This window comes from Cuculus canorus, chromosome 4, assembly GCF_017976375.1.
Source record: "Cuculus canorus isolate bCucCan1 chromosome 4, bCucCan1.pri, whole genome shotgun sequence".
Classification (NCBI taxonomy): domain Eukaryota; kingdom Metazoa; phylum Chordata; class Aves; order Cuculiformes; family Cuculidae; genus Cuculus; species Cuculus canorus.
Window position 1 is genome coordinate 26,049,911 of NC_071404.1, and position 212,590 is coordinate 26,262,500.

The window sequence follows — 212,590 nt, forward strand, 5'->3', positions numbered from 1 at the left end:
TGAGTGGTAGCAGGGGGAAAGTGACTGTGATAGAAGACAGCATGGCAGGGATAAACAAACAGGTGCTGTCAGCCAAATGCTGAAAACTGCAAATGCAGCACAGCAGATGCCCTGATTAAATAAAATGTGAAGTCACAACATTTGTTCAAGTGATTGAAAAAAACCAACATGCTCTTATGATCTCTGACTGATTTTCAGGAGAATTAAAAATAACTAAAGCTCTGGTGTTATTTTTCTTTTAGATTGCAAGGTGTTTTTTTAAGAAAAGAATTAAAAAACTGTTGAATGGGAACAACCATTTTTCAAAATTAGGTTTTTTTCTATGTCTTGTTTCTGAGTGGATATTTTTACCAGCCTGCTCTCAAAGACAGACTGTATATAACAGCAACTTGACCTGTCTTTGAATCTAGTTATATCAAAGAAGAAAACACTAAACTTCTGATAAAGATCTTTTCTACCATCCTCCTCTGTCTTGATAGATGCTGCTGTAAGGGCTCTTCTCATTTGCTCACTCAGCTCACCTCTCAGATCACCCTTTCAGGCATGACAAGCTGTGAAAGTGCACAACCTGCTTTCAGTTGTCAGTAAAAAATCTCCAAACACTCTTCAGCTGCATTAGTATCTGTTGAGAGGTATGAATATGCTTTATGCCATATGCATCATGCCAGGGCTCTCCAATTCCTGCACCATCACCAGGCACCTACATTGCTTTTGCAATGGTGTAAGTCCCGTGATGGATCACAGGCTTCATCTCTGAGCAGCTCTGAAATAATCTGGAGGTTATGCATAGCTGGATGTGCCTACCCATGTTTTACACTCTAGAGAAGGAAGGAATTCCAAGCAGAATTCTCACAATAAATACCATACGGCCTCAAGTCCTCCGTGTAACATTCACTGGTTTGTTAAATGGAGAAAAAGGACAAGCAAACCAAGCAAACCAATGAAATGAATGAAAGCCCTTGAGCAAACAACTAAGAAGATATTTATCCAGAGCAGTCTACTTATGGCTCAGCTCAGATTTGTCTGAAATCTGACCCAGGATTGTGCAACATCCCCAACTATTACCATTATGGTCTGGGGGGAAAAGAAGCTCTGCTCAGAAAATATCCACCAGGACTGACAGATTGCAGAGGAGATGAGGAGGCAGAAAAGCCCTGATGCCAGCAGGATAACTTCACTTCTTAACCAGCCCAGAGGCCTTGCTGATTTAAGGCAAATTTATGAATGCTCACATAGAGAAGATTGACAAAGCAGGTGAAATAGAGTAGAAATAGACGATCTTTTGTTGTTCCACCCATTTGCCCCATGTACAATGTTTTTTTGGTGTTTATTTTTTTTGCTCAGAAATACAGACGTGTTCTGCCCCGTTACACCTTGATGGCATTAGGGTACATTGTGCACCAGTGTCCACTCCAGCCTTATACTCTGTGGGTCTGATGTGCCAGGCCATCAAATCCACGCAGTCCACTCAACCTAACTGTCCCTTTCTTCCACCTAGCTCGAGCCAGGGCCCCTCTAATTCTCCTGGTCATAGTATCCATTACTCAATTCTGGTAAAAAATGAATCAGAAGTCCCTTCAAGTGGACTTCTCTTCTTCTGTATAGGGGCAACTGATACTCACTGGCCAGGGCTCAGCATAAAGGACTGAGTTGTAGCTCTTTGGAAGAGCCACAGCATTTTCCTTTCAAATAGCCTATCACTCCATCAGGGTCCCGTAGCTGTTTGCGAGTGAAGTTCAAAACCACTGGAGGTGAGAAGTTCACTAGATGCCTGCCCATGTTCTCCTACACGCCATGCCACCCACAACTATCCAGCTTTGGGGTAGATCTCTGGGTGGCATTCTTACAATCATTTTTTTTTTTTTTGTAACCCTAAACAAGACCAGAGACACATTCAAGAGACATAGCAATAAGAGCATGCTGGCTTGAACATCCCAAAGATATTCAAAATTCTCAAGAGCTGTTGTAACAAGCCTTAAGGAGAAAGGGAGGGTGAAAGAGTGAGAGAAAGTATGCCCCTCTTTGTTCCCCATAGATTAGGTGAGATTCTTAATAAACTCTGAGAGGTGGCACCTAAGGTATAGACATGACAGCAATACTGCATACAAATAACGGTTTAACCTTATGACCAGTGATGTTATCATATCATATCATATGTCAATATTACACAGTACAGCAAAATTATAATCCTGATCCCTCTCTCTTAGGTGATAAGCAGCACTGCAGGGAATATATAGTGCATATAAGGATTTACATAACACAACCATGTGAACAGAAAAACCAACGTGGTGACCAGCAATTATTTAACTTAAAGAGTCAATGACACATTTGCCTCAACATGCTGTGGTCAGAGCCGTCGTTATCTCAGCCCTTTGATCCTCACGTTGGATGTCAAAAAGGACTGCTGTGGTTTAGTCCAAGCAACCACTCAGCCACTCATTCACGCCTTCTGCCGAGGCAGGATGGGGAGAAGAAAAAGGTTAAACTCATGGGTTGGGATAAAGACAGTTGACTAGAACAGCAAAAGATGAGAAAAATATTAACAGTAATGCTAGTAAAATAAAAGAACGTACAAAGTGAGTAGTGCACAATGCAGTTGATACCCAACTCATTGCCGAGAAGCTATGCCCCCACCTCCTGGCAACTCCCCCAGTTTATATACTGAGCATGACATCACACGGTATTGAATAGCTCCTTGGCCAGATGGGGTTAGGTGTCCTGGCTGTGCTCCCTCCTAGCATCTTGAGCACTTCCTGCCTTCTCTATGTCAGGCTTGTATGAGAACCTAAAGAAAATTAACTCCATCCCAGCCAGACTCAGAACAGCTTGGTCTTGAACACAAGACTTTCAGGGAGACACACTACAGTGGCAGAAGCTGTGCAGGACCCAGCTTCCTTCATGCAAGCTGTTCCATGCTGCTGTGGGATAAGATCAGGCCTTCCATGACACCAGTTAGGCCTTATTAACTCCCTGCTTATGCTGTTCAAGAAGCTTAAAGATTTTAGCTGTTATGTTGAAGACAAAAAGGAACAGGAGAATTCCTCTTCCCAGTAGAGAATACTAAACTGAGTTGAAGACCAAACTGGTTAATACAAGTTGAACTCTCAACTTCACCTGAAACTATCTTCTTAAAAGCCTCTATTTGTCCCGTTTTGCACAGCAGCAGAGAAATCTCTGATAACCAGAGAATACCCTTTCCCTCTGCTTATAGCTTCTCCTATAACCACCATTATATACATTTTTCCACAATTACTTTACTTGCGCAGTCTCCTTTTGAGAAGGGTAAAGATAAGCAGCTCAACACTGATGTGTGCTCCACCACAGATTTTCCGCTGCCTAATAAGCACAGATGAAAGTTTGTTACAGGTGATAAGGGCTACTGAAATGCTAGCTTGAATTTCGCTGGAAAGAAAAACAGAGACATTAAACTGAAGCTTTTGTCTTAAAAGCAGAGTTTTGGAAACAGCTACAAGAACAATTCTCCTATTTTGTTAACGTTACAAATTCCATTGCTCTGTTTCTGGTAATGTTTCCGGTCCGGAGCAGCAGAGTGACCCCAGGAAAAACCTTAACTGGAGTTTCTAAGGTGCTTGTATTTCGTATTTTGCCTCCCACACCAGTTGCCAGGGCAGCCGTTATAGGGAAAGGAAAACCGTTGAAAAATCTATGACGAGTGTTCAAGGGGCTTAGAGCAAGCCCTGCAACTCTCCAGACAGATGGTGGTTTTAAAAAAAAAAAAAAAAAGCAAGCTGGGCTGATGCTAGAAGTGTGTTTCCATGGGAACAGGGAGGTAGAGATGCTGCCTTGTACTTGACCAAATGGGAAGCAGGTTCAGGATTAGGATTGAGAAAGAAGTGGTCAGATTCCTGCTGTCATTCAGGATGTCTTTTACCCTCCTATGCTGCACTAGCTCTATATTCACATGTCTTTGTGTAGATTTAATTAATTTTAAAAGATGTGTATGCTTGAATGTAAGTGTGTGTATAAAAGTGTGTGTAAGAACACATGAGAATCAAGTGTATAAATCAGAAGTGAATATCCATCTCTGAGTTTAAGACAAGGTATGTGGTGATGGCCTCTGAATCAAATGGTTGCTCTGTGTGCTATAATGCTTACCCCAGCCCATTCCAGATCTTCTAGTTCTCTGAGAGGTGATGCTGAGATCACCAGACAGTAAAATCATACATTTGATACCACACAGTAATAAAAAAAAGAAATAGGATAATTATTTTAAATTGTTAGTCGTCCACTGCCCTGGGAGAATAACTTAATTTATGTCTGATACACATCAGTGTTATTTAAATATTACAAGAATCAGAAAATAGTTTGTGTAAGCACAAGTATTTCAAAACACACTTGTTATTTCTCTTTAGATGTTTGAGATTAGATTGCCATTCATTTAGTTTTCATCTAGTTGCAGTTCTCAGAAAAATCTCTGTAAGCTCATCTCCTGTTTTTAGGCCCTTCATTATTCTAGCAAATTTCAAACAATAAACAAAGACCAAAACAAAAGGTAGAGAACAATAAAGACAAAATCCCAGCATGGAAATAAAGTTAAATATACACATTTATGTGATATATTTATATTTGAAGAGTTAGTGTTTTTTCCCCTTTGACTAAGTTATAACAATAAACAAGATTCAAAATCCAAAGTTTTGAAACGAAGTTTTTTCATACCTAAAATAAGGGCATGTTGAAAACTAGATCCTACACTTTGCTTCTTGTCAAAATTTGTTGAAAACTAATTACAAGCTGAAAGTGTGACCTGTTGTGACCCCTCTCAAAAAAAAAAACCAAACCCATCAGTAGTAGGGGTTAATGTTTGCATACCTCCGTTTCCAGCACACAGATATCTGTGCTTGAATAAATCTCAACAAGCCCAAGTAGCTTGTGCTCATCATTCAAAAGCTTAAGAACGGAGATTTTTAGGACTCAGCTTTAAAAAGGCCTTGTGAAAAAAAACTTCTTCCCTGTTTCTAGAAAATTCTATGCTTCATCTTAGGCTGAAGTGCATCTGTTTGAGCTAGGACCACTCACAGGACATCATTTAGGAATGCAAGTCTCTCTGGGACAGAGTTCGTCCTCTTTCCCTGCATGAAGAGAGAAAAACAAATGAGTATTCGAGTGCAGTGTTTTTTAAATACACCTCGATGCCTGCTTTGTTTTTGAAAGAAGAAAAACGTTGTGAAGTGCTGCGCTGACCCTCGCACAGTTTTGGAAGGCCACTCTCACCCCTTAGCAAGACGAGGAGATACCTGCAGAGTGTCAGAGGCAGCAGCCCCGCGGCCCCAGGCAGCGGGTGAGGGTCGGGGCAGGGGCTTCTCGGCTGCTTCGTGCCATAACATTAATTAATCAGGTGTTTAATGCAACAGCCGCAACCAACAACTCCCCGCGATGCCCGGGTGGCTCGGAGCCCTCCACGGGCTGCGGGGTGGGAGGGATCGCTTGCTCCCCGAAGCGGGGTGCGCTGCCACCCCCCCCCCCCCCCAACTCTGGGGTGCCCTGCCACCACTGCCCCCTACCCTCCATCCTGAGGGTGCCCTGCCACCACTGCCACCTCCTCCCCCCAACTCTGGGGTGCCCTGCCACCACTGCCACTTCCCCCCCCCAACTCTGGGGTGCCCTGCCACCACTGCCACCCCCACCCCCCCAACCCGGGGATGCCCTGCCACCATTGTCCCCTACCCTCCACCCTGAGGGTGCCCTACCACCACTGCTTCTCTCCCCCCAACCAGGGGTGTCCTGCCACCACTGCCCCCTACCCTCCACCCTGAGGGTGCCCTGCCACCACTGTCACCTCCCCGCCAACACAGGGGTGGCCTGCCACCACTGTCCCCAAACTCGGGGGTGCCATGCCACCATCGCCCCCTACCCTCCACCCTGAGGGTGCCCTACCACCACTGCCACTCCCCCTCCCCCCTCCCCCCCCCCAACTCGGGGTGCCCTGCCACTGCTGCCCCACCACGCCGGGGGTTTTCTGCCACCACTGACCCCAAGCTGGGGATGCCCTGCCACCACTCCCCCCAACCCGGGGGTTTCCTGCCACCACTCCCCACCCCCCCCAGCAGTGCCCTGCCACCGTTCCCCCCTAACCCGGGGTGCCCTGCCACCGCCCCCCACCCGGAGTGCCCGGCGCCACCGCCACCGCCCCACCCCCGGCCGCAGCGCCGCCTGTGATGCGATGCTCGCGGCAGGGAGGCGGCGGCGCGGGCATTTGCATGGGCTGAAGGCAAAGCAGCTTCGCCCGTCTGTTTTATTTTTAGCTGGCAGCCGAGGGTAGCGCAGCTCCGCTCCGCCGGCGGGGCGGGCCGGGCGAGGGAGGACTGAGCCGGCGGGGCGGGCGCACGGGGCACCGGCCGAGAGAGGTGACGGCGGGGCTGCGGAGCGGCTGCTGCCGGGGCCCTGCAGATGGCCAGCGCCGGGCTGGAGCTGGGAGAGGTGCAGCCTCCCCCGGAGCCCCCCCAGCCCGAGCTGGCCTTCACCGAGGCTCAGAAGTGGATCGAGGTAAGACCGCGGGCTGGGCTGCGGGCGCCCGACCCCTATCGAGGACCCGGCGTCCTTCCCCTGTCTCGCCGCGGGGACGTTTTATTCCACGCTGAGCTCCGTCCCGGCTCCCCCACCCCGGCTCTTTCCTCGCCTCAGGGAACGCGGCATCCCCGGCGAGGACCACGGCGCCTTCGGATGGGCTTTTATCCTCGCCCCCCCCCCCCCCCGCCCCACGCATCTCTTCCAAACTTAATCTCTTAATCGCATTTCTCCTCCCCGCCCCCGGGGCCGGGATGAGCCGGGCGGCTGTAAACAGGAGCCGCGCAGGTGCGCGGAGCGGGGCTCGCAGCCGCGGTGTGGCGGGACCCCTGCCCGCACAGCGGGGAGGCGGTGGGTCGCCGGAGGGGTCCTGGGGGGTGGCGACTCGGCAGCCCCTTCTTCCATCGCTCAGCCGAGCCGGGGAGAGACGATCCGTCTCGCTCTGCAGGCAGGGCAGAAAAAAATAGGTCTGCCTGCTCGTGTCATAAAATGCAAAGACGTGTGAAACTTAATAGTTAAATATTTTGACGTTTAACAATAGGGACGCTTTAAATAGCTCTTTGTCTGATTGCCGGTACAGAACGCGTGAAGGTGATATAAACCCAGATACCAGGGTAACAGCTCCCTTCAGCTGCGGGCTTTGGATTTAATCTCCAGCTTTTAGTAAGCCTCAGTGGATTCTGTTTTCCGACAGTGGTTAGGCAAATTGTTGTTAAAATCGTCGTGACCTGAAGATTCCCTGAATCCCTGAGAATTTCTGACTGTAATGGTTCACTCCGGTATCAGCCGGAAAGGTAATGCTGTGTCAGACTTCAGGGAATTGGCACTGACACAGTAAGCTAGCTGGTGGAGGACCAGAGGCAGAAGGACATTGAGGAACATGAGAAGAAGGGCTTTTGCAGCAGGGAAGGGTGAGTGTGTAGTCTGGAAGAGGAAAAGTGAAGTGTGTGTAAACATCTTTTCTCCTGGGAGGGTGAAAATGGTGGTTTCTATAGAGCCTTCTGTAGAATAGAGGACCAAGAGAGAGGCACATGACTCTGTTGTACATATGGTACATGAAATACCTTGTGACCGTGAGTTCTGCTGACTGCTAATGAAGGCAAGAACTCAACGGCAAAGCAGTTCTCTGTAGGTAACGGAGCTGTCTGCAGCCACTCTAGGCATGATAACAATTAAGGGAATATAAGCCTTCCCATGTAAGAGCAGAAACTTGTGGGTTGGGTGGAAACTTCTCTTTTGGGCAGTTTATTCTGCAGTTCAGTGTGACAGGTCTCACACCTGTGCTTGTGTGACCCAGGGCCTAGTGTGCAGAGCAGAAGGGCTTCTAACTCCTCGTGCCCGCCATTCAGGCCCAAGAGGTAAGAAGGAAGCTGTCTGTAACTTCTTGTGCTTCCTCCTTCACATTTAAAATCTCCTTGATGCACAGGACCTGGGGCATTCCCATAGCTGTGGTGCGAGAGGAAAGCATCTGCCTTTCCAGCAATACCCAGAGTGGATACTCTACTAACAGAAAGGAGAAACTGCCAGTGAAGCAAATGTGACTTAGTTTGCCTAACACATACTTCCTTTTAGTCGTGTTTTGGCTTAAGCTCTGGAGTATCAGGGTTATCTCTTCAAAAATCTTCTCAGCATTTACCATTCTAAGTCTAGGTGATTTAGACTGCATGAATTACGTGGAACTTGACGTGTTAGTGCAAAGTTATTGAAAAGCAGTGTCAGTCGAGTAAAGAAATAAAATAAAAAATTGAGGAATGTTATAGGTGTCAACATTTAGTGTGCCAGGCCCTACTGATATGGGTGAAAGCCAGAAACGGGAGTCATGCTATGTCTGGCTAGTAGGTCCATCTACTTCAGCTGGCTCTATAGTTGTCTCCCATCAATTTATTCTTTGGCCTAAAGACCTTAGCAGATGCCCAGTACATTGTCATCCAGCTCGCTTTTGACCATTTCAAATGACATTTCCCTCAAATGAAAAATGAAAGAAATTGTTATGGTTATGAGCAGGACTGGTGGACCTCCTGGCATGGAGAAGACAGGCTAGTGAGGATTTTAGTGGTGTAAGACAACTTGTCTTAGGATGTAAAATAGTGCCACACAAAGAAATTAAAGCAGAAATGGACAGATTGAAAACTCTCAAGCTTGCTGTGTCTTTTATATTTCTAATGATTAAGTTGTGTGACTCGCTAGTTGGATTCTCATCTGGTTTAAATCCTCATGTGAGTGCTGTCACCATTGTGTAGCGCTGACGGGAATCCATCCTGTGGTCTGCAATGCATTTCTCCTCTGGTGGGGCTGGGAAGGGAGGCTGTTTTCTTTTTACAGATGGAGAGCCAAGGCATGAAGTGGTGAATTTCTAGATCTGCAAGGACTGAGGTACTTTAATTTCTCTAGTCCAGAGGTCTTAAGGGGTCTCATTTTTACTCCTTGGGTCTGTGACCTTTCACCAGAGCAGGTCTTTTGGGTGCCAGAAGTCTTCTTTTTCCTCTGTTAGTGTTACTGTAATCTGGACAGTGCAGCATAGGGGAGTCTAAGTTAAAATGTGGTTTGGGTGGATTCTCATAATCCTCTTGTTGCACCCTGGGGCTCTGAACAAGTAGCTCTAAGATGTTCCCCTGAGTGGGGAGAAGGGTCAGAGCTCTGTCTCTTACTGCAAAGGCTGTTTATATATTTGTGTTTTGTAAAGAGAGTATTTCAAGAGGTGATAGGTTTGTTGTCGTCTGTATGTTGAAGAAGGTGGGATTTTGGAGTTCTGTGGATTTCTAATTTGATTGTGAGTTACTTTGAGTAGGAAACCAGAGTGCAGCCTTGCTTAATTTTGCATAAATATCAGCTCTGTGTAACAGTAAACGAGTCCTATTATTTTAGTTTAGCCTGGCATGTGCCACTTAAGTGAAGAAGGCCCTCTTAATGATAAAATGAACCATATTAGTAGCACTCGGAGGAATTAAAATAAAGGCACTGAATAAAAAAACCCCAAAACTGTGAAAGGGCTACGTCAATCTGCATTATTAAAGGTGTGGTATCTCATTTCAATTAATACATTCTTTCAGTGAAACTGAGATGCATCAGCATTGTAGAGCCTGGTAGGTTACTGCAGCAAAATAACACAGCTAATGTAATCTAATGACCTGTAATTTTAAAATGTCAGGGTTCCCTGTATGTGTGTTTGAACTAAAATAACTGATGGTTGAAGGAACATCTGTATAAACAGTTATCCTTGCTGTAAAGATTCAGAAGAATAATGCAGTAATAAAGTGTGTTTAATACCAGTGTAACTCCTAAGGGTATTGTTATCTCCTCATCGCACCTCCTGGCCTTGCCTCATTAATATGCTCCCTCATCATTGTTGAGGCTTGGTTCAATTAGCGATGGCTTTTCCGTACACTTATATTCCTTAGAAACTTTACCAGTTGATTAGAGTGCTTCCTTTATAGTCGTATGCTAATAATAAGCAAGTTGTATTTTTCTGTCCCCTATGGTCAGCACTTGACATTGCCATTCCCTCTATTTGTGTATAGGCTAAACTCCATCCATTTCCAGTGTCTGCTACTTTTCTCCTATGTATATTCCCCTTGAGAATTCTTGTGTTAAGGAGAAGCTTGCCAGCCAGAGGGGTTTGTTTAGGGTGTGGGGGTTATTTTCTTTTTCTGCTTCTAGCACACCACTTACCAGTGTTCCATTTGTGTATTGAAGGGGGCAGTTTTAAGTTGGCATCAGTGGGATGTTTCTAGGAGAAGTGATGGGGCCAAGTGCATTCCTTAGTGCTTGTGGACATGTCTCATCGTACAGCAGAATTGCCACGGCGCTTCTGCCCTGCTATCTCTGTCGAAGAATATCAGGGGCATAAAAACAGGGAAGTGACTCAGGAAAATAAACTGTGTGACTGTATTGTGCCAGGAGTTTGGAAACAAGGTTTCTTTAGGGTATATCTTTCTGTGGATGAAATGAGAGAGAGATGAAGCTTGTGGCTCCCATGGCAAAAAAACCCATAACTTCAAAGCAAATGATGATATTTCATTGACATAATCTTTTCTAATTGGTGAAGACTTGATTGGCATATCTACTGCAGGGGCTTGAACTTGAGGAATACACAAGTTTATTTATATGACCTTCAAAATGTATGACATTTGAGGAACTGCAGAGATAAAGCTCTTCTGATGATAAGTATTGGGTAAGCTGACTGATTCACTGAGTATACAAGGAACCTGTATCCTGCTGGAGTGTTTCTGTTTCAAAATATGTGTTGACATCTACTCTTCCTTTGCTGCGAAGCTGATTTTAAGATCCTTGAATAGGGACTCTGATTCCTTTGAACACTGATACAGTTCCTAGAATGATGGTGCTCTTAGCCAAACTGGGACCTTCTGGTGCCGCTGCAGTCTTGCCATTATTTGGGTAGGAATGGACCAAATCCAACAAATATTTTCTCCACCCAGCAGTTCCAGAGGAGTTAGTCTGACTGCCTGCGAGAGTCCATGCAGAATGATGCACTAAGCTTTAAGACTGTGTGGTTCTAGTAATCAAATATCATAGGAAAGTTGTTGAGTTAGGCTCCTAGCAGTGCCTGCAGTTCAAATTCCTCAATGTTTAGCCTTACTTCCTGTTTTTCTCTTCTGCTAGAGGAGTGTCCTCCGTATATACTTTACATAATGCACTGGGAATTAATTTATTACAGTAAGCAAGCGTATTCTCAGCTTAGAAGGAAACCTATGCAAATGGTATGGACAAGTTGTCTGACTTGAGGACAGCGGAAGTTAGGCCAGATGACTCCTTCCCACACTATTAGGCAACCATGAACAGTCAAAAGGTATGTGGCTGGCTGCTGCTCCTAGATGAATGCGAATGCAGAATAAGTTTGCTGTGGTTATAGTGTCTGGACTTGGAAAGGAATTCTTCACTGCTATCTTTACATCTCCTTCTTTAGGGGCTGCAGTCAGGGCAGATGGGATGCTCTTCGTTCTGGCTGCGTTAGTCATTCAGTGGAATGGAAAATAAATTGATCTAAACCAGGTAGAAGAGGACAGTCAAACTTTCTAACCTTATCAGACTACCACCTTCTAGAAATTTTTTCCTCTCCCAGTTGCCTGGCAGCTGACCTCCTGTCCTGTATACATGAACCCAATTCCCTTGTCATGAGATCCCTTTAAGCCATGTTACAAGTAGTGCTTGGCACAGCAGTGGAAATAATCAGAACAACAATACTATTGATAAAGGGATAATGTCAGGAAATGCAGGACTGAGCTGTTAATTGTCTTAAAACTGAATTAATTTCTCTTTTCAGTACTAAAATTTTAAAATAGGTAAGAGATCTGCCCTTAGCACTAGAGTCTGGAATGCCATTGTGCAATTGATGGTGAAGATCAGTTAAAGCAGCTATGTAACCTCATTGCACTTGTTCTGCTAATTTTAACTAGGTTTTAAAATATTGTTTTAAAGGAAAATATTAGTCCTCTGGAAAGGAAGATGGAATGTTTTGCGCGTATAGAGAGTAAATAGCAGATTGATGCAGCAGAGTTGTTTTCTACCTTCTAAAATGTGTTGGCTGATCTGGGAAGTGGTATTTTACTACAGGTTATCAAACGAAAAAGTTTTTCGTCTAGAAACTTTTCATCCATGACTGAATATTTTTGTGTGTTGGTTTTTTTCAAACATCCCAGCAAGCACAGTTTTGGAACAATGTTAAAGAAAAAGCAAGATTTTAAGGGGTGGAAGTGTCATGTAAAAGGGCAGCTGCGTAGAGGGAAGGTTTGAACGTTTTTGCATGCAGGCCCTGAAGATGTAAGCTTTCCTTCCTTCCTTCCTTCCTTCCTTCCTTCTCTTTCCAATATATTATTTAAAGAGGAAAGTACTGTCTTTCCTAGCTCCACTCAGTCCGTTGGATCACAATGACTACAACAGTTACTATGGCACCAATAACATAACATCAAAATTGATAGCTGAAACTTCTCTGAGCTATGTTAATCGCTTTCTCAGGTGAAAGGGCTGAAGTGTGTGTCCTCCAGACAGCCTTCTAGGAATGCAAAGAACTATAGCATGTGCCAGCTTCAAATGAAAACACCCTGCATTTTACTGCCTTTTATTTTATAAACAGAATAAATGTGTACCCTGCTGTGCCTGGGACAGGGTGGGAAATGACTGCTAGAGCAGCAGCTCTGCTGGAAAGGCCTTGGAGGGACCTGCAGGACAACAGGCTCACTATGAGTCTGCAGTGTCCTGGCGGGAGGAGGGGTTGGCACTTTGTGGTTATTCTGAAACCAGTAGATTGTTGGAAGTGTTTGTTTGCTTCTGCTTGCTATGCCACACCTGAAATACTGCATCCAGTTTTGGGGCTCAGAGTATGGAAGGGACATTAAGCTGGAGGGAGCTGAGCAGAGAGCTTCCAGGCTGGTTGGGCTGGAGGACTTGCCCTGAGAAGAGAGGGTGATGGAGCTGGGCTTTTTTAGCCTGATGGAGAAGCAGCTTTGGGGAACATAGGAGTAGTCCCCAGTACCTATGGGATATTTTTCTGAGAAGACAGAGCCAGGTGCTTCACAGAGCTATGTGGCAGGAAGGTGAGATGCTTGTCATAAACTAAAACAGGAGAGGTTGTGACTTGGCATAAGGACAAATTTCATCACCACAAGGTCAGCTGAACACTGATGTAGGTTGCCTGGAAAGGCTGGGAGATCACCATCCCTGAAAGGCTTCATGTGTAAGTGGATAGAGTTTGAAAGAGCCTGGTTGGACTTGAGAGCTGCCCTTGCGCAGAACAGGAGGTTGGACTATAGGTACCCCTGAGGTCCCTACCTGCCTGAATTATTCTCTGCAGCTGTGACTTCTTGACAGGGGTGAGTGAGTATCCCTTAATTTTATATTTATTGCTACTTTACTGTTTGTTTATATGATTGTAGTGCTTACTTAAGAGCCTGTTAACATGAACAAGATTCTTCTCTATACAAAACCAAAACTCCAATGGCTTACATCAGACATTTTCAGGATATGCTACTGAATTTCCTTTGTAGAAACTCCTCAAGGCAGTGTAAAATAAGTTCCAATCTAGTTTTGCTAAAACTGTTTTATTTTAGAAAACTGTAAATACATCTGATTTTCTTGACTTGATGAGATTTTTGTTGTTGTTTAATTCATTGTGCACTGCTATAATTGACCAATAAGGAATTGAAATTATTTCCCTTGCTTTTCAGATCTTGAAGATGATGTGCAGGCTTAATAATTGACAATTTAGGTCATAAATCCTTAATTGTTTTTTGTTTGTGGTATTAGTTGGTTATAAGAATCTTCTACCTTGATAGTCACTCCTCTCAGTTCTATTAGAACTTGACTACTGTTAGCTATGTTTTATGGTTTGTTTATATATATAATGGTTATTGCTAGTAATCCTTACCTGGGCAGAACGTCTAGCCTAACAGTAGAGCGAAATCTAGAATTTGCATATGATGTTAAAATTGACTGAAAATAATCTAGTGATTTCTTGCTTGACGAGGAGAGGAGAAAATTTACTTCATTTGCCCATTTGAGGAAAAACTCTATTTTGCTGGTTTCTGCTCTTTTGAGGTCTCATGCCTAGTATTAAAGACAGCCTGATTTTGAAATCAACTTTGACAAGCTAGGGTTTTGAAAAATAATGTTACCGTGGCTTGTTGGCTCTGGCATCATTGTCAGTGATTCACAGAGCACTTCACAGCCTACGGAGCAGAGCGGTGAAGGCAGGGGAAGCAATTATTTAATTCTGCTTTGTACGGATGAATGTAAGGTAAGAGGGAAATGCTCTCCATTAATCTCTCCTTCACAGACTTTCTCCCATGATCATGGTTAGCACTGGAAAAAAGACAGGGATTTTTGCACTATGTGATCACACAGCAAATTTTAGGAACAGCATAAAAGAAAGGAAAAAAATTCTGTGATGTCTTTTCACTATCCTATTCCAACCTCCAAAATCTCACTACCTCCATCTGACTTTTCCAGTGGCATCAGGAGAATCCCAGCACTCTGGTTATCTACAAACTATAAGGAAAGTGTGCATACTCAGCACAGTGCAAAACATGAATCTTCCTGCTGAGACTGTAAATGCCTCCCTGAGACTGAAAATGCCTCCCCTGTTGTCTCCTTTCCTGTAGATGTTGGTAGATCTCAATAAAGTATTGCAATCACGAGCAATAAAGTATCATTGAAAAGATAAATTAGACTGTTGCCTGCCTTCTGTTCCTCATGTCAAACCTAGCGCAGATTTGGGTTTTTCTTACCAACAGTGAGGAGATGAAATCTGTAAAAAGGTAAGTACATGAGTTCCCAAAATTTGTTTTAGATCTGATAGACCTAGCAAAAGTGTAGGTGAAGGACTATACATAAAGTATTGATAATGCTTGATAGCACTGCATTGTGTGAAATCCCTTACACAGGATGGAACTCCTGGAAAAAGCTGTGGACCAAAGATGAAGAAAAGCAAGATGAGGAGAAGGCTGAGGTACTCAACAACTTTTTTGCCTCAGTCTTCACTGACAGCTCTCCTCACCCCTCCTGGGTCAATGGGCAACAAGATGGTGACCAGGGGATAGAAAGCCTCTCCCACTGTAGGATCAGAGGAGGATCAGGCTCATGACCACCTGAGGAACCTAAACATATATAAGTCTATGGGACCTGATGAGATGCATCCCAGAGTCCAGAGGGAATTGGGTGATGTAGTTGCCAAGCCACTCTCCATAATACTTGAAAAGTCATGACAACCAGGAAATGAATGGAAGAAGACTGGTGACTGGAAGAAGGGTAACATTGTGCCCATTTTTAAAAAGGGTAGACAAGGTGACCCTGGGAGCTACCGACCTGTCAGCCTCATCTCTGTGCCTGTGAAGATGATGGAACAGATCCTCCTAGAAGCTGTGCTAGAGAACATGGAGGACAGGGAGGTAATTAGTGGCAGCCACCATGGCTTCATGAAGGGCAAGTCCTGCCTGATCAACCTAGTGGCTTTCTATGATGGGGTAACCACAGCAGTGGACACAGGAAAACCAATGGATGTGATCTGTCTGGACACAGGAAAACCAGTGGATGTGATCTGTCTGGACTTCCGTAAAGCCTTTGACACGATCCCCACAACATCCTTCTCTCTAAATTGGCAAGATGTGGATTTGATAGGTGGACTGTTTGGTGGATAAGAAACTGGTTGGATGGTCGTATTCAGAGAGTAGTGGTCAAGGGCTGGATGTCCAGACTGAGATCCGTGACAAGTGGTGTCCCTCAGGGGTCCACAGTGGGAGCAGTGCTGTTTGATAGCTTTATCAGTGATATCAACACCAAGATTGAGTGCACCTTCAGCAAGTTTGCAGATGACACCAAGACGAGTGGTGTAGTTGTGACACCGCAAGGACGGAATGTCGTCCAGAACGACCTGGACAAGCTGGAGAAGTGGGCCTGTGTGAACCTCATGAGGTTCAAGAAGGCCAACTGCAAGGTCCTGCACCTGGGTCGGAGCAATCCATGGTTTCAGTACCAGGATGGGGGATGATGTGATTGGGAGCAGCCCTGCAGAGAAGGACTTGGGGGTGCAGATTGATGAGAATCTCAACACTAGCTGGCAGTGTGTGCTCGCAGCCCAGAAGGTCAACCATATCCTGGGCTGCATCAAAAGAAGCACGGCCAGCAGGTCAAGGGAAGTGATTCTGCCCCTCTATTCCTCTCTTGTGAGACGTCACCTGGAGTATTGTGTCCAGTTCTGGAATCCTCAACGTAAAGAAGGAGATGGACCTATTGAAATGGTCCAGAGGAGGGCTACAAGGATGATCAGAGGGCTGGAGCACCTCCCATATGAGGACAGGCTGAGACAGTTTGAGTTGTTCAGCCTGGAGAAGAGAAGGCTCAGAGGAGACATTATAGTGACCTTCCAGTACCTGAAGGGGCTACAAGAAAGCTGGGGAGGGACTTTTTAGATAAACTTGTAGTGATAGGACTGGAGTAATGTGTATAAACTGGAGAGGGGCGGATTTAGACTAGACATAAGGAGAGGTTTCTTCCCTATGAGAGTGGTGAGACGCTGGCACAGGTTGCCCAGGGGAGTTGTGGATGCCCTATCCCTGAAGTGTTCAAGGCCAGGTTGGATGGGGCCTTGGGCAGTGTGATCTAGTGGGACGTTTCCCTGCCCATGGCAGGGGCTTTGGAATTTGATGATCTTTGAGGTTCCTTGCAATCCAAACTATTCTATGAAAAGTGTATCTTCCAGTATTGGAACTTGCCATTTGCAGAGCAGCATAAAAAAACTCCACATGACCTTTCCACTAAAACCAGAAGGCAAAGAAACTCAGATCAATTTGTACTTCAGCAGCAGGCCACAGACTGGCACAAATCTTTGTAACCTTTACTCTGACTTGAGAAGCCCAGTCTTGCTTTTTGCGTAAGTGGAGGCTGATGCCCATAAATAACCGATTTCAATTGGAAGCAGAGTGGTTGTATGGCTACAGAGGACGGTAGGCTGAGGTTAAAATCTCTTTGTGGTGCTTTGTTCTGCAAGATTTGTTTTCCGTGAAATGAGCAGGGCTGTGTTATGCTGTTCTGTCACTGTAGAAGGTTGTGTCTCTGGTGGAATTTAAAGGTTTTCCTACAACGCCTTCAAACAAATGTAACCCCCAAATCCAAACCTACTGGAAGGCTGCTATAGGTCTGTCCAGAGCCTTCTCTTCTTTGAACAACCCAATTCCCTCATCTTGTCCTCATATGGGAGGTGCTTCAGTGCTCTGATCATCTTTGTGGCCCTCCTCTGGATTTGCTGTAACAACTCCATGGCCTTCCTGTGCTGAGGTCTCCAGAACTGAACCCAGGACTCCAGGTGAGGTCTTCCAAGGAGCATAGAGGGGCAGAATCACCTCCTTTGACCTGCTGGCCACACTTCTTTTGATGCAGCCCAGGATATGGTTGGCTCTCTGGGCTGCAAGCACACGTTGCTGGCTCATGTTGAGCTTCTCATCCACCAGCAACCCGAAGTCCTTCTGTTCAAGGCTGTTCTTAAATTGTGGAAGTCATAATGATTTAATTTGTTGAGTATCAGTGATGCATGTTTTATATCTGATGTGGATGTATTGGGTACTCCCCTCCATTTCCCCGCAGGCAAATTCTGAAAACCCTTTGTCCAAATGCCTGCTTTACTACTCTAGAATTCTTAAATGAGAGATTTTTCTTCAGTCTTATGTCAGAGAAAGGAAGTCACAGGAAAAACTTCAGTCTTATGTCAGAGAAAGGAAGTCTGAGGAAAAACACTGAAGTCCCTCCCCCCGCATTTTTTTTTTGCATAATTCTTTGTTTTAAATATTGTTAACTGTTTTCTTTTGTCACCATTTTTCTTGCATTTTCTTTTTTTTTTTCCAATTTAAAAAGGACTCATGGTGTGTTAGCTGAAGTCTGCTATTTGGCAGTGGGCATTTTTGGACTGGATTTGGGGAAAGGGAGGAAGGAATGAGGAATGAGGAATGAGGAGAGGCAGAAATGACAGTCTCATCTCTGTCAGACTGATGTGGGCAGGGGTGCCCAATGTGCCAGGGCGTTAAGCATTGAATCCCTTGGCCCTGTGTCTGTGCAATTGTTGTGACTCACTTTAGTGGGCTGACTTGCATGGATTGTTGCAACAAAAAAATCTGGAAATTTTTTTTCATTCCAGAAGCATAACTGTAAATATGTAATGCAAACAGAAAAAAAAAAAAGCCTAAAACTACATAAGTGCTTTTTCTATCTATCATTTTCGTGGTTCTGATGAACTTTTTTGAAGTTGTGGTTTGGAAAAAGGGAAGCCCTGATTTGGGAGCACGTATGTGAGGTATCTGTCTTGTGCCAGTGTTTGGATCAATTAAAGATAGCCAAGAAAATAAACTGTTTTCCTTAAAAAAATATATTGGCAAGAAAAAGGAGCTGTCAGAGTCGATGAGTCATAAAGGTGACTCTCTTCTGATTTGAAAGAAATTATATAAAAGCTTAGCCTAACATTCTACCCCTCGCAAAACCAATTTTTATTTCAATGAGGGGGCCTTCAGTTTTGGAACAACATGAAAAAACTCATAAATCATCAAAGTTCAAGCAACTCAAATGATCATTTATTAGAAACAGCTTGCCTCCTCTAAAGAAAAGCAAAAAAACCCTCAAAATATTTTAATTATGAACATGCAGATCTTCAATCTTGCTAGGGTCTTATTTTCTCTTTCCCTCAGATCAGTGCCATTCTACCCATGTCACTCCTTTGCTGGGGGTGCTGGGCTTGTGGGTGCTTTCTCTCAAGGAGGGTACTTCTGCCTCCTGGAGGTATCGCTGTAGGCAGTACAGCTGTTCTCTTGGGGTGGCTCAGGCACATGGCCACTTTCTGAAGCAGAGATGATGGCTGTTCCGTGATGGTTCCAGCATAGTCGGCTGTTGTGTTGCAGTTCCTGGCATCCGGAGCCTCTTACATTGGCACAGCACAGCTGAGGGTCAAGATACTCCCTGTGAGGAGATGAGTGTAAAGGGAGCAGGATGTTAAAAATAAAGCTGGTGAGGCTGCAAAGTAACTTCACCCCCCTTACTTATCTTTCAATGATTATTTTCTCCCCGGAAGCAGTCCTCAGTTAAATTTGTAGAGGTTCACTTGATACAAAGGCAAACATCAAAATGGCTTTATGCCTGCATCATGTACGAAGGATGCACTGAAGTCAGTGCTAGAGCCTTCTCAGAGTATCCTAAACAAAAGATCCATATTTCCATTTAAAAATGTATCTTGGTAATAAATGCTTTGCTGCTTCATTCCTTTCCATCATTTTGCTTCTTGTGAGTAGCTTCAGGGGAGAAAATGAGCAAAGCTGTTGTAGATAGCTGTGGGATGACTTAATGAAAATTCACAGGGGTAGCTCTGAGGTGACATTCCCATAACATTTAATAGAAAACTTATCTACCAGAGCTTGTGAGATTTTTTTCCTGTTAATTTCTATTCATTGTAGTTTGCTAGTGTCTCTGATGTAGCACTGCTGAATAATAGTTTTAATTCTTTACTTTTTATTTTTGGATTTCAACCAAGACTCTTGAGTGCGTATTCTGGTTGTAGGCAGATCTGGTATTTGTGGTTTTTCCACCGCCCTCAATTTTTGTTAGTTTTTCAGTGTGGCATTTAATTTTCTAGTGCCATACTGAGTTTTCTTTTTCAGTTCAGAATTGTGTAGAGAAAACTAGCATTTCAGCTTCCCACATTAAGGACCTTGAAATCAATAGATCAAAGCTAGAGCAGCCTTCTTGGAAGTGTTGCAGTCTCAAACTGTGTTGAAAGTTTTTGTTTTCTGCCTTTTTCCTGTCTCTTGGTATCTCCCAAGAGAAGGAAGAGCATAAGGGGGATCCCTGTGTAGGGAGAGGGGAGTATCCTGTCGCTGTATGCTTGGGGTACAGGATGGTGTGACTAGGAGGAGCTGACTTCCAGAAGTAGCAGTGGTGACAGGTTCTGTACAGGATGGGGAGCTCCAATTTAAAGCATCAAAATGAGTTTCCTGTGGCTTCAACTGGGCTCCAGTGCACCCAGGAAATAGGTGCTATTGGAAAATCTAAAATTTTTGTACTTTGAGGTGAGGGAGAGTGCTTTTGACTTAGAACTGTGAGAGCATGCAAAGTCTTAAGTGGCTGGTGAAGCAGATGTGGTACAAAAAAGTTGAGATGCCTACACATGTCAAACTCTTGCTGGTACATTGTGTTGAGGAAAAGCTTTCATTTCTTCAACAAAAAGCAAGTTAGAAAAATGGCTCTTCTACAATGTAGGAAGCTTCTGGCAAGGGGAGGTCACTCCAACTGTGTACACACGTCTGGAGGTGTATCATAGCAGATTTCCTTTGGACAATCGCATGAGATGAAAGGAGGTGCTGTCTACAGCTCCTCCACAAGCAGTGTTTAATGGATTGCCATGAAAGTGTCTTGTAAATGACTGACGTCAAAGCCATGTGTATTAGCCCATGTACTTGTCCTGCTCCTCATAGCTGTGATTTCTTCCTGCGGAAGTCTAATGAGGCTGTTGCAGGGGAAGAGCACATTTGGGAGTTTCTAGAGGGTCATAACTATAGCTCTTTCACTCCCAGTGCAGTGACAGATTGTTTGGACTAATATAAGTAGGAGAATCACAGCTTTGTTCTTGTTAATAAAGCAGGATGCCTTTTGCTCAGCAACAGCACATCTGGTTTCAAATCTGACTTTTGACTAGAGGGCTCTGGACCATTTTAATGCTATGGGCAGGGCTGGGTGACTTTGTTGTCTGTAAATGACTGCCCAGTAACCCATCTGTTAATGCAGAGCAGCATAGGTGGCAAAAGGCACTCACTTGATGCCTCTGCCACATGGCTGCTGCCAGCTGTCTGTATTGTATGTGCCCTAAGTACTATAAATATCTTTATGTAGGAGAATGGTTATCACAAGCTCACATAAATAAATTTTGTGCAGTTGTCATCCATCCTCCCTGTATCTGTGTATCCTGGTGCATATAGCTTCAAGGTTTTTCTTCTAAACTTGAAGAGAAAATAAAGTAACGTAGTTGAGAGAAGGGAAGACGTGAGGAGGAGCGGAGTCTGAGCAATGTGCTTCAAGAGATTGCACCCTGTAACAGGCACATCACAGAATATAAGCTAGATCAGGCATTTCTAATCCACTACAAAATATTTTTTTCCTCTGGGAAGTTGTGGTTAGAGTGAGGACTTGAGGCCTGATCCCATTGCAGGGAAGATGCAGCTCATTTTACTGGAGATATTTGATAGCAGTACTGGCTAGACTAAGCTGCTTGGCAGAGCTTAATAGAGCTTCTCTGGTATGTTGTTTCTGTGCAGTTGTTTCTTCAACAGTTCTTCTGTGCTAGATTCTAGTATTCCTTTCTACCTCAGTGGAAAATGAGAAGCAGCAAGTACAGACAGGTACTGATTTGCTGGATCTTCTATTTGGAAGAGAAATCTCTTAAATTCATTCCAGTGTTACTTGAGTGTTTCTGTAGAGAACACTTGCTTCTTTCTTCCTTCTTAACACCCCCCATTTTTAAGGTCAGAAGTGGTGGTGGCTGTGACATCAGCTCCTACTCTGTGCTTTGAGGCTGGGCTGTATGTATTGCTTTCCCACTCTAGGCAGTTGTTCCTCTAGTCGACTTGAACAGCACTTCATCCTGACAGATGTTTTGCTGACATAATTCTCAGTTAGTTATTCATTGGGACTAAGGGCTTTCTGGAGCCAGAACTCTTTGCTGGGAGTGTGCTGTCATTTGGCAGACCCATTAAACTACTAATTCTCTACAGTGATTAAAATTTTTAATTTGCCCTGTATCCTTCATTTTTGGAGTTCCAGCTTAATTGCCTGTAGGCAAAGAGTAAAGACTTATCATAAATACTCTTCTTTTGCTGCCTTTTACCTTCCCCCACAATATTTTCAAGCCCAAACCTTAAGAAACAGGCTTTGTTCAGCGTTGCTTGTTCTTGAGGCATCACAGGTACCATGTCTTGCTTTGGGCTCTGCATACAACCATTCTGTGAACACATAAAGAAGTTCATAAGCAACAAGAAGCTGACTCTCATCATATGCTTGTATTGTTCAGTCCCAGAAGATGATTATTGTAGTTTCCAGATTTGGTCACGTGGGTAGCATGGTCCTGGGAAGAGAGTTCTTGTAATGATGGTGATGATGGTACTAGTGCTAATGCCGTCTGCCAGTGTTGATGGTACAGGTGGTGTCCCTCCAACCTGATGTCCTCCTCTTGTGGAGATGGCAACAGTGGTTCTAGCCAGCACAGTTGGGGTGGATGTAATTAGAGGAGAGTACTTAATGTTTTGGGGACACTTAGTGCTTGCATGGCCATTCTCTCCTCTCTGCTGCTTGGCAGTCATCTGCAAGTACCTTGTGTCTTATGGTTTGAGAGCTCCGGCTTTAAGCTAATGTAAGAGTTCTCCTCTTCTGATTAAAAATAAAGAATCAGTTCTTTTTTGGATCTTTTGGACAAACTAGTGTAGTTTGTCCTGGCACTAGTCCAGGCTGGATGGAGAAGCTTTGCTTCCTTATGCAGGTTGTTTTGCTGATGATGAGCAGGCAAAAGGAAGGACTGTGATTGGGATGCGTGTTCTCATAACACTTGTTTCTTTTCCAAGATGTTTCTCACTGACCTTGCATCTCTTGCATGATGAACAGAATGTTAAGCATATGTATTGGACTCTAATGCTCTGCATCTGACTTGAGCTCTAGTGACACCTATTCACACGTTGTGTCTATAATGTTTAGTGCAATTCTAGAAAGAATTGTGATAACCCCTTAATTTTTATCATACCAATGTTCTTCCCTTAGGCTCATTAATTTGTTCTGATTTATCCTGCTGCCACAGTGCACTGAACGAATTTGATATGCTACTGGTGAGCATATTCTCTCCTGGGCTAACTATGGGCATGAAAGGAGAAAAACAAATGTGGTTTTCATTATTGGAAAGAACAAAGCCGTGAATAAAAGGGCAAAAAGAACTGATGTCCCTTTCAACAGGAAATAAATTTCCAATACTCTGTTAAACCAATGTGTGTTATATTTTTAGACTTAACTGACTTTGCTTTAAGACACTACTAACTTCAAATACCACCCCATTTTAGATTTGGAAGATATTTGGAAAAGCAGGTGTGTGTTCATGCAAAAGAATTCTGTCTCTTGAAGAACAGAATAATGTTAAATTCTATTAAAAAAACCTAATGTCTGCTACAGTCTCTGTAATCAAAAGGTTCATCTTGAATCTGAAGACTATAGAACTGACTAGGTTTTACTAGGTAATTACTGAGAAATAGATTTATTTTTTTTTCTTAAATGGGAAACTCAATTTATATGTCCAGCTTTCTCTCAAAGATCAAAGAATTTAAGTTCCATGCCTTATGTTGGATGCAGAAGGAACAACAGTGACAAGGGATGAAGACAAGGCTGAGGTACTTAATGCCTTCTTTGCCTCAGTCTTTAATAGTAAAGGAAATTGTTCCCCCTGTGTACAAACCCAGGAGTTAGAGGAGCAGAGTGAGGCTCCCATGATCCAAGAGGAGGTGGTTAGAGACTTCCTTGCCCAGCTAGACACCCATAAGTCTATGGGGCTGGATGGGATCCACCCAAAAGTATTGAAGGAGCTGGTGGATGTCCTTTCCATACTCCTTTCCGTCATCTTCCAGTGGTCCTGGCTGACTGGGAAGTTCCACTGGACTGGAGGCTGGCTGATGTTGTGCCCATCTACAAGAAGGGTTGCAGGGAGGATCCGGGGAACTACAGGCCTGTCAGTCTGACCTCAGTGCTGGGGAAAGTCATGGAAGAGGTGATCTTGAGTGCTACCATGAAGCACATGCAAGAGAACCGGATGATCAGGCCCAGTCAACACGGGTTCACGAAAGGCAGGTCTTGCCAAACGAACCTGATTGCCTTCTATGACAAAGTGACTTGACTACTGGATGACGGAAAGGCTGTGGATGTAGTCTTCTTGGAATTCAGTAAAGCCTTTGACACAGTTTCTCACGGCATTCTGGTTCAGAAACTGCCAGCCTCTGGCCTGGACAGGCGCACACTCTCCCGAGTTGAAAACTGGTTGGATGGCCGGGCCCAGAGAGTGGTGTAAAATGGAGTTAACTCCAGCTGGAGGCCAGTTACAAGTGGAATTCCTCAGGGCTCAGTACTGGGTCCAGCTCTGTTCAGTGTCTTTATCAATGGCCTGGATGAAGGCATTGAGTGCACCCTTAGGGAGTTTGCAGATGACACTAAGCTAGGTGGAAGTGTGGATCTGCTGGAGGGTAGGGAGGCTCTACAAAGGGATCTGAACAGGCTGGACCACTGGGCTGAGACCAATGGCATGAGGTTTAACAAGGCCAAATGCCGGGTCCTGCACTTGGGGCACAACAACCCTATGCAGTGCTACGGGACTAGGGGAAGAGTGGCTGGAGAGCTGCACAGAGAAGAAGGACCTTGGGGTGTTGGTTGACAGCCGACTGAACATGAGCCAGCAGTGGGCCCAGGTGGCCAAGAAGGCCAATGGCATCTTGGCTTGTATCAGAAACGGTGTGACCAGCAGGTCCAGGGAGGTTATTCTCCCTCTGTAATCAGCACTGGTGAGACCGCACCTTGAGTACTGTGTTCAGTTCTGGGCCCCTCACTGCAAGAAGGATATTGAGGCTCTGGAGTGTGTCCAGAGAAGAGCAATGAAGCTGGTGGGGGGGCTGGAGAACAAGTCTTATGAGGAGCGGCTGAGACAGCTGGGGTTGTTTAGCCTGGAGAAGAGGAGGCTGAGGGGAGACCTTATTGCTCTCTACAACTACCTGAAAGGAGGTTGTGGAGAGGAGGGAGCTGGTCTCTTCTCCCAAGTGACAGGTGACAGGACAAGAGGGAATGGCCTCAAGTTCCGCCAGGAGAGGTTCAGGCTGGACATCAGGAAAAAATTTTTCACAGAAAGGGTCACTGGGCACTGGAACAGGCTGCCCAGGGAGGTGGTTGGGTCACCTTCCCTGGAGGTGTTTAAAGGACGGGTGGACGAGGTGCTGAGGGGTATGGTTTTAGGGAGTATTAGGAATGGTTGGACTCCATGGCCCAGTGGGTCCCTTCCAACCTCGTGATTCTACGATTCTGTGTTTGTGCTTTCCTGTATTTGGCTATCCCAAGGGTTGGTTTAGGCCCACATAGCAGCCCAAGCAGGTGATCCAGCTAACTTCAGTGGAAGAAGGAGTGGAACATGGCTTTTTGGGCCTTTACAGGCAATTTTTAGTTTAGTTGCAAAAAACATTGCCCTACAAATGCCAAGCCCATCAGTGCGTCAAAGCCCATCATTTTGCTTCCATTTTCATTTTTATAAACTAGCCTATAGAGATCCGTATGTAATACTTCTATTGCCAGTATTGCTTGGAGTTTGACAGACTTTGAAAGCAATCCAGGCTGTACTCAGATATTGCTGAATAAGTCCTCTTTATTTAGTCCCTGATGGGGAGATTTCATAAGTGTGTGTCTTGGAAGACCATATTTTGTGTATTTCCACCATTGGTGGCATCTCATGTCCTTATTGAGTCCAGATGTTTATTAGTTTTGTTCTGTAGCACTCTGATTTTAGGGTAAGTTTTGTAACTTTAGGTAGAGTGACTCCTTATAGTTTCTTGGTGGTTGTTGTTGTTACTATGAGATTATATGCTGACATTTTTACAGAAGACTTATAATTTTGCCTTAGAAATTTAGCATGCCAAGAGCGACTTGGCCTTAGTCAGTTTGTTTTCTTTTGTTGTGGCTTTAAATTAAGGTAGCAAAAGTAAATTCTGTAACCCAAATGAGAAAATAAGTTATTTGCATTTTTAAGTACATTTTTAAAAATCTGCTATGATGGCTTCTAATGCCATAGAGATCAGTTCTTCCGCTGGACTTCTTTTTTTTTTTTTTTTTTTTTTTCCTGTTTTTCATTTGAGCATATAGTTTGTCTGACCATTCATTCTTTTGGCACTTCATTGCTTTGCTTGTGCTTGCAGCATGTGTTAGACTGAACTGCATGTACAAATTTGAAAATGTTAAGTTACCAAGAAGTGTGCTTTATTCTTCCTGGGGAAATCATGTTTACTTAACTTGTACAGTACCCAGCATCTTAGAACCTGATCTTGCTGAAGACTGCTAAGTAAAAGTGAAATAAGAATTATCTGAATAACTGCAAGTGTTTCTGTCTTCAGTCTTGGAGAACGTGATGAAATTTGCAAGGTCAGGCCTGCTAAAAAAGTACAATAGTGTTGTCTCTGCAAGCTCAATTCTCCTTCATGGGCATGCATATTAAATACGTGGTCTCTGCTGTGCTTCTTCTGAGTATCTTTTTAGTGCACAGAATGAATAGTGCAGCTCTTAATGAACAGCTATTCAGTGTTTCACTTTCTCTCTACTGTTCAACATGCAGTCCTATGCTATGTTTATTATGTGCTATTCAAACCAAATCCCAAGAATTCCTTTCTCAGACATTTGTGGCGCTCATCACTAAAGTATCTTTGCAAAAAAGTTCTTTGCAAACACAAGTCTTACTTCATGCCTTCACTATAAGTACCAAGACTGTGGTATGGAGAAAATAGATTAAAGACTGTACATGAATTTGGGAATCTTAAGACCTTGTATTCTTTGCAGTGTACTTAGCATTCTGTAGCATTATAGGGGCACAGCTATGGCTCTTTTCCATGCACTGGGATGCCAGGCACTCATAGCAAATGAGCAACGTGTGACTAGCCGTCAGCTATCAAAAGCTTGATATAAATGACTTGACTGGTAACACAACTGTGTGCAGTGGCACAAGCCAGGAGAGTTTTCAAATCTTAGAGCAAGCCAATGTACCTGGCTGAAATATAAGATCATCTTTTCGGCTTCTTGCAAGTCTTTCCTACTTTTGCTGCCTACATACAAATTATACAGGCTAGGAAATATCATTGTCCTGCCTAAGCTGTTTCTCCCTAAGGCTTTCAATCTCAGTTTACTGTGGTATGAGTGATCTAATGCATTTTTTTGTGTTTTGGTACCAGTTCTTTGTTCATTCTCAAGCAGTTTGCCTTTCTCCTGTCTTCTCACTTCTATCACACTCATACCTTATTTCTCTTGCTGATAGATAATGAACTGCTGTAATTATTAGCACTTTTCTGACTAGCATCGTAGACCTTCTGTCTTCACCTCCCTGGAAAAGGCAATTGAAGACCTTTTCCAGCACAGATTTTCTGGCTTACATTTCAACTGAAATATAACATTTTTTCATGCTTATGATCACTTTTTGGAAATAAAAAGTCATGATGAATCTAAAGTCCATACGTTAGGAGTTTTTAAATGACCTGTGGAAAGAGGGCTGGGCAGACTAGTCGGTAGCATCTGTCCTGTTGTGTGGAGTTGTCTGTTCCTTGGTATTCAGGTTGTCTGAATTCTTTGGCTGAAATTTAGTATGTAAAGGTTAATAGATCAAAATTTTTTCATAATTTTTCTTCATAAAAGCTGTGGAAACTTACTCTTAGTTTGTCTTGGTAGTGGATCTGCTTGCTATCACTATGCTGTTCTAAATCTCCATTAGCTCAATTACATCTTCACTAACTTCCATAATTAGAATAAAAAGTCAAACTGAAACGATTCATTTAATATCCACAATGCTTATTAATGGGTTTTGGTATACTCTACAGTAATATTGATTTGGAACTCTCTGAAATATAAAATGTCTTGTGGCAGATTTGAAGTAGGTATCTTTTCATTTTCCTGTTTGGCCCAAACTACAGGGTCTAAAAACATTTACATTTACAAGAATAGATGCCTCTCATTTTTTTTTTTTTTTGTAAGGGTGGAAGAAGAAATCAGAGAATTTCTCTGTAATAAAGGAACCATAATAAATCGGACTAGGAACCATAATAAACTTGACTTCATCTTGGTAACCAGTTCAGTGCTATGGAAGTAGGATGACTTAAGAGTTCAAATGGTACCTCTGGTGTGACTCACAACGCAACAGTGTTTTGAACTTAGTGTGCTACATCTGCACAGGTAGTGGGCATTTCACAAAATGAAGGATTAGTAAGGGTACATTATGTGTGACCTGCGATCAACCTAAACTAGTATAGTTGGCTTTTGCACTTTTTGCTCCTATAGTCCTCTTTTGGGTATGTACAAGTCAGTACAAGTCTGTACAGTACAAGTCTCTCAACATACAACCCTTCAGTTGTAAAATATACCAAGTATTTTTGAGGCAAACTGTTGATAAGCTCAGGTCCTACTAGTTGGTAATTCTTCATGGAAGGTGTCACATGTGCACACAGGCATACCAACAATGCGTTTAAAGTGATGCCACATTTCCCTTCAGCTAATTCTTGGAAGGCACCGGGGACAGCAAAGTTATGTTATCACATTCAGGCAAGAGGTAAATTTCTAACTCACCTTAAAGAATCACTCTTGACATAGAGATCCTGCTGGTTTAAAAAAATATAGGCTATTTCCAAAGTACATGGTGACCCTTTAAATGTTATGATAGAAGCTTGGGGTTTGTATCTGCTTTTGTGCTGTGACTGTAATGTGAGCTAGCTTATCTCAAAAGCTTCAGGGAATTGGAAAACTATATGTTTAAGTTGAGTTAAGTTTTAGGATGTCATTGTAAGACTTCTGTCACCATTTTCGTTAGATAAGTGTTGATGAGACAAGAAACCGTATCTGTCTGGCTTTGAAGCACAAGGTCTATATCATATGAGTCTCCTTTGGTGTGTTGGCATGAGATCATCTCTCAGAACAATAGTTGCACTATGACAGTGAGCAGAAGCAGAGGATAGGCTCCCAAATGGGGACACAGGTAGGCAGAATGAAAGTTTTGGCTGGAACCCTGGGAAAATGTTTGCAGCTAGTGTCTGTTGTGGAAATGAGGAGAAACTTGAGATTCTAGCACAAGGTAGCTTTGTGCAAGTTTCTGTTGATGGCAAAGAGAACGTGGAAAGTTGCATTGCAGACACTTGATAACCAGACACCAAGAAAAATACCTTTTGATGTTAAATGCTGTAGGTCCAGATGGTTTCTGAAGAAGCTGAGAATACACTCTTTTTCCCAAAGTAGCTGACCTTGAAGTAAGGGGAGGAGCTGGCAAAATTAAGCTAATTGAAAGAGGATTAAGGAAGGATTTTTGAAGCTGAAGTGTGCCTGTTGCACTAAATTGATCAAGACTTTATCTGGTGTGGGCTTTACAAAAAGCCCCAAATACCGTAAAGAAGATAGTTATATTCTGCTGGCAAGAATATAGTCATCATAACTGGGGCTTGTTTATTTTTCCCATTTCTTCATATATGTGAGCACCATCAGCTTACCATCTCCAAAAAATCAGAGTTTCTGCCCTCTGCAGTGTGAAAGAAGGCAGCTAGCTAACTCCTCTGTACTTGCTGTTGCAGACAGCCTTATGGAAGACAGGCATGATTTATCAGTCTCTATCTAGTTGTCTTCAACCCTTAAATTTTAAGGTATGGACAGTAGGATTTTTTTTTTCCAGGCTCACAAGTAGACTTTTTCCTGTGATCTCTCTGACCAGGGTCTCATAGCAGTTACCTGAAAGCATTAAGACTCTTTTAAGTCCTGTTGTGGTTTTGTTTAGTGTTGTATTAGAACAACGTCAAGCATTTGGAATAAAAGACGCAGTGCTATGTGGATATCTTCTATTGTATGACCATTCAGTCCACTCATGAGACATTACTGAGGACCCAATTTCTAAATAAAAATATGAATTGGGGATGAAATAAGCAAGCAGACATATATACATAATGAAGAGATTTGCAAAATAACTCTTAGTCACAAATTTGAATAAATGAAGTCGATTCAAGACTTAGTCACATCTTATCATCTCTTAAAGATCTTAGTGGTTTTTCTTCCAGTACTTAAATGTAGTGAATAAGAATTTTAGTGGCAGATAGGAATGGTTGGACTCGATGATCCAAGAGGTCTTTTAGACCTGGTGATTCTATGATTCTATGAATACTAAAGCTAGATTTTTTCTTAATTGATTTTGTCAAATGTAGATAACTGGCTTATGCAAACTAAATGTTGGAGCTTTATGTAAAGTGTTTGCTTGGCATATTTATTTTTGACTGGGGAAAGATGGTGTTGAAGCTTAAATTTATTCTATGAATTCAATTACTGTGGAGATTTTTGTGACTGCCAGCATGAAGAGCATCACCATCTTTATTTCAGGGGAGAATGAGTTTCAGTGTAACAATGTTATGACATATGCAGTTGAAGTTCCTTTTATTAATGCTCACATGCATTTATGAGTCAAAACAAGATCACACACAGAGACAGAAGTAGGATTTTGATTGTCAGTCTCCAACTGGCTTTTATTGCATCTGTCATGTAAACAATGTTGAGATTTGGTAAGGAATACAGTTTAGAGGAATGAAGACGGTGACTGGCTTCATGCAGCTGGAGGCAGCTCGTGTCACCCATTGGCTCTTAGCTCTAGCCGAAAGACCACCTGTCTCTGCCAGCTGACCTTGGAGACTGACTTTGCTATGAGGTGAGGCTATCTGAGCACAGCATCCTTTTCCATCATACGTGGGTGGCATGCTGGGAGAGCTTGTATGTAGGTTCAGTTGTGAGATCTCTACAACACAGATCTTGTAAGTGCTGAACTGGTGAACATGCTCAGCTTTTAATGTGGACATCTGCCAGGCTTCTGGCCTAACTTTGGGCTTTTAAAAGATTCTTGGCTGCTGTTATTGCACAGCGCTTCTAAGAGCTTTGACGCCTCAGTAAGGTCGAGGGCCTGCTGTTCGCAGCTCTTCCACCCAAGCCATTGAGCCCCTGTGACAGTGCTTCCCCCCGTATTTTATTCCTTTTGTTGTTTTCATGCTGTTGGTGTCTTGGCCTTGCAGCTGTGACCCCATCAGTGTTAATGGGCAGATTGCCTTGGAAGGTAATTCTGTCTGGCTTGAGAATCGTCCCTCCTTTGCTTCTTTTCCTTAGCTCTTGATTTGTAGATTTTAGCTTATACTACAGAAAAACAAGATGTAGTGTACAGCTAAGTAGACGAGTCATTTGACTTTAGAGCTATTATCCAGTGGTATGTATATATACATGCAGAATCTTAACAGGTAATCAGTACAAAACACTTGTACCTAATTGATATTCTGCAGTCAGCCCTAATAGCATCATATATGGAAACAACTGGACTCCTCCAACATTCAGGTGCAAAATTTGCCTCCAGCTGTGCAGCTGTATGGGTATTGTCTCCAGCTGGACCTAGGAAGGAGCTTTTTGAATGTGGAGGCCAAAAATGACAGAGTAGCATTAGCCAGAAAATGTTCTGTAGTGAATGGTGGCATGAGTGCCTTCACTGAAACACGTTGCCTGTCAGTTTGGTATATGGTAGCTCATTCCTCATGTAATACAGTGTGACAGTCTATTGGCAGACTCATCCAACTGTATCACTTGATGCCACATCATGGGGAATACTCCAGAAGGGGAAGGCTGTATCAGGACCACAGCTTGACTATTGCCTGTGGCCATCTTTACACATGGCATTCCTCTTCTAAAATGTACATTGAAACTGAATATCCCTGATGTTGCCAGCTGCTCCTGGAATTGCCTCCTTCTGTTTCCCTGGGATCCTGATTCCCTCCTCCTCTTATGTCTCACCCAAAACATTTGCTGGCCTCAAAAAAAGACTACTCCTAACCTAGTGTCAGCCATTTTCCCTGGCCATGGGTGTTTCCTCTTTGTTTTAAAGTGCTGCACAGTTCCCACTCTGCCAGCAGACAGGATGCCGTGGAGATGGCTTGCTATCTTGGGTTCCGATTTAGCCCAGTCAAAACCTGTTCTAGTGATATGCTGACCCACTCAAATGCCGAGCAGACTGTGCAACAGCCTCTAGGCAGGGCTTTATCAGGAGAAAAAGTGTCAACTGGAAACCTCATAGATCAAAATATGACAGAATGTGGATTTAATGTTTGATTTCGTAGCAACTGATGTATGGGTTGATTGTTACCACTGTCATAACTCAATCCAACAAGAAAGGACTATGATGGACTCAATTATTGACCAAGTCTCTAGCTTTCTCAGAGGCAATGGGCTTGAAGAAAAGGTATCTCCCAAGTGCCATTGTGATGAGCCATAAAAATGACATGGCCTTGTTGCTCTCTGAGCTAGAGGAACATGGCTGTGGCAGCTGTCTGGTTAAAAGCGAGGTGGCTGCTCTTAAATGCTCCATCAGGCAGTGCTTTGTCCCAGTGTTTCAGCACCTGAGGATAACTCCTCAAACCATGACTGTGGTGCTTGGCTTGGCTGCAGGACTTTCCGACAGCTCCTGGGGCGAGAAGTGGGCTCTCATAGCTTTTCTTTTTAGTTCAAAGATGTGAAAAAATTATCTGGCTAGGGAAAAAAGCAAACCCTAACCCAGAATTAAAAGGACTGCAGGATGATGATTGATATACACAGATTTTGAGGAGAATGTAGTTTGTAAAACACAACTTTGACTTAACAAATATATTCTTTCAGAGGAGCTAAAGACAGCTCTGTCCTTTTCTTCTGTACTTCAGTCATTTAGAGGCAATGTGTGTTCAGGGACACAAATTTTGCAATGGAATAAGCTCCTGTAATGGGCTCAGCAGATGCCAGGCAGATGCTGTGCTGGGTCAGGGTATTTTGCAATTCTTGGGTTTGCAGGGTTTTTTCCTGTTTTCTTCCACTTCCTAGAAGCTGTGTTTGTGTGTGGCTTTTTCAAGTTCTGTTTGCGTGTGGTTGGTTCTCTTTCTTTCTTTCTTTCTTTCTTTCTTTCTTTCTTTCTTTCTTTCTTTCTTTCTTTCTTTCTTTCTTTCTTTCTTTCTTTCTTTCTTTCTTTCTTTCTTTCTTTCTTTCTTTCTTTCCTTCTTTCTTTCTTTCTTTCTTTCTTTCTTTCTTTCTCTCTTTCTTTTTCTTTCTTTCTTTCTTTCTTTCTTTCTTTCTTTCTTTCTTTCTTTCTTTCTTTCTCTCTTTCTCTTTCTCTCTTTCTCTCTTTCTTTCTCTCTCTTTCTTTCTTTCTTTCTCTCTTTCTCTCTTTCTTTCTTTTTCTTTCTTTCTTTCTTTCTTTCTTTCTTTCTTTCTTTCTTTCTTTCTCTCTCTCTTTCTCTCTTTCTTTCTTTCTTTCTTTCTTTCTTTCTTTCTTTCTTTCTTTCTTTCTTTCTCTCTTTCTCTCTTTCTCTCTTTCTTTCTTTCTTTCTTTCTTTCTTTCTTTCTTTCTTTCTTTCTTTCTTTCTTTCTTTCTTTCTTTCTTTCTTTCTTTCTTTCTTTCTTTTCTCCTCCCCCCCCACCCCTTTCCTTTTAAGGGGCACTTGTGAAACTCTTAGGGTTTCTGGGTGTTCTACTTGCAGTTGATGTGTGTGATTCATTTTCATCACTGAGTGGGAAAGAAGAGAAATAACTTAGATGTCCTCTCTGCCTAAGCCTACTGCAGCAAACCCAGTTTTCTTTGTCTTTAAATTTATATCGGTAAAATAAAAGTCAGATTTCATTTCATCGCTTGTTACTTGCTGGCATGTATATCGTATATTCATTAAACTTCCTGGCAGTCCTGGGGAGGGCAGCTGAGGTAGTTGTGCCTGGTGCCAAGTCCAGTGGCATGCTCTTGTGACATTGCTTACAGCTTCTGGACTGAACTGTCTCAATTAGTTGTGAGATTAATCTAGTAGCAAAGGGCATCTTTTGCCAGGGAAATCTTCAATATAGTTCATATTTGGAGCTTCTGACTTTTTTTTTTTTTTTTTCCCCCTCTGTGCTCTATCCCTAAGCTTTTCTACAAGTCCAAATGACTTCTTCCTTTTAGACAAATTTAGGAACTGCTATCATGTTGCTTGTAGCTTGTGGCATGCCTAGAACCAGGAACAAATGTCTGTGCTGTGATACATGTGATATCATTTGGTCTATGGAATGCCACACTCCACACCCATCCCCTAATTTTTTTCTTCATTTCTCAACCCCTTTAATCCTATGGATCTGGCCTACTGGTTTAAAATTCTGCCAGCTCTTAAGAACAACAATAGCATCCACATGTAGCTTTGAAAGATCTGAAAGACTGAGACAACAAAAAAATTCTGTTTGCAGAACATGACACTAAAGCCTTTAATACAAAAAAAAAGTCGTTGAAAAATTAAAAAATCTGGTTATAAATCAGGCTTTCAGAGCAAAGTGGCATTCTTAGCGGGCATATGTGATGAGTCTGTGATGTGAAAAACCACCACGAAACTCCAGTTACTTAAACCTTCCTGCACTATGCTGGCTTGCTTTCCTGTGGGATGTTGAAAGCTTTTATTGCTGTGCAGTTTCTCCCTCTGTGGTGGCTGATGCTGTGATCATTCTGCTTTCTAGCTTTTGTTATTAAAGCAAGGGGGAAATGAAAGCTCTTGTTCACATATTTACTATCCCAAAGAATTAATTTTTAGCAAAGGGTCTCTTATTTTTTCCTCCCCTCCATCTGTTCAGTATCAGCAATGTGTTGGAAGTGTTTCTAAGTTATGGCCATGGGAAATAGAGGTGTCAGCTGTCTTACACAAGAGTTGTCATAGATTAATTTAGAAATTAGTAGCCGTCTGGTTTCAAAAGTGCTGTTTTACCACTGAGCTTATCAATAAAGGGGTATTCCTAGTAACCAAATTATGCTGTATGTTTTCAAACCATAATGTTAATGAATCTGCGTTATTAACGAAGGTTGGATGGACTTTGGGACAGGCACTTTGCTGCTGAATTTTCTGCTTTTTTTTTTAAGCTGGATTTAGTCAACTGATGCTACCTGGCAACCTTGCTGTTGTCATTGACTCCCGCTGTACAGGTCAGCGTCGCAGCATTCACAGCAGTGAGGAGGTGACTGAGCTAGTGCATGATATGCATAGGCAGTGCTGAGTCCCTGGCACTGCCAATTGCCTTATGCCAATCACAGTGACTTCTATTCTGTATTATGGTGACCAAAGACATAGAGTAAACCAGCAGGAGGTAGGTGGTGGTTGAAAAGCAAGTGTGGTAACAACTCCAAGGAAGATTTGACTCGGACAAAAGACTGCGTGCTAGTTCTCAGGGCGGGGAGATCCTGGGAACTCAATGGAAAGTAGCCATTCTTCTTTGGAGACACTTGCTCTGTAAAGTGTGGAGAGAGGACATGGTTTTAGAACGGGCATTCTGCTGCTCTTCATTTTTCAGTCTAGGCCTACTGGGAGTGGTCACTGTTCAATCTCATACTGGGGGAAAGGCAGCCAAACAATAAACAGTAGATTTATGTTTGGTTTGTGACTATAAGTTTAAGCAATTCTTTTAAGTTGGAGTAGTGCTGAGGTCTGACTTTCCAGAAGTCGTATCTCATCAGTATTTTGCCAGCATTTCTGGCCAGATATAAAACAACGGTTTAAATCCTCTGGAACAATTTGGAGGCCTTATGTACTTGGACACTTTACTTATTAGTGGCTGCTATGAAATCTCATCATCAAATTTATGCTGGTGAATTAGTTTTACTCAGCCCTATAGGTCAGAGCACACATTGGCAGGAAGGGTCCCAGGTTTAGGGGGGAGGAAATTACACCAGACAGGAAAAATGGCATTGCTGATAAAGGTGTGATTTCAGTGTAGGTCTTGGTTGTTAAGCATCTGGATTGGAAGGGTAGCTTTTGAGTTGTATTTAATTATGTTACGATAAAGGACCTAGACAATAATATGCCATTTAGATTGGTCAAGCATAATGGCTTCTGTGGAGAGTTGATTTGCTTATTTTGTATGAGAGCTTTTCAAGTGGTAGGCTAAAATTGCCTACTTCTTTCTCCTTACTATGTAATCACCCTTACTTACACACTTCTAAAATATTTGTAGTACAGTATGTAAATACAAATGTAGATTCTTCGCTCCTGTTCCCTGTCTGCAATATCAATTAGCATCTTCCAACAATAAACGGAAACAAAGGCCAAAGAAATTATTTTTATTGTGCTAAAGAAAACACTGTTACATGGAAAAATGTAACAGATGCTTATCAGCAAGATAACATTTCTGTCTTAGATGATGTTTTCATCTCTGAAGGTAAATTACTGACTGTGTAAAGAGCTCTGTAATATGAAATATTCCATTTTCAGCAGTATTACGATAGATCTCCTATAGTGTTTTAAGTGCTCTGGAATTATATCTGTGCATGATATTGCTAAATGTTTGTGAAAATATGAAAAAAAACGCGTAGGCAAATAACTAAAATAATCACTTGACTCTCCGAATTTCATGTACACTGATTTGTGGTTACTGAAGTTATTGTCCTAGAAGACTTACATGAAGCACAAGAAGATCTTGAGGAGCAGTGTTGTTCTGCCACAAAAAAACTAATAATTAAAACTATTTCACAAGAGCAAATGACAGAGGAAATATTTGTATGAAAATCATTTTGTGCCTGTAGAATTCAAATAGCTTTGAAAATTTCTACTGTTCCTTACTTGGCTCGATTTACAAATTCCCTCAGAAGTAGTTTATGGTGTTCATTAAAATTAATATAGGGTTTGACCTGGCATAGAAGCCTTCCATGAAGAACTGCCAATGTGGAAAGATTTCGCTCTGCTAAATACATAGTTAATATGAGTAACAACTAACTAAGATACGCATGTATATCTATAGATATGGGGTACTGGTTTTGCGGAATCTCATTATTTGTTCTTTAAAACTTTTTTCAACAAAATTATTTAGAATATTACTTTTATACATTGTTTGAACCCTTCTTCAGGTTGAGGGTGCCGCTTCAGAACCAGAACTGTGGCAGAAATGCAAAAGTCTGTTAAGCTAGGGTAGCTCTGTGACTCTCTACTTACTAAAAAACTTCGTTGTATAGAGACTGATAGTTAAGGAGGAGTCCTCCCTTTTGTATGAGTTATGAGGAAATTAAACTGTCTGTTTCAGTTAATCTACCCAAATGCTTTTGTAAGGATTTTACTTGGGATGCTCTCACTACCAAGATTCTTGTGGGACTGATGTTAAAGACAGTATCCAATCTGCAGGTTGCTTGTGATCAAAATAGTTTTCTTTTGCAGGCTAGTGTTAAAGGCAATATTTATAGGCACTGTTTTAGCCTTGTTTGATTTAATAGTTCCTTTAATCAGCATGACTTAGTGCCTCTGGTAGAGCTTTATGTGGAGCTCAGAGCCCTGCCAGGTGGATTGCAGCTGGGAACTACTCTCTTCATTATGTCTTTGGGATACTTACAGCTTGAACTTGATTTGGCACATTGACACAGGATTTGGTGAATGGAGAACGCAGAGAGTACTTTAACATTTTAAGTTATATATTTGGCCTCACTCACTCCGTGCACCTTCTGTTTGCTTCTTATAGATACAGTTATATATGGAAAACCAGATCTTGCTTGTTGCAGCTCTACATCTAGTTAAATTAAATTGCACGTGGTGTCACACTTGTCTTCACTGGAGACTTATATGGTAGACCTGAGCTTCCTTTGAGTTGTTTCTCAAGAAGCTGCTATGATAACAGTCTGTAATTCCTACTAAAACCACTTGTTTCTTGTATACTTCATACCGACTTACTGGTTTTAGTCCCTAAACCACACTTTTACCGGTGCTTTAGTTGGAAGCGTGAAACAATCTTGGTATGTAATGACTCATTTTTGCTGCTTGGTCCTCCTTTTGGGAGGAAAAAAATTCTCCCTCTCAATTTTTTTTTTTTCTCACACTTTGGTACAGGTTGTAGATAAGACATTTCATGTGTCTACTGTGTGCAGGATTTCCTCAGTGTAATGATTGAAAGCAGATGTGTGAATATGCACATGCACTGTCTCCCATACTTGCATACGGAGCTAATGAATTTTGACTGAGCCACAGATGATACAATATATTTATATGGCAGTTTTGGGAGTGTTGCCTCTTATAGATATATGCATGTGATATGTCCACTTTCCTTTCTTCTTTCTCCTTCTCCTATACTACTTATATCTAAGGAAAAGGCATAGCAGAGTGACTCTTGGGAATGCTAGTATGAACATACTGTTTTAGTTTTGTGACTTTTAAAATTTAGAGCAATTCTAGATGGATTTTTTTTTTCTTCAAAATGATGAAAGATGCTGGCTGATTTTTCTTTCCATTAACAATGCCTCTCCATAGCATTTTATTATGGTGCAGAATGAGACCAATGTATAAGTTTTGGCAGGTGGCATTGTTTTGTTGGACATCTTTTAAATTAGTTAGTCATACCATGTAGGGTTCTCTCTTTGACTCCCACCCACAAGCTGGCAGGAGAAACCCACTGCAGTTATGTATGACAAATCCAGCAATATTCATCACAAAGCTGCTGTCCATTGCCAGTCAGCTCTGATGGGGATATCAAGAGACAGATGTGTCGGTAAATGCATTTACTGTTACTCCTGCTGTAGCAATCTGTGAACCCCGAGCTTTTGTTTTAACCCATTAGCTCTAGAGAGTTCAGGACTTGTTTTCTCTTGACTTTTAATAATTTCGAGTACAGTTTGGTTAGGCAGTTCAGCTTGCACCTTAAGGGAGACAAAGTGCAGTTAAGAGCATGCAAAGCTGTCACAAGTTTTTATCGTTTCTGTTGTTCCTTACCAAAATTGTCTCCTTAGAGGTTATTGAAGTCCTGAAACAGGCAAAGAACAGCTGAGGAATTTAAAGTGGGTGTTTGAGCATCAAAAACCAGTAAGTTTGGCACTTGCATCTTATAAGCTGTAAAACTCTAGAAATTTCTTCTCTCTGCTGGAGAAAATAGAAGACAGGTATGCTGGAAAGTGGTGTGGGAATTGCTATGAATGTAGGTGAGAACATATTTTTCCTTCTTTTAAATCAGATGTTTTAACTGATAAAAGTGAGTAGGTCATTAATTTTCTTAATGTTTGTCAGTGCAGTCTGCTTCACATCTAGTGCTAACTGGTAAAGCTTACAAAAAAAATCTTCAGTAGGAATTACTGTCGGGGCTGTTACAGCCAGTGTTCACTTATGACAGCATGGGGAATACTGTAATCATGATTTGAACAAATGCCTTTTCTAGTGATATAGCAAGGTAGCTCTCTGGCCCTGGAAAACCCTGCCCACGCACTGAGTGGTCTAGTTTTTCTGGTTTCCTTATTGACCTGCAGTGCAAAAACAGAGACACCCTAAGCTTAATAAAAGAGGGCTAGTCAGTAGTGGGAGCAGTGCAAAAAGTCCTTCTAAACTGTCTCACTTAAATCTCACTTAAATCTCATTAACAGTGTTGGCTGCAGTGTGAGCAGCAAATACATGCCCATTCCTGAAGCTTCATTATTGATAACTGTGCCTTCTGAGGTGGTTTTCTAGTTAGAGAAAGAAGAAAACCTGAATCCCATTGAATTTCAGGAAGAATTACATATGCATCCCTGGCTTGGAGCCTGCACCTGTGGTTTTGGAGCCTGTCTGGACACTCAGATATGGCCAAGTTTTCTCCAGGACAGCTGTTCTTATAAGATTTACAACAAGAAGAGGAAATCTCCCAAGAACTGCTGATTGTTGTGAAACTCCTTGCCATTTTGGCAGAAAACTTGCTTTAAAAATTGAGGACAGATCCTGAAGTACTTAAGCACCTGAGTAACTTTACACATCTGAGTAGTGTAAACTCACACTCAAAGGACTTCCATCTCCATGCAGAAAACTGTTGCTGCACTTGAGTGCCTGCAGATTCAGGTTCGAGTAGAATTTTCTTGATGAGCCTCATGTTCCTGAAACTTGAATCCACATATGGAAGACGTGTAGACAGATGACTTGAAGTCATGGGAATGGTAAAACTTGTGAGAGTACTTATGCTTATAGAAATGTGGACATCAGTAGTGTTCAGGTCTTAAAACTGAGGAGGGAAGAATAAAACTAAATAATGTTACATACCTTAATTTATATGGGGCATTAAGACAGGGAAGGAATTAGTTTTCTTAGTTGCTTATAAGTAAATGGAGTTGCCCCTTAAGTTGAGCTCCTGGTAGGAGAAAGCTTTAAAGTTAGATGACAATGTTGATTGGTAGGAATCACCTTCCTCGTCAACTGTCAAAACTCAGACAGTGTAGTCAACACTAAGAGGATGCAACTCCCACGGATGGCAAAACCCACGTTCAGTCATTATTTTAAATGGTCATACTAAAAAGTAATCAATAATTGTCCGTGAAAATGAGCAAAAGTGGGGAAGTGACTTCTTATGCCAGGTAATTGTACTCAAATAAGTGTAAAAAGTAAAAGGTTTTGATGGGACCTGAAATGCAATTGGAAAGGCAGAATGAACTATCCATGGTGGTGCTGGAGCTTTTTTCCATTTCTTTTGAAATTAGAAAAACTAGCTTTCTTTGTTTATGTATGCATAACTGGATGCAGGGAGAGCTGTTAATACTTGTATCAGGCTAAATACAGATACCGAAGAAAAGCAAACTGAGTCCACAATATGTTGAAGGCAAACTCTTTGTTCAGGATATGATCAAGTTATAATCATGCTACTAGTTACTCTCATGCTTGATCATCTGTTTTGTGTAAAAGCGCATAAGGGGAAGTCCTGTGATAATTTTTAGTGGTGATGAGCTGCTGGGATAGACCAACTTGGGACAATTTTTCATGCTTTTTTTTTTTTTTTAATGATAGATCCTACCTCCTTTCCTCACAGTATATAGGCACATTTCCAAAACATTATACTAATGAATGCACTAATTTAACAGCATGAAGTCTGTAGTGCCAGATTTGGGAACTTTCTATGCACAGATGGAGTTTCCCCCCCACCTCGCTACAATGAACAGATGAAGTGAGAGACAAGACAGTCTTCTTGGATTTCCCAAGGGTTTTTATTGGTAAGATGTGAAGCTCCTCTTTTGTAAGGGTCGACTGTGCTTTCCTGTCAAACTTCCATGTTTCAGTTCAGAGTAGTCTGTAGTCAAGTCTGTGACTTGCTTTCTGAGTTCACTTTCTCTGTATGTGTTGCTTCCTATTGCAGACTTGCATTAAAAAAAAAACCCAACACTTCTTAAAATGTGAAATGTTTGCAGCTAAAGCCAGCTTTGAATTGCTTTGAAATGAGACAGCTTAACTGCTCGGGGCTGGGAGATGGAGTCAGTACTTTCATGCAACTCCTTGAAGTCATTGCAGGGCCACTTCAGTCCAAGATATTTAACTTTCCAAGGCAGTGAAATTTACTACAAGAGTTACAGGTTATTGCTTTGTTTGACTGCCCCAGTCACATCTGAATTACTAAATTTTGTAGATGTGTCAGCAGAGAATCTCATGTGATGAGAACAATAGATTTATGGATGGAGTGGGAATGCTTAGCCATTTTTAATAGGGAGGAAGCTACCCTAATTAGATGGTAGCCAAGACAGGAAGAGCTTTTTGCAGAGGCAGTGCTGTGCTAAAACAAAGGGATGAACTTCTACATTAGTACACAGGAACTAGTGGGAAAAACTTTATATCATTGTTGCAGTTACTCTGCAGATGTGGTTCACTGGGATTTTGCAAACTTCTTTCCAAAATGAATTTGGCTGCTTTGGCTTCTAAAGAATTTTTTCTGTTGTCTGTGAAAACATGTGGTATCGACTCAAAAAAACGAAAACCCAGCAAAAAACCCTTTTACTGCATATTGCCTTTAGCAGTAAATGGTTACCAACTGTATAAACAATGAAAAGCTTTATAAAAGTCTCTATTTGTGTATGTCTTGATGTGTAGCGTGTCTTCAAGTCTCTGAGCTTTTGAGTTACCCATCTAACAGTCTCAGTTCATGCTATCAGGAAGTCTTGGTCAAGTTGAAACCTTTTCATTTTGTCACTCAGATTAATTTTGTAAAGGTTACAACATAACTAATGGAAACCTCTTTTCTCTGAAACTTGTTCAGTGCTTTTGCATTGTGATAGGGGCAAAACTTGTCCACTCTTGAATGCTGTTTTGCTCTCAGATGTTTTTGAAAGGCATGGTTTGTTATTCCTCAGTCTCAAGGTTGAACTGGCAGATGTGCTGTGTGCTGATCTTGAATTCAGTAGGACATCCCATTTTCAGGGCACTGGGGATCTTGGAAGTTTGTTAGAAATCTTCTCTTGATTTTTTTAACCTGGGATGCACACTTGCTGATTCTTCAGTAAACTTTACATGCAATGGAAGTGAAAGAAAAGCAGGGACCAGCCATCTTCTCATCTGGGTGCAGCTTGGGCTGCTGAGCCAGTGAGACTGATTATAGTGTTGGATCTGCTGGATGAAGCAAATAAAGCAGGTGTTTTCTCGAGTAATGGGATAAATGAGTTTTTGTTGGGTAGGGAGAGCTCATAAAGAAAAGTTAAGTATCATTAGTGTGCCAAAACTCCTTTCTGGCAAAACTTTCTAAGACGTTAGTCTTTTCAGATCCATCAGGTTGCACCCATGTTGGAAAACATCTGTGCCTTAGCCACAGCAGAAGCACAAAGGATATAGGAGCAAAGACCTCATGGACAGCACTGTAGGTATAGTAGTTTTCTTAAGTGACCTTACATTTTCACAGAGGCCAAAAATAAGGAACTATGTTTACTGTAAAGTGGATATTTTCGTCTCATCCTATTAAATCTAAATGAATACATTGTATTTTGACTTTATGTTGATTTGAGCTTAGACTGTATGAAGTTGGGTGGATAATGGTGTAGCTTGTTTCTGCCACTTTGCAGAAGCCGTTGTGGCTATGAGACAGGTATGTTCTTTGTACTGCTTGCTGGCCATCAAAATAGTTTTAACAACATTTTCTCTAAATTACTTAAGGAGTAGAGTTCAGATAGTTCTAAACACTGTATTCAGTGACACTGTATTTGAGCTTTGCTGGTTTATTTTTGTCCCTTAAACTGATGGCTTAGTGACTAGGAAATCATTAAACTTGTTTTCTTCTGAGACTAATTTAGATTTGCCATTTCTGAATGGTATTATATGAATTTCTCAGCTATTATTTTCATTTGCTTGCAGCCTTAATGCATACACATGAAGCTTTCTCTTGTGCCATGTGTGCATTTTGGTAATGTAACAAACTCAAGACTTTCTTTTTGGTTGATTTTAACTAAATGAAAATAAACAGGCAGCTGGCTATGTAATGACATCAGAAAGCCTGCATAAGCCAGGAAAATCTTAGTTGTAGCTAAATTGAAAGGATGCTCTCAAAAAAATCTGTTCTGATGGAAGAAGCAATCCTTCCACCTTCGAAAGGAAACTGCAACATATCTGTTCCTTTTTTTTTTTTTAATCTCAAATACTAGTAGGCTTAAACAATAGCGGAAAGAGTTTGCAACATCATGTGGCATAAATATAAATGGGTCTCTTTCTCTGGGTTGTGAATGCTTACTTTCGTCCAGAGATACAGCTGGCTTAGTGCTTCAGAGTGAATATTACAGATAAAGTTGAGTAGATAAAACATAATTTGTAAGATGAAATATCATTAAATGTTAGTTATCTATCAGTAAATAGTGATAACAGCTGATAACTGTCTGGTGCAAAAATCATCCCTGTGTTTGCACAAAGGGAAATTTTGTTCTTGAGTTCCTTTCTTTTTGGTAGCTTTTCTTGTCTTTTTGATACCTTCACATCAATCCCTTCACACCCTGTTCTGTGGGAGTTTTATGACCACACATTTATGACTATTTATTATGACTGTTTGTGCTTGTGTATAGATCTGGAAATTTTCACAGACTGCTTGCTAAGACTGCATGCTGGAGGTGGTTGTAGGACATAAGGGATGAAGAACCATCACTAGGGAAAAGTAAGCCCAACTTATGATACAGCTCTTCCAACGCTGCAGTGTGGATTGTGGGCATAGAAAACAGGGACAATCATGTTATTCCAGCAGCAATTTTGCAAATGCACATCAGATGACTAAAGTTCCTTATTTATTTATTTTTAAGCCTCTTTGGCAAGGATTTATAGGTCTTAGCACGAATAACTATTTTGCCAGATATCAGTAAAGATTATACATTCTTGAAATTCTCACTATTTTTCACTGCTGTCTTTGCAGTCTGCTTTGAACTTCCAGTTGGCCCTTAAGCATTGAGTGACCTTCAATAGCAGGAAGGTAGCTTGAGAAATAGTGAAACATTGCTTACTAATAAAGACTAGTCCTGTGGGAGCTGCTCCAGAAGCCATCTTGGAGGGGTCCATGTGTGTGTTGGGTCTACTTCTTCAAGCTGGAGGATTCAGTGTTTTCATACTGTGTTTCATACTGAGAATGGTATGAAGTTTAATTTCTCATCTTGACTCTCATGTGGCTCTCTTGCTTGGAGATTAAGTCCTAAGTATGGCTAGGGTTGCCAGCATGTAGTTATTGATTGAAGAATAATATTGGCAAATGTCTCTTTGGCTGAATGGTCTGAACTGTAGACTAGAAGAAGACCAGACATGAAGCCACTTTGGAAAAGGATATATCATGCATGTCTTCTAACAATCTGTTTCTAGCTAAGAATAAGATGGCTTTGCAGAGAGCAGAAGCCTAAAAACCTGGAAAGTGTTGTCCACAAAGGCCAAATCCAAAGCAAATCTACAGCTAACTAAAGTGCTGCAGCCTTCTGTAGGCTCTTTGAACCATGACCATGTGACCAGTGTTGGTATAAGTGTCCAAGCAGAGGAGATTGCTTACTAGGCGATTTCAAAACTGCCACTTGAAAAGCCTGAGGAAAGGATTAAAGATAAAAATCTTCTCATGGAATATGACCTCCATATTTTACCCTTCCTTGATCCATGTTTGACCTTAAGAAGGGGAAAAAAAAAAAAGAAAAGCTTGAACGTTAGTCTAGACCTATTGCAGTTTATTAGTGGTCTTCAGTTTTTCAGAGACCTACCGTCTGTTGTGAAATCCAAACATTTGTTCAGCTTTCTCATCAGACAATCATATCTTAATACTCAGAATGTAAATATAGCAGACTTCTTTCACTGTAGCTCCTCAACAACTGTATGCAGGCTGTGTTATTTGAGTATTGGACATCTGGACTCTGTTTCCCTTCATGACAGTCAAATCCTTCTGAAAATTCCATGTATGCCAGAGATGGAGATCCTCAAAATGGTAAACAAAGACTATGTTGTCAAATTCCATGACTGCCTCTTTCCTTTCTTCCTTTCCTATCTCTCTTAAAAATACTGACAAGCAAGACTGACTTTAGTGCTTATTCTTGATGCACTTAAATTAAGCTTTTCTGCCTGCTAAGAATTCAGATGGTCACCAAAGTTATGTTGGACCTCTCTGGAAGTCACACCTGAAGTGTGCCTGGGAAATGCCTTGTGTTGGATCCTGTGTTCCAAACAACTGGTTTGTCTGTGCATCATGAGAGAAGAGCAGAGCCAGACCACTTTTTTTTTTGCTGTGCTTTTTGATTATTAGTTCACCAAATCTTATGTAAGACAAATATAATCATATGGTTTCCTGTATGATGAAAATGTGTGCTATCTGGAAACTGCAGCCTATACCTCTAGTAGTTGTTTCTGAATCTTTTGACACGGGTGCTGGACAAGTTGACTAGCAGAGCAGTTAGGTCTACTACTTCTGAATAAGAAAGAATGAATTTGGGGTTGATGACAGCTTTGGTAGCAGCAACGGTGAAATGATGACATTTAAAATTGTCAGGGAAGTGAAAGCTGATAATAGAACCACCACCTTGGACTTCAGGAGAGCAGACTTCAGCTTGCTCAGGAAACTCGTAGGAGGGATCCTGTATGAGGCAGACCTGAAGAAGAGAGGAGCCCAGGGGAGTCTGGCTGGTCTTCAGTGACAATCTCCTCAACATCACTCCTCAGTCTCTTCCACTCTGATATGCAGGAAGCAGGGAATGCAGACAGATTGTATGGAAGGTGAAAACAAGAATGAGCATACTGTATGGGAAGAAGGTTACCTGAGTATGTAGGGAATTTTGAAGGCCCAAATTCAGTTGAAATTGAGATGTTTGGGGGTTTTGGGGATGTAAATAGCCACTAAAATGACTTCCGCAATCTGGTGGCAGTGGAAGAAAGACTAAAGAAAATGTGGACCACCTGCTGAATGGAGCACAGGATGTAGTGATCAAGGATACGGAAAACACTGAGGTGTTTATTGCCTACTTTGCTTCAGATAAGGTGTTTTCTCAGGCCTGGACTCACAGTTCTCTGTGCCTAGTGGCAGAAAGTGGAGTGAAATACTACACATGATGGGAGAAGATCAGTTAAGGGATCTGTTAAATAAAACTGTACTTGCACAAGTCCAGGGAATGTGATAGAGTGCATCTGAGATCCTGAGAGACACGGCTAATGGTGCCATGCTGCTGTCTGTCACTTGAAAGGTTATGGTGACTGGGAGAGTTCCACCATGGCTGGATTGGGCGAGCATCAGGCTTATATTCACAAAGGGTCAATAGGACCCCTGGGGGATTATGGCAGAATTAGCTTATTCTGGAAGCCGTTTGTAGGTGTATGAAGAACAAGGAAGTGATTTGGACTAGTCACCTTGAATTTTCTAAGGGCAAATTAATGCTGACCAACTTGATTGCCTTCTCTGGTGAGATAACTGGCTCACTGGCTGAGAAGAGTGCAGTAGGTGTCCTTTGCCTTTATTTTTGACATTGTCTCTCATCGTGTTCTTCAAGACAAATAGGTAAGCAATTGACTGAGATCTGCCAGATAGGTGTAAAAGAGGTTGGGCACAAGGACCAGTGATTAGTAGTTGTTAAGTCCAGCTGGTGGCCATTTAATGCTAGTGTTCCTCTGGAGATCCACACTATGAGAAAGTCCAGTTCTTCCATCCTTTGTATCTTTCTGTAGGCATCGCCATAAGAATATTGTGGCTATGTAGCTGTCAGGAAGCTTGTGGACTTTCAGGCTGACACATCATTATCCACCTAGCCATATAGAAGTACACTAATGCTGTTTTTGAGATCCCACGCTTGTTGCTCTTTTGTTACTGTTGGCAGTCATCTGGCTTCCTCTGCATGAGCTGTGCTGGGGCTTTGGATTTTGCGTTCTGCTCCACTGTACATTATGCAAGTGTCTGCAGTCCTTTGTTTAGCAGTGTCCTTACATTGCGTGTTAGTTTTTACACACAGTGAGAGAACCTAGCATGTTTTGCTGAGCTCAGTTTGGTTGTGTGGTGCAATTTTTTGAGTTTAAGGTTGGTTGTTTATTCTTTATATATTTTTAAATGCAGGGGTAGATGTGCATAATGCATCTAACAGATTGTGCCATGGAAAGCCAAAGGGAATTGCATCCTGACTCGCTAAGGTCATTTGCTTTATGCTCTGAGTATTGTTATAATTAGATGGGCTTGTATAGCTTCACAGCTACATGGCTCATCTTGGTTCTGTTAGGGAGGCAGAAGGGCGAGAGAAGAAAGACCATAAAGACCAGAACATGGTTTCTCTGGCTTCTGTCCACAAGCAGCCTTTAGGAGGAATTGAAACTGAACTGGTTGAAGATATCAAGCACCCATAATTGTCAGTTAAGTTTGTAGTAGAAGCCAGAAAAAAATAAATAGGAAGAGAACACTTTCCTTTCCAGGAGGGTTGTTCCTTCCTCGTTGGGGAAAAAACCCTCTCCATTTAGGGTTAATATTATTTTTGGATCATGTTTTAGTCAGGTCTGGTATAAGGTATAAGAAGTCTTACATGTGGAAAAGTGGGAAGTATTTCTGTGTTCAATGTGTCTTAAAATGCATAAATGCCAGAGCTCAGGCTGGACTCTATGCTTAGACTCCTTTGATGCCTGACATTTAAAACTGTTACTGGTTCCATGACAGGTGAGCTGTGATGGCCAGTGATTGTTTGCGTTAGAAATCAAAAGAAATCTTTGTTTGGTGCAAACCTTTGTTTATCCAGCTGCTGCATGTGCTGGATTATGACTAGTGCAGGAGTGTGAACTAGTGAGAGATGCAAGATATTCTTAGCAGTCTTCAAACACCAGAGCAAGGCATTCGGTCTGTCAGCTCCAGCGTCTAAGAGATGAGGCCAAGAGTGCCTGTGTGAGCTAGACTGTGGAGCTTTGCAACAGAGACTTTGGATCATCCAGCTACATTGGCCTTCTTGGTCAGGAGCTTTTGGCCTATCTAATCATCTTCATCTAAAAATTTTCTGGAGGCTATGATAATCTCTTCATCTCTTTCCTGTGAAAAAGAGCCAATGCATTTAAAAGCAGAGGGACTGCGGTGCCTACTGTAATCTGATTCTATAAAGCATAAAAGCGATTTAATATGTTAAGTGATCCACATATTGGTTTATTTGTTACAAAATGGGACATAAAATGCATTGACGGTATGTACTTGCTCAGCTGTTCTTTCTATTGCTGCGAGCCCAAAGCACAGTTCTATTTATTCTGACTTGTAAAGCTGTATCTGGAGGTTCATTCTTCATGCATGCAATTTCTGGTCCTTTTACATAAAGCCTAATATCAAATCTTTAGAGTTGCCTGAAGCAGGATTTTTTGAACAACCTATTCTATAAAACATAGATATCTAAGATCTGGCAGTCTTGACTGTGTTTTCACATCCCCTTCCAAATAACACTTTTGTACTTTATGAAGCAAAACAAATGTAGGATTGATCCCATCCTGGAAACATTCAAGGTCAGGTTGGATGGGGCTCTGAGAAACCCGATCTACTTGAATATGTCCCTGCTCACTCCAGGGGGGATGAACAAGATGACCTCCAGCGTCTCTTCCAATCCAGACCATTCTATAATTCTGTGATGACTTCTCTGGTACCTCATATATACTTGTCTAAATATCTAAGGTGTCTGTTGTCAGCAAGGACTATCAGAGTCCCTTAGAAATGCGTGCTTATCACTCAAGATTTTTCTTAGAATGAGGAGCAGTTCAGATCATGGAACAGATCCTCCTAAAAGCTATGCTAAAGCACATGGAGGACAGGGAGGGGATTAATAGCAGTCAGCATGGCTTCACCAGGGGCAAATCCTGTCTGACCAACTTAGTGGCTTTCTAGGATGGGGGAACTGCAGCAGTGGACATGGGTAAACTGGCAGATGCGATCTATCTAGGCTTCTGTAAAGCCTTTGACACAGTCCCCCACAACATCCTTCTCTCTAAATTGGAGAGGTATGGATTTGATAGGTGGACAGTAAGGTGGATAAGAAACTAGTCGGATGGTTGTATTCAAAGAGTAGTGGTCAATGGCTCAAAGTCCAGATGGAGATCTGTGACGAGTGGTGTCCCTCAGGGTCCGTACTGAGACCGGTGCTGTTTAATATCTTTATCAATGATATTGACAGCAAGATCGAGTGCACCCTCAGCAAGTTTGCGGATGACACCAAGCTGAGTCGTGTAGTTGCCACACTGGAAGGATGGGATGTCACCCAGAGGGACCTGGACAGACTGGAGAAGTGGGCCTCTGAGAACCTCATGAGGTTCAACAAGGCCAAGTGTAAGGTCCTGCACCTGGGTCGGAGCAATCCTCGTTTTCAGTACACGATGGGGGATGATGTGCTTGAGAGCAGCCCTGCGGAGAAGGACTTGGGAGTGCTGGTCGATGAGAAGCTCGACATGAGCCGGCAGTGTACACTTGCAGCCCAGAAGGCCAACCGTATCCTGGGCTACATCAAAAAAGCATGGCCAGCAGGTCGAGGAAAGTGATTCTGTTCCTCTATTCCTCTCTTGTGAGACCTCATCTGGAATACTGTGTCCAGTGCTGGAATCCTCAGTGTAAGAAGGATATGGAGCTGTTGGAATGGGTCCAGAGGAGGGCCACAAAGATGATTGGAGGGCTGGAGGACCTTCCGTATGAGGACAGGCTGAGAGAGTTGGACTTGCTCGGCCTGGAGAAGAGAAGGCTCAGAGGAGATCGTATAGCAACCTTCCAGTACCTGAAAGGGGCCTACAGGAAAGCTGGAGAGGGGCTATTCCTAAAGGGTTGTAGGGACAGGACCAGGGGGAAGGGTTATAAACTGGAGAGGGCCAGATTTGGACTGGACATTAGGAAGAATTTCTTCACAATGAGAGTGGTGAGGCACTGGCATAGGTTGCCTAGGGAAGGTGTGGATGTCCCATCCCTGGAGGTGCTTAAAGCCAAGTTGGATGGGGCCTTGTGCAGCCTCATCTAGTGGGATGTCCCTGCCCATGGACAGTTCCATGGTTGGAACTAGATGATCTTTAAGGTCCCTTCCAACCCAAACTATAATATGGTACTATGATACTGAAGGAATTTGAGTGGCTGTGTGTTTAGGACCTGCTCTCAAAGGCAGTTCAAAGAATTAATGATTTTTCTAATTTAGCTTGTAGTTTGTAGGGCTTATTGAATGCTTTAGATTTCTGTGTGCAAATTCTGCTATGGTTCAAGCAAGATCTAGCAGTGTTTACTTGTGGACATTCTAATAAGTTGCCATAGCTGTAACATTCCTCAGAAGGTTTTAAATTTATATTCAATATTTGTACATTAATTGCTTTATGGGAGTAAAAAAAAGTAGAGTGAATTTGAAGGTAAGCACTCAAAAGTTGATATTAGTGTTTAGTTTGTCTCTGGTCTTGCTGCTCAGGTACAGCATAGGTTGTCATCTTTACTAATCACAGGCTCTCGTTGTCCAGCAGTCTTTGTTTCTTTCAGATGCACAGAACTAGTGCTGCTGTTCAGTATAGATCTTTTTTATTTGGTGTGTAGCATTACTCCAGGCTTATTGCCCAATATCTAAACACAGTACTGAAAACAGCTTTGTTAATTCATTTTTTTGAGTTTTCATCCTTGTCTTTTTAATTATATTTCAGTGCTCCTGGGTAGTTATGTGACATCACAGGTAGAAAAATAGCTACTTGCCCATCCTACTGGTCTTATTCTTAGCTTATCTAACCTAATAGGCCTTCCTCTGCTGTGGGGTTGACTGCTTCACAACCTAATCTTAGCACAAGTGTATTTCAAACACGTAATACCACAACCAAAAATCATCATATTGCATCAGAGATTGCACAGTGTTTAGATAGAAAGAAAATATTTAAAAACCTGAATTCAGCTGAAGGAGGTGGATAGATGAGCGCTAGGTGAAGTTACCGGTATACAGTAATTGAGAAGAAACTTGGTATATATGAACGTGGTCAAAATCTTGGCAGCTGTCAACAGTTTGGGAAAGAGAACCCAAGATGCAGGACTGGAGGATGGCATTGAGTGGAAATCCTCACTGCTGCAGGCAACTGGGGCATATAATTCAATAAAGCTATAAGATGGTTCACTTCATCTTAAAAGTAGTAAGAAACAGCAAAGCAATGCACCTATGTAATTCTGGCTGCATAGCCCTTGAGTCTTTCCATGGGTACAAACACTCCATTTTTTTCACTTAGATGCAGTTGTGACTGATGTATACCTGTGCCAGTGTTGTCCTTTGGCTTGAATTAACTCTCCTGGTTCCAAATGCACCTCATTCTTTCATATAGCTCAGCTGTCTCAACAACAGGAAGCTGAATGAGTGAAGAGGGAAAATAATTTCTCTTGGTGAGGTGGTAGTTTGAAAGCTAGCACTGCCTTGGGAATCTTCTGATAAGGAATTGAAAAAAAAACTTAAATGCAAAACATAACTCATGAGTATATATATGTAGGTTATTACTATGCAATGTATTCCACATAGAAGAGGTGAAGTCTGAGCCCCGGGCTCATTCAAGCATTATTAACACAAGTTGTAATGGGAAACCAGAAATAGGCCATCTCTGAGATGTAATTGAAAATAGACTTCTCTTAAAGATTGTGTGTGCGTGTAAAAAATTTGATTACATACCATTCCAATTTGGAATATAATTTTCTTTGCATGTGGAACTAGATTTCAAGGAGGGATGCTTTTCAGTTTATTTTGCTTGTGGGTAACAGCGTTATGACCCCTTAATTTCCTGACTCTTCGTACAACAAGACTTCAACAGCTGGTGAACTGGCTTTTGAGAGGTGAAGTTATCTTTGCCTTCATGTTTACTTGTAACCAACTGAAATGGTAAAAAATAAAATTTAAAAAAAAAAAACCACCAACCCCAAGCAAACAAAGAACACCCCCCCAACCCACCCACCAAACCAAAACACTACCATTCTGCCAACAACAACAACAAAAAAGTATTTATTGGCTTTATTTATTACCAACTGTGCTTTTGTCTCTTGAAAGCGTGATGCTCACGTGTGTGGTAGGCAACAGAGAACATTCTTCTATTGTTTCTCCAGTAGGCAGGTTGCTTTCCTAAATGCTGAGCCAATTTGCTCCTAGCGTAGGTCAGAAAGACCTGTCTGAATCCATGGCTGGGGGAGCTGTGTGGAAGACTTGCTTCTTAAGGGGTTAATGATCTGGAATTTCACACATAATGCAAAATGATTATGCTGGAGGCATTCTCTGCGCATTTTCTCACTGATCACAAAAGACTTTTGTTTGGTGTGCTAGAATGGTCCACAGACGAAACATACCCTGTTCTTTTAATTGGATGGAAAATAACTCCGCTAATTGGAGAAAACTGAATAAAGCGGTTGGTGCTACATGCCAAATGATAAATCTTTTACAAGAAATACACCTTGTCCTTTATGTGCATCAACAGAATTCTAGTATAAATGTGCAATACAAAATGAAGCTGACTTACTCAGAATCAATCCTATCATTTTAGAGACTTAAACATTTTAGATGGCATCCTTACCTGAGGTATGTTAGTGTTTGTTTTGCAAGCTTGCCGGTGTAGAAATTGACTTTGCCCGAGAGGATGTGACTTAGTGCTTGGTGAGAAGGATGCTGTTTCTTTAGCATTCCTCCAGCAGAACAGCCTCTACTGCAGAAGAAAAGAGCAACACATTCCCCTCCGCCCCCAGCCTGTGTGCAAAGGGAAGAGTTGGATGACCTTTTGATAATGACCGAGTACTTGGTGTGGAGGATCGCAGATTTTTCAGATCATGACCCTAGCCTGTCCCATGTTGACAAGAGTGGCTTGCATTCATTAATTACTTACTAATAGGAATTTCATTAATTAAAGAGGCTCAGAAGGGTAAAAATGCCCTTTTCTACTTCTGGTGAGGAAATAAATATCACTAGTGATGGTTCTAAAGTAAACACCTCAGCATCCTGGTGAAAATCCCGTAATTCGTTTAGCATTTTAGTGTGAAAAGCAGGTTGATAGTGATGGTACAATGCTGCAATGCTGCCTTCTAACGAAAACATTGTGGAGAACACGGGACATGCATAGCCAGGCTGAGACCTTACAGGAAATTTGAAGTTCCAGTATATTTTATACTGTGTCCATCAATAAACAGGAGAAAGGGATGCTGTTGATGTACAAATGGTGTGAATTTGCACATTTTGCAGACTAACTATTATTATAACACGATAATTTGAGAAGAAGTTTCAAAGATATTTTTTTTTTTTTGATTGGCATTGTAAATTATCCTATGTCCTCTGCGTTCTGCAGCTGAATGCTTGATGTATCTCTGTTAAAGAATGCTGTCTGTTAGGCAGCCACCTTCAGGAATTTTGGAAAAGGTGTCAAGGGAGTAAATGCTGTTTTGTGTTCCAGCAATATTTATGGTATCATAAATAACTGAAATTGTATTGGTGAGAAAAACTAAAATAAAAATTAAAAACACGTTTTAAGATAGGGAGGAGAGGACTGAAAGAACTTGAATGCATGTAAACTACTCCCTGTTAAAGTGGTGGGATTAGTTCTTTTTTCAGGAAGAACAAAGTGAGATTTCATTAATATAGCCAATAAAATTGTAGATCATAGAATCATAGAATAGTTTGGGTTGGAAGGGACCTTAAAGATCATCTAGTTCCAACTGCCCTGCCATGGGCAGGGACATCCCACTAAATCAGGCTCCCAAGGCCCCATCCAACCTGGCCTTGAACACCTCCAAGGATGGGGCATCCACACCTTCCTTGGGCAACCTGTGCCAGTGCCTCACCACTCTCATTGTGAAGAAATTCTTCCTAATGTCCAGTCCAAATCTGGCCCTCTCCAGTTTGTACCCATTCCCCTGGTTCTATCCCTACAAGCCTTTAAGAATAGCCCCTCTCTAGCTTTCCTGTAGGCCCCTTTCAGGTACTGGAAGGTTGCTATACGATCTCCTCTGAGCCTTCTCTTCTCCAGGCCGAGCAAGTCCAACTCTCTCAGCCTGTCCTCATACGGAAGGTCCTCCAGCCCTCCAATCATCTTTGTGGCCCTCCTCTGGACCCATTCCAACAGCTCCATATCCTTCTTACACTGAGGATTCCAGCACTGGACACAGTATTCCAGATGAGGTCTCACAAGAGAGGAATAGAGGAACAGAATCACTTTCCTCGACCTGCTGGCCACGCTTTTTTTGATGTAGCCCAGGATACGATTGGCCTTCTGGGCTGCAAGTGTACATTGCCAGCTCATGTCGAGCTTCTCATCGACCAGCACTCCCAAGTCCTTCTCCGCAGGGCTGCTCTCAAGCACATCATCCCCCATCGTGTACTGAAAACGAGGATTGCTCCGACCCAGGTGCAGGACCTTACACTTGGCCTTGTTGAACCTCATGAGGTTCTCAGAGGCCCACTTCTCCAGTCTGTCCAGGTCCCTCTGGGTGACATCCCATCCTTCCAGTGTGGCAACTATACGACTCAGCTTGGTGTCATCCGCAAACTTGCTGAGGGTGCACTTGATCTCGCTGTCAATATAATTGATAAAGATATTAAACAGCACCGGTCCCAGTACGGACCCCTGAGGGACACCACTCGTCATAGATCTCCATCTGGACTTTGAGCCATTGACCACTACTCATTGACCTCAGTTTTTAAAAACTACTTTCAGAAAGACCTTTTTAGAGACTAGTTTTGAACAAGTAAATCTCAAAGTTAAAAGACTCCAGTCCAGAAGTTCTGGAGAAAACACCTGTGCACATTTCTTTGCCACGGTCCTGGATGGTTGGTAAACCAGTCATAGGTCCTTGGGCATGCAAGGCTGGTGGAGGAGAAGGGGCAACTGAGCTTCTCTGAGAACGCAGGTGGAGAGGTACGTCCTTGGAGCCTGTGCAGAGAGCAGGAACTAGTGTACAGCTCCAGTAGTTGCATGGTGACTCCTTTGTGGCAGTTCACAGCTTGTGCTGAAGATCCTGTTCTTTAATAAGATGTGGCAACCTGTAGATGGTTTCATCCTTTGGCCTGCACTCTCAGGGGCTGTGTACAGCACAATGTAGGCAATGTTTCTTTCACAGGCTGTTTTCCTTTCTCTGTGAAGCTTAAAGCAGTTTTTTCCTGGCTATCAAGGTTGCTTTTCTCTATTGATCAAGAATTGACCATCAGCAAGTTGCATACAGTCCTGGGATCTCTGTGGTCAGCCTGTAGCTACATTTCAGGGCCTTCGCTGTTATTCTATGGATATATTTCGTGCTGTAATGAGTGGTACCACAAGAACCAAGCACCAGCTTATGCAGCAGGTTCCCCTGATGTGTTGGTAACAAGCCCAGCCGGACAGGAGTGCCGTGCTGCAAAGTTAGCAGGAGACACAGCATAAGGCATGTGGCCTCTTACTGGCCGTGGTCGTATTGATTTTATGGGGTCAGTGGACAGTTCAAGGGTGTGCTAATCTTCTGAGCATTTAAAATGTTTTTTTTGTGTGTGTGTGGTTTTGTTTTCCTGCTAAGTTTTTATCACATAGTGTATTTTTTTCTTTTGAAACCTGTGTAGTCTTGTAAGAGGACAGCCAAGGGTAATGGATTCTGTTAAGTGATCTATTAATTTCTGGACTTAGAAAGCTCAAAGAATTTTTCTTTTCTTAATGCTGTAGTTGAAATGCATGGGGTTTAAAACTATGGCTTAGTGGCCTTAGTGTTTTGCTGATAACTGTCTTTGCACATATAACATTGTTTTATAAAGGTTTTGATGTGGATTGCAGAACGCAGGCTTGCTACTAGCTTTTCATTCACACGCGTAGCAGATGAAATTCTTCGTTGTATAACAGCGTATTCTTATAAAAGAAATTCGTTAGTTCAGTTTGAGATTTTTAAAAGGAATAGAAGCCAGCTCTTAACAGTCAATAACAATCCCATATCTAATGTTGTTTCATACAGAGGCTGTTTATTGATTTCCATGTCATTGAACATGCAGGAATCGTGGTCTTCAGCACTCTGCGTTTACTATGTGGCCTCCCTGTAATCTCCTCCAGAGACAGTGTAAAAAGCAATTTCAGGCTATTCTGCATCATTATGATAGTTTATGTGGGTTTTTTAGGTTTGTAAAACAATATATCAGTGTTTGTCAGAGCTAGTTCCACCAAAGTACTGGAGCTTAAAGCAGAATTACAGAAAAATTTGTATAAGTAATACTAATAATTAAAAAAATGAAGAAATAAAAGCACTTTCCTTTGTATTTATTAAGCAAGGAATAGCTGCTACTCTAGAGGGATTTTCTTTGATATGGTAGTGTCAAAATATTTGTTCTTTATTGAGTTTCATTTAAACTAAACTTCAAATATTTTGAGTTTGAAATATTTGATTCAAATTTGAGACAGAGGTTATTTGGCTTCTAAGGGCCTTTCTGAACATCAGGATTTTTTCTAGGAAAGCCTCTAAATGGAGCAAGTGGCCACTTAGGAATAATGCAAGATAGGGCAATATTGCTATCATGGTGGAGAAGGAAATGCTTACACTTATGTTCTTACTCCTTGGGAAGGCATTTACTTCAGAAGGTAATGTGCTGAGTGCCTTTAAATTTCTTGGCTCCAGTTTACTGCATTTTGAATGACAGGTTAACCAAAATATTCTCTGTATTCAGACACACTAGAAGTAAGATGCTGCAATCAACTCAGACTTAGCCTAAGTATCTGCTGAATTGAATTCTGTGTAGCTTTGTGAGGGACTGAAAAGTGCTATTCCAGAAGGTGAGAATTGATCTAGGAAGGAAGAAGAAGAAAAATGTGAGAATACAAAGTTGGTCTGTGTTGTCTCTTTGATTTGAGAAGTGGAGAAAAGCTCATCTCCAGAGAGAATAACTGAGATAGCAAATGCAGATTGGTACATGAAATATATTTCATGCTGTTTACATGGTCTTTTTCTTAGCTGCATGACTAGTGGGAGCCTCAAGAACTGCAACTAGTCTGTTTTGAATATCAGATGATTTCTTACAACAAAATGATCATTGTATTCTATACAGGAAAAGAAGTTTTAGCACTTAACTGTGGAGAAAGCGTTCCACTTCTTTGTATATTTGTAGGGATCTTACTGATACTCAATTCTCAGAAGTTACTTATTATTAATGAAGCACATTTGAGGAGGTTTTGCATCTGTTTTTACAGAACTATTAGTCAGATTCTTGCATTCCTTTCTCTGTGTCCTACTTAATCTGATGGTTGTGAGCAGTTTTGTTTTCTAGAGATTTCTAATATAAAAGTGTTTATATCTGCAAATTGGGTGGCCTGATTTCTGCAAAGTAACTGTATTATCTGAGAGACTGGTCCAGGAAAATTTGGATTTTAAAAGCCGGTGAGAGGTGCGCTGTTTTGTAAAGCAAGATAATGAATAGGTAGCTAAACTCAAAGACAACAGTTAAGAAAAAGCCCCCACACAAAGAGATTTAAAAACCTTGGCTGTGGCTGGGTTTGTATAATGCAATCGATATGCTGAGGTTTTCTGTCAAAGTCAAGCAGCTTGTGGCTGGGCTGCAAAAAACACTCTTAACCCAGATACCTGTGCCTTAAGTGTCATAACTACAGGAGAACTTGTTTTGGCTGTAGCTGTCCTCCTCCCACTGAATGCCAGATTGCTCTGGGATTCATTGATGACCCTCACAGTCAGCCTGGGAGTGGCTGCAAAGTATTTTCAGCATCTGGTGGTGGTGGTGGGAAGGGGAGTACCAGCAGGAGCTGATGGGGGGAGGTGGTGTGACAGAGGTCTCGGGAGGGCTCCTCAAGGGGTCAGGGCGGTGCTGGGTAGGTCCTGTGGTGACCAAGGGAGCTGATGGGATGCAGGTGCAGGCATCTGGTTTGCGCTTAGAGTGTTACAGGGAATTCCCTGTTTCCTGACTTTTGGATCAGATATCTTCTCTTATCTCATGTCTTGGCTATATGAGTAATTTCGGTATGTGAAGGGGGAATAACCTCTTGAAAGCACGCATATATTTGGTGTGGCTCCATGTAGCTCAGAAGTTGCGCAGCTGAGTGTTTCTAAACTTTTAGTTTTAGAAGACAGTTCATTTTCTCCCTCTTTCCTGATAGCAAAAAGACTGAATTTGAGCCCAGTGGGAAATGTAAAAAATGTTTTAATTGCAGGAAGCATTGTTTTAATCTAAATTTCACCGATATGTGTTTTGCAAGCCTGACCTTTGTCTGGGTTTTGTTTCTGGGCTTTTTTTCTGAAGAACAGTTAGATATTTAAAACCTATTAGCACTCTTTCAAAAATAAATTAAACTCTTAAACAGAATTTGGAGATGAAGCTTTGGCATCTGCTCATTGAATCAAATGAATATTAAAAAATTCCTAGCTAAACCACAGAGTTACATGAAAAATACTATAAAGAAAAGGAGCTGAAATGTTTCCAAACACATTTTTAAAATTTAAATTTGTTTTTGTTTTGTTCTTTCAGAAGTTGTCAGTACAGGTTATGTTCAGTGTTCAAAACCAGTGAAGGTCTTCAGATTGTTTTTTTATTTACTACTTGATTTTTAAAGATTTAATTACTGTGAAAGCAGAGTTGAATGCTTGTGAAACAATTACTTAACACAGCTCAGATGTGGCAATTATTGATACTGATGAGACTGAAGTTTCTGATTTGAGTCAGCTGCCTGCCCCTGTGCATCAGGACCTGGTTGGTCACACACACATCGCAGACACGGACACAAGCTGCAAGCGGTTTGTAGGTGGTGTAACCTCATGGTTTCACTAATGCACATAGATACTTTGCAGATGATAGTCTTGGAAGGGGCTAGGGAACCATCGCCCTTTCACTCTATTTCCTTTACTCTCTCACACCCTCAGCCTTTACACTGGGAAGTTCTGCCAATATTTTTGAGCTCCCTCCTACTCTCTGGGGTTGCAGTCAGCCTAAGAGCTGGCAGGTTTATTGCTGGCGGGTTTTTTTTCCAAGCTAATTACAAACAGCCTTATTAGTATCTTGTTCTGCGACTGTATCACCTTGTTGTTTTTTTCATTTGGAAAGGTAATTTTTCGGAGTCCTTTTTCAGGTGCTGATCTCCCAGCATGAAGGTGACTTTGAGCAGAGATTCAGGTTGTGCTTTATTCCTGAGAATTTGGAAAGAGTCCTGACATCTGAAGGATGGGGGGAAAGATATTTTAGTGGTATTTATTTATGCTAATTCTGCAGTCAGCACACACCTTGTTTTGTTTACTAAATATCTTCTGAAGACTGCATATTTTGTTTGTTATGATTGTAAGACATCTAAGTGTTGGTCCCTGGGAGGTTGCTCTGTGAATTTGCAAACTGATAAAACCTGTGAAATGTGTAGGCTGGAGAGATCAGCTTGTCTGTTAGATTTTCGGTCATATTTTGCTGTAGAGTGAATGCAAATCAACAGTATGAAGATGTAAAGCCTTTTATGTAGACAGATATAAAAATGATAGATTGTACATAGATTAAAAAATTGTATTTGCTTAAGGCCATCAAGAAGTTGTGTAAGATCTAGGAATGACTTGGAGAAAGCAGTCTGTTTATAATAAAATGAATATAATCAGGAAAACCTTTGTTTGATTTTTCCCATCTGGTCACTCCTGTTAGTACAAGGGAAAAGAACAAAGGGGTTTGTTTATTTTAGGGCACTTGAAAGAAGCAACAAATCTCAACCTTCTTGCCCTGCATGGGAATTATTAGCTGTAGACAGTAGCACCTTCTTTAATTTTCATACAGAAATGGTCTGCAAATAGCTGAACTGTTAAAGACACAGTTAGTTCCCTGTTGAGAACTGAATGACTTAGTTTTCACTGATCTTAATAGAAGTTGGGATGGTTGTTATTACCTTGGGATCAGATACCACATGCCTAACTGAAAATGAGAAACCATACCGGAAGGTCAAAAGGTATTTAACTAGATATTGGTTTCCTCTCCTGAGTGGAAATAGTTATTTTCTAGTCTAAATGTAAAAAACTGGATCAAATAGAGAAAATGTGCTACTGTGACTGTAACAGCAAGATGTTGAAAAATGAGAAGATAGATGGTACATGGATGGCAGCAGCGAACCAAAAAGGTTTGAAGAGGGTCACAGCAATGTCAGTGAGGATAAAAAGATCATGAGCTAGCATTATGAATAGACTGAAATAAACTTTGCATTTTCACTTTGTCTCATCTACGCGTTACTGTGACAGTTCATCTAAATGCATGAGCTTGGACTTGTGTTGTTTCTATTTGTTGGGGGTTTCCTCATTATCCATATGTGGTTTATTTGATAAGAATAAATCACAGGAGTTATGAATGCAGTGTGATCATGTGGGTCACTGACTTTTCCTGCGCAAGGCTTTAAAAAGACCTTGCCTTCCATTTTAGTGAGCACCTCTGCTCAGCTTTGCAACGGTTATCTTGCAAATTGTTATAGAAGAAACAAATGTCAGGTTTAAGCATCTCGATGTAGTGGCCTGCTTCTACTTACAAGGCCTGCAGAAGACATCACTGTGTGATGTGTCAAGGGACAGTATATTTGTTATTTACTTTGCCTGTTCGATACCACTTTTTAGTTTTGGCTTTAGACAGGGCTATTCCATCTTCCTTTGCCATCCAAAACCAAAAAGAATGCAACTAAATGGTGAAACCAAGAGTTCACTTAGTATGAAGTTTTGTCTCTACAAAATCCTTCTTCAGTTCCTCTATCAAGTGGCTGAAATTGGTCCTATTGCATGGAGTTAAACAGGAGAGAAGGGGGAGAAAATGGCATGACTGAATCATGGAGAGGTTGTGGTTTTGTGGAGCAGCTCAAGAGGCAGTTCAGACCTCAGTGGAGAGGTGCTAAACAGTACTCAGGACCTGGCTTCAGTTGTCTAAATGTTCATTTACACTTGCTGTCTGGTTTAAATTGTAAACCCTGCGACATAAAAATAGAATTTTAAAGCAATGTATCTGGTTTTAACCCAGTAACCAAAGACCACAAAGTAACAGCTCAGAGAAAATTCTAGTGTTTGCTGGCTTGTGGTTTGGATGTGAAACATATAAAAATAGTAGTATTTTTCTGATGTTGACTGTTTTTTTCATATTAATAGACATCCAGTTTTGTTCCATTATGTAATGATTCCTCAGACAGGCAGTAAGAAGGCACAATTACCTCTCGAGACATAGTTCATTTAACTAGATAATTCTGTACTAATGCAAATGCCTTTGCATTACATGGTGTCAGTTCATTTAGATTAAATAAGTGGAATGAGCATTGTGAGGCCCCTTCTTGTGTTCCTACAGTTTGGACGAACCTGAGTACTGTAATTTTTTGAGACATCAGCTGTGCTTTTCTCCAAGAGTTAATCTGCATCAAAAGGACTTAAATGTACCTCCTTCATTTTTTTTCACTCAAGTCAGACTTCAAGAAAGCAGAGAAAACTCATGCACAAGCTTTGTCTGAAAGTGATATGCACAAAATTTATGGGATGCAGTGCTATGTAATCAAGGGATCTAGCGCTGCTTGCCCTTCTTCTGCCCCCTTGCCTCCACTATCCACCATGCGTTGAGGCAGCAGGAAGATTAACTTTCACTGCTTTAATGTCCCTTTATTAAATGTACTTTTTTCCCATATAAATGTTTGCCCTCTGAAACATTTGTACCTGCTGGTACTGTGTGATTGAGGAAAAAATATCTTTTTAATTGCTGGGGGGTAAAAATCACTCATATTTTGAAAGATAGAGAGCAATGAGTATAAACAAGTACCACTTCAAGCTAATTGGGAGAAAATTTCTCCCATTTTTTTTAAATGTGGAGTCAGAGTTAAGTATGGAAAACCTACAAAAGCATTGAACTTAAAATTATTTGGCCAACTTTTGCAGTGTATGGTAAAACCAGATGTTTGGAGAGTGTGCTGGTATTTCTATTTTGGCTGAAACGAACCAGCTTTTAAGTCAGATACCTGGTGCCTCTCGTCATGTACAAAACCAGCAATGGTAGGATTTATAGCAAAAGAAAAATTAGCTTCAAGACAGATCAGGTGGCATAGCTAAATCAGGTGGTGGTTGCAAATGTATCAGCAAATCAGTCTTGGCAAAACAACGTTGGTTTACCAACTCTATATAAACCTTTTCGTATTCTGCTGAGCACTCTGCCCCTAGTCATGGAGAGAAGAATTAGGAAGCATATGCAGAAACTGAATTGACTTTTAAAATGAAACTGCCCAAATTTCAGTGAGGTGTCAACTGACGTTTTTGCAGCAGAAAAACTTGTGTCTTTTTTGTGTTTTTCTTTTTGTCCTCTCATGGGAAGTCTTAAACACTTGCCCTTAATTCCAGATGACAGATTGTTATCAGACAGCTGTTCCTGGTAGCTTGCTGTAGGTGACTGCTTCTTCCAGCCTAAGCTGGGCAATATTTAGCACAAGAGGTTTAAAATTTGTACCTATTAGAGTCAGCTGATTGCAAGAGACACTTTTAATTTTAGCCAGGGAGAAAGAGGCTTTGGGTCCTTATTGAGCTTTCCCTTTTAAAACGCCACAGGGGTTATCATCTTAGGTTTTCATCTGGCTTTGATGCATCTGCAAGCAGCCAGAATTTAAAAACTATATAAGCAGGTGAACTCTGCAACAAGCTTCTGCTGTTGTGCAGATACCTATTCACGTTAAAAAACAAGGAGAGTGAAACACCGATTCCTATAAGTAAATGCCTTCTCAACAAATTGTTGTGCGGTGTTGTAAAAGAAATGTTGGCTGTTACATGGAGTATCTGTATTATTTAAATGGATTGCAGTGTTTTTTTCTGGGGGGTGGGTGGAGTATGTGTTGTGGGTTTTGTTTGTTTGTTGGTTGGTGTTTCCCCTCTGTATTGTCTATAATTTTGCTTGTAGAGCAGGCAGGTATTCCTGTTCTGACAGTTCTGGTTCATTTTCCTGTTTGTAAGACAATGATGCTTTTCCACAGTTGCAAGTACAATATTACTGATGACTGCAACATAATATTGTCAGTACTGCATGCTTTTTCATAGCAAAGGAGAAAGCTGTTGATATTTATTTCCCTTTAGCTTCATCTACTATTTGAATATGTGAAATTTGAAACCAGCTTATTTAGGAAACAACTTAAAGAAACTTTATTTTCCTTTTTACGTAGTTGTGTGATTAATTAATGACTAGTTTCAAGATATCTGGATTTTTTTAATTAATTTCAGATTTGAAGGAGGTTGCTCAGTTACCTGAGTGTCAGAAGGTACATGGAAAACCAATGAGCTGATAAAGAACTTCATCAATCATGCTTTTCCCCCTCATTTTGACAGCTGACTAGTGTGAATTAATCAACTTATTTTGAAAAGTGCCTTGTAGGCCAACACTGGTAATAATTAAATACACTCTTCAATGTTGAGTCCCACCAGTGTGTCTTGTTTAAGGTACTGTTTGAGTTGCCCTGTTGGCATGAATGAGGTACGCGGGATTGGAGCATGAGGGAAGCATGAAAATGTTCATGGGACGGTTTTGGCTAGTTCCCCAGCAGAATCAACTCAAAAGATTTCTTGGAGTTGTAGAAATGTAGCAAATGTTTTGAAACTTGCAGTTCTTACTGTTTAGATTGGAAATGTTAAGTGTGTTTTTAATAGGCTCCTTTTCCCCTATTAAAGCATTATGGTGAAATAATTACATTCCTTTCAGTCCATTTTAGACCTTACATGGTTTCCACTAACAGCAAAAATAAAAGTTAACAGCAATTAAATTAGTTGTCGTTTTTTCCTTTCGTCAGGAATTTATTTACAATAAGGCTAAATTGAAAAATTTTGTTGAAGGCAAGTTTCTTTTATTCCTCTGTCAATATTTGAACAAGATGCTTAATCTAATTGTTCTAGTATTTGTTTCACCCAGCAATAAACAGGGAAGAGAATGAGTCCTAGTGCAGCTGATTGATTTGATAACGAGAGGTTGCTTGTTCTGTGCCTTGCTCCTTGGTCAGGTCTGTGTTGGCTTCAGAGCTGCTGCTTCTGGAGCCGTCACTGCTGGTGTGCTGCATAATAGATGAGCCTGAACTGATGCAGGCAGCAGGTGCTCTAGCAATAGAAAAGACCAGTGTTTGTTATTGTTGTAAGCATCATCAATCCTCCTCCCTTTCTCCCTCTGTTCTTGGTGTCCTCTAAACAAAGGCTCCCTGTATCTACATCAGTGGGGGAGAAAATAGCAACAGCTTACCCTGTGTTAACATTGCTGTTTTCTGTCTCGGGGGCAACCTTGTAAATAGGTCTTGATTTTGATGCTTTGGATCTGTAAGTGGTGTGTTTATCATTACAGGGGACAACAATACTGATATATTAATTCCATTTAGCAGAAGACTCTTTCAGTACCTGTGTGTAACTGCCCTATTCCAGCTAAATTAGATGAATGAAAAATAGCTTTCAATTCTAGTACTCATTATGCACTGCAAGATCACTAGCTCCTATGGGAACAATCTGCTGGAATATAGGTATAAACATTCTTTAGTCAGGGAAAAATGTGATTTTGGGGAGGAGGAGGGGAGAAAAGTAAATAGTGCAGAAGGTAGAAAAAACAATAGGAGGTTCTTTTTCTTAGTTTTTAACTAAGATTTAATGTTTTTTTTAAACATGAACCAGTTTAAGCTGGTTCATGTTCTTGGTAGGGCCTTTCCAAGAGTAGGCTTACAAAATTACTTTCTTTTCTATTTAAAGGCAGTCAAGTCTATCACCGTACTATGTCCGCTTGGTCTAAAACAACAAGCAGTTGATTCTAGGTATTCTTAAGTGTTTCTTTTGTCTGGAGCATTAATGGCAGCCACTGTTTCCTTCTGCAGTGCAGTTGCCTTTCTGTCAGGGTGTGGGACACAGGAGGCTTGGAGCGGATTAGGCGAGAGAAGAAAACCCAGTTCACTCCACTAATGCCTTTCTATCTGCTTGCAATGTCGTCATGGTTTGGAGAGAAATAGTTCTTCTAGTTTGCTCTATCTTCCTATCTCTTTTCTGTTTTCCTTCCTACCCTTATGGCAGCGTTCTCTTTGGGGGTGTGTTATCCTCTTCAGTTCTCACACAAGATGTGAGGGGAGAATAAAGTGTGTTTTCTATTGCCATAAGATGGGTAAAGTGAGTGTCATTGAGCACCAGTAATTGTCATGGATTGTAAGGGTATTACCGTTTTTATTGATGTTTGGAGTATCTGCCAGCAGAGACAGTATTTGCACAGCAAACCTTCTGGTTGCTCATTCTTTTTTATGTTCCTTAGTCTTGTAGCTCTGGAGTGGGTGCTTCTGGAGGCATTGCTGTTGGTATGTACCATAATGCTATAAGTACCCTGTCTCCTGGGTGGACCTCTTCACGCAGTCTACAACGTGCATACTGTTCCTTGTGTTTGGTCCTGGCTCCTGGATGAACTTTGGACCCATGTTGTAGCCATGTCCTGTCTCTGGCCTCTTCTCTTTTTGTTCCTGACTTTTTTTCCTGGACAGACCCCAGACCCCAGTGTCTGTATGGAGTGACGTATTTCCCATAGACAGATTCCTGCTTTGCTTGCTCTGGGCTTCCAGGCTGTTATCCGGAGAACCAGATTTTAAAATGCCTTGCTGAGCTATACTTTTATATACATATATTTAAATTGTACAGCCTGTAAATGGGACACTTTACATATGGACTTGTTTTGATATGACTCCATGACATTAGATTTAAAAGTTTCAAGGTAGACTGGTGCCTAGTGATGCTCATCATTGGCATTTCAGAGTCTCTACTGAGATCTAAAGCCATTAAGTGTCACCTTTAAATGAGTGGTTAAATCCAGTAATGGTTTGCTCAAGTGAACACCTCATTGCTTCAAAAAGGGAAGCTAGTGTCTCCTAGCAGACATTTTTCATTGAAAAGCTTGTAATTACTGAGCTTTGGGAGTCTGTCACTTGACAGGGGTTAATGACAACCTGAAGTGCTTCTAGTGTTGTGCCTCTAACTTGCAGCTTCTTGTATATTTATATTTCTGTCCCAGTCTAGCTTTAAATGTGTTCAGTTTTAACGTTGTCTGCAAGGATGCACATTCCTGGCAAAAAGTGATGGACTGGTGTCAAAAATTTGCACATCCAAGAAGTAGTAGTGCATTGGTCTTGTAAAATACAAATGCAGTGATAATGTACAATAGGTTAGAGCAGTATGAAGTGGAGATGAAAAGCTAGATACCACAGTGATCCCATCATCTCCTACAGAGCTGTTGATCTCTTCATTGCATTGAGAGTGAGACAAGATGTTGGGCTCAATGAGGGGTCTGCTGCCTGTGTTTTGTGCTGCCTCTGCGGATGTAATTAATTGACAGAACTTTAAACACTTCTGATCCAAGACTGTCTAAATTTTCTAAAGCTGGAGGAGAGAAAACAGGGTTTTATTAGCTGGTGCTTCGGTTTCAACTTGTAGATGATGCAATGTAGCATATATTTTGGAGGAGCAGTTTTTCAAGACTGTGGGATACTGCAACTAGAAAAATTATTTTAAAAAATAATTTAAAAATTATTTTTAAAATTATTTAATTATTTAAAGGATAAACCAATGTCTATTCTAATTCTTTGTTCTTTTAGAGGTGGCCAGAAACCCAGTTTCCTGTTCTACTGGATAGATGCTAGTGTAATCAACCTGAGGCAAAGGAAAAAATTTCCCCTGGTCTTTGCTAGAAAATCTTTAGCTTGGTAATAAAATGTGGGGCTGATATGTGTTGGTCTGAGAGCTACTCTGAGTTCAGAAGTCAGAGCTTGAGTTCTCTCTCTCCTTGAAGCTGGAATCAGTGTTGATGAAGCATCATTTTAGGGCATTTAATAAGGGCTGTAGAAATAGTTACTGCTTTTGAAAGTAGTTCCTTGAATACACTTTTTTCTGCATGCAGCTGAAGAGGGACAATAGAAGGCAGTGCAGGTGCTTGTCTGCGCATGGGAAGCCCCAGGGGATCACACTAAAGAGGCTGGAAAATTCATAATAACTTTCATTTTCCAATGAGAGAACTGCTTATTTAGCCTGGTTGAGTTAGAAAACAAGACCATGGGAAAAGCTGTTCATGATAGTAATTGCTAGTCATCTGCTCCTCTTCCCTTCAAAGGTGCAGGAACTACCAGTAAGTACTGGTTCATTGGTGGGATAGGTTGTGCAGTAGTAAAAAATGTAGCTGAACTGTAGCTTTTTCCAGATGGTGTAAAGGAGCGAAACCTGGCTCTCCATACAGCCAGGACTAGATTAAATGAGGGCCTTGAACTGAGGAAGGTTCATCCTGTGTTCTTGCCTCCCTATTTGTTATACTTACTGACTCTATATTGTACGTACTAATCTTGATCTCAGTTCGTCTGACCAACTGCACAGGTTCTTGTTTATACACAGTAGAGTATAGAACTAAAGAACATATCATTATGGTAAGATGTAACTTCCATCAAATACGAGTTATTTTCCTGAAATAATGCTTCATTCCTCCTTCTTCCCAGTCAAGGAGCACGAAAGCTTGACTGATGAATCTTCAGACAGGAGCCTGAAACCCCTCCTTTAATTCACATTAAAACTAAAAAAGATGATGGATCCCACGGTACAGGACATAAGTGTTTCTCATGAAGACCTTTTTTTTGTGTGTGTGGTTGCGGTTTTTTTTGTTGTTTTAGCAATAAAAAGAATCGTAAATTGAATAGCTGATTAAAACCAGATATCTTTGGATGTTCTGTTATGTCTCATTTGGCATCTAATTTTGATAATGTACCTTAAGGTACAGATAAGAAGCTGGTTGCCTATAAAACAATGATGCAATACCAATTTAATCAATGTCAAATACAAATTTGGTAGAATAGATGACCTGCTGCTAGGTAAAGCTTTCAGGACTTGTGCTGCAGCCAGGAGAAGTCTGTCAGAAGTCACATTTACATTCTCTCTTGCTGCTCTTTGTTCTTTCTCCACAAAATGCTCAATCTTGAATGAAACATTTTTCTGCCCCACCCCACCCCAAAGGGAAGGCTGCAGTATTTGGCAGTGCACCTGGGAATATATACAAACAACATTAGGGAAGGGAGATAAAAAAAAAAAAAGGAAGCTGATTTTACTCTATGGTGAAATTTTAACACTTCTTAGCAGTTTGCCAGCCAAGCAGGATTGTACTACCAGATGTCCTGGCAAAAGTGTGTGCGACTCTGCAAGATCACAAATCCAAACAACGTATGGCAAACCTGAGTGTATAATACTACTGTTAGCAATAAAAAAGTTCAGTGTGGAAGGCTGCGGTGGTGGTCACAGTTAGTAAGGACAAAATCTTCCCACATTTAGCGTTTAAAGCCTTAGGTAGGTAATAGCTGCTGCTGGTGGTGGTATGTGAATGGGGGAGGGAGGAATATAGCAATGCCTATGCTTTATCAGCAGCCACAAGCGTTGCTTGTTTGCAGTTATCGTGTCATCAAGTCTTTGCTTTTCAGCAGGCAGGTTGATCTCTTCTCTCTGCTGGTATACAAAAGCGTTGAGGCGGTGTTGTCAAATACCTGCCAAACTCAAGGCCTGAGTCTACAGAGTGGTGCTGCTCTATAGCAGTTCAGAGTTGGCTTGTGGTTCACCTTGAGTGTCAATGGATATCTAGGTAAATTCTTGCTTAATAGGAAGAATAGAAATCTTGGATTCCTGGGATGGAAGTCTGTATCTGGTTTGTGTCTTTCTGTGTTTCTTTTGTATTCTTTCCTAAATGGAGTTCTGACTGAAACTGCTCTTTTAGTCTACATGTTAAATATAAATCCACATGTCCATTCATAGGATCACTTCCTCACTAAACTACACAAAAAATTAGAAAAAAATCAGCTGTTGTGTCTCTCCCTTCGTGGAAAAGAAAAGGCACCTTTATTGACATGCTGTAGTGAAGAAATAATCTGTTTGGTGAGGCCTTAAAATTGGGTCCACTGAAGACACTGAGAGTATGTTTGTATCAGTGGGTTATGGTGCTCCCATGCTCTATGTTGACACCAGATTGTCAGCTAACCCAGCTGACATTGTGGCAGATGGAGATTTAAAGCAAATAGAGGAGAATATGCTATTTTCTGTTTGTTCTCCTGTTGCTAGAAAAAACATTGAGTTCCTGTAAAGTATGAGAAAGAGCGAGTCAACTCCCTGGCTCTTTAGAGTATGGGGGTGAATGGGCAGAGGAAAGGAACAATGGGGACTTCAGCATAGCTATGTTAACTTTGCAAATTGCAGTTAGACTTAAGTGACCAGAAAGTGTAAGATCAAAAAATAAATAATTTTAAGTGCTTTTTTTGCAGATTAATCTTGCTACCCAAGTGTGAAATCTCCCCCCTTCCTCCCATGCATTCTTGAAATTTTCAAGTTCAACAGAATTTCAGGTGGTTCATTGCTGGCTACATTAGTTATTCTGAGCTCATGCTGGCTTTGTCCTTGGAAGTAGAAATATACTCTGAAGATATTTAAGTTGTTCACACAGTTATTGATTTTTAATCAACACTGTAATGCATTGGAAAACATTGTGCAGATTGCTTGTCATCGTTCAGCTTTTCTTGAAGATAGATATGACCAGTGTTGTTTGCTCTCAGGAAGCTCTATTCATGCAGTCTTCAGGTTTGTCTGTACCAAATCAACTAGCTTCCTAATATTTATAAAAAAATCAGTTTAGGAGTAGCTTATACTGATATATATATTAGCAATTTAAATCCCTCTGCTGTGGAGTATGAGAGAAGGAGATCGTGCCCAGAAGATATGATGTCCACATGTGCAGACAGAGCATGTGCAGAACATGGCAGAACCAGGAGCCAGGGAAGGCTCTCCAAGTCCCATTGTGCTCTTGCAGCAATGTAGTATGATTCTGGTCTGCAAACGTAAAGCTGGCTTTAAGTTTGTCACTTTGTTTACTTCAGAAATCTTTTGTCTCTGCTATGTGAGAACGGAATTTAACTTGCATATTTATGTTATTAGCTCAAATGATATGTTGGAAATGGGGAAGTAAGAATTCATTACTCTAGAGACGCCAAATCACTATGCCCTAAAACCTGTCATACTTCTTTTGGTGGCTTGTGTTACCTGCTGCTTGTATGATCCAATGCTTTCTGTTTACATACTTGTGATCATTACAGTTTAAGCCTTGCTGCTTTTACTTCAGGGATATGTGAAAGATATGTTTTCTAGTTAAGTAGCAGGGTCAGCTTTCTTAAGTAAAAAGTTATATTGGTTGGACAAAATGGAAATGCAGTGTATGCATGTACAAAGAGATGAACAGTGTACCAAATTTCTTGAAAATCTTTCTTTCCTTGCTGCCACGCTCCACAAGCTCTCTAAAATGCATGAGTAACAAAGAGCTCTTCTTGCTGCGTCTGTATTTTCTTTGATGCTTTACATGCTCTTTTCATATGTGCACATTGAAAATTGTTAGCTTAATTTTCTAAGTGTTGTCCCTGATGACCTAGTGTTTATTCAACTACTTATATCTTGTTGGTTGAGATAAATTTCACCTGAGGTCAGCACCTGCTGTAATTTGTCACCTTTTCTTTTTCATGCCCTTAAGCTGGTTTGACACCAGAGGCTTTGCAAACTCCATCTCAGGAAGCACCAGCAGCAATACAAAATTGAAGAAAAACAGTGTGAAGTGAAGCTTAGTGAAAAGAGAGTTGTGTAATATGGCACTACTTAGTAGCTGGATGACAGCCATCCTTGATGACATAAATTTAGTGGCAGGAGTAACTGCAAAGAACAAAGGGATTAATCAGCAACAATGCTTTGCATAAGAAGTGTTACTGTGTAAATACATATAAAAGTTGTTGCTATAAGCGTATGATAGAGAGTCAGTGTGCTGTGGTTTAGTCTCCTAATATTCCTTTTGGAAAAACTTTTATTATTAATTTTAGGTTCATTTTCTGGATTTTTAAGTGGCAGTGAAACTGAGAAACGCATCCAGCAGTCAAATAATTGCCCTGATTGGTGATGCTTGCAGCTTTTTACAGAGAAGAAAATATTATCCAGATGATGAATAAAATCAACTCCTCCTCATAAATGAAACACAAGAATAAATTCTGTTGTGTTTTGCTTCTGCTCTCTATTTTTTTTAAGTTATAGCATGCCATGGAAAGGCAGCTATTTTCTTCTCAGCTTTATACAATTTATTAAAGTGACAGGCTTTATTTAGTAATCATTAGCAGGATACAGCTTGTATTTTGCCTTACGGTGCTTAACTCTAACTTTGGTACCTTTGCACTGCAGAGAATAACAATGTAGTGGCATTGTAGAAGTGAATAGAGACCTTTTCCATGTAACCTTCCTTCCACTTGTCTTGCCCAAGTGTGCTGGTCTGTGCCTTTGACTTGGGGGTTTCATCCAGCAGTCAAACTGGAAGCTTTGCTACAAAGATAGGAAAAGATAAGGTGGTAGGAATGGACCAGCACTTACATTACCAATGTGAACACAGTCCTGCAGCACGTGAAATGATTTTGCCATGCTGTAGCTAATGCATGTGCTTTCCTTTCTGCACCAGTACAGGTGGACTTCAGTATGTGCACTTGGCTCTGTGGGGCTCTGCAAATATGAGAGCGCCAATCCTTTTGCTCAAAGTCACCTTTAAATCCTCGTTCCTCCCACTGTCAGTGTGTTGAACAGAGGCTACCTCAGAGGTGTGTAGGAGGGTGACCTCTGGGCTTGCTGTGGTTGTTCTTAAGGATATAGCCTAAAGTGGCCTTTGTGGGGGAGGAGTGGTAGGGGTGGAGGGGGCATGATGCATGTGCGCTTGCATGTGTACATGCATGCATATGCCAAGAAACTGACATCTAATTTCCTCTGGAAAAGGTGGACCCAGATTTTTGCTCCTCTTAGTCCCCTTTTGGGTTCCTGTTGTCATTTATGTCATTTTCACGCTTATTTTTAGTTTCCAGCCTTTCTCTGTTGAACTGTTCTTACATTTTAATTGGCTACATCAGGAGACTTGTAGCTGATTAATGTTTCCCCTCTGCAGCTGTATTATCTATAGTAGGCAGAAACCTTTCTATGCCTCGTTCACTTTCAGTTCTTTTTCAAACAGGCATGCGCTATTCCTGGACCTTCCTGTCTTTCCTCACCTGCTGTCAATTTTTGCTCTGCCTCTTGCTGGATGAATTGTTGTTCCAGCTGTGCATTTGCATTTCATAATTTTATTCGTGTGGCCAGAAATTATGTATGAAACCTTCCTACATCAGCAGTAATGACAGCAATACTCAAATGACAGCTTTTGACAGGTAAATTCTTACTCGGATTGTGTTGACAGTTTCAGTACTGCTCCCTGCTGAATGAGGGTGTTCAACAAACACATGAAAAAATTGACGTCCATAGCTGGGTGTTTGATGTTGAAGATTGAAATAAGACGACAATCTTTTTTAATTTTTTTGTTCTGCATAAATGAAAAAAACACTACCGGTCAAGCTGTTATGAAATAGCTCTTCTACTCCTTTCTGTACTGTACTTTATAGCTGAAATAGAAATCAGTTTTGATGTTCTTTGTCCATCATTCATCCCAAATGCTGATGGTTTTATTGTAATGATTTCGCTCTGCCCTAGCAGATCAAGAGTAGAGATGATTTACACTGATTAGAGGTAGTTTCAGTGACTAGAGGTGATTTACTACTGGTAAATTGCATCTGGTTTCTTCTGAAGTATGAGAGCAACTCAGTACCTTGTTCTCCTTTATGCATTTGTATAAAATATGATGGTTGACTGATGTCTTTATTACACACATTTGCACACTGTCATACCAATTTTCTGTGAGAAGTTTCTTCACATTGGGAAAAAACCCAATATGTTTAGAATTAAGTGGGGGATTAAGTTTTAGGCTTTGCATTTGCACTTCAGTTCAAAACAAGTGTTGTTCTTTGTCCAAGACTATAGCTATAACCAGCATTTGTGAAGCTGGTGCATTCACTACTCCCATGGGAAAGTGCCAAACTTGTCAGTTTTTATAAATTGCTGTCTTTATGACAGGAAATTGGGAGGGGAAGGTTCTTGTATCTGAATGGAATAACAAGGAGAAAACGGGGACGTAAGGACAGATGTATCCCCGAGTCACTATTCTCTATGGTGGAAGCAACACCCAGAGCAAGGGTCTTTCTGAAAAATTGGACACAAGCCATGAGAACTCTGTAAGCATCCGGTAAATGTTTTGGCTGGGTGAGGAGAAGACCTTATGGAGGACAATTAAACGAGGCAGGGTTTTTTTTTGCTTTGTTTTCTTTCTGTTCGGTGCTCTCTAAACATAGCAACTATATTAATGTATTTGTTGGTGGTAATATAAAGTAGTCTTTACTTTTAATTGAACATATCATCTATTGAGAATGATTTGAGGATGAATGGCAAGCCATTGTCAACATGGTGGTGAGTCATAACGGGTTCAGTCATGCTTCCAGCATCCAGCACCCTCAGGTGGGATTTGGATTCCTAGACCATCCACCCCTATGCAGCACAGACTGAATTAAGAGCTTGTAGTGCAGAATATAGCTCCTGGTCCAAGCATCCCTGACAGGCTGTGGACTCTTAGTAGTGCCTAAACCTTAGCTTCCACTGAGTTTGTATTCACACTCACAGTTGACATCATGATATGAAATATCATTTAATGTGATCAGGAGTAATTGCAGCATGTATCTGAACAGCTATAACTCATGGAAGTGTTTCCAGTTGCCTTTGCTTATTCTCTAAAGATGATAGGTTAAAGACCAAAACTTCAAGTCTGGTGTAAGATTTTTACCATGGTAAAGAGAAAAAAAAAAAAGCTGTAAAAATATGTAGTTTTTCTAAATACAGTAGTTTTAAAATACAAAATTCTATAGAATAATTTTTTTAAATATTCTGAAGATTACATCATAGGTTTTGGTTTGTTGTTTTTGGTTTTTACTTCTAGAAAACAGCTCTGTTATAATCTGTAATCGCACTGGCCAGAACAAATACTCTATTTTATGTGTGAAATAGCTTGATGAAGTGGGAAGGAGGATACTGGTTGATGGACACATCTTAATTCTTTGGCAAGGCCTACAAAGCTCAGATGTTTCTATGCAGCAGATACTTTAACTTAATGTTATGAAATGCTATTATAAAACACACCTTCTAATAGATGTCACTCTTTCTTGTTTCCCCCACTCTTTTGCAGCAAGTAACAGGCAGAAGTTTTGGTGAGAAAGATTTTCGTTCTGGATTAGAAAATGGCATTCTTCTGTGTGAGTAAGTAACATAGTTTTTAGCCCTTAATATAATCTTGACTAAAGCTGAAATGAACTTTAGTTAGTACGTCCAATTATTTGTTTCCTTTTGCTATTTTTGAGATTGTGCACACTAGTATTTCACGGCAGCATCATTTCAGTTCCAAAGCTATTGTTATGGTGAGGATTGAAATGTGGCTTAAAGAAAACAGGTTTTGCAAAGTGCTTCCCTCACTCCACCCCAGCTTTAGTTGAGTTATGTAAAGTAAAAATCATGTTTGCTTTTTGGTTTCCTTTTATTTAAAGATGTTAACCACAGATTGGCAAATGGTGTTCCACAGCTGCATGCAGACATCCCTGCTACAGGGGAGGTGTTTTGGACCAACTCCAGCTCCACTGTCAAGAGTTAGCCATCTGAATGCCATCAATACCCAGCTGTTATAGTTTCTGGAAAGGTTAAGCATCCTCTAAATTTTACCTAAAGATATATTTGAATGCTGTCATTTGTGATTTTTGGACAAGAGATGTAAGTTAGCTTTTGCACATTCCTCTCTGTGGTTTTAATAGCTAGTTTTTAGGCAGAGTCTTCCAAAACCGTGTTCTGGGCTTAGATGCCAAAGCTGGTGACTTTTAAGAGGAATTTGGAAGTGTGCCCTGATTCCTGCAGTTCTTTGAAAATCCCATGCAGGTTGTCAGGAGTTTGGGAGAATCCACCAATCTGAGTCACCTGTACAGACCGATTTGTTTCCCTGGGTGTGCAGTGTTTTCACCAAAGTTGGTAAAAGCTGTCTTCACTCACCAGAAGGGCAAAGCTTCTGCAGAACTGAACACATACTGAAATTTACAAATGAGATCTCTTGAGATACTTAGCTGGGACTGTTGCAACAATTGGTTAAGTTTTATGCTATGAAATGTAATGGAACTTGGAAACTGTTTTCAGCAGTGGAATTGAGCTAATACCCTGTAACTCAACTCTAGGTAGCTTACCATAGTTTTGAAAGCTACTTGCTTAAATACCATTGTATATCTCATTGGTGTTGTTAATCAGACAGCTTGAACTTTAGCTGTTAAAGGGAAAAAAATATAAAGGAAATGATGTGATCTAGTTTGATTGTAGTTGTATGTCTTTGCTTGGGAGTGGCTCTGGAAGGAGGGAAGTAGTTATTGTTGATCAGTAGTTGAGTAACTCAGGAGCATGTAGTTTACCTCTTTGTATTTAAGGCTTGCCTCTTGCACAGGATCTCTCCTCTGCATGTTAAAGGGAAGTGCTGTGTTTTGAATCATTTCTCAGTGATCCTTAAACGTTAAGGTTGAATTGTGTTGCATGAAAAATACGAGATGTGTGTTTTGAGGTTAGATTGTAATCTTATCTGCGAGTAAGCAGAGGTAGTCTGATTTAAATGCTGTAAGTATTTAATATGTACAGCTTAGCTAACTAATCTTTTCATAATGAAATGCATAATTATGTATTTCTTAAGAGCCTGTGAGCTTCAGTAATAATCAAGCCAAGGGACACTGCTTGGTTATACTATTAAATTGCTCTGGGATGTTGAGCAAATTGCTTGGATTTATTTACCACCTGTGGATCACTGTAAACCAATCTGAAGTGATCTGTCATCTCAACCTCAAATTTGAGAGTCTGTGATGTTTGTATTGTGTTCCACTTCTGACAGCTGTGGCTAGTGGATAAATCAATAGGATACAGAGCATTAACCAGAAAGTTACCAATTTGGCCGTCAAATTTGGCTTTCTGATAATGAAAAAACTTATGAGGCCAACAATAGAATTGTGCTCCTCACTAGTTCAAAGTATACTGCCAAAGAACTTAAATCTGGAATGTAACACTGAGAGCTTATAATATATCTTCAAGAAGTACAGGTTTCGGCTGGCAAAACACTTCCAGTTTAATTTTTACCTCTTGTTCAGTGAAGAAGTGCTGCCATAGGCAATATTGTCTTTGTAGACAGGAGTTTTCTGGTTTACCAGAGACCTACCTGGGTACCTCATGAACAAAATCTAGTGATATTTAAGCATTCTCTCTACCTTTTCCCATTCTGTTGTGCTTTCATCACAGCTGACCTCAACAGGTAGGTGACAATCTGATCTCGAAGTCTGTGATAAGCTACTGAAGGCAAGAAAGAAGTTATAGCTGTTTTAGGTTTCTGAAAATGGAAGAATTACATTGCCTTTGGTTTCATTTATCTGATTTGTTGAGCTTTTTGGGGAGAAGCTAAACTCGCTGCAGTTTATATCCACAGGACAGTATTCACTGCCAGCGTCATTAACTGGCAAGCCACTTGTGTGGGTGACGTTCATGTGAGTGTGGAGTTGTGCTTACTTCCGCATGGCTGTTTCAGTGTTTTCGTTGCCTGTTGTATTTTGCAATGAGGATTGAACTCATACTCGGGTCCTGAGGGATTTCAGCAGCTAGAGGACTGGAAACTTGTCAGGAATGGGAACACAGCCAGTGTGACCTGAGTCTATCAAAGATGTCTCAAGCTACACTCTGACTCTGCAGGTATTTTGGAGAAGGGAGGGGATGTAGAGTAGCCACTGTGCCAGAGTCCATTCCCAAACAGTCAGACAAGCATGTGCAAAAAGGCACAAGGTAAATCTTTGTCTATGTCTAGAGCAGAATTGTTGGAGCTTTAGACACAGTAATTTCAGGCCAAATTCCACTTGATCCCACTGTCTATGGCCTACACACCCTGCAAACTCAGGCACATATCACTACACATGTTACGAATGATTCATTTGCATCTAGCAACCATATGTTTTAATAAATGAAAACTATTACAACTGTGTGATGCCAAAAGCTTCGAGTCTTGGGAGGGCCATGGTATGGACTGCCAGCCTGAGTAGCAGAGCAGCCCTGCATTTATGTGCTAGCCACAGGCATCCACAGTCCTTGTGCCTGCCTCTCTGGTAGTGTTTGTGGTGTGGCTGGCATCTAGATCTGGCCTCATTATGACACTTCTATAATTTGTCGCACTCAGCTCAGGAGCTGAGGAGCATATTTGAACAGTGCAGGATGCCATAAAGCAGCAAGCTGATGGATGAGAGTAACACAAGCCCTTCCTTCTTTCTGGATATTTGAAAGCCCACTTGTGCAGTTGCCCTAACAGTGTTCACACAGCTTCTAATTGTTCACCCAGCTGTGCTCAGAAGCCAGTGACTGTGACTTTTGTTTGTCTAAAATGAGTTCATGCCTTTTTAGCATAGATGTCTGACATCAGTGCATATGGTGATTTCAGCAAGGGACATCATAGCTAGGCGGAGGCAATTCTTGCTCTATTGCTGCTTTGTGTATTAAATTACCGTATGCAAAGACTGAGTCGTTTCCTGGCTCCACTCCTGCATGGGTGGGCAAATGTGCCCTCCCGGGGATGTGGTGAAAAGCTATATGAGACAGGAACACTAGTAGCAGGATATATCACTAGAAATCCCCAGTTTGCACTCCAGTACCTGTTTGAGTTTGTTTTTTTTTTAATTTTTTCCTCATTACATGCATAGTTTTAACAGTTAGGTTTGACCCAGATACTATAAGAAACTAGAGGATTAATCAGGAATAAATTGCATCTGGTTGTTGCAATACTTAGGCATTCCTATTGTACAGATTCAGACATTTGAATGAAGGTTGATTGCAAAAGAAAAAGCATGTTATCTCCATCTGCCCACCCCACTGATTTGGGTAGTTCAGTTGCTTTTCTGAAACAGCAGATAAGGAAGTTAAAGTCGCTTTTATTTCTGAGCATGCAACAATTGCTGCTAAGAAGTTTAGTAATTACCGCATAAAGACAAAAAGGCATATGTCTTCTACAACCTTGCCCCAGCTGTTACTGCTCTAATATTCTTGCAAGAGAAAAGGCAAGCAGTTCCTTTCCATCCTTCTTGGGGTTCACCTCCCCTTGCCAGTCTCTGCTCCTGCAGGATTCCTTCTTTCACACTGGACATTCAGCAGTTAGAGGTGTCTCTGTGGGCATGTGAGGCTTGGAAGTTCAAAGTTAATTACGTGCTTTGGTATGACTATCCGAGGGTGATAAATATCCAATATATCTTCAAGCATTTCCGATATGCAATTGGGATAGTATTTTGTCACAAGTTTTCTCTGGAATCAACCGGTAACAGAAGTCCAGCCACCCGGAAAGTTTGTATTAGCGGTAATGAGAGCCTAGTGTTAGAGATAGGACCAAACCATAAAGAAGAGTAACAACAACCGCTGGGGCTTGAATCGTGGGTAAAGGACCTTAAATGACAAACTCAAATCAAATTCAGATTTAGATATCAGAAACTGTTTGGCTTTGCAGTGGAGTCTGACAGCGTCATAACTGTGCGATACCTTGGGTTCTGCAAGTAGAAGAGTTTAGCTGCATTTCTGTTTCATTTATTCATGTAAATCAATTTGTGGCAGTAAATGGAGGCATAATAAATCTTTGATTTTTCTCAAGCATGAAACTTCTAATGAATATTTTAACTGCATACCTTGAGAAGCCATGGCATAAACATGTAAATGTGAAAGAGGAATAACTGTATTTAAAGATGGATGTCACCTGCATATACAATTCTAGATAACAACTTATGAGCATTTTCCCAAACTTTTCTTTGTTTCTTATAGATGCTTATTTTTGTATATTAGCACACAGTATGTAGTAAGATGTGCAGAAACTATTCTTATTGTTTGAAACCAGTATTCTTTGACTCTGTAACTTTTTCTTTATTTTTTGAAAGAGCAAACACAAAGGTATTTTATTGTTTAAGTAATCTTGGTAAAACTGGGTATGTACAATGAACTAGGAAAAAGTTTTTACACTTTCTCAGGTAGGACAATACTAAGGAAAGGCAGTTCCCTTAAGACTTTAATGCTAGGCATATTTACTCTCAAAAAAATACAAGAAAGTTTTTTTAGGTTTTACTAAAAAAAATGGTGAGAAGTAAGTCACGCACATAGAATAGTTTAATATTTAAAGAAAAATTGAAGTGTGGCTATAAAGCTGAGTGAACTGAAAGTGATTGTGGTCAAGAATTACTTAATGGAATTTATCATTTACTCTTGTCATGAGTATAATTTTCATCTGTAAGTAAGAGAACTCCTTGGCTTGTGTTCTTCATGTCACTAGTGATGAATGAGCTGCTTTTTCTCAGCAAGCAGTTTCTTTGGGCTTGTGTCATGGTTATAGTGCATCTCACCAAACTCTGGGCTGACATGAATTCTGTTTTACTCAAGGGCTTGATGTGTGCCAGACCAGTGCAAGTATAATGCTATGGAATAGTAAAATAGCCTTCTGAGTTGGTAGTACCATTTAGTGTGGAGGCGGCTTCTTGCAAGTTAATGTCACTTGTGTAAAATTGCCATGCCTCTTGCAGAGACCTAGTAGGGGGAAATACCGAGTTGGTTTTGTAGGTTGTAGGATTTTGTAGATATGTTATTTTACATATCTGTCAGTGGTGTAGGCCTAGCATCAGTTCAACACTTGACTCTGTAGTGTACAATGCAGAGACTCCTGTCTTGCCAGATACCTCACTGGAGAAGTTAGTAGATGCTAGCCCCTTATGCTTAATTAGGCTTCTGCTTGAATTTCCTGTTCCTGGAAAATGAGAATTTGAATTTGAATTTCATAGGCATACTTGAAGTTTTGAATGTGGCCCGTGCCTTGAGGTGAGGAGAGATTGATGTTCCTCTGCAGTTTTCAGGCTCTACATTGTAGAGCCAAAACATTATCAGCATTGTAGATTTGTCATGTCTCTAGTTTAGAGGAACGGGGCCCAGGGCTCATTAAGTGTTAAGATTTGGGTTCATGTAAGGACATTTCAAACAGTTTTATATGAATGCAGTGTTTTAATCTTTAATTTTATTGCCATGCTATAATGAAGAGCTGTTTATTAGTCCAGTTTAGGTGAGGGATCAAAGGCAGCGTAAAGAGTAATGCTCAACTGTGTGCATGAGAAGACGAGAATAGCTACTAAGGTGCATGCTTGAGTACACACAGAATGGCCTGACTTTGTATTTATATTAAAAAAAAAAATCCGTCTCTGCAAACTAAATAGTAGAGGTTTTTCAGTGGAGCTTGGTGATAGACAGGGCAAGAGACTGCGGAACACTGACCCATTCAAACAGAGCGTTGCTGAAATGTAAAGCAAGGTAATCCTGTGAGAGGTTTCACCTTTCCAAGAGTGTATGTTTAAGAAACTATATTGATATGTACTTTGGGCAATTATCCATGGCCATTGCTACTCAGTGTAAAACTATGTGTGAATTATAAATCTATAGGTTCATGATACAGTCTTCATGTCATTCTCTGAGGTGGTAGGTTCCATGTAAATGGCTCGTGAAGGTATTTACACAGTGTTCTCTGTTGTCTTTATTGAGCGGTTTTGCAAGGCCTCCATCTTGTTCAGATTTTTAGTCTTTGGCAGAGCAAGACCCATGTTATCCTGAGTTTGGCATACTAGTTTTCTCAATCCTATGCATTTGCATAGTTCTTTATTCACCTTTCACTTATCAGACCGGACTGTGAGCCCTTTATCCTATAAAATCAGTTCTGTCTTACTTGTTAAAAAAGCACCTTGTTAATCTGATCCTAAATAAATAATGTCAGGGGCATCATTAGCAATCACTCAAGAATGTTTTCCCAAAAATATTTATCTGACCTCAAGAACATCTCTATACTTTGAAACTTCTTTGCCATTTCCTTTGAAACAAAATATTTTGACTTTTCATTGTCTGCTGCTGTTTCGATGTGATTTGTTCATCTTTAATAGTGGATTTTTGTCTCCTTTTCAACTGTTTGAAGGCGTTTTGAAGCTGCCACTAGAGCATGAGTTTAAAATACATGGATACTGAGGGTATCTGGGCTAATAATTATCAAGTGCTGAAAGTCTGCTTGTTAGAATGTAAATCTGTAAAACTTATTTTAAAAAGAGAAATGTCTCTATGAAGGTTTACAGTGGGTAGAATTTCCTGAACTCTCAAATATGAAATGCCCTTATACTTTAAGATCAGGCCATTAGTCAGCTTTTCTTTTTAGCAATGTGATCTGTTATTTGAGCAAAGAACTCTGTTGGATAACTACCCCTCCAGCCTTGATTGATTTGTGAACACAGATCACTTCAACCTTTCTTTTTTTTTCCTTTTCTGAAGCTTATTCCCTGAAAGTGCTTCTTTTCCATGTTCTCTTTAAAACAAGGTTTTCTTGGAGGCTGGATTTTGGCAGCCATCCTCTGAATATTTTCTTAACTGACGCTTTCTTGCAAGAATTTCATGGGCAGTTGTCTCAGTGCTTTTCATTAGATCTTTTATCAGCCGTTGCCTGAAACGCCTTCTCTTCCTGGCAAAGTTTTTTCAAATTCTTAACTGGTGATAAACAACCCCAGGAAGGTCTCATAGGTTAGTCACACAGTGGCTAGTACTGATTTCAGCTTGTCTGTCCTGCTGTGGAGATACCTTATCTCCTGGAATGCCAAGCCTTGGGGACAGCACCGAACAAAGCAATTGATCCTTCCCATACCTATCAGAGTTGTTTTTTATTGGATGAAGGAAATGACCTAGATTCTTCCTATAAGAATGGGAATGAAACAGCTTTCCACTTCCATTGTGCACTGTTTCCACAAGGTAAGGCAGCTCTAAGGTTTTAGCTTCTATGCAGTGTCTTACTGTGCTTCATCTAACAGCTAACTACACAAGAATCCAAGCCAGCACCTGGCACAGGGGAAAGGGAGGATGAGTGTGTGAATGTTGGACTGAAAGTGGCAGGAGGAGTGTAGAACAGAGGATTGTCCTGACTCAGGACAGGTGCATAAATGTCAAGGGTGGTGGGCAGAAATCGCAGCTGAGAGCCTGAAGGGTCTGTAGAATAGCTCAGGTGTGTGTTTAGAGACTCGGGCTTTGTGGACAGATCCTGAAGAGGCTTGGTTTTATCCTGTCTTTGGTTATTATCTTTTTGGGTGTTTGGTGGGATTGTTGGGGGTTTTGCCTGTATCATATTTTGTTTGATTTCTTCTAAAAACTGTTTTATCTGTATTTCTTTTTGTTATGTCTTTGCTCCTTTTACTGTTAAAAATTTCCTTGAGGTTTCATTATCACATCATCCTTCGGCTTATGTCAGAGGAATATTGGTCATATCAGCTACCAGAAAGCTTTAATAAGAGAAGTATTAGTCTTTATATTTCTGTTCTTTCTTTCCTCCCTGTGTCATTTAACTTCTTGCATAAGTAGCTGTTAGTACTTCAGCATGATTTCTGTGAGAAACAAGTTGGCTGAAAGCAAAAGTTTTAAAGTCCTCTCTAAATTTGTTTTGCCAGTCATCTCCAAAATGTCGTCTTATCACCAAACCCCAGCTACCAAAAACGTCAAGCTTGGAGTATTTACATACATTCACATCCTTTTGAAAACAGCACTAAAAGGCAAAGTTTTATGATTTGTTTCAATGATTACTCCCTCATTCTGTGTTTTCAGACCTTAAATTATCTGTATCTTACTGGAGGGGAAGGAAAACGGAGAAAATAAAGGAAGGTTTACAATCACTCCATTTTATTGTCTCTCCAGACTGCTTAGTTGGGCTTGTCCCACTGATATCTGTGTTCCTAGATGCAGGAGTATGACAAATAGTACCAATACCTTAAAAACAAAACAAAACAAAAAAACCACAAAAATTCCAAACAAACAAAACACCCCTAACAAAAGCACTTCTATTCTAATTTTGACACTTCCACTCTTTGACCATTCACACAGTAGATCACCAATCCTGCCATAGCAGAATGGGTTACACATCGATATAAATGTTTTGCTTTATTCTTTTGAAGATGCATATTCACTTGAGGTTTTTCTACATTTGAAGAACACAGCTGTACAAAAACCTGAACCAAATCTGTGCTCGGGTAAACCTGGTCTTGCAGTTGGTGGTAGATTGGGGCAGGGCTGGGATCTAACATTTACATGGGGACCAAGCAGTGTGTCTGTCCTCAAAGTCCTCCCAAGAGTGTATACCTGAGCCCTGATGATTTTTCTGCATAAAATAAAAAGGACTTCTTTTTGGAGGAGTTAGTATCAGACAGAGTCAGTAGGAACTGGGAGGTACTTGGAGAAATGAGTGATCATTCAAAGTCTCAGTACAACTCGGGACCTGGTAGACTTCAGCCCTTTGACTGAACCTGCCAGTAGGGACCTTAGTGCTGATCATTTAGTGCTGTTCCTTAGACTGATCAATATGGCTAAACTGGCCAGACAGATCTGATGTCTGAGGCAAAGGATCTTAATGTGCCATCAACCAAGTGTGTTTTTTGAGCAAGTGCCTTCAAGTGTCTTCCTGCTGCAAGAACAGGTAATGGAGGAAACTTGTCTAACATGATCCTAAATGTATGTCGTAGCGAGACTCCTGTTGATTGCCTGCCATCTGTGACTTGGCACAGAGGTGATAGGGTTAGCTTTTGTAATGGAAGTAAGTGTTATGAAAATAAAGCACTGAACATGGTGTGTGCGTTTTAGCTGATGTAGAAGCTGATGGGTTCCACATTGCTACTGTAACACTTGTCCTGCCACTGTGTTTTCCATAACTTTCTCGGATAGTGCTGCAATATGAATATGTTTTTAAAGATTTAATGTAATGTCCTAGAACAATTCATTCAGTAGGATTTCTGATGCTTTTCTAAGCTATCAAATCTTTGATTCCAGAAGAATGTGGAGTTTTGTGGGTTTTGAGGTGGGGTGGGGTGAAGTAGTGTGGTGCCATATACAATTTTCAGAGATAACTGTGAGGTTGGACAAGAGACGCTGTAGTTGTTGCCCTGTCCATAGATGCCTATAGTGCTGGTATCTAGACTTGCTGTACAGCTAAGTGCAGGAAAAAAACTTGCTTCTGGTTATGGTCACATTGCTGACTGCCTGATATCTGACTTTTCTGCTGTCTGCAGTTCAATAGGCAGGGCAGCACTCTGCCGCATGCTGCTTGCCAAGGTTTCGGAATGGTAACCAGTAGGGTGTTTTTACAAAATCTGTTTTTTGTACGATACAGAAAAATAGCAAAAAATGTTTATTAACAGCTCAATACAGACTATTGTGATTAGATTTAGAGCTGAGAGAGTGGCAAAGCCCAGAGTTGTAACTGTAGTGGGACTGGAAATGGGGCCGGTGTAGTGGGGCTAAAGGAAAGTTTAGGCTGCAGATATTTTCTCCTCTCTGAATTTGGTCACCGAGGTCATGTCTGAGTGTCTTCACCTCAGAATGAGCTAAGGGCTAAGGTTAAGGTTAGGATTGGAAGAAGGACAGATGCAGATGCAGTGGGGTTGCCAGAGTAGGGTGTGCACACGTCCTTGCAGACTCTTTAATCTGAGACATGGCTGGAGACGGGGGGCCCAGAGCAGCCATGTCCTTCGGTTAGTCTTGGCAGGGCAAGAAAGCACAGGACTGCTGTTGTAGGGGGCTGCCAGGGGAAGGCATGGGTTAGGAAGTGTTTTCCCCCCTGCAGATGTTTTTCCTGGGCCATGGCCAAGAGCCTTTCACCATATCTTTGGTGCAAAATGGTTAGGGGTTTTGTTTGCCCCATATTTCAAAGAAATCTGCTGGAGTGGATAATAGTTTACCTATCAAGACAGATGCTCTCTGAGTCTAACTGTGTGTGTGGACGTATGCAGGGAGACGAGTTCAGTGGCTTTTCAAGAAGCAAGAACATGTAGTAACTGTGTGACTGAAGGCAGCCATTGAGACACTCTACTACTAAACAGCGTGGCTTTTCAGCCAGACTGGTGGCCAAACAAGCTTCCGCCAGTCGATATTTTGGCATCTGAACTGTTGTTCTAGATGAGGCAATAACTTAGAAGCAGCCAGTCTGCTCTGGAAGAAATCTCCCTTTGGCACATTCTGCAGTGAGCAAGTCCTGAGGGGTTTGGTGCCAGACTGTTTAGAGATGTTTCCTACAGGAGGTAAACATTTTAATAATAGAGACCTTTCTTCCTCAGACTTTTCCATCTTGCTCCATCCTGTTTCCTCCCTCTTCAGACTCAATGATCTGAAATGTTGTTTATTCCCTGGCCTTTCTTTCCTCTCATTTTATCCTTCACCCATATTTCACAGGGAAGCCTGTACAAGCCATTTTTAACATTTATTTAGAATGGGCTTTGGCATTTGAAGTTTTCATTAAGACTTATTTATTTTACTTTCTGTTACTGTCTATGGCTTTTGATGTGCACCTGCGGTATTGGTTATGGTGCCTGAAGTATTCGTGTTTGAGTAATAAAGATGAAATGCTTTAGCTAATATATCCTTTTTTTTCTGAGACAGGGTAGGCAGACTGAAGATGGAAATCACAACAGAGCTAGAGTATTTGGAAAGAAGTGCTCTGATGAGGGAACGGGATCTTAAGTTGCCTGTTGCAGCAGCTAAATGGAAAATAATAATTTATAGGGTTGCTGCTGTGCAGGTCTGAAACACTTGTGCCTTTTTTTGAAAAAAGAAGTAATGCTTTTTTGTCATCTGTGAAATAAAGTGATTATTGCAAGTGAGATGTGGCTCTCTTGCCATTCTGTGCATCTGGGTGGGAGAAAGTGAATTGTTTGTCTATGAAAGTATCTTCTTTCATCATTTGTTTTTACGACGTAATAGTGATAGATTCTACCGTAAGCAGAAGGCGGGAATAGCAATCTGTATGAACTTGGATTACAGAGATTTTTAACTGCAAGGAGATCAAGAAGAAAGCCCCAGCTACCAAAATGTCATTCACATTGGGTTTGTTTCCTCTTCTGGTTATGATGGTGTTGGAAATGTGGGGATTTCAAGTGTGTAATAACATAACAATTCAGGACAGGTCGAACAGAAGCTTTAACTATGATGATATAGAACTCTTAGAATAGCCTTTCCTATGCTCCCTTTTTCTCTCCAACTGATTGCAGATACCCAACCTATATGCTGTTTCAGGGTAAAAATTAAAAAAAGTGAGGAAGAACTATAATTTCAACGTTAACAAAGCAGGTATCCACTCCTGGGAGGGATGGACTCTGTAACGAGCTTACTGACTGCCACAGTCCAAAGGAGGAATCGGGCATTAAATAATGTGGCAATATGGAGAGATGGCCCTTGGAGGAGCCTGTAAGCGAGGCACACCCTGTGTTATCTTAACTCAGAAGTGGGAGGTTGGAAACGATCACAGACACTTAGTTTTTAGTTGAAAGGCATGTTCTTTTAGTTGGGATAAACTTATTAGCCAGACCTCTCAAATCTTTAATATTAATATTTTTACCACTACAGTAGGCTGCTAGAAGCATTAGTTTTTGAATGGAGACATTGTCAGCACAAAGTGAGATTCTTCCATAGTGGGTATTTTAATTTCTAGAGGGTTTTCCATTATCATAGATACCTTTGTTTCTCTTCGAAGATCTTGAATTCAAAGTGAATGTCTCAACATGATCATTTTGTTCCCAGTGGATGGGACTAGTTGACTTTTATTCCTTTGGACAAAAGGGTTTTCCCTTGGGGAAGGATGGGAAAAAAAATAGCGTTTGTTGCAACAGGATTTTATAATTAAAATTCCTCATTTCTAGAGTCTGGATTGTTTTTTGAAATACTCTAACAATGAGCCATGGCAGCACTTCTCATAGCTAATGGGTGGTGGGGAACTCTGGGCAGACTGCTAATCTTCAGACACTGAACAGTGTTCAACTGTGGTATCATTGGCCTAATGATGTTTTCTAGATAAGGTGGAAGGGTTTTTTACTCCCTTTTAATTTGTTTTCTCATATTTACATTTTATGGGGACTTTCATTCCCCACAATATATGCAAAGGTGGCATTTAATTTCAAGTATAGATGCAGAAGAAGACAAGCTACCCATAAAGTGTGTCCTTTCTTGCTTTTCTGCAGTGCAGAAACTGCTGGATTATTCTTCCGAAGCTAGGGCAATACCCAGATGCCTTCTAGGTTTCTGTTGTCAGGTCCTTCTAGATATGATCTCTCTCTGACAATGGGGACAGACTGATGTGACAAAATTCACCCACGGCCTGTGAAGACGTGTACAGTATAAAAGAAATACTGTTGTGGTACTGTGCTGCGGATATTTTTCCTCCTGTTTTTTCTTCATTTCAATGATGGATATATACAAAAGGGGATCATCTTCCTTTCTGAGCATACTTAAATGCTTATGTGCTGGGATGATAATTTGGATTTTGTGATTTGCCACTCATAAATACTGCTTTCTCGTAACAGGTTGCTGAATGCAATAAAGCCAGGATTGGTAAAAAAGATCAACAGACTACCGACCCCCATTGCAGGTTTGGTGAGTATGTCAAATGGAGGAAAAAAATCTTTCAGTGCTGCTTTTTGCACCTTGATTTTATGACTCTGTGATTTAAACCACAATTATTTTTTGTAGTTTGGACTCTTCTAACCTAATAAACTTAGTGTCTCTGAAATCTTAACTCTTGGTGTAGTAACCTTCCAGTCTTTTTTTCAGAATTGAGCAGCATTCAAGAGGCAGAGTATATTTTTAAAGTAAGACTGTCTTCTTGGTTATATATCAGTTTCCAGCTGTGGTACTAGCTTTAGAAAGACTGGAACATATGTGTTAGAAGCTGTCACCACAAAAAGATAGCTTATTGGAAAGAAAAATGTACTTGTATATTTTGTCTCATTTTCTCCTTTCCCAAAATACCACAGTCTGTAGATAACATTCATTGCAGGACCATCTAGGGAACTGTTTCATATTGGCTTTGAAGGCAGAGTAAAAGTTGGCCATAATTTGTTATAAGCAAGGAAGAAAGACCACAGAGGGCAGGCTAACAGCCCATGGGATCTCAGGAGTACTGGCTGTTCAGGAGGTCACCTTAAGGGGTGGCACAGTCCTGTGCCTGTGCCCGCTGTGGGAGAAAAAGGTGGAGTATGAACAGATGTTGAGTCTAGCAGGATTAGTCGCATAGAAATGTGGTTGTATTGATTTTACCTTGAGATTTGTCTGGGAATAAAAGGGCCCCTGAGCTTGTGGAAGGTGGCCATCCTCAGTTTAGGCTAATGATATACATGCATAAGTGATTCCTTTCTGTTCTGGCACTACTCACATTTTAGTTTAGTTGTGCAAGATTCAGAACATAGTACTTGTTGATAGCTGAGGTTAATGTTCCTTTATATAAACTGCATTAAAAAGCTTCAATGTATTAGAAGCCATATTACATTCATTTTTAAATTGTTTCTATAGTGTAATTATGTAGCCTTAAAGCCTGGGTCCTTCAGCCTGTAGATTGACAGGAATATTTGTGCATGTATAGTGCCTAGTTTTAGGATTTATTTAGTGATCCCCACTACCCGCTCTCTACAGTTTCTTTGTATGCCTTTCTTTTGCCTCTAAAACCCATGTAGTCTTATTCCTACACAGTCCTATTTGAAATGAATATTTGATATAAACAGCTGGAAAATATACCAGTAGTGCATTTTTCCTTTCTTTGGCTCCCTTTCAGGAAAGATTTAATCTGTTATGACTGTTTTAAGAGGATGATATTAAATTTCATTGGATTTTCTTATTCATATGTAGAATCCAAAGGTAAAGTGGTTGTACTAGGAGGGATGTAGAACAAGTCATCATGTGTGTATTTTTCTTATTCCTTGAGATAAATATCTCTTGCAAGATGTTTATCTTCAAAGCATTACCAAAAGCAGTTTTCAGCCTGCTAATGATACAGCAGATATTTTTGCGGTGGGAAAGTGACTTTTCAACCTCTACACCTGTGTCCTCTACTTACCTTTAGTAATCAATTTTCTAAATATTTTTTCCTTATAAAGAATTAGGCTATTACAATTCACTGGTGCTTCTGGCTTCTTGAACACTACCAATGGGTGTTTTTATCTACCGTTCTGTCAATAAATTGCTCCAAGCAAAGAAAGACATCCTGATGCCGCCTTGTTTTTGAAGGTGTCTATTACCAGACCTGCTGATTTTTGTTTCCCCTTCTATCTACAGTAGTAAGTAGATATTTTAAGGACTGCATGTGAATTTAAATGATCAAGTGTTCTAGTCTATTAAGTATGGTTTTGGTGTATTATTTTAAAGCACAGGCATCAGGAGCATATTTGAGAGCAGGGTGTATTTTTTTCTTTTCTCTTACCTGTACCATATCCCTGTGTCTGGAAAAAAAATATTGATACTATAGTCCAGACACCTCCTTGTTACTAGGTATACCTCCTACTTAGTTGACCACATATGAGGGACATACCTTTATTTATTGCAATTTTTCTTTATTATCTTAACTTTGGTTGGCTTGACATGGTATATAGTGACTCCTTTCCAGTTATTTCACCCCAGTGAGTGCAATTGCCTCCATGTAGAAATACCTTGAAAGCTTCAGTACCTCTTCTGTCTCATGTGAGATACATGCTTTTTGAACTCCTAGATACTGCTTCTGCCTAAAATGTGCAACTTTGTCGTTCTAATGGAGTTAATTAATTGCTTCCCAAAAGCTGGTAAAATAAATAAGTAGTTCACTAGTAGAGGCAATAGGTAGATTTTCTTTTTTAGAGTTGGAGATAAAACTTAGGAGTAATTGTGAAATACTCAAAGTGACTTTGTTTCATCTTTAACCTCCAGAGGCCCAAATAGTCATGTATTATGTAGCTCTACAAAATGTCTGTTAGAGTCTAATTCTCCAGATGATATTCTGTTTTTCTCCTTTGTTATTGTAAGGAAAAATGAAGAGCTATAGTTTATTGCAGGAAAGTAACAGTGAACTTGAAGCCTGCATTGGAGACCTGCTGAGATACTCACCTGGGAGTATTATCAGGTGTAAAAATTGTCCGTATATTTCATGTTTGAGTGATTTCTCATAATGCTGCTGTGAAGTATTATCTATAACTGGTTTAGTGTTGACAGATTGAATGCTTCCAACTTTTCCTGGTATTTAAAGCCAGATGAATCAGAAATTACTCTGAAATTCTTAGCAGTGACTTCCTCATGATGTTTAAGAGGGAATGCCTTATTCACAGACATTTTGTATACCAGAACACCAATCATGTAAGCACAATTTATTGGTAATAGTGTTGTAGTGTTAAAGTAAGGACTTGAGGATCTGCACACCACTGTGCTAACCACTGGCCATATAAATACACAAAGGTCATCTTTGTTTTGTTGCAAGTCTTGAGTCAGGATGTGGACTGTATGCAGCATTACACATAGAATTACATATGTTCAGCTTGGCAGGCTTGTTTGTAATTTGCTTTGATCTCCAGAAGTGTTGACTGCCTCTGTTATCACAGCAGAAATGATACATTGTTAGATGAAATAAAATGTAGGACCAATGGTTTGATGTTCAGGCTTACATTTGATGCAATGCTTTCTCATTTCTATTCTGTATTCATTAACCCAAAAAAGATAATGTTGCCACCAAAAAGCAAATTCACAAAATGTCCAAAGAACATATTTAACCTAGGTAGGAATAACAGGCTTTGCTGGAAGAACTGTGTTGCCAGAAGAAATTTTCTCATGTGAGAAATTCATATGAACATCTTTGTTTTAAGACTGTCAGCTTTCCAGAAGCATCATTTCTTGTATTTAATTGTGAAAGGATAGAAAAGTATTTTGACTGAGTTATTAATTAAAAGACCATCTGAAGCTGCAGAAGTCTTGCTATGAAGGATGATTAAAGTACAATTAATATAATTAATACATAAGTGATTTATAGAAAACCAGCATTTTTTTAGTGAGTTGCTGTTGTTTGCTTTTATTTTGTATGATGTTCGTAGTAGACATAACTGATTTTTAAGGTTTCTACTACTTGTGATTTTGTACAACTATGCCTTACTGTATATTTAATTCTGTAGAAATAAAAAAATTCCATCATCATTGTAGATAAGCTTTGCTCTGTAATGCTAACCACTGTATGTTAACTATCTTTTTCCCCTCAAAAAAATTTCTAGTTTTTGCTTCCTGTCCCTGAATAATGTCACTCTGTGAGAAAAGGTTTCTGCCTTATCTTTTGTTTGACATGGTTTTAGGAGAGTTTATAGCATTACTTCAGTTCCTTGAACAATCCCCACAGGAGCTCAGACACTTACTTCAGAGGCTGTGTGAAAGAGTCTCACATATAATAGCAGGAAGTAGTCACAACAGAGTTGGAGGGCTGAACTTTAGCTTGTATCTTGGCTCACATTACAGCACTACTGAATAAAAATCTGTTTACTGTGGCATCCAGTTTTCAGCTTGTGTAAGCCCTCAACTTTGTGACATATGTAAGATTTAGCAATGGCAAAAATAGCTCTGTAGAAGTCACCTGGTTGCATGGTTATTGCTCTGAGACGAACAGAACTGTAACGTGCCATTTGAAAAAAGCTTGCTCCTTTGAAAACAAGATTGTTTTTTTCTGTGATTATTTTCCTAGGAAGTTTCTTTTGGCAAGGTACCCTCTGGAAACTTGCTATGAACCTTATTAAGAATAGCTGCCTGTCTCATGATGTTTTGTTGCATAAATTCCAGTATTTTTTTGATGTTATTTGATGTGCCAAAGAAATTTCAGCATTGTATTAGCTTTCAGGAGTTTGTGCTTCTAATTAAGATCAGCAAATGAGATCTTTTTTCTTCATGCAGTTGTGAACCTGAAAATAGAATTACAAGATCCAATATAGTGCAGTATGTTTTACAGAATTAATCAGAGAAGATGATAGAGAAATGCATGAAACTTTAGCTGATGTGCATTATTTTTATCACTCTTTCCACTCATACTTCAGCGTTACTGTATTTTTTCCTCAAAAAATTATCTTCTTGTTCTTTTTAATTCTCACTTTCCCTTTAGCTCGTTGTTGTTATTTCAGAAAGAGCCTGCACCTATTGTGATATCTAAATTCATAATATATGATAATTTCTTTTTCCTTATGTTGTACTTCTTGCTGCTGGACAAATTAATTTGCCAGCACAATTGTATCCATAAAAAAAGTCTTGCTGTGTAAGTTTACATGTGAACTAAACAGAAGCAAAATTTCTTAACTGTCAAAAAACAATAAGCTCTTGGCACTTGCATCCCAAAAGGATTTTTGTGAATGTTGATGGAAAGCAAAGGGTCAGCGTCATAGCAAAATGCTGTGCAATCCGTCCTGCCTTGGTTTCTGTAGGTCTTGCTTGCTAAATGGTAACTGGCTTCTCTACACTTGCTGTGTCTGCCTTCAATTGTGACATCTGAATATTTGACTAAAACAATACTTAGTCTGGGCAGTGGTTCAGAGCAGCACCATGTGCTTTTCTCGTCACATACTATCATATATATTGAATCCCTTCACTAAAACAGTATTATCCTTAACTTAATTAATGTTTGTATTGTGTCCTCCTGTGCTTGTGTGTTTTGATCCCCCTGCCTCAAACTTTCTAGACTCTGCCTTCAAATTCATTTTTCATTTAGATTTCCCTGCCTGTTTGCTTTGGTGTCACCTAAGCCAGACAGAGCTACCTTAAAGTTCCTGTGGAGTAAATTTAGCTTATGCTGTACTCACAAACATTTCTAAGTTTCATGAAGAATACAAAAGTAAACTAACAGGTGTTTCTTAACCAGACTGTAAACAGAGTCTGTGGGGAACAATCTGCAGTGATGCTATAGTAAATTCATTGCAGAAGAGGAAAACAGCTATCAGTTCAAGTTTGGCAGGAAGCATAGAGGAAGCAGCATTAAGGAGGAAAAAATGAGATGCAAAACAATGAAAACTAAAACTTTACATGAAATTCAGCTGTTGGGGTTTTTTTTCAGACTAGATTGAAGTGTTTCATCACTTTCAATTAACCATACAGATGCTGCCCAGAAAGTTTTGCTTTCCTCCCATTTAGAGAAAAAAAACAGTGAGTCAAATGCATAACAGAATGCTGGCATCTCATTTAGTGTTTTATTGGTTGGAATGGATGTGCTTGTTCTGGTGTTGGGTTTGGCTCCAAAACTCTCATACTTTTGATGCTGGAAACTCATCATTGATTTACCAGTAGCATATGTGCTGGAGATGTATTCCGCTCCTGCACTTGGTTCAGTCCATGTTGCCCAGGCTTCCAAGTCTGAACTTTAACCTGATGGATGGATGGATGTAAGAGAGGCTGAAATAATAGGAAAGTAATAAGACCTGAACTAACAAAAAAAAAACCCCAATGCAAACAAAACAAAAAAAGCAACAAAGAGAGGTAAATGACCCCACCTTATTTATTTGCTTTTGGTGGTCTGAGCTGCATTTAGCTGTAAAGTGCACCCTCAGTAAAGTGAGTTCTGCCAGCTCCTAGTAGTCTTCATCATCCCACTGTGGCTCATGAGCTGTCCTTAACATCCATGCCCTTTACATCCTTCTGTCCTTGGCTACCAGCTGGATGTTGTGTTTATAATGGCTGGAGGTGAAACTTCAGTGACCTGGATGAAGGCATTGAGTGCACCCTTAGCAATTTTGCGGATGACACTAAGCTGGGTAGGAGTGTGGATCTGATGGAGAGTAGGGACGCTCTGCAAAGGCATCTTAACAGGCTGGACCTCTGGGCTGAGACCAATGGCATGAGGTTTAACAAGGCCAAATGCCAGGTCCTGCACTTGAGTGCTACAGACTAGGAGAAGTCTGGCTAGAAAGCTGCCTAGAGGAGAAGAACCTTGGGGTGTTGGTTGACAGCCGAGTGAACATGAGCCAGCAGTGTGCCCAGGGGGCCAAGAAGGCCAATGGCATCTTAGCTTATATCTGAAACAGTGTGACCAGCAGGTCCAGGGAGGTTATTCTCCCTCTGTACTCGGCACTGGTGAGACCGTACCTTGAGTACTGTGTTCAGTTCTGGGCCCCTCACCACAAGAAGGATGTTGAGGCTCTGGAGTGTGTCCAGAGAAAAGCAATGAAGCTGGTGAGGGGGCTGGAGAACAAGTCTTATGAGGAGTGACTGAGAGAGCTGGGGTTGTTTAGCCTGGAGAAGAGGGGGCTGAGGGGAGACCTTATTGCTCTCTACAACTACCTGAAAGGAGGTTGTGGAGAGGAGGGAGCTGGCCGCTTCTCCCAAGTGACAGGGGACAGGACGAGGGGGAATGGCCTCAAGCTCCACCAGGGGAGGTTCAGGCTGGACATCAGGAAAAAAATTTTCACAGAAAGGGTCATTGGGCACTGGAATAGGCTGCCCAGGGAGGTGGTGGAGTCACTTTCCCTGGAGGTGCTTAAGGGACGGGTGGATGAGGTGCTGAGGGGCATGGTTTAGGGAGTGTTAGGAATAGTTGAACTCGATGATCCAGTAGGTTCGTTCCAACCTAGTGATTCTATGATTCAAGTTGCAGACAGACACCTTATTTGATTCTGCTTTAGCCGTTATTGATCCCTCCCAAGTTTCTCTGTGTTTCCTGCATGGTTGGCCCCAGCCAGCACTCAGCCAGGAGTTCTGTAGACCTGCCTCACTGCTGGCCTTTAAGTCCCTTCAGAATGCTTCTTTGCCTACAGTGCATTCAATAAGCTAAGCTGTGTGTTGGCTGGGACTACTACTATTCATGTCAAGGATACTGTCCCTTTCTGTCCGTGCCTAGGAATTTGTCCCTTGTTCTAAGCTGAAGCCTCTCATTTATCACCTGAGCCCCTGGAACAGTTTCCTTGCTAGGTCAGGATGGCACCAGCTAAGATGGGCAGAGGTTTGTAGGACATATGTGAAGGACAGCTGTGAACCATAGCTGCTGTGGATGGGTGCAAACTGTCATGTTGTTGAGGCCCATTCCCAAACTAGACTGGTTAAGATTCAAAGGTGCAGCAGTTTTGCAGTTAGCTGAAGCCATGCCCTGAGCCCTGCTGCTGAGAATGTCATGACTTGATTTTGCCAAATGCTAATAATATGCGTAAGCTCTTTGTGGCAAGGGTCATCTGCTAGTCTGTTTTTGTCTAACACCTCTACCCCATAGGTCCTGCTCTGTGGCCAGGACTCCTAGACAGTATGTTAATACAAATAATAAATAACACTTACAAAAATATCACAGGCATTCCTATGTAATTCACAGCCTGTTTTTAGACCGATTTCCCAACTGGAGTCAACTGGAGCCAACTATGGCTTTAATGAATAGGTTTATAATTATCTTCATTCACATTGAATAATTTAAAATGTTAATATGCAAATTCAGAGGTAAGGAGAATATTTTCTGTGTTGAAGAGAGGATGGTCGATGCTGAGGATCTCCTTTTCAGGATTTTTTTTTTGTCTTTTACGCAGAGACAATTTTATAGCCCAGCCTTGAGAAGGGAAAGCCAACTACCATGCTTTAGAAAAAAGTGCTTGATTGGAAGCAAAGAGTCTGCCTGTTTGGGGGCTGTCAAGCAACTTCACAGTTATTTTTAAAAGTAACTAAATAAAGGCTTAGTGTAATGATTAGGTTTGGGGGGGGGTTCTTTTGGACGTAGGAGGTTTGATAAAGTGAGGGATTCCAGGGATAGCATTTTCAAATGGCAAAAAGAAAACGTTGCTGCTGATGAAGCCCTAATGTTAGGCAGCTGAAATGTGAACTTGCCCTTATCATGGCATTAACCTTTACTGTAAATGACAGAGTCTCCTCCAGTTGGGGAGGGCAGCTGGCTTTCGGGAGAAGTTCATTTTGTACCCATAGAAAATGCAGGTTTCTTTCAGATCCTAAAGTGTCCTTCAGCAAGTTCTGCCATGGCTTGCCTTATGTTATTTACTGATTCTGGTCAAGTATTTTGGAAATGGCAAGCTTTTGAAGAACAATTTCTAAATATCTGCAAGTATCAGAAAAAAAATAATAGCTCAGCAAACAAAATGCAGCTTACGGCTGCAGTAAATGAAGACTCCAGAGCCTTCCTTGAGCTTTTGCCTTAGAAACTAAAGGTTTCCTGAGCATGACTTAAACACTTCAGGACAAATCCCAGTGTTAAAGCTTAGGACTTCTCTTAACAGTTGGGCAAATACCACATGCTCTGGGGGTATGTATCATTTTCAGGAGTTTTCAGTGGAGGAGTTGGATGCCCTGAGTATGTGAATGTGTTGCCTGTGCCCTATGATGAATGCAGCACTGTTGGAGTTCTATCCAGACACTTGCAATCTTTAGATGGCTTCTGTTGCAGAACTGATTAGTTTGTCAAGGAGGTTATAAAAAGAAGCATTGAGTTGGTGTACTGTATGTAAGCATGCGTGGTGAGCTGTCCCTGTCTTCAGGCTGAAAGAAGTGTCAGCTGTATTTTCTGCTTTTGTCCTTAACAAGAAAATCTAAACTTGAGGCTATGGTTGCTTTCAGCTCTTCTAAATTTGACTTTCCTACACCTTCTACCATGCCAGAAACGGCCCACCAGATGGAGTGGGCAACTGATCCAGATGAAAAATATTTTTCTCCTTCATCTTATAACACGTAACTCCATGGACCAGGAGGGAAGGAAGAGGCTCACTATACTGGGGAAGGAGGTGTCATTCAGTCAGTTTAAAGTAGCTGTGAAGCTGCACCTAGTGGGCTTTAACTTAGATGTAATTCTTAAGTTATTGGCCAAAATCAAAGGACACGGAGACCTGGGAAAGTCTTATCCTGAAGTCCCCAGTTTAAAGGTTGTCTGTGTTTAAAACTATACTTAGTAGTACTCTCACTCCCTAATTCTGGAAAGCCACTCATAGGCTGGAGACTGTAGGTCTGTGTTATAAATACCATCTCTGATCCTCAACTGTCTCTTTCAGTGACATGTAGCTACTGCTGCAGGGAACAGTAAGATTGCCAGTATTTGACAGTGAAAGCTAATGTTGAGTGTAAATAGGGTTGACTGGAGGAAGAATATTTGCTGCATTTGCTGCTACCCTGCATTCTCACAGCATCCAAGAGGTGGGTATTGTTTCACATAAAATCTAAGTGATACGTTTTGGAGAATATTGATAACCAGATAACAGTAGCACTGGAGATGTGAAAGGGAAGGTTTTCTTCCAAAGAGCTTTAAACCTGACTAGTTCCCAGGAGGCATGCTGGAACAAAAGTTTCCATAGTGTAGTCAGACTGACAGATCTGCCACCTCAGAATGGGCCAAGAGGCTCAAGTTCCTATTATCTTCTCCTCTTGTGAAAAGGATGCAAGCATGAGTTAGCAACATTCTGTTGCAAGCCTGGCCCTTAAGCTGAAGATGGTGGCAGAAGAATGCTGTCTCTAATCCCCTTCCTGGCTGCAAATCAACTTGCTGAAGTCTGTTGCAGTTTATGTCTGCTAGCAACTGTTCATACTGTTTCTATGCTGGAAACCTTTCTGGGCACTGTAAATGGATTTCTGTCAGATGATGTGCATGTCCCTCACAGGAGTGTACGTGCTGAATGCAGATGATGGAACATGTCTTTACTCCAAAGATCACATTGCACTTGTTTCCCTGGCTTAATGCAAGCAAGCAAAAAGGCAAACTAGTAGAAAACTAACACTTTAAAGAATCTGGTGCACTGATTTCTTTGGTTTCAGAGCCGACTAAAATTTTGCTGTCCAGTGCTGTGATCAAGAGTTCACAGAGGCTGAAATATCTGACACTGTAGTTCCTTGCCTTCTGCATTCCTCAGTGCTCCTGGATTAAAGCCACTCGCTTCCTGCTTGGTACTTTCCAATTGTAATGCACTTCCTCTTGAACGTCCAGAGGTCTAATGATACTATTGTAAACCTGTTAAAATTAATGCTGCAGAGGAAGCAGCTTAGTTAATTGCTTGTGCAAAAATGTGATGGTAGGCTGAACGATCTGACTGAAAGACATCAAAGCCATTAACCATTAACCTTTTGAAAGCTGAATAGCCTTGTGATACTGTGTGGAAAAATCTGTCTCACAACTTAGTAGGAGAATTACACATTCATTTTAGGACAAGCAATATAACTAATGGTCTAGAAAATTAATATTGCAGTACAGAGGCAATCTCAGCTATTTGAAGTGGTGTCCCGTTAACGTCCTTGCTATTGCCATGTCTTTGTTTGCTTTTGCCTTATCATCATGCGCAAAGCACTGTTACTTAAATGGTGATGTCTGCTTCTGTTCGGGGCAATAGTGTGCACTGATTTATTGCTGTGCAATGTGTGAAAGGGAGTTCTCTTTTCAGACTTTCCAATAAAGGGAGAGTATTGAACTTGCTAAATGTGTGCATGCATCTAATTGCATAGTGAGTTCAACTCAGCTTTTTTCAGTCCATTCTGTATGCTTCTTCATCATGTTGGCTTTTCTCTTTGATTTGTAATAGTTCTCATGCACAATTTAGAATCCAGCTTGTGTTTCCCCATAAGGCTGATGGTAAACATTATGCCTTTCCCCTTCCTCTTTATTCTCCTTATTAGTGGCAAGGTAGGTACTACTTGCCCTCCTTTTACTGCAACAGCCAGAGAGATGTTACTCGACTTGGTGTGTTGCAAAGTCATACTCTTGTGTTGGGAGGCACTGAGTACCAGATGTGGATCTCACCCTTGCACCTGTTGTGGGGCAACAAGCTTCAGGCCTTAAACTGATAGCCTGGGCTGCCAGTACTCATGCTTCTTGCCTTTTATAACTGTTTGATTGGTGGGGTGCTGTAAAGCCAACAAATCCCATGGGTGTTTCCAAGCATTCCTGGATGTTTCTAATACCTTCTCTTAACAAAAGCTGCCTTGTCACTGTTGTCCTTTGAATACTGTTTCTAGTTTGGTTGGAAGAAGGCTCGATGTTTTTTCCAAAACCAGTCCTCACTTCACCGCTCCTGCCTAGCAACAGCATTAGAGATCTTAGAGCTAATGCCTGGTGTTGGCTGAATGCATGAGTTGCTGGTGGGTCTTTGCATTGTCATCTTCACATTCAAGCTCATGTCATGCAGTTATAGAGCTTCCTGTGAAGCTGCTTGGTGAGCACCTTCAGCGAGAAGGAAGGAAATGGAGCCCAGTAGCCACAACTTTAAAAGCTGAAGTGTCAGAGGAATGTATACTTAGCCATGCAGGCAGCAGTGAGTCTTTTGCTGACTATGATGGGATCCAGGGTCAACTAGGAATGGCTGAACTGTGAAGCAGCTCTGTTTCCTTGGCCAGCAGTGCATGGATCAGGAGTGCTGGTCAGTGTTTTTTTTGTTTTAACCTTCCTGTCCTTCCTACCTCCTATCTCCTCCTGCCCCATAGCCCACAGCAGTGAGTAGGACCATGCTATATAAACACTCTCTCCCTCTTCAGCCTGGTTTTCAGTCCAAATCTGACAAGCCTACTAGATAACAAGTGTGACGTTTATATATTAATTTCTGGTGTTACAAGGATCAGCCACAAAGTATTAGCACCACTATACAGTATGTCCTCTGTTATTTAAAAGGCAGGATGGTGAATAGGTTCAGTTATTTGAGGTTTCAGGTAATCCAGGGCAATTTTCAGTGTAATTAATACATGTCAGGAATTTGACCTTTGTTGGGATAACAAGGAGTTCTGGATAACTGAGGTGATACTGTAAACAAGTCATGAAAATTGTGCCAGAAAACTGTCTGTACAGGTCAGTAACAGAGGCTAATAAAATGCCTCAACTTCTAAGCTAGAAAAAGTAACTTATAGGCTTTTACTATTACTCTCTACAACTACCTGAAAGGAGGTTGTGGAGAGGAGGGAGCTGGCCTCTTCTCCCAAGTGACAGAGGACAGGACAAGGGGGAATGGCCTGAAGCTCCGACAGGGGAGGTTCAGGCTGGATATCAGAAAAAAATTCTTCACGGAAAGAGTCATCGGGCACTGGCAGAGGCTGCCCAGGGAGGTGTCACCTTCCCTGGGGGTGTTTAAGGAACGGGTGGATGAAGTACTTAGGGACATGGTTTAAGGGAGTGTTAGGAATGGTTGGACTCGATGATCCAGTGGGTCCTTTCCAACCTGGTGATTCTATGATTCTATACTTGACATATGCAGAAGTAGGAAAAAAACCCATTTCTTTTCATACGATTCTCAGATGTTTTCTTTCATTAAGTTTCTCCCATTACCCCTAAAGAGGTCAGACAGTAGTTGCTTCCTAAATCATGACAATTGCTTGAAAAGCATAACTTGAAATGTCCTCAGAGCGCCTCACGCATCAGACAAATGCGGTATTTTGCTGTGCTGTTAATTTTCGAAGAATATACAAGCAAATTTAAAAAAAAAAACAACAACTACTATGGGCTTTATGCTACCTGTTGGACGTAATCATAGAATCATAAAGGTTGGAAAAGATCTCTTAAGATCATCAAGTCCAACCATCAGCCCAGTGCCATCATGCCTACTAAATCATGTCCCAAAAGTGCCATGTCTACATGTTTTTTTGAACACCTCCAGGGATGGTGACTCCACCACTTCCCTGGGCAACCTGTCCCAATGCTTCACTGCTCTTTCAGCTAGGAATTTTTTACTAAAATCCAGTCCAGACCTCCCCTGATGCAACTTTCAGGCCACTTCCTCTCATCCTATTGCTAGTTACTTGAGAGAAGACACCAACACCTGCCTCACTACAGAGGTTGTAGAGAGTGATAAGGTCTCCCCTCAGCCTCTTTCTCAGCTCCAGTTCCCACAGCTGCTCCTTATAAAACTTGCGCTCCAAACCCTTCACCAGCTTTGTTGCCCTTCTATGGATACTCAATGCTCCAGCACCTCAGTGCCCCTCCTGTACTGAGGGGCCCAGAACTGAACACAGTATTCAGGGTGCAGCCTCACCAGTGCCGAGTACAGGGGAACAATCACTCTCCTACTCCTGCTGGCCACACCATTTCTGGTACAAGCCAGGATGCTGTTGGCCTTCTTGGCCAACTGGGCACACTGCTGACTCATGTTCAGCTAGATGTAGATGAACAGTCCCAGCTCCTTTTCTGCCAGGCAGCTTTCCAGCCACTCTTCCCCAAGCCTGTAGCATTGCATTGTGTGGTTGTTTTGGCCCGAGTGCAGCACCTGTCACTTGGCCTTGTTAAACCCCATACAACTGACCTTGGTCCATCGATCCAGCCCATCCAGGTCTCTCTGTAGTGCATTCCTACCCTCAATCATATCAACATCAGATCATTGATAAAGATATTAAACAAGACTGTCCCCAATACCAAGCCCTGGGGAACACAACTTGTGACTGGCCACCAATGTGGTTTAGCTCTGTTCACCACAACTCTCTGGGCTCGGCCACTTTTTTACCCAGTGAACATCTGTCTAAGCTATGACCCACTAGCTTCTCTGGGAGCATGCTGTGGGAAGCAGTGTCAAAGGCTTTACTAAAGTCTGGGTAAATAACATCCACAGACTTACCCTCATCCACTAGGTGGGTCACCTGGTCATAGTAGGAGATGAGGTTGGTTAAGCAGGACCTACCTTTCATGAACCCATGCTTTCTGGGCCTAACCCCCTGGTTGTCCTTCACATGCCTAGTCAGTGTACTTAAGGTGAACCACTCCATAATATTTCCCATTACCGAGATTAGGCTGACAGGCTGTAGTTCCCTGGATCTTCTTTCCAGCCCTTCTTTGTAGATATGTGTCACATTGGCAAGCCTCCAGTCATCTGGGACCTCCCCTGTTAACTAGAACTGCTGGTAAATAATGGATAGTGGTTTGGCAAGCTCCTCTGCCAGCTTCCTCGGTACTTTCAGGTGGATCCCATCTGGCCCCATAGACTTGTGAGTGTCCAGGTTGTGTAGCAGGTTGTTAACTGCTTCTTGCTGGATTATGGGGAGGTTATTCTGCTCTCTGTCCCCATCTTCCAGTTTAGGGAGCTGTATACTCTAGGGATAACTTTTATTAAAGTTATGAGGTAAAGAAGGTATTAAGTACCTCAGCCCTTTCCTCGTCCTTGGTGGCAATGTTTCCTTCCACATCCACTAAAGCATGGAGACTCTTGGCTCTCTTTTTGTTGTTAATGTATTTGTAAAAATGTTTTTTTTATTATGTCTTACAACAATGGCCACGTTGAGTTCTAGCTGGGCTTTTGCCTTTCTGATTTTCTTTCTGCATGACCTAACAAGATTCCTGTACTCTTCTCGAGTTCTTCTTCCAAAAATGGTAAAAGCTCATTTTTTTCTTCAGTCCCAGCAAAAGCTCCCTATTCAGCCAGGCCAATCACCTTCCCCACCAGTTCATCTTATGGTGCATTGGGACAGCCTGCTTTGGTGCCTTTAAGACTTCCTTCTTGTAGAATGTCCAGGCTTCCTGGACCTTTTTGCTGTTGGACAGTCTCCCAAGAGACTCTCTCAACTAGTGTTCTGAACAGGCCAAAGTCTGCCCTCTGAAAGTTCATGGCAGTAGTTTTGTTGACCTCCCTTCCCTTACTTCACCAAGAATCGAGAACCCTATCATTTCATGGTCACTAAGCCCAAGATGGCCTCTGACCCCCATATCTCCCACAGGTCCTTCTCTGTTTATAAACAGCAGGTCAAGCAAGGCACCTCCCCTGTTTGGCTCGCTTTACTGGCTGTGTCAGGAAGTCGTCTTTCACACACTCCAGAAGCCTCCTAGACTGTTTCCTCTCTGCTGTGTTGTGTTTCCAGCAGACATCCGGTAAGTTGAAGTTCCCTGGGTCTAGCAATTGTGAGACTTCTGCTAGCCACTTGTAGAATGCTTCATCTACCTCTTCATCCTGGTTGGGTGGTCTATAACAAACTCTCAGCAGGATATCTGCCTTGTTGGCCTTCTCCCTCATCCTTACCCATAAGCACTCAACGTTATTGTCACAACTGTTGAGCTCTATACAATCAAAACCCTCTCCAATGTACAGAGCCACCTCATCAGAATGTATATTCATAATATATTCAGTCAGAATGTATATTTTGATATTTCAAAAAATTAATTGGGAAAAAATGCAGGAATTATGTCAATCATTGGTAAAACTAGTTGCAAACTGGTAAACCAAATGAGTGGTCCCCAGAGAGCACTGTCAGAATCTTTATAAAAGCCTATAAAGACCCAAAGAGAGGTAAGTAAATAAATAAATAAATAAATAACTGTTGTGTACCAGAAGAACATATAAAATTCGTTACTAAAGTCAGTGTTTAGAAACAGTCATGTGAAAAAGAAACATTGACATAAAGTTTGTCATAGGAGGCAGGGTTTGGTTTTGTTCTGGGCTTTTTTGAGAAACAGAGGCAGGCTAGCTTGATGTTCCTTCTTAGTGTGCACACTTGCATTTATTTTTACAGTGCTGAACATGTCTGGGTGGAATCTCATATGTCAATAGACCAGAATTTTAGATAAGGAAGAAGCAAGATAATGACATCCTGTTGGAGAAGTGTTGCAGTCAAACGAAAATTTGAGTAAGCAAAGTATTAGCAGAGTTGTATTAGAATGGGCAGTACTTCATCTTCAGCAATATCTTACCAGTTGTTACTGGCTTTTTCATTCTGTCTTAAACAACCAAAAGAGCAAAAGTCAATCCAATATTATGATTAGTCTGACAGGAGTTTAGGAGCTGTTTCTTCAGATATGCCTGGCCTGTTTCTGAGCATCTCAGATCCTTGAATGAGGCAGTCACCAATAATCAAAATCTGTTTTCCTGTAAAGTAAGTAGCAAGCTTACTGCTATGAGTCTCTGCCTTTAGAATTTTGTAATTAAGAAGCAACACATAGATGCAGTTAGAAAGGAAATGGTGAAACAAGTTATTTGTCAGCACAGTGTTATCAGCAAACCTGGGATCTAACTGCTGTTGGCTCTATGTAGGCATAGCTATAATTTAGAATTTTGGGGAGGGTAATGGAGTCGTTCTAGTGAAATTTAGAGGAGGCTACTCATAAGCTTGAGGACTGTGCGTGAGAAAATGCAAAATCCAAAATCTGCTTAGACTCAGCACCCACAGCATTAGACTAAGTTGGCTAGTTCCCAGGGGTGTTTGAGGCCTTAAATGCTCTTTAGTCCTTACCCTCTAGTTGATCAGAGATTAATCACTTGCTTTTTTAAATACTATTACTCAATCTCTTGAGCCACCCAATCCTGATTAAAATTTACTTTATAAAATATGATCTTAGAGGACTGAAACTCCTTGGATTCCAGTCTTTACATTTTTTTTTTTAGGAAATGTGAGTTTTTGATGTTCTTGTAGTACTTGCATCAAAAATCCCTGCAGATAGTTTATCTTCCCAAGAGAAATTCACCTTGCTGATTCTATTTTTATTGGCTGATTTTTATAAGCGATATTAGAAATCCAGCACTTAAAACCTGCATACAAACTATTATGGAAGCAAATGGCAGACCAAGAACTGAAAAGATTGTGGTCAGTATTCTCCATCACAGATTCCAGTATGATTTATTCTCTTTGTATAATAGTATGCAAATATTCTTGTCCCTTATAACTTTACCTGTTGGAGGAATAAAAGTGCCAGACTGAGGTGAGGAAGCAGATGGAAGTAAATAAGAGGAAAACCAGTCAACTGTAGGATAATGGAAGGTGGAGTCTGGGGTATGCCAGTGAATGGAAAACCTTGGATAACTCCTGTGTTGTGGATTTTGGCAACTCAAGTGAACAGCTCGCTTGGGTTTGGCAGCAGCATCTATCACCATGGCTTGGCACAGCCATGGGACAGTGTTCGCAAGACAGCTGCTTGACTCCAGCACCTTTCCATATCACACTTCTTCTTGTTTAGGGGCGAGTGGTGCAAAGGCATAAGATCAGCTTAGCAGTGCAGCAGAGCACACTTTGGGATTTCCAGATAGCCAAAAAGCCCCAGAAACCGGGTGCTGATCGTGTGCTGGCTGACTGTCCACGCTCTCTGCAGTCTGTCACAGGGCCTAGGGCACACTGAAGCCCTGTGCAGCTACAAGCTGGCTTACACAAGTACACACACAAGTACAGAGAGCACATGTGTGTGGTGTCTGGTACCTCCCGGGTGGCTGTGCTCCCTGTGCTGCAGTTGGGCACTGTTACCGCATCACATAAGGTGGCTGCATAGCTCCGTAGCCCCTGTATCTGACCATGTAAACCCCTGGTGGCTCTGTAGTAGGGTCCCAGATTTAAGGGTTGATTAGTTTCAGCACAGTGCTGAGCCTCAGCTGGGTCCATGCATTTGGATAAGGCAGTACTGTGTTTGATGAATATTCCTTAGTTGCTTGGAAGGGCAGTATAGAGATGCTTGCCAAAGCCAGTAAGTCCTGCTGGCCTTGAGCTGATTTTGGCTAGCCATGTGTAATGTTGGCGTTCTCCAGAAATCTGCATCTGCAGGAGTTGTTTGGAGACACGAGCTGGCTGGGAGCTGGGGCTCTGCAGTGCTTTAAATCAGCTAGATTGCTGGCGGCTTCTTGTTGGCTGTAGAGCTAGTACAGCTGCTTTCATGGCCTGTGAAGCCTGGCCTAATAATGTTACTGGACCCCACTGGTTCTGCTGTCTAGATACACCCCTCTATATCAACCAGCTGAACTCTGAGTCCCTCTGAGGAAAGGAAAAATAAATCACATTTGCTTCAAATTTACCCTTTTCCTTTGTACAATCTATCATCTAAGTTTTACTTCGATCTGTATAATGTGGCTTTAAATTGCGAAGGTTTTCGGAAGTCGCCAGCGAGGAGTTGGAAGCTTGTTGTGTGAGGGTGCATGAACGTGTCTGCTAGCCTTATTTGTGACTGTTCTGAGCCACTGGTTATACCCAGTCAAGCTGAATTATAAGCATGGTTTTGCTGTTTTCTTCTACAAACAAAAAGTGATCTCAAGTCTGATTAAGAAAGAAGGTAGGGTATAAACTGAAATTTTAGGGATAAATTATCAGTGAAAGCTGATTTGTTTACCTTTCTTTTCTATCCACCAACAAATATGACAAGCTGTTTCTGTCATCTCCACCTCTTAGTTCTAGTTCCTGACTTGCTGTGATGCATGGGTTCATCTTCCTAGCCTTGTTACTCTGTGCGTTCCTAGGGGGAAAGAGGATATAGCAGAAGTATGCCTCAAGTACACCTCTAGTGTGTTCTCACTAAACAGAGAACAGGAATATCTGTCCTGTAGGACAGATCCTTTTCTGTCTTATACTTTGCTGGCCAGAGGAACCAGAACCAAGACATTGTAAAAAAAGCTGGGAGAAAGCCTTGCAATGGGAATACCTTGTATTAAAGAAGAGTTCCTTTCTTTTCTTGTTTTAATTATTTATTTTATGCACATAAACATGAGGAAATTCTGCTTCTTAAATACATAATATTATTGTACTACTTTTTATTCCTTCCAGAAGCTTAGGCTTCACGACTGAAAACAATTACAGCATCCAGACATAATCCATGAATCGTACTTTCCAAACAGTCTTTCACAGGCATATTTGAATGACCTCTGACGACTTAATCAAGAGTGATAATTTAAGGTGGCTATTCTGTACTGTCCATCCAAGTTTGCAGCTACCACAGCTTCATGAGTAGTTGTACCAGTTCTTGAATTATATCTGGGGCATGCTTTCTTGATGGTTGAAAAGGGACTGAAAAGAAATTGCTGCCAAACTATTGGGTACCTAGTCTTGCCTTGAATATTTACTATGAAGAAACATCCCAAACTGGAGACATTCAAGATGACTGACAGTTATGGCCATGCTACCTAGACACCAAATGTATGTTTTCAAATCTGAGAAAGAAACAACCGATACATGGGTTATGTGTTGTGGTATTTAATAACTTTAGGCAGTTATACTATATAAGCTCAAAGTTAAGAATGGGCATCTTTTTGCACAGATATTTTGGTTGTCTGTAAAATGCACTTGGAGTAAATTGGAAGTCATTTATTTTCTTCCCCTTCCTTTCTTCTCTGAAATAATTCTAGACATCTAAATGTGAAAGCTGTCTATTTATTTTCTTATTGGAAGTAAAAACAATAATGTAGGTTTTCCAACTGGAATGTGCTGGAACTTCACTCAGTACAAAAAGCCAATTTAAAAAAACAGTGGTTTTTTGGACTTGAACAGCTTATTTTAGACGTGTGCTCAAGGAAACCCCAACCTGTACATTAAAGTCCAGTACATTTTATGTAATGTTGGCACGAAAATGTGAAGCTATGAGTGGGGGAAAAATGTATGCAAGGTATCATGTAACAGCAGCAAAGGCATTGCTGATGTTTATCAGACCTTGAACACCACAGATTATTAAAACATATTCCTTGGCAATAAAGAGTAGATGTTTAATTTGAAAGGAGAAATGGAATTTGTTGCTTTTTTTGCAGAGGTTGTGAACTGAGCAGGAATGAGTCGTCCTTGGTGGTTTCACTATTTTGCTGTTTACCTTGGAGAGCAGAGGTTTGGTTTGATTTTAACAGCTACTGCCAGGCCCCTGCTCCCCACAGACAGCTTTCTTGCATCTTTTGAGGCCCACCTACAGCAGCTGTACTTGGACATTAGGACGCAGAGGCCCTCCAACAGCTCCGACTGCGTAGTATCCTGATCTCTGTGTAGCAGATTGCCATCTTTGCTGAGAGAAGTCTGAGTATTGGCCAACTGTTACTCTTTGTTGGCTTTAAATGGAAGATAGATACTAGGCAAAAGTGAACATGCCATGTATGAGCAAGAGGCAAGAAAGTAAAGTCATGTTATAATAGCAGCTGTTGCAATTCAAAGAAGTGTAATGAGTCTGCCAGGCAGTGCTCATACATTCATTTTCAGAGGTATGATGTCAAATTTGTTTTAATTTTTCTATGTTAGCAGTTTGAAACCCTAAAAATACATTATACAAAATTTTAGCTGTTTTCTGGCCTTGGATGTTTAACTTCTGTGCTTGGCTGGGTCAATACAGCTGGTGCAGCAAAACTTTTCAAATAAGATTCATTGTGCACATATTTTCATAAAAAACCTTTATTTTCTGGGATTATTTACCTTGACTGAAATCAAGTGTCTCTTTAGGAAGGCAACTGGTAAATGGTCTGGGGAAAATAAGAACTGAGGCTATAACTCCAATACAGCTTTTTGTCTATGACTAATTAGGTTCTCGAATATCAAAAAAGCATCGGATGTAAATCTCACTATTGCTCATTTTTAATTACTTTTTTTTGTTCTTGCCATCCGCTTTTGAAGTAGTGAGAGAGAAAAACTAGAAACAGTCTGTAGTGATCACTGTAGTAGTTTTTCAGATATTAATTTCCAAATGTTTACGAAGGTGCATTGATTATGCTTTAAGTTACCTATATTGGTTCATAACAGATTATGCTGGCCAGGTAATTAATGACCTCAGACCACCTTTTCAGGTGGTCAGGCTCATAATACACAGGATTTTCCTAATTTTCTTTCTCTACTAGCCCCACTCCATCCCAAAGGTCCTGCGGCAAGTTGCATCTGATGGTTCCCTGCAGCTGGTTCCCTGGAATAGTCAACACTGCTCTTCCTGGAAAAGCAGGTTATTTTCACAACAGTCAAGTCAAAATATAGAAAGCAGGCATTGGATAACAGCGTCCTAAGGTATCAGATATGATCAAAGTGATCCTGTGAAGCTTGGAATCTGTAGGCAGAGAAAGGAACGTAGAGGTGTGTGGGAAAAAAAAAAAAAAAGTGGTATCTTGTATTGGCCTTGGTAATATAATTAAGGGAAATACGGGAAAAAATTAGCGCATAGATTTATGTTGCATAGGTAATCTTCACTATCACCGTAGTACAATGTATTAGCAGGAACACATGTATAAATAGCTTTTGAGAAGCATCTGTTGTGCCACGGCTTAGCACACAATTGCCTCTGCAGCAGTGGGGAAAGGCAAAGGTTTGTTCAGCAGTATTTGGTTGTAGTTGATAGCGGTACCTAACTTGTAAAAGACTTGTTTGTGTTGGAGCTTAAGCTACTTACAGTGTTCCCTTGTATCACCTCAGGGCTGTACTTTTTGTGTATATCAATCAGGAGGTAATTGAACTTCATTCATTTATGAATTCCTTTTTTTCCTTTGTTTGGTTTTTTTTTTGAGGGGGGGGGTGATAAACTTGAACAGTGTGTCTAATGAAAACTGGAAAACTGTACTTTCCCAGATATAATGTTCAGGTTAGTTTCTTTGGTGGTGCTATTGCTTGGATCCTGTAATTTATAGACTTGTTTTGTTTTCACAATATCTGGTGTCATATTTCTTAACTTACAACTCTAGATTTAAAGTTTATGTAATTTTTTTCTTTTTACTTGAAGCAATTTGTTTGAAATGGCTGGTTTTGAGGTCTCCTAAATTGGTAGTCATATTGTGTACTTTCCTTGAGGCTTTATCATGTCCTGATAATTACAAACAAATAAACCAAACTTAGAAAACAGCCATTGTTCTCCTTAGTTGTGTATTTCTTGCCCATTTTTATGTTTTGCTGTAGAGTTCAGTTGTGAGGGCAGCAGCCGCGGGCATGTGCTGAGAAACAGGGAGTGTCCTGTTTCCCCAAGAGGGATGTCCTGAGGAAAGCATTGTGGCACCAGCCGTGGTTGCAGGGTTAGTTGATTATGCTTTTAGCTCAGTTATACTCCCAGCATGAGTTATACTCCTCATAATGTGAGTGTGAATAGAAGTCCATTTTGTCTTTGTGGCCTTTTTTTTGCCTCCTTCAGACTGACAGCACGAGTATTGCCAGGAGGATGCGTAAGAAGGGGTAGATGCCACAGATGCTGAGCTCTGTTTGAATCATAGAATCACTAGGTTGGAAGGGACCCACTGGGCCATCGAGTTCAACCATTCCTAACACTCCCTAAACCATGTCCCTCAGCACCTTGTCCACCCGTCCCTTAAACACCTTCAGGGAAGGTGACTCGACCACCTCCCTGGGCAGCCTATTCCAGTGCCCAATGACCCTTGCCATGAAAAATTTTTTCCGATGTCAAGCCTGAACCTCCCCTGGTGGAGCTTGAGGCCATTCCCCCTCGTCCTGTCCCCTGTCACTTGGGAGAAGAGGCCAGCTCCCCCCTCTCCACAACCTCCTTTCAGGTAGTTGTAGAGAGCAATAAGGTCTCCCCTCAGCCTTCTCTTCTCCAGGCTAAACAACCCCAGCTCTCTCAGCTGCTCCTCATAAGACTTGTTCTCCAACCTCCCCACCAGCTTCGTTGCTCTTCTCTGGACACACTCCAGAGCCTCAACATCCTTTTTGTGGTGAGGAGCCCAGAACTGAACACAGTACTCAAGGTGCAGTCTCACCAGTGACAAGTACAGAGGGAGAATAACCTCCCTGGACCTGCTGGTCACACTGTTTCTGATACAAGGCAAGATGCCATTGGCCTTCTTGGCCACCTGGGCACACTGCTGGCTATTCAGCAATATGTTTGCACTGAGAACATTGCTGTTGTGATGTTTCTTTCCCTCAGGGGTTCTTACTGGGATCACTGCTGTTTAATATTTTCATTGATGATACAGACAGTGAGATCAAGTTCACCTTCAGCAAGTTTGCAGATGACACCAAACTGAGTGATGCAGTTGTCACACCAGAAGGACTGGATGTCATCCAGAGGGACATGGACAAGCTGGATAAGTGGGTCTGTGTGAACCTCATGGTGTTCAAGAAGGCCAAGAGCAAGGTCCTACACCAGGGTCAAGGCAATCCATGGTTTCAGTGCAGGATGGGGGATAACATGATTGAGAGCAGCCCTGCGGAGAAGGACTTGAGGGTGCTGACTGATGAGAAGCTCAACATGAGCTGGCAGTGTGCGCTCACAGCCCAGAAGGCAAACTGTATCCTGGGCTGCACCAAAAGAAGTGTGGCCAGCAGGTTGTGGAGGTGATTCTACCCCAGTACTCTGCATTTGTGAGACCTCACCTGGAGTACCATGTTCCAGTTCTGTAGTCCCCAACATAAGAAAAATATTGTTCCAACATTTCCAAAAATGGAACTCTTGGAGCAGGTCCAGAAGAGGGTCACGAGGATGGTCAGAGTGCTGGAGCACCTCCCATATGAGGACAGGCTGAGAGAGTTGGGATTGTTCTGCCTTGAGAAGAGAAGGCTCCAGGGAGACCTTATAGCAACCTTCCAGTACTTGAAGGGGGCCCACAAGAAAGCCGGAGAGGGACTTTTTACAAGGGTATATAGTGATAGGACGAGGGGGAATTTCTTTAAATTGGAAAGGGGAAGATTTAGATTAGACATTAGGAAGAAATTCTTCACAATGAGGGTGGTGAGACACTGGACCAGGTTGCCCAGGGAAGTTGTGGATGCCCCATCCCTGGAGTAGTTCAAGGCCAGGCTGGATGGGGCCTTGAGCAGCCTCATCTAGCGGGAGGTGTCCTTTCTCCTGTCAGGGGGGTTGGAACTAGATGGTCTTTACGGTCCCTTCCAACCCAAACTATTCTATGATTCTTGTCTGTGTTTTTGTAGCTCGTTCCCCACCTGCTCTGCAGTAAGTTCTGTACTGACCCACTTCATAGTCCAACCAACAAGGCAGAGCAAGGTGAATAATAGTCCTTCCCATCACAGCAGAAGGAACCATGCTTTGCTTTTTTGGTGGTGTCTCTGTTGTTCTTGTGTTTATACCCATCTGACTCCAGATTTGCAAGGTGAATCCCTAGTAGCTTCTTGGAGTGCTGGGTGCACTTCACTTTGTGTGTTTTAACCTTGCTCTTGGTGAACTTTATTAATAAAAAATGTGAAAAGCGGATAACGGAAGAAGTCATGAAACTGAAGCCCAAGCCTCACAGGCCAAGTGCTATCATCTGGCACAAAAAAAGCTACAGAGAGGGGATGGAAAGGAAATGTCCTCTTCCCTTGCCATAGGATTTCTGTTACCATAGAATATGGCATCAAGTAGGTACCCTGTTTCCAAGATTGGGTGAAATCTGACATCTGGCCAACATCTGATTTCATCAGCATGGGAGACAGTGAATAGCCTGGAAATGCTTTGGGCTTTTTTCCCTGTCTGCCTGTGTTCTTTCTTCATTGCTGTAAACAAAGCCATCTTACTGGGGTTGTATCTTGGGTTTGGCAAAGCAAGGGAGTGTGCATCATCTGATTGTCCTCTCCTCCAAAGACAAGGATGTTGACTGAGCCCCTGTTTGTTTCAATGTTTTATTTGTGCCTTCAGGGATAATGACCTGATGCAGCAAGTAGAAATATCAGGACCTACTTAATTAGTGAAGTCATAGTGTCAGCCTTGTGCTCATGCTGCGTGCACCCCTCCCACCCCTCGGTGGTTTGCTTTTCCCTGTTTGAGTTGAAGGCTGCTCTCACTCATGTTCTTTTGTATGGTCCCCTCCCATTGTTTTCTTCACTCTTTCCCTGTTATCCTTCTCCTTTCTGTTCCCAGTGTCTATTCCCTCCTTCCTCATCATACCGTGCTGATGGGATTTTAAGCTGATTTTTAAAATTTGCAGAAATATCATCCATTCTGTACACAGCATAAAATTTTCACTACCTGCCCAGTACCCGCAGTGCCATTTTATATTCTGAGCTCCTCACGTTTGCCTTTCATTACACACAATATGGCCATCCCTGTTTGGGGGTTTTAGTTACAACCATCATACAAATGTTAGTAATACACTGCATCATGTAAGGAGCTTATATATGTGGTTGAAATTTGTTACAGGGCAAAGACCTTAAAAAGCAACTAATCTGATGGTGAAGAATAGATGTAGGAAAATGTCAAAGAATTTCTTGTGTAGTGCTGCTGTACTTCTGATTTTCTCTAAGAATTGCAAGCTTTTAATTTTAAACGTTGTGCTTTTTGGTATCTGGAAGGAAAGGGTACTCACAATTTTATTTTCTTAACACATTTCATTTATTTATGGCTTAGATTTTAGAGCCTCCGCCATGAACTCTCATGGTGTGATTTTGAGAATATTTTTGTTGTGGCTTATTTTCAGTTTATTAATGTAGATTAAATGTGCTTGTGTTTTATATGAGACTAATGATTGGATCTATTAGAAGGTTTTGCTGGATGCCAAAAATGCTAAGAGCAGCTCTGTGGAGAGAGAAGAGGAGCGTGTCTGCTCCTTTGCCCAGCTAGAGGATAGCAGCAGAGGAGGATAACTATTATCTGGGCACGTGCAGTTTTCTGACTTAGTAATAAGCCTGGTTGTGAGTAGCAAGAATTTAAGAACCTTGGTAGGAATTTGGCAATTCCAGTTAGATCTTTGGGGTCTGGTACTGAACATCTTCTGGCTTTCTGGGATATTATCTGAAGACTGCCGAGAGCCCTCTTTGGGGTTTCTGGCATGTTTTGTGTCATTGCAATATGCTCCCAACAGACACATTTTCTTCACGGTGTTTTTAAGGTCTTTTTTTGTTAAGGGGTTGTTGTTTGAGGAGAGACATCTTTTTCAGAGAAAGCAGAAAAAGGCTTGGCTTCCTTTGCAAAGGCAGTCTTGGCCATCTTCTGACCCCTGAAAGGTGCTGCTTGCCAGGATTTCTGGGCTGCTAGTGCTCCCGGGAAGCCGGGCTGCAGCCCTGCCGTGAGAGCGGGACCCTTTCATCGCCCGCCAGCCTGCATTTCTCCTGCCGTTCGAACCCAGTCGCCTCCGTCTGCGTTCCCTGCACTGCCTCTCGTCCCCAGCGCCCGCTCGGCTGCTCGCACGGGGGGGACCGCACGGGGGGACCGCGCTCGCCCTTCGCCTCCGGGGGCGGAGTTGGGGCTCGCGGCTCCTGCGCAGCGCGCTCTGAACGGCGAGGCTCGGGTCGCGCTGACGGGCTGGTGAGTGCTGTTCTCCTTCCCTTGTCCTCTTTCTTCTGTTTTCCCCCACGTTTGACTGGGCGACGGCGAGTCAGAATCCTTTTGGGGGGCAGGCATCTCGTGCCGCCTTATTGCCCCGGTGGAGCTTGCCTTCAGTTGTGTCGCTCTTCTGGAGACCAAGCATCCTCAATTTCTAAGTGAATGTGTCCTGACTACGATCGAGTTCTTCCGAATCTATTGATTTGAAATTACTGATTCCTAATCTATTGATTTGGAAATTATTCATTACAAATCCATTGATTCAGAATCTGTCACAGAAAACAGGTGTAGTGTAGTTTTACTAAACTACAACTGCACAGTAGGTGAAGGTGTAGTTTTACTGTATATACACTAAAGCATAGTTGTATAATAGTAAAAAACATACAGCAAAGCATATTGGATAAATGGTAAAACATGGTGTGGGGTGTGTATATATATATATGAAAATAAGAAAAGCTCCCAGCCTCTCTCATAAAAGTTCTGTCTTAGTAGACTTGAACTGAATATTTAAGTGTTTCCTTTCCGTCTGCTTGTGAATCAGTCCAGATCCATTGCTTTTATATAAATAAATTATCACCACTAATTATTCATATAAAATGGAAAAATTAGGGAGTTGGGAAGAAGTGTTGGAAGTAAACAAAAGGCTCTTAAGAGGCTATATTGGAATTGCTCAGAAAAATGGTTTGGAAATATATAAATGTATTTTTAGAAATTTTCCAATTAATTATAGAACAGGGAAAATTTCAGCATTCCAGAAATGAAAAAGGCCACCTGTTTGTCTGCAGCTGTCCTGCAAAACAGCGCAGTGCTACTGGTAACTAATAATATCTCCAACTTACAGAAGTGGCATGCACTTGGCATTTTATTCAGGGTTCTGCGCAGGCCTGCTTTTGTTTTCCCTGAGTTTGTCTGTAGATCTCATCCAGGCTGTGCAGTAGCACATCTGATAAATGATGGTTCCACAGTGATAAGCTGCTTGTCTGATTTGCAGCATGGATACAGTGGGAATATTTTGTATACTATTGTGGCAGATGAAAGGAATGGAAGTGGGCCAAATTCAAGCTGTTTGCCATTGCATCTGATCAGCAGATCCTATGGAGGGAATTTGCCTGCTATGAATATTTGGTTTTCGCTAGCTTGAACTATCTTGTGTGCTGGCACTTCTACTGTGTGAATTTGCAGTGGCTTTCCAGGATGTCTGTCCTGCACAACTGCCAGGTTCTGTGGGGTTTTTCTTCAAGGTTCAGGATTTTGTGCTCGACTTCATGCGTGAGGAAAATGACCTAATGCTATACAGTGAACATTTTTTTCGTGTTTATAACACACAGATTATCAGTCTTTTAAAAACAGTAAATAGTTATTGCAAAGGAGCAGTATATTATTTCTTTTTCCTTCCCTCAACCTTTATGGAGATATAACCTCTGTGTCCTCCCATCTCTCTGCATTGCCTGCAGGTGGTTGACCTGGGAAAGTGATTTTGTAGAGGGGACTTGTGAAAAGGTGATGGTGTTGAAATGCAGTTGTGAGAGCAGGAGCAACTGTACAATCCTTTCTTTCCCATACATCCTTCTGACTCAGGGAGTTGGTGCCTCATGCTTCTGTTCATCCTTCCCCGCTCCTCCTTGGCCCTTCTTGCTCATTCATGGCTGACTTTGTGTGACAGTTTGTAATGTTTTTTATGTTGGTTATTTTCCTGTTCTATAATTCAGCAGAACAAAACATTCACATTAATGACTTTTGCATTTGTAATACTTCCAAGTAAATGACATTGCTTAGAGTGCTGATGTAATAGTAACTGTCAGGACGCTGCTTAGGCAAGCAGAACAGGGTTAGGGTTTAACCTACCAGTGTATCCTGTGCTTATGTCCTCTCTGTCACCACACTGAAGTATTTGTCTTCTGTAAGCAGCCTGTTGTTCTATAGGGAAAACATAGATAAAATTTTGTAGATATCTATAGATTAGATATAAAATTTTATAGATGTAAAATTTGCAGAATATATTCAAACTAATCTGTAAGCTCGCTCTTTCTCTGGGAGTACAAGAACAAAACTAGAAAATTATGTTGGATAGTATAGTGATGTGGACTGAAACCAGAAGGAGCAAGCAGGAGACCGTAGCAGGTCATCTGGGGCTGTAGGAAATGATCTGCTGACCAAGTGACCCACCTTCCATCTACTCCAGTTCTGCAACAGCAGCAAGTAACTACTCAGAGAAGGGCAATATCATCTCCATTTAATGTATTGAGAAAATTGTGTGTTAGTGCCTTGTAGGGGCTGCCAGGGGGACTGAATTTCTATCATGTGTCTTCTGAGACTGCTGCAAAAGATACCACTCTGTTGACTGAGGCATGGCAGCTGGCTGTACTACAATCCTTGCCACTGCAGTGTGACCCATTTGTGTGACCCATTTAATTCTGTCAAATTATAAGGAGCTGGACATGTACATTAAGTGTGTGTTTCCGGCCCCTTAATTAAGTTAAGAATGTTTTATATATATGTTACTGCTTGTAAATGTCTTTTGGGTTTGGTTTTTTTTTGAGTTTCTTCAACAGCAGCAAAGAAGTGGCACTTCAGAATAAGTGGCTAAAACCAAGGTGGAATTACAGCTAACAGATATGGAACTATAATTGCTCTCAAGAAAAATAAAACAGAATTTTCTGATAACTAAAGAAACTGGGACTTAGTCAATGAAGGTGTATTATCCAGAGAGAAAGCTTTCCTGGGAGCTGGGTCTTCGTGATAAGGCTTCTTTCTCATTTTAGTGCCTTAGGAGTGATGTTCTCCAGTGTCTTGATAGAACTAACAAATACAAAGTGTAACTGTACTGAAGCAAACCAGGAATAACAAAACAACAGTGTGAGGTACGTTTTGGATAGGGATATGCAGCCGAGGCAGGCTTACCTGACTGTCACTTGGAAACAATTTCTTTGTTGTTTTTTTTTTGTTAATCCTTAGAAATAAACAAATTGCCTTTTTTATGACCATTGCAAAATAAAACTATGAGATTGTTAACAGAAGCAAAAACTTTCAATTATGACTGATTGCATCTTGTTGACATGCATAGTTATTTATGCCCTTATAGGAGACCAGCTTTCTGAGGAATTGTTTGGATGGCGGTGCTAGTGACTGTTTGGCAAACATTATTCTTATGATGACCATCAAAATACAAGCATGTACCAAACAAGGCATAGGGTGGTGACACTGTTTTTTTGAGAAGTAGGCATTTGTTCATCAACAGAAGAACTGAGTTCCCAAACTACATGGCTGCCAAATGGCTGATATTTTTGTTACTGCTTATCTTAACTTGGATGTGAACTTCTGGCAGAAAGATGAGTGCAATTAGTTATATTTCACAGAGTTCCCCCTCCTTTGTTTTCTAAACCTATTAGATTGCTCTCTCCTGTATGTCCTGTATGTTTTTTGTTAGGAAATACTGTTAGGAACTTTTCTTTTAATGCTTTTGCATTTTTATTAGATTTACACATCATTCCACCCACCATTTGGAAGTGACCAGAACTGTCCTCCATCAAAGGCTAAACACAAGAGTTATTCATGTTGGAGTTGGAAAAATTATAATGCAAGTAGTAAGCCAGATGGGGAATTTTACAAGCATCTTTTCATGTCGTGAATGATGCTGTCTCTCTGGGTTATAGACTCTCTGCTCTCTTGACTGCTGTTTCTTCCCCCTGGCTCTCCTCCAGAGCTGTTAAGTGTCAGCCAGGGAAGAAAGAGAGACTTGGACTCCTCTGAATTTCCAAGTCTGTATTTTTTTGCAATGTGGCTGGTGACAGCAAGCTTTGTGTGCAAGAGCGCTGGCATGCAGAGAGCTGCAGCGATTAGCATGCTGATCACTGCACCCCAACAGAACAAATGGGGCTGCTCTGGCCAAGCTGTGTCAGTGTCACCTAAACAAAAGCCTGGGAGTAGATGTGGGGAGAACCCTGCTCAGGAATCCTGCAGGATGGGCAACAGCTGAGTGCTGCCCAGGCTCTTCTGCTTCCCAGGTTTTATAGAAATGGAGATCTCTGCCCTATGTGTGGTTTTGCTCCTCTTGAACTCCTTATGTGACACCTACCTCCAGCAGGAGGCTTGAGATGAGAGTCCTCAGAGAATATCAAGGTGTACATTGCATTCTCGTCCACACATCTACCATTGCAGTGCTGTCCTACCCATGTACATATCTAAAAAATTGTTCTCCACTGACCTTCAAAATTTATCTGTATGAGAAGGATTCACTGGTTCTATAGGAGAGGAGTGCTTTATATGCATATGTGTAAGCATAAAGTGTATACTGAATGTGTGTATACAAAGTTGGTGTTGCTTCTTCTCATAGAGGGTGGTCATGTAAAGTGTCGCTTCAAGCGTTTTATTTAGGGAGTAGGCACCCACCTCTCTTCCCAGTGGCTTCTGGCTGGTTAAGATTGGAGAGGCAGGAGACCAGTTGTGTTAACTAGAAGTAACAGACTTGTTTGCATTGACATGCAGAATGTTTTCTGAACAAACTGCTTGCTGTGTTCCAGTGGTGGGCTGTTTCATATCTACTCTTCCTGCTCCCTTCAGAAATCCAGCCTTTTCTGTCTCATAGCATGCTGAAGTTGTGTTGGCAGCCATAGCAGTAGGTGGGGAAATTAGCAGGGCTTTTTCCGTTAAAGAAGTTATCAATGTCTGGATTTGGAAAGACAAAAGTCAACAAGCTTGTTGCAGCTGCATATCTTAAAAACAGGAAAAGTTTAATATTTTTCTGATTTTGAAACAAAACCTATATTAACGACTTAAATTCTGTGACTAGAAATGTCTTTGGTTCTTCATTTAGCTAATGATGTGACTGTTCATGATCTGTTACTTAGGGAGAGATTGGTTCAGTAGGGTTTTTTTTCAGTGAAGAGGTGTTAAAAGGTCTTTATGTTTGCTTTTTTCTTTTGTTCTCTTTTCAGGATAATATAATCTTATTCTTAAGAGGTTGCAAAGAGCTGGGACTTAAAGAATCTCAGCTTTTTGATCCTGGTGACCTGCAGGACACGTCAAACAGAGTAACCATAAAGTGAGTACAACAGCAGTTTGTGATTAGCATGTTACAACCTGTGATGCAATAGTGAATATTAAAGGATGAACAAAAAAGCTGTAGAACTGTCATTTGTATAAAGCAAATAAGAAGCTGAGGTTTGGGAAATATTCAGGGCTGGGAAGAATACATTGTTGCCTTCAACAGGCTTTCTCTAATGACTGCAGTCTTTCCCAGAGATGTCAACCGCAGCCCTTTTAAAATACTATTTTAGTTAAGAAATGAGATTCTGTGGGACTTGGGGTTTTCCCTGAGTCTAAGTTGATGACATTCTTTTTTTGTCTGTCCGACTAATAAACTATGTAGGCTGGGGAAAAAAAAAAATCACAGCTCTGTTACTTCAGATTAAACTGTTTTGAAGATGCGTTATAGGACATTTATAGGCCTCAGACTCCAAAAGGTGCAGACACAAGCATGGTTTGTTTATTTCTAACAAGAACCATAGGCTGGGACATAGTTGGGCTGAGGATGTCTGTGTGAACTGTGTGGATTGGAAATGCCACAGTTCAGATATTTTTTCATCAAAGTCACATACCTACTGCCACACAAGTTACCACATGCATATAAGAAGTTATCCTTTCTAATAAATAATTTTCTGTTGAGGGTGTGTGTGAAGCGATCTTTTACAAATCTCCTTTTAATTGGCAGCTTTTTAGCCATTTCGTGCACATCCCTCACTGCAAAAACTACTAGCTGCTTAGACTCTAATGCTTGTATTTTAAATGTTTCACCCCACGAAGTGATTTAAAATGCAGATGTGAAACTGGCACTGAAAGACTTACCTGAGATCGCACTGAGCAGGCTTGAATCTAAATCCATCTAATCATAGACTGAGATCTTAAATAGGAACTGTTTTCCCTTTCAGGGAAGACTGTCATCATGTACTAGAGGAACAGAAGCAGTCAGACTGTATTTTTCTCTTGTTTATATTAATGGCAATCAAGCTTCTCACTCCCCAAAAGCAAGAGCTCCCCACGCTTTCATATAATTGACAAGATTTGGTGTTATTTGAAAGTTTTCCTAAAATCTTCAGGTCTTTTGTGTAATATTAAAAAGTTATTGCTTTACAGAGAAACAAATACTGCTGAGTTGTTTGAAAGACCTGGTTTCATTTGGCCAAAAAGATCACTGATGGAAACTCTGGTCAGATATCAATTTTAGAAAAATATATGGAAACAATTTACTAAATATTGGTGGTATTCTACTTTTTTCCCTTTCTGGCAGTGGAAGCTGGGCGAGTTTTCATGTGTTCAAGCACTGTCTGGTAAAACTCAAAGGTTCCGAAAATCAGAACTGGCCATTTCCTGTATTATAAGGAATAGTCTCCCACTTTTTGCTCATTTCCAAGTTTCTGGCTCTTATATGAAGTTCTTTTAACTTGCACATAACAGCAAGAGGGGGCTGTGTAAGGTGTTTCTTCCAAATCTGGTAATATTGAAATGAAAGAGGTTCTTCCGACAATGGGTGGCTAGAGAGAGTCACAAAACAATCCCTAATCTCCACATAAAACCCTAATCTCCATTTAAAACCAGAGAGAAAAGGGGTGAGAATGGTGGAGTACCTTAGTGGTAGAAGTTGAGAGTCTGGGACTACTGTGGAGTTGGAGGGAGAGCTGTCCAGCACGTAAGCAAGTTAAACCCGGATTAATAAACACTGTGGTGCTGCCTTGGCTGTCTGCTGAATATGATGCTAGATAGATGTCAAATGTCTCACTGGCATGGATTTTCAACCCCCAGCTATGGAAATGAGCCAAATGTTTTCCTAGCACTGTCCAAGTTCACACTGAGTAGCTAAGTTGAGGTGTGCAAGCCAAGTCCATGACTGTTGTAAAGAAATATGTTCAAGACTGTCTTCTGCGAGCTAGTTCCTGAAGCATGAAGGTGATTTTTTTTTACCTCTTTGTGGACTTTTAAACTTGTTATTTTTTTAACTGGGTAATTTTTTAAATGTGGTAAAAATGCTATTTGTTTTGCAGTAAGGGCTGAATATGACATTATTGTACGTGACTAAGATAATGACATTCTTAACCTTTTTTTTTCTTATGGATGTGAGTTGAACTATGCATTAGATCTGTTTGAGTTTTTTTGAACATTCAGCTTATATATATTGTGAGCTAATGCCATAAAGAATTTCTTACTGACATTTCAAACAAGACTTTTCCACTATTCTATTAATGAAAAAAAATAGGACTGGGGTTTTTTTGGTTTGTTTTTTTTTTTTAGTATGTCAGTATTGGTGCATAAAATTTTGGCTTAAAAAAGATGTTATCAAAAATATCAAAAATACTTAGGTTTAGTATTGCGTATATTTAGACTTTTCTTATCCTCACAGATTGAAGTACATATATTTTGGTTTTTATCAGGTAACTTTTAGTGCTGGAGCGGGCTTATAGTAGAGGGCATTTCCATTATAAATAATCAGGGGACAGTCTGTACTAAACCTGGAGTGCTCTTATTTATTTGTCAGCACCTAAAAATGATACACATTTCCTCCATTCTGTTTTTAATGGTTTCTTTCCTGATTTTGAAATGTTTGTTTATTAATTTGATTTTTTAATGAATTGTGAAATGTTTTGTTTATGTTTGTGCAAACTTTGTGCTTTGTTATATCTAATGTAAAACTTCCACCCTTTGAAGGTTGGTGGAAAACTAAATTGAGCAGGATGCCAATGTTCAGTTTGAAGATCAAGTTTATATTCAGAAAATAAACATGTTTTCCACAGCAGGTTCTGTTGCAAATGGCAGGATTTGGTTTCTTCCAAGATCTGTAGGGGTTGCATGATTTATCACAGAGCAGAATCTGACTGTTGGATTACTGAAGAATGTATTTTAGCAGTCAGAACTTAGGTCATCTCTTTTGAAGAAATCAGCAACAGTGTTTAAAGGAAATATTTTTGGCACTGCCCTACTTTGCTGTGGGACCATTATAAACACATTTTCTTTTTGTACTTCCAGAATTCTAATTTAATGATTGAAGTAATGGTGACAAAATACTCCCACGTTACGAATAAATGAATGTGTGAACTACATCTTAGCTTTCATGTGTTTCCAGCCAGCAGAAGCTTTCTGCAAGCTTTTGTTAGCAAAAAACGTGATCTGCTGCATACACACTCTTGGAAAGTTTTTCTTCTGATTCTTTTCCTCTTTTTTTTTTTTTTTCATATTTTTGTGTGTGTGCAACCAGGAACATTGACTATAGTAGGAAGCTGAAAAATGTAAGTACATGACTTTTGAGTATTTTATCTGCTTAATCCTGTATTTGGCCTGAGGAATAATTATGTCATGATGAGTGTTGCTGAAAAGTTCTTCTGAACATAAACCTAACTAGGTTCCTACAGCAGACTTTGGTAGAGCTGTTATGGCAAAGCAACCTTACGATAGAAATATAATGGGTAATGTTTATCTCAACTTAATTAAGGGATAAATAATGTCATTTGTGTGCTGTCCATCATGGTTTTCACTGGGAATGGTCTAATTCAACCACAAAGCTATGCTTTTATAGACTTTCATGAATATATAGGCATAAAGTAAATTTCCTTGAAGTGTTCAAAAGGAAGCAAAATGATCATTAGATCTGTATGCAAGTCTTTCCTGTCAGATTTGCTAGCTTTCTCACTGTTCTTCCAAATAAACAAATGTTTTCCCAGAAAGGATATATCCCTTCAAATTTAATTTCTTGTTGACTTAAACTAATACCAATGATAATGGTTCCTGTAATCATTAAGTAGAAAAGAAAATGGCTAAACTTTGTTGGTCTCAGAGTTAGTTATTATCCTAAAGCCTAGCAAGCTGTCTGTTCATAGTCATTTGTAAATTGCTATAAATTAATTTTCTATTTGGCTTGCATCTTTATAAACTTCTAGGAGATGCCAAGACCTTTTCCTAACAACTTTGCAAGCCAGTAATCATATCTGCAGGTAAAAAAATAAATTAAAAACCCCCCAAACTATGAAAAAAAACCCCAAATTATTTCATTCTGTCTTTCCCATCTTCATTAGAATAATATATTCTGCATCCAGCACACAAAGTTGCAGGGGAGCTGTTCAACTTCAGCATTTTAGCACCCTTGTGGGCACTGGCTAAATGTCTTTGTACAGATGTATTGTTTAAAGTAAAGTTTAAAAAGTATCGTCCATAATGTGCTTGTAGGCAATATAGGCTTTCCAGGTGCATGATCTTGCAACCTTGGCTGGCAGCCAGTCAGAATTGCTTGCAAATGTGTCATTATTTGAGGAATGAAAAAAGTGGATGAAAAAAGACAGAAGAGAGAAAGTGATTAAATGCTAGCAGAGGTAAATAAAAATACCACAGCCTTTATCAAAGAACTGAATGGTGAAATTAATTGGACAGTTTCCTGGTTGCTAGGAATGCTATAGTTGCAAGTGTTTTCACTTAACTTGAAAACATGTGCTGTAAGTTTTTTTTACTTAAATTTGTTGCGTACTGCTGGTTGAATGGAAACAGTTCACGTGAAGGTAGTTTCAAGACCAAAAAAATTCAGTAGTGGTGAAGCCACCTCCTTTTCCTCAGCACAGTAGTATAAATTTGTATGTAATTTTAGAAACAAGGGGAAAATTTCTGAACTTCATTACAAACATTATTCAGTTATTTCATGGCATGTGTATTATTTATAAAATAAAGGAAAATATAAATGATACTTATATATAAAATATATATTTTACATTATGCACCACAGCAGCACGGTTGTTTTTAAGCAGGGGTTCTGTTTGACATATGCTGTATCTTTTTCTCGCAGGACCTCTGCTGGAGTGCTGTGTTTGCTTTTGGATATCACATTAAATGGAAAGTAGAGATGTTAGAGAAAGTTGATGAGAAAAGGCTAATCAGGAGTATAGCATATTTGACTGAGGAGGAATCACTGAAGGAATGTGGATGCATTCTTTAGGGAAGAAGAGTGTGTCAGAGATGTCTGTCCACAATATCCCCTTAAGATTTCTCCTAGTCCTATTTTCTTTAGCTTACTATGTAGTATGAATTATATGGCCCTATCCTATCAGAACTTAATATACTGTATTTCAGTTTATTTAACTTTTTGAGACAGTTAATGGCAACTACTATTTATTGGTTGCACATCTTTTCCACATCAACATATTTCCTGTTTGTAAGTACTTTGCAATGTCATGGAATACACAGAAATAACAAGCATTAAATGAGGAGAAGTCCTAAGTTCTGAGGTGATAGTTTGGCATGCTTAACCAGTGCAAAACACTAAACTGAATTGCATTTGACGATCAGTTTCCAATCTAATTTGCTGCTGCACAGGTTCCATTAAAGACATTGCTTTAAGTGGAGACATATGTGGGTGCAAAGATGGACTATTTGCTTTCTCTGCGTGATATAAATATCAGAGGTTTTAGAGGTGTTGGAGTTGACCATCCTGAGTGTCTTAATTTCTTCTTTCCTAAAACAAGTGCAGCACCAGCAGTGTCAGATCAGATTTCTTTGCTACTTAAAGGAGTGAGAGGGTATATAAACATTAGCAAGGCAATTCGAGACTTCTTTTCTGCGCTAGTTCTGAAATTACTTTGGAGTTATGGAGATACATCAAGTCAGAACTTGAATGAAACTATTAACTCTTTCCATTTTAGACTGGTAGAAAAAATCAGATGCTCGTGGCTTTTGATTAATCTTGGCCTATGCATTTCTTCAGCAAGCAGAATCATAGAATCCTGGAAGTAAATGTTATCTGGTTAATTACATTAAGTTGATTAAAAGTGGAGCTACCTTTTCTGTCCTTGAAATAGGCAGGCACACATTTCAGATGTTTTATTTATTCTATTAGTCTTAACAGTTTTAATTAATAACCTTTATTATTAGTACACTTTAGAGATTTTTTTTCCTATTACATTTTCAAACACATGTATTTATAAGTGTGTATTTTAGACAGTTTCAAATATTTTGCCTAGTTTTTCTACTCAGACTTATTTTTGCAGTGTGTTTTCCAGGCAGATGTGACAGATTCACTTTTTTATAAACCTACACAGAAGATACTGTGTTAAGTTGCATATTCTGTAGGACTGTTTAAATTTTCATAGTTGCCTGATGTATTTATGTTTAACCTCTGACAGACACTTCCCTTTCAATTCTGGTTTATAAAAAAAATAATGTGCTGCTCTGCAGTTTAAAATAAATGAGAAATGCTGAAGGGAAGAAAGTTTAGCTAGGCAACTGTGTAGATGACTTTGATTAATTCTTATTAACTTCTACAGGTATTAGTCACCATTTATTGGCTAGGGAAAGTGGCAAACAACTGCACATCGTATAGTGGATCAACCCTGAACCTGAAGGAGTTTGAAGGTTTGCTGGCACAAATGAGAAAGGTATCTTTCTGTTATGTTTTGGAAATGGAAATTTCATTCAAACTATTACTCGCATAAATAAACTGTTTGTTGCTAATTATGAGAGAAGTAAGGGGCTGGAATACAAATTACTTAGAAAACCACTGCCTCCTTCAAAAATGTTTCTGAGTCTACCAGACCATGAACACAGCTTTCTTTGGCAGCCAGCTTTGTCATGGTATCAGTGATACAGCATGTGATGTCAGACAGGGCTTTAAAATTTTCACATGACTCTGTCATCTTCATTTTGATTGGTTTTGGGTTGAATTCTCTTTCATTTATGGCACGGAGTTTCAGCTAGAAGAGCTGAGACTCAAAAGTGTGCTGACCGGATTCACAGAAGCAGAGGGTTTTCTGGTTTTCTTCTTTAAAATATTCAGTCTCATAGGCAGATGTTGAGTGTTTTTTCTCGAAGTTGCAACATGAAGCATCAAACCAAAGTATCTAAATAAAGGTGAAGGGTAGAAGAAGGACATTATGTTTCACTAAATGCATGGTTACGATGAATCTGTGTTTTGCCAAGCTCTAAATTCTGGCTGAAATCATATTTTGTGGTTCATGATGAACTGAGCTCTGTTGCAAAGGAAAAGTTGCAGTTGCTTTAGGGTGGTTTGGAGACTTTTGCTTGAGCACTCCAGCATGCCCTGAACCTCAACAGGAGATACTTATCAACGCTATTCTTGAACTTATCCAAGCATGCATTTACTGGGGATGGAAGAGACAAGGAGCAGGCATGTAAGAAAATGGCAGCAGCCACTGCTAGCATTGCAATTGTTGGACGTACTGCTCATGAAAGGCTATGAAGATAGGTTCTTCAGCCCACAAAGAGATTTCGGTCTGCTACTCCCTTCCCATCTCATGTAACAGCTGAGTTACCACAGGCAGTAGGGTGTGGGAAACACTTCGCTTTTTACTCTTCTTGAGCTCTGCGCTGCTGGATCTGCACCAGCTGCAGCTCCTTCTTCTGAGATCCCAGAGGGCCAGGACTAGATTGCCAGTGGAGAGGAAGAAATACTTGGCTGACTGATAGCAGTTCCTATACTCTAGTGTCACCAAAGAGCCTTAGGTTGGTAAAATCCCTGTTTGTGAGTCCAGTTCCTGTGAACAAACAGGTAGAAATGAAGAGGAAAAAGAGAATGTCCTGCTTCTCTGTAGAGGTTTATTTTGGTCTTCATTTCAAATTACCTGCACTTATCACTCAGGACATTGCCACTCACGAGTGATATGACTGAGACTAACCAATACAGAAATTAAGTTAAAACTTGGGTTATTTCAAAACAGAAGCATCAGAGAGGAAGTACTCCCCATTTCAGAGAGTCTGAAAAGTGAAACAAAGATGGACAAGGGAGCTTACGCAGAAAAATAGCTAAAGTGCAGGTTGTTATAATGTTAGTGCCACATGGTATCATGGTTTATTTTTTAATGTCTTGCAGCACAAGGCTCCTCTCTTTCTGGTCACATTTACCCATGAAACTAATCATCAGAGCATTTTGGAGGTCCAATCTTGAGCCCTTTTGGGGGATGAAGTAGGCTGAGGCCGAAAGGCAGTGTTCTCTGGGAACCTTATGATCATACCTCGATGGGCAGCACAAATCACTGCAGGTTGAGGACAAAAGCAAGAGACTGGGAACTAATTCATTGCAGATGTTGGAGATGGGAGTAGAGCAGAGATCTCATAAAAGCTGAAAGCTAAGTGTTCCTTTAATGTAAAAACTGAGCACTTTGCAGTCCTGAAAAGCTTTGTTTAGGTGGTACTGTTACAAGAGCCACTAGCGACTTATTTTAAGGTCACCTTCTTACTTCTGTAACTGAATTCAAAGAGGATTTGGTTGTAAACTAGAGCATGCTAATCATGCTGTGCAACACTCTGATGTTCTTTATAGCTGAACGTGAGTGATGAAAGGACACTTTATCACATTCTCTACTGGCGTTTATTTCCACTGAATTTAATAATTAAATCGATCGTAAATTCATGGTCTGGTTTAGTTTTTCTGTTATAAATTCTCTCTGCCCTCTTTTTTAATAAGCAAATCAAAAGACAGCTTGGGTGTAAGTTGTCTCAGACTCGTCTTTTTCTATGTCTCATACTGAAAGGGCTATTCATTTCTAATTTTATTCATGCTATTCTGTTTTTAATTTCATTAACTCTTTGGATACACATTCTTCTTTACTTTTAAACTGTAAATTCCCAGTGACAAAACATCCCTGGCTTTTTGCTTATGTTTAGGGAGTGGAACTTCAAGAAGAAAAGTATCTTCTGTTTGGCAGTCACACTTTTACTAACACTCTGTGACATACTGTGGTTTTAATTAGATAATATGAAAGACTAATATGCTATTGTGTGTCATGTTACACTGTTATCAGTCTTTCAGATAACCACTTTCTTTTTCCTATTGATAACATTTGGGAGATGACGTTTGTTCAGGGCAGGACAAATATCTGTCTGTGAGACAGCGTTGGGCTGGGAGAGTAGCTTTGCCAAGGGAATGGCTGTAAAGAACATGTTTACAGAAGTCTAGGATCTCATCCTGGTGCCTGCTTCCTAATTCCTGGTGAGCGCCATGCAAAATTAACATCAACAGGCTTTTGAAAGTAAAGTCTGCAGAACTCATTAGTTCACAGTTGGACTGTTTTCAAACTCTGGGAGATAGTGAATATAGGATGGGGCTTTTTGCCTAAGTTTAAGTCACTGTAGCTGCTGAGCAGTTCTGTGCCATTCAAATACAGTAATTGAAGTGTGCCTGAAGATTGAGAATAGCTGATTTCTATGAAGGGATGAGGGGATTTAGGGAATTTGGATTTTTTTCAAAAGATTTTTGGATTGTGTCACAAACAGGATTTTGATAGGATTTTTAGATTTATTCTTGGATGTGTGTGCAGATTTTGGGTAGACAGGTCTTTGTTGTCTAGTGTTTCTATGAGTATTTTAGTTCACTAAGCTGGGCTGGGGAAGGAAATCACAAAGGATCCAATTGCAACTTTGTTACATTAATTTTATTTATTTTTAGAAGATACTGCTTTCACTTCAATTTGCAGTGAGTTTACTTACTGACCTTACCACAGTTTAACTTGGCCTTAGGGGACCTTTGCTGCTGCCCTTAATGTGGTATTTTGGCAGTGTAATAGTGAGTGGCACTAATTAAGCCTTCTTCCTGAAAAGTCTGCAGGACATTGGGTTTGATCTCTCTGTCTCGCTTCAAGCCTCTCTCTTTTCGAGCACAGAAAGTTTGGTGTGTTCCTTCAGGGCTCTCCTCCCTCCACCACTTCTCCAAATCTGCTTTCTTGTGAAGGTGGCCTGTCATAGTGTCTTGTGAGGTTCTTGATTGATCTTCTCATTGGCAATACTAGTAACGGGTAAAACCTTAGCAGTCAAGGACAGTGGGAGCTGTGCTCAACGCAGCCACTGTGCTTTGGATAGAGGGAAGCAGGGGGTGCTTCTTAGTTAGGAATTAATATTCAAATGCTTCTGGGGGGAGAAAAAAAAAGGAAAAGACAAAAAAATTTGCATTCCAACTTCTTTGGGTCACAAAATGTCAGTTTGATAATGGCACCCACATCTCCGACTTTACTTACTGTTGGGAGAGAAAAAAAAACAGATTTATCTTTGCATAAAAGTAGTTATTTTTGTTTTTTCTCAGCATGTACGGTTGTAATTAATGTTAAGACGCTCTCTAAAACAAGGGATTTGTTATAATGCAAGGATGGGGATGGCTTCTATTGACCTTTTCCTCTGCTGGAGTTTCAGTGTTTTAGTATGTGCTGCTTGCACTGGAAAGAATTTATAATCACAGGGCTGTCAAAGACGACCATTGTTCTCCCTGCTCTGAACATGTGGGTCAGCTACAAGTGCTTTCATATCCCCCAGAGCCAGGAGCTGGCAAAGAGTAAAGAGCACAACTGAATTCTTCTGAGGCATCAGGAAAAGCATTTTGCATATTTTTCATTGCTGATTGCTTCAGAAAGACATCCCTCTTTCATAACAGGAATTTCTCTTGAAGGTAGAGGGAGGCTGGGGCACACTGCTTCATTATTTTGCCGAGCTGAAGCAGCAACAACAAATGCTTCTGGTGTCCTGGCCAGATACAATAGATGGGCAAGGGGAGGGGGAGATCTTTTGGAAAGCAGCAGACTTAAACCTGATGCAGGCACAGTGTTAAAACTGTAGTGCTTTTGCCTGTGCTATGGATGTCAAGTCAAGTTTCAGGTTACTTGCAGTTTTGATCAATTGATTAACTTGCCTATTGCAACTTTTTCATGGTTCATCATCCTAATCTAATGAGCGGAGTTTCCTCTTAATCAGCATAAAATTGGGTTTTATTGCAAGCTTGCACTTCTGTTTTGAGGGGAGAAGGGGCAGAAAACAAGGACATTTTTTTTTGAGGGAGGAGAATTTTAGTATTTGTGAAGATGCCTTGTTGTCTGCTGTGTAATGGATCTCATGGGTGTATCAGTGGCTTCTTAATGAAGAGGTACCTGCTGTACTTCCATGTAGGAAACGGAGGATATTGAGAGTCCAAAGCGCAGCATTCGTGACAGCGGCTATATAGACTGCTGGGACTCTGAACGCAGCGATTCCCTCTCCCCACCCCGCCACGGCAGAGATGATTCCTTTGACAGTCTGGACTCCTTTGGCTCCCGCTCGCAGCAGACACCATCTCCAGATGTAGTGCTCAGAGGGAGTAGTGATGGTAAGTACTGGTCACAGTGTGGCATGTGTAACGTTGGGGTATGTAAGTAAGATTTCTGGAGCAGATGTGCCATTGGGAAGCTTGGACACAGCATCTGAATCCTGCTAATCTGGTGAGAAAACTTTGAATGCTGATTTGTGCTCCCTGAGGTTTAGGCTACTTTGCCAACAACTTACTTGAAGTCTGTCTCAGTTAGGATAGTGTAGTGTTGGAATATGAGTTACATCAGTGCAGTGTAATGTTATGTTCGTAAGAGAACTTTTCTGGGTTATGGTGTAAGAGGATGTTATGTGGACTCATTTTAACTTGTAATCTAGGCTGGAGCAAGAAATAAAAGCACAGGAACAAAGGAAGTATTTAAGTGAATAAAATTTTGCTTAAGTAAACCCTGGGCAGACAAATGACATAGAAATATCTTGGAAATATCTGATACTTGATAGAGTTTTGAAGTTCGATGTACAAGAAAACTGGGTAACTTAATAGCTCCCAGCATCAGAACTGTTGCCATCTTTTACACCTTTGAGTGACCATATGCAGCACTAGGCTTACAGAAGGGGTGTCTCTGCCTTTCTTGTCTGATTCCCAGAGGCTTGTAAACACAGTATGCTAGATGCAGAAGGATTTGCTAGGGGTAGGTGTGCAGCGTGCACTAGGGTGGCCTGTAGTGACCAAGATTCTGGTTCTGAACAAAAGGATGCTTGACTGAGGCTCCCTTTGCATGGTTACATTTTCAATGAATGAATGAATTAGTTGAACGTCGTCAGATGAAGTTATGTTCTGCACATGAATCGATTCTCCTTAGCAATGTTACATATTTAATAAAAAAGGGAAGGGCAGAAAGACATTTTGGTAGGAACCAGATGTTCATATGCTTTTGATAGTGTGAAAGAAACTGGTGTTAATCATAACTGGACACATGAGAGATTTCCAGAGGTGACTGGTAACTCCTTCAATCTGAAAAGCTGGCAGGGAGAGCTGGTATCACAGCTGAATTGTGAAAGAGCTGTGGTGAAAGCAGGGCTAAGATCTGCTCTGCCATTTTGAGTGGCCTGTGGTATTGGGGCTGTTGCTGGTTGACAATCCAGAACCAGCTGCTGGGGCTGATTCTCTGAAACAGCCTCCTGCCCCCTCGAACACTGAACTGAGCACAGTCTCCATCTTACAGAATGTTCTTCTGCCTTCCCAAATGAGACAAAAGCATGGTGTTGGCAAATAGGAACACCGCACGCATCTTAATCAAGAAGCGTTGTTCCATCAAGCAGTGTCCCTGCCTGCTTGAAGTTGCCGGGCAGCCAGTTACATATGTCCTGTAGCTGCTTCCTGTCAACTTCTGCTGTGTTAACAGATTTTAGTGAGGTTTTATGATTGATTTTGTCACAGCTCAGACATGCTACTTTGTCACATTCTTGAGTCCATAACAAACACAAAATAAGATGCAAGCTTACAAAGCTTGCTCTTAAAAAATCAGTCTTTAACCATATCCAGACCCAGGCTGCCTGCAGCAGCTGTGTGCACACGTATGTCTTGTCCAGCTAGCCCTTCCTAATATGTCCCATTGTCCCAGCTCGCTGATTCCATAACTTCACAGCTGTGTCTTACAAGAGTTGCAGGTGAGGTGCAGCCTGGCTGACCTCTTCTCTGTTTAACCTCTTCCTGCTGCCCCAGCAGGCCAGAGTTTCACTCAGCTGCACGTAATTTTTGATAGAAATAATGTACTTACAAAGCTGGATGGGGGAGAAGGTTCTGCTTGTATTACTTCTCCTTCCATTCACATAGGAGCTTTATAAACCAAATAATATGACCACAAAATAAAGCTATGATTTATTCCACCTCTAAAAAAATAAATTTGTGAATGAAGATGATTTAAGTGACCCTGAGGTGATGATTAGTTTAGGTGGAAGCAATAAGTAATACCACCTTCACAAATGCCACCTGTGATCAGACTCAGTTCATTAATTGCTCTGGTGTCTTAGGTCGATCCTGTCCCTTGGCACAAAGCAAACCAAACCAGGGGTAAAGCAGAACAGTTTGTTTAAAACACAGTAGAACAGCAGACTGACCTGCCCATAGGTCACAAATTTACTCAGGATTTAATAAAGTCTTCTATTTGGCCATCAGTTATGTGTATAATTGCTTGGTATGGGTTGTGGAAACTGGCTGCTGTTTCTGCTTAGAAACACAGAAGAACAAAGTTAAGGTTATAAATGTAGAGCACGGCTGTATCTTCCATTCAGTGTTTTGGCTTCAAGTGCTTTTTTTTTTTTTCAAATTTGAGCTGAAAATAATTTCACAAGTGAAATATGAATAATTAAAGAAACTGTGTCTTTGAAGTACTCAGCTTGGGGGTGCTGGTAGGCACATCAGTAATGAGGGAGAGAAATCTCTAATTCCTCTGCTGCTTTGGTTATCTGTTCCGGCATTTCTGTCTGCTGGTTCAAGACTGGTTTTTATGTGATACAAAAATGAACATCAGAACACAGTCGAGCAAACAGAATAGCAAATAACAGTAAGGGATCTTTTCATTTTCTTTCAGCCTCTCTATGGCCCTGCTCAGTCTAATGATATCACCGTTCTTCAGACCTCAGCTGTCCTCAGACTGCCATGATTCTGTGGTCGTGTCTCCATTTTCTGTTTAGACATAGACATAGGTTACCAATCATACTGCTGGTTATCATATGCTCTTAACCAAAACTGTCCATGCAAAAAGATTACTCGCAAAAAGTGCACTGTGATTTTTGTCTAACTAGCTCACTTCCGTTATGTCTTGTCTGTTCTTACGGTTCGTTTTCACTCTTCTTCATCTCTTTCCAAGCAAACATTGAATAATGCCGCAAAAGCTCTTTGCAAATAACATTCCTAGCATATTTTGACCTCTTTTCCTCCCCCCACTTTGAATTATACACAAGCTACTTGTGATTTTTATGACTTCATTGTTTTCAGTTGTTCATTAGGTAGCTCAGTGAATTAGCTAGTAATTTACCAGCATGATGAATTAGCAAGAGGCCACAACCTGGGTGGCTTCCCCTCACCCCAAAGAGGAGGACAGCCATTGCATATGCAAGTGTGGCAAAGGGGCCAAGGGCCAGAGAGATCCAACGCTACAAAGCTGTGAGAAGATCTGAATGCTGCTTGAAGAAATTACTGAATATCCTCTATTTCACTCTTCAAAACAGGGCCTGTAGTGTTATTGCACTGCTGGGAGAGAACTATTTGCATAGCTTCTTTGTGAATTAATTAAAAAGGCTCATGGTGGTGCAGGGAATCTAGTGAATGTCTGTGAAGTGGCTTCCAAAATGTCTATGAGGGCAATTCCACTGCAAATGCTCCTCGAGGTATTCGTTCTACCATTTGGAAGTTTTGTTTTCAAGATGGAAAAGTCTTGCCTGCGTTTCTGTGAATATGTTGGGTTTGGATTTTTTTAATGAATTGTAAATATCAATAAGTTTCATTCATTTAAGAAATAAGTTAAAAATAAGTAGTCACTTACCTCCTGTCTTATTCTCTGCAACTCTTGATTTTTCTCTCTCACCTTATTTCTTTTCTTTCCCAATAAGTACTCTTCAGTCTTTGCTGTATGGATGTAACCTCTAACTCCTGAGATCACTTCCTTCCCTCTTCGCCCTTTTCCATCTGAGGATCGCATCTGTCTGTTTTGCAGTATGCTAGATTGGTGAGACCAGAGAGAGATCATCTGAGTCTTCTGTTTTGTAGCATTTGGTGCTTATTCTTAGATTCTGGTCAAAGCTGAAGCTGTGTGCATTCAAAATGCCATTAATATGCGTCTGTAGAAATATCACAGATTTCTGCCATTTTGTAAATATGCAGTGTGCAGCCCTTTTTTGCTTGAGCTTGTGGTATACATATTTAAGTTTAGGTTCAGGAGTGTGTATCAGGTCAAACATATCTGTGTGTACAACTTGAAGTCATTTGGACATGAGTTAGATAAGCTTATCTAGCTGTCCTGTGCGATTGACAAGTCTGTAATCTTTCCCTGAGTTTTTGGATATGACCTGTGGCTGAAGGTGAGTTTTTCAGATGTAGAAAGTAAGAATTGATGGAAAAAGCTGTTTACTGTCTGTGAAGATATTATCGCTGCTACCCTTAGTGACTAATTTTAAAACGTAAATACAGGTAAAAAATACTTCGATTTTTTGGTGCTCACAAGCTAAATGTGATTTTTTTTGGGTGGTGTATTCTCCAATTTATAATTAAAAATAAAAAAAGAAAACACTGATAAAACCTGGATGGAAGTGAAAAGAAGAGGGATTTTTTTTCTCCTTCCTCACTAGGGAGAGGAAGTGACTCAGAAACTGATCTGCCACACAGAAAGATGCCAGATGTGAAAAAAGATGATATGTTGGCAAGGCGGACCTCACACGGTGAACCCAAGTCAGCTGTGCCTTTTAACCAGTACCTCCCAAACAAGAGTAATCAGACTTTCTATGTACCCGCTCCACTTCGGAAAAAGAAAGCTGAACGAGAAGATTACCGTAAGAGCTGGAGCACAGCGACTTCACCGCTAGGAGACAGGCCTTTCAGGTAAGACCGTCCTATCCAACTTCTCCCTTCCTCCTTGGTGATGGTGATGCTTTAACACTTGCTTAATTTTTGTTCCTTTCATAATCTGTATGAAGTGCCTTTTGCTGTAGTAAATCTGGCTGAGATGGTACTGATGAATTGTAGCAATTGATGAAGATGGTAGAAGAGCAATGAATGGAAAATCATTGTCTTGATGTCATTATTTACCATACAATGCAATATGTAGCTTGTGTTTGACAAGGTGTTGGTTAATATAAGTACCTTGAATGTTGACTCAAACCTAAGACTGGACAAAAATGTTTTGGATGATCTTTTTCAGTTCTCAAGACAGGTGCTCACTGACAAATTATACTTATAAATAACATTAGATGGGTGGTTTTTAATCAATTTATTTGTATGTTGTATTCTGTACACCAGTACAATTTATATAGCTGCAATTATGTATTTCTGCATGCTGGCTTTGTGAACTGTTTTACTTTTGATTTGGTCAAAGAAGCAACTTCTGTTAAAGAGCATAAGTATCTTCCCAGATCACTCATTTAATATCCTTTGGCGTCTCGATATCAACAAAATGTGCTTTATATGTTTCACATACATTTTCACATACATTAAACTACCTTGTATAATTCAATAGCAAACCCCACCCTGAAACCATAGAAGAAGAACAGAATGAAACATCAGGACTGTGTGAAAAGGAGAAAGTGGGCTCCATGGCTCCTGAGGCAAGCTCCCTTAAGAGTCAAGTAGGTTTGAATCAAAATGAAGGAAACTCCATAGAACAGTCTCCTTTGTGCAGTGCAAAAGAAACATCAGCACCTAAGGGGAGAGATGCAGAAGAGATCAGAAAGTTAAGAAGACTTGAACAAGCTGGCATTAAGGTGATGTCAGCAGCCCAACGCTATGGAAGGTTAGCTCAACAGTGTGGGAAATTGTGCACGCTTCACATATTTAGGATTGGCTGAAGTGTGGGTTTCTCCAGTCTGCTGTGATTTCATTTCTTAACAACAATCCAGTCTGCTAAGCACTCACAATTACTAGTGAAGGTCTTGGTCTGAAAAGGCTTGTGACGTGGCAGCTGTGGATTGCAGAGCTGTATGATGCTAACTACGTTTGCATTGAGAAATTGTATCATTTTACAGCGTGATGTAAACAAACTCCAAAAAAACCTACTGCACAGGCTTCTTGTCACCTTTCACCTAATGCTTTCTTCCATTTAATAAAAAATATATACAAATGTACATTTAAAATGCCTTGTTTAGGCAAAACTTTCAGAGACTAACTTTTGCTTGTTGCCAATGCAACAGTTTAGTTTACTGAACCATGCTTTTTATGTGGTTAGTATTTTTAGTTGTGTTAATAAATGGTGCATTTATTTTTAATGGCAGGAGCTATAAAAGTACAGTGCTTGTTAACACGTGCCAGTTAAAGTTGAGCAATCATAATTTGACTTACTTTGGCATGAAATATCACTCGTTATTCACTTACTACCTGTGTTATTTATTTTTGGATGTTGTTCATTTTGGTTATTTCCTGTTCTTTGAGAGCAGAATGATGGCTAGGCTCACTGCCCAAGTCTTTCCATCATCTGATATCAGGTCCTCATGAAAATATCTCTTCCTCTTGGGGGTGGCCCACAAAGCAGAGTTTTAACCAACAGGTGAGAGGAGTAGGCTCTTATAAATTATCAAAATGTTTTGGCTAAAGGGTAAGTGTCCAAATGTCCTCTTGTCCGAAACACTTTATTTAGGATTGTGTGGTGAAATCTAGACAGTGAGTAGTTTAGTAGATGCTGATATGCAGCCTGGTCCTTGAAATGTAGTGGTAAGTACAGCTCTTATGTGATACAGCTTGTTTTACAGATACAGACAGTGAACCTTGTCTGCGGCCATATACGGATGTGCCACATATGCAAATAAAACAGTGTCAGTATAAATGCTCTCATATGTCCTCTTCTTAGGTTTACTTTACTGTTGCCAACCTGTAATGGCCCAGTGGTTGTGGGGTACTACTTTAATCCAGACAAATAATGATGAAGAGGAGCTATCTGTCATAAATTAGTCCTTCAGGCTCAGTTAGTGTGCTAGTTGATCAGGAATCTATAAACCAGTAGGATACTAGCAGAATCCTGTTCTGAGTCTAAGGCTGTAGTATTCATGGTAGCAATGTAGTAATATGTAGTAAAATGTAGTAGTACCTTGTGTTTAGCCATTCACAACCAATAGCACTGTTTGCATTTGTATTTTGAGGATACTCACCATGTTGAGAGCCCTTTTTCCAACTCTGTGCTTGATCTGCTGGCTTGATCTCCCTGGAAGAAGCACATGTGATCAAATGTGTGGTTCTTGGGCAAGACATTGGGTCTTCCATTTCTTTGGACAGTCTGCTGTAATGACAGGGCTGAAGGAGAAGGAAGGAGAAATAACAAGCTATTTTCCTTCCTTGCTTTCAGCGGACGCAACTTGTGGAGTTTGTCAGCTGGAAGAAGGAGCTGCTGGGATTCTGTCCCAGCTGAGGGTCAAAGGGCAGAGCTTTGTAGTCCAGACTTCACCTTGGTGGCGTAGGAGCCTGCCTCTGGGGACTGTAGGAAGTCACAGCAGAAAGGCACTGGGGTCAAAAGTCTGTAAGGAAAGTTATTTGTGTGTGTAAGTGGAAGAACAGTAGGTGAGGAGAAGGGAAGAACTCAGTAGTGACACTTTAGGATACAGGGGAGCATTTAATTATCTTTCTTAATGTCTCATTGCCATTTCCTTTCCTTTGAACCTCTACATTTTCTCTCTCTTCTTCTTGGCATCAAATTGAAATTTCCATGCACTAGTGGTCCTGAGCAATTTTCAATTACTTTTGTTCATGTTTTCTGATTTTTTTTCCCTTTCACCCCTCTTATTCCCTCATCTTTCTATGATGCCAGCCTCTTTTTACACCTGAAGTTGTCAGTTGCTTTCCATTTCCCTGAGTTGTTTGCCGACTGTTTCCTCTCAACATATTGACCTCTAGAGGACACCCACTGTGGCTTCAAGTTCTACAAGGCATCTAATTATTCCTAAAGCTGAAACTCAATAGGGGACCTCTCTGGGTCCAGCACAGGAAAGATTTGAACTTGTATGCAAATGTATTTCTTGCTTGGAATCTAAGTACATATCTCCATTGCTGTCGCCTGTTCTAGGAAAGGACTCCATCAAACTAGTACAAACTAGATTTGTACAAACATGTGCAAATGCATCCCGAAAGAATATATTGTCTCTTTGTAGCACATTGTTTTATTGATGTGTGACGTTCCTTGCTTGTTTATTGACTGCATCTGACTTTCATTTACAATATTGTAACTGAAAAGTAAGAATCAAAGTCATGGAGCCTTCCTAAAGAGAGGAGAATTAAATGTGTTTTAATAGATGATGTAGAGAAGGATTTAAGAGAGAAATGTGAGCAAATGGTTTTGGCGTGTTCATTGCAAAAGGGAACTGGGCCCTTACCTTGACAGTGCGTAAGCATGCAAAACCCTTCTGTTGTTCCAAAATGCAATATAAGGATCCACAAGCCTGTAGGAGACCCTGCTTCAGGGGTTGCAAACACCCACAATCTGAGAATTTGGCAACACCTGCTGTGCCAGCATAGACCTGGGTGTTTCTGCAGCGGCTGGGATTGGATGTGCAAGGGTGATTTGCAAATCTGCAGGGAATTCCGGTTCCTTACAGTCTACAAATACAGCCTATGCTATCTGTATTGTAAACTCATCATAAAAAGTACTTTTGAGACCATCACAAACTGACTGAGGAGACCCCAAAATGTCACAGCTAACCGCTGATTCGATTAAAAACAAAATGTAAATGAATGGAAAATATTCTTAACCTAGAAACTGATTTCTGAAGTCTACTTACATACCAAAAACTGCTTTTTTTGAATGTTATGTCTGTATTTCTTTGTTGCCAAAACCACCCTTCTCAGAAATGCTACATTTGATGCTCTCAAGCTTCAGTAGCACTGGCAGACATGGAAATGAAAAATCCAGCAGTTTTTACTGAATAATCACTTGGTTATACATAGCTCTTAAAAACTAAAAGCAGAAAACAATACCCCTGGCCTAAATAACCGAATAAATACTCATCTTACAGATTTTCTTTTAAGAAGTAAATATAAAGAAGATTTAACGTAGTGTGCTGTGATTTTATACATGCCGTTTATGTCCAGTGTTCTGAAAATTATTTCCGAATTCTTAGATTTCAGAAAAGGGTAATGGGACCCGTGGTAAAGTCTGATAAGAAAATGAAGTTAATCACAGGTACCTTGGCTTATTTGGGAGAACGTGTCCTACTGCATATAACTCTCAGAAAACTGTTTTCCTTTGTGCCTAAAATATTAGGCACAGTGACTCTACTTTAGATCAGTGTTTTTTCTCTGAAGTTTTCATATTCTTGTACTGGGAGGAAAAGAAAAAATGGCTAAGGAAGCCATATATGGAAATTCAGACTCTTTCCCTGATGGTCATCTTGTACTTACTGTATTGCAGGATTAAAAAGCAAATCGAATTTGGGCAAATTGTGCTTGTGTGTTGGCAACCTGTGATTTAGAATTTGGAAACATAATATACCTGTTCAGCAGTGACATTTGAACCTGAAGAGGGCCTTGTAGGCCTGTTGACTTTGGTACATACAAGAGTCAATATACTTAGTAAACTCCTGACCATGTTCTTTTACAGAAGAAAGAGTACTGCAAGAGTACTTGTATTGTTCTAAGTGGAAACTAAGAGATTGGACCACCCTTGCTCATGGAGGGTGCACGCAAAGCATAGAGCAGCTCATAGCCATCTGAGCTTTTTCTGAAGCTCTTGTGAACAGAGATGCTCATGAAAGAGGGGGACAGCAGTTCCTTTTGGAGTGCTGTTGCCCATTGTTGTCTGTTGGCTTAAATGAAATCTCAATCCTTCAGAGAGATCTAAGGAAAAAGTTGTCTTTGGGTAATTTGAGTGTGCTCTGCACATCGGTAAGGGGGGATCCTGTGCATTGCAGCATAATAAGGTGAAGGCAGGCAGTTTTGTATTGCTCCTCTCTTCCAAGGCCTGAGCCGGGCTGATCTGTCAGGGATGGTTTATGGCCTCTCCATAACTTTCTCCAGCAACCTTGCTGAGCAGCACTTTGAAAGGGCAGCTGGGACCATAAAATAAGTGGTGTGTATAGTGCACTTGCAGGGCTGTAAAATCTTTTAGAAGAGCAGCTAATTATAGCGCTACTGTTTCCTTAAATAAAGAGGAACTCAGAGCAACCCTTGAGCTGTTTAGATTTGCTTTCTTAATATCACTGTTTAATCCTTCGTGATACCTTCTTCCTTTTGTGTAGTAAGGTGTACTATATGAGGAAATGCAAGCTATTTGCAGCCTTCAAAAGTACTGCATGGAACAGTCTACTAATTGACATCCAACTTTCTAAAATATCAATAAATATAATTTGATTTCAAAATGGGACAGTCTCATAGCTCTTGCCGTTTTTTCAGTTTGCTTAAGAGTACTGACCATTACAAATTAAAATAAGCTTAATTTCTGGATCACATCTGTCAAGTGTCTTTATTGTTGTAATCTTCGGTAACAACAAAGCTGTGTTGGTATCAGTCTCGTTTCTGACCAAGGCAGATGCTGATAAGTTCCAGCATGCCAGTATCATGGGTGTACTTGGGCTATTGCAGCTACTCTTTGTCAGCACTGGTGAAGAGGGCTTGTACTGGGGAAAAGGGGAGGATGGTTAAGGAAAGAATCAAGCATGGATATGTGAGAGAAGAAAAGCAGTTAAGAATATTAAGACAAGCAGCCTTAGTGATTACTCAGGTCTTAAAAAAAAAAAAAAAGGAGCCATTAAGAAGAAAAAGTGCCTAATATCTGGTATTTCAGAATTCAGCAGGGTTGGCCAGGGATCAGGTATTTGCATCAAATCTCTCTCTGTATGAAGTGTTTGAGAAGTTTAATACTGCCATTTACAGTACTACATTCACTGCATCCAGTTTGTTAAACTAGTTCTTACTAATTCTTCTAGTTCTAACTAAAATAAATAAATATCCAACACTGCTAGTTTTCTGTGTGAAGTCTTTATGGATTTGTTACCTGTGTATGATTTTATTTATAACAAGGCTTTGCCCAATCTGACAGCAGCCTGTAGCATACTTGATTAACTGTGCTTGTTTTATTTCCTGGAGATGAGTGCTGCCACACCCCTGTCCTCCCCTGGTCTATCAAGAGCTTTCTTTAATTTTGCTCTGTGTCAGTAAAAAACAAACATGTGAAGACAACAGAAGCATCCCAGACATCATCCTTCGCAAGGACAACCCCTTCATGATTCACTATCAAGGGAAGGATTCTGGTTCAGAAGATGAAGCAGCCAGCAGAGTTCCTGATTTAGAAAAGGATGACTTTGCCACCCGGAGAGCCAGAATGAATCAACCCAAGCCCATAGTTCCGTTTAACTCATTTTTAATTGGATCCTATACAAGTAAAGATAAAGGTAAACTGGAAGATATTAAAAAACCATTGCAGATGGAAAAGCAGGAACATGCAAGGTGTGCATTCATGGTCTTTTTCTTTCTATTGTAATGCTTAATTTCACATAGCTTATTGCTCTGTAGAATAAAGCTGTCTTGGCTAGAAAAAACTTAGAGGGTAAAGTAAATGCAAATGCTTTATCGTAAAGTGAACCAAAAAAAAATAGATTACGAACTGTAATTTTGTGTTAGAGTATCAGGACCAAGAGCTTACATTGGCTGTGAGTGTAAATGACATAAAGACTAGACACTTTCGTTCTCTAAGCTCATGAGGCAGTTCATGAGCATGAGTAGTACAGAATAAACTTAAAAGATACATTTTGCATCTCAGCTCTTTTGCTGTCCATTTTCAATGCACATTTTTCATTGCACGCTTCATATAGTGCATTTTTAGTACCCTGCATAAAACATAGACTCGGATTAAGTCTTTAGTTAAAGCACTGAGTATGTATGCCTGCTATACTGCACCGAATTGGGTTGCATAGTCCTAATGTTTCTTTTACAGCATTGTTTTTGGAAATGGAGCATGAGTTACAAGGTTTCAGCCTAGAAAATCCCTTCTTTCTTCAGTTCAGTGATACAAACCTTTAAGAAGTTGCTGAACACAAGTATCTGCTAGGCACAGTTCTTCAGGAAACAAGTATATTTGTTTTATTTTGCAAAGAGAAGTGGTCCTAGGTAAAACCACTGTATAAACATTACAGTGGACCTTGACCGTAATAACTGATACATTGAGAAAACTCCTCTTAATATCTTGTAGCTCTTTTCAGTAATGCAAAATGTGCCTTTCATCTGCTGGTAATTTGATTATATTAACATTTTCTAATGACTAGTTTGGCAGGGCATCTAAAGAGCACATAACCAAATTTTAATATTCTAATGCTATTGACGTGACTAAGATCAAAGAAATTCTGCGGTATGTTTGTAAGCAAAACTTGAATTCAGTTTGCTAATAATATGAAAATGAGATATTTGTAACTAAGAGAAATGCTTAATACAGCAACAATTTATGATTTTTCTTGCTTGAGCTAGGAATAGAAGTCATGCAATAAAGTGGTCTCAATAGTGCATGAGTGTGGTAGTGTTGATGAGAGATTTCTTCAAATGATTCATTCCATGTTTACTTCCTAAAATTAATTTAAAACTAATTTTATAAATTCAGTTTTATCTTCTTGTGTTCTAAACCTCTTCTATTGATGCTGATTTATCACTGCTCGCTTGAAATATCTTTTCTTGTTGAACTGGAATGTGCATTAAATTAGAAGAAGACGGGTGCACATGGTACCAGCAAGGCAAATAGCAACAAGCAAAGAGAACCCACTTCTGCAAACTGAGAAGACTGAGTCAGAGAAGGAACAGCAGGTGAAAGGGCCTGATACTGAGAGAGATGATTTGACTAAACAGAAATCTCAAAACACCCTTCCTCAGCTACAAGAAGATGTGATTTCTGTGAATGCCTCTATAACAAAAGCAGATCTGGAGACCTGGAAAAGATTGAAACTGTCAGGGGAGTCCAGGTATGGTTTCTGCCTGTGGATAGGATTACCGTCCTAGGAAGCATGTTTAGTATGTCATGATCCACTGTGTGTGCTTGTGGTTTTCAACTGGAAGAATGCTTTGATGACAAACGGTCCTTACCTATTTAAGTTTTCAGAAGTCATCCAAAATCTATTCAGGGATGCTATCTAACATGAAATGTGTATGTCATTTAAAGCACTATAGTAGTCTTACAGTTGCTTCCTCAGTGGACAATCATAATGTAGCAGAAAGGGCTGTCTTCTCTTGTGGATCAGTCTGCTTTGAAGCTGCTTTAAGTTGAACAGTGCAAAGGTCTGTGTGGCACCACTAGCTTAGTAGCACTGTGAGGCCGCTAACCAAGCTGTTTTGAGAGCTTAGGACATTGTACATTGGGACTATTAAGTGAGGATCACCATATTTATGCCTTAATGTGGTCATACTGCTTTTGAGACCTGAGCTAACATGTCTGCATGGCATTGAACTGCAGTGCTGAGTAAATGAACCAGCAGTGTTTGTCACTGCAACAGGGGTTTCAGGGGACTTGTTGTATGGTGTAGATGTGTTCTCTAAAGCTCTGCAAAGGGAGCCAGTATAAAGTGTTTATTCTAAGCTATTTCCCTGTGGTGGTGGGCTGTAATGTATGCAGGTGATTTGTGACTCCAGTAGGAAAGGATAACAACTCCTAGCTTTCCTGCTTAGGCATATGCCATTTTCCAGTTAAAGGTGGCCATCTGTTCAGGCATTCTAACAATGTGGTTACAACGTGTGTAATTTTAGCTCTAATACAAACCATAAAAACTCAGTCATTCTCTCATCTCAAAGGTATTAGTAGTGTCTCCATTACTTCTGAGATGATTTATTAAAATCAAGAATCAGTCCCCTGGGTCTAGGATAAGTGAATTCCCTGCGATGGTGCTGTCGTGCCACTGTAACTCCCCCATGACAAGGTGGGTGTGCTGATGCTGGCGCAGTTCCATGTAATGCATTGACCAGATCTGTGAGCAGATAAGGGAACTGTGACTTTGTTAGGGTGAAGAACTGAGTCTGGAATGGGCTGTATGCTATGTTCTTTCTCCTAAGAAAGGGTTTCCATGGATGTGGTTCCAGAGTTTGCCCAATAAGCCTGCAATACTTTTGGAATTTATCTGTCTTTTGGGTCTCAGTATTCCATGGCTGTTTGTCCTTCTATTTTAAAATAAAAACCCTTCAAAATCTTAGGAGCATTTAATTTGCTTTATTCTGGGGTCTCATTTGAGGGGATTCTCTTATTCCTTATTCATACTAGTGAAGAAGATTTCAAATGTCCCAGTGACACTCTGCCACCCGCTGAAATCACAGTGAAAGCAGCAGCCCATGATGATTTTGCTGTCCGCAAAACCCAAGCAAACAAAAAGGCTGGTAGCACCAAGCAGAAGTTCGTGCATTTTGGGCCAGTAACTGAGATTGATCAACAGAAGTGGGACAAACTTGTTATTGGCAGAGCTTCATCCAAGAGTGCAGCAGAAGAGGAAAGCAAGAAAGATGGTGTTGAGAGTCACTCTGGTGTTGAAAGCTCTCCTTCGACCACTGCTGGCAATCTTGGGTTTGCTGAGCACAGTGATAAAGTATCTAAGCCACAGAATGAGTGCAGGTATTTGGTGTGGCTTAGGAAGCGCTGCTGAGTTGGAAATGAGACCTGTTCTTGCCAGATGCTGATCTGCATGGGGGTGGACTGCAGCATAGACCTGAGAGCTGTTTACATGCACGGCCTTGTTCAGAAGTCATCTGATGCCTTCACAGTATCTTAACATGTTTAGGGTCATGCAAGACAACACTTGTGCCGAAGGTCTTCTGAGAGCTTGCCTCAGAATTTCTGATAAGCAGTGAAATCACTGGTGTCTCAGAGTCTGAGCTGTCATTCAAGCTTCTTCTGCTTCTTGAATTCCAGCAGCTTTGCTCTGCCTGCTTGCAACACAGTAGGAATTTGTGCTTCAGCTTGCTGGCCTTATTGATGTTCAAAAAATGCTTTCTTGAAACCTAATGGATTTACTTTCTTTTTGAAGATGTAATGCTGAAACGAAGGTGTACTTGTGCACTGTTTCTGGCATTTATCTGGAGGAGAATTACAGCTCTGTAAAGTTAACAGAGCTTAACATTTATTTGGCTTATTGCTTAGTCTGTGGCTTTAGCAAGAATTTTTAATGAATGCTTTTAGAAAGCAATTCATTGACTTACGTTTGTGTGTTTATGAAACACTTGCAAAATGAGTTGGAGGGCTCCTCTTCTTACCTTTCATTTGACCTGAGAATGTTTTGTCTATCTTGCCCCTCCTCTCAATCGCATTATTAGTGAGGTAGCCGAGTCAGGAACAGATGACTCTTGCAGGAGAATGTTGTCACCTGTCCCGGCTTTTGGCATCATCTCTGAGAAACAAACTCTCTGTGGTTTGAACGAACATCACGAAATCACTGAGGAAGACTGCATCAAGCATTTACCAGACATTGAGAGAGATGATATGTTGGTTAGGAGGATGGGAACTTTTCAGAGGCATACCACTAGCCCCATCCCCATGCATTGCCCTCCGCTGTCAGTAGCTCCTCATCTACTGCAGCAGTGGCAAGGGGAGGCAGTAGCTCGTGAGAAGGATTTGAAGACTTCACGGGAAGCAGGAAGGTCAGAGAACTGAAGCTGCTCTGTCTGAGCTTCATGCCTGGTTTGTGTGTGGTGTTAGCTTGGATCAGTCAACAATGTTGTTCCATTCCTCACACGGCCTTTAAAGTTGTATTTCACTCATTCATCATGGCATGTGTTCTGTTTTATAGAATTACTTACAAGAATGTGTCCTATGAACATAAAAAAGTCTGTTTTCTTTCACAATATTAAAGTACTTCAGTAGTTAATTGATGTTCAGCATGAAAACGATCTTTCATCTTTTGGGGGGATTTCTTTCGCAATCCATGGTGTTTTGTCCAGACTTTTATACCAGCTTCCAAGTGAATAATTCCTTGCATATGTTTTTATGCAATCCCCAACTTCTAACTTATCACCTACTTAAGTGTGGCATTCAACATAACTTTCCACTTGCTCTCACTCCCTGTGCTGTAGCTAAAGATGCCTAGTTGTCTGTCACTCTGCGGCTGTGTTTTGAATAACAATACCGCACCTTGCCTCACCAGCCGCTTGCCTTGGCTGTAAAAGTGAACATTATCATGGAACAGTGTCCCTTGTCTCTCTGAGCAGTACTGTCACACAAGAAGAAAGCCAAGAACAGCCTGAAATCCCTCAGCAGCAGAGCAGTGGAACAGAAAACGAAGTGAAATTGCCAGATCCACAAAGAGATGACATGTTGGCCAGAAGAACTGGAGCTTTTCTAAAACAGCCGGGGCCCAATGTTAAGCAGTTCCTTCCCATGCCATTTTCAAAGCAGAAGAATAAGCAGGGAACAGATAGAGAGCTTGAGACAAAAATTATGAGGTAAGAAAGTTGCAATTATCTCTCTCTTGTAGCTGGCCCTGTGGGCTCTTTGACAAGGTCTCTTGATCTGAAGGAGTTGCTGTTGGCCCAGCAGCGGTTTTCTCCATACTTGTTCTCAAATTTGTTCTGATTCTTTCTGCTCAAAAGAAGGCAGTGCAGGGTTTCTGATCCTTTCAATGGAGCCCTATAAAGACTCAGAGCAGAGCACACCTAACCACATGTGGAAATGGATATGCATTTGCAGAAATTTCTGGTTAAATATGAGCTAATCATTACAAATGTTTCCAGCTGGACATAGAGGTGCTGTATATGGTAGGTTAGATGCTTGTGTGTGGCTTAGTTCATGGCAATGACTTCCGAAGAGGGAATCTAGAGATATCGATCCTTCCTGATAAGGCTCACTGTCTTTCTAAGCCCCTTTGTTCAGATAAGCAAGGCTATATGGGGAAGCTGGTGGTTTAACCCTCTGAACAGAGTTATGTGTTGGCTACTTGAGTCATGTGCAGGCAAGAGTAGAGAGGTTCTTATTCATCATCCTCTTCGAAGCACATGAGAAGGGAAGGATGTGCCCGTGCACAGCTAGTGTGCAGCTCAGATAGGAGAAGAAAGACCTCAGTCATCTACCATAGAATTGAGTGCTGGTTTAGTGTTGAAAAGACATGAAATTAAAATATGTATTTAATACTTTAATCTTTGGCAGTGTGCAAGACAGTTTGTGTTTCTGACTTAGAGGAGCAGAAGTACAAGGTCTCTTATATTAAAATTGTTTGGTGCACCTGCCTCACTTACATTGTTAACTGTCAGCTATTTGGGTTGGGGGAGGAGGGGTGTGTTAACTTATGGTTATGCTTTTCATTATGTGTATGTGATTTTTCAACGGTTGCTTAATACATCTTTTTGCACTGCTGCCTTTGGCTCACTCAGGCCTGAAAAAAGTCCACAAGTCTGCATTAATAGCTCTGCAAAACCTATAATACAACCACTTCAAGAGGAGCAGCATGGGCAGGAAAAATGCAATCTCCCTTCTGCAGTACAAGATGAGACTATTTGTACTGCCCAAGTGGGTGAATGTAGCCTTAATGAAGAACACCTTGATCATACTTCTAAGCTTCAGGAGGTTCCTGAGGAAAACAAAACGGAGACATTGTCATCCAAGGATGAGCATCTGCAAACGTGAGCTCTGTATGGTGTGAATCCTGCAGCTTATACACCTCTGTGTGCACACTTCAGAATTCAGATTGTGCATTGCCTGGTGTTTTTTCAGTCCAGACTAAAATAATGTATGTCAATAATACACTTCTTAAAAACAAGCGGAGTAGCTTTGTAACATATTAGCATCTTATCTACAGCTAATAAAAGGAAATATTTGATAACAGTATATATATGAATTGCAAAAAAGGGTTTATGAGATCTGACAGGACTCTGCTGGGCATCCTCAGAGATGTGTATCTTGCTTCTCTGTGATTAGAATATGTTGCAGTGTTGACATTTGTACTTGACGTTCTTTATGATAGATTCCAGATACAAATAAGTGATTTGCATGACTTTAAACAAGACTGTCACTTTAGTGGATGACACTGACTTGTGTATTACCAGTACCTTTTTTCAGCTACACACACGCGCGTGCACACACACACACACACACACACAAATTACATTCTGTGGCTCACTTTCTGCCTCTATTTATCTCTTCCATGCGTCAGTAATGGTGATTCTGAGCACTGCTGTGGAGTGTAACTGTTAAGATTTGTCTGCATTTGTTGCATGTGTGGCACTTAATGTAAATGGTAACATAGTGTGTTTTCAATAACTGTTTTCTACACCCATTTTAGGTTTACTTCAGTAGATTCTTGTAATGGGGCATTAGTATGAAGTCAGGGAGGGGTGGGTGATGTTCTTACATAGTTTGACCTTCAGATGATTAGGTAAGTCTTGTTTGCTGAATACGTAATCCCCGAGCAGTATGATTCGGTTTTGGTCAGCTTTATTAATACAGGTTGGATGGTCAAGTGACAGTTACCGAAATTGCATGGGTCCAGTTGCAATTACTACTTAATGTTTTTATCAACACTCTAATTTTATATTTGATCTTGTAGATTTGGGTCCAGAGCTCCTGTGTCTGATGACGCAGAGTAAGTTGTCTTGTGTTCACAAGATTCAATTTTAAACAACTTACACTGCATGCTTCCCCACCTTCCTACTAATTTAAAATGCAGTTGATGCCTCATTATTATTTTGCAGTGTTCCAGCGAATATTTTTTTTCAGAAAAACACTGAAAAATGGAATGCAATATGGCTTACATTGCAGCTAAAAATAATTTTTATATAAATGCTCATAAAACCTGAGTGTAACACTGATGCCCAGCTGTTGCTTAAACTATTGTTTCCTTTCTCCTCTCCCCTCCCTTTCTGTTCTAAATTTCCATTGCCTCTAATCACCTACAGGTAAAGAGAGTTGGGTTGAATCTGGTCTGGGTGTTGAGTTAAAAAGGAATTATGACCTATACAGGAAGAAAAAAGAAGTCTTTTAAGTAAAATAAAATAAATTTTGAATAATTACCAGGAAAATATATTTTCAGTTGTTCCTTTATTGTCTTTTTAAAACCTTCTCTTCAATCCCTGCTAGGTTGGGTATACTTTGATAGTGTACTAAACATCACATTTTAAGCTCTTCACCTCAATGCTTTTACTTTTCAGAGGAGTAGGATTGTGACATTATTGCACTGAAACATAGTTGTCTGAATAGTTCAGAATAGTATGCAATGTCGTTTAGAAAGCTCTGTGAAAGTAATAGCTGTTCTTACAAAGTACAGGCATTTAAAAGCAAAAAAGTTAGTTGGGAACTACCCATATAATAATGTTCTTAATATCCTTTTTCTGTTTGCAGAAATGCACTTGAGCTTCTCTATTTCCCAGATTAAATAGCAAAATAGAAATAGCACAGAGATTTTTTTTTATAACAATTATATTCAGAGAGTCATATATAATTTTTCATACTTTCCTCTAATGGTAAAGGCTAGAATCATGGACTGAATATTCATAACAGGATCTGTAATACCTTTATGCTGTGCAAAGCCTTTGTCCTTTGACCACAGGATAAATGTGATTATTCTCAAAAAGCAGAAATCTTTTGACTCATACTAAGAGTTGAGATAAAAAAAGTTTAATGGAGACTTCTCTGACATTTCAGAAATGTATCTGATTGATTTGTTCATTTGCTTTCCACATTTTTGAATGTCTGTATTAGATGTAAATATGGGAGAAGGTACATGGAGATGCCTTCAAAGAAGGATTGCAATGCATTCAGATGTATAACTTGAAAGGAGTGAAGATGAATTAAGTAATACTGGTTATTCTACATTGATTCTGATTTTGTTTTACAAGGCAAAACAATAAACATTGAAACCTCGTTGTCATCCTTTCCAGATGTGCCACATATTACAGAGCAACAATTTTCCTAAACTGTCTTTAAAGTTCTTTTAAACCTAAGTTGGTTTTTCCTTCTGAAGATGAAGTACTTACAAAGAATCTAATAAAATTTGGCTCTCAAGTAGGAAAAATAAATTGAACTGACATTTAAAATGCTTCCAAAATGTTTGTTAAGTCTCCTTTGAAAACTCTGTAACTTAAATTCAGTCTTAGACTGTTTATTCCAGTGGCAGAAGTAGAAACTCCTTTTTTATACTGACAAAATTCCCTTAATTGGTTAGTGAATGCTAGATATTGTCATTAGCCCTGGTCTCTCTCAAGGTCCAGAAGAGGTCATGCTTAGTCTGTTGCTGTTGATCAGCCGTGTTCCCATATCCCAAAGAAATCGGGCTGAATTCTCATTGTAGTGTGACCATCCAGTGTGAATTTAGACTTACACGTTATACTTTAAGCCTGACAAGCAAATTATAATGAGCTGAGGTTTTTGAGTATTTGTTTACAGGAGTCTGATTCTTTAGCCATCCTGTTACTTTCTGTTTTGTTGCCTTTCCTTAAGTCTTAGTATGTCTGTAAAATGGCAATGTAGCCATGTAACATATGCCTTGCTTAGGGATTTTTAACGTATTGTCATAAAAATTTTTACCTTATTTCTCATTTTCAAGTTAGATAGTCTGAACATTCAAGTCCTTGAGGACTTTTTTAATACAACACTTGTTCAGACGTTTAAAAAAAAAAAGCAACAAAGGAATTGCATGATATCACTGATGAGAATAGTAATTGGTGAGAATGTAGTACAACTTAAAAATCACATGATCTTAAAGATCTAGTCCTCAAAAATACACTCTTGGTCTGCACATTGCTTCTTCCTATGTCTTTGTTAGAACAGCAGGTCTGGTACATGGGTCAACAGAAAGGCTTCTGGCTGCCAGACTGAGTTTGGATACAAACCCCAGAGCTTTGCTAATGGAAAAAAAGTCATTAACATTAGTTCGGTAGAGTTACATCTCTGCTGTCTGCTTGCCTGCTAGCCCATGACTGAAGGAAGGAATAAATCTAGTTCTATTCATGCAGGTCTTGGCTGGAGCCATTTGTGGTTGATATAAGGAGAAAAGAGTGAAATTGGTGGGACTTACAGTGAAAGTGTCTTTTGGCAGAAGCTCAGTGTTGGCCTGTGATGCTTTCCTAAGGATGAACTTGTCAGGCAAAGTTGTCATTGGAGACCTTTCAAATAGACTTATCCACGTACTCAGAGCAGAGCACAGTGCTTTGAGATGTGACTCCTTCAGAATTGTCTCTTGGAAAAATACATTTGCACAATAATATGTTGCTGCAGAATTGATGTTTGAACCTACCTAGTTGCTTATCCATGGCAATGAAGGCCCTGCAGCAGGAGGTGACAACTAGATTAGGAGGTGCATGTGGGGTTATAGTGTATAGTTTGATTCCTGGCCTAAGCCGAAGCCTTTTCCAAATTACCTTTTTATTGTGTTGTTAATAGCCATAAAACCTTTGGGTTTGCTATCTCTATGCACCTTGGGAGACCTGAGTGAATGCAGGGATTAAATACTAGCCTTTCATTAGGACATCAGTGTTTCTGTTTTCACCCCAGATGGCAGAGGGCGAATGCTCATGCATTCTGCTAGAACCAGTTACCAGTGTTTTATGTCTTCTGTTTTTTTCTACTATATGTGAATGAAGAAGTCTCTGATAAGAGGGAAGGGAACAGGAAGGGAGTTACATAACCAGTTTGACCCAGTAGATACGAGGTGGCAAATACTTAACACTAAAGCTTTTTCTTAGTTTAAGTTTCAAAAGCTCTTAAACTGGAATAAACTCTTTAAGAGCAACTTTATTACAAGTTACACATTTCCCAATCTACTTCACAAATGGCTGGTATTTAAATGTTCCTTATTAGGTTTAGAATGCGTTTAGAATAGTTTTCAAAACAACAAAACTTGCCAGCTCTTTTGGTTCTGTTATTTAGGAGTGCTCCAATCCAATCCTGAGCAACGCAACCCTTAAACTACCCACACAGAAACCCAAATTAGCGTATCCTTCAGCACTCATTTTAAGGGGTGAAGCACAATAATATGCTAACCTTGCTGTTCATGTTTAAAGGCAATAGGATGTGTATTTTGTCCTTCATTTGAGTAAATAACTACTAATGGGATGGATCTGTGCATGTCCTTTTCCATCCCCTGTCCAGACCTTTCAGTTTTCTCTTGAGAGTGGTTCATTCTCGTCTTTGCTTGCCTGAATACAAATATCAGCTAAATGCTTATATGCACAGCTCTCTGTATCTTATTCACTTTGATTACAGTTGCCTTCAGTTTTATCTTCATTGGGTGCTTCTCCTGCTAGCTGCCTCATTGGCTCAGCTAAAGCTACAGATGATCATTTGAAGACTGCTGTGAAATCACTTGATCTGGAACTGCATGGCTTGTTTTGTCGCTTTTTGCTTTTAGTGGCACAACTGAGGTCATGTTTTACTAATAATAGGTAGTAGGGGAGTAGTAGTAAGTACGTTATCTTCATGTGAAGATCTTTATATAATATGAATAAATGTATAATATCAAACCTTGACCTTTTTTCCCTTCAACCCTCCAAAGGTCAGGGACAGAAAATACAATGTGTAGAAAGAAACTGTTTTGTGCTGAACGTCAGCTTTTCCGTGTTAGGTTAGCTGTATTAATAAGTTAGTGCTGATAGCATTGAGTTTCTTTGACAGAGGGAAGGGAGGGGAGGAAGTACCATGCTGTCCGTGCTGCATGTACTTCTCTGGGTAGGCTTACGGTGATTTTGCAGGAATGGCATTTAGCTAGCCATGTTGCCCCTAAATATACTTCTCAAACCTCTCTTGTTGCACACTGAAATGGAAACTTCTCTCTGCTATGTTAATTGGAGGGGTCTTGAAAACTCACTGGGAAGCTTATATTGTGAACTCAGCTCTGAATAGAATGATTTTAATAAGAGCTGTTGTTGGAAGTGTAATGTCAGTTGTGCTTCTTAGCGAGAGGTGAACTTGCTGTCAACTAACAAAAACAAGAGAAAATTGAGGAGTATAATGCCCAAAGAACTTTGTGGTAGCTCTGTGGATGCTAACTGGTCCTTCTAGGGGACTCCTGCATTTGGGAGCTTGGTAACTGTGCAGGTGTCTGATTTTGCTGTAGCACCCTCATGTGGCTTTAGCTCTAAAAATCTGAAGGAATATAAGCCTCTAAAAAATGCTGCACCACTTCTTATTCCCCTCTTGTTTAGGAGTATGAGCATGTTTGACATGAGATGTGAGGAAGAAGCTGTGACTCAGCCTCATAGCAAAGCTCGCCACGAGAAACTGCAGAACATACACAACCAGCTGAAAGAGGACGAGACCAGATGGCAAGATGTGAGTATGCAACATCATCTGTGGTGCTGGCATTGAAGCCACCTAGCTAGGCAAAAGTGCAGTTTGCTGAATCTACAGTTGTTCTCTAGCACTAAAATAGTCAGGAGTTTTTTTCCTTTTTTTTTTTTTTTCCACAGTGGATTGTTGCTAAAAGCATATAAGTTCATAGTTCAATGTAAATTATGGAATACAAGGCCTTCTGGTACCTCTGTATGTGCACCAGCTATTTTTCTTTTTTAAAAAAATAAAAATTAAACCCTAATTAGGTAAACATTGAAGAACAGCTTCTAACTCCTGATTTCTTTAACTTTTGTAATTAGTAAAAGCCCAATACACGACTAAGCAAGGCAGTGAATAAATAGGCGGGAGCTGGCTATAATAGATTTAATAGATACAGAAAAGGCTAACATTTTCCATCTTGTCCAAGCAAACAAATTACCCTTCAAGTTCACTATGCCTTTCTTGGGCTATAAAGCCTTTCAAAACCCTCTTTCTTCAATCTTTTTTTAAACTGTCCTGGCATTTAGTATTATCTTCAGCAAATCAGTAAAGACAGAAAAGCATTATTTGCAGGTGAGTTAGTTAGTATCAAGAGTTTTAGTATCAGTCCTGTTGATTCCTAAAGACTGATTTTAAATAACAAATTTGGGGCACATTTTTTTAATTAAAAAAACCCTGCATCTCTTCAAGCAGCTCATAGTTTCCCACTTTAAGGAATGCTGCTGTGAAACATCTCAGAGAAGTTTTTGGTAGAAAATGCAGGGAAAAGTACAACAAAGGGTGGCCTATACAACTAAGAAATAACTTCTCATAGTAGAACGACAAAAGATTTTAGTTCAGAGGTCTGTACGTGTGGGAAGCCACAATTTCAGATCAGAGGTAAGAATGAGTCCAAAGGCATTCAAGAGGTTTGAGAACTGTTTGCTGTTGAATGAAAAATTCTCTGAGCTAAAGTGCAGAAGTTTTCTAGACCCTCAGCACCTTCTACAATGAACTAGAAATGAACTTCTACAATGAACTAGGTATTGAAAATGCCCTTAGTGGAATGTCCTTGGCATTTAAAGGGCTTTATGCAGATGACACTGCATTCATTGTTGGATATTTTTTATAAGCTCATGCTGTAAATTTGCCAACAATTAGCAGTTTCATGGCTTTTTTTAAATTATTGTTATTCTAAAGCACCAGAGTTGGAAAAGATAAACATATGGTTTTTAATTACAAAAAGAGGAGGAGGACTTATGTTATTAAATTTCCTAATGAAAAACTAATTTCCAAACAATAGACAATAGTGGGAGTAGCTAAATAAAGAAATGCTGTGGTACTTCAATGAGAATAATTAGTAACTGAGGAAAATTAAAGGCCTGTGTTTCAAGAAGGGGATTATAGACTGATATATGTAGGTCATGTGAAGAAATACTTCAGTGAGCATTCCCTTGAGTGTAACATCAATAATTTGTGGGTTTAAGCTAAATTAAAAATGAAAATGTTTGTCCCTGTTTTTAATAAAATAAGTTATGCTTGCAATACCTTCTGCTGTTTACCCATAAAAATGCAATTAAAATATTTGGAAAACCATGTAATTAATGAAATAGCCTTTGAATTGAGTATGTATACAAAATCAATGGGTTTTATTAAAACCAGAATTTGTTAGACTGCATGAAACACAATCTGTATACTAATCTGGTGTTGTAAAGTAAATGACAAATCTGTCCCTACAGTTTCCAAAGAAGTTATTTTCTTTGCAGAAGTTCTGTAGAGGTTATTTTTTACGTGTAAAATTTTGTCCCTTTACTAGTTGGCTGCAAGGCAGTTTTATAGCTTAGGAAACTTCTTTACTGTAACACACAAAAAGTAAGAAAGAGAAAGATTTCATCTCTGCCCCATCCAGAGCTTGTGAATTCATAATGCAAGCAAGATGCAAGATATCAAGATGCAAGATAAGTGTCCAGATATAGGTTGCTTTTCTCTGGAGCATGTCCAGAGAAGAGCAGCAAAGCTGATGAGGGGGCTGGAGAACAAGTCTTATGAGGAGCGGCTGAGAGAGCTGGGGTTGTTCAGCCTGGAGAAGAGGAGGCTGAGGGGAGGCTTTGTTGCTCTCTACAACTACCTGAAAGGAGGTTGTGGAGAGGAGGGAGCTGGCCTCTTCTCCCAAGTGACAGGGGACAGGACAAGAGGGAATAGCCTCAAGCTCCACCAGGGGAGGTTCAGGCTGGACATCAGGAAAAAATTTTTCACGGAAAGGGTCATTAAGCACTGGAACAGGCTGCCCAGGGAGGTGGTTGAGTCACCTTCCCTCGGGGTATTTTAAGGGACGAGTGGATGAGGTGCTGAGGGGCATGGTTTAGGGATTGATAGGAATAATTGACTCGATGATCCAGTGGGTCCTTTCCAACCTAGCGATTCTGTGATAACAGTTATCTCCTGTGATTCTCTGTTCCAGTGTCAGACTGGTTTGTTGAGAAACATGAAGAACCAGAATCGGTGGATCTTCTGGACAGTTAGGGGCAGGCAGGTTCCTAAAAAGATAAGATTATTACTTCAACAAGGACATATATGTATAGCTGAACACAAACTAGAGGCCTTTTTCTCTACCATGTCTCACGCCAAGCAGGTGTGAACCACTTCAGTCCCTAACCTGTTTTGCTCAGATCTGTGTCCAAAATAGTAGAGGGTGCCCATGAAGAAGAATTTAAATTTGGGTGCTGCACTGGATTTTTCTGTAAAAAAAAAAAAAGGCATGGTTCAACAATGCTTGTGTGTAGTTGGCTGATAGCATGAGCAAGGTATGGGACCATCAGCTCTCCAAGGCAGACCATCAGTGCGGCTGTAGTTCATGGTGAAATGATGTCCCTCCAATGAACTCCTGCCTCCCACACATCTGATTCTTAAAATTCTTCACCAAACAGTTTTTCTGCTTCATCTTCCTGTGGAATCAGGTTTTGTCCCTAATTTTGCCCAAATCAAACTGAGTCCCCTGACTAGTCGTTTTAGGCCATATTTACTGGTGATACTACCTAGTGTGATTCTGCAATACTACAAAGCCAAAAAGAAAATACACCTGTGGAACTATGGAATCCTTACTGGATCCTGCTGTTAGGAGAAAAATCAGTCAGGCAACGTCTTCATTTTATGTTACAATCTCCTTTTCTCTTTAAAATAAACTGCTGCCTGCAGGTGATGTGAGTCTGGTCCACAGCCAGGAGCAAGCATTGCAAAGTGGCTGGCTAGGTTAATTGGTTCCTGTGACCAGTTTGTAGCTATTTCCAAATCTGCATTCACATGCCTTCCTTGTCTCACAGGACCTGGCTCGGTGGAAGAGTCGTCGAAGGAGCGCTTCACAGGATTTAATAAAAAAAGAAGCTGAGAGAAAGAAAATGGAAAGGTTGTTGTCTGGAGAGGGAACAAATGAGCGCAGAAAAAGCATCAAAACCTACCGAGAAATTGTGGAAGAGAAGTATGTTGTTTTACTAGAGTGCAGTGACATGTCTGAAAATGCTGTGTGCTCTGTGGGTGTTATATGTAACTGTGAGCAGCTATGCCTGCAAGTCTGGAGTGGGGAGAGGGAAGGGTGTTGATAGAGCAGAGGAAACAGGAGTGATTTCCCGTGTTAATTGTAATGCTATTGTCTATCTTGTGTTTTCTTCCTTGTAGAGAGAGAAGAGAGCGGGAGCTTCATGAGGCATACAAAAATGCGAAATCACAGGAGGAGGCCGAGAGCATCCTCCAGCAGTACATTGAAAGATTCACTATCAGTGAAGCTGTCCTCGAGCGTCTGCAGATGCCAAAAATTCTGGAAAGAAGCCATTCAGTGGAGCCAAATTCCCCACTGAAAGACCCAAATCCTCTGAGATATTTAAGGCAGCAGTCGCTGCCTGCTCCAAAATTCACTGCCACCATTGAAGCAACTATTGTTCCCACCACTGAACTAGAGCCCAGTGGTTCAACGGGACCCACATCTCCCAGCAAAAGTGTTGTCTCCAAGGCTGTGCCTATGCTGACACCCAAGCCTTACTCACAACCCAAAAATACACAGGAAGTTTTAAAGAACTTTAAGGTAGGATACGTTGCACTCCCCAAAGTCAATCAGGAGGCAAAGAGATCCCGACTAAGTCATCTGAATGTATAATTTTTTTATGTGATTAAGTTGAAAATGCTTGCAGCATACTGATGTTGTAAAACTCAGCTTTGTGCTCTGTGCTGCCCAGTCTAGTGGTCTCTTCCTGGTTACAAGCTTTCTTAGAAACTTGAATATTTGTGCTGGTCATTTTTCCTCAGGCTAAATTTGTTTTGAGAAATACAGGGAAAGGGAAGCCTATAAGAAATAAAGCAAGGCATTTGCTGAGAAAAAGGTTAGAAAAGAGTATGTTGTCATGATTTTTCTTGGGGTTTTTTTTTTAGCAAAAGGGAAAGGGCAGGGAGCCTGGAGGTCCTGACTTTTGGAGGAAGACCTGAACTGGCTTTTGTATCAGGGGTCTGATTTTTGCCACACCCGAATAAGTGTTTTCCATTCAGCCAAGTCATAAGCCTTTGAAAACTGCAGTGTGCATGTACGCAGTATGGAGAGTCTCTACTCCTTCAGAGTCAAGAGCCAGCTTGACCAAAGATACTCTGTCCTAAACATGCTTCTCAAATGCTTTCATGAATAAGAAAAGGTGCTTCACTGGTGTAAAGAGGGGTTATAGGCTGTCTATGCAGGTTTAGGGAAATAGGTTCCGGGGCACCAGTGCGGCTGGGGATTGCTGGTGAGAGATGGAGAGTGACTGGGTTCAGTTGCAAGAACTGCTAAAAGATTACAGAAATAAAATAAGTTTAAAAGTGCTCTTGAGTTTACAGTTTAATTATCAGGGTTATCAGGTTATCATTTAATTATCAGGATCTTTGGGGTTATTTTCTGATTCATGCCACTTTTTTCCTCAGAGGAGCAAGATCCCCTTCGCATTATGTATATATAGTTCACGTATGTGGGGAAAAACTAATCCATGGATGCTTCTCCATCCTGCCAGCCAACACTAGAAGTCTGTCTAGGTCTTGTTTTCTTGATGTAGAAGAACATGATTTGTCTCAGTAGGAATCATTCCGTAGCACATACTGTAGCATTATTTTCCCCTGCAACACTAGTCTGTCCACGATTGTCAGCTCTGGTGACAATATGTTGATTTGCTCCAGATCAGAAGGAAAGCAGTATGTTTGTTTAACTTGGCAACCAGAGCATCTGTCCTGATCATTCAAACATTAGCTTTTCCTCCCTAATATAAATAGAGAAATGTCTTAGTCTAAACAGAGACAGCAAAATGGATGATGCGGTCTGCCAGTGTTTTCCTGATTTTTTTTATTGCTGAGATCTTTTATGACCTGCCTCTCTAGTAGATAATCCAGCATACAGTCCCAGAAGACTTGGGGCTCAATCTGCTCACACTTGTGTTTTGAAATAAACCCAAAGTAGTTTGCATTGAGTAGGTGACGGCAGTGAGGAAAAGGAGGGAACCTTTTCATCTGAAAAGCAGTCCTAAGGAGTGATACTGCTTGTGGAGCTAGTTTTCTCTACCTTCTCTGCGGAGCCAATTGCACCGCGTGCTCTCTGCCTTCACTCTCCCATGCTTCTGTCAAAGCTGAGGACGCCTAGCTCCTTGGAGATGCCCCCTTAGTTAATCACCCTCAGGCAGAGAGCAGACCTCTGGATGCATATATACAAGAAGTCAGTGGAAGGAGTTTGCCCTCAGCTTAGCACTGATGGTGTATACTAAGTTGGAGTGCTGCTCTTGAGGTATCCAGCCAATTTGCTCAAGAAGTAAAGTACTGAAGAGAAGTAAACAGTGAAATAAGGAGTAAGTCAGGGAGGGTGAGGTTGGAAGAACTTGGTATTCTTAAACTGTGTTTCAGTTTGGTAAAACAGTTTTGATACTTGTTGCATCAGGTTTTATTAACAGTGAAATATGTTAATATTCCCATGGAATCGCTTGCATCTGAGCTCTTTCTTACTTGTGATTTTTGTTTATGCAGTAGCTGTGGAGAAACCTGAAATGACTCATCACCGTATATATCCCAGATAGCATCCTTAAGAAATCACTGATTTATGCTGTTATTCCCCGAAAGTCCAATAATTAACAGAGAAGAGTCTGTCCGTAGGTACTCCCTCATCTTTGCATCATCTCCCATGGCCATTGTTTTGCAAGGAAGGATCTCTGTGCAGAGAGTAGCAAAGCCCATCCTTCAAATCTATTTGAAACTCACACATGCTGACAAGCCTATAAACCTCTGTGCTGTAGCTAGGTAGAAGCAATGTGGTGTTACTGATACCTGGTCCTCTTCTGATCTCTCTCCATTTGAGACCTCTTGCAGTGAATGGTTTGTCAGTTCTTTGTAGCAAGGATTTTTTCATGTATACCATGGCTTCTGTGAACACCCCTCTGAACTGAAGGATGTCTTCATATGCCACCTCCATTGAGAACATGATTATGAAGTATTGAAGTCCCAAGAGGAAGCTGTATCAGTGCAGAAGAAGAAGCTGCAGCTTGTTTTGCTTTTTCTTCCTTGCTTAAAGGTTTCTTAGCAAGAATATATGCCCACCAAGGAGCTAGCTTGACTCTGAGAATGAAGTAGTTAAACTGTTTCTGCTTTCTCCTTTTCACGGAGACGGCATAAAAACATTTTCTGGGAAAAAAGTTATTTACTTTATCGGCTCATGGAGAAGGCGGAATGCGCAGTTTTATTTATTGGTTCCTTGCTTCGATGTTATGAACAGGATGAACTCTGCTGTTTCTGATCCTTCAAAGCTCACATGACAGTGCTTCAGAAAGCACAGTCTACTAATACTGTGGTGAGGTCATTGGGTTACATAGCAGTTTATCGGCGTAAGTAGTCCGAGAGAACCTGCTTGTGTCTTGCATGAGACAATGCAAAGCACAGCAGTTTTGGTATAAATTCAGCATAAAGCTTTGTTGTACTTTTACATTCCAGTGATCTGTGATGCACACAGAGAGTGTCTGTGTGTTACCGGGAGAATGAAACGTGGGAATCCAGAAAAACTGTTACCTTCTGTCTGGATTTTGTTTCTGACTCCCATGGAATAGAGTTTTCTTCCGTTTTGAACGGTTGGATGAAATGCGTGCTTGGCTCTGTCCTTCACTGATGGCACAGACTATTTTAACAATTGTAATGTCATGTTGAAGTCTTAATTTCCTAAATTCCTTTGCATGCTAATTGCCTCAGCATATTTATTTAACTGTATTCTACAGGTAGATGGAAAAGTCAATATGAATGGAGAAAATGTCAACGGCGTGGACGAGAAGGATAAAGAGTGTACAACAGTGATATTTACTCCTTCGCCAAGCAGATCTCTGAAATTTGATGGAGTAGCCAGAGGGGACAGGCCCTCAGTAGAGTTGAAGAAGGACCCCTCAAGTGTTGAGCTCAGTTTACAGAGGCCTGCCACTCAGAGTGTGCACAAAGAGCCAACAGTAAGACCAACACGAACAAACCAGCCTTACTTTCTCTCCCAGTTTTCTGTATCATAATATATTTAATCACTAACTAAGGAAACGCGAGTGCTTAATGTTTGCTCTATTTCAAAAGGGCGAGCCCAGACCAGGAGAAAAAATACAAAAATCCTCTGTAAATTAAAGGCTTCTTCCTTTGGGATGTGAATAGAGAAATGTGAGGGGAAGAGTAAAAAAATTTTTTGCAGCCAGTGTCTCTGGTTTTTTGGATGTCATGCAGTTGATAAGCGTGCTTTAAATGTGCTGGGCCAGGGACAAATTGACTCTGTGTCCCAGCTATTGTGCAGATTTATTCAGCTCTTCTTCTGATGTTAGCTGATTAGATCAGCAACATAATTGGACTGTGTGAGCCATTATAATTAGTCTCACTTTTCAGTTTTCAAAGTAGAGGATGTGGATGTTCTGGCAGTTTTGAGCATTCAGCTTTCATTCCCTTCTCAGATATATTAGAAAAGGGGATAAGCTATTGAAATGCTCAGAGGGGCCAATGTGCTTCTTAACTGCCTTATCAAAGAAACAAATTAATTTTACCTTTTCATCTTTTTTCCCCCCTCTTTTCTCCCTAGAGAAGGGGAAAAAAAGGCAGGAATAAAACTAGAGCATATCACAGCAGGTATCTAGATACTACAAAACTGTAATAAATGTAGATAGTAAAAACAAAACAAGAAATAAGGACTGAACCGCAAATAAAACATGTAAAAGGGTTGCAAACCAGTGGCAGGAGAGCAAATTCTCACAGTTCTTTTTTGTGTAACAACAAAGAGAATCGGAGATGTGGTGGGAGTTGGAGTATGATAATTATTTGCTTTCATCTCAGATTTCATCCAAGTATTGACCAGACTGATAACATAGAGCAGGCAGGGATCCGTCCCAGGAAGGGATAGTTCGTTCATGCCAAAGGGCTTGTGTCTTATCTTACTTTCCTGCTTCATGCCAGTCTCTGGCTATGGAAAACCAAGCCATGGAACCTGCTGCAAGAATGAGAGCTATGATGTGCTGTGAGCACAAACTTGATCCTGTCAGAGGGAGCTGGTATAGAGTCAAAAGTGAACAATTTGCAGGAAAGCAGGTGGGGATGACAGCAGAGGCTGCTCCCGTCAGAATGAATTGGCTGTAAGGGAGAAGCCAGGTAAGCATTGCATCTGATGTGGTATGGGAGAGCCACTAATGGGAATGTTTGGAGGATCAAGAAGAGCCTGAGCTTGCTGTAGGTTAGAAGCACAGTGGCAATAAGAAAAGTAGCCAAATCAAAGTGTTACTGTAATTTTTTAGAATGTCAAGATCAGTATAGCTGTGGAAGGGGCGAGAGGAAATTCAGCAACAGAAGCCCATTATTATGGCTTGGGTGTATTTGCATCTTTGAGCCCTCTCCTCCTTTCTTTCTGCAGCTCTGAGGATGATGTGGCCAACTGAATGCAGCTTTTTCTGTGTCAAATTTCTGCTTCCATTGTCTTAGCCCTCATGGTGCTATTGGTGAAGGAGGCAGAGGAGTTTGAATTCTCAGATTCCTCGTGATTGACATTTGCAGAATAACTTCTTGGGTTGTGAGCTTGAGTGCCTTTAATGATGAAGCCTTCAAGTGTGTGCCCAAGTGGTGCAATCGACAGAGCTTCTCTGCTCTAACTAAGGATTTTATATTGCTAGCTTTGCAGTTTCATCAATAATGTGACTGAGTAGTGCAAATCATTATAATTACTCCTGGCACTTCAGCTTCAAGCAAAAGTATGTGTATTGAGCACATCAAGGGCAGTACAAGGAAAGGAGACTGCCTTGTAGGAGTCTTGCATGGGGAAAAATTGGAATGCACTGACCATCATGGGCAGAAAGCAATGGTGACCTACCAGATGCTGGTAGGGAATCTGCCAGCCTAAGACGAGATTATAGGTTCTGTTCCTTCTAGATGTTTGCTTCTTTTTACCCAGATGTTCTGTTTAAATTTTGCAGATCCCCATGCCTTAGACTAAAGCATAGGCAGTAATTTTGCTATTGAGCATATAGGAGTGCCCTTGTTCGCAGATGTCAAGGGCTTATATATCAGGTTGCAGAGATGGGGCATGGTATGGGTGCTTGAATTCTTCACTGGAGTTGGGGTGTGGGGAGCCACAGTCCAGCACTGCTGCAGGCAGTGCGGTATGGATGCAATCAGTCTGGGGGCTTTTACCTCCAAGAATCAGACAGCTATGCTGGACTCACTTCACTCAGCCTTCTCCTTGTACCTATTTTACTTTGGTTTCTAGACAACTGACACGATGCATCTGCAAAATCTGAAACACTAAACTCCTCTCTGAAGGTATAACCCCACCTAGGAAGGTTTGGAATTCAAATTAGGGAAGAAAAGAGCCTCCTGGGCTTGTCCCACTCCTCATAAAACATGGCCTCTTGCTGGGCAGGGTGCTGAATAACTCTGTAGCTGTCATTGACAGCCCTCCAGGGGCGAGGAAGGGGTTTGCTTTTTGCCCCAGCAGGATGAGACTTGAAAGCTACGCATTCTTGAAGTAAGAAAGCCTTCTGAATCTGCCACTGGATCATCTCCCGCACAGAGAAACCAGGGCTATAGTTTTTGTCTGGTGCTTAACCCCACTGAATTTTTAGGAGAGGAGAAGACAGCAGAAACAGGGAAAGAAAAGCAGCTGAGATGAAGGAGCAGAGCTATCTGGAGTGGAAGAAACAACTACATTTCTTTTGCCTTTGGAAAATTTTTACAAATTGAGCATGTTTTCAAAGCCTTTGCTAAACTTGCTTTCACTGCCTTTGTTGATACAGTTCTTGTTAGCTATATCCTTCCTAGGCTTTGAATAAGATTCACAGGGACTAGTTCCTCTGCCTGTTAAGAGAGGCTGTTTCTAGAGGTTTTTTCCGCACACTAGTTGCTGTGAGATTTGTTTTCTATTTTATTAATCCATTTTCTGCCTTGAGTCTCTTTTGTGCAGTATTTATTCCTTTTCAAGTATACGTTACCTTAGGCCCTCCTGCCCTCCCCTGTTGATTCTCTTCCTGTTCTTTGCATACTCCTTCCTCCTCCTCCATCCCTCTTAGGGCTGCTCCCCCGCTGTTTCAGTTCAGTTGTCAAACGGACTAGTCCTGTCTTCTCTCCGCCTGGCAGGCTTCTCTTTGAAGCCTTGTAGCCCTGCTCTAAATCTGTACGGCTGGCCTGAGGCAGTGTCTGCAATATGGGAAGATGCTGTGCAGCTGCACTTGAACAGCTCTTCTGGTCTGAAGTTTCGAAAACAGTTTAGTCAAGTTGCACCACTTAAAATGTTAATATGATTGAGGTTTTGGGGGGAGCGAGAGAAGTGTAGGGATCATTTTGTATGGGTAAGACCTCAGTGTTCTTTGTCTTTTTGACAGACAAAAACCCATCTATATGTCAATTGAATAATGATTAGTGGTCAAACACTGGTTGTAAAACATGTAGCTCCTGCCTATATTTACTATGAAGTGAGATGCAAAAAGCCACAGCAGGCGGGAAGGATGATAAAAAAATATTTTCGAGAAACTATACTTGTGCCTGTAGTGTATAGATAGAGTACTTAAATTTGGAGGACATTTTACAAAACACCTTTACTCAAAGTAGCTTATCAAATTTTGCCTATGGTTTAAGGCAAGGAATGATAAATTGGGCCTATAAGCAGGATGAAAATATCCCACTGGTGTTTGTGGACCAATGTGCTGCTAAGAGAGATGGTAGGTAAAGCACGCCTCTCTTACTGCAGCTGGAAAAACTGGGGCAAAGTCCTAGAGACTGACTGATCGTCAGCGGCAATGCCAGCAATAACGTGAGGATCATCTCCTCACCCTGGTTCTACTTGCCAGCCGTTATTTCATGTTTTCTTTCCATCATGCAGAAGTTAGGCATATTATAAATGCTGAAAAGTTGTATCATCCAGCTCTTTGAATCAGAAGTTGGCAAAGAAAATGTTTTGTTTTAAAACAATGTTTGTGCAGATTTTAGTGTAGGGGGTTTAAATTGTTAATAACATCGCTTTAATTTTACCAATCTTTCTATGAGCATTTAGAAATTATTGGCTTGTTATAGCTCTAATTATAGCTTTACTCTGATCAACCTAACAAAATAAATATAGACGGCAACTTTTAAAAGATCAGGGCGGGGTGGTGGTGAGATTTTTGGCTTTCTTTTAATTTTTTGCTAGCTAGCTTAAACTTGTCAATTTCTACTCACTGCATGCTTGGCACAAAATAAACTTTTCTTTTATATCGAAGTAACACTCTCCTTCATCTTCAGAAATCCACTGATTGAACTGAGATTAAAGTGTAAGCTTTCTTGTGGTTGAGAATTGTTGGCCAAGCTACAGGAGAGCAGGGCTGGAATCTTGATTTGTACATATCTAGTAGGACAAGTCTTTGTTCTTTGACTCGTTACGAGAAATGTTTGTAGGGTAAGTACATCTGTTCCAGATTGACGGCTTTGCCTTGCACCACAAATGGAAAGAGTCATGGAGGGCTGGACTACCTGAAGGAAAAAAAGATTTAGGATTTGAAGTAAGAGTAGTGGTTAGGAATCTCTGTCTGTCCCACCCTCCAGACCTTTGTGTGCTTTTCAGTGTCTATGAGTAACAAAAACTTATTTTACATCCCAATTGAGCAGTAATAACTCTAGAAAAAATATTAGCATGAATACTTGATGTTATTTCTTGCAGAAACTTTGAAAGCTTTCACCCTGGTCTTTGGTTGTACTAGCTGGCCTGAGAATAGCATTATATAGCTACCAGATGAGGCAGATAGCTTAATGTGTCAGCAGTGTTCTGGCTGTAGTACTATACTGGCATAGCATGCAAGGCACTTGGCTGTGGCAGCCTGAGGTCATGCCACCATTACCACTCACAACAACAGAAAACGCTGAAAAATCATTGTGTGAAAATTTCAATGTCAATGACATTTGTACAGTTTTAATCACTGAAGTCTGCAAGAAGTGCCAGGCAATTTCTACATGTGGCTATTGATACTGCAAGCAATTACATTCCTGAGTGATTTTACAGAATTTAAACTGTAGTTCTAACCTGATTCTTCCCAATATCCCTGCATTCTTGCTGGTTCCAGAGAGCTTGTTTTGTCATGTTTTCATAGAATATACCGTAACACTATTTCATGTGATTTTGTGTACAAGTAGTGTTAACTGACTACGTTTTGATTTAATTTACAATAAGGGTCAATAAAGTTCTACTGTAACTTCCTTTGGAGTTTGAATTCTTCTAGTAGTTGTAATGTTCAGTGTTCTAGGAGTTCCTTGTTGTTGTATTTTTAGGATTTTATAAAGATGGACGGTTCTGCCACAGGAATAGGTAATGTGGCTATTTCTGGCTTGTGTGGTCATATTTAAAGAAATACTTTGACTGATATCCTAGTTTGTGGGATAAAAATCCCTTCTGCTACAAACTGAGCTAATTTATTTTCATGCCTAATAGATGTTTGATTACATTATGTAGTCAGCTGTGCTTTTCTCTTTGCTAAATGGATACCTTGGTTAGCAGAACTGAGGTGTTGCTTTGTCCTCCGTTACTGGTGTGCTCATAACTGCAAATGCAATTACAATATTTAGCATTCCATCATGTACTAAGGCTTCTAAATCCTAAGAGAAGGTTCACTTTAACTCCTGAATAGCTAGGTGCATGAGATAACAAAAACACCAGTCCAAGAAGGCGGCATTCTTCAGTTCTCAGGAGTCAGTGAGACAGACTTCACACCAGCCTGGATCTAGGGGCAGAGATAGCCACAGACCCTGCACAGCGAGAGCTTTCCTGCTTCCCTTGAAGGCTTTATTGCCTGTGGCAATGGACAAGCAGGTGTCATATGACCTTCCCTCAAAGGCACCTGCAGCAGAGCCATCGTATGGACTGGCTCTGTGGCCCTACATGAAGACGTGGCCCTGCAGCAGGGTGGTGCCACGAGGCTGCCCGAGTCCTTCATCCCAAACTGTGAAAGCTCCCACAAAATGCCTCAGAAACATCACTCACCAAGTTGGTTGTTTTTTCAGAGTCCCTGTCAAAATACGATCCTCTTAGGTACAATGAACTTGTATGTCTTTTTAATGTTCAGTGGTAACATCATCATTTGATTACAAAGTATTTATTAAAAGTGAATGATGATGATGATGGTCTGTAGTAGAAAAGAAATTTTATCAACTGTATCAGTACAAGAATTTTCTTAAGTGCATCATATACCTGTGGATAAAATACTAGATAATATTACATTACTTGGTGTTATAAGTAGAACTAGGTGTACTGGGAGTGAGAGAGTTCCCCAGTGAAGTTGACTTAATTTTTTTATAATTTTTTATAAATTACTTACTAATCAGTTTTGTATTTTTAGCTTTATGTCGCTAGCATTTAATTGCTCAGCAGAGGGAGGAGGAAGAGTCAAGTCTCGTGAGCAGGAACAGAACTTCTATAGTAGCATGCCATTGCAAAATTCAATTTTCCTGCAACAAATAGTAGCTCTCCTTTTTTTTTTTTTTACTCCTCTTTGAAAGAATTTCTATAAATAACATCTATGTCTATACCTGCTTCAGTCTCCTAGATAGATATTATGGGTAGATTTAGCTATTGCACTTGTGCTGGATAGCTACATGACACAGAAATGTGTTCTGTTTCCTGAGGTAACTCTAGACCCAGAGGTTACAAAAGTGCGTTCAATGAGCTTCTTAAACCCTCTGGAAGGCTAGTGTGGCTGTGCTTTTTCCCAGCTCCAGCTGCTATCAGCACTTGAATTCCCTGTGTGTGTGTAACACTAACACTTTTTATATCAGCCCCAGTTCATCAGTGTTTGTAGCTTTAAAGCCCCTGACGTTGAAATTAAAGCTGAAATTGGAGAGTGGGGGAGTGGGTTTTTCAGTGTGGACACTTGCTTTTTGGGAGCTGAGAGTGAGTTCCATCACTTTGCCAAAAATAACAATAATATAAACTTTAATAATTGGAATTTGCAACAATTTCTTTGGAAGGCTTATACTGCGGAGCAGCAAGTAGAGTTTAATAGGTGCCTCTTGCTTTTCCAGTTAGTATTTCTTGTACCTTCTTTAGGGCAAACCCTGAGCTCACACTTTGTTTAGGTTTAACAGAATTTTGCAGGTTGTCACATGATAGAATCATTCAGGTTGTTGGTCTCTAACTGAATCTTCTGCTCAAAGCAGAATGAGGCATGGGATCAGACTGGGTTGCCAAGGGCTTGATCATTCAAAACTGGGAAAACCTCTGAGGACAGAGACAGCATAACGGGTCTGGGCGGGCTGCTGCGCCACCTGGCTGTCCTCATGGAGAAACACGGATTGCTGCATTGAGAAAAGTTGGGAAGGGGCTTCAATAGCTTCTCCCCTGGCTGTTGTCGTTTCAGGAGCCAGAACTGAGGCTGAAGGAGACATTTTCTTTAGTTGCTGTGTTCTTCTGGTGGGGCTTTTGGTGAGAAAGCTCTCTCTGAAGCGCAGGCTGGCATCTGTATGACCTGGGAAAGGGAGAGGTGATTGATACAGAGGAAAGCAACAGATGGCAGGGGGCAAATCTCTGGACTTGCAGTCTTTGGATGATTTCTTTGGGGCCTATTGTTTTAGCCTATGCTTCATCTCAAGTGACTGTGTGTCCTTGGAGCATGTGACACGTGGAGAGGAGCCCTGTGCCTTGTTTACCCTTGATATAGACACGCTCACAAGTGGACATGGTGGAGAGGAGAACCTCAAACCTCCCATGCCACCTTTTTGAAGTGTGTGTCTCACCCTCTGCCTCATCCAGTGTGAGAACTACTTTTAGGCAAGTAGGGTGGAGGGTGAGGGTGAGCACAGGTGAGAGTGCAGTGGTGGAAAGCTCCATGTGGTGGGGAGGACAGTGGGAAGCCAGCCTCAGCAGCTCCTCCTCAGTGCCAGAGGAGACACTCTACTGCTTCTTGACATTCATGGCTGTAATCTAGCACCTATCCTGCTGCAAAGTGGTGGCTCAGCTCTTGGCAGCCGGAGGCTCCTTCTGTTGTTGCCAACACTGCTCACTGCAGGTCATTGCCCCTAGCCGGGGCCTGACACTGGTCCCCACCATTTCCGTGCTCCTCTCCAGAGCATGCCTCCCAGCAGAGAGGAGGAGAGACAGGTATTCCCAAGCTGGGCCGATAGCAGAGCTCTCTAGAGTCGAAGTATCCACAGGTGTTGGTATCCTGTTCGCACTGCGGGCAGGTGTTCCCGATGACCAGCCTGTGAGAGCCCAGGTCTGCTTTTCGTGAGGCATGGATGGAGAAGGGGCTGTAGGCTTATGTGGGTCTGTGGGGATGGGAAACAGGATGAGTGCAGAAGGTGAAGATCTGAATCCTGCCCCAGAAAAGGGGAAATTCAATCAGATTTCCTCCCTTGCAGCTGCTACTGAAATGGAAGAGTGGAAGGAGGGCAGGAAAACAAGGCTATTTCTGAAATATGTTACTTTTTATTTCTAAAAATAGTCTGCTTTTTAAATTTTCTGCTGTTGAATGTGCCATTTTCTAAATCTTTCATGGATTAAAAGCACTGTGCAGTGGCTGATCGGTTTGCTGCAGATTTTTCTTGGTTTGCCCACTGGGAAAGCAGACACACCATAGAAGCTGCTAAGTAGATCAGTTGAAGTGCTACCCTTGTTTTGACAGTGGGGTTTTAGCTCTGCAACACCATTGTCCTGCCTTTTCAAAGGCATTTGGATTATTGGCTTGGTATGGTCTCACCAAATTTTTTCAGTCCTCTCTTAATAGTGTTTCAAGTGTTTCATTATCTTTAATACTGACTCTGGCTTTTCCCTTCAGATAACAGATTGTTTAGACAACCGTGAAATAAAGGAAGTATTTAATTACTTTGCCATTTTTCAAACTCTAGTATGTGCTATGTATTCACTAATGCATATGGTTTTGTGTTATTCTGGAAAAGGAAACTAGGGGCAAAATGTATGCTTATCTCCAGCTAACACAATCCATGGTATCCTACAATTTTAAAAGCTTGTAGGAGCTATTCCAAACCATCCACATTAGTGACTGCTGATGAACAATTTGAGAAAATTAAAGCTCAGTGGCACACTTGAGGGGCATATACTGCTCTGAAACATACTCCCCAGTTCCCTGCTGAGCTCTAAGCCAGTATGGTTCAAACACATTGCAAAGAAGCAGTAAGTACTGCTTTGAGGAATTAACACATAGTTTTATTTCCACCGTACTCACTGTGTTTCTACTGTATTGTTCTCTGCAGGCCTCGCCAGTGGAAGCAGACAAAGCCTCCAGCCAGCAGGTCGAGGCCAGCCCTGGAAATGCAGGACCTGTGAGCCTGGCTTGCCCATCCCCAGGTGGGTCATTTCTGCTGCTCTTGCTCCTGCCCTTGACCACCGTTGGGCTGGGGTTTAGGCCCACTCTGCAGCAGAAGTCCAACAAGTGCATCTGATGCAGCACCAAGAGGGTTAATTAGAAAATGCAGAAGATGTCAGAAATCTCAATGTAAGAAATTTTTTACAGTAACAACAATCACTCACTGCAGCAACCTGCCTAGGGAGAAGCTGGGAGACTTGGGCTTGTTCAGGCTAGAGAGGTCTCCAGGGAGACCTTATAACAGCCTTCCAGTACTTAAAGGGAGCCTACAGGAAAGCTGGGGAGGAGCCCTTTATCAGGGAGTGCAGTAACAGGACAAAGGGTAATGGTTTTAAGCTAAAAGAGCATAAATTTAGATTATACATTAGGAAGAAGTTTTTTCCTGTGAAGATGGTGAGGTACTGGAACAGGTTTTCTGGGGAAATCCTGTATGCCCCGTCATTGGAGATTCTGAAGGCCAGGTTGGATGAGGCTTTGAGCAGCCTGCACAGGTGGAAAGCGTCCTTGCCCATGGCAGGGGATGCGGAAGGGTCTTTAATCTCAGGACAGGGATCTTTAAGGTCCCCTCTAACCCAAACCATTCTATGATTTTATAGTAGAGTCCCCATGCCTGGAGATTTTCAAGGTGTGACAGAACAGGGTGCTAGACAATCTCCTTTCCCACAAAAAGTGGGACCAGATGATCTTTCGACCTTCTTTCCAACCTGGGCTGTTCTGTGATTCTGTGGATGAAATGACCTGCCTGACTGCACTTTGGGGTGCATGTTGTCTGCTTTGCCATTTGTGTGTGTGAAAAGCTGGTACCGCAGTGTGCTGTAACTAGAAATCAACCAAGACAAAAACTGTTTATCAATAATAGTTTCTGCTTAATGCTTTTTTCCCCCTAAACAAGGAAGAAGAATAATAAAGGACACTTCAGTCCTCATAGGGGACTGTATTGTGCACATTCTTGATTTTCTGCTTTAAAGCCTTTATGCATGATTATTGGCCAAAGGAAAGAAATTTGCTGGTAAAATCTGAAGCTACCTTCCTTATAAGGCTTTCTGAGACATTACATTTGAGCACTGAAACATTACCTTTACCTCCTGCTCTCATAGTAAGTTTATGGTCTCTTTTTGTTGTTCGTTTTTTTTAAATGCATCTATCAAAGTTCAGCTTGGTATGGGTAAGTAAAAAGTACTGTTTGAAGTAGGTATTTAAATGACATTTCTGCCTGTAGTTGGTGTACAAGTATACTGCTCCTATTTGTTGAGGATAAATATGACTTAATTGAGCTTTACCCACAAACATCAATGAGCTACCGTTCCCCCAAGAAATGAAACACATCCAGCCTTTTCTTGACATGCTGCAAGACTGAAGCACATGGGCTGTTAGCAAGGGCTCATCACCTGACTTAATTACTTTGGCTCATAGGTGGAAAAAGGCCAAGCTTTCAGGTAGAAAAATCATTGCATAGCAACAGAGAGGTTAACAATCATGAATTGTACCTGTCAAGTAATACAGAAGCTGCAGTCTTGTGGTGAACCAGCTAAATTCTCCTCTCAAGAGTCACAGTGATGAGTTGGTGATATTTGTCTACAAATCACAAAGCCACGTTGTGTTAGGGTCCACACTTGCGACAAATGTGAAACATTAGGCATTGATAGCAAAATTTAATACTGGCTGCACTGAAAACTAAGATAACATTGCAAAAGCTGAAATGGTGAAGGAATATGGATTTTCATTATGTCTGATTTAAAGACATAGATGTGGTCCAGACTGTGTGACCTTCTGGTAGAATAAGAACCTCTTCTGCTGTTCAGTACAAGCCAGATACTTCCATGCTTTGACACCTATGCCCCTAATAGCATGGGGACTGCTCCAAAGTGGTATGCATCTGCCAGGCAGCAGAAGCCGGTTTCATCTCTGCTTGTGTGCAGGTTCCTAGTGAAGCCTTGGGGTGCATCTCTTTCTTAGCATACTCTCGTAGCCTTTTAAAGAGGTAGATTTGGAATCTGCTGCTGCTGCCATTGTTGGAAAAGGGACAGGATCTGAAGCTGAGATTCTGCTTCAGGAGGTCAGAGAGATGTCTGGGTGCTTGTGCAGTGTCTGGAATGCTAGAAACTGCTCTACCTCCAGTGGTGGCACCAGCTGGCAGTAATTCAGCTGTCACAGTCGTCAGCTGTGGCCCATGCGCTCCTTGTTCCTTCACTATAACTAGCTTAAACTTGTTGGGTTTTTTTAAGAGCTGAATGCCAACCAGGTTATTCCAGTCCAAGGCCTCCTGTTATTACAATTTCGTTCCCGTCTCATACTTGACTGGCATGAATATCCTCCAGTGCTGACAGTGAAACCATGTTAATTGTCAAATAGCCCCTTGTCTGGGTAGTATGTTGGGGTAGAATTCATCATTCAACTTCAATAGAGAGGTCTGTACCTCAGTAGGCATGTTGTAGGTTACAGCTCATCTCAGCCAAAGACAAGTGTATCAAATAGTTTAGGTGACTCTTTCCCAAGAACTGTCTCTTTGTCTTCATTGACCATGAAGGTTGCACCGTGATGTTCAAGTCAAGTGTAAGCATCTACATTTTGAGGTGAATTTCACCCTTAAAGCTTTATCTTCTCTGAGAGATTAATTTTGCCTGTGTTGAAGAAAGAAGATTATTTTTTCAAAACATCCAGTAAATGGGCTAACAGCATATCCAGTAGAAACTGGACTGTAAGAAATAGGTCTACATTTTATTTGAAAAAATGTCTTAACCATGCAATATTATCTCTTACGTGTGTGAATTAGGTTCAGATCAAAAACAATTCAAGTCAACCGCAGCTTGTGCCAGCCCTGTTGTGAAGAGATTAGAATTTCTTCCCAGTCCTGTCTCTTCAGAAGAAGCTGTTTTAAGTGAGAAAGATGTGAAGAAACCTGAAATGGAGCAACAGAAGGAAGCAGAGCTCCCTGCTACAGTGGAGGTAGGTATGGGCAAGAAAGAGAGGGAGTGGGGGAAAAAAAAAAAAAGAAAGAAAGAAAATATCTCACATGGAAATTTTTGTTGTGCAAATTGGTACTTTTCTCTGTATAATGACACTTCAGGAGTTCATTCAAAACAAGCTGCCAGGGAATGACCCTGGAGGATGGTTTCTGTGCCAAATCCTATTGTCATCAGAGACTTACCCGTCCAAAGGAACTCCCCAGTGTCTGCTTTGAACAATATCAGTGTCTGTTTGAACCTGTAAACTGGCCAGAGCAGAAATGAGAACTTAATCTTCAGTTCCCTGTCCCTCTGAGTGTTGGGAGGGCAGTGCATCCAGAAGGTGTAGACAGTGGAGCTTACCCTCTTAGTCCTTTTGAAGTGCTGAACAAGTGCAAGTGGTGGAGAGGTAATAAGTGGTCATAACTATACTGCTCTGTCAGGTAAATTAGCTGTTGGTCCTGGGTCAGGATCGGTTTTGGTATGCAGAGCAGTGTGAATTTCAAAACCAAACAGCTACTGGCTATTTCCAGAACATCAGTACTGCAACTCCATGTTGTAATTCTGGAGTTAGAGGTTTCATCTTTGATAATGTTGATAAAGAAAATAAGTGGAAAGGATTTAAGTAAACCTGTGATTAAACCTGCTGTTTTTTAAATGCCATTCTTTGCTCCTAAATGTCTGAACAGATGACAAAACCGAAAGCCCTGGAACAAGAGGGGAGTGTAGTATTGCCATTTTTAAAGAAACTACCTGAGACAAGCCAAGTTACTCTGCAGAATTCTGTTCTACAAGGTGAGCGAACAGCATTTGGAGAACTCAGCTGGACAGTAACTGGAGATGTACTGGTGGTGTTCAGGGAGATGTGCCTAATCAATGTTCTAGAGAGATTTGGAGCTAAAATAGTTATTTTCTAGTTGCAGCTGACTCATTCTGGTAGTGTGGCTTCTGTGATTCTGGCTTAAACACAACAGCAGAACCATGACACAGTGAAGAGGTGCAGGGTGAGCCCTGTCTTGCACTTACATGGACTAGCAATAAAAGCTGTTTTATGTCAACGAGTATTATATTTTATTATACTGCTGCTTTCAGATAAAAATGGCTTAGCAATTGGTTTTACCTCACAATAAAAACTTTTGGAGATAATTTCTGCACTCAACTGCTCATGTGAAGCTCCGTTTCAGGGATGAGCAATACACGTATCTGGCAACATGGCTGAATTTGACCTGTGGTGATCATGAGTTCTCACAAAGCAGAATTTAATTTTTTTGCCTGCATAACAAAGTTTTGCTTGAGATTGATAGTGTTTTGTAGTTTGATACTGATTTTACAGATCTGTGTGTCTTAAGTATTTTGAAAGGAGAGAAAAAACATGTGAATTTTTCTTCCCCCTGAGAACTTATTAGATTGTTAGTTTATGTATAGGTAATATACTGATTGTCCTAGTGTTTTCAGGACTGAAGCTGCTGAAGGTGATCCACTGTGGAAAACACAGTTTTCTGAAAAGAAATAGGAGTCTCACTTGTTTTAAGCAGTGATGTGCTTTCCAAACATGTTTTGTGAATGATATTTTTTTTGTTTTAATCATGAATCAATCTTAACAGCAAATAACAGATGGTAGGTTTCTCTCCTGAGTGATGCTGAACACTTGGCTGCTCTCTAGTGTTCACAGCACATTCAGTGCTAAAAAGATCACAAAATCCTTTAAAACGTGTATCTGCGATAGGAATGAATGGGAACACCGTGCAAAGATTTGCAAGAGTGGCTACCCTTGGCTAGTGTTAATATGTTAGAGCTCTCATATAAGGTTAGGAGCTATGTTATACAAGTAACACTTAAATACAGACAGCCTGTGTGATCTGTAGGTCCGTTGTAAAGTAGCTGTGGTAGGCCAAAGCAATTTTAGTCAAAATCCCTCTTGTGGTCGAGGTGGCTCGGGTCTGAGAGTCCGTCATCGCCTTTTGACCACACTGTGTTTCTTGTTTTGTCTCTGTGCCGTTGCCTGCAGAGCCGCCCCGCTGGGCCGCGGTTCCGCTTAGGGTTCGCAACAACTGGCGACGCTCACAGTTTTTCTCGCAGTCAGGTAAATGCAACACTGAGACGAGCTTCAGCCCTTCTGCTGCCTCCAGTCGTAGGTTTCTTCAGATGTGGGGCTGGGGTGAAAGCTGATGATCACGGGGACTTGTTCTGCCTCTTGCTTTCGTAGAAAGTGTCTATTCCTGCTGCACAGTTGACAAAGAGCTGTTGGGTTGCACGTTGTTCAGGCACCCAAATTAAATCACTTGCCTATAAATACCTTTTCCTTTATTTCTTTAGATCAGCCTAATTGTCAAAGGCATTTGGATAGAAAATGGCGGTGGTTCTCTTTGTAACTGTGGCTCTTGAATAGTGTAGTCCCACCCGTCCCACAGCTTTGCTGTGCTTTTTCCTTCTTTGCACTGAATCACGAAGGGAAAAGTAGATCAAAGTAGGTAACGCTCAGTGTCCAAACACTGCTAACGTCTGTGGCCAGAAGTAGATGGCATTAGCTAGTGGTAGAGTAGAACCTGATATTAGTTACTGTGCTCCTCTGTACCCAGATAAAAAGTAGTTTTGTTGGTGATGGGTGTAATCTGTTTTTCTGGTTAATTTGCTTATGATTCGTTCTTGCATTTGGTTGTGGGAGCAAATAGGAAACTAACATAAAGCTTTTTTATACAGATACAATGTAGCTTTAATTGCAGGCTAAGCACATTTTGCTAATTTAATATACCACTTTTCTCTTTTTTTAATAGCTGATTCTGATAATGGTGACAAGTCAAATGTGAGTATTTTTTTTGCATCATTGGTTTAGAGATATGCGTTTAACAAAAATGATTTTTTAATGTAAACTGTCTTGTAACATCCCCAAATGAGAATGACATTATTTTTTTCTCCTGGAAATGAGAGAGAAAAAAAGTACAATTCAAATAAAAACATGATCTGAAGCTGGAATTTATGCATTCTCCTCTTATCTAGAGGGAATGGTAGCTGTACAGTTCTCGGTTGCTGGAGACACTAAAAGTTCACAGTCCTAAAACAGTATGCAATTCTAAATTCTCCATTCTATTTTAAATGCATAGAAGCTAGAGGAGAACACAATTCTACTGCCTCCTCAATAAATGAAACCTCCACAAAAGCTACTCTGAAGTACACAGTATTTCGTATTCTGTTTGTCGCATAAAAACAAGACATCATCTCTTCCTATCAGATTCAAATACAATTCTTAGTGGAAAGGAATATGACATCAAATGTCTAAAATTGTTCTTGATTATAAGGATTTGAAATGCATATCATGTAATAGGATCCTTAGTGAAGCCTGCAAGTTTATTTTATTATGGATAAAAACATAAAACAAGGCCATAGGCTGTTGTGCTGGCAGCCATGTGAAATGAGAGAATATTTTTTACAATCACAAATTGCTTTGCATGTTGCACAATAGATTATAGAGAAGCAAAATAGATGTTTTCCTTAAAGTTTGAGTACCTGCAGGTCTCTCTCTTCAGTGCTTCTTAGAGCTCTCTTTCAGATCTTTTCCCTTTTTTTTCTCTCCAGCTGGAGTTTCCCAAGTCTTACTTTGCAAAGCAAATTATTATTTTATCATTTGGATACCTGTGGATAATCTCAAGTGTCAGTGAAGCTAGGAATATTGTTTTCTAACAGAGAGAACCATTATCTAGTTTTTAATTTCCCATTTTAACATCATTGCCAGGGGCAGGCTAGGGGATGTGCAGCTTTCTTTGGCAGTCTTGTGAAGCAGAGTGTCAAAGTCTAATAGCTTGTTTTTCCTTCATGCAAGCGTTTCAATTTCTGGTCCTGGGACCCAGAAGAAGAACGAAAACGCCAGGAAAGGTGGCAGCATGAGCAAGAACGTTTGCTTCAGGTAAGGAAGAAACCACATGTCTTCCACCATGTGGTTCAGCTGTTGAATTTCTCCATATGGCCAAGAGCTGGGCATTTTGTGTCATGTTTGTCACATCCTCTGTGGATGCTTGAGCAAATTCTATGAAAGAAGAGCAATAAAATGAGAACACACACATATTCCCTGTGGTTTGGACACTCTTATGCCTCCATTCCCCACTCCATGGAAAGAAATGAAGGACTTAGTTCTGCATTGTAGTGCAGAGTTAAACCAAACTATGTTTGAAGTGTGTTGAGCATAGGCTGCAAGGCTGTTAGTTACTTGGAGCCTATTTCGTGAGACTGACAATTTGCTGACCTTGAGAGCTATGCAACTCTTCTTTACAAAGATGGTCTTCTGATCATTTTTGTAGACTTCTGCTTTGTTCACAGGTTCTTGGAAAAATCAAGCTAAGCAGTGGGGGATGGGGAGGTGGAGTTATGAAGAGGGAAAGCCCCTCAAAACAAACACTGTTTTTGCCTAGTGGCAAAGTAAACTGTAAAAGGGCTGCTTTTGTGTCCTAATTGGGAGAAGAGCAGTGGCCCTGAGAACCTGAATTACCCTGTCAGTCATTAGAGTCTTCTGAAACTGTGATTAGATTTGATTCCAAAGAAATCATATCTTTTCTCCATGTAACAGAAGAGCAAACAACTGTCAAAGGATGGTGAATAATAAAAATGGAGTATTTATATCTTTATGACTTGTGTGTGTGTCTCTACTGCTTTCTTCAGATTATTTCTTTTTAGCCAATATGGTTGTTTCCTCTTAAAATGATGTAAAATTCTCATCATAATTTTTCTGTCATATGTGGATGTTCCCTCAGTAGTAAATGTATCTCTTCCGAATTAGGCAAATGTGGTTTCTAATTTGAGCAGAAGCTGGAACTGTTGTAAAAGGGATATGGAAGTCACCATTCCTCCCCATATTCTATATAATTTATACGAGTTCTATAAAACAATTTTAAAAATCTCTTTGTTATAATCTTTCATGCAAACCTATGTGGAAACAATTCTCCTTCATCAAGGAGGAAAATTTACTACATACCTAATTATAAGCTTTCATTCTTCAGACCTTTACATACTATTTATTTATTTGTTAAACTTGACGAGTTTTTTTTTACACCCGTGGATGTTTCCAGTTTTTGTCTTCCTCATTCTGATTAAAGCACCCTTAGCAGGTTCGTTTTTACTGTGGAAGTACTACAGAATTTACTCCTAATACAGAATCCTCTGAGTTTACCTGTATTTATATCCTATAACAGGAGAAGTATCAGAAGGAGCAGGACAAGCTGAAACAGGAATGGGAAAAGGCCCAGAGAGAAGTTGAAGAGGAGGAACGTAGATACTATGAAGAGGTATAAGGCTCAAAGGAAGAGGTTGTTTATTGGCTTTTTTTTGGATTTAAATGCACCCACTTAGGTAACTGAAACAAATCCATACCTAGATTAATTAAAGCAAAGCCTTCTCAAGGCTGAAGTCTCAGGAGGACTGTTTCTCTTAAACACTACCATAGGTGCTGAGGAAAAGTATTTAAATATTTAGGCAGGTATCCTCAGAACCACCGCATTTGTGGAGGTGTCTAATTGCTCTGCAAGTCAGAGTGAGTCGGTGTGGTTGTGTCTGGGCACGCTCAGACTTCCCTCTGGAGGCAGAGCCTTGTGCGTTTTGGTGTATGCTTGGTGCAACTCCAGATGAAATGGTTGTCTGCCTTGGGCTTGATCATGTAGATATTTTGTAAACTGGCCTTGTTTTCTAAAAAGCACAGGAAATGTTCAGAGCCTGCAGTTGTAGAATATTAACAACACAGAAAGTGATATTCTTCTGTCAGACATGGGTCATTATTGCAGGAAACTGGAAAATATTCATGTTTTCAGCTTGACTGGTTGTACATTATGCCAACTGATGTCTTCTACTCTGTGCTTGAGGGCTGTATTTATGATCTGAACAAGAAATACTTTCTTTTTAACTTTCAGAAATTTCTCATTTACCGTATTTTTATATGAATTTAATAGACTGATGGTGAGAGGAATAGTGGTGCCATCCCAAGTGGAATAGTCTTTCCAGTTTTGGACATCCCATCTCAAAGATGGTAATGGTGAAAGGAAAGGGAGTGCAAAATCTGGAAGTAAATTAAAAATTGAGATGTTGCCATTATTCTTGGTACCACATGTTCTTACCTAACCATCTAAAAGTGAGTGTGTAGCCACACTTTATTACTCTAGTTTTTAAGCTCATAGTTGGCATTTTGTATGTTTAACTCCTGCTCTCTGCTGATTCTATTTTTTCAGGAACGTAAGATAATTGAGGATACTGTAGTTCCATTCATTGTTTCTTCTAACTCTGCTGAGCTCCTCTCCTCTTCTTCCTCCACCACTGAAGGAAACAAGACAGTGGTGAGTTTCTGACTGATTAGTAAGGCAATAAAGGCTAAGCTATCTTCAGTGCTAAGTTTCACTCTTCACTAAAGACAAAGACTGGAAATATTAAGAGTCAGAGTAGTTCCTGGGTCCTTTCCATAGCTGGTGATATGGCAGAGTGCTGTAGCTTGTATATTGTTACAACTAAAGAGCCATACTCCCAAGCATACTGCTACCATCCTAGTTTGGGCTAGTGCAGAGAGCGACACTTCCTCTCATTGCAGCCACTTCTCTTGTTTAACTGGTACTATGAAAAAAGTCACTTATTTCTGTTTGTTTTAAATACCTTCTCAAAGGCAACAAAATCTGAAGTGATTTCTCTGTAAGCATACCTGAGATCAGACTTAATCCTATCTCCCCACTTTTCCTGCTTTTCTTTCCCACCATCCCTCCTAGAAAGCAGCAAAACAAATGGAGGAATGTTCACTATACTCTGTTTTGGCTTCTGGGACACAAAAAGTTTAACTTGATGCATCTAGCATCTAATTAACTAAGTGTTTCTCAAAGATCAGAGAATAAAACTGCAAGTGAGAATAGTAGAATAAATGTGGGATTGCCAGACTTAATTTTCTGCTACCTAAGGCACCCACACTGAAGAAGACATCTACCTTTTTCCATTCAACTCCAAAATTAGGATTACTGTGTCATCTGGTTCTCCTCTCACCCTTCCTGCCCTCTCTTAGCATTCATCCCAGCACAGGGGCATCAGCCATGGCCCTTTTCCCTCATGACTGTGTAGAGGTAATTTCCTAGATAGACCTGCATATGCCACAGTCAGGGCAGCGCCTGCGCCCAGAAGTGAAAGATCTCATGACACGCCTTTCTTAAGCTCCACCAGTCAGGTATGACCCAGTCCAGTACCATTTTGGAATTAGTACTGGTGTTGTCGTTTGAGAATGCCCAGAGCATGTGAGTAGTGCTTTACCTCCTGGCAGAGTCGAGAGGCTGAGATCCCTCACAAAGTCCTGCCAACTCCAATGGGAGTCTGTCTAGACTCTCAAAGTCATTCAAGGATTTCTGTCAAAAATGTATTTTGTCACTCTGAACTTCATCTTGTTTATCCGTTCTGCACTTTTTTATTTCATGTGCAATTTAATATGATTGCTTGATTGGTTTAGATGAAGTCTTTGTTCAATCCAAAGTTAGCTTTACTGAGGTCAAATGATTCCTCTGTATAAAGTGAGACGTTCTTTATCATAATAACGTGTGCCGACATGAGACATCTGGGGACCGCCTGGGTTTTTCTCATGCATGTGCTGGTGCTGAACTCAAGGGAAGGTCCTTGTTCTCTATCTGCTCTCTTCTAGAACACAACTGATTCAAACAGCTCTCCAGAGGAAGGCAAACAAAAAGAAGTTACAAGACAGAAAAAGCTGCTATGGGAGCAGGACAGTATATCATCTTCAAAAAGCAATGAAAATGAACTCTGGCAAGAAAAGAGGAGGTACGGATCACAACTAAGCATTTCTTATCCTGTGGAGCTTTGTGTTCTGTAGAGTTCTGGAATGCCATCTGCCCATGATCAGTGCTGGAGCTTCAGTATCTGCTGGTCTGGTGATAGGTATAATATATCACAATCAATATTCACTTGTTGCAGGCTTATACATTTATGATGATGTGCAGTGCTAGTTTTACATGTAAGAAAAATTGCCTTTTCAGTATACAGATTTGCTGAAAGTCTGTCACATCAACCAGATCAGAGCTAAGATAGCTCATCTTTGTGTGGCACTGGACTGTGTCTTGTGTTCAGGTTTCACTAGCCTTTGGAGGAATAAAGGAGCAATAGCTCTTTCCGCTTACAATCTGTGTGAGATTGCCTGCCATCTCAGAAGTGACATACCCAGACTTACCAGATGGTGTTCAAAGTCCTGATCCTTGCTCAATTGCTAATAACAGCTTTCAGAAAGATGAGAAGCATTTGATGATGCTGAACACTGGAGAGAGAACACTGAGAAAAGGTGTCTGTCTGACAAAGAGGACATTTTCCACAAATCCAGAATCATCTTTGGTGTGTGTAAGTGGCAGTGTGTGAGGGAAGTAGGAAGACTTGGCACATTTGGAAACTTGTTAATTCATGAGAGTTTATCCTTATTGTTTTGTCATTGCTGACACAAGAACCAAAATCTTGTTACAAAAAGTAGGCTGATATTCGAAAATATGATCTTGCCATTATATCTTAGGTGGCATTTTTCCCAGCAGTATTTACACAATGTGACTTATTTTTATTGGTAGTGGAAATAAAGTACTCTCAGGACGCCCAGAGACGGGTATCTTGAAAGGTGGTGAACAGGAGCACCAGGTGCCAATGATGGAGCGCAGCTCACCTGCCAGGCTGAATCTGCCATTGACTCAAGGTGAGAGTCAAGACTCTTGATATGCATGTATTCTTTCCCAAATACAAATCTTGCAGGTATATACAGTGGCTTGAAATCTAATTCAAAGAATTTTGGAAATCAACTGTATGCATGTATCTTCAAGAATTGAACGTCTCAGATTAAAAATTAATTTTCTGTTGGCAAAGGTAAATATCTTAAGGTGAAATTTTAAATGATGATGAACATTTCAGCTGCAGGGAGGAATCTCATTTATAGGCCTGCATATTCACAGCAGTAATTAAACACAGCTATCTTCCATCTCTTACATAATCTCACATACATATAGGATTTATCTTGATGCAAAGAGCGTATTTCCAACATTTCTTTTGTGTCTTGATAGCTAATTAGTTTCCTTCTGTCACTTCAGTCCAGTAAAAATCACTACCTGTGATGCGTAACCATTTCAAGCCAAGCCTAAACCAATACCTGTCTCAATTTTGTCATTAGAAATGTCTGATGACATTTAAAAATAGTATTTTCTTAAACTCTCATAAATATTGATGTTTTTTTGAACGAAGGAATGTCCTTAAAGCATTACTGTTAACAGGATCCCCCTAAAAAAAGGAAGATACACTAGTTTAGCATCATTATCTAATGCAAGTGGAGAGTAAATAAGTAAGACTAAAGATTGAAATTGCGCTTTACAGTTTTGTTTTCAGTCTAGCATCAAAATTGATGATTCTAAAAAATAAAACATTTATGTATAGAAAATGTTTCAGTGTTATTACCTGCTCCAAATGCAAATTCAATTTGTTAAACTTAGCAGTTTGCTTTCCCTGTTCACAGTTTTACTGTTATTATTATTCTTAGTGCTTTGATAAAGGTTTTGTCAGATAAGTAAAACAGAAGGTATTGCCCAGCAATCCATCCTTGTGGATTTATAGTAGTGATTAAACAAACTTCAAAGATTTGACAATTTTTAACAACTTCTGCTAATCAGACTTTTTTTCTTCTAGATTCTCTTCAACAGTTTGGTCCCCTACAAATATTGTGACAACTTCTTTCTTGCCCCTTAACCCATCACGTCCTTGCTCTCTCCTTAAGTTCCTAAATAGTCAGGACTAGGATTCGTTTTGTCTTGATATCAAAAATAGGTAACAGGCCTTCCATAGGCCCCAGTGAAATTTTTCTTCTCTAAATCAGCTGGTTGGTGCACAAGAGAGTAAGGTGCTCCCTAGCCTGTGACCTCCAGTTTCAAAATTCATCTGGAAAGATCCAGGTAATGTGGTCTGTCTCAAAAATGGGATGGTTGGCTGCCTGTGCATCACAGATCATTGCATATTGCTGGGAGGCTGTTACTGTCAGTAAGCCTTGTCCAACCATCTGAAACACAGAAGGAAATTACAAGGGAAGAAATCGGTTTATCGGTAGGCTTATGGAGATCAATGACTATACCACCTTCCTTTTAACTCTTGCTATTGAGAAGTTTGGATCCCCAGGCAACACAGGAAGTTTCTGTTTCTCTGGTCCTTCCTTCCTTATGACAGAAATACTTTCTTTTCCTAAGTGCTATTTGTGGACAGCTGTTTAACCTCTTTCCCTCTTCAAAAACCTAGATTCAGCAGCAGGATAAGTCATGTGTATGTGAAGGTAATGCAAGGGGGTATTGTCCCACAGGGGTCTTCTAGTGTGGCAGTGCCTGTCTCTGACTTCGTGTGGGATTTCTGAGAACTTAGTTTAAGTAACAGTACATCTTCTGTCTTCATTATGGTGTGCCCACAACCTATGCTTGTCAATAAGAACTGAAAAAAAGTTTTATCACAAGTATTGAGGTTTTCCTACCTCCTATTGTAGATGTCTCTTGGAATCAGCAGTTTCTGACAAAGCAGTCCCCACATCGCGCAGAGAACATTTGGCAGAGACAATTCCTGGGACAGAGTGCAGGACAACAGCCATGCTCTGCAGGAGAAGTGAGCAGGTGAGAACATAAAATAAAGAATGTCGCAGAGATTGAGAAGTCCTGCTCACTCGGTTCTCCCTCATATTTCTACTCAGCATTCTTTATCGGTTAAGTTTCATGAGCAGTCCTGCAGCACTCAAACACCTTTGATTCCTGGCTTTCTGACCAAGACTGCTAATGTTTATCCTTCTTTTCTCATTATGGGTATCCCGGTAATTAGTTTTACAAAGGAGGACTCCCCCTGCTTGCCACTCTCTGTCTTCGTTCTCCTTAGGTCTTTAAACACTCATCTGCGTAACTGTTCACGTGCTTCATTTGGTTTAAATTCCTAAGACAAACATTTATAGGTACTAAGTGGCTAAATGTCAGGGTGGGAGTATCAGGAGGAGTTTGCCTCTTTGAAACTGGTATCTGAGAGCTTCATTTTGCAGCTTCTAAAGATAGACTGGTTGCTAATTTCTAGTTATTGAAGGATTATAGCTTTTAAAAGAAGATAACATAGAGTTTACTGTTTTCTTTCTGCTATAAATTTGGTGAGGTTTTTTTTCTTCTCTGATGCTTTGACTTGTGCTTTTGAGTATTACCAAAAAGTAACATCAGATCTTTCCATAAACAAGGGATATGTTTACCTAATATTTGCAAAAAGTGTATCTCTGTAATTAGAAAGGCTTATCTGTTTTCATTAGCATATATATATATATATATATATATGAACAGTCTCCTGCAAGATAGGTATTACCTCTATGAAGGTTGTATCCAGTCAAAATGAATGAAGACTGAGGTTTGATTACCTGTTCCTCATAACAAACTTTTTATGTGTGTTTGAGAAAATTGTTATTTAATCTGTAAACAGCTTTAAACAATGAGGAGTTGGATTGATCCTGTGATTTCTGGTAACAAAAAACAACCATGTCTTTCCTCAACAAATTCTTGCAGGGGAGAATTGACACAAATAAGAATAGAGTACTTTTCAGTGTGAATAGCTTGGTTTTTACTCAGTAAAACAACCCCACATCTGCTCTACCAGTGTGCTTCTGTGCACATCCCCTGGGCACAAGATGATGTGCCTTGTTTTAACCCTTCTTCATCACGGTGTGAGCTATGTTGGGTTGATAGATGCATAGGAGTATGCACGTGGATGACTGCCTTGTGAGTTATCTGACTGAGCAATAGCAAGCAGACCAAGACGAAGCCAAAAATTGTGTGGTATTTTCCATTTCATCAAAATGGCCGTGAACAGTAGATGTATACGTTGTTTTCTAAAAGATTTAGAGCTGGGAATCCTGAAAACCATCAACTGAAATTTATCAGTACATCTGGTTTTCACTGTTCTTCAGCTGTAGTAATACGTTTTCTCTCCTGAATTTTAGGGCAGGTTATCATGAGAACTTCCGATCTGGGCCATCATCTCCCTGCTCTCCGGCTGCTCCGAGTCATTCACCCAACAGGTACAAAAGGTCAATAAGGAATTTTGCAGACTAAATACATCTTGTAGTAGTTGGTGAGCTGCCACATATGAATCACTTTAATATTATGTGGATGCGCTATTAATTCTTCTAAAGGTTGCAATTCATAACTGTCCATGGAATAAACATGCAGCTCCATCTCCCATGTTTCTTGCCTGCTTCAGCAGTATTGTTATGTTTTCAAATAATACAGTTTGGAAGGCAGCTGTAGGACTCTGCTTGATCATTGAAATTTCAATGCAATTGAAATGGGATAATGTAAGCCCCAGTGACAGTAAGCAGTAAAGCGTGAGTTCAGAGCACTTAAGCCAAAGGATGTTGTCTTCACTGTGAACAGTCACATGCTCAGCAGCAAGGTATGCTCTAGATATTGTCACCAACTGACATTTCAACACTTGCTGATTTAAAAGGAAATTGTTATTTTAATTTCCACACTTGAAATACATTTTGGCTTTTTGCGGTGTTTTCTTCCTAATTTATTTTTTTTCTCCATTCTTGTGAATCTCCTGGAGATTTGACTCTCTTGCGTAATTAGCTGTGCAGCTTTCAGTGAGATATGTGCACCGACTCTAAAGAAATGTTAACTGTAGCCTGATAAAATCACTGATAATTTGGGGTGTATTAGAATCAGTAGGCTTATTAAATAGGGTAAAATAATACAACACGGAAAATTCAGCAAGATTTGTTCTATTTAAATAACATTTTTCTTCACATTTGATAGCACAGCCCTCTTTATGATGCCATTTGCATTGGTATTAAACTATTAGGAATTTTTTATGTGAACAATTTCTTTTGTTTTTCTAATTGTAACTGCAATTTTGGTATGATTGCAGATAATTTCTTGCTACATGTAGCTAGTCATAATAGCTTTTTCATTTTATTTAGCAGCTCTATTCTGATCTAACACCCTTTTCCAAAATGTTTTCCTGAAATAAGTCTTAATTTTGGAAATGATGGATGGAAAGTAATTTGTTATTCCATGAAAGGATTAGAAAACTTATTTAAAAAATTTCTCAAAGCACTTTATGCCTCTATCCAACACTGTAGCTTGTCCTTATAATTTATAACTCTGATAGGGGAGAAGTGAAAACAAAAGTGGACTCAAGAATAATGCAGAGGGACATAAGCAGAAGGCTTAAGATTGTAGGGGAAAAGAAAAGAAAAACAGGGAAGTTATTCCAAAAAGAATAATGAGAATGAAGCAATGAGACAGTGATACGCCTGTGCTGTCAGTATACATAGGGGGATAAAGAAAGATGGGCTCAGGATGGGCCTCGGCTGAAAAAAAGCATAGGTGACACATAATGTCATGCGATCCCTTTTGGTCTCAGATTCATCTCCCTAGACAAATGTCAGTTCTGGCAGGCTGGCAGACAGGTGAGAAAGGAAGAGCATGAAACCCATGGAAGAATGCACCTGCGTTGCCATTAAAACCATTATGAAAAAGGATACCAGTTGTTCCTGTGTCTCTGATCCCTCACTCAGCTGTCATCAAACAGCTGATTTACTTAAAAGGTCTAGACAGGACTGAAGCTTAAGAAGAGAGTTGAAGTATTTTTGCAGATGGAGATTTGATTTCAGCTTTGCTCTAGTTATAATACTAACAGGCATGTAACTGCAGCAGCATAAGCTAACATTAGTTAGCAAACGCCTGATGCCTGATCTGTGCTACTGCAGTTATGCTATTATTGACTTTGCCAGCTTATTAGGGTGTAAAAGCAGCATCCCTGCCTTCTGACTTACAGTAAGCAAACTCATTTGAAAACAGATTGAAAATTTTCCAGGCTGAGAGTCTGAGTTGGGTAATTTGTGTGAATCTGCTTTGATTGCTGTGGCATTGACATAGGCATGGTTCCCTGCCATCTGGGTCCCTGTTAAGAGGCTTCCATCTCCCTTGATCGAGCACAGCAGACTAGCAGGGAAATGGGCCTGAGCTGTTGTCATTCAAGGATTTTAAGTCCTCTGATTACTTGCCTGCAAGGCAGACTTGCTGGCTGATCAGCGACATGTTTGAAGAGTCAATGTTCCTTTCTCCCATCCTGACCCTCTCCATGAACCTGTGTAAAAGTTTGGATAAGTTTTAGCATGAGTTGCTGTTTTTTTCTTAAAATTGTGTTTGTCTTCTAGGTCTGTCAGTGGAAAGAAGCTTTGTTCTACCTGTGGGCTTCCTCTTGGAAAAGGAGCTGCCATGATTATTGAAACGCTTGGTCTTTATTTCCATATTCAGTGCTTCAGGGTATGTCTCTTGCTTAATTAAGAAAAATCTGAAGTCATGCACAATGTGGGGAGAGAGTATATTGAAGGCTGTAGATGTGACATTGAAAATGAGAGGACTGAGAGGTTCGCATGTTTGTTTTGTATGTTTGTTTGTGTGCATGTGTGTTAATAGAGAAGTGAAAGTAATGTAGCTCGTGTTATTTTATTGTCAGACATGTTACTTGGACTAAAATCTGTGATTTAGCAAGCAACCTTAGCTTCCTTACTTACAGAGAGGAGAATCATATAACTTCCCAGTTGTACTAATTGCTTTTAAATATAAAATTAGCTACCTCATGATTTTTTTTTTTCAAAAACCTGATCCGTTCCAAAGCCATGTTTGATCTGACACGTGGTTGGAAAGCTTTGACTATGGAATGGACAATGCCTTTGGCCATTCACTAGAGCTCTCAACAGAAATTCTACACAACAGTTTTTGAATGTCTGAATTTAGTGTTTTCCAGAGAACTCAGAAAGTGTCCATTTCCATTATCACTGGCCCAGCTGGTTTTAGGCATTCATGAGGCCATTTTTGGCCTCTCTAAGATTTGTCCAACACAAATGGGCTACCTCTGGAATGCAACATCATAATCAGATGTCCCTTAAAATCACTCTACTTCATGTCTCTGTAAGTGGAGACTGCTGAAATCGAGTCCTAAATACCGTTGACTCCAAAATAAACCTTTCGCTGATTTGTGGTGCTCCTTAGCAGTACGTGCTGGGTTCTGGGGGTTGTTTTTTTCTCACTGTTCTTAGAACTATTGAAACCAAAGTAAAAAACCGGGGAGAGGTGTGGCATGGTCTCCCTTACTTTCTCTGTTCTTCAATTGACAGTGTGGCATTTGCAAGGGACAGCTGGGAGATACAACAAGTGGAACAGATGTCAGGATCAGAAATGGTCTTCTTAACTGCAACGACTGTTATATCCGATCCAGAAGTAAGTACCAAATCCTGTCCAAAGCCTTCCCATGCTATTTTAGTCATCCTCTTGTATCACAAAAGATTCCCAAGCCATTAAACTTTTCCTACAGGATCACTGCTCAGCAATATTAGACCTAAGGTGTGTTTCTGTGCGTAAATATAAAATGTGTACACACATTGCATGCCCTGAAGGCTTGGTTCCATCACATCACATGAGACAAGGTAGACATTGTCTACCTAGGTTCTACTAGCTCTAGAACCGTGGGCCTTGTTTGGAGAAGTTCACATTTTTTATGTCTTTAAGCCTCCACTTGCTGACAAAACGGTCAAGGAAAATATTAGGAACATTTTGTAGCTCATAGTGAACTTTGTGGTGTTATTCCCAGACAAGTGCCATAGTGTTGCTTGCTGCAGGCTTTGAAGAATGAGACAGACTATTGCGTGTCAGAAAAAAACTTGATGCATTTTTCTGCCTTAGTGCAGGTCACCTTCTTGCCCTTCTTAGTCCTGGATTTCTGTGACCAATACAGAATTGCTAGAGCATTTCAGCCTCACCCTGATGTCACTAGTGATAGGAGATGGGCAGTGGTCAAGCTGCCTTTCTACTTCGTGCAAATTAGTAAGACACAAAAAAACCCGCACTGGAGTAATTGTTGTATTCCTGATACATGTTAATGTTCATTAAAATCACTGCCTACAGTTCTGACTGGTAGAGACAGAATATATAGAAGACATAGAAGTTTTTTCACTCACTATTTCCCTTCTCTTTCAAAAGCAGTGGCTGTAGAAATCCAGGAGTAGGAAAAGTACGTACCTTTTCCAGCAGAAGAATAGATTTTTTTTTTTTTCCTGTTCCAGGAGAGAGAGGTTTCCCCATCAACAGAGCTAGAGGGTGCTATTGTATAACCATTTGTTTGGTGATTTTTATTTTTTTTTAAATCCTGCTAAGAAATGTTAGCAACTTTTTATTATTATTTATTTAACCTGACACATTTAGAAATAGCTTTTAGTCTTCAGGCTTGATACTGTAAACCTTCTTCATGTGGATGAGTTCTTGGCCCTTAAAATGCAGATTTGCACTTCTATCTTTACACACAAAAAAAAAAAGGCAGGTGACAGAAGTCTTACTTTCCTTTTCTTCTTAATTCTTTTTACTTAAATAAAAATTGAGGTCCCTTAAGGACAGATGAAGGCACAAACAAATTATCAGCTTATATGTTGTAGAAATCACCCTATTCATCTTCATTTCAAGAGCAATGCTGCTGAAAAGGCAGTACAAAGCTGTGCAGTGTTTCATGCAGTAAGGTTTTGCTTTTGTACATACCTACCATGACAGTAACCAGGGCTATGACCAAAGGAATACATTCTGAGGAAACGTATGGTTCCTGAAGAATAATAATGGCAAGGGTTTGTCTTTTTTCCTGCAAATTGCCTCTTCCTGCTGTGTGCACTCCTCATGCAAAGTCTCAAAATATGAGTGAGTTGAATTTAAGTTACACTGGCTCTTGGTGCTGGTTTCAAATTGATGAAGCTGCAAGTACGATTAGTTAATTTTTAACTAGAATTTGAGAGACTTCACATCTGAAATGAAGAACAAACTGTTGCAGTGCTCCCACAGCTACATCTGAAAAGCTGCTCAGAAAGGTGCACAACTGACGGTTTCTGACCAACCCAGAATTACTCAGTATTGTTTTGCAGTGCTTATAGACATCTCTATGAAATATTTCACTGCCAGAAGCTTATTTGAAACTCTGGAGGATTTTGTTTCAAAATAAATTACTAAAAGCCTTAAGAGAGAAAAGCTTTAAAGATAACGTAGTGGTCAGTAGTCCAAAATGTTTGTCTTTTTCAAATGAAAGAGAATGGGGTTTTATTGGTAGGTTATTTCTCTATAACAAAACTTCACAAGCAAAGGAACTTGGTATTCAGTATCACACATGGGGAAAAATTACAGATTTGTGAGTGCTGAAGCCAAAGGCAAGAAGTAAATTCATGACATTCCCTGCATGGGCAAATAACACAAGAGCTCTGTATTTCCACATAATACAAACCAAGCACAGCTTGAGAGGACTCATCAGTCCTTTGCTTTACTACTTTGCCTCTGCAGAACCTAAAAGTAAACATGCCTACAAATATTTTGAGAGTAAAATTAAATAAAAATGCATGCAGAATGCATTGATCTATTATGGCATGGAAAATGTATTTCCACTGGAGTTATGCTGAATCCTTCTTTGCAGTCAGTGCCCCAGCTTTGCAGGAAGGAAGGGAAGCAGGGCACTAATTATACGTATTTCCAGATGCGTTTTTTTAACTTCTAGGGACCGTACAAGGAAAAGCTTATGTATGTTTGTTAAAGTTTGTCAGCTAATAACTTAGTCTTGTTTTGTTTTATCCAGCTGCTGGACAGCCAACTACATTGTGACATGACTTTCAGTCCTAATAACTTTCAAGAAGGAACTCTCTTCTCGTGTATATTGGCTGCCTCCAGACAATCACTTGTAAGAGCTTGAACCCATGAACATCACAGCTGTCATCTCATTTTGAAAAACTCATAAAAAAGCTGCACTTGCTCCTTTAAAATGCAATGTGTTGGTTTTTCCCCTTTCTTAAGAAATTTGCAGAATATGTATAACCATGTTTGGGAAGGCAAAGCCTATGTTCTATAAAAAAATTCCCACCTTTCACATACATTTATGATTTTCAATGTTACCTTGTTCTTTTGAAAGTAATAAGAAAATAAACATGCAATAAAGCTGTTTTGCTTTAATATTTCTAGGAATTAAAAAGTTTAAGTTTACAGAACTTTTATAGAATATGCCAACTTGAGCTGAGAAGTAATTTTAAAATAGTATCTAATCAGTGAATTTGAAAAACTAAACATCACAGCACACCTTCTCTGTTATAACTGAAGCTATAACTGTTTTTATACAGAGACTAGTTTAATAATACATCCTGTAATTCTGAAGCATTTTGGTTTTATATTACCTTCAGTGGAGGGTGGGAGTTATACAAATAAATTATTGCACCTTTAGCAGTAGAAAATTTTTGTTTGTGTACCTCAAGTATTGTTCATGACTATACCTTATTATTCTGTCCAATAAAGATATCTTCATTAAACGTAAAGACTATATAGTGTTAACAATGGCAATATTCCCATTAGGAGCAGTCCTTACTAAGTTCAGCAGCCCATGTTGTTAAGCTTGATGAAAGGTGATGTGAGGAAGAGGCAGCTGAGTGGGTGGGCACAGCTGACTTGTGAGTCTCTGAGCTGTGGTTTGATGCTAGGGTGAAGCTTTTTTCTTTGGTGTGTAACTTGCCCATTGATAGGTCTGAGTTGGTTTGAGATCTATTCATTCACTTGCAAACATTATGGTTGATTGAAATGTCATGCAGAGAAACACGTATGGTTTGGATGCTCTCCAGAACAGGGAATCAAGCAGCCTTGAACCTGTGTTCCTCCACACACCCACCCCAATAAGTCAACAAAGCCTAGGAGTGCATGAAGGATGAAGGAGGCAGGGAGGAGGCTGGCAGTGGTAGGCAAAAAAACCTTTTATCTTGGCTGTGATTAGGCCACTTTTCATTTGTGTTTTTTGACTAAGTGTGTGCTCCTTCCTGAAGTGATCCAGCAGCTTGTTTAAATAGCGGTTGGAACTGAGTCGCTTTATTTGCAATACACAGACAAGGTTAGGGGGATTTGTTACAATTGTAAAACATCCAAGCACTCATTTTAGCAGATCACAATGCAGCTTAAAAGGGGGGAGGGAGAAGGAAATTTACTTATTCTGCCTTAAAACCATGCTAAAACTAAATTAATATTTATTTTATCTATGTGCACATCCACTGTCTTTGGTGTGTCAGTAAATGGAAATTAAGTGGTTATTAGGGAAGCAATAATTTTGAGTTATTCTGTAGCTAGCAACTATTTATTTAAACACTAGACATTTGTTTGCATGTGAGTTGTATACCCATGCAAAACTGCATGTCATAGAAAACCCATGTACAATGTTGTCATTGGAGGACATTGTGACTGCCTGCTGGAAAGTTACATGTTACTTCCTTAAACTGTGCCTTAGAAAATGCAAAGCTGTTGCACACAGTCAACAATGACTTATGGATGCAATAAATCAAAAAAGGTGAAGTCCTTCATGGACTTCACCTGTGGAGTATTTTTTAAAAAAAAAAACATTTTAAAAAATCAGAAAAATGTTTCTGAAATAGACATGATGTCCAATATTTTGATTAAACACCTGCACGATTTACTGTTAAAGAATTTTGATAGCTAGGATGCTTAAATTTTGCATGTGGTCATCATAACATTGTCCCGCAAATGTTGCATAATGTGGAAATTCAAGGAACAGATTTTGTAGCCAACTTTGTACATCTGTCTAATTCCACGTGCTTCCTTAAGGGTGTGTGAATATATGATGTCTGAACCTGATTTTTAAACAAAACTATGCATGCTTGTGCATCTGTTTGGTATGAGTCCCTAACATTGCTTCACCCATGTGATAGAGTTTAGATGTGCAAATCGGTCCCCAAGTGTATAGAAGGGTTGATTGTCACAGAGGTTAGATCTGCTTCTCATTCTCGTAGGGGTAGGTGCCCAAAAGATTTTGGAGCATGACTGGGACTAAAATGCATGGGCAAGGGGTGGGGGTATGCATCACATTGCAGACACACTGCTGGATCTCTGAAGCGACTTAGAAGTTGATCCCAGTGTCTATCAATTAGATTCATATATGCATGTTTTAGTGAATTTTGTGTCTACAGCAAAATGCAGCGGCTTTCTCAGATGAAGATTTTTCCCCCTCATAATGAAGATCTACTCACCAGCACAGAATAATTTTCAACAGTTTTCTAAATTGTACTTGCCAACTGCTTATGTTTTATTTTATATTTCCTTTGGAGTCTTACATGGCAAATTCATTCAAGTTAAGATTTTTTTCCTTTTCTTCTTCCAATTTAGGCACATAAATATGATGCATTTCATACCAGGATCTCTGAGTACAGGAAAAAAAATGCTTTCCTACAATTGTAAATGTATTTGTTGCAAAATAAATTGATTTATTATTGCTAAGCAAGTATAATGTATGTATTAGGTTTTAGGTGCTTCTGAATTTATTTAGCCTCCTATTACTTCAGAGAACCTGAACAGGTTTCATAACCCATCTGTATTTCACAACTCCATTTTCATTGGTGTATTTTTCCCTTACTCTTGCTATATAATGTTATTGACGCAGTACATCTGTAGTTCTCGGTGAATGTCCTTAAAGGTTGGTGAACCAAAAGGGGACCATCCTTATCTGCATGTCCATTTAAGGACAAGGATTGCTGTCCTAGCTGGGGCTGAGGTTGAATACCAATTATGCTAATCTTTCCTTTATTTTATTTATTCTAAATGCCTCTGGAAATTAGGAAAACTTGTCTAAAATGCAACAGCTTTTATAGTAAATGTATGTTTATAAATAAAATGTTGATTATCTTTGGTGTTGATTTTACTTATTATAACTAATTTCTCCTATTGCATGATGCTATGTGCCTGTGAAACTGGATTGCAGAGTGTGTACGTCCCACTGGTAGAATCTTCTGTTTGTTTGGGTTAGGCTGAAGCAAGCTATATTCCGCAGAGTTTAGTATATGAGACCATAAAAAAGACATATGTCAGATGAGACTATACCCTGTAGATTGCTGCTGTAAGCTATATTTCCAAGAGCACGTGTGGCTGTCGTGGTAAAAGATGAGTAGAGATGAGTCAAACCCGAAGTCCTCAGAAGATTTTTCATTTATGTTGGTGGACTGTGGTTCAGATTTTGACTCAATAAAGCACTTTATGTACTGCAAAGCTAAATATGTGCCTGGTTAATTCCATTTCTACATAGCAAAGATCCTTGAGTTTGTTCTGAGTTATGCATGCGCTTCAGTATCACTGATTCTTGAGTCTCAACAAGTATATGGCTTCACCAGTAACCAGAAAAAAGTTCACAGAGAATTTTAAACTAATAGCCGCTCTGGGTTTTTTTTTCTTTTTAATTGGGTCTTCAGTGGATGGTGAGTTTGGTTTTGTGCCAGAAGCGCATCTTGGGCTGTTAGATGAGTCATGGGGAAGTACTGACAATTTAATCTTTTGAGAGCAGATTTTTATCCTGGTGCCTTAATGGAAATAGTGGCCTTATGTTATTTCAGCGTGTAAGCCCCGGACAGGGGGCCGGCACTGCTCTGTGGTAATGCTGGGGTCCCCAGTGGCACCCGTCAGTGCCGTGTTTGTGGGAGCACTCCACTGCCGCTGGAGGTTGCTCTGGGGCTGGATTTGGAGGCAGGCAGGCAACTGTTTCTGCTTCAGCAGCTGTGCACCAAGGTAGCTGGGCACCCAGACAGGCACAGTTCTGGTGATTGGGACCTTTATGAACCAAGTAAAATAGTAGAAATCCTAGTATGACTTTTTTATTATTACTTTCTGGTGAATGTAAATTGGCGGGTCTGACCTGCCCGGAGTCATTTATGATCCTAAAAGGGCAAAAGTCAGAGTGCACTCCACTGGCACTGATTTAATGCCAAAATAATTCCTCAATCCTTATAAAATGGGAGTTGTGTCACCTGCTTACCTTACCAGCACTTTTGTCTGCAGGTAGCAAAGGCTGCTAGGAGGCCCCCAAGGGGAACCAGCCTTTTAGCAGGGTCTTGGCGTGCCCCGGGAGAGGACAATGTCTTGGTGAATGGCAGAACGAAGCCGGAGGCATATGGAAGAACTAGGAGGTGGTGTTGGAGAAGAGTGGGCTATTACAGCTGAGGCTCAGGTATTGGGGCAGAGAATACTTCATGCGAAGGGGGACACGTGCCAGGCTGCCCAGGATAGTTCCGTGCCTCCTCCACACCCCATCCAGGTGTGATGCCTCCATTGCTTCCCATTCCCCAGTCGCAGCCAGGTGGAGCTCCAGTTTACTCCTGAGCCTTTGCTCCATGATCCAGCTTTGTTTTGCTGTTTGTTTTCTCTCCTTAGTGAGTGTTTCGGTGCAGAAATCATCAGCAAACACAGCCAGGTGTCTGTAGCTGTTGAAGGCTCTAGGCACAGGTAATAAACAGCACTAGCTTGCTCATCTCATGAGTATTGATCTTTAGCCAGACAGCTCTTCTGGGGGATAGTTAAAAGCTGGCAGCTACACTTTGTTTAGAAAATTAGCTTTAAGGTACGGTTCTTGCTGCCCAGTTTAGCAAAGATTTGTTCTCAGATGGATTCCCTTCCTGATAATGGGAAGCTGGTTAAGAACTTAATAAACTTTGTGGAGAAGGGATTTGCTCCGCTTTTCTCCTCCCTTGCCTCTGCTTTCTTGAGAAAAGGCTGGGTGACTGGGCAACAGGATGACAAAATTCTCATTTTCAGAGGCACATCTGTGGTGAAAATCAGAAAGTGTTGTGGACACTGGAAGTGAGCTGATGACTACCAGTTGGCTGGGGAAAAAAAAAAAAAAAAAAAAAAAAGATAAAAGATGCCAGAAATACATCTCCTGTAAAGGCAAACAAGACTCCTATATGCCTCTAAAAGCCTCCGGTAGGAGTGTAATTTCATCTGAGTTTCCTGATAAGGGGAAATGACTAAACTGGAAACCACTCAAGTTTTGCAAGCAATAAAAGCCTAAAACAGAAAGTACAGGGTGGGCTGTGATTCTTTGATTCGTCTTGCAGTGCGCTGCAGGGTTGGTATTTGCAGGGTGGGGAATGTCTGTTTTCTTGCTCATCTTCATTACAAAGTGAAGCATGAGTTAAACATGCAAGAGGGATATTTACACTTCTGCAAAGGCTATAGTTGCTGCTCTATAGACCTTACAGAATACCCCATGCTCTCCACGAGTAGTTATTGGAGCTCTCTTCCCCAAAACATATGGTTTTTTAAGCTGTTTTTGAAAAAGATTTAATGCATTATTTAAGACAGTCTTATGAGTCACTCTTCATTCATAGAGTCCACGTGCTTCACTCTATGTGAGGCACTGCAAATTGTCTTAGGTAATGCCACATCCATAGTTCACAGATACACTTTTACTAAGTGGCTAAGCTGCTTCTTAAAACGTGCTCAAGCCAGCCACACAGGTCTAGAAACTAATCCAAAACGAACAGAAATGAAAATTCTTCCTTGAAATAACAGAATTTATCAAACAGAAAGAAGAAAATAAGATTTTAAAAATTCCTTTCATCTATCACCTCTGATTATAGACAACAAACTATTCCAATGACAAGCATACAAAGACACATGTCATCCGCACCTCTGGAAACAATCTGGTAGCTTCCTGTGTTGAGCATCAGGGCAGATCATTAGGACTGAAAATGTCTCAGACATTTGGGACAAGCCTTTTCTTCCAATAGGGTAAGCACCAATATTGGATAGCAAATGATGCTTATTCTCTAACACATGATGTAGTCTTTCAAAGTAGTCTTTTGCCTAGTCTCTGGTTTGCAGGAACTCACTAGAACTTTCGACACAGTACAACTGGCGTCTGAAATGTTTCTTGTGGAAGGACGAAGAGGATCTCTGGCAATACTGCACCTCAAGCGTGTAACACCCTGAGAGAAACCATGTTCCTCAGCACATACTCAAACTTTGACGTTCTCCTAGAGAAATTTGCATGACCCTAAATATAGTTATCTACTTCTGATGTTTGTGTATCTCCTGCAAGAATTGATTCCGTTAGTCTTACAGCGGATTAAAGAACTTGCAAAAAAAAAACCCATAAAAATATCCAAACTATATTTTCAAGGTGTTCACAAATACACATTACTGGATAACAGGATGATCATTAAGTCTGTATTCCCAGAAACAAAATCACAAATGTAATAGATATAAGCCAGTCATGATATTCCTATACCAGTTCAACAGCATAAACTATGAAGATCAAAATGAATAGGTTCTACTAGACAAATAAATTGCTTCTGAAACACACCTAGTAGCGCCAGAACTGCTGTTCCAGGGACCTAAACTTAGCTGCTTGTGATGGGTATCCCTCTTCTCTGTGGCCAAGTGCTCCTTGGTTGCCTTTGAGGTGGTTCATAAACACTGAGGAAATGCACAAGTCCAAGGGGGAGCTGTTGATACCTCAGATTTGGAGGTGTCACCTCCAAATATATTTTCCTGGGACCATGTCTAAACATTGCCATGTGAGAACAAAGCAGTTATTTTTCCAAAGCTTATTAAACATAAGGAGTTTTTTACTTTAATTACAAACTTTTCTTAGGAAAAATAAATTCCAGTAAGTGATTTGGCATGTCTATGGTCTACTAACTAAAAACCAATGTATTGAAGTAGACCAGATTTCAGCATGGGCTCTCTGTTAGACTTGTACTACTATTCAAATCTTAGTTTAAAGCTTCTCCTGACTGACATGTGATGAAAACACTCAGATTATCATGAACTTGAGGTGAAATTGAGCTCTCTGAACTGTTTCATGAACTGACATTTTTGAGGTTTTTCAGAAAACATTGGGATTGATTTATATTTCATATAGCTTTTTGGTGTCCTTCCTGATTCCATGGGTTTATATTGGAACTATTCTTGGGCAGAAGGCAGTGCTCACGGTGTGCCCATCTCCTGAAGTGCAGGAGACACCACTTACAGAGTCTGCTGGGAGAGAGTCTCGTGCTGAAGATGCACATAACTCCTGCAAACTCTCTTTGCCCAGCCATGTCCCAGTTAGGTTTTAGATAAGTTAAGTATGAAGAGAGCAATGTTATATAGAGCTGTGAAATGCATTCTGCCTTCTTGTGCTAAGTATCCACAGGTCTTAGGCTGAGTTTAAAATATAAGGATAAAATGACAGCACTCTATGTAAAGAAGCCAGCTAACACATATCTTACCAGGTCCTAAATGTGTTTTGTATATTGTGATTAGTTTGGAAAAGGATGACATTGAAAAGGGAACCATGAGAAAGTGTGTTGCTGATATAATTACAAGCCTGTTCCAATCAACCAAAGCTGAATTTCAAAATTAATTTGCAGCATCACAAAACTGCTTTCAAACACTTATATGGGGATATAACCCACCAAATGCATACTGATGGCAAAGTTCAGAGGCAGATCAGCCGGTCCCAACTCTCATTCTCTTCATTTTGCCTCTGCCAAAGCTGTTCTCTCTGAGGATTTGTTAAGGATGTGCATGGGCACACAACAGTTGAAAAGTCATTGACTTTTATAAAGGTAGTGACCGATCTGCTTTTGTCCACAGCAATTTGAAGATACATGAGAAGGTTTTGCTGCAGAATCTGCTCTATTCACCTTGCAGAAAAGCAGCTGCATTTTCCAAATCTTTTTAGAGGAATAGAGGTCTTTATTTCCTGAAAATCTTTGCCGCTAGCTTTCTTCTATTTCCCCTGGAACTATTGACGAGGGGGATTTATATCCTTCTGCGTTTAGCAAACAGGCAGTTTTAAGCGTGGTGGTTGTTTTTTTCTCTAAGTAGTGTAAAAGAAAATTTTGATTAAGTGGATGATGCAGTCCAGTATAAATGCATGTCATTTGATAATCAAAACTAGAAATAACTTTCAACAGAAATTGTGACAGCTTACTTTTTTGCCTGCAGTGGCAAAGCCCATCTACTACAACGGTTTGCAATACTGGGGCCAGGCGTGTCCCCAGCTGGTAACCAACACAGAGGCTTTCCTGAAGTGAATCAAAATAGTCACAGCTAACTGATGCCTTTGCTGCACTTCATTTTATATAGAAGAGGACAGTGCTTGAAGTTTTATTTGCAAGGCTTACCTTATAAAGTCGCCTTTGTAGATGATAGAATTCTGAGAAACGTTTAGGTAAACCAAAGAGCAAGGAGCTCAGGTGGCTGCACTGCCTTTGCGGTGATTCATTTCACTGTGGGGTAATGGGGAAGGAGAAAGCTTTTTGACTTGCAGAAGCTGCAAGTCCTCTCTGTAGCTGGGTTTACATCTGACAAAAAAATACTATATATAGTGACATCTACAGCAACTGCATTTCTTTATATACTGCTCAAATTTATGTATGTGATGCAATAACCAATCAAATCAAAGCTGTACTTTTTCACATGGGGCTATGTGTTAAGAAGACAAAATAACTGAGCGAGGCACAGATGCAGATAAACAGTTTATGACGGACTATTATCACTCAGTAAATGGCTTTCTCAATCCCTTTCTTAATTCTGAATGGTTAAAAATCTTCTTATAGTGTGAATACAATTAAACATGTGAATACATTTCTTTTGGCTGTTCAAAGGCTTTTCAAGCGTCCTCTATACCTGGAGCAGCATGTGGCTATTTTTGCACACTTACACTTGACAACAACCTTCACATGTTTTTTTTAACCTGGGACTTGAAGGCTTACACTGTACTGAGTAAGCTTAGACATAAAAAGTAATCAACTTTAGCTCCTACGAGCGGTAGGTGAGGTAAAATGAAGAATACAACTAAATCACTAGATGCAAAAGAGGTGTGATAAATAACACCCAGAAACTACCTGTCCCTGTGATGGGAAAACAACTTCAGCAAGAAGGAAGGTCTGGAAGGGTGATTTAGTGGAGTTGCAGTACTTCTCCCTTCTTGTTCTCAACTCAAAACTTAGCCAGTTTCTCAGCCTTGTCCTTTATGCAGATAAAACCCAGCTGTGCTCCCGTGGCTCACCAGGAGCCCCATTTGTCCAGAGCCTGCTCTGCCCAGCTCTGCCAGGGCCCTGCTGCCTGTGCGACACAGCCCTCCCACTGCTCTCTCTCTGCTGTAGTTTGCTGTCACCATTTGCTGCAGTTTCATTGTTTCCCTCAGATGCCAGGGATTCTGCATTTTAGCCAGAGATTCTTCTCAATTGTTCCATACAGCATTTCTCAACCGCTAGCTGACCAGTTGCACTTAGAAAGAAGGGCTGTAAATAAATGTTGTCCCTGCCTGGTAGGCTTTGGAAAGATACATGCAAACAGGGCAGACACTGCCTGGAGTGAGCACTCTTGCAGAAATAGGTAAGTAATAAGATGGTTGAAGCAGCGCAAGCGTGGCAAAGCGGTGTGCATGCTGCATTGAGAATCTTTATTAAATCTTTGTGGCTAGTGAGGTAAATGTAAGAAGACATATTTCCCCACAGACTGCCATAGTATTTTTCTTTATGGAAAGAAAATAAATTCTGCAACGTCATTTTATTTGTTTACAGTTTTAAGGCAAGAATTCTCTCTTTTGACAGTATTGAGCTGCAGCTTCAATACAAATATCAATTACTTCCTTTTTGTTGCATTACTACAAGATAATTTGGACAAGATTTTGAACTTATTCAAACACCACAATACCTGAGCATCAGGGACTTGGAAAGAGATGGATTTCCGAGAATACCTGGTTGCATACCCCTAGATAATAAAACATGTTCAGCAGGCCTCAAGCCAGGTACACAGACCCACCAGTGTCGTGTGAAAGCGTAGGTACCCAGGCTTGGGGTTTCATATTTTCAATTGTTTCCAGTTTTTCAATTACGTTTCAAGTAGCATAAGCAGAAAAAGGGGACTGGAATGAGGTACTTCTTGGACCACACATTTAATCACTGGTGCTTACAGTGCCCATCATCACCAGAAAACAACAAAGCACTTTGCAATCATTAGTTGAATAAGATTTAAAAACACCGCTGTGAGGCAGAAAAATATTATTATATATCTATTTATAAATGGATAAATGGGGCACTGAAACTAATTTGTCCAGAGAAAGAATGTCTTCACTGGTGAATTTAATTTAGGCTACAACCTAGCAATAAAAACACTAGAAACTCAGTATAGATAACAAAAATCCAAACAAAATCAACAATGAAACTACAAAAAAAAAGCACGCATTTAACAGTCACTGTGACTTCTGAACTGCAGGGTTCAGAAGGACCTGATATCTGGGTACTACATTAAAAGTCACCAGAGCAAGAAGTCCATCAGGAATGGAGTCAGTTTGTCTAGAAATGCGGTACATGAAGCAGCAGTGTGCTTTGCACTGCCTCAGCCAGACTACCAGGAGGGGCCAGCTGGGCTGAAACCAGCTCCAACATCTCCATGCAGGCTGCAGTTATTTCACGTACAGATCTGTTGTGTTAGCAGATCATTTCCTATACTTGGAGCTGAGTAAGGTAAGCTGAATCTTTCTGGTTAAATGCCCTCTTGAGAGGAAAACATGGTAGAAGGCGTTCCCTTTCTGGAAGAAAGATGACTTAAAAGCTGCAAGCAAATTGTTTTCATGAGTGATGCCTGCTGCAGTGAGGTAGACCTGTGGTTTATTTCCCTGGTCTTCATTACAGGCTGGACTTCTTAGTTAGCTGGTCAGCTTGGCTTCCCATGTCTCATTTATGGAGAATGAGATCTGGAAACATCTGCACTGCTTTTTGCACAGCAGCAGTTGGACCTTCTGCCTGGAGAATAATAGACGTTTTATCTTTATAAAATAAACCTAAAAATCTAAAAATCTGTTTTCTGGGAAGACAGGTAAAGAAAAAAATTTTTCACAAAGTTTTGATGCCAGATCATCTTCTCCAGCTAATTATACAATTACTCAAACAAATGACCCACATGGTGCTTATCCTTTGCAGGTGGTTACGACACACAACTTGCCTGTCAGGATGTTGGGACATGCCGGGATATGTTCACTCAGGACAAGACGTGCACATATACAGGAAAGATGCCTACTACTGCCAATAGACCTACAACCTAAAGGGCTATATCTGAGAACAGATGCTTGTGATCATCTGTATCATGCCTCTTCTGCAGGACTTCAAGATACAAAGTGCCACCTCACATGACAAAAAAATTGATTTCCCAGGAAAATAATGGCCCACACAAGTTTGGGGCTGACCTGTAGCTGAAATAAATGATCCTGCTGCCTCAGGGGTGACCTTGAGTGCCCAGAAAGCAGCCTCACCTAACTGCTGGTGAGAAGAAGCCCTCACCTAGGTTAGGCTGGAAGGAGAACATGGCGTCTAAAAGCTTTCTGTATTAACCATTAGACAAGTTCATGCACAACAAATATTGTAAAAATAAACTGCCTAGATTCTCATTGTACTATGCACCAAGCTTTCACTGTACATTGAATTTCCTTTGGAGCGTGGCAAACACAGCATGGCAGTATTTTCTGGACTGAGCTTATTGATGGACAAGGACACTAGATGGTTAAAAGGACTCCTTGATGTCACTGAATCCTCCACTAGAAAAAAATAAACAAACAATAAAAAACTGCCCAGATTGTGCTCCTGCTTCAAGTCACAACTAGCATTGTGACAGTGACTGCTGCCACCCAGCTAAAGGATCGAGGCACTTTGTAAATCAAATTTCAAATAAAGAGATTGGTTTGTGAAACCTCCTCGGCGTGGAGTCACAAGCTGTCAGAGTGTATTAGCATTATGTTACTGGAGTAAAAAGCAAAACAAATTAAGATGTTTAACAGCTGAAATCTGAAACAAAATTGTGTTTAATGCTGAAAATCTTGTTAACATATTTTCAGGCTTCCCTTTCCCCAGATATTAAATCTCAGTGTGTGTTTGCAAGAATCTTTTTATTACACATAAAACCCTACTGGGGAAGAATAAGAGCTATACATGACATATGGTAAGGAAGGGTATTTCACCGTGAATGCAAAAGCCTGTTCAGCATTGCGGCAGCGTACAGTGGCACACTGGAAGATTTTTAAGAACATTGGGAGAAGCACTGTTGGAATTCCCCGTGTATCCATGGTGACAGAAAGAATTGCACCAACAGCAACAGGCCCAACCTGAAGATTACACATGTTCTAGCCTTTAATGTGAGGGATAATTTGAACTTCCAAACTGTTTTTTTTTTATATTGGCTCCCACAATGAAAGAACCATTAAGGGTTTCAGTGATCTTCCAAGACTTGGCTTCCAGCAGAAAATTGGCTCCTTTTCCTTGGACACAAGACCAATTTTTAATTAAATTTCAAGAGATGATGGATGTTGTACTTTATTCCAAGTCTATATGCTAAATTAACAGGGCTGTCTGCTTAGTTTCCTCTTTTGAAACCATATTGAGATGAGTTTCTGCTAATTCTCTTACACAGGGCATTAGACATGTGAACCAAATCCTCATTCAAGAGTTGAAATAATAGACTATTTTGCCAAGGTTATTACTTTGAGTAATAAATTTGGACTGTGAGGCATAAACAATAATTTGCTTTCTGAAAAAGACTTACCAGCTGATTATTTCAAATGGAATAAAACTAAATGTATCATATATTTTCATCAAAGTATTTAAAAATCATTAGTTAGCACTTAAAAAGGTCTATTTTGGAGCAGGGATCGCTCTATTAATGCTGTACATTTAGAATTTGTTTTTTCTGCATGCTCCCTCCAGTCACTTCACAGAAAACAGGAAGTCCCTCAGCGGTGTATGCTAGACTACAGAATAAATTTAGCCTGAATTAGTTTTATTTATCCAGTCTTTTACATGTTAACAGATGCCATTGATAAGTTAAATGTTTGTTATTGTGACACATAGGGGAAAATGCCATAAAAGTAGTTTTTTTCTCAATTCTGGCCACGGAAGAAGATATCTCACAGATACAAAGCCATCGGGAAGACAATTTAGAGTGAAGTTTTGGGCTGAGCATAAAAAATTTGAAAGCAAAATTCTGACCAACTTGAGCAAACCCAGGAGTCAGCTCTAGTAAGTGTTGTATAGTAGTTTAAGTAAGTATAATGTCTACCAGTAAAACCTGGGTTGTTTCTTGAAAACATTGGGGTAGACAAAAAGGAGGCCACCTTCTTCCAGGATGGTGGATGGTATTGCTTGAAAAGAAATGAGCCTGCGGCTAAGAACACTTCTGCGCGCATGCTTGTTCTTTCCAAACAGGAACATTTAAAAGCAATCGTGTGCAATTTTAAAGTGGCCCAGGGTAGCAATAAACAGTCTTAATCTCATCTTAATGGTTTCCTCTTGACAGCACAGGCCTAGCTGACTTCCACACCCTACAAGGATCTTTTTAGACGGATTGAAAATACTGGCCATGTGGATTGGGGTTTGCACTTAATTTGTCATAAACCTGTAGTTTTCCACTGGAAAACAAAAACCAGTGTGAAAATACAACTGTCAGTGTCTTCATCAAGAGGAGGTCAAAAGCAGAGATGGTGTTTATCAGCTAATAAAAACAACAGGCTAAAAGATTGTGTTTTAAATATCTAATTTAAACATGAGATTAATAGAATAATATAACACATCCAGCATAAGTGAAAAATGTCCTTCCCACAGGTGATACTGCATGGAAACCTGTTCAAGTTTTTATCCAGATCTGGTTATGCTTCCGCGTGGTAGCTTATTACGTAAAATAGTAATAAAATGCCAATTCTTCCTCATAGCCCTGTACTTCAAATGTATTTCAATCCTAACCTGTGTCAGGCACCAGTCTCATCCTAGTCCTCCCTTTCACAGAGGCTGACAAAGCGTTTTTTTCTTTTCCCTTTTGTTAATGTTTTGTGCTACGACAGAATGACTCGGGACCAACTCTAATTATGTCTGTAGCACAGATGATCCTGCAGAGCATATCATTAGATCCCAGGAGTAGCTAATGGCTTATCTGTTTTGTATAATTGTTCAAATCTTCTTTTCCATCAGTTTTCTATCAGTGACATCTCATTTGTTTGAGTTGTATGCTGATGAGACAACTACCCAGCCCAGGACTCCTATTACAGGGAAAAACTGTACTGTAGCAACCAAATAAGGAATCTTTTGAAGCTATTCCTTTAGAACATGAAATCAGTGTGGGTTTTGAAATACTGTATCTTCACGGAGCTTTACCGATTTACAGTATCTGATACGCTTTTATGGCTATTGTTTGTTGGACTCAATGACACAAGTGATTAAATGGTTTGTGCTTTCTGACACAGTAATATAGCAAACTTGTTTCTCAACTCTCCTGCAGGCAGCCACTGAGAGTAAGCAATAATTTTAGTATCTTTGTTCAGCAGCCAGCACTGTGGTTAATACCAAGTTTGTTAAACTTACAAATCCCAGTTTAATTATGCTAAATGGACAAATGGAAGCACCTCCACTAAAAGCAAATTTTTCCTTCACAGCTTCTTGAAGCATGATGTGGTGGCTCTGTCAGCAGCACTGGTTTGCATTTCTAGCACACCTGTCACCTAGAAAAAAAGTAATACCCTCCAAAGAGCATATCTCAGCTTTTACTTCTGTGCATAAAAATCTGGGAGGTGTATCAGAATGAGGTGGGAAAAGATTACCCCCCTTCAGATAACAGGATACTCCCAGCTGAAATCTGTGCTCTTTTCTGCCTGAAACCACCACTCTGAATGAGTTTGAGGTCTATCAGACTCCCTGCTGTCCTTTTCAGAAAGGATAATACCTTGAGGTCAATTTAGCATTGGGATGAGAAGGAGATCACAGAATCTAAACTGTTTTGGGAGATGCAAAAGAAATACAGAGATGTGGGATTTGAGCCACGCTTAAAACTATGGAAAAGTGTCAGCACACCCAGTTTCAGTGGGATTGCAGCCCTCCCGAACAGACGTAACAGCATATCTCCCCCTTTCCCTTCTCATCTACCTCAAGACTAAGAAAACAGAGACTTCAGGGGTCTCTTACCCGCTTTGCCCAGAACAGGAGTAATATCACTGGGGACTTTTTGGGAACTAATCTATCTGGCCCATCTTTCTCCTCTGCTCCCCCAACTAAATACATGTAAGAGGGTCTTCTTCCTCTCATGATGCATTTCAGCTTCAGTACAAACTAAGTGCCTTCAAGCTACAGTTTCATTCTTAAAAGTGGTATGTTGATTAAACCCCATTGAAAACATTCATCCCATTGAATCTTGAGAAGTTGAAGGTCCAGAAAAATCTCATGTTTGTGTGTGTCACAAGTCTTTTCACTTTGTGCTACAACTAGTTTCATCTCAGAGCACCACCGTGGTTTTGGTTCTGTTGGTCTTTCATCTTCTCATGCTGTCAATACTTGGGTGTATTACTGTTTTAGGATGTTTACCCTCAGATCTTAACAGATTTTTTTTCTTCTTTAAAATTATATACTAAGGTGATTTACCCATTACTGCTGTTTTCATTCCCTATCAGAATGGGAAGGTGAACACAGAACTCTCTCGCCTTTCCGTAACTCTTTGCTAAAGATGACTCTGCAACTGTAGCAACAGTTTTCCTGGAGACAAACCTAAGAGCGAAAAAGCAGTGGCCTCAGCACTGGCAAGGAATTAGCCCTATAATCTAATAGGGTTCCTTTTTCTATTTCTAGATAATGGGATTCTATTAGACCAAACTCTAGTCTCATCTAAATGATAATTTATTATATAGCATATCCGAATTTTGCCTTCTATAAATCACTGAGAATTACAATGTGCGGTTATATAATTGAATCTTCTCTTGTATCGTTAATATTTTTCATTGTTTAGAGAAACCCTTTTTGTCCAGAACTGACATGTGACTGGGTTTAGGAATTATTAGAGTTTCTTTTTAATATGCCTAAGTGATTAAATATTTTCAGGTTTATTACTTCTAAATATTTTGTAAAAAATATTAAACAGTAAAATACTCTTAAGGTATTTTAAGATTATGAGGTTTTATACAAATTATTCTGGAAAATTCTGAAGACAAATCTGGCCTTAAATTCACGTATGTATCCCAAAATTGTAAAAAAAGTTTTTCTATTTCATGATCTTTGAAAGGAAATAACTAAGGATAATCAATTCCCACAACTACATTTAAATGTATTAGTGGCATGCACCAGTGAAAATATTGATCGGTGAAAGTATTAAGCAGTAATAGGAAAAAATAATCAGTTTTGCTGGCGTATTTGACTTCAGTTGCGGAATGTGTTTTGGTCAGGATTGAAGATAACTGCGTTAATTTAACAGGGACTTTTATTCACCAAAAAAGACAACGAAAAAACCTAAACGAAGTGGAATTGGGAGGCCATGCTTTCATTTGCTATTTGAATATAGAAACATGGCAAGTGAAGTATAGCTTGTGATCTACAGTTTCTAAACCCATTTCTGAATTTGGCCAGCAGCAGGTGATTTGGAATAACAAGAAAGAAAATTTTGGGGGGAAAATACTTGTTAAAGTTCTCATCTTCAATAGTTAGAGACTGGCTTTCACCCACAAATGGGTGGCTTTATATCATCCATAAGTCTTTCAGAATCATTTATTAACCCACACTACACTGGCTGGATATCCTTACTTAAGAGTTTGGCTTTTTTGCAGAATTAGTTAAAACCTTGACCTCAACAAAAACTTGCGGCAGTGAGTCTCAGTTTAATTACCTAGCATTTGGAATTATCTCCCTTTACTGTTTCTAAACTTGCTAAGGCAGTAATCAAATGATCAATATGTTATACTATTTTTTACTCCAAGCCAACGTTAGGAAGGAGCTTGAGTGATGCATTCACTGAGAGGTAAGATTAAATAGGTAAAATGCAAAAGTGCCTAAAAACTTCTCCAGTATCACCAGTATTTTAGTATCCATATACAAATAATACTATACAGGACAGCACAAATCCTTGTTAATACAGTTTTTTCACCTCTCTTGAGTGGTGTGTGTCCTCCATCATTCTAGTCACCTTTCTGTGAATGCCACCAGACTTCACAGTGGATCAGTCCAGAAATATTTTAGAAATGCTACATTCCCAATCCCAATTCCAATTAAATATGATAGAAGTGAAGACCTTAGATGTCCATCTAGTGCATCCTCTTTTTTCTGCATCAGGACAAAACCACCCACACCATATTCGTCTAAATTTATGTTAATGACGTTCCCAGTGATAATTAAATCTGTGTGTTTAAAGCATCACCATTCTGATATAGGCTCTCATATAACGTGTAACAAGCACTTATAGTAGCAGTAGATATGGTTTTAACTACCAGTCTCACTTCTTGATGTAAGAAGTCTTTGTTATTAAAAATGGAGAGGCACTTGGTTTGTAAAGAAATCAGGTAACTTCAGAATTATAATGAGAGGGGTTTCCTCAGATATTTGCATCCTGGATGTGGTGGCATTTTATTTGCAGTATTATCTTTGGAGAACTGCCTATTTTCAGAGTTCATCCCTTTCAGTAACCTTTTTAACGACAATGCAACAAGAATATTTTTGTAGCTGTTTTCATAAACAGTTAGATATTGTGAAATCAATACAGAGCCAGGAGCTTTTGACTTCTTCTGACAGCACTGCTTAGATATTATTTTTAACTACAATGTCAGACTCTTTTGGTTAAAAAGGAAGAGTAAGAATAACCTGCAGCTTGTGACAGCCTGTGGCGTATATCCGTGTAACTGTACATCACATTGAACTCCACTAATGCCATGATGATAAACTTCAATGAGAATTAAAGTTCTCGCTTTGTAGCAACCCTGCTATCTCTTCCCCTGCTCCTCTGTATTGTCTGCAAAGCTGAGGTGAAGCAACCAAAGACACACTGAAACTGAATTATTTTCTATTTCCCTTGGTTCTGTAGAAGACAGTCCTACAAGCCCAAGGACGTGGTGGCAGAAAGCTGCACAGAGCATCCCAGATGGAAAGAAGGAAAGCAGGTCAATGCTGAGCAAAAGTCTGACATGTTCACAGTTACCTACTAAGAAGCAGGCAGAGGGAAATATTCATTCCTGTCTGCCTGGAAATCAGCACCAGAAGGTAACTGCTAGGTACTGCTGCTGACTTTCTGTGGCTAGGTTCCCTTGTTATTGGGGGAACAGAGTAGGCTGGGAAAGCTGTGCCAGCTGCTGCAGCTGCACAGACCCTCTGGTTCCTAGCATGACTTGGCACAGATGAGCTGCCTTCCTTCTCTCTTCAAAACATAAGTGAATTTCTAGCAGCCCTGAGGGCATGAATGTTTGTGGCTTGGAGCAGTGATGGCTTTGGGCCATCTTACTGGAGAAGGCTTCAAGAAGTGGATTGGCTTTTCAAGGTGATAAGTATCCACAGTTCTGAGTGCACCAAGCCTCTAAAATGAGCAACTCGAGCTTTATGAAATATCCATGTGAGATAACCAATGTTCTTAGCTACTGGTTTCACAGCCTTCAGTTACTACTCTTCATTAACTAAACAACTACAGCTATTCATGAACTTTGTGCTTTGTTCCCTGAATAGATTTTCTCCATGGCATAAATTAATATATTGATTCATTTTCTATAAACATCCTCCTGTGAAATTTTATCAAAGTTACTGCTTCTGAAGACACATGTGTAACCTGTTGCTAGAGGCCTTAATGTTGATGTTAGATATCAGATTCCTAGAAAGCTTCAGCTTCTCTCACACTTCCCAAGATTGTTTTGAACTTTTATCTAATACTGTTGATAGACTTTATACACTATTGCTCTGAGCTGTTTGAAACAGCAAGAGATGTTACTGGCATTCCTTTACTGCCTCTCCTTCAGAAAGAAGTGGGAAGAAGTACAGCCTCAGCCTGCAACGATAGTTTGAAATAACACTCCTTTTCAAGAGCAAATATTTTAATTTCCTATTGATATGACAATCGTGGCAATGATCAGCTCAAAAGATTATTTCCTCCTTCCAAAGGAAATTTTCCACCTAGAAAATGCAGCAGGAGCTTCATTTTCACAGCTAAAGTTTCTTGAGCTGTTTCTGGATGAATTCCCCACAAACTGAAAAGATGGGTTTCCTCTCAAACAATTCCTTGGCCTTGATGACTTCTTGTGTGAAGCACAAGGCATAAAGCTGTTTTTCTGAAATGGAGCCATATTTTAGTAGCACACTGGATGAAGCCCTCCTTTTATTTCATAACAGTTGTGAGGTAGCAACTTCTAAAGGACCAAATAAAACTGGTGATAGAAACAGAAGGCTTCTTCTCCCAGCATGATATGGCCTTTCTAGCACTTCTGTGCTTCACAAGACAATGAGGGTAGTCTATAGATTTGACTCTTAAAGATTCATGCTAAATGTGCAGCAAAAGTCACAGGCAGGTACCAGTTTAGTAGATGTCTAAGAATTAATGGGGAGCTTCATGTGAAAAGACCCCAGATTTCGGCTGTAGGAAGAGCTCACACTTCAGACAACAGGCAGTACTCTGGGGTCAGGCTGGTTCAGAGGACTCCTGCTAGGTACACCTATTTGTGCTTTCAACAGTGTAAAAAAGATGTGAGGAGAAAAGAGGATTTAAAAAGATATTCTACTGGACCTCAGGCTGTTTTCACGACACCTCCTTTTCCCACTGGTTTATAACAGTTTGATAACTTTATAAGCACAGATATGTAAAGATTAAACTATTTAGGCACATTTGCTTTCAGTGAAAAGAATAGTTTTTATTAATTGTAGTTTTCCTGTTTGCTACCTACATATTCTTTAGTAGAAAAATTAAAGTTTGCATTGTGATGCATCCGTTCCTTTGAGATTTGTATCACAATCAGAAACCCTGTTTTCTATTCATGTATTGGAGAGAAGAAAGTGAGAGTGTGTGCGAGAGCTGCCCCAGAGCCTGGTGTGGCATTGAACCTGAATTCTCGATCTTGGCACTTAGAAGATCAGATAATGAAAGACGCAAGTTTCTTTTAACACACGATGTGAATTTATTTTTGAACTTTTCAAGATATAGTGTGTGTTCATATGGGAAGGAGGTGATTCTGCCCCTCTATTCCTCTCTTGCGAGACCTCATCTGGAGTATTGCGTCCCGTTCTGGCATTCTTGACTTAACAAGGATCTGGAGCTGTTGGAACAGGTCCAGAGGAGGGCTACACAGATGATTAGAGGGCTGGAGCACCTCCCATACGAGGACAGGCTAAGAGAGTTGGGGTTATTCAGCCTGGAGAAAAGAGGGCTCTGAGGAGATCTTATAGAGACTTTCCAGTACCTGAAGGGGCTACAAGGAAGCTGGGGAGGGACTGCTCACAAAGGCTTATAGTGATAGGATGAGGGGCAATGGGTATAAACTGGATAGGGGTAGATTTAGACTAGACATAAGGAAGGAATTCTTCACTATGAGAGTGGTCAGGCACTGGCACAGGTTGCCCAGGGAAGCTGTGGATGCCCCATCCGTGGAGGTGTTCAAGGCCAGGTTGGATGGGACCTTGGGCAGTCTGATCTAGTGGGACGTGTCCTGCCCATAGCAGGGGGGTTGGAACTGGATTATCTTTAAGGTCCCTTCCAACACAAACTATTCTATGATTCTATGATATTGAATTTGAGTTAGATAATAAAACAAATTGTTCTTTATTTGACAACATGAGGGGGTAAACCCAGCAAAAATAACAAACTTTACTCTAATTTCTTTACTGGAGCCTCCTTTGACTTGTTAAGTCTTTCTGCCCAGATGTCCTTGCTTTGTGAACCCCAGTATCTCTTGATGTTTCAGATCAGGTGGCCCATTCAGATTTCAGTGCTACCACTGTTAAGCAGCCATTTAGCATCCTTCTCCTGCCTGGGCTTCCAATGTGTACCTTATTTCCCTCCTCTAGCTTCTGTGCTTGTAAGGGTCATGAGTAATACTGTAGATTACTTATTTAATTATTACTCCCTTTCAAATGCCTGCCTTTGCAGAGAGGCCAGAGAAATAAACTTCATGTATTTTCAAAGTAATCATCTCTATCTGACTGGGTGGTCACTGATGTTCATGAATTAATCTTTCCAACTGCTCTGCTCTTGTAAACGGTAGTTGTCCTAAGCCTCAGGCCTTGCTTGATCCACTCTGCTGTGTGAGTGACCAGAACATGGAAAGCAGTGGCTTGGGAAACAAAAGCAGGTCGGGGGAAGTGATTCTGCCCCTCTATTCCTCTCTTGTGAGGTTTCATCTGGAATACTGTGTCCAATTCTGGAATCCTCAACATAAGAAGGATATGGAGCTGTTGGAACAGGTCCAGAGGAAGGCTACAAAGATATTTGGAGGTTGGATGGGGCCTTGGGCAGCCCAGTCTGGTTGGATGTCGCTGCCCATGGCAGGAGAGTTGGAACTAGATGATCTTTAAGGTCCCTTCCAACCCTAATTATTCTATGATTTATGGGTCGGAGGAAATAAGTGATGGAACAGAATTTTCCAAAAAGGATTAATGAGAAACATAGATACATAACTGGAAAATCACGATCAGAAACATATAGTCTTAGCTCTGTATGAACTGTTAGTGAGAGAGACACTGTAGTGTTTGGTACGGTCCTGATATACCTTTAGCAAAGCACCTTCAGAAACTAGAAGGGGTGGTTCCAGCTCTGGAAAAGATCTAAGAAGTTTGAGCCTCAGGGAGTGTGAGAAGTGTAAAGGGCACAGACTATTTAGTTCAGCAGGAAAAAGATAGATCGAGGTGCAAAACTGTTCACAATGTAGTAGATGTAAAAGAGATAAAAGGTCTAGCAGATATGTAGCTAGATCTACTGCTTCGACACTGAAGAAATGTATTAGAAATAAACCCCAAGTTTTAGCAGACAAAGTAGTGGACCTGGTAAAATAAAAAGGAACTTGTTGCCATCCCTTAATGTTTTCAAATCACAACTGCATGCCATAAAATGGAAGCTAATCATGTTCACAGGGCAAGGCCTGACAAGGAGGGATCTTTAACTCGCCCTTGTCTGGCTGGTTGGTTTACTGGTAATACACGCCTCATCCCAAATACCTCAGGGTAAACCCTGCTAAAGCAGATGGACTGGCCACTGCAGCTTCTCCAGCAAGGAACAATTTCCATATAGATCACTATTAGTAGAACTACACTGCAGTCCACAGCTGACTATTTCCTACAGAGCAAAGTCCATCTACTTTGAACAAAGATATTCTTAGATCATGAAATGACAGTTGGAAGAAAATGTAAAGTGGCAAAAGCTACTCACATTTTAACAAAACATGTATTCAAGAAATGCACACGGAGTTTTTTTCCTCCAGAAAACAGACTGTGTATTTTATTGCAGCATTTCAAAACTAATTATTGAAGTATTTTTGTTAATGAAACAGAACTTGTCCCATTTTTCCTAGGCCTTCTAACTGTGCTCTGGGTGGCGGCACTCTCTCCCCAGCACTCCAGCCGTGCACGGGAAAGCTCTTACCGTGTTTGCTTCTTGGCCAAATCTCCAGTCTATTTGTTGTCGGTGTTTTGCCACTGACTCTGCCAAAGACGGAGTTCACCGCCTCGGCGCCCCCGCGACTCACCCGCAAGTGCCCCGGGATGCGCCGCAGCCCCGGCGCGCCCGGCTCTTCCCCGGGCAAGGGGCTTTGGTGGAGCTGGCTGCCGGCTCGACCCGGCGAGGCCGA

At 40.7% G+C, this 212,590-nt stretch overlaps 1 protein-coding gene across 11 annotated transcripts; it reads left to right on the forward strand.

Moving 5' to 3' along the window:
- Positions 1-6,237: 6,237 nt before the first annotated feature.
- Positions 6,238-193,273, forward strand: LIMCH1 (LIM and calponin homology domains 1). Of its 11 annotated transcripts, none has more exons than XM_054066297.1 (35): positions 6,241-6,504; positions 74,024-74,094; positions 87,261-87,330; positions 118,405-118,511; positions 121,716-121,746; positions 124,762-124,872; positions 129,383-129,578; positions 133,868-134,117; positions 134,752-135,024; positions 140,364-140,654; positions 141,899-142,153; positions 143,440-143,784; positions 144,483-144,806; positions 145,374-145,607; positions 146,532-146,780; positions 147,704-147,739; positions 152,295-152,421; positions 155,721-155,875; positions 156,073-156,475; positions 159,657-159,878; positions 169,114-169,207; positions 172,000-172,172; positions 172,861-172,966; positions 174,180-174,254; positions 174,946-174,974; positions 175,989-176,072; positions 177,352-177,444; positions 178,378-178,482; positions 179,814-179,950; positions 180,739-180,860; positions 182,676-182,799; positions 184,152-184,238; positions 186,375-186,483; positions 187,338-187,440; positions 189,821-193,272. In XM_054066297.1, the coding sequence occupies exons 1-35, from the start codon at positions 6,409-6,411 to the stop codon at positions 189,844-189,846; spliced, it is 5,313 nt and encodes a 1,770-aa protein (XP_053922272.1). In that variant the 5' UTR covers positions 6,241-6,408; the 3' UTR covers positions 189,847-193,272. The 11 variants fall into 11 exon arrangements, with proteins under 11 accessions (XP_053922275.1, XP_053922272.1, XP_053922273.1 ...); XM_054066298.1 differs by having other exon boundaries at positions 6,242-6,504; positions 184,152-184,229; positions 189,821-193,271; XM_054066300.1 differs by lacking the exon at positions 159,657-159,878 and having other exon boundaries at positions 6,238-6,504; positions 189,821-193,273.
- The last annotated feature ends 19,317 nt before the right edge of the window (positions 193,274-212,590 follow it).

Excerpts from the sequence above, each read along its gene's own strand:
- LIMCH1 (XM_054066297.1), top strand. The coding sequence starts at position 6,409 with ATGGCCAGCGCCGGGCTGGAGCTGGGAGAGGTGCAGCCTCCCCCGGAG. Across the intron at positions 118,512-121,715 it reads TCAAACAGAGTAACCATAAA|GAACATTGACTATAGTAGGA; the intron begins GTGAGTACAACA and ends GTGTGCAACCAG. Across the intron at positions 180,861-182,675 it reads GAATCTGCCATTGACTCAAG|ATGTCTCTTGGAATCAGCAG; the intron begins GTGAGAGTCAAG and ends CTCCTATTGTAG.